Below are 244,879 nucleotides of genomic sequence, written 5' to 3' on the forward strand. Positions count from 1 at the left end.
AAACATTGGGTTTTTTTACCTATTATTATGCTGCAAAGCAGGCAATACCTTTCTGTTTATATACTTTGGAGATGAATCCCTGTGGTTTCTCTCAGTGTAACATGCTCTTTATCCCTATTTTTAATAGCTTCCCATAATCATTCCTCTGGTACATAGAAAACCTTTTGTTCCCTTTTGAAATGTGCTTATCTTTCTTTCTTAGAAAACTGTGAAACAGAAGTGATCAAGAGAGACTATTGATTCCAGAGAGAGTGATCTTGAAAGCAAAGGGGAAAACCACAAAGGGACTGGCATATTTTTGTGCTCGTTTCCATGGGCCATGGCACTCGATTGTGACGTTTATATCACGTTCCCAAATGACAGATGAAGAGAACATTGTTCTAGGAGTGCACGTAGTGCGATTCAACAGGGTGAAATTTCCTTTGATGGAATAATGTTTTAATGGGGTACATAGTGTGCTCTAACCATCAATAGAATAGGTGCTTATTGCATACCAGCATATTTACATTAAGTCAGCTTATAAAATAGATGATTGTGTTTGCTTTCTGTTTTGTGTCCTGTTGTCGAAGGAGGTGACACTGCACAACTGCCTCCTGGTAGTCAAGGACTTGGCAATAGATCTGTGGAAAATAGGGCCTCTCATTTTCCTTGCTGGTGTATAGTTGTGTCTGTAAAGTACATGATCTTTAGGCCAAAGCTGTCTTCCACAGATATAAAGCTTGGAAACACAAGAGCGTCTTTGGCGTCCTGTTATTCAAGGCCTGGGAATAAGTGTTCTACTGCAATTGGGAAGTGTGGATAAAAATAAAAGGCACTAGAATAGTCTGTGCCATTTTTTCAAATTATTTGACCTGGTTGCAGTCCATAATCTTAAGCTTTTAAATGCAGGAGAACAAAGAAATCTAAGGTAATTCTTACTCTTCTAAAACTATACAAACACCCCCAAATGCTTTTGAAATAATTGTTTTTAAAGATCCCCTGCACCGTTTCATGCGCTTTTAAGGTAGACGTTATTCTGCATGCTGTGGTGATGCTTTCTGGTGCAATCGGTAGGCAGAATGTGTCAAGTCTCGCAGTATTTCCTTGGTGAGATCTTCCATCTGCTATGGATCAAAGGTCAGCAAGTCTCTATATAGTAAATACGAAACACCTGAATTTCATAGCAAGAAGCTTCAAATTAAATTAATTTGAAGATTTCATTTAAATACATTAATGAAATAAACAAAAATGTATCTGTTCAGCGTGCCAGCACTACAGTCTAGTAAGAGTTTCTTATTGCCAAGCTTCAAAGAAAATGTCATCTCCTAGTTATTCCATCTTTTAAAAGTTAAAGTTCACACAGCTAGAATACGCAGGTCACATTTGTATTGTTGTTCTGTCACATTCATGCATTCACCAGTAATTTGACAAACGGCTTAAATTTTTTGCTCATAATCTGTTATTTCCATTGGAAGATTTAATTAAGTGCCTTATTTAGGGCACCTTTTTTAATACCATGATGTGGTGGCTTCACACTGATGTGGTGTTTTATGATGGAATATGTGCCAAATAAAATGGTTCTAATCTATCATTTAAGAGTAGGATAACTATCACAAGAAGTGAGACAAAAAATACATAAACCTCTTACATATTCTTTCATTGTCAAATCATGCTCTATTATGAAAATATAGAAAGAGAAGGAAGCACACTAGTTTGATGCAGCTTATGCACATATACACTTTTTACCTTTCTAAACATAAAAATGTCAAAAATAGAATATATCTGGTTTGCAATGTATTCTTTTTAAAGGAAAGCAGACTGTTAGTGCATGCAGCAGTATATTCTTGGGGGCTTGTTTGTGTAGACAAAGTAAGAGCATCAAAAGCCTAACTTGTCATTACAATAAAGTGAAATCTGCATCCTTTGTGGAACAGACCAGGAGCATCTGTTGGTTCTGTGCCTCCTGTTCTGAAGTCTTCATATCACTAAGCTCAGATTTGCAGTTGGAGAAACCTGGTCAAAGTACACTCCTCATTAACCAGTGCCTACTTGAGATGCTACTTTGTAGTGCACTAGTACTACCAATGAAAATTAGAGCAGACAGAAATCTTCGTGGCTTGCAGGCTGTCCCCATGATCAGCTGGAAGATGGAAAGGTGGCTGAAATGTATTTCTTGGTATGATTGAAAAAATAGCTGCAGTTTAATTGGATAGATTGTCCTAGTTTTATTAAAAACAAGACCACTTCTCTTCAAGTTTTCCCACGTTCCACTGTGAGAGGGACGTGTTCAAGGAGGGGTGGAGCTGCCTTGCTTTAAACTTTGACATACACGCAGATGTCTATTAAGTCAGTCTTACATAACGGGTTTCTGGGTGTGGGAGAATATATAGGTAAGACAGTTTTGATTCCTTGTAACACTGTGTGATATGTTTGCAAATGAATGTAACAAAACATGCATAACTGCAGGTTAGATACGTCTACAGCTAGGATGTGTCAGCCCCAGGTGTTGAATTTAATTAATATACTAGTAATTAAACAAGTTAGTATTTTTAACATATGTTATATATGTGTGTTTTACCATTTTAAAATCTTTGTCTTCTGTGTAAAAGGATCTTTTTTCCCTTCTTCTCTGTCAAAATATTGTTCTAAGAATTATATGATCCTTGACTATTCTGATCATGAGAACTTTCTTCTGCATTTTTCCTGCTTCAGAAATCAGTAACATAATATTACTGTGACAATTGTTAGACAAAGACAGCTTTCCTTTCAAAATTATGATGAGTTCTATTGTATTCATCAAGGCTTCCTTTTAGTCATTGGCCTCTAAACATCCCTTCTAACTTTTTTACTTTGGGCTCTGATGATAAGATGACATGGAAGTGAGTCAATGAATGTGAGAGATCATCGGAGTAGGTGGAGTAATATTGTATTTACTTGTATACTTCTCACTATCCGGTGAACCTTTTCATGCTTTTACTGCATAAAAAGGAAAAACCAATACAGTCAGGATCTGATTTTCAGTGTCACATCTTATTAATTTGATTTTGTGTTCTACTTTAGCTTTAAAAAGTGATTTTTTTAAAAGACAGTTTGCATTTAAACTAAAAGAATAATGTTCACATTCAGTGGCTTACTTAGAAAATACTAATGAGGTATGCACAACTGTGATTTTATATGTGCAAATTTATATGTAAAGATGAAGTTATGCCTGGTTTATCTAGAGTTCTTGAGAAGTATTTGTCTACAGGGCTTGGTTCCTTGTTAGTGGATTCAGAGACCAAAATGAGCAAGAACCATGTTTAATAATAATAGCCTTTAAAGACTTCACATTCTCACAGATATTTAGGACTTTAATTTGTCTTGAATATTTAAAACACGCATTTGATTCACATTCCTTATCAATGTTATTTACATGTCTTCCCAATGAACGCGACTAAACAGCTTCTCCTTGGTATCTCGCAGTTCAGCGTAGCTGGGGAAAGAAGATTGACTCTTCCTAAAGCCATGGTCAGCAATAATCAAAATAGAATTTAAATAATAGATTTAATCAAAATCATAGCTTGCTTTTTTTTTCAGTCTTCAGCCAATACTATCTAACAGATAATTTTGCTCCTTTTAATTTACTGCTTCTGTTTGGTATCATTAATCTTCATATTTTAAAAGTAAGGTTAGATGAACTTAACACAGGCGATATTTTTTGCAGTGACAGATACTGTTTTTCTTCCAGAATTACTTTTAGTATTTTCTTTGTACAACATAAGTTGGCACACAGATAAAGGTACCTTCTCTGAGGCCTCTAGGGTAATTTAGAACAGCCTCAGGATTACTCTAATTTTCACCTATTTTTAGCGTTCTCTTTTGCTGTCTCTGCTCCTAATAAGTAAAGGGAAAAGCTACAGTATAAGGCAAGTTTTGTGCTGCACCTGATACAGAATCATAGAATTGTCTAGGTTGGAAAATACCTTTAAGATGGAGTCTAACTGTTAATCTAACACTGCCAACTCCATCTCTAAACCATGTCCCTAAGCACCACATCTACATGTCTCTTAAATATTCCCAGGGATGGTGACTCAACCGCTTCCCTGGGCAGCCTGTTTCAATGCCTGACAACCCTTCCAAGTGAAGAAATTTTTCCTGATATCCAATCTGAACCTCCCCTGGCACAACTTGAGGCCATTTCTTTTTGCCAAATCGCTTGTTAACTTGGGAGAAGAGACCAACATCCTCCGTGCTACAATCTACTTTCAGGTAGTTGTAGGCAGCGATAAGGTCTCCTCTCAGCCCCCTTTTCTCCAGGCTAAACAGCCCCAGCTCCCTCAACCGCTTCTCCTGACTAGTGCTCCAGACCCCTCACCAGCTTCGTTGCCCTTCTTTGGCTATAGTGAGCCTGGTTTTAGCCCTTTCCCCCTTCAAATCCAGTTTAAAGCTTTCAATGAGCCCTGCTGGCTCCTTTGCAGAGATCCTTTTCTGAGACAAGTGTACCACACCTGTTGCTAACAGGCCTGAGGTTGTGTAAGCTGACCCATGATCAGAAAACCCCGAATTCTGCTGGTGACACCAGGCTTGGAGCCAGGTGTTGATCTGCTGGGTCTTCCTGTTTCTCCCCTCATGGTTCCCTGCAACCAAACGGCCAGAGAACACTGTTTGTGCACCTAATCTCTTAACCAGTTGTCCCAAGGCCCTGAAGTCTCTTTTGGTTCCCCTCATATACCTTGTTGCAACTTCATCACTGCCTACCTGCAAAATTGATAGGCTGACTTAACCTTGGCAACGCCTCCAGGCCAGGTGAGCCATCATCCTTATTGTTTGGATCTACTTACAGATTCTTCCGCCTATTATGGAAGGGCACCTGGGGCGTTGGGGTGGTCACAGAGCTGTGCCAGACAGGAATTTCTCGCCATTGTCACCTGTCCCACAAGTTGCTGTGTTCAGCAAGGGGAAAAGAGGATAGGGAATTCTCCATATTGTGTGTCCTGTCTACCTGTCAGGCGTGTCTTGAGCAAGGTAGGGTGTGACTTAGTTATACTCAGATTCTCCCTCAGTAGGAGGCACTTCCAGATGAGTTTTTTTTTTTCCCTCCAAAAAATATTTATGGGAGAGATTATTAAGAACTCCATTAATTTTCCCTTCAGCGTTCTTCTCCACCTTCACCAGGCAAGTGCTATGATTCTTGTCATACTCAAGCTATTACTTGAGTTATGAATATCCGTGGCTCTTATTGGACAAATTCAGGTCATTAGTTACCATGGTGCAGGAAGTATATTAATCAGAGGATGCTGCAGAATGTTGGTTTCTATAAAAAATAGTAGCAAAGATGCTGTATTTCTTTTCACATTAAAATAGGACTATCTTTAATTCAGGTGGCTATGTTTGTCCCCTCATACTTTATCTCTCTAATAGTTATACTGCTTTCTTTGTGTTGTTTCTTATTTGAGGTGTGTCTTTTACAAGATTACCTTTGTCAGAAAGATTTCCTCAGCGCCACTTAAAAATCTTTCCATCTTCTTCCCTGAGCTCTTATTTTTTTCCTGTATTGCAGTTAATTTCCTGTTTAATCTTATCCTGTAGTGCAATCTACATTTCATTGCTATCCATGCTGGAACCATTTTTCAAACTTGCAGATACATTCAGTGTTCTTTCTCCTTCTCAAGCAACGTGCCATATCTGACACATTCATGTTTTTCAGTTTTCATTAGTCTTTCAGTTAGTTCTTTTCCATGTAGCTCCATATATCTAGTGACAGCACGAAGCCTCCAGATATCAAGGTTTTATTCCATTTCCTCTGTCCTTCTACTTTAAAGCAAATGCATCACCAATGATAGGACAAGGGGTAATGGGTTCAAACTGGAGCACAAAAGGTTCCACTTACATTTGAGAAGAAACTTCTTCATGGTGAGGGTGGCAGAGCCTGGCCCAGGCTGCCCAGGGGGTTGTGCATCTCCTTCTCTGCAGACATTCCAACCCGCCTGGACACCTTCCTGTGTAACCTCATCTGGGTGTTCCTGCTCCATGGGGGGATTGCACTGGATGAGCTTTCCAGGGCCCTTCCAATCCCTGACATTCTGGGATTCTGTTTATCGTTGGACATTAGCTGTGATAATATACAGAATTTGTATCATTTATGTAATCAAAAGTTTTCAAGGTGAAGAGTTCACAGAAGAACATGGAGCTTGTAAAACTGGTTCTCCAGATTATTTGCAAATATACCATTTTAGTGCTCTAAATAGAATTAATTTTAGATCAGGCTCTGTTCCAGTATCTGAAGGGGAAAGCAGGAAAGAGAGGTAGAAGAGCTATATTCAAAGTGAATGGTGGGAACTTTGCCTTTGTTATGTATTAGCAATGGTTCACTGCTGACTTTTATCCCTCTTCCTAAGTTACTTTCTATATTGAACAAATACTGCTTTCTCTGATCCTGAAGATGTTTGCTTACAATTAGAAACTAACAAAAAAGAATACATACCTGTTTTTAGATCAATTCTTTCTGACTTCTTTCCATTCTTTTGATACCACTAATCTATCTAATTTTAATATATTTTTATGGAATTAAAAGTCTAGCTCAATTATCAAGTCTGAAGGGAGAAGTGTCTACTGTTGTTAACATGGATTTTAAGGCTTTGCTCAGCTTGAGAAAGCATTGTAAAGTGTTTTTTTTTTTTTCAAGTTTTTTATGTCGGATACAGTAATTTAATTCCTTTAGCAGTGGTTTCTGAGTCTGGCATAATCCAGATTACAAGGAAGCTGAGTTGAACGCAGCAGTGAAACAAACAGGTTTGTGAGACAGCTATTGATAAGTTCTGCATCCCTTCTGGTAGCTCTCTTCCTTTTCTTCCCACCTACTTTTTTAGGCTTTGCTTTGGAGCACAGTTAAACCACTGAATGTCCAGACATTGCTGAGCACTTCATATATCTTTTATCATAAAAGATATGTAACATCATGAGAAGAATTACTGTCTTACAGACAATTGCACAGGTTAGGTCAGCTCTTGGCACCACAGGCTTGGAACTGAGGACATAAAGAAACACTGGGGAGCTCTGGTTACCAAAGTAGGACAGTAGATTGTATACACAAGAGCACCACAGGCTTAGATTGCTTCTTAAAGGAAAGCGTCAGACACATGTTCCTTTTGGGTTTTGAATGGCTTGGAGAGACTTTAAAGGTGCACTGAATGAGGAGACCGCATGTGAACAGTGATTCGTGCAAAAGAGAAAGCTGAGCACAAAGGATAAAGTAGGGGGAAAGAGAAGGCAGATCAAAGCTTAACAAGTGAAGGACTAATTAATTAAAACAAACATCAGGCATGTCAACTGTTTGTAAAACTGCCAAGAAGAAAGTGGCTGTTATTGCCACAAAATGGATTCTATTATTTCAACACTTTAGTTTATATTTGGGATATTACACAGGTGCATTGTAAGTCCTGGAAATGAAGATCATTTAGTGCTGCTGACATCTGTTCGAAACCAACAATGAATCTTCCTGTGATAGAGGTGAATGCAAGAAATAGAGTGGGGACATGAGACAGGCATAAGTCATCAGGATGAGATTGCTTGCATTGATTTTTACCTACATTTTACTTGTGCTAAGGAGAAAGACTTGGAAATTTCTTCTGCATGAATGAAGATTTGATTCATGTTGAAGTCTGTAAAAAAATCCATTCATTTCCATATGACAAAAATTCAAAGAGTCTCTACCAATGTATTAGACATGAACATATCCCAATGACTATTGCCCAAAGTACTTTGATTTAGTAGATACAAGACCTCCTCCTAGAAGAAAAGATGTTATGCTGATAGTGCCTTTAGTTTTCATTACAATAATCATTAATATTCTCAAAAAACCCATTTATATTCAAATAATAGCAGTGCTTAGTATTTACACAATGCTTTTTGTATTGTTTTTAGAAGTATTAACTAATGGATATTTAAATCAGAAGCAAATGCTGTAAAGTTTCAGATACAGCTACAAGGATTCCCTTAAATTAAGAGATTCCAAAATATTAGCTGCAATATGGCAATTTTATGTCGTTGGCTGATAATCATTCAGACTGGAACCTTAGTGAGTTAATCAGATTTTTTCCCTCACTTCTGCACATTTGCTTTAATTAAATTGTCAGCTGAACTCTGTTTTATGTAATGTACAGTTTATATAAATGTATACTAAACAACAAAGCATTAAAAATCAGAGTCAGTTGAGATAGGAAATAATAAAGAGTAAATTCTGCAGTTTGCAAGCATCGATTTGTGAGAAAGCGAAGCTCTGGTTTCATTCAGGCACTTTGAGGATTTCCCTGCTTCTCCAGGTTTCGTGCTTGTAGCTTTTAAAATACACAGCAAACTGAAGGAAAACCCTCCACATGATGAATAGCATTAGATTTTTCAGACCGGCAAATTCTTCATAGCGTTTTCCCTTTCCCTGCTGGCGTTCTGCATGGTCCCAACTGGCAGAGATTCCCTTTCCACGCTGCATTGGGGCAGGACAGTCACATCAGCTCTAAACCCGAGAGAAGAACGGCTCAACAATTACACATATCACTGTATAGTTATTTCTGTAAGAAAACCCTCTGTCCCAGAAGTACTGTAAGTACTGCGGTTTGCAGGGATAGCCATGTTAAATACATAGTTTTTGTAGGACAAATGAAGAAGCAGCTGCTTCTAGCAAGGGATTGTTGTATTGGTTTTTGCCAGACTTCTGCCCTGGGACTTTTATTTCCATATATATATTTCCATATATATACATATACATTTATAAATATATCAAACATAAAATAGGTATAAATATATATGTATTTTATATACTGGTGTAAGCTAGCTCCAGAAAATACAAAATATCTATTCTTTTTTTAACTGTATTTGGAATATCGGGTTCCATCTCTAGAATTCTGAGTTCCCTATTGATGAACATAAAGTGGATCCCACGTATCACACAAGATCATATTTTTAATTAAAAGTCTACCTCATAGTGTCCCTGGGGAGGGTTTATTTGGAAATAACGGATGAACTATACACAAGTGTTTTACAAATCTTTCCATTGCATTTCTTGGCTGTCAGTTATAACAAGACATAATGGAAGAAAACCCTGAAAACTCAGTTTGGCTTAGGGAACGTCTTATTTATTCCTTTACAACACAGCCTCCAGTTGGATTGACATGCTTAATGAGTTGTAAAAACACTTTTTCCTTTGCCCACTTTCAACTCGGAGATCCAAAGACTTTCTGTTTATTTTATAACTTCCCCCTCCAAAACTGTTGTGTTAAAACCATGCAAAATAACAGTTTCATCTGGGAAGTGTTTATGCATATGTATTCTTGAAATTGCAACCAAGAAACCTGAAGGAGCAAATAAGTCTGGGTAGCAAATCATTAGTTAGTTCAACATTGAGAACCGTATCGAAGTGAACAGGTCTCATGTAATGAATTAGAAGTTCTGTTTCGTGTTCCATTGTGAACTCAATCTTCACTTGCTCATCTGGCATCCCTGAATTATTTTGTTGTTGCCCTTTCAGAAACTCTAAAGTGAGGAAATACCTCTTATAAGTTGAGACATCTCCATAAATATGGGAGAATAGTATGAAAAACTTTAGAGTTCACTAGAATATTTCAGATACAGCAAGACAACGATAAGAATCAGAACAACTTTTAGAAATTGCTTTGTTATTGCTGTGATTTTTGTCCTTAGAGAAGCAAGGTGTGCAGGTATTGGGCTCTTTCAAGCTGAGATTTTCAGAAAAATTACAGAAATTTGCTAAATTTGGATGACGACGTTAACAGTATAAGGAATTAGTGAAGATGTTCAAAATACAAGAACGGTGTATATCCAAACACCCTAAAAGGTACTGCTCTCTGGGCCCCAGCCTCTTACTCCTAAGGGTAAAGGAGCAAATGGTTGCAGCTAGCTTGGCTATGCCTTGGATGTTCCTACCACTCATAAACACACCTGCTGCTGTTATCCTACAGAAGTGTGGGGCTTTATTCTGCTTTTTGTGGCAGTGGTGTAGCATTTGAATAGCGTTTTCAGTCGTGATCACAGTGTTCAGTCAAGCTTGCGTTTGCAAGACGTCAGTACTTGCAATAACTTTTGGGTAGATTGTTCCTTGCCTTTTCTGCTGATATTTGTCAAAGTGACGCAATGGTTTCCTCCCCTGGTAGTTAGGACAACTTCCTTACAACTGGGAACAAGGTGAAAGGCTTTTGCTTCCAATCTACTCTTTCCCTGGTTCAAAACAGAACTTTCAGATGGGTGGTGTATATTCACATGTCCTGTGTTAGAATAAATATTCTGTACTGGTGATGGAGAAAGAAAACTATTACAGCATACTTTTTATCTTAAAGTTATTTTCTTGTATGAAAACAAAGCACACCCTTTTGAGTCCAACACCATGTTCGTTAGACCTGAAACAAATTTACTGATGGTAAAAGCAAGGTATATTTCAGATCGGCCCAACTAATTTACTTGTTGTTCCTTTTGTTCAGTTTTCAAAGTAAAGGGTTTACTCTACTCTGAAAATCATTGTATTTTGACAAGGTCCAAAAGTTTTCTTTAATTTTTTTCTTCAGACTGACTACAGTTTCTTCTTTTGCAACAGCTGGAAGTAATTATGTTTTATCATTTAGCTGGCTAAATGGTTATTGTTCAAGAAGTCTCTAAAGGAAGAGAAATTTTAATGGAATGAATTTAAAAAAAAAATAACAACATATGAATATATAGAGAGTTCAATTTTTTCTCAGTGTTTGGATAGTCAAGCAAGGAAATAGGAAAAAATGAGCATGTCTCATTTCCATGGTACAATGCGGTTTGTTACTCCCATTCCTTCGAGCTTTGAGAAGGCTTTTCCACGCTGTTCCTCAAAATGCAGATGTGTGCTGTATATGAGCCTACTAAGGCAACGTGTATTCCAGGGCAGATTACTGTATGGTTCAAATCCTTAATTTTGTATTGGGAACACAGGTGTTCCGCAGGAAGTCTCAAGTACCTAAGTTAGAACTCCAGTGCACTGCTCAACCAGGCCATTAGCCTACTGGAAGAGTCATCTCAATTGTTGACACGGTTAATTGTCCAAAGGTAAAATGGAGTGGGTGCTGTTATTGTACAGTGAATTTCTGCAGGGGAGTATTCTTTTTCATTAGGGAATTGCTTAAACATGTTGATTTTCCAAGGAAACAATCCTGCTTCTATTACAGTCACTGTTCAAGGATTTCACCAACTCCAGTAGAAGGCCACTATATAAAGTAACATATAAAAGCAAGTCATTTACCTTTTTTTTTCCTAATGAGATGAATCATGAGGAAAAAGCCAGGTTAATGTTCCAAGGAGCTTAATTAGAATCAGGTGAGAGTTTGAAAAGGCAGCTAAGGTGCTTTCAGGCAATGCTTATATGAAAAGCCTTAATTAAGAAGACTGATGGCCTTTTATTTAAGTCTCTTCAAGAGTATACAGAGTCCTGTTTAACTACTCCAGATCTGGCAGAAAACCACAGTTGAAATTCCAATGTGTTAGTAAATAAGCAGCATCTTTGTGGCTCCAGTGGACTGCACAGGAGCTGGCGTTCTCAATGCACCAACAGCAAAGCAGCGTCACAGACGGGTAGAGAAGAAAACACAATTAAATAGGAATTAAATAAAAAGTTTACTGATAGTTGAAGCATTCATAACATTACAAGTCTTTCGGTACAATTGCAGTGCAAACAGTGAAAAGGTAGATTACAAAAGTATTTTATAGTTATGACTGCTGTGATTTTTTTTTAATTTGCGTGCAATAGGTAATTTCACATGGAATTCATTTAGGCAGCTTAAAAATCCATGTAAGCCTTAAATTTATCACTTTAGTCAAGAGTGGTTTTGTTTCTCTTTTTCCCTCCTGTAAGAACAATAAGGTATATGAGATATTTTAGCTGCAGGGGGCATATTTGGAGAAAGTGCTTCCTGCAGAGCTCTTCTGCCTTTCTTGTAAATTAACTGCAAAAAAACCCGGTCATGTTACAGGATGACATTTAGTTTTCTAATCGGTTTAATGCCATGGTTTGCACATGATGTGTTCTGATGTGCTTTTATGTTTGTGATACTAAAAAAACCACTTTAGAGTTGCAGTAGGGATTCTTTTCACAGACAATATCGCTTGTAACAAATTGCATATTTCAGAAGAAATTTAACAAAAGACCTAATCTTTTATCATGTTCATTATTCTAAACATACAGCCCACATCCTATTGTTCTGTTTGTTGATGTAATGCATGAACACCATTTTGGACGCATGTACACACTGCATCCCTAATGATTGTATTCATGCATGTTTTAATGACTTAAAACTACAAGGAAGAGTGTTCGCATTTAAGTTGTCTCAACTAGTCACTTGAGAATTTTTGTAATCAATCATTCATAAAAAAAGCTTCATAGAAGGAAGGGAAATGGCTTATTATACTCCATCCTCTTCAATCCTTACCATTTCAGACTAGTCTTAAACCAGTTTTCTTGAAGCAGCACCAGTGGATTTCATCCAACTTTACATAACTAGTATTTCAGAACAAGTGCTAAGGATTTTTTTCCTAAAGGAAATAAATATTTTTGCTCTAAAGATTCTTATCTTCTCTTAAGATAATTTCAAAATACAAATATATGTGATGGGAAGGAGTCTGGGGTTAAGAGGTGAGAAAGAAGAACTGAAAGACTTGGAAGTATTCAAAACAAAAACCAAAGACAACTTTTTTAGAAAATGTGACCTTATCCTTTTTCCCTCCCCCCAGTTTTGGTTTTGATCTGTTTCTTTAATCACAGTCTTGGAAGTCCTCATCTGTACATCTGAAAAGCCTACTTTAAAGGGTATTGCCGTAAGAAGAAGGAAAGAAATAATCCAGCTAAACATGCAGAAGGATTCAATCTCAGCAATGTACTGAAAATTAGTTACGACACTACTGTCATCATTAAATGAATTATTCACTGAAGAGTACTCAGCCTGCTAGCTGGCAGCTCTACTTTTGTATTCCTATCCAGAACAAAGGATTTCAGATTTTGATCCCGCTTACATCAGGCACAAAATTTCCATGCACAACAAACCATCATCATTTTTATACACAAATTAATTTGCACAACATGGGCACCTAATTTCATGTTCAACATTAGGTGATGGAACGATGAAGAGCTAGAACCTAAATTCCAAGGCACGTTTGTCTACCTGAGGCTCTGTGAATTCATGTGTTCTGCAGGAGGTGGATAGATTGTGTCAAAAAGTTGCATTAAGCTACAGATGTGGATTTAATATCATGCACTGAGCAAAACAGACAGTGGAAGGTGATTCTTCCAGATCAAGATTAGTATTAATAAAACTCTTTGCCTTTCTAAGGGATTTTTTTTTCCCTTAGCTTGCAAGTGTCCATCATTTCTGAAAGGTTTTGGCATCTGGGGAAGGTGCCTAATGACTGGAAAATTGCAAACATTATGCCAGGCAAGAATGGGGACATGGGGAAATACAGGCTTGGCAGTCTCATGGAAGTCTCTGAAAATATAATCTAGAGAGGAATTGCTGGGACAGAGCAAGCCCATGGAACTGTAGAAGTAGTGCTGGCAAAGTGGGTCACCACCCACAGAGAGTGAGGAGGAGCGCCCATGGGTCAGCAGCGTTCTGCTGCAGCAGCGAAGGCTGCCCGCTTAGCAGCAAGGTCACTTCTAGAGAACTTCTAGAGACTTCTAGAGAAAAGATTATTCCCCTATATCAGTAGTTTTGGGGAACCATCTTGAATTCTGTATCTAGTTTTGGGCCTGCGTGGGTAGGAGCAGGTCCAGTGAAAGGCTAGTAAGGCATTTAGAGGGCTGAAGCATGGGATGGGTGAGGGGAAGAGGAGGGAGCTGTGGTTGTGTAGCTTAAAGAAGAGAGGCAGGGTACCTCGTTGCATTATATCACCTAAACAGATACACAGACTGCATGTTTCTTCAATGAGCATTTTTATGATGTGGAGTCGTTTGGGAGTTGTCCGTTGCATAAACACTGAAGTTTGCTCTTCTCTTTACAGTATAAGCTTAGCATCAAAACAAACAAAAACTTTAGGTTTTAAAATATTTCCCTTTAGTTTCTTAAAATATTTCATCTATTGCACATTCTTTCTGTCCCTGTCAATTGCTTTTCATGTGCTTGGAGTATTCAGCAACATAAATTTTCTGTTGTTTTTGCAGTCTACCATCTCAAGATTAAGAATAGTTTCTCCTTAATATGTAACTTCTGTAATTGTAGTTTGAGTCAGCATGGGACAATGGCCACATACCATTTTCAATTAAAACCAGTGAAGTAAATTTAGAAGCATTAAACTGCCTAAATTCTAGTTTAAGGAAGAGTTAACCCATGGGTAAGTACCTGAGGTGCTGTGACATTCAAGGACACACACTCAGGCATCACTGAGTTCTTTTCCATGGCCTCTGGCAGCCCAACCAGGCATCAAGAGCACCTTAACACTATTTAATCTAGAAGTCTTACTACATTAATTTGTCCTTTGGTATTTCAAAGAAATGCAACAAGGTGGCACTTGGAGAACACTGGTTTGGGGAAAGAAAAGGTTTTCTTTTTCATTCAGAATATTTTCTTCTGTTATGATAACACACCGGGAAAGCAAAATAGGCAATATAAATAGGTTAAACCAAATCTGAACTATGAGGGTAAAGCACCAGATGTACAGCTCTGAAGAGGAAAATGACTGAAGTACAACAGCTCCCAGTGGTGAGGACAGACCCCTTCCAGTGAGGAGAACTGCAGCATCTAGAGCCCAGACACTGAAAGCAAAAAACATGTTTAACTTAATTATTATTTATTAAGGTAATTAATTACTGGTTATGTAAGACACTGTGGATTAAAGCAAATAATATGTAAAATGGCCATTATTTTGCATATTATTTCTTTTTGTGTCATTAAAGAATTTTCCATAACTTTTCACTTCCTAAAACACCACTCGGCAAAACTGTTTCTCCTACAGTCACCCCAAATCCAGATGTATCTCAACCGGCTCTCGCCTAACTTTAAAAGCCTATTGTGTTTGTGGCTTCTTTCAAGTTTGCCGTGGCTGGGTCTTACCTTAGCGCTGCCCTTTTCGAAGGGGTTGGCCAAAGTACTGCTTGTGCCAGAGGCACAGCCTTATCTAGACTAATTTTGGAGAGCTGAAAGGTCATAGCCACAAAGAAACAGCAGGTACAATTACTGCCTCAGTAGAAGGGTGCAACAAATACATATGAATGCCCAACAGAGTTCAGTATTGTCTTTTGAAGTGGTATACATAAAGTCCTGATCTGAGGAACAGAATGGAAAGCAATAATTAGGGCCTTTAATTTATCACCGAAATGTTAAAAGAAGTCTGACAGAGTAAACATCAGTTCTGACAAAAAGAGCAGGAGTCATGTGTTTATGGCAAAGAGGAGCCTTGCGGGGAGTTATTCTTCCGCTGCTGGGCACAAGTCCCATTGACAGCTCCAGGAGATATTATTATTTCCTCACTTTGTTTCTCAGACTTGTGGGAGGAATAAACATAGATATTTTAGGTGAGTGATTCTGGTAATTAAGAGGACCTGAGCCTGCTAATAAAGCATTAGCAGAATACAATATTTTTCTTCCCAGCAATTTCATTATTTATACTCTAAGAAGAGACATAATTGGCTGTACTAATTTAATTCACATAGCTTTTCGTTTCCCTTCCTGATGTGCCATGTCACATAAGATTGTAAAAAAGTGCCCAAAGAAAATGTAATGCCAGGAGGCAGAACAAAGTATTTCTTCAAACATAAAGCTTCCAAACCTCAGAAATGAGCAAATTTATGTTAGTACCATTAATGTTTTCTCTTTCCAAAACATCATGGTCTTGAGTCCAAATGGCCTCTTCTGTTTTATCAGCAGAGAAGTTTGGGGAATATTTCAATGTAGCAGCAGCTTTTTAAATTTTGCCATTGTTTCATACCAACCCTTTTGACTGTTTTTGTCAATCAAAATTGCCCAAGTGTCAATTTTCTGATGGCTGTTCCCCGCCATACCAACGGGACGTTGCTACCTCTTCATAGAACCCTCTGAGATGTTAATTCTGCATTCTGTTGACTTGATTTATCATACTAAATGTTAAATCGGATTCCTTAATTTCTTCACACATTAAGCACAATAACATTGAAATAGTCAATATACCTGTTCCATTTTTACTTGACAAGGATTTCCTCACCTCCTTGCTCACAGGCTGCAGTTTTGCCCTGTGTCCGTGGGGTTGTTTTAATGAGTGTTGCTGGCCATCAGCACAGTTTGGTGCAGATCAGCTCAACAGGCAGTCAGTGCTCAATACAGGTCAGGGCATTGTCTGTGGAGGGCTCAGGAGGTCACTTTGCCATATCAACGCTGTTCCAGTCAAAGCCTGAATCATTACACAGTGTCTGTAAGAGACAGAACATTCCTATCAGTGCTATAAGGAACTAAACCAAAGCCCAAGCTGATTAAATTTTAAAGAGCAAACAAAAATGCTCGGAAGCACTCCATGGCAAATCCTTTTAAATAAAAAGCTAGTTTGGATTTTCTTATTGTTTTGGTTTTTTGTTTTGTTTGTTTTAATTTACTTACAAACAAAAAAGCCTTTTTATAGTGAACTGCAGAAAAATGATATATTTTTTTTTACCTTTATTTGCCTATGGCATCATAGTTGAAATGACAGAATATGTAGAATTAATTAGTTAAGGTTGATGTATCATACAATATAGAATTGATAATTGTGAGAGCAAACTGAGTACTTATAACATTTAACATATCCCGGGCACCTAATTGCAGCTACTCCTGTTCTTTTTAAAGTGATTGTGTGTTCACTATGGGGGATATGTCAGCACAACTTTATAGTTTCACTGTAGCTTTGAGACAATAACAAGTCCCAGTAGTTAAAGTAGGTAGAAGCACTTGCAGACTAGTTAAGCACAATATGCAATTATTGAACTTAATGTGACCTAAGAGAAGATACCTATTGAGACCTGCCAAAACTGCACTGTTGGACAAATGAAGATGTTGCAATTTACACATTTTGCAGACCTACGCTTTCCAAAGTCTGTCCAGAGCCTTTCCTAGGTGCAAAAGAAAAACCCAGCTACAAATCAAAGCATTTTTAAAAATTAGGTCACTAAAAATGAAATGTAAAACAGCTGGGAGATTGGTGCGTTTTCTGAACTCGGTCCCTGTAGGATGAATTAGGCTGCCAACAGTATATTTGTTAATTGCTGCTGTTGTGATCCAAATAGCTTCTCAGACGTTGACACTTATATTGAACATCTAAATTAAATTCCCTCTTGATGATGTATATGCAAAGGTATCTCAGAAGAGCTTTTTACATTACCTCATGAACATTTTCTACTCTGAAGGTCTATAGCAAGTTTTCTTCTTTTAACATTAATCTTTCTGCAGAGAAATTATTGTCTATACAGCTAGTGATAACATTTTATTAACTCACAAACTGTTTTCCAAATTCATTTCTGTCATTATTGGAATGTGATGCCAGTTTACAAAATTGTCTGTTAGTGTAGAGATAGGTCATTTTTTTATTCACTGAAAACTAGCGAGTAAAATGTTAAGATATATTTTGGATATCAATAGATTAACTTACATAATGGTTTCTGTTTCAGCTGAATGAGATAATATTTTCCTTTAATATTTAATTGTGTTAGCTATGTGAAAACTCACTAGATCTCTCTGGACATGGCTTTATAAATTACAGAAGTCTGAAGTAATGAACTACAAACACAACCTAGCAGAGGTTGCTAAGGTCACAATGCCTGTTTCTTGCCCACTGTGTTAATGGTGTGTGTTTATTACTGTGAAGATAAAGAAGAGCTAAAGAAGGTCCAAATTGAATTTGTGCCAGATAGCTAAGCTTTACAACAGGTGGAAAGCTGCATTTTGTATTCCTCATACATGGCATTTTAGCTTCACTAACGGCAGCCTAGTTCTGTGTCACTGTGCCTGGATGGAAAATGCTGGGAGTTAGTGTTATCTGCAGCTTGCAAGAACATCCTAAACTTGAGTTACAATGATATATGCCCCAATTACAAGTGAGATATGTTGGTAGTCTTTATATGAAATGTGTCTCAGTTTTGGGAACTGTCAGTCCCCAGACATCAAACATATGATGGGCACGTGGTCATGGCTCCCATTCCCCTGGCTGTGTGTTGGCTCTCGCACCAAGGCAGCACAACTCCAAGCTTCCATCCGGGATTCCTGTGTTTGCCTCAAACCACTCACCAGCATGGTTTTGTATCCAATTTTGACAAGTTTGGATTAAGGGATAGACTCAGGTTTATGCTTAAATGCAATTCTGAAATCAGTACAACCATTTGCAGTTCTACTCCCGTGTGTCAAACGTGTATCTCCAAGAAAAGAAAAACAATGTTAAGCTTGATAATACAGTTTGCAGGAGCAAAGCATTAAAAAGAGATGGGGACATATCCAGATTTTCTGTAAAAGTAACTCAGACATTAGAAATTATGAAAATACAAAATGACCCTCACTTTTTTCCCCTTAGTGAGGCAGCAGCCTCCTTTATTTCTGTTTTCTAAGAGACTGTTTTCAGATCAAAGACTTTATTATTCTACAGCATGTGGCTTGCAAACTATGTAACCGCTAGGTGTTTAAAACTTCAGATGATTATTGGAAAGGGGTGCCATTGGAGTTGATTAATTTGTGTTTGGAATCTGCAGATAAGTTGAGGTGCACATTGTGTAAATAAGATCACTATTGGTATTCAGACTGTGAGGTTCTGCTTTGGGGGAGGGAATGTTTGCTTTCTCAAACAAATTTGGCAATGTCAGTACCATATAGCATTCTATAGAAAGTCACAAGGACTGTTCAAAAAATAACAGAATCATTAACTTAAATTAGCCATTGGGGGGAAGTGTGCAGTTTCACTTCAACTTGGTAATAGCTTTATGCACAACTAGTGTTTTTGTCTTGGTGATTTCCCTCCTCTCCACCCCCCGGTTTATCAGTTCTCTTCTGCAGTTCTGCAAGGAGTGGTTCATAACAGAGGTTTTACTGCTTGGACTACTAATATTAAGGTTGTCCTCATCCTCACCCTTATTCCACACATCCCTTCTCCAGATAAACATGCACACAGACATACAGAGATGGAGTGTCAGACTTGATGTACTGACTGGCTGTGTTGTTTCTTTGCTGCTAAGATGTTGTTCTTTAAGCAGGACGTCAAAGAACTCCTGTGCTCCCCAGAACAGCCGACTGTTTGCTGGCTGTGCTCAGCAGTTTCAGTATTTATACAGCATTCTGAGGTTTTGTCCAAGAAATTTTCCCCCTAAGCTGCAATTGTGATAGGAGCTTGCTTTGCAGATTCATTCCAAAACAAACTGACCTCCCAGCTATAAGTTTAACACTTGCGTGGCACAAGACCTTCAAAAACACAAGAGCAACAAACACCCCTCTGCCCCTCAAGCAACAGTGAATAGAGACTAATATTCTCCAGTTCTTATTGGTTTGGAAACTAGAAACCGGTGTAATGTGTAGCACTACTCTTTGTGAAGAAGTGACCCATTTGGGGCAGAATGTAATTCAACCAAAGTAGGTTGTCACCAAGACATAAGGTCAGTGTCGGTGGCCGCAGAGGAGCCGGCTGCTCTGCAGGGGCGAGTGAGGCACAGGCAGGCAGGGCCAAGGCAGGCGGGGGCTGTGGTCACCACCAAGAGGCTCAATGCCAAAAAGGCCGGTGTGGCAAGGTAGCCGGGCAGTCCGGTGACAGCCAGCTCTGTCTGTCGCCATGAGGTGGCTTTGAAATCACGTCAGCAGGTCCATGCCACGGTCAGCAGCGTGTGTGGCCAAGCAGACAACTGCCCTTGTAGCCCAGACAAGGGACTGTGGCAGAAGCCTGAGATTAATTGTGGCCCCCGACCAAGACTTCTTACAGCTTTTTCTCACCTGGTTTTGCTTTTTCACAGCAGTCTGACCAAAGACGGTACAGCAGCACCGTATCAGAGCTGGCCTTGAAGAGAGGCAGCTAAAAGTCCCTTGGGAAGGAGGTATTGCATTATCTCTACACCTTATTCAGAGCCCTGATAGTAATGGCTGAGGACACTAATGAGGATTCAGTTGTACCTAATATAATATGATCAGAACATTTATGTGTAATTGACACTATTGGCTTCAGGTTTAGTCATTTTCAAGCTTTCCTATAGCACATTGTACAGCAAGAGGTAATTTTGTTTTATTATTCTTCAGAGGTAAAAAAAATAATTTCCTTCAAAGCAGTTATTTTAACTTCCAGTTTCAAATTGCTGCTTTTGGAGTAATGATTGCTCAATGACTGGAGTAATGAAGACTCAAAACTAGTGCTTATTGCTCAGTAATAAATGCAATTGGTTTTCCTAAGACTTTTGGATTGCTATGGAAAATTTTACAATGGAGTTATTACAGTGAGGTGATTTCAGATTTTTCTAGAGAAGTGAAATCTGCTGCAAATTGACTCATACCCAAGTCTGTCACCAGGAGAAAACATAAAATTCTAGTGGGCTGCTATACCTGCCAAACCGGGGGAGGTTCTTCAACAGGACTGAAGTTGAGGACATTGTGTTTGGTATCTTTTTTGCTCCTTAGCCATTCTCTCCTTTATTCCTCTTCACTTTATAGCAACATTTCTATTCCACTCAGATCAGAATAATAGAAAAATATTTAACCGCATCTTACTGGTTATGTTACTACTCTCTACTTTTACCATAGCAAGTAAATTTATTTACCGTGTAAATGTATATAAATTTGCAACTGGACATTGTCATCATGAATCAGTTGTCTCATGTGGGAACCCAGATTCCTTGTTTACTTTGATTTGTGTGTCATGATCTTGAAAATTTCCTTTCGTCTCTGATATAGTTCAATTTCTGAACCTTTACGCATTTTAGCAACACCGTTCCCTTTCTGTTCCTGCTGTAAACTGGTAGAGCCTATCTGTCAATTGGACTACATATTAACTTTAATATCTTTCCCATCCTCACTGCGTAACATCCATAGTTCTTGCTTAACTTGCTTAACTTGGAGTGATACTTAATTCTGTATCTCTTGGGCCCTGATACAACCTTTTTCATGGAATAATCCTTCTTTTTCTGCCCTTTACCTTCTCACAAGTTCACATCACCTATGAAACATGACAGGAAATTCAGTTAATTCAAAGAGACTTTCATGCTCATCCAGGAATATTGCTAGGTACACAGATTTCACAGAGCTGGCACCTTCGACCAAAAAGTCTCCAGAATTCTCTCTGTGCAAGTCCCAGTGGTATTTAGTAACAGACAGAACTTGTTCTCTTTGTTTCTCAGTATTTTGCTTTTGTAGTACACATCCTTATGTAGAAAGCTACTTCTGTACACTCCTCTGCACAACTGATACCTTGTGTGATAATTTTACATGAGGTTTCCTTTCTCTGCACTGTCCTACATGGAGCTCACCAATGCCTAAACCCAAATACATGGGTGAATCTTCAAGGTTCTTCACGTGAGCACTCACTGAAGACCTTTGATAGCAGTTCTATGTGAAAACACACGATAATATAAATTGGAGCATTTGTTCTGAAGTTTATGTTGGGAAAAAAGACTCCTATATTAGCAGTAGACAGGCCCATGTAAAAATTGTCAGCAGCAGACTCCCAGCACCACCTCAGAAGATTCACTTTACCTTCCTTCCCAAAAGGAATACGATACGGATACGATGGTTGTAATCACCCAACACATCTGTAAAACTGGAGATTACTTGGATTGGAACCCTAGTCCTTCTGTTTTTGAAGATTCATTTAAGAGAACACTGAATCAAGGTTTAAGAATGGCTTTATATGAGTAAATACTAAAAGGCAAAGTAACTACATTATCCATCAAAACTATGCTGGGAAAAGTTTTGTTGCTTTTAATTATTTTCACTGTCATTCCAAGTGCCAAATTTTCTGTGAAATTTGGAGATTACATTCTTGAGCAAACCACAGAGAACTCTAAAGTCACAAATCAAATAAGGAAAATCAATTCATTTAACTGAGGAAAATTGTATGAACAAGTAATCCTAATAGCATTTTTTTCTTGCAACCTTCCATCAACATATTGTATACTGACATAAAAATAGATTACACTATCTCTAAAATTGAAAATGGATTTGTATACATATGTTTCCCAAGACATTCTGATATTGTACAGCATTTGATCAATTCTCGCCCTCTTTCATAACCATTGATGGAACAACAAATTATTCAGAAATAACTGATCAATATTAGAACCAGTTCCTGGACTTCTGTTATTATCTATGGATATGTTACTACTTTCAAATTTGTGATTGTATTTTCTTATTTATTGTTTCAAGGCTTAGGCACATTTATATATCAAACCATCAGGAAATTATTTAAACACTTCTATTTTCTAAAACTCTACTTAACGTTGCATACATAACCTTGCCACACTGATACAGCATCCTCTCTGTTCTCATCCATTTATTCTAGACAAATCGGAGGGCAATTTGTTGACTGTGTCTTCAGCCACATACTTTAAAAAGAAAATGAAGTATTCCAAATCATCTGCTTTAGAAGATGGAAAATTATCAATTAGTCTTTCAGAAAATGACTTTTCATTTGTTGGTGTGAAGATAAGTGTTTATTTCTATTCCACGTAAGTTATCAGTATAAGGCTGGAGGGGTGAATGTGAGGGCTTTTTAAAAGCACGATACCAGTGTTAGGTTGCAGTGGAAAGGTGTGCTATGGTATTTATTTACATAGTGGTTACAGTAGTTCATCATGACACCATTTTTAAAATAGGGCAAGTGTGTTTACGGGATATAAAATCACCAGCTGTTTACTGTGAAACCTTGCAACAAGTGCATTAAACAGATTTTTGGCAATGTAAATCTACAACTGAAAATCTTTCATTATCGTGTCTATTTTTAAGTAGACTGTGGCTTAGTCTAGCACTTTCCATATTAAAGTTTTTAGAACAGGACCGTGCCATTATAGATATTAATCCATTTGTGCTCAAACTAGGATTTTCCTGAAACATAATTAATTGTTGCCACAAGAGATCTGGGAATTAATATTTTTGTAATCCACTTCCAGTTTTAGACTTAATATTTTTTGAGCTAAAACCCCCTGTATTTGATGAAAACAAGGTATAACGGCTGGAGCAGCTTAACTTTTCTGCAGCCCTGCCTTCCAAAGGCGGACTTCTGAGGTAACTATCTTTTTATTCCTGCCCCATCCCTCCTCACCCCATGATGTGACATGTCCCAAAGCTGGTACAGTTCACAGCTGTTCTAATCCTCCTAAATTAACAAATTAATGATGCTTCCCTGTCTGTGTAACACTGTGGTACTTTAATTTGCATTGGCCCATGCAAATTAGAAACAGTGGCCTGGGTTGTGCAGGTGTCAATGCATGAAACAAGAAAGTTGGAGTGTTTTTAGAAGTACTGGTTTGCATGGAGAAAACACAGCCCTGTCCACTATGTTAGAAGAAAGTTAAGGTTACAAAGACAGTCACAGAGTTCAAAAGTGCTGGAATTAAACTTACATGAAAAACTCTTTTAATGTAATTCCATTAATGAAAAGCTGAATGTTAGGGTTAAAATTTTCTCTGCTTTCAAAGCAGGAATTGTCTTACATGCAGCCTTACCAAGCTCTGTATGATTCAGCATAGACATTTGCTTCTCAAGCAGCTGGAGTAACAGTGAGGAGCCCCTGAATAGTAGTAGATTGTAATCAAATGCAGGCCAGCCACTTGGTAGTGTTGAAGTACTTCTACACAGATGGGTTTTCCAGCTATTTACTGACTGCAGAGGATTATGGTGTCCTCTGTGGTATCCGAGGTTATGAGGAGTCATAAGATGTACATGTTTAGTAGTTACAGAGCATATAAAACTTACTTCTAAATCTCAGAATCTGAAAATCTAACTTTGGAGTGAAAAATCTGCTTACCCATATAGCATGGAGAGTGTTGGTGTCTTCTCCCACACATGAAGTGATTGGACAAGAGGAAATGGCCTCAAGTTGCACCAGGGAAGGTTCAGATTGGACACGGTTTAGTGCCAGAGTCAGCTTATAGTTGGACTCAATGATCCTGAGGGTCTCTTCCAACCAAAATGATTCTGTGATTCTATCAGGTGGTAGGACCTAGACTTGAAGACTTAAGGATCAAACAAGCCCTTGTAGAAGTCAGGAAGGTACCCAAAATGTGTATTTTCCTTAATTCAGATAACTAGACATGGGATCTAAGCTTCATAGTTGGAAAATGTCAATTGTCCTATAAGTTATGTGAAGTGTCAGGAATCTCTCGATACTCAAATGTATTCTGTGCAACATTTTCAAATGCTGACTTACTATCAAGACAAATTCCTATTGTACTTTAGAGAAAAACTTTTCTGTTGGACAAGAAGCCCTTGGAGAGAGGGCAACAACTATGCTTATAACATGGAAATCTAACATGAGTTAGAGCTGGTTGGAGAACTTTGGCTGAGGGTTGTGATACACTGTATAGATACACTTGTATGTGTGACTACATGAAATACACACATAAAAAATTATAGTATTGAGTCTTTTCTTTGCAGAGAACTGCACAATTCTGGTGTATTTTTCAAATAGTTACCCTGTCCTGCATGTCCGGTTCAGTTTCTGTCTTCCTTGGCAGTACATTAAGACACTGAATTAAAATGACCTTACCTAGTAAAACACATGATGCCGCAGTGCTAGCCATTTTTCATTTCTGGCTCATTGGGTTTTGTGGATAAAATGGTAATAGGTATTTGTCTTCTGAATCCAGCTTTCCACTAAAAAGGTTCAAGCTGTCTGTTTAGCATAATCTTTATTTTGTTAATTGAAAAAAAGTAAAGTGTTCAGCTAGAAATGTTCCAGAATTACAACTTCTAGTTGAGTCTTTTCTAGTCCAAGCAGGTTTGACATCAGGTACCCAAACGTGATGTGCATTCAGTCCATGCCTGAAAGCAAATAACAGGGCAGAACCTGACAGAACAAGCAGCTTAATACTGAGATAATGTTCCAGTTTAAAGCAATATCGATGTATCGCATGGAGAGGCAGCTGAACAGGAAACAAATCTATCTAGGTTTCTGTTGTCCAGGAAAGTGTATCTCTGGAGACAGCCCAGGCCAGGCTGGACAGGGCTCTGAGCAGCCTGATCTGGGTGAAAACGTCCCTGCTCACTGCGGGGGTTGGACTGGATGAGCTTTGAAGGTCCCTTCCAACCCGAACTATTTTGTGATTGTATAAAAAATAGGCAAAAAAGAGTCATATACACTTGAGCTACTCTGAGAAAAAAAAGGAACAACAACAAAAAAATAACCAAACCTGTTTCATATATGTTGTTCTTAGGTCTCTTAAATGACAGCTGTTCTCACAACAGCCAAATAAAGTGCACATTATGTTGTCATGTCATGTGTTTTTGAAATGAATAGTAGCAATCATCTTCAAGGATGTGCTAGTATAATTATATTTCTATTTTTAATCCATTTTTAATACATGATTCAATTTACATTTGTCTTTAGATATGTAAATTTACATTCCATATACAAATATCACTAGGGCTAACTATAGTGTAGTAGGAATTGCACCGTATAAATGTTGAACGAATTATGACTCTATATAAGAGTCGAAATGTTATAGTTGAAATATTCCTTATATAATATGGAATCCAAACTAATGGAAGAAAACCTTCTGTTTTCATGAAATATCTAAAAGCTGAGAGTCTCTGAAATTCTTATGTGAAATTCTTAGAGATTCTGCATGTGCTGCGATAAGAACCCTCAGCAAAGCACAAACACATTTTTCCTGATATTCTGAAGAAGGGAGGTATTGATACAGTCTATGGAGTTTCCATGCAACTCTCAGACAAAACTGCAGTTTGGACATGAAAGCACTACTCTATAGCAAAAGCAGTTAATAATTAATACAAAATGTAATACATTTAGCAAATGTTGGCAGTGAGTTGGAATCTCAGAGTGATACACCCTTAGTTGTTTTTTCTTCAGTTGTGGACCTATTGCAGATTATTAATTTAGACCATCATTTAAACAGGTCCACTTTCTGCTATATTTGAAATTGCTCATCTCGGAGGTAAAAAAGTAACCTCAGATTTTGACAGTTTTTCATGTAGCCATTGATGATAACTATCTTGTTGCCAATTTTACCATTTAGTAGGAAAGTAATGATGAAAGCTTCTTTCAGATTTGAAAACCAATTATATTTTCCCTCATCTGTTTTTCCCCAGTTCACAAAGTAGAGGCATTCTACTCTGAGGTATTATAGAAGGTAAATTGCATATATATGTATATATATGTATATATATGTGTGCATGTATTCCAAGGTACATTACAGCTGCAGTGATGAATATTCTGGCATACAGAGACTTCATTCTTGTCCACTGTAGATTCAGGCCTTCATTAAGTAATTTACCATATAGCAAAGTCGTGTATTGTCGATGTTAACTGATCTAGGATTTTCTCGCAATATGGCACTAGAAGAAACACAATGAATTTATTTCCCTCCTTAATGCCTCTAGGAGCCATTTCAGCTTTAACCTCGTGCTCAAGATTGTCACAAATAGCTAAAAGCTCTCCCTGACAGTCTTGTCAAGATACCATTGCCATTCGACAGCCAAAGCCTTGGAGGATCAGGAGAAAGACACCCAAGAACTGTTCTTTTCCATGTGGGTCTGTCTGTCAGTGCATTTACACTGTAGTGACCAGTGAACATGGCTCAGGGTGTGCTTAGTCAGAACAATAGCTTTATCAGGTTCAGCAACAATCAAGTCTTTTAGTGAAACCTGTTCGGACCACTGACAGATGATGGTATTTTTTGTTTGTTGTTTTACAGGCCACTATCTGGGGACTTCATATTCTGTGAAATAAACAATGGTGAGGTCATGGAGAGAGACGCTGCATGCTTACCTGGTCCTTGCTGCTGGATCTCAGTGGAGGGAGATGAGGTTGGTCTTCCCTGGTATGAACAGCGTGCTCGATGGAAGAAGCTTCTGGAGTGAAGGCAGAGGAACATGAGAAGGTGAGCAGTGATGGTGGCTAAAACAACAGGAGTTTGATACAGACCCCAGGCCTCTGACACAGAAGACGACTTCTAAGAGCTGGTAAGGAAACATGGAGTTTGTTGCAATGTAGGAAGCAACCAAAATTGCTTAACTGAGCAAAGGAAAGGACCTGACGTTCAGAAGGTTAGTAGACAGAGGAAGAATTGCATAAGTCTGTTATTTTACTTTTTTATTCACTCAACTAAAGAAAAAGCTGAGAACTGAAGCACACTGAAACCATTGAAGTGTTCTGTTTCTAAATTTCTAAATTCATGGAAGAGTTGAAATTCAGGTTTTGCTTTCTTTTGCTATAGCAAAAGCTCAAAAAAGCTTTATGGTGGAAGGACACTGCTTACGATCATTAGCACTTGCATGCTGGCAATGTAGCAAATGTAATTAATTCATGGAAAAGGCATTTAGAAGTGAGAAAAGTGCTTTAAATAGACCCAGTTAGAACAGCACTGAGTATAGATTTCACAACTGTGGAAGAAGGAACTCCTTGTTTACCACTCAGCCAAAGACAGAGCTCACAGAATCCCAGAATGTCAGGGTTTGAAGGGACCTGGAAAGCTCATCCAGTGCAATCCCCCCATGGAGCAGGAACACCCAGATGAGGTTACACAGGAAGGTGTCCAGGCGGGTTGGAATGTCTGCACAGAAGGAGACTCCACAACCTCCCTGGGCAGCCTGGGCCAGGCTCTGCCACCCTCACTGAGAAGAAGTTTCTTCTGAAATTTAAGTGGAACCTCTTGTGTTCCAGTTTGAACCCATTACCCCTTGTCCTATCATTGGCTGTCACAATTTCATGATTGTTCTGTGCACTGAAATGGATTCAGAATTTCAGGTGGTTTTTTTTCTGACAAAGCTAATAGACTTACATGAGTTTTTGCAATACAGAAAATATTTTGTGACTTTGAGTTTTGCAGGCTATGCTACATCAACGCTTCCTCTAAATTCCTAGTTAATATACCCAAACTGAAATAGTTGCCAGGCTGGTGAAACAACATGTATTGGTTAAAACCTACTTAAACTCCTGCTTTGGTATTCATCTTCATATAGATTCACTCATTTAAGTTAATCTTAGACCAACATTTACAGCACATACTGTCAGTTTATTGGGTCGGAGCAGGTGACAAGGCCATCAGGAGATTGGTCCGAAAGAATTAAAATAGAAAAACAAAAGCAATAGAACTGCAAATCACAGCAAGAAAATAAAGCCATGAAACAAAGTCTTCATGCTTTGTGATAAGACAATATCATTGCAAGTATTAGAATATTAGGCAGAGGGTGGGATATAATTTGCTTAAATATTCAGGGCCTCACACACTTTGAAATGTGAATCACAATAACTGCAAATTTGTGCTTTACAGTAATTTCATGAAGAGCTGACATGGGGGTGTTCTCTAAATAGTACAGCAAAAAGGGAAGGAGCAGATGAAAAAACATAATACAGATGACTCTTTTTAGAGAGAGCAGAAAAATCACAGTAATCCATATTAGAGAGCATAATACAGATGCTACAGAGGATTGGAAAACACTGGGGAAATTTAATTCAACTAGGTTTTGCTTCAGTAGAGAAATAATGGTGATTCATTATATTAATTCCTTTGACATATTAGGAGGCTTAAGGTTTAGGAAGTGAGATTCAGTATCTAGATAGTACGGTGAGTATTGTTTGGGTAGCCTGTTCAGGTCTACCACCATGTTTACCACTGTGTTTATTGGCTGGATCCCAGAGATCACTGGGATGGTAACAGGCATTGATCAGACCTCGTATGCGGACAGTATAGTTACAGTCTTTAGGGGCTCTTAGAATACAGATAACAACAACAACAAAGTCTTTACAAAAGACGGTGAAATTACAACTTTGCATTAGAATTGCAAGTGTTATAGAGACACGTATTAAAATCATAAAGTGAAAAAGAAGCAAAGCATTTTAATTTGCCAAGCATTATTAAAAAATACTTAAAGGCAAATATGTTCATTTCATACAGATTTTAAACTGGGCAAGATTGTCAAGCAGCTTAAATTACGTGAATAGTGAGACATTTGCACTAACACTTCAGTAAACGACACTTGATTTTTTTTAATTACCTTCAGAGACTATTTTCTATTATGAGTATGAACATTTTAATTTGTACCTTTGTTAAATCAGCATATTGTCTTGATTAATTGGTTTAATTAATTAAGATTACATGATACATATTTACAGTCCACAAGCAGTGTTACAATTATAGCTATGATTACTTTTTCTCCATGTTATTTTAAAAGAGGACATAAGAGATGAGTTATTTGAAATTCTGGGATCCTTTTACCAGACTATCATGCTCAGACTCATCAAAATGTTTTCTAGCAAAGAAATGCAAAAGCATCATTTGTGATCTCTAGTTACCATTGTGATTCACATTCGAGTAACTGGCTTGTCTTGGGTAGAAGCCATTTCTTTGTTCATTAAAATTAATGATCAGAGTGGTTTATGAGAATCTGCTTTTAGTTCTGTGCCAGACAGAAGAGTTTTCCTGTCCCAGGAAGGAAAGAGGAATCTTTCCAAGATTTTTCATTGAGACTCTCTTACCTGAACTCTACTCAGATAGTTTTCCTAAATCATCAGTAGAGCTCTGTCTAACTTTGCCTGACTCGTATCAGGATTTTCTGAACTGTAGCGTTGGATGGAGCATCATAAATATTGAAGATATTATTCAGAAATGTTTAGCCATTTCCAAGTGGAATTTAACTTTAAACCAGATTTTTAACTTTCCTATTCTCATTTTGTTTGGATTCATGCTAAAAGAAAATGAAGTTAATTTGAACGTTGACCAAAGCAGGTTTTTGCTGTAACTAAAACACAGTCATGGAAAAAAATTGTTTTGAATTTGTTTTGTTTGAATATGGGGTTAAATTTCTTAAATTAATAAGTAATTTATTAAGTTGAATTCCCAAGGCAAAAGGATGCAGTGTTACTCAAGCAACTGCTCATACATCTCAATTTGAATTGTGAATTCTGAATATTTTCAGTGAAGAAATCTGAGTCTGCTGGGCTAGAAGTTATGTCTACAAAAGATAAGTCATGCAATCAACAAAATACTTCAGGAAAGGTCTCTACCTTTGCTGAATACATATTTTACATTAATATTTCATCCCAATCTGCCTGTGAGCAGCTTGAGTGGAGATGTTCCAATGAGGCTGTTAGCTTATAGGGGCTAGAAGTGGTTATTTTTGTCCAGCCAAATTTGCATATTTTGCATGGAAATCAATTTGACCCATACTTGTAGGTACCTCATATTTTGTATTATTTTCTGGTGTCTTAGTTACATGCTGAGAGAAAAGAGCAAAAGGATAGATAAACATGACAATTAAAGGAGACAAGTAAGCTATTATCCATCCTTTGACTGTTTACACCGAATAAAATAGGCATTAGTATTCCAGGCTTGTGAGTCTACCTCTTGGCTCTTAGACTTTTAAATGCAGTTGCTAATAATCTCCAAGCATTCATGCATGCTGACAGATATGCCACAACACTTTAATCAGCACCGGCTACGAGGCTAATAAAGGTTAGTAATAAAATAAAATTCTATAGTGGCTCCTGCTTTACAGGCAATATCAAGCCCTATGAACTTCTAATGCCTACTCTGTCTATTTAGATAGTCATGGCTCGAAGCTTGTATTAAAAATAGCAAGGAATGCTTATTCTGAAGTGTTTGAAAATATTGCAAATTACACTGTAGTATTGGCTTACTCCAAACTAATCTTATAGCTTACTGACCTTTGGAGAAACACTTCTCTTTCATTTGGCAGTTTCATTTCCCTTCTTTCTTTCTGTCTTATTCCCCTGTTCTTTTACCTGTAGTTCATTTAGTCGTCAGAAATTGGTGTGATGTGGCCACTGCTTTTTAACTTTGTAGCTGATAGGTTTGTTGTGTTCATGCAGAAGCAAATACCTATTTCTCATTCCATTTCCATTGCAGCTTCATTTTCATCTCAATATTGTATTCCTCAGGAGCTGCACAATACATTTCTTTTGAGGAAAGCAATGAATGTATTTACTCTTCACTTTACCTCTGTGGAAGGTACTGTGGATTTTCCTGTCCTTTATTTCCCTGTGCATTTTATAAGAAAAATAAATTCATCAGAAAGCTAAAAATAAATGCAACAATGAGTCGAGAAATAAACACGTACACATGCATTTACAATAAAGGTCTTTCATTAGTGTTATTTTAAAAAAATAGAATAGAGTACAATAGCAGTGCCAAATTAGTAATCCCAGTAGAAAGCTAAAAGATTCTCACCACAAAAGATAGAAGTGTCTTGTATTCCTTAAGATCACCAAGTTTCTATCAGGTCTAATTCTACCCTGGCAGTCAATATAATTTTACAGACTTCATAATGGAAATGAGATCTTTTTACAGTCACGAAGAAAAAAGTGAACTTGGAATAGTCTTGACAGACTGAGTGGGTTTAACTATGGAACTGCTATGTCATTTCAGACCACATAAAATAAAATACCCAGACATTGATCTGTACCATCCTGTTGCTTCATCTCAGACTCTTCACTCACGGGACCAGGGGATAGTGGATTCTTGTTTCCAGGCTCCCATCCTAACCCAGCAGTCAAAGGGCTTGCCAGACTCCCATAAAGCTGTGGCAAAAGCAGACTGGCATTGACTGTGGTTGCATTGCAGCTGTTGTCATGTAGCTAGTTCGTGAGTTTATAGATCGTCTGATTCATTCATCTGTAATGACATTTTAATTGTATTCTGAATATAACTAGTTCAAGTTGTGCCAGAGCCATAGATGGGACACAGTTTTACCCAGCGCTCCTCAAAAGGAACCTTATAATGCTGTAAGATATCATCCTGTTTTGCTGTAGGCACCTCCAGTTTCCATGGGTGAGCTCCCAATATTGTCAGAGTACTGGCTATATTGACTACCAGTGTGTTTTGGAAGGTCGTCCTTTGCCAGTAGCCTGGACTGTCCTCAGTGAAGTTTAAGGAGCAGAGGCTCACAGATGTTCTCACGTTGACATTCACACCTTGATGGGATCAACCTCCATCCTCAGTGATAACATTTAAGATGCCTAGGAAACTGAAAGCTCCTGGAGAAGAAACAGGTCTGTAGAACAATTGCCCGCACTTTCAAGTACTAAAATTTGGATAATCTAGAAATAGATGAATTGATGTTCTGTTTCTACTCATCATGTGATGATGAGGGGCCCAGAATTATCCCAGAAGCAATGAAGGACATTTCTACCTTTTCAAGACTACTTTTCAGTAGGTCTCTAGTAGGTTTCATAACACTGTAAGATGCCACTCAAACTCAGATGTAGAGAGAACTCTATAGCTGCTTGAAAGGTCAGCGAATTCCTGTCAAGTCTTCTCTTTCTGATGACATCTGTCTTCCCTTATGGTGACAGAGAAGGTGTTGCGCTGGAGGATTGCTTCATTGAAGCCTTCTTCAGACTTTTCTACCAGATGCTGAGTTTTTACCCTTGGTATTGAACCTGAAGTATTCTCAGGATGTCCCAGAGATGCTATGGGTAGTCAGAGAGGTCCAGAGCATCCTTGTACTGACCATACTGCAGGGCTGCTTGCTGGTGATACTCGTGTGTCTGCCACACTAGCAAATACCGAACCGTTCTAGAAGTATCAGCAGTAAAAGCCAAAAGACTAGGAATTAAAAAACAAACAAACAAAAAACTTATTAAAATTCTAACCCAAAATAGCAATAAGCAACACAAAACCAGACGTCCTAGTTTTATTTTTTCCCAGTTTGGGATCTATTGCTTCATATTACTGCATACAGCTTCATTTTCACTGGCTCAACCACTGTGTTCTTCTATAGGCCAGAGATAATGGATAATCACATCTAAGCAATAAATCTCAAAATTCTAAAACCAAAACAAGCCTAGCAAGCCACAAACCAAATGCTTATGGTGAAATATGTCATCAAGATCCTTTAAAGAATAAATGTGTGATCTATTCAAGGACTTTGGAGAGAAAAACTAGACCAAATTTGTTGATTACAGTATTTCTTCAGACTTTGTTCAAGTTAAGTACTAATTATCTTCCTTTCATTTAAGATTAAGGCAAAAAAAATAAATTGGATTAAATCAATTTCTGTGTGGAGGACCAGCAAAGTGGCTATTCTACTTATGTCCTATTTTCGGGGCTGAAGACGGATTTAAATGACGCCTAAGTTTTTGTGAAGGTCATTAGCAAAGGTACGAGTCTCTTCCAGCGGTATAGCACAAGAAAAAAATGGGATATTTTAATATCCATGTATTGTAAGTGTTTGAAGATGTTTCCAGAAGGACTACTTGCAGACACAAGGTTATATCCTTTTTTCCTTTCTGTTTTCAAAATGCTTGGGTTTTTTTTCTCTAATAGCTTTTACACTTTGTTCATAAAAGAAAATCACATACCGTCAGTTATCCTTACAGAGAAAGCCTTATGTTTTCTAATAATATGCCCAATTTACTGTACTATTTTTGCAATTCTGCCAGTGTTTAAGATTTCACTATTCATCACAAAGTCAAATCCAATTTTTTCCCTGCTTGGTTTCTTCACTAGTACTACAATTAGCATGTCCTTAGTCCTATTCTTCCATGCCTTCCTTTTTATCAACACCTGGCAAGCGTATAGCCTTTGTGGTACTATAGATCTGCAAACATTTACAGTGAAGTACATTAAGCATATCTAGGTGACAACTCTGGATATAGAAATAGAGTAATGCTTCTTCACTGCAGCACTTTCCTTTTGGTCTTATTTGGCTTCAATGCGGTTCTTCCTGCTGAGGAATCTGTACCACTTGTTGGCATCAGCATCTCCAACTGGAACTCCTGCTTTACCATCTGCTGGTGCAAAACCGATGTGCTGTGCCGGTACTTGGTACTCTTTGAAATGGCCTGTGAGGTTTACAGTGTAAATACAAAACTGGATGATATTAACACTATAATGCAATATTGAAAAACAAAGCTCGTATTTTTCCGTGGTTGCTTTATAAAAAGTTAACATTTTCACCATCTGGTTACCAATTATTATTTTGTATTCACGATTCAAAGGCATAATTCTCAACATCTTTAACCTTAAAATTTGGTCACAGTTAAACCACAACTGCACTTTATCTCTGAGAAGGATAATGCACTGGCTGAGATACATTTAGAACACGTCTGTATCACATCAGTACCAGAGCCCCAGTGTGAATTCAGATTTGTGATTTGCAATGAGTTGACCTGGAACTCTCTGTAATTCTTCACTATTTCCAACCAGCTATGCACACTCAGCCATGTTAATAAATTTTTTTGTGCCTTAAGTACCCTGTAGAACGGGGATTATGTGGTGTTTCTTAAATAGTCTTGTCTCTTCTCTGATTACACTTCAAGGCCTGCATTTGTTTATGGTCTCCAGGTACTACCAAAATACAACTAAACAACAATAATAAAATAGTTCCATTTCCAAGTCTGAGATATAACTTTGCAATTTGTTAGCTGGCAGGAAACTTATTTGTAGTGTATGTGTAGCAACTGTGTGGTTGCTCAGACACTTAACAATGAATCATTTGCATATTTATAAGAGCTAATATAGTTTAAAGTCATAGATGATCCTACTCATTTTCATATTATCCATCAACATCAACAAAAGTGTTAAAATCCTTGACTGTTACATTAAAAAAATCTTTAGTAAGATATTTCTTGTTTTTTCCCCCTCCGTGTTCAGTGCTTGAAAATTACTTTGACGTAACATAATGCTACATCTTTCATTATATCCATTTTCGCTTTTTCAGTTCTTTTACACCTGTTTTCAGTTTTTCTTTCCCTTTTTACTGCACAGCAGTAGCCACACATTGTCTATAGCTACATTAGCAAGTCGTGTGACGCAGCACAACCGTGTCTGTAAAGCCAAAGAGTTGGTGCTAAGAGCTTGATCCACATGATGGGAATTTCAAGCAAGCTTATTTCAGACTTGTTTTCATTTGATTCCATGGACAAAATATTCATTAGTGGTTGCATCTAATGCAGTCCCAGGTTACAACTGAAAGGAATGAAGTTTGTCCTCTCCATGGCTGCTCCCCTGGCCCCTAGTAAATGTAGGCTCCTGGGAAATGGGCTTCAAAAGTGTAGTCCTGATGAAAAATAAGAGCTAATGCAGTTGCACGCAGTGATGAATGTATGGGCTTGCACTGTCTGGTTGCTAGGCAGATTTTTAACACATTTAAGTTTAGGATTTGTATGCATTTTACTGCATAAACTTTGCATTCTAAACCTCAAAGATCTAAAGCCACTTCTCCAAACAGGTTGAAAAGCCATTGGCTTTGGAATAGTAAAAGACCACACACGCACGTTAGAAGGGAAGGAGCAGGTCCCTAGACTGTTTTTCTTTCCAGTGTTACGCTTGTTGCAGACCCTGCCACAGAGATCTCTAAAGAACTGTCTGACAAGTCCATCCGCTCATTGATCATTTCAGCCTGGCAGGGAGGGTAATCACTCACTAACAGGATGGGTTTTGTCAGGCTGGTGTTAGCAGGGCAGGGTCTTAGAGCCAGTGTATCTTACAGATAAGCTTTAAAAAGGCAGAAGTAAACACAGCAGTAATCATGTCAGGCTGTCAGATACCCAGCTCTCACACAAAACAACAAGATCCAAGATGGGCAAAGCTGAGTGACCCAAGAAACTCTTGCTGAAATTGTTGTACGTAGTCTGACAGTTACGGACAAGCCCTGCTTTAATGGAATAAAGTCACTGCAGAGGGGAGAGCAATGCGAAGAGAAAATTACCATGTGAAGAATTCATATTTGATTCTGACACTTTCTTTTTCCATGTAATTATTTACGTGGGTTTTAGAAGTGTGTTAACATTTCGTTCGGATTAAGATTAAATATAAGAGCAGAAATAAGAGTAATGCACAGAAAGATCCTGTGTAGACGATCAGTTTTAGGCAGTAACCTTAATGAAGGTTGATGTCATTTCAGTGCCCCATCTCAGATCCTCATTTTGTGTCTTAGGCAAGTCTGGCATTTTTGCTTTTTCCAAGTAATCTGTTTTATTTGTGGTATGTGCTGTCGACTAATTATTCAGGCTTATCACATGTTTAAACAGCATCTGTGGTGGAACTTCATAAAATATTTATTAATAAATGTAAAGTACCCAAGATCTAAAAATATTTTTGCATTATTTTCTTTAAAACAACAATATTTTATGCCGACCTTCATACCAAGTTTTAAGTAACTTAAGTACCTGAGTTTTTTACTCTTGCTATACAAAAATCTAGGGGTAGTAATTCTGTTGCTAGGAATCACAACAAATAGTTCAGATTTTTTCGATCTCTGCAAGATCTCATCTCACTGTGCATGCGTCCATTCCATTGTATTAGTTCTAGCTCCTTAGAGGTGTTTTATTACAGCATGGATTCAATATAAGCCTCCTGATTCTGCTGCATAATACATCCTACTTAGGTAATCTAATTGACTGCACCGTGAATGTGCCCTATTGACAGTATGTGGTCTTATATCCTTAATACTTTTGGCTGGCCACTGATACTTTCCAAAAAGTATATGCAACTCAAATATGTGTGGTTTGATCCTTTGCATCAGGAGAGGGTGCGTATGACAGTTCTCAAGCTTTTCAGTTGTTGAAGATCAGGGTCCCTTTTCTGGCAAATATTCAAATTTCCATTCAAAATGCTGATCTGCCAAACTTTGTTAGATGAGTCATCCTAATTACGCAAGTGACCGTACTGACAGTGTCACATGCTGTGCGATTTAGGAAAAGATTAAAAGATTTGGTCATACATTGGGAGAAGGTGAAAAAAATCCTGCATTTATTTGAAAATACAGGAAACACTGGAACAATAAAATGTTGTAGCTTTTGTATCTAAAGCAGACTAAGGAAATTGGTTTGTTATTCGCCATATTTCAAAGGAGTAAAATGAGTTATGGATTTCCTGTGTTAATTTTCACTTTCACTCTGGAGTGTGTATTTTGGAAACAGCTCCATCAAGTGGATGCAAAGACGGAGTTAAGTCACTTTTAGCTCCATTTTAAGAGCAAGACAAAATAAAGAGTTGTGTTTGCTTTGCTATGGGCAAAAATTTGCTTCTAGGCCAGAATGGATAACTAATATGTTTTCTGTAGAAATGCAATTAATGTGCTTGCATCTCACTCTGTTTGGATTGTACAGGTAGCTACCGTGTTCTGTGTTACATACAGATGTCTGAGCATTTACCAAGCACTGTTACATGTGTTGGGCCAGGCCAGGCCAGCAAGTTACAGATGTGCTATCAGATAAGTCACATTTAAGGGAAGTTTCAACTTGTGCAAAAGGGGATTTTGCAAGAAAAAACTCACCTTCGATCTCCTCCTTGTAATTCCAATTTTGACTAGCTACTAGTACTGATTAACCTTGTTTGGAGCTGCATGTTTCATTGAATAGTAGTTACTCCACAAGGCTGAAATGGGATGTATTCCTAGGCAAATATGTTGGGGATGAAATTTTGGGGGGCCTTTAGCAAGTGACGTGTGAGGCAAAAATATACAGATGGTCATAATCTCCTATATCCATCTGATTTATTCTTATTTAATAACAGTACATTCTGATTATAGCTTTGACTTTGCTCCGTCTTTGCTGCTGTTTTCTACCGCATATCAAAAACTTTTGTTCGTTCTAAAAAATATTAAGCAATGGTCTAAGCTGCTCATCTGCTAAAAGCTACCCATATTTATCCACCTCTCTTGTTTACTGGCATTAATAGCAATTGCATTTCACAATCTGACCTTGAAATGACAGTCTATGTGCATAAATTCTCCTTCCCTCTAACACACATACAAATACATAGTATTCATGAACACAAACATTGAGAAAAGTCTCTAATTTAGTACTGGAAAAATAAAAGTGTGAAGAAAGAGTACTTAAACATATTGGAAATGTTCATGTAAAATATTGGTTTTAATTTTAAATTTTGCAAAATAATATTTGCATCCTTTCTGGATTTTTCCTCCCTGGTAGCACAAAACATCGCAAGTGCAATGGCACAGTTAGAACAGGGCTGTTGTGTGATTGTAGTGCTGTTCCTTAACAATAATAATAAAATAAACACTAGGAATTCGCTTTTCTAATAAAAACAAATATGCAGTTGGCTCACTATAAAGAATTATTTGATGTACCTATAGGAAGTATCTAGAGACCATTTGATGTAAAACTGTTGTGCCTCCCACTTGGTAGTTAATTTTCGGATTATATTCTATGTAAAGCTCCGTGTTCAACTGAGAATGTATTTTTTGTTTCCCTCCTCTGTGAGCATGAAGAGACCTATAGCATTGCAGGTGAAGAGAGGATGCTCTGGCCATCCCACGGGCCGCTGTGGTTTTGGGGATGAGTGAATGTTGCCGAGAGACATTATTCATTAAAACACCTGGCATAGGAATCCTTCAAGATAAAAGGCACTATAGATTAACTTTTGTTAGAATTTTGTACCACATTTAAGTCTGCATTTTCTAAGGAATGTTGATAATGTTTCTCGTTATGGTAAGCACATTAGATTTTTCTAGCCTTATATTCAGGCACTGATTTAAAAGAAACATATCTTAAAGTACTTAGATCCTCTTTTACCAGCTTTCTCTAGGGAGTCATGCATTTTCCTTACCATAATGAGGGCCATAAAGAAGAAAAATGATGTGGCCTAGTATAGATAGGGAGTCACGTTACAGTAACTTTTCATCAGAACTAGAGTAGTTAGAGACTACTATATTATAGCAGAAGCAGGTAACTCTGCTACTGTTAAGAGCCAGCTGCCAACATTTCTGTTATAAACCCCATTTTTCAGGGCTTTATGACTCCTCTGGAAATTCCACTCGAGGTAAAACTTGGTTTAGAAAGACTAAGTCAGGGAGTGATCGTTTGAAAATGAAATAGAGGGGACAAATCAAAGAAACCTGAAATCCATGCATTTTCTCGTGAAGTGCTGTTTTCTGATTTTGTTTCCTTTACCTTAGTATGGTTGCTTTAGTTTTAGTATAAAGGACTTGCAGAGTTTTCAAAAACATTTCCGTGCTGATACTGGAGTGCTATATGGTTAGAAAGCAGCCTCAGCTGCAATGAGCAGCCTTACCAAGTGCTCCAAAATGGTTACAGAGACATCTAACTCTCCTGAGACAGTCTGTTATCAGAATATAAAAATAAAATGGGAAAAAGGAAAGAAAGGAAAGGAAAGGGAAAGGGAAAGGAAAGATCATACCACAAAACAGTGCAGGACCAAAACGAGATGATGGAGATGATTCCTTTGGTCTTTCTGACCCAGTTGACTTCTCCTGGCCCATCTCAGCTCCAGCCTTGCTTCTTCATGTAGAGCTCTACTACGCACTGAATTTCGGTGAGGTGTAGAGGGCACAGAGCCTTTCTAAGATGCTTGATGCATCATTGCCAAGCAGAAGAGAGATCTGTGCAGGGAATACTCATTAAATAGACCATAGAAAATAGTAATGGTAGTTCAATAGGTGTCATTTTTAACTCTGAAGAGAGGGTCTTACCCTGGCATTAGAGGGCAATGGAGGTGTTGCAACAGGACAATAACCCCTTGTAGGAACTGGAGTTTTCATTGAATTCTTCTAAGAGCCAAACCGTTAGCCTTAATGTTGTAGCCAAATTTCATGTCAAGTGATCATTAGGACTAACAGTGACTGAACAGTGCAAAAATAAAGCTGTGAGGTTTTACTGAAATTCCAAAGCGAATTTATGACCCGTTTTTATGACCTTTTTGAATAAATCTCTAGAAGCATCCTTGCTCTCGAACTTTATTAGAATGCCAGTTAAATGTCAAACTTTAATGTTTTGTAAGATTTAACTTCTATCTGCAGTGTATCTTCTGGTGTGATTTGCAGCTTTGCCAAAAAAAACCCAAAACAATTATTGCAAACCAGTGTCAAATATTATGATTGAAAATAGGTTAAATTTGCAAGTATGATTATTTCTTACTAATTATCCACCAGCTCTAGTACTTGTCTACTTATCTAGAATTTCTCTAGCATTTATTTTACATGATGTTTTCTGTCATGCAAATGGTTATGTTCCAGTCTGGAGGAGGCAGTGTGGTGGTGCTGAATGATGTTCCTCAGGTGCTCAAGGGCATTGTAACCCAATTTTACATGCTTAACTAACCATCAGTATGATTATATGAGAAGTATAGAAATAAGGAAATGTAGGAAAAAATGGCAACATATTTTATTCACATGCAAAATGAAAAGGATGGGAATGATACCTCCAAGATGTTCTGCTTTCTAGTGCTGTTGAACATTCCTGATCCTTTGCGTTTTGGATTTCTGCCTTTCAAGTATTAACACATCTTTACGACCAGCGATGTAGGGGAACGCTGGGACTATGTGCGATTTACTGACACAAGCTGCTGGTGCCTTTTCAAAATAGGCTGAAATTACTAATGGAATTTGTTGTCTGTAGTTCTGACTACTGCAAATCAGATCTTCCAGTGAAGGATGATGAATACCTGCTCCGGAGAATAGTGAGGTGTCATTTGGTGTTTTCTTTGATAATCCTCTATCTTCTTGAAACGTGATGGTGTTTCTGTAGCCTGGTGTTCCACCAATCTTTGGTGACGGCATCTTTCACCCAAGAGAGTTGATCCTGGGTCCATCCCTTTCTCTCTCTGCAAAACCCATACATACAAGATGTTTCTTTTGTGGACTGAAGTTTCTGTACCATTCCTGCAACTGAACTTGTATCTTTCCATTGTATCAGGCAGATATTTTTACTGCATTTTATATTTATTTAAATTATAGTTAAAATTAATGCAAGGTAAAAAAGAGTATGCAGCAACAAGACAAGCAATAATTTTAGTCATGTTGTTTTATGCATATTTTATACTGTTGCTTGCCACTCGTTGATTGTGCGTTGAGTCAAGAAACATCCCCATTTCACCTCCTTATTTTTTATGATTCTCTGTTCTTTCCAGGACAGTAAATGGAAATAGTTAATTGCTGAATTGCTTTGCTCTATGTTCAAATAGTTACTCACAGTATACCTGGCAGAATAAAGTATCTCATAATTTCTGCATTTTTTTACTTTATTTAATGTGTGTGCTCATTGCCGTAGAGAGACATGAAAGGGAAGAGATTTTGTTTTTCCTTCTATTTTTTACACCCATCTTGATTTTGACAGAAAAAAATCAGGGCAGATTATGCTCTCTGAGAGTTAGGGAGCTAAGGATATTTTATGATTATCAAAATCGCATTTCATTGCTTCTTTGTTGTTACGACAACACAAGATAATTGTTGCCTCATATTCAAGAGCCAGAATGCATTTCCAATCTCTTCCCTAGATTTCCGCTGTAAATGTAAAAATCTTCTTTTCCGAAACAGCCACTTAGAACTCTAGATTATTGCTGATAGTTTCCAAACTTGAAACTGCCATCAACACAGTCATTTCAGTGTCCATTTTGATAAGCATTTTGTATTGCTCAAGTTCCAAAAAATGAAACCAGCATTGTATAGGTGGAAAAAAGCTTTTGATAAAACCCTTTTCACAAAGGGAGAAATTTTTGAACACTCTTTTAATCAAATCAGAATCAACAATCATTTTGTTTCTGACTTTGTAGTTTGAGTGATATATCAAAGCATGTAAAGCAATAGTAATCTCTGACATTAATAATAATCACCTTAGGGAGGAGAATTTACATTCTTCTGGGAAATGTGTATAAACCCAAGTGGTAGAGTCTACAGAAAAGTTACCCAAACAGGTTGTTCTGGCACGTCAGATAATCTGTATGAATGAAATGCCTGCTTTCAAAGATAATTGCATCTATATAGGAAAAGATAAATAACCTTTTCTTTGATTTATAAAAGAATTATATTCCTGGTTGAGTGATACAAGCAGATTTATGTCTATGAGAATATGTTTAAATACTTAGTCTCCAATTCTAGGTTGGAATCTTTTGTTTTCATGTTAGGAGCCTGAGAAACTGCCAGAACAAAAGGATTGAAATACGTTTTATTTTCCTATTTCCGCAACTCCTGAATGTGGTAACGTTATCAGCAGAGATAATAACACCTTTAAATGACTTGGAATTTATTTGGTTCACAAAATCATGTGAGGAGATTGACAGCATCTTAAACAGCAGCAGGCAGTGAGGATGTGGCTCGAGTATTGACAGAAGTGATTTTTCAAGTAATGAAGGAGGTTGCGTGATCAGGTTTCCTGCAGCCTGCACCGCCTGCCCTGTGCACGCACTGTATGTTGTCACCCTCCCGAGCCCCACAACAGCTTCACTTTTTTTTCAGAAGCAGGATCAATAGGATTAGGGGATTTGCGCTCAAAGCTTGCCCGTGGCTTCTTGTTAAGCATGTCGTGTGCTTTATAGCTGCCTTTGACTGGTTCTTTGCACTATTCCATGATATTAGTCACCTAAATAACATTCCTACTTTCTGAATGTTTTGGTCATTTTTTTCTATTAGTCATCTAAAAAATAAGATATTTAAAAAGGAGTCAGAAGGCCGATTCTGAAATTCACATTTAGAATTTTAAATAATAGCCTGCTCCTCAGAAATTCTGAGTGCTTTTCAACTTTGTAGCAACTGGTCATGCTCACATTTTTTTCTTATTAAAAAAGCTGTTTGACTGTAGCTGTTCTGCAGAAGACCTGTTGCCTTTGTGTGTCAAACAGCACATGCAGAGAAGTCTGCACAGCCCCACAGCAGGGCAGGTAGACAGAGGACAGCTCGACTGGCTCCTTGCAGGTCAGCTCAGCCCCCACCAGAACTCACTGGGTAAGCTGGTGGTTGTGCATGTATTTTGTAACACCTGATTTGCATGAAATGGTAAAGTCTACTAGTGTGCGACAGTTTAATGGGCTTCCATTCTTATCTCTAGTCTTTATTGTCACTGGTCTGGAGGTTTGGTATAAAGTCACAACAAAAAGAAGTGATTACTGAAGAAGCTGAGGAATCAAGTCCTTCCCAGAGTACACGAAGCACATAAAATGCCAGCTTTGAATGATCACACATAACATTCCATTTCCCCAGTTCAACAGCGAGTGAAGAACCCTGCTGTTTCTCTTACCTACTTAAATCCAATTTATAACTTCTATTCTCTGTCTGCCCCTTTTTTTGTAGCTGGAGGCTGTTCAGACATACAGACAGACACTTGAGAAATGTCACTCCACATACAGGGTTTCTGTAAGAGGAGAGAGGGTCAAATAAACCTGAAGCAATACACATTGGTTCACCCCCATCCCTGTGGACAGTAAAAGAGGGGAAAGGAAAAGGAAAAAAGAAAAAGGAATGTTCTTACTTGTGTGGTATATTTTTAAAAGGTTTCCTATTGAGGAGTTTAGCATACCTGTAGCTCTGCAATTGAGTAGTTCATTAGAGAGCTAATTAGATGAAGTGCCTGATCAGTGATGGATAAAATATGTCAGAACTTCTCTGAGCACTGGTTTAAGAATAGGCTTATCCTTTTTCTAGGATGGAACAGAAATAGACTCCAAAAGAAGAAAGAGCTGTTTCTCAGGAGAATTTGGCTTAAGAAATTCAATATTAAAGAAAGTAATTTAACTCAAGTTTATTGTTTTGGAGTCAAACTAATGGACATGAATTAAGCATTGTCATACTATCCAGGGAAAGGAGAAAACACATAATTGTATGTATAAAGCACATAATTGTATAAAGGAGTCCAAGAGGACAAGGACTGCATAGGGCAGTTTTGTTGAAACTCAGTATTTGTGGATTTGAATATTTGGTACTTGAAAACAGACAGGTAATAGTGGCTGAAATTGCAATAAAAATGGACATTGGCGCTAGCTCAGTAAAAAATAAATGTACTGGAAAGAACTGGGCATGAGAAAAATCACAGTTATATATACATTCTCAGATATTTTATGAAGGACAAAAGGACATAGAAATCATTGAGAAGAGTGAGGTATCTGTCTTCTAAAGGATTAAGCTTTTTCTGATGTTCATTCTCTAGCAAACTGGAATGACTTTTGCAATGAAACTGCAAAAAATGGTCAGCTAGAGAGAGTCAGAAACATTTTTCACAGAATCACAGAATCCCAGAATGTCAGGGGTTGGAAGGGACCTGGAAAGCTCATCCAGTGCAATCCCCCCATGGAGCAGGAACACCCAGATGAGGTTACACAGGAAGGTGTCCAGGCGGGTTGGAATGTCTGCAGAGAAGGAGACTCCACAACCCCCTGGGCAGCCTGGGCCACGCTCTGCCACCCTCACTGAGAAGAAGTTTCTTCTCAAATTTAAGTGGAACCTTTTGTGTTCCAGTTTGAACCCATTACCCCTTGTCCTATCGTTGGTTGTCACCAAGAAGAGCCTGGTTCCATCCTCCTGACACCCTTTAGACATCTGTAAACATGAATGAGGTCACCCCTCAGTCTCCTCTTGTCCAGCTCCAGAGCCCCAGCTCCCTCAGCCTTTCCTCACACGGGAGATGCTCCACTCCCTTCAGCATCTTTGTTGCCCTGCGCTGGACTCTCTCCAGCAGTTCCCTGTCCTGCTGGAACTGAGGGGCCACAACTGGACACAATATTCCAGGTGTGGTCTCCCCAGGGCAGAGCAGAGGGGCAGGAGAACCTCTCTGACCTGCTGACCACCCCCTTCTAACCCACCCCAGGTACCATTGGCTTCCTGGCCACAAGGGGCCAGTGCTGGCTCATGGTCATCCATAGAATGGTTTACCAAATATTATGGTAAGAAAGCCTAAGGAGGGTTATTATTTGATTATGGATCATCGGGTTGTATTTATCACAGAGAAATCACTGCAACACATTTTTTAAATTCTTCTTTTGAGCAACATTGAGTGGGAAATCCCTAGCTGCAATTTACTGGGGCATTTAAGGAATCATTTTATATATACAGTGAAAATATTCAAAATACTAATCTATCTAAATCAATCTAAAAATACAAAAGACTAATCAGCAAGATCAGTAACTTACAAATTATGAGCAGCTCAAATAGATGCAGAACTTGATTAGATCTCAGTGACAGAGGGCAAATAGGAATGACAAGACTTTGGGAATTAGACATAGAAATGCAGGTGAACAAAAGATCAGGTTCGTAACCTGCTTTCAGATGTATTGGCTGATTTATGTTATAAATAATTTGGAAGAAGAAATGCATAGTTAGGCAAATAAATATGCTGAGGAAACAAATCCAAGGCAGGATGGTCAATACAAAGGGCAGGACGGTAACAGCAGCAATACTGGAGAAGAGGTGATGTCAGAGGCGTGCTGGTTATTCATGAATTAATGTTGAAAGATTTGATGTTTGAGTTGAAAACATTCGTGTGACAGTGCAAAAAGTAACCTAAATTCGAAAGCCTGAAAAAACTCCTTGGAAATGTAAAAAGACAAACCTTCTAGTGAATTTAATGGGCATTTTTTATTCTCTGCCATAATTGCCAATTTAGCTCATAATCAGAATACAACTTTTAGTTTTGAACTATTATATCCTTCTAAGCCTGGGAAAGGTTTGAAAGGTGTGATTTGAAACCAAGGATCCTGCATGCTTTATACGGGAAAAGCCATTATATGAGTTATGTTTGTTGCACTACAATATAAGTAACAAAACACTTTCAGAAAAGAAAAATCAATCTCAAGTGAGTATCGATTTTCCCTATTGTTAATCTTTAATTAGTTTTATTATCAACTTTTTACACAAATAAACATCATTACACTTCTGTAGGAAGTACCGTTTGGATTTAAACTACTTTTTGTAAAGATGTGTAATACTTAACATATACAAACAAACAGGCAATATCTCCCGCCATTTCATGTTATTTTGTAACTATTTTGGAGCAACAACAAATAACAGCAATTTTTCCTCACACAAAAAATCATTGCATTAATCATGGCGTAGAAATTCCTACAAGGTCTTGTGTCACCTGCGAGTACGATGGAAAGTGCAGCATGCAGCCATGAAGAAACCCATCACAGCTTTAGAAATTGCCCTTTGTTATAATTCTGACAGTTTCAAAATGTACATATATATAAGTACACGCAGATGAATTATTTCCAGAAAGAAGCATTTCTATCAAATAGTTGCAATACACCTGAGTTTCAGAGTAGCAGTAAAAGAGGAATAAATCACCACGCTAACCTTTTGCTGAGACTAATAGCAGCACTGGCATGATCCATTCAATAATGTGAGATAATTATTTTGTATTAGAGGCAGGGGATTTTCATACAAAGTAAGAATAACATTGCAGCAGAACGTATGGACTCAGAGTGTACCTATGACTAGTACAGAAGCTACAGTGTATGTAACGATTTTAAGATATTGGGGTTTTTTAAATGTCTACATAAGGAAAAGGATGCAGACACCTGCTGATAGCTTTTTGTTTTCCAGCTTCCTTCTTTCACTACAGATTTGGTAAAAAATGTAATTTTCTATTTTATCTCAAATTAGAGAAGGTGTTTTCCTGCCATTTTTCATTTCTAGCAGGATGTTACAAATACCAAATTCACAGACCTCCCCTTGTTTTGGTCTCTCAACATCTCAGCATCACTAGAGAAGATGTGGTCATGTTCATCCCTCCAGTGTGCCAAGGATTGTTTGAACTATGACTGTGAGGGTTTGCGTCCCATATCCCTCTTTATCTTATTCATACTGGTTGTGAAGATATAAATACCCAATATCCTTCTCAGGAGCACAATCAGAGGGAAGAAACCAGTCCATAATATTTATTCATTTTTAATCTGTCTATATGCACATACTCATGCACACAAACATGTTAGGAAATTAATGTGGAGTGAAAATCACAGGGTTCATGGCTTTACTGGCCCACAGACAGAAACCACATCAGACTTGAGGAGCTACGGGATTTCATTCCAGAAATATGTGTCACAACCTGCATTTTATTTTTACTTGCATGCTTTTCCCTGTTAATTGACAGTATAACACAATGTAACATCAAAGATGAAACACCAGAATGCACCTTTTGCTCTGATATCAGATACCCAGACATTTTTTTCTGATGTATAACAAATAGCAGCACAAATTTCATCTCAGAATCATACAAAATGTCTTCGGGCCTGTCCACACTTTTTTAAGCTACACTGGCTGGGGTAAAATACACAGCATGAGGAATTTTAGTTGGAAAGAGACTCCATTAATGTTTCTTACTTGTTTGAAACATACGCTGTTAGTGTATTTTTATCATAGAAAAATGTGATTTTCATAGTAATTATGACATTAAACCTTTAAAATGAATGTCCTATTTCAACTTGTATAATCGTCTAAAAGGGTGTTTTCTTTGAGTCACAGCAAAATTGAAACATTGGGTAAACAGTCTGGGATAGACTTTTATGTTCAGGCCTATTTCTTTATGTAGTTAATTTAATATTAAAACAAATGCTCTTTGGGATATGTCCACCTCAAATCCACCCACATCTCCAGCAGAAGCTCAAAACAGCAAACAAATTAGATTTGCATTTAAAAAAAAAAGATACTTTAAAAGCCCTACTGGAATCCAACACAGCTATAGAATAATTTATGGAGAAGGGAAAAGATACCATGCTCTCCAAATGCATTTGAGTAGCTAATTACTAGTTATCCATAAAATTGGAAAACACTTTTTATTTGAAATTATTTAACTTCACGAAGTTATGTATTTAAATAACATCAAAAGTAGAACTTGTCGTGTCCATTTTTTTCTTGTCAGTATTTAATATCTGAATATTTGTGTACTAATCAAAGCTACAGATAGCACTCTTCTGTGGGGAATTAGTGCAGCTTCTCCAACAGCATCAGACAGATATCTGTACCATATGTTAGACAAACAGAAAAATGCTGCTGTATTTCTATTTCTTCCCCAAGGGTAGACATTTTAAATATTTATTCTCCACCACCCACTCATTTTCTTGTGTTCACGCTAAAAACACTTCTTACTTCTTCCTACTGTGTTCAACCGATTCAGTATCAATATGCTCATACCATCAGCTCTCTAAAAACAGTACAAGATAGAATATCTATGTCTTAGTTAAGAGAATAGAAAACCTTAAGTATCCAGATATTAATATCAAACCTTAATTATTTGGAGGGAGGTGTTAGAAAAGGCACAGTTTCAATTCCACCTAAATACTCTCCCTAGAAGAAAAAAAGGATTCTGAAAGTTTTATAAATAAGAGACAGCTTTTCAAGGACATGGTGTTTTGCATAATTTCCACATAGCAATTGCCACTGCAAATACTAATTAGTCACAGTATTAGGACAGTTGCCTATTTTATTAAAGTTATGGTGATTGTGCCCATTAGCGACATACATAAGCCACAAGGCATTTGGCATATCACGTACCAGTCAGGGAAGAATATTGCACTTGTGTCTTAGTACACAGGTCATTATACATTGTGGTGGGTTGGCCTTGGCTGGCAGCAGGTGCCCACCCAGCTGCTCCTAACTCCCTTGCCTCAGCAAGACAGGAGGAAAATGGAAGACAAACAAAGCCTGCAGGTCAAGCTGAAGACACGGAGATCACTTACCTTCACAGGCAAAACAGACTAAGGGATAATTCATTGTGTTTATTACTAACTAAACTAGATGGGGATGGTGAGAAAAAGAGGCAAAACCACTTCCCCCTCTACTTTTCCCAGGTCCATTTCACTCCCAGCTTCTCAAGTCCCCACCAAGTGCCACAGGGGGAAGGGAAATAGAGGATGTGTTCACTCCGAACAGCTACTCGCGGCCACTCTGTCCTCCTCACACTTTTTCCATGCTCTAGCATGCATCCTTCTATGCACTGCAGTCCTTCCAAGACAACCCTGCTCCAGCAGGGGTGTTCAGGGACCTCAGGTCCTTCAGGAAACACCCACCTGCCCTGGCACAGGGTCCTCCATAGGCTGCAGTGTGGATATCTGCTTCAGCAAGTCTTTCCACAGGCTGCAGGGAAGCATTGCACCGTGCACTGGTGAGGCTGCACCTCGAATGATGTGTTCAGTTTTGGGCCTCTTGCTACAAGACAGACATTGAGGTGGTGGAGAGAGTTCAGAGAACAGCAACGAAGCTGGTGAGGGGTCTGGAGCACAAGTCTGAGGAGGAGCAGCTGAGGGACCTGGAGGTGTTTAGCCTGGAGAAAGAGGGGAGACCTTATGGCTGTCTACAGCTGCCTGAAAGGAGGTTGTAGCATGGAAGGTGTTGGTCTCTTCTCCCAAGTAGCAAGTGATAGGACAAGAGGAAATGGCCCCAAGTTACCCCATGGGAGGTTTAGGTTGGTTATTAAGAAAAAAAGTCTTCACAGAAAGGGTTGTGAGGCACTGGAACAGGCTGCCCAGGGAAGTGGTGGAGTCACTGTCCCTGGAGGTGTTTAAAAGGCATTTCGATGAGGTTCTTAGGGTCGTGGTTTGGTGTTAGGTTAGGTTATGGTTGGACTCAATGATCCTAAGGGTCTCTTCCAACTGAGATGATTTTGTGGCTTAATGGTGGACTTGGCAGTGTCAGATTCATGGTTGGACTCAATGATGTTAAAGGTCTTTTCCCACAAAAATGATTCTATGATAATCCTCACTAGAAAGAAATCTCTGATTCAGTGTTAGAAGCATGTCTTCCCTCACCTCAGTACTCAGGATACTCACTGCCCGGGTGCTGTTCCACCATTTCTAAAATACCTTTTCCCAGAGGCACCACTGCCTTTGCTAATTGGTTCAGCCGTGAGGGGTCCATTCTGGAACCAGCCGGAACCAGTCAGAACCAGCTGGATCCAGCTCAGGGCAGCCCTGACCTCACAGAGCCCGCTACCAAAGCCTCGCAAATCCAATGCGTATATGTATTAATTGGTTATATGTTTCAGCTGAAGCCAGACTCCCAGCTGGAGCAGATTAATGCAGCTGCACTCCCATCTCTAAAGCTGCGCTAGGAGGGGTTTGCAGACGTTTTGCTGTGTTGGTGGTGAAAACAGCAGCAGGCGGGTGGGCTTTGGTTCCAGGCTGGGCATGGGAGCACATTGGATGGCCTTGCTGCTGCCCTCGGAGCACAGGTATGTTCACAATAGTCCTCTTTGACTTTTAAACCAATTATATGCTTGAGAGTAGGATTGTGTTATTTTTCCAAAGAACATGAGCTTTCTTGAAGTATTTTTGGGAAGTGGAAGTCCTTCTGGTACACCAGCTCCAGTCCTCTGGAGCGTAGAGGTTTTGGTGGTTATAACTTGTGGAGGAAAGAGAGAAACAAATTGTTTTTCAGCCTTGTGTGATTGTGGTGATTTCAATCTGTCTTTATGCTGGTCTTTCCTCGTATCAATTTAATTAATTAGGAGAAATATGATTTGTTTTGTAAGTGGTACTTCATGATTTTATATATTCACTTATTTTAAGATTAAGAAGTGCTTAAAAGCCACATAGTATAGTGGAGTTCTATTAAATGATATTATTTTATTAATGTTTCCATACAAATGCTGATTTCTCTTTGATACCAGAAGAAAGGCTGGTAGTTGGGTTTCTGTGGTCAGCACGTTATTGTGCGGGAAGAGCCTGTTATGTGATTTCTCATCCAAGGCGTGGTGGGAACTGCCGTGGGTCTCTGTGGCTGAAGCTTGTCTGCCTTCTGGAGACTTTGTTGGTAGCTTGTTGGGACTGATATTATCTTTATTTGATTCTTTTAGTTAGGTGTTTTTAATTTTCTTTAATAACGCTGTTCTCCACAAAACATTTATCTTGCTATTTTCCCCCTCGCCTCCACCCCACTCTCGGTTATGGAATTTCTCGTTTTGTCCTTAATTGCCTCATGACATCACTGCGTTACTGTTGTGGACTTTCATATACTCCTATAGACAGCATGGCTCATAAAGCTTAATGAGAGTAAGTTCATTAAATTAATCCCAGTAATTATCAAACTTGCTGCTTACTTCTCAGTTGCTTAATTTGTGACAGTCTTGGCAATTGGCTTCCACTGGAAGCAAGACTTGTGTCCAAAAAGCTCTTAAAAGTGACAAGCAAATTAATCTTCATTAGAATTAGATTATTGAATTTAAAATCTGTTGCTGATAACTATTGACTTAGAAATGGTTTTTTACTTAGAAAAAGGAAGCAATGAGAGGAGAGTTCCTTAAAGCAGCTTTTCTTTCTCTATACTTATGACTAAAATATGCTTTGGTTACGGTGAATTTCCTTTAGTCCTGGTTCATTGGAATGCACCTTTGGGCTCTTCAGGAAGACTGTCTGGAGAAGGTATCTCAGTATTAAATAAGAATGTCAGTAAGAGTAAGATTAATCTTTCTTTAGAAAGTCACATAAAGAAGAGGTGATGGATCTGTTGCACCAGAATGCTAATCTAAATAACAGGCTGATCGACTTCTCTGGTTTTATTTTTATCCAATTGACTTCAGTGAAGTTACTTTATTTGTTTATATTTCTCTATCTGAAACTAGAGTTGAGCCTATTGAGGTTTTATTGTTCTGTTATTATTTTTGTTAAAAGGTTTTATCCCTGAGATAAACTTTATTCTTTGTTAGAATTAACTGTGTGCTGATACAGAAAAAACTTTAGAGCCTATTTTCTTCCTCTTTCTAAAATAAAAAAAAAAAAATATTGTGCTGTTTCAAGTATTGCATTTAGATTTCTGAAATGGGTAAGGTTTTGCATGGAACAACTGTTCTAAGTTTTCATAGCTTTTATTTGAAGCAGTAAAAAACAAGGTGAATGCATGTCAAGGGGCAAGTGTGCTGTGTCTGCTCCGTGCATGTCAAAAGATGCAAAACCTTCGTGCAACTATAAGCTGGATTTGGTGCTTAACTGTGGAAGCTGTAGTTCAGAAAGTTGTTTACCATTAGGATACCAATCCCATGTAAATGTCTGAGTTCAGCTTAGGGGAAAGGGGAATTCCACTAGTTTTCTGATGCTTGCTGTGTGAAGTGGCAGTCACAGGGTGGAGTTGGAGCCTTGCTTCCTTCACTGTGGGAAGGGGAACCTGGTTGCTTCTAGAGAGCAATCCGTAAGCTGAACTTCATTAGAAACCCCAGAGCTAGCTAAAGATTGGAGAAAATCTCAGCTCTGTCACTACTGAAGCCTGGATTTGACTCGTAATGAGTAGCTTCCTCCTAAAAAGTAAATCACAGAATCACAGAGTGTCAGGGATTGGAAGGGCCCTGGAAAGCTCATCCAGTGCAATCCCCCCATGGAGCAGGAGCACCCAGATGAGGTTACACAGGAAGGTGTCCAGGCGGGTTGGAATGTCTGCACAGAAGGAGACTCCACAACCCCCCTGGGCAGCCTGGGCCAGGCTCTGCCACCCTCACTGAGAAGAAGTTTCTTCTCAAATTAGGTGGAACCTCTTGTGTTCCAGTTTGAACCCATTACCCCTTGTCCTATCATTGGTTGTCACCAAGAAGAGCCTGGCTCCATCCTCCTGACACTCACCCTTTAGATATCTGTGAACATTAATGAGGTCACCCCTCAGTCTCCTCCAAGCTAAAGAGCTAAAGCTAAATGCCTGAAAAACATCTGAAAGAACTGAGCATCACCATTTTCTTTCTTAAATTACAGTGTAATGTAATGCTGTGCTCTATGTAATTGTGATGTGTATTCCTTAGGCTGCTTGCTGCTTAAACAGTGTTGTTGCTGATAAATTTTAATTCCTTACACTGAAGATATCCAAATGTCTGTTTTCTAACCTATAGACCCCATATGCAATCAGCTGGGGAGCCCTGAACAACTGTTTCTGAAAATGTGTGATTATGAGGCAATTCTAAGTTCACGGCAGAAAAGGGCAATGGGGAGTACGAGTGTGTCAGCCGGGACGGCGCTGCTGAAGGAGTTAATGATGCAGATTCATAGGATGCCCTTTCCAGGGTATAAGGCAGGATGAGCATTTGTGATAATCACATGGTACTTGATTTTTATTTTTTTTTTTACATTGTTAAATAGAATTAAGCCTAAATTCCAAAGTTCAGGTTTCCAAATGTCAGCTGGTTGACAAATAGCCTGATTTCAAAATGAAAAAAAAAAGACCAAACCCACAAAAAACAAGATTAAAAACCACAAACAAACAAAAAACAACAAACACACACACAACAACAACAAAAAAAACCCAAACACACAACTGCTTTGATTGCAGAGTAAGCAAGGGAGAAGACATTTGTCTGCTTGTAGAATAACAGAGAAGTTATGACGATATCTACTGTTGCATATGTTAACTTTTTGCATGGGTGACGGATTAACTATTTTTACTCTCCTTGTAATTATTTATACGGACATTTGTCCATGGAATAGATTCATGGTGCTTTTGGACAGGTGATCTAGGCAAAAATCTGCAGATGTGATTTTATCTGTCTGGGTTTTCGACAGCTTTATGGGTTCACAAATCAGTGATCTGCATGTGAAGGGAAATAGTGGTTTTCTTTTTTTATCCTGATTTAATTGAGCTTTCCCAGGGTGATTCTGCTAATGATGACCCAATTCAAAGTAGGATGCTGGGTTCTAAGACAGGCTGTTTTTCTGTTTAAAGACCAACAGGGGGGGAATGCCCTAAGGCAGAGAAAGACCGAAAGCATCATGTATCAGGGGAAAAAAAACAAGAGAGAGAAAATATTCTAGGAGCAAACATTGTTGCCTGAGATCACAAAAAATATATATCTATAAAGCAACAAAAAAATCTCAAACATGTAATCGAAGTGCCTCCTTTTTCTCAAAAGCCTATTGATTAAGAGGTTCCAGTGTGTGAATCCCCACAGCCTGACTTGTTTTTGCTGTCTGGAACTGTAAGAACTCAGAACATCATGAAAACTGCTGTATTATGAGATTTATGCTTCAATCTTTATTTTAGGGGTTTTGAATTCGCTAGTTGAGAAACACCATACCTTTCCAATTTCCTTGATTAGCTGCAGTTAGAAGGTTCTGAATGTGTATCTATTTGTAATCTTACATAATTGACTTAAGGCGAAATGTTTATTTTTAGGCTTTGAGTAACCGAGATCAAGATAATTCTTCCATTGTTAGCACTCACAGAATCTCAGAATGTCAGGGATTGGAAGGGCCCTGGAAAGCTCATCCAGTGCAATCCCCCCATGGAGCAGGAACACCCAGATGAGGTTACACAGGAAGGTGTCCAGGCGGGTTGGAATGTCTGCAGAGAAGGAGACTCCACAACCCCTCTGAGCAGCCTGGTCCGTTGTTCTGCACCTCTCCTGTTTCCCAAGACTTGGCAAAGATGATGGAGAGCGGTCCAGCAGTGATCTCAGCCGGCTCTCTCAGCACCCATGGGTGCATCCCATCTGGACCCATGGATGTATGGATGTCCAGATTGCCTAACTGCTCACTCATCTAGGTGCTTTCTTTCATTTAATATAATGAAGTGGTTAACAAAAACCCCGTTATATGTGAACATGTACTGCGTTTCTGATTTCCTGCTTTTAAACAAATTGAAGCAACACTGAAATTTAGACAATTTGAAATCTGTTAAAATTTTATAGTTAATATTGATCTAGGTGGTTTTGAATCTGTTCCTAGGCATGGTTTAGATATTAGGGGTGGGGAGAAGTTAGTTTTTAAAGTTTATAAGTGCTGAAGAAAGAAAGGGAATAGTAAATATAAGGATAAATGAGAAAGCAACAGTAGTGAAAGCATTTCAGAGCCAATATTAATTATTTCAGTACTAAAAATTTAATAGAAGGCCGCATAGGATTTCCAAGTAACTTTTCAGAGTGAAGTGATGTAATTTAAATTATCTGAGTCTACTTGGTATAAATTATGGCTATGTACCAAAAGCTAGATCATGTTGAAGTGATGATAGGCAATGTAGTACTTGATATTACATTTCACCAAGTAATATTATGTTTGGAGAGAAAAGGAAAGAAATAAAATAAACTATAGTATCTTTGGGAAAACTGTGAAATACCTTCCCTGAGTAGTTAAATAGTTAAAGTCCTTTTTCAAAGGATGGCCGTGGATTAAGATACAAAGTGTTGTCTGTAAATCTTGTCTTGTAATCTTGCATTAACAACCTGGATAAAAGTCAAAGGAACGAAGGAAAGTTAGCTATGCACAACAGGGTTAGAAATTAGTGCTGACAACAGTAAAGCCAGGTAAAAGTATAAACTTGAGATTTTTTTAATTAGAATGCAAGAACTAATTGGCCCATATAGAGACATATGGAATTTTGTCATGATCAATGCGCAGAAATAAAATAACTACTAAAAGAGACTAGTATTTAGAAAAGCAAAGGAATGTTGTAACTACTCTAAAAACCAAATCCTCTGGGTTTCCCTTTACCCTATTTTTGTGAATATTGTATTTTGATAGAACGGATATATTAAGAACTGATGAATAAACAATGTTAATTTTCTGTTAAATAGAAGAGTGAAATTAACATCAGCCTTTTAATTTGGATGATCAGTTAAGACTAAGTAATTAAAATCATAGTTTAAATGCATGATACTTGCTGCCAGTGTCAGATGCAAGAAAACCTTGATGTAGATTGTCGTTCAGTTCAAACTAAGCTGAACTGGTTAAATGGCAATGTGATATATACATAGAATACATCAATTCTATGCTTTGAAGCACAGAAGGCTCTGGTTCTTTTGGCTGATTATCAATTAATGATTACCTATTGACTTACAGGAACAATAAAATTATAGTAGTCTGTGCAATTCAAAATAAATTGTGTCATGTAATGCTGTGCTATGTACACTAAAGAGTTATTGTTTCTCTAGTTTTTAGCCTGCTCATTTGTTCGAATGATCTCTAATTGGTATATAACCAATTTCTCCATCTCTTGGTGCAGAAAGCAAGCGCTAACAGTAATGCTCATGATACTTGGGGATAAATGGGAAGATTAGTGTCAGCGACAGCTCCTCTCTACTCCCTGGGCAGTGCTGTAGACCCTAAATATGACAGTTCCTTTGTTCCATGTTGCAATTCTAGCAGGAGAGAGCACTCCAACTTCGCTGCATAGTTTCCATTCTTTGAAGAATGCCTGTTCTGCCCTGTTAGTGTCTGAGAGTGCATGTGATTTATGCAGCCAGCAGTTGGTTTCAGCTCCACAGAACAACTCTTTTAGAGTAAGTCAGATTATTTACGTGTTGTTGTAGTAGCATTGCTTATATCTCTGCCTGGTGACTTCTACTTCAATTTATGTCACTGCAGAAAGCACCTGGTTGTTCTTTCAGTTCCCTGACAGTTCAGGTTTTTGTTTTACACTCGGCTTGCACTGTTTTCACATTTCTGCCTTCTTGGGCTGACTGTTGCTATAAATCAATGTTTGGTCAATGTCTTCCATTCTGTCTTGAGGTTCCTCTAGATGCAAGTTGACAGTCCAAAATAGTTTCTTCGTGCTAACCAAAATGGTTACTGTTTGCATGCAGAACAAATTAACTTCTCTCTCTTCACTATGAGAAAAGAATGGATGGAGAAATTAAACCTAAAAGGCATTCATCAGATAAGCAGTACAGAAATTTCTTGCGTTCTTTACTTCAGTAGCAGCCTGTGCTGTGTAGAAACTTAAAGTTCTGGTAGTTCTCTACGGTGGAAACTGTCACCAGAACAATTCTGGCAAAAGAATGGTTGCTTTATCTAAGTTTTGTATCATAAAACAAAGCTCAGTGCAGAAGAATGGATAATATGCTGTTCACCATATCTGTTTCTTGGAGAATATCTAGATGTCCAGCTCTAATACTACATGTGAAGTTAATGACCTGGATGTAGTACAGGTTTTTAGTAAAGTGGTTTGTGGGTTACCTTTTTTCTTCTTCTTACTTGAAGGCATAAAGTTACTGGGATGTGAGTCCTACAGGCTCTTATGAAATGAATGAAACAAGCGAACAAAGTTTATGAACAAGTGGGCTAAGCATGCTTATTTACTGACAGGTAAAATAGATGCTTTCATTTGGAGTTTTCAGCTTCCTTTAGTCAGTACAACTGTACAAATTCAGCATGCTGTTTTGAAGTCTGCACAGGAAAGAGAGAGGAAGAATTCACCACAGTTTTGATAAAATCAAATTAAAAATTAATGGAACTAAAACACTGTTCTGCCTGATCCAGTAGAAGAGAAGTTTGGGAAATAAAAAAAGCATTAGTAGGTGGAGAAGCCTTTGGTGCATTATTTTATTTCATTTCAGATGTAGCTTGTCTATTTTGTGATGATTTTATCACTTGCCTCTTGAATATAGTAATTCTCAGGGGAATAATCTTACCTCCTACGCTGCTGATGCAGGAATGTGCTGTATTTGATCAACAGTAGGATACTCCAGAAAGGGCTTGGAGGAAACAGATCTTATAACAGTAGTAAATCAATACTTTCTTTTTATATTTGAGGGACGTATGTATTTGTGTTAGATAAATATAGCACTACCTAGCTTTATTGAGTTTACTTACCTGCACAACTTCCAGAGATCTTATCTTTCTTTTTATATGGGCCATTGTGAAGTCTGTTCAGAACAGAGCGCTACAATGTTAGTGTTTGTGGTTTGGTTTTTGGTTGGTTGTTGTTTTTTTCAACATTCAGTTTTGCATGGTCTGGAAAATAATCCAGAACTAATACTAAACCTTTGTTAAATTATCTAATGCAGTTGGGATTAGCAAGAAAAGTTAAATATCCCTTAAAGCAAGAATTTAGCTGTTTCAGTGGGATACCTCACAGTTGACCCTTTAAGCAAGAACAACAAAGCAGGAATGCTATGTTACTCTAATTTGCAGCATAGTAGCTCAATTAAAATGAGGAAAAAAAAAAATACAACGGTATGGAAATTAAATGGTGTGATGAACAACTGCAAATTTTATCTCCAGTTTAATGCATTTTGATAGTTACAATTTCTTGACTAAGGCTGTGTCCTTACAGCAATGTGTCAGGCAATTTACAGGAGGAGAGAGAGAGAAGGTCAAGTTCAGTACAAGTCCAAGAGTGGTCTCACATCAGTCCAATAAGTATAAATCAAGTCCTCTAGAAGTTTGGGGGCACTGAAACACATTCTAAATCTTGTGATCAAGAACACATTGGCGTGAGATATGCAACAAGGAGAAACTCTGAACCGGGAGCTGGAGGGGCAGGGATGTGGCGAGGAAGGAATGCTGAGAACACGGGTGTACAGAGCACTTCTCAGGTGCATCTGCAGGGCACCATGGGCTGCAGGGAGGAGAGGAGGCATTTTGGTCAGAGAACATGGGGGTTAAGGGTCTTTGTTTCATTCTTTGTTCCCAACACTGTCCATATTTTGACAGAACAGTCCTAGCATCCAGGAGTTTTATCTCCAGGTGTTGCTTGTGCTGTCTGGGCAACAAGACACTTTCAAAATTGAAGTAAAAAACAACCACCAGTGCCAAAACCAACATTGAGGAGAAGGGGGTTCATAACTACTTCCACTGCAAGATGGAGGTGTGTGTGTATTATGATTGCAGATCTTTCAGTTGCTTAAGTTCTGTGTTCCATTTCAGATATTAATGATCTCAATGCAAATGCTCAATATGGCACTGTGATTCCTAGGATGTAAATGCTCTAGCCTAAAGAATTGGATTTCATAAAGTACTGAGAAATTGCTCTGCATTATATTCAGAGGAGTGCTATGTAATAGAAGCAGGACTTCAGAAATCACATGCTTTCATCTCAAGATGGAGAAATGTTAGTATATGTTTATTTTCTAAAATATTTAATGTTTGGGAATTCCGTACATGCTTTTCTGGATCGTGTCATAAATATTGTCTCTAATCTGCCATAGAAATGTTGCAACCTGTACTGTAGTAAACGAATAGTATTGTCTGAATTCTGTAAGTGGATTGGATTAAAAATGGTTAGATTCTGGCTTTGTCTGAAGCTGAGCAAGCGCACGGCTTCTTATTGAGATAGCTGTCTAACTGAATAGTCCTTTTGAGATAAGGCATCAATAACTTCCTCCTAATCTTAGTTGAGCTTAATCAAACACCTCACTTATCAGACTTAGCTGCTCGCAGGTAAAAGCCTCCTTATCTTTCATTCACAGGATTTTATGGGAAGTTAGTTAACATCAAAAAGCACAGATTTTGAGCATGACAAAGTCACCTCTACTCTGCAGAATATGGGCAATCACTGTTCACATCCATGAAAGTAGTTAAATCTGAAATCTTGAGAGGTTCCAGCCACAATTGGTAAAATTTCCTTTATTAATAATGATAATGGCTGAGAATTTTGTTCTTTATAGCTTAACATCAATGTTTCTGAACAGAATAGCACCAAGTTACATGTGCGTGCCAGGTCAAATTCTTCTTGCTTAGGAAAAAAAAAAAGCCACATATAAAGGACAGCAAAAAAGACATAAATTTACATTGCTAAACTATTGTTTCATACTAATTCAATACACCAATGGGTACGCTTAAAGGCTGATGTTGCCAAGTCAATTTGTGTTTAGCAAGCCAACTGTTGATTTTGATTGTTTTAATGCATTTTATCTCTGAATTTCTACTTATTGTCAGTCTATGAAGCAGAGGAGGGCTGCCTTAGTATCTGATTCTGCTAATGTTGTTGAGAGCAGGGCCCTTTTTTTGTGAGTAATTACCCAGAGAAGATCCAGAGGAAGGATTTTGTTTGCTAAATGGTAAAGGAGATAGGAGAGGACAGATGTAATCCAGAAAGGGAATTGACTTGGCACTGATGTAAAGTAATAAGGATGATATGAAAGTCTAAGGAAGATGTTTCATTTTGAAAGATAAAAAGCATTATGAAGATTTCAAAGACCTAGAGTGCTACTGAACTGTATCTGGTGAAAGAGGAGCGTGAAATATTAAGCATTTGAAATGTTTTGTTCATATGGGAATTAATTTGAAATTGTTGTTGATTTTTATTATGCAGTTCATGTTAATGGATATTTGACTGTAAGGTTGATTATTAATGAAGGACAAATGAAATCTCTGCTTAATGTTATGCCATATTGTATCACCTTGAAACTTTAATCGTAAAAATTCAGCAGGGCTGGACTTGATCGGGATTTCAATTGGAAGCCATGAGATGTAAGAAGTGGGGCTGGTGGCTGGGCCAGGACAGTGTAATGACAATTCATGGCACCTTTCGAGAGAGACTGAGCTGCTGCAGCCTTTCATGATCTTTTAAGAAGGGGTGGGGGAAGGACAAGAGAAACCACAACTTTGGAAGGTTTAGTGACACACAAGTCAATAAAACCTGTGTAATGCTTCCTATAACTAAACAATTTCTTGCACTCTTACTGGCCTAAATATTTTTAAACTACTTTGTGAAAGTTAGGTGGTTTTGTTTCAGCCCATGACCTTCAAGTACAAATTTGCTTGAGCATTAAAGGCCCCTTTGTGAAATGTTTTGCATTTGGTACAGAAACATTCATAGGAACAAGCCAGGATTTTTTTCCTGTCACGTGGATGTTTAGAGTTAGAACTTTTTTATATTTTACTTGTTTTTTTTGTTTGTTTTGGTTTTTTTCTGATAGAAAAAATTGATTTGTTAGAGGTCTTTTAGTGAATATAAAATGTTAGCACTAGGATGGCTTTCTTCAGAACTAAAGAAGCCACCTTTATTCCCTTTCCACAATCCCAACACACAGGCCTCAGCAGCTCCTCTCGGTAACCCAGCAGTCAGTATTGCCCCTTTGCTTTCACAAGCAGTTATTTAATGCTAAATGGGACCCTGGAGACTCTAGAACGGGAGCCTGCCCATGTCTGTGACTGCAAGTGATGTAGACTGATGGCAGCAGAGCTCTAGAACAAAATAGCAGGTTTAGAGGACCTGTCATCCAACCTTATGTGCTTTTTTGTTTTTTCATTAGCTGTCATCTTGCTCCAGGGAAATAAATACATGTTTGCAGTTGGAATGCCACACTGCCACATTGTGGTTGTTTGAAAGATAGATCATAAGCAAGAAACTCATCTGTGGACCCCTAAAACAGCAGTAGCTTTGGTCTTTGCTAATCTCTTACTTATGAGACAGCTTTGCATGAAGCTGATACCTACCTATGAAGAGTATCAGCATGACTTTCTCCTCTGTTTTTCTTTCATGTTTCATTGAATCTGGGACTTATCTTTGGGACATTTTCATGTTCTTGTGAGTAACTTGTTCTGAAGTAAGCAGAGGGGAATATCATGAGAACCAACATAAATTAAGTAGTCTTCAGTTTGTTCTTGCTATATATCCAGTTGTTTTCATCATGCTCCAGATGTAACCTGTGTATTTAATATAATCTAGTATTAATTTAAAGAATTCTTAAAGTTCATGCTTCAGAAGTGCATCTGCCATTAGGGCTTCTAATGGATTCCCTTAGGAGATCCCTGTAGAGCTTTTCCTCTTCAGAAGTCCCTTTCTGATTTAATCTGTCTCTTCACCTGCACACAACCTAAGCACTAAGCTGGGGTGGAAAGACAAACCACTGTTTTAAAGCTTCATCATTATCTGTGGCCCAAGTTGGAGAGTGGTCAGCGTGTGCCCATTGCGCAGCTTGTGGGTTGGGAGGCAGGCTGGTGCTGTCCCAAGGCAGTGTCTGGTGTGGCCATCAGCTGCTCCCTGACACCGCCGTGTGCCCTGCTTGGCCCTGTTCTGCCTTGGCATGGCAGGATCAGCCATAGCCCGTCTTGCTTGACCGCAGATGTTGTTTGATTCAGGCCTGTAGTACATAGAGCTTTTTTGCCATACAAGGATGTTTTTTGGTACATGACTAGGAGGTGAGGAAGCCTGATCACATCTGATCCAAAAATAAATCAAAAAGACGAAGCTTTTGAAACGTACCCTTTAATGAGGGCACTGTAATTAGTTTACTGCCTTTTTGAATCTGGGAGCAGCTCTATTGCACGTCCTAACTGCTGATTTATCTCATCAGCAAGAAAAGTAATGCTCAAGCAATTGTCAGTCTACTTAAACTACTGTATCTCAAACTTGACTTCTTTAGCAGCAACTTGGTGGTGCGGATCATCACATTGTAACATTATTTCCATTTTACAGGGCCTAGAGATGCTAATCCCACAAATTTCAAAACTTTTGAATGCTGGCAATTTGCAGATGCCTAGAGGCATAGAGAATAAAAGAAACATAGGGTTATACGGTGGCTATAACAGAGCTGGAACAAGAATTAGGAGTATTAGAAGATATTCTTCAATGGTGTCAGGTCTCAACGTTTGGTATAGGAATTGAGGAGATCAATTTAAATGCTAAAATTAGAAATTTAAATAAGAATTGTTATTAAAAAAATAAATGAATGTTCCTTTGTGACATGGGATACTACTGGAACCTTTAGAATTGAGACATATGGCCCTAACACAGGTTAAGCTTAACCTGTGTTAGTGTAATTAAGGTTATAGAAGTCTTCTCAAGTTGTAATTACAGTTCAGGGTTCTAAACAGGGTTGTCTTTTTTCCATTCCTTGCAACCAGCAGCACATATGTGACTTGACACTTTAACTGGATGCATTGTTCACATTATATCACGTTAATAAGGTCAGTGCACCTGCGGTAGAATGAGCTTTTGCACAGCTTTTCCCCCCTCTCCTTTCCCGCATGTGTCATAAGGAAGGCTCTGCAGGTCAACATGTTGGTATCTCTGGGCTTTCTTCTGCCAGATGGCTGAGTAGCAAGTGTGAGGTCTCAATCTCCTTCCCCCTTTTTTTTTTCTTCTTCTTCCTTTGGTGTATCTTTAATTCTGAAGAGTTTGTTAAATCTGAGTGCAGCATGTATAATTTTCTCATTAAATCAATGGACAAGGTCATTATATGTTAAAAGGAGGAAATAACTAGTTCACACGTGTTATCTTCACAAAAATATGAGCTGAGCAATTCTGTACTGACCTTTCAATATCATTCAAAATTAAATTTTATATGCACTCTGCTACTGCATTCCGTTCCGATGCTGCTGTGAAGTTAGAATGCCTTTTTAGAAGAAAAATGTAAACTATTTTTTTAACTGTTCCATTGCATTTGCTTATCACTGTGTGGTTTTTTGTTTGTTTGGGTTTTCTTTTGTTCTGTTGCCTTTATTTAACTACTTAATATACATATATTTTCCCTGTATCGATCATGGGGACATCAAGTAGCTTCTAATTGCAATAAAAACTGCGTGAAATTTGCATGTACTACTGTCTCTAGAAATACAGGCCTGGATATGCTTAAGAGTAACAAGTGGAAGGATTTGCATCATTAAATGCTATAGAAGAGACATTAATATAGATTTGTAGTCATGAAATAAATTGGCCTGTCTCAGTGGCAGGAAGCAATTTCTGCAGGGTATCATTCAGAACATAAAAGAACATTGCTACAAAGGGGCTGCAAAGATGTAGAATAGCTACAGATAAGCCCCTAGAGTATACGTATTTACTAGAGGTATATTAGAGTGATTTGAGAATGTAGAAATGGAATAATAACACTCAGGGCTGCAGTGCTTGTATCTGTGAATATGCCGAACTGGGTTTTTTTGCAGTGCTTTAAATGTAGTACGTGACAAATAGAAATCTATAAGATGCTTCTTTATTAGGGTTTCACCTAAATCCTTAAGATGGAGGCATTTATCTTTGCTAGTAGCAATGCAGGAGTTACCGTATGAGTTCTGTATGAGTTACTGATTTATGAAAATGCATGGATACTATGCCAAGGAAGTCAGATACTTTGAGGAAAGCTTCGTCTTGCTCTGTTTTCAGAACCTAGCACAGCTGGATTTTAATATTTACTGTGGTCTTGGAAAACAGCAGAGCATACATCAATATTAGGGGGGTGAGGATGCTGATGACTACTACTAAAAACTTCCTGTGCCTAAAAATGAAGCATTGAGGCCAGAAACTGTGCTGAATAAGTGGGTAGCATTTTACTGAAGTCTCGGTTTTGTCTTGACTGAGACCTGATCTGATGATGATGAAATTAGAGCTGGATAAAAAGGTGTTTCATTGTAATGCAGATTGTCTTTGGAAGTTTCAGACAAAAGGTTTGCACAGGAGCAGAACAAAACTTTGCCAAGGTTGAGGACAAAACATTAAACAGTAGGAAGCCAAGGGTGCCTCTGCTGAGACGCAGGAGTGCCACATTCAGTCAAGTTCTGCTCTAGACAAGATTAATGTCCTGACCTTCCTATTTTGTTAGCCTAGGATATCTCTATGTCTTTCTGTTTTGACCAAAGACCTTTTCTAGTGTATTGCTGAAGCTGGTCTATTCTCAGCCTTTTGCCTGTTGTGCCTAAAAATAATTTAGTTGAGCTAGTCAAGAATTTGGCTGTTTCAAATATAGACAGATAGGGTGACTTGCCAAACTGGAGAGAGCACAATGGAATGGTTTCGGTTTGAAGTGGAGTTCATCCCTTTGCTTTTAAGATAAGAAATTCCTGAACTGAGAAGGCAGATAGAACTTCCACTTTAAGAAAGGACACCAGGAAAGGTCAAAACAATTTAGAAGATCTTTCTCTCTTCAAACAAGGCAAGTAGTTATGTTGTTTTAAAAAAGGAAATGAAATCTTCATTGTGGAGGACTTATTCATGTAAAACAGATTAAAATATGCATTCATAATATGTAAATATAGAGTCAATTAACATGAAGCTTTTTTACAGTATAAGTGATTGTAACCTGGCAGTGTCCTCTGGGACGACTTTGAAACTGAAATGCTTCTTCTCTATAGTCCCAGTTAACAAAAATCAATAAACAGTAAACATAGAGCCGTCTGTTGGCAAGTGAGCAATACCTGAATAGGACAGTTTAATTTTCAACAGATGAGCAGAGTTCACCACGAACAGATCAGCTCAGGAGTCCACAAAGCCCTTAATGCATTCTAGGACCAATTCCAGTAGGCAACAGAAAGAGTAAAATTCAGAGAGGATTAAAATCTGTGTGTTTGGACTGATTCCTGTCTGGTTTGCCTCTGATTTAGTCAGTTACATTCATGCGAAGTCAATATGAAGAGGGTGGAAAAACATGGGGCATTTATTTCTGCTTTCGGTTTGATCTTTTCTTTGATCCCAGAAAGATTTCGCCAAAGCAGGACAGTTTGGGTCTGTCGGGAGGCCCGTTGGCAAAGGAGGTTGTGGTGTTTCAATTTGGCAGAAGTGACATCTTACCCTGCGAGTGAATCTGCCGGGAGCCTGAGATGGGGCAGGGAGGCACGAGGCCAAATTCTTAGCATTGCCACAATTCTTCATAAAACTGATGCTATCAGGAATACTGAAGTCAAAATAAAGAGATAATGTTATTTATACATAAAATTATACAGGTTGATGTCTGACTTTCTTTCCCTTGAACAGTAATTACTCTATTTGATAACTAAATTATACTGTGTAACATAGTCATTTAAGTGGCTGTGCTTTGCTCCCATTTCTAGAATTTAGCCTTTTTCACGTCTACTTATATAAAAACATACAAAAAAAGGTATTGAACTGTTTTTACATGTCTACTTATATACAAGATTCTGTTCATAATCTCTAATTTTCATTTTGCATATGATCCTTGAAGTATTAATCACTACATTTTTAATTGCATCCATCCAAGTTGCAAATAACACGCATGTTCCTGGCGGTACAAAGGTCGGCTCAACTAAGTACAAAACTCTTTAAGTAGATTGCCGAGGGTTTTGCACATTTGCGATGTTCAGCATTTGAAAGCAGTTTCTGCTGAAAGTCTGTCTACTTAAAATTCAAGCACTCTGCAACTAAGGAACTCCAAAAAGAGGTAATGAACCATAAATTATTGCCGTTAGATATTTAATACTCAATCAGTATGTGCTCTCTCATGCATATCCCACTGGCATTGCATTTATTCTGACAGTGTGGTACTGGTTCAATTACTTTGCTCATTTACAATAAAAGATTAATGAAAAGAGGTATATTTTAGTTCACAGAGATTAATTGCATCCCTTACTTTCCCTACTCTAGAAATATTCAGCCCATAATCCTGATAGCTTTTTCGTCAACAAGTGCATGGAAAATTAATAGACTTTCTTCTGCTGGAATCCTCAGTAGGCTTGCAGATACAAACATCCAGGGAAAAGCTGACTGAAAGTTGGCTTTCTGGTGGGGAGGAATTAATTTCCCTTCTCTCCCTCGCTCTTTCTCTTTCCTTCTCTTTTTAATCCACTCTGATGCCACTTTGAATTAGCCAGAATAAAAATGCTTGTGCAGTAAGAGTTCGAAACCAGCATGCTCTTTGTTTTAGGCAGTCCAACTAATACATGTTGTGTATTTTCCCCGCCGAGGTGCAGCCAAAGGCAGCCAGTCATTGTGAGGGTCAATAGACATTTCAAGCACTTTCTAGAGTGTTAACTGCCCTATAAAATTTAACAGCCTTTATATTTGCAGGTACTTGCTAAGGTTACTAATAAAACTTATTTTTAATCTTGCTATGAACGTAGTTGATAGTTGTTTAAAATTGTAAAGGTTTTGATGTGGTTTAAGACTGAATAACCTCTTGGGTGTTTTAGTGTGGAGTTTTTACTCTGCTGTGTAGAGATGATTGGGAAAAAGACAACATAAAAAGCATTCACATGTGCCGTTGACATGTAGGGAAAAAAATGTTCTACTTAATTTTATCGGAGTGCTGTCTACATTAACAAGGAAACAAATATAAGAAAAAGGTAATAATTACAGCATCCTGACCAAACTCACCAGTGGCAATGGTTTATAAAGATACAAAGTTAAGAGGCACCCATGCAAGCTGCAGAACCTTAAGGCAGACCTTCAGCACTCCACGTTTGCAGCTGGACTTTGGCTTTGCCTCTGAAGCCATTTGTGATCTTACTGGAACACAAATACAGCAGGGCAGATTTCAAAAGGGTTTGCTTTGATTTCAGCTTAGATAAGAATCCAGAAGTTCAGAACTCAACACAAATTTCTAGACCTCTTGAGCTTACAAAACCAGAAGGGAAATCTGATTAAAATAATCTGGTTTGCAATGTTTTGGCAATTCTGGTGGTGTTTGCTACTGGAAACCATTAGTGGAAAAAAGACACAACATCTCAATATTTTGGACCTTAAACATTTGTTTCAGGCAGAAAAATAGATGTATGCTTTAGATATGTGTCTATACAGGCACTTATTTTACCTAACTTGTTTGCCTCTCCATGGTCACACTGTGAAGGCTCTTAGACTGAGCTTTGAAAATGCTTCCTGCACATCCTGCTCTAAATCTACGGTAAAATATGTAACAGCTAGCTTAAAGTCTATATCCAGCTCAAGCTCAGAATGCAGTTTTATGTATTATGATCCTTTTAAATCTGTACTATTTTCCATCTTCTTAAGGCTCATCATTAATTCAAGGTGAGTCTTGCTGAACTGGTTTATTACTGGATAGTACAATTTATGGGGTAGTTTAGACTAAAGTAAATGAAGAAGCATGACTTCAGGGAGCGGTTATTCTTCTGTGGTCATTACACAGCCAGATTTGTCTCCTGAGGGCTAAGCAAAGATGTGGATAAAATATTCAGACTTGGATTGTCACTGTCTTAATAATGAGACTTCGCAGGCCTGTTTAATCCATCTGGAGTAGGGCCTGTGCCTTTTTCTTCAAGGTTTGTCCTGCCACCATTGGCCAGTAGAAGGGATTCTGAGTTGTTAGCTTGAAAATAAGGGTGTAAATCGAATAGATATGTACAAGCTCTGAAGAACTGAGGTTAGACAATATTGCTTAACGCATCATTTTCTGATTGTACGATCCTGTTGTTCATTTTCTTCATCTTACTAGATGTAGGGGATCTTTCTAGAAATTATTTCACTGGGGAAAATAATGTTCTTTGACTGGCCTTCAGGATAAACTGGGTTTACTTTTGTGCTCACTTTATTGAGAGATACATAGTTTGCAGGCAGCTACATCCGATTTAAAAAATGGCAGCAAAACATGGCTGCATATAATTCTTTTCAAGTTAAAATTGTATTTGAAATCTGAATAATTTAGCTTATTTTACTTCTGTCTGTGCCTACTATTACTTTGAATGGTGAATGATTCTATATTTAATTTCTGATCTTTCCACTAGTGGATGTTTTCATTTAATAATACAATAATATACTTTAGAGCTGCTTGTAATTACTTGGAAGACATGACTTCTTTTTGTGTAAGCTATATGCCTATAATTAAAAGGAGATCTGGCATATATATCTCCAGTTAATAATACTCATGATGATAGAGAACTTGTGTAGATTTTAATAGGAAACAACTTTTTAATTTGCTTTTATTGAATCTTATGTATATTGATGCAAAACTATTTCCCTTCCATTACACAGTATGTCTTAAGGAGAAAATTTGATAGAGAGTTGTAAATTCTGCATAGACAACTCTGATTTGAGCACCTTTGCAGAATGCCATGTGAAGTTGTTCCCCACCATTGAATTTCTCTACGGAAACATGATGCAACATCCTAAACCAGGAGCTGTGGTTTTGCCCAAGACAAAACTTTCAGTGCTGGAGAATCACTCCTTGCTTAACCCTTGGAGGCATCAAAGCTGCACACACAACTCAAAATGTACCTTAAATCCTTTGTGTAGAGGTGGAATTGTAGATGTTTGTTCTCAGTGTTTCACTCTCCACAGCCTGAGAGATCGGCTGGTACCTTTGAGAGTAAGACCAAAGATGGGGGGTTTAAACCTCCTGTGGCAGAAAACAGACCTGAGATAAGGACCCAACTCCTGAGACCAGTGTGGCAGAGGACGCTGCAAGAAGAAAAGCAGATAATGGTAGGGGTTTGGGTTTGGTTTTTTTGAATGTCACTTCCAAACAGTTTGTCAAGAAAATAAGCGATATTTTTCTGCCTTTGAGCCTGTGGGACAGTCTGAAGAGAAAATGCTGGTGGAATTCCTTTTTCTGGGCTTTCTACAGTATTGCTGCTGATGAGATTATCATGTCAATATCGTTCGGTGATACTACGGTTCATTTGACTGTCATTGTTCTTTCTGTACTTATTTTGGAAAGTGATATGACTGCAGTGCTTACAGCACATATTAATGTTGAACGTAACTGTAACACTTGTACTTTTTGTTCTTCTGCTGGGTCTTCCTCAGTGTGATTGCCCAGTTTGTTAATAATCTACATGAATATTTGTAACTCTGTGCCTGTGTTTCATACCACAGAAGAACCTGGTGGTCTACAATTCAAAAATGCAATTGTTCTTGTCTTGCAGAGACATCTCTTAAAGTACATCAATTTAGTAACGGTTTCATATACTTGTACAAAATTCCATCTTATTGGACCCCAAATTTTGAACCAATTCATTCAGTGTGGTATTAAAAGAGGAGAGTAAAGGAAACTTGAGGGGGGAAAGGTATGGGTTTTTTACCGGGATTTGGCAGTCTTGGTTCACTTCCTCTGTACTCTCTCTGCTTTCTGTCAGAGACCACAGCTTAAATTCTGATGTTTTGTATCTCTTTGAGACTCTTCAAAAAAAAACCCAAAATCTCATGTAAAAGTATATTCTTTCTTCATCTTTAGTCCTAACTCACTCTTAGTTTAGAATTTTGGTCAAGTAATTTTCTACAACACTCATTGGATAAATCAGAGCATCTGGTACTTTAGGATTTGATTTTCTTTGTGTTGCAGTCAGGGCAAGATCAACCAAAGGAGAAAAGATGAACATTGATCTCTTTTCTTCTACTTGGCTGAATAATCTCTCCGGTGATGTTTGCTTCTAGGACTTAATTCAAAAGTTCAAGGACAGCAAAAGTCTTTCAATTTGTTTCAGAAAGCTTTGAATATGGCTTAGAGTGGATAATTACACATTTATTTTTTTGTAAATGTATATAAATATTAAAACTGGAAAATGTCAGTATAGGATCAGCTTGTTTAATTAAAAATCGACTTACACAGTTATTGATTCTTTAGCTCAGCACAAGCAAAAAGAAGGCAAAGAGCCAAATGATGATGAATCTGAGGGGGGAAAAAAACTCTAGCAGAATACTGTACATAAAGCAAGTGAAAAGCAACACGGAGTAAGAAACACGGCCTGATGTGTTGAATTCTTTTAATGATCTAGTATGCTTACTCGGATTGTACGGACTTCTTCATTTTATTGGGGTTTTTTTGGGCAGGCGGGGAAGGGAAATCATCCTGCTACTAGAAAATGTAATCAAGTATCCAATCCAATTCTGCTAGTCCTTTAAGAAAGTAAGATAAGTTATAGTCATTTTACTTTAGAACTAAACTTTATTGAAACATGGTGTTTATTTAAAACTTTATTTATTAATGCAATATTTTAAACCAGATAAACTTCACAATTACTTCTTTATACACATAAAAAAGCACAAAACCCTCAGTGAATTAGTAGTTGTATGTAAGGGGGTTTCTTATTGTATTCTCAGAACTGTTGTCCTTTAACGACGTCTTTTTGTCTCTTGAGCCAAATGCAGAAGGTAGGGAAGGAGTTGCTTGAATATATCTGCATCAAGTATATTTTGATGTTGTCATAAGTTGATAAGTATATTTCAGAGGGTAACAATATTGATGGTGACATGTGGCTCTCTTAAGTGAACACAAAGCATCAGGAGCCTTCAGACAACTATTGAGACTCTAGTGGCTCCAAGGTTTATGATTAATTTTATAAATATGTGGTATATATTTGCTAACTTTTTACAACTTTTTCTTCTTGTTATTAGAAAAGTATGGGAGAAACAAATTGAAAGAAAACACTGCACAAATACCACGTGAATAGTATTTTAACCTTCTCACATAATGTAAATCATACTAAGAAAATGCATCTGTGTTAGAGTCTTGAGTTGCTGTGGTACCATGCAGCTAGTGCAGATGTTTAGTATGCCACACATTTTCTTCAAAACTACAACAGTTGTGGTTGGGGATAAAAAGGAAAATACTGCATTAAAAATGGAAGAGGGGTGTGACTCTGATTCTGTGACTGAACCGAGAATGCCAAGTGAAAACTAGTTGTAGTCAGCTAATGCAGATCATCACTTTCATGAGCAGACTAGATTTAGAGCATGGACCTTCTACATATTTAAAGCAAAATGGGGGGAGTTTCCTTTGCTGCTCAGTCTTCATCAGAGCGATGTTTCTTTTAAATAGACATTAGGTCTTTGTACTTACTCAACTGTACAGGAGTCCCAGTTAGTCTCTCTCCCCACTTGTTGATCTTGTTTTGAGCTGTGGAAGGGAAGGCTTTAGAAGTTTGATTTCTTCCTCCAAAGGAGTTGTGCACCATACCTTGTATTCCTTGAGAAGTCTCTTACAGGGCACGAAAAGCAAATTTTCAGAAGTAAAACCTATGTTCATTTGCTTTAGGACTTTGAGGAGGAACTAACTGCCAAAGCTCCAGGAAAACGTCCCTGCTCTGAGTGACCCAGGAGGTGTAGTTCTTCTCTGCAAAAGAAAAGAAATAGTGCGGGGTGGGGGGTAAACCAAAGTCTTGACAGAGGAGAGTTGGGTCCTTGTTGTAGAATGGGTAACGTGCTGCTGACAAAAGGCATCAATAGGACGTAGCTGTCAGATTCGGACCTGGAGAGAAACAAAAACCAATTGTATGAAAGATAGTGACATTATTGACAAACTTATCAAATGTATTTTGGAATAAGACTTGGTGTGAATGTAACTGAAATGATCAGTTGGTGCATTTGTAATCCCTGAGCCTGTTGGTTTTATCCTTTTCCAAACTCTCGAGTGATTTGTGTTCTCTGAATTGTTTTTCTTTGCAATCTCTATCTCGCTATAGGGTTCTCTATTCAGAGCAGAAAATGGAGGAGTGGAAAAAGGAAACTGAAGCATTTCACAAGAAATGTGTTGCAGATAGCAATTTGGGGCACTCATTATCCCAGTGTGAGGAAAATATAGTAGAATCCTAAGAAAGCCAACACAGTACAAATGCAGTGAATATATTCAGTGATTGAATAGATAATATAATTTTTCTGTTCAGGATAATAAAGATCCTAAATAACTTTGCTGTAATTGAATGTATTAAGTAAATATTAAGTACTAATTAGTATCCTGTTATTGAAAACGCGGGAAATATTTTTATGAGATGTGTTGAGACTCATAGAAATTCTGAAGTTATTGAGTAACTGGGAATGGTAGGACTAAAAGTATGGGCAGAAGTCTCAGGAGCAAAAAGATTAAAAATGCTTGGAAGAATTTTCCATGCAAGTCTAGTTACAAATATAAAATACATACAGTGCTGAGTTGGTGGAGAGGGACAGTTTTAAGACTGAAGCGAACAAACTAGAAAGGCAATTTCAACATTGTCGGTGCTATTAACGCTGTTTTCTTGATTGCAGCAGTTTTAATGTATGCTGTTTTCTGATGGATTCCTCCTTGTCTCCGCACCAAACACTTTTTTGAAATGCAAAGACGCTCTTGTAAATGGAGTCAACAGAGCTGGTCAAAAACAGTAAAAACAGCAATTTTGTTGAACATATTCTGACTGGCTATAAAAATCAATAACACTTCAGACACTGCATTTAGATATATACTCAACTCTGTGGTATAGCTCAGCTTTTGACTCAATAGGAGGTGGTTGTGCTGCGGAGGTGCAAGCCATGCAGTAAACTCTGCTGTCTGGAAATGAACTGTATTTGTCAACAAGCTTTGACAGTCTAACCTTTGCTCTGCCCATCAGTGCAGGAACAGCAGTTTTAATTTAGAAAGGTAAAGTGATAAGTAGTGCATCAATTTATTCTTAAAACACACATTTCAAACTGCTATCCACGTTGTAGCAATTATGGGCTCATATGAAAAATGCCATTTGCCTGACCAATAGCATACACACCAGAGTGCTTTTCCTGCTGAGTTAACCGAATTAAACTTTGTCTGCTGACTCATTGTGAGTTAACAGAGCAAGTAATCAAAATATTCCTTGCTGTTACTGGAGTTCAGAAGATATCTCCCACATACAATCCACATAATTGTTCAAATGAATTGATTTTGCTAAGGGATACCTTCTTAATGAAACTATGAAGGGAGGACGCCTGGGAACTGCGCAGCATCCCCATGTCATGAGAGCCATCATAGATGTCCTTTCCAACAGATTGAGGATCACTCTGGTTTGGGCTCTTTTGTGCAATTCAGTGCGGTATATCTAGTGCAAGAGTAAAGGTGACTGTGTTAGTGAAAGGGAAGTATTGACAAAAGTAGTGTTTGTCCCAGTCTGGATAGAATCCATGTGCCGATAACAGATTCACTAGTACCAGACCAAATAGGGTACATTTGAAGTATGTGGTGCTGTGTGCTGTTACTACAGTAACAGAAAAAAATAGTTCTCACAAATAGCTTGTTCTGGTTTTGAAAGTTACATACAAAGGAAACTGTTTCTTGTATCAATGTGGAATTACAGTGGTTATTTGCAACCAGCTGTGTATCATTTGACACTTTATTCTTGTAATACCAGGCTAGCCCTCCCTGGAGAGAGGGGGGACAACTGATGTATGAGTTGGACATGGTGGAGCTTGGGTAGAGCATGTAAAATTCATGACTGGAGGAAAAGAAGTTCTTGAACTTTAGACCTTAGCAGCAGCATTTTCTTGACAGGAGATACTCAGCTCTTTGGCTTTTTTCTCCTCTCTTAACCCCAACTCAGCCTTGGCACCAAATGTCTTCTGTGCAGCTTTGGTGTCTTGGCTTCCTTTTAAATTTACCTTCTTAGCTTGGAGATGTCCAGCCAGCAAAGAAAAGTATCTTCATCTCTAGGTTTCACAGCTGCTCTACTACAGCTGTGCATGCATGTGATTACTGCCCTAAACCCTTTCTTGTCACTTATCCCGACTAATAGTACAAAAACATGGGCATTTACTGCTTCCTGAGGGTACCACCTACAAACCTAATTTCAGGTTTCTCGTGAACAATGGGCATAAAAACTGTTACTGTTCATTCAGGGATTTCACCATGGTGCTCTAAAGGCTATAGCCATGTAACTGTTTTCTTAAACTTTGTTTCTAACTGACCTATTCAAGTCTGAATGGCCTGGAGAGTATGGAATAGATACGTTAGTGACACAAACAGTAAATTGTAGAAATGCAGTCTGATGTCACATATTACTGCACTGAATAATTTAAAACTCAACAAGGTAGGCAAAAAGTGTTCTTTCTCAGCTCAATATAAAAGAGAATAGACGAGCTTCATCCTTTCTCTGTCTAGACGAAAAATGTGTTCATATAATTAGTTATGTTAACTACTTGCCAGAGTCACTTTATACAATTCGAAGACCTTGTAAACCTTTACTAAATTGAGCTATTGAAATACACTTTCAGATAAACTCCCTGTAATGGATTTGTATTTGTACTGACAATGCATTCAAGAAAAGTTATTGAGTCCTTCTGTGCCTCTTTATCCATTCATTAAAACGGTGTCCATAGAAAGTGTTTTCTAGTGCTAATACTGTAATTTTCTATATTTTTTTAATAGACTCATTAAAATGACTTTTTATATGGATGTTCGTCTTCTTGGATGACATTTTAAGAAGTCCTCAACTTAGGAACAGCAGGGAGAAAGTGCTTGTTACAGTGTAGTAGACTTGGTTCTTTTTCTTATGATAAAATGTGTTTTTAGCAAATTAGGAAAACTTGTACCAAATCCGGTGTTTCAGGATGTGAGGTGGGGTTCTGCATGTGCTACAGATGTTAGAAGCCTTGTTGCTGTACTGATGCAAAATTAAACGTCTAATTTTCATTGAGTTTGCATGCAATGATGACTTCAATGGTAATTTACTGACTTTAATTAAAATACTTTCCAGCTAATCTTTGGACATTATCCCTTTAATTATAAAAGGCGTCTGTTATTTTAATAGCCTTGGAGACTGCCTTATTTGCTTTAAAATGTAGGTGCATGTACAATTAAACTTTTGCCATGTTTCACTGTGTTCTGAGTAGGATCAGTGACCATTATGGATTACAAGGCTTACAGAGCTGTGATAATGGAGCAAATTTGAGCTGAAAACCCCTACTTCAAGGGAGTATTAAAGCTCATTAATTTCATTAGCTGAATGTATCTTTTTGAACATAATTTTAAAGAAATCTTGCAACACCATAGAAGAGTACTGTGGCACTGCAGAATGGACCAATTTGTTTAATAACTGTGACTTTATAGCAAATAAACATTTTCACATGATTAGTCTAATAGTATGCTAAAACAGGATTTTCTTTCAAAGTTAAGCATTTTCTCTTTTGCATATTTCTTAACTGCATTCAGCAGTAACACATTATATTCCACATCATTAGGAACTAGTAGAGTCTCAGAAACGCCATTGCCTGGTACAGAACAAGTGAAGCGGGCGTTATGCAGAACACGCTCAAGGCATAAGCAAAGTAAGTTGTAGTCCAGGGTGGGAGTACAAATCAATTTGATGTCTGAGGAGGCTGGAGTAGAATGCTTCCAGCTCAGCTTCTTTCCTTGCTCTTGTGACTCCTTCAAGCTTCAGCTGTTGCCTTGGCCACAGTTATGAATTGGAAAAATACAATCTTTTGAGACTGCTGCTCTGGTTGTACATCTTTCTTCTGAGGTCTTTTATTTCCTGAAGTAAGAGAAGGCTTTAAACTTTTTAGCTTTTATTTTCTTTCTCTCCAGTGTCTTGGAAATACACACAGTGTAGAGGAGAAAGGAAAGAGAAGTTGTTTCTTCTGCAGAGGGAGTTGGGGGTTGGCAGGGGCTTGAAGGTGAACAGTTGTGGGACAGAAAGCGCAGTGAAGGGGTCAGAGTAGTTTATGATCAAGGAGGGGAAGAGGGGCAGTTGAGAGCGGGATTTCAGGAGTGAAGCAGACTGGGCAAGGATGGCATTGAAGTGTCTGTACCTCAGTTCTGTGTGAGGTGGTACAAAGAAGACCCAGAGTTGTTGGACTGCTCTTCCACCTGTTTGGGTGGGCAGAGGACATGTCATTCACTCCTGTTTGGGTCAGCTTTAAGTGCCTTCTCATGGTCATTATTTTGGGAGACCTTCTAGACACCCAAACAGAAAATCATCCCTTCTTTTAATGGACCCACTTCCATACTGGTACAATGGAAATCATAGAATACCAGGTTGAAAGGGATCTCAAGGATCATCTGATCCAACCTTTCAGCAAAAGCAAGCGGTGATTTACATTTGTAAGGCTCTTGTATTCTGTTCTATGTGGTTGGCTCTGTCCTGGATACCGGAGGGACAGGTTGTGTGAAGTGCCACACATGGCACCCTCCCACCCACCCCCCTCCTCCCAAAAAGGAAAAAAGGCAAAGTGAGGCCCTTGATTAAGAAAAGTAGTGTGAAGAGACTTCAAGGTTGTCCTGAGCCCAAATATCTCTCAAACCTCCTGTGGCAACACCGTGTTGTGCGTTTCCTTTGAATTAGCTAACTGATCTGATCACTTGTTTCTTCCAAAGGTCCAGCAAGGCATCTAAAATCATTTGCACTCAGCTATTCCGAGTTGTATAAATATTTGATGACATGAAGTCCTGTGGGCACTGCAATAATTATACAAATTGTAATGCTAATCCTTGGTATCAATAATGCCTTTGGAGAAAATAGCATTATATACTTCGCTCCCAGAGAATAATAACAATATTAACGCAGCACTGACACTTGGCAGAACTGCTTCCCCAGCCTGTGTTCACTTGGCAATTGGAATTGCAAAGAAGCATAGAAAGTGCACATTTCTGGCTGGGGTTCTGCTTCCAGAGTGGCAGAAAGAATTTGGCATTTAATGATATGCAAAGTGTTGTTCCCATTTGATTGTAGTATACTATACATGCCTTGGAGCATGACTTAAAGTAATTTAACAACTGGAATAACAGGCATTTGGGAAGAAACTAATTTCATATGAAGGCAGATCACAGTCACTAGGCTTGTTCATAAAACTGTTCCCTTGTCATGCTATATGAAGTTGGATATCAAGCTAGCAAGAGGATGTGTGGGGGGCAACATCCCTCAGTTTGGACCGGATGAGATCCACTTGACAAAATAACATAATTAGTGAAATGTAAACGCTGTAGCCAACCTGCTTTACACATCCATGGCAAAGGTCGGACTCTTGCGTACTGGTTCTGCGCTGCTCCGTGGCGACCCATCGCTGCCTGCTTCCTGTTCTGTTAACTTGGGGAAGGAAATGCATCAGTTGAAAAGTGGTTTTGGTTTTGGAGTCCACTTGCTTCTCAGCTGTTTTGCTGCTAGACTTGTCAAATGGAATAATCGTCAATAACTGTTGTCTGTGTGTACTGGAAACATGGCTGCAGCTGCTGGTGTATTGAAGTAGTTCACAGTGAATCTGGAAAGACAGGAGGAAAAACAAAAGCTAGTGGCAGCTTCTCCTATCTATGTCATTCTCCTTGCCAGAGCTGGATCTGGAGAGGTAAAGGTTTACAGTTCAGCTCCCATCTCCTCTTCATCCCTGAACAGAGGATACAGGCTGGAGGACAACTGGATTTTAGAACTGTCAGATTGTTTCCTTCTCAGTCTTGCTCAAACTAATCTGACTTATTTTTATGCCAGTAAAAGAATGAGGATAAAATTGAGAAGCGGTATGGTGTGTCACAGGAGAACTCAGGGGTCACTGGGTTAAGAGTCTTTAAGCCCTGTCCTTGATGTTGTCATCAGTGCGGTTAAGGATTCTGTATTTCAGCAGTTACTGAACTAAACAAAATCTGTGCTTGGTTTTGACACTCTCGGCACTAATCGAGGCAGAACCTCAAATTTTCCTTTAGATAGTGTATGTAAATCCCAGCTCTTAATCCTTCATATTTCCCAAGGTGGTTATAAGAGTTTTGAGATTTTTGAAATATAACTCTCAGGTTGAAATTATTTTAAAAATAGAAATTATTTACACTACTTTAGCAGCTTTCATCTGAGAAATTAAAGTGCTTTACCAAGCGTAATAAAGTAAGCCACGTAACATAGTTGTGAAGTAAGGAAGGGATAGAACTAATTCCCTTCTTGCCTTGAGAACAAAATGTAGCAAAAATGGCAAAGTCAGACCCTCTGAAGAGACAGGTTTTTCCATTATGTATGTTTTCAGTTCTTTCTCTGCATTCATGTATCTCATGATGTAGCTCTAAATGGATATATAAAACACCTTTCTGTGAGATGCATATGTATCCTTACTGAATGATATGTATCCTTACTGAATGCATAGGATAACCATACAAAATAGGGTAGAAAAAATTCTGAAGAATCAATATAACCCAGCCTTCAATCAGTGGACTTTACAATTCCTTGGTATATTATATGTTTAAATATGAGCTATACAGTATAATTGTGATAGAATGACTTCTGTACATGGAGATAATTTTAGTCTTGCACAGGAGAAAGATTACCAAGTGTCAATCTAATATTCCCTTTAAACTGAATCTTAGGAAGTTACATCCCATTTCTGTGTCCTGTGTCCTGCAGTGGCTACCATTTTAACATGTCAATGCTCACTTGAGACCTGTGTATCATATTCCCTTTAGTTAAATAAAAAACAATTTAGTGTTTCAGGTGAAGTTGTAGATTAGTGTTCTATTTCTTCATGCTGGAAATTGAGTTCTGTTTTAGCTGTGGTGGCCAATAAATCTGATATTTTGGGGACTTTTTTCTACATTAGTTCTTGAAGTTCATTGTGTATCAGTAAGTGATCCTTTTCTGCATTTTGAGTGGCTAATCTCTGATCAAAGGGATATAAAAACCTAAACATCAAAGGTGCTTCTTAAGGGTTTACAAATCTCTGCTTTCTTCTGTATCACAGAATATGGGTGCTAGTTTTGAGGAATCTGCATTTTATCAGGGGGAGAGGAGGGTGAGTCTTCGGTCACTTAAATGGTATCAGATTTACTGGTAATTTTCATCTTTTTGTATTATATTAGCTTTTCTGTTTCTTCAGCAGAGCCATCTGGACAATAGACTGCAATAGGGGTGCATTGAATGTGATTATAGTAATTCAGACAAAGAAGTGTTATTTCACAAAAATTAACATTGTTAAAAATTCCAGTATGACTTTGAATTACTGAAGAAAGCAGCAGAATTGACCAGACTAAAAGCAAATCAAAGAAGTGCAGTAGAGTCATATAAACATCAGTGGCTCAGCGTTGGTCATCTCCCCTGTTACTGGCAGTAACCGAACATGTTAGTGCCCACATTTTTGTAGCAAAATGTTGCAGGATATTTCATTTTTAACCTAGTATACAGGTTTTTCAATATTCATTACTGCTCTTTTGTTCAGGAACTTCACCATTATGGGAAAAATCTGAACATTATCAAAACTGTAGGTGTGAAGGACCATGGCAACAGCGAGCGATGGCGCGTTTGTGCGTGCTGTTTGACATGTGCGGGGAAAACAGTGGGATCCTCACAGCCGATGGTGTCCTTTTAATGAAAAAGCCAAGTGTTTGTCAGGAGAAAGCAACCTGTCGAAATCTTAAGTTTAGTGGTGTGGGATATATGTGCTGTCTTATTAATAGGATGTCTAACAGATCTCAATAGTGTTTTCCATCAGCTGTGCTTTTTGAAGACGTTCAGTGAAAAATCTCTAAAATCCTGTGCTTTCTGCCAAACTTATTGTGTTATTTGCCAGTGTGCTTTGCCACAGCACTTCTACTCTGAAAGCATACATGATCAAACAATCTACCATCCATGGAACAAAAATACATATAAAACCACTGAGAAAGAATACTTATTTCACAGGCCAGCTGAGATCTCCAAGTCTGTAAGACCCTGTTCTCATCTCCCTTCCTTTTTACAAAGCTCAAGTGTGGTCTCTGGACTGGTTTGGCTTTTGTGTTCTTTTCGAACTCTGGACACAATCCAGTATGTCCTTTTTTGCTCTGCTCCTGCTACTAACTATTACTGGTCCTTTTAATGATTATTCTTATTGTCAGTCCATGAGATTTTAATTTCTTCTCCTTCCTTCTTTCCTATGAGAGATTGTTCTTTGTCTTGTGGTTATTGACATTTTATGTATTCTGAATTTGTCAATTTTTCTTCTTGGTTTCAGTCCCTCCCTTCTGCTCACTGCTCCCCTGCCAAAGAACTGTGTGACAGGTCACTTCACGTGGGCATAGGAAAGAGTGACCTTTCCTCCTGGTGGTTGGAAGTAGTTTGGTGTCTGTGTGCTCCCAGCTTGTCCATGGTGGTACATTTCTATTGCCTCCACATGCAGCAGTCAACTCTATTCAGAAGAACAATGGCTTAAACCAGAATTGTGCCAGGTCATCACTTCATGTTCATGGAAGAAGAAATAATAAAGGAGGTAGTAACAATCAATGGCTGGAAAGAGGATTTGCCGCCAAAACATACTGAGTAGGGACCTCTGACAGACTGCAATCTGCTTGTATGAAGCACTGACGAAGAGATTATTTACTGTGTTTCTGAATGAAACCATAGGCTGACCCAACTGTGCCAGGTACAGATTTTTAGGAGGTCTGTGGAGTTCACATAATTAGCCAATGTAATGGCACAAATTCTGCATGAAGTAGCTATGTGGCTATTCCTGTCCGATTGCCGTTGTCCTTCAAAGTGGTGTTAAAACCCCGATTGATCTGTATGGGAGCTCAGCTGGACTAGCTCCTAATGCTTCTGAAAGTCCTACTGATTTTCCCTACACTTTGATTTATCCAGTCTATTCTAAAGGGCAGTTTCAATCTCTAATAGACGCCATCGGTATTTTCAAATGAGTCACCTTTTAAAATGTGGAAATAACTTTGAGAATAACTCCTGGCAAAGTAAGCACTGAGTGTTGGCTTTTTGTTGTTGCTGTGCAGAAAAACAGTCTTGCTTGGGCTCGAGAAGAGATTGAAATGTGTGGTTAATAGTAAAAGCTGAAGTGGGAGTTACTTTAATAATGGGATGCCATGTGTAAGCCTATAAAATAAATAGTAATTATCACATTTCAGAAACTACTCTGTTAGAATTCATATTACTCTTGACAGCTTCATCTGTACATCAAGCCTTTTTGGATTATGCACTTGTTATTAATGAGCAAACAAATGAAACAGAAATTCCTACCCTGAAAGAAGGTGTTGATTTCAACAAAACCTAAACAAAAATAGATAAGAGATCCCGTATAGCAGACTGCAGGATTATTTCTTGCTAATGCATGTTGCTGTTACAAAACAAGATGAAAAACATAGCTATAGTTTTATTATTCATTTTTCTTCCACTTTGTGTGGTTCATGTTGAAGGAGGTGAATTGTACGTATTATGTAGCCCAGATCAGAGAACATTTATGAACAGTAGTGAATTCGGAATAAAACTCCATAGTTTTTGCAAGGAAATAGTAATTTTTCATGTTCATGACTCCTTAAGCTTTAGTATATCAGATGTGGAGGAGATGGTGAGCATTCACGGTGGTTTAATTCTTTTTCTCTCTCTGTCCCCACACATCCACCATTTAAGGAACATTCCAACAATATCTGCTCTTTGAGGAAAATTGCTTTATTTTAATGTGTGATTTAGTGTATTATTAAAATTATGGTATTTTTTCAAATACAGCAAAATAATATCCAAGAAAATCATCTACAGATATTTTCCATATGTTTTTTCTAATTTTTATTTAAATATTTCATGGGGTTGTTGTTGTTTTTCTTCAGTATTTATAATGGAATTTACATGTTCTTTGCATTCTTTAGGAAGACTGAAGGTGCGACACTCTTTCCAGCAATGTGAAACATTCTTTATCTTTGTTTAAAAGAACTCCATCAGTCCCGAACTTGGCAGAACCCACTCCAAAGCATATTTACTTTAGTAGTAATTAACTCATACTTGGTTATGAAGACAAAACTAACTTCAATAGCTATTTAAAGATAGGTTACTTCTACCCATCAGTTCTGAATTTAGTCTTCTGAGCTTTAGAGTCAGTGTTGGAGTTGTTCTATATCAAGAAAGAGGAAAATAAAGTGAAGTCAAGGGAAGGAGCAGAAAATATGTTCCTAGAATCTCATTATGCCGCCTCTTTAAAGAGTTTTAGCATTTTTTTTTCTTCTATTATGTGGGGCAATAAGTTCCTGTAATCTGAACTGGTCTGTGAAACTGAGGTGTTACGTGTAAACAGGATGTAGGGCACACTCTATATGTGTGGATTATCAGATCTGAATCACTGCATCGAGTGAGGAAATGTATTTTCAGTAAAAGTTATTTAGGTGTGCTGATTTCATTAACAGTGATGTTAATGACAAAGCTATTGATGTTAACATTAGCAGGATTACAGAAGCCTTTACAGTTTTATCTGAATTTAGCCTTGTGTTTGTAGACAAGCTCCGATGCCAAGGAAAATGGGAGATATATCTGTTCAACACAGCAAATATGGTGCTCGCTTGTAAAAAAGCACCAAACAGCAGAAGCACTACTGATCAAGCTGTTCTAACTTTGCACAACCCACTTAGCAAGACATCAGGGGCTCCTGGCTGGCAAACAGGTCTCAGCGGGCATGTCCTTGGCTCGCAGGCAGTGACAGCTTTGCAGGCTCCCGCCCTCGAGGGGACGGGATGATCTCCGCGCCCCTCAGGGTCACAACAGCTGGTACTGTGGAAGCGCAGTTTCATCCCAAAATGTATGTTTGTCCTGCTTCAGCACAAATATAAGTTAAATTAATTACAGCGACACCCTAGCAATTGCGAGGTTGGTGCTGCCTGCAACTGTGGCTGAAATGCTGTGTGTCACCTTTGAGTTGCAAGTGTGTTTGCAAGTCTCTGGCAAGGCCTGGGCTCTCTTTGGCAGCACTTGGGTAACAGCGATATTGCAAGGACTGTTTGCTAATTCCCTGCTTAGCCGCAACACAGATACTTTTTGGATAAGATAATGTTTGAGCTAAATTTCTAATGCAAACCTGGGAAGTGAGACGCATTTTATTTTATTTAAGCAGCCAAGGCGTAAGTGTCAATAGGTTGGGCTGTGGCACTGTTCAAAGTGCTGCACCCCAGCTACTTGTGGTGTGTTTGTTTTGTGGGAGGTGGTTGGTTTGTTTCTTGTTTGTTTGGGGGTTTATGTGGCGGTTTTTGTTTGTTTTGTTGCTGTGTGTGTTTGTTTTTTTGCCACGGTGCTGGCTCTCAGTCCCCAACCGGAGTGAGTGAGGTACAGTCAGATGTTGATGTGCCCAGGAACATGGCACTGCACGTTGATCATGCTGAGGAGTGAGGAGATCAGGGCCAAGCAGTGCAGATGGCACGAGGGTCTGTAAAACCCAGTTACGTATTGCTCGCGCAGTATTTAAGTAATAGGTCTCTACAGAGAAGACCCATATCTGAAATCTACAAAACACTATGCAGAAGCTTGGGAATCAATGTTCAGTTGTGCTTGGCAATTGAGTGAGCAATCGGGTAACTGGTGCCTGAGCACTAGGGCAGGCGACTTGTTTGGTGTTGCCGCTGGCCCTGCTACCAGCATGTGGTTTGCAGCTTCGTGGGTGTGTTTCACACAGTGAAGAATTTAACCTAATTGATGGTGCCTTTACAAGGCATTCTTTTTGTCATTATGGAGGTTGTCTTTGTGATGACGATGCAAAAGAAAACTGCAGTAAAGCTGGTGCAGCTTACGCACAAGGAATAAATAGGTGGATTGTTGTTGGCGTTGTTGCATTTTAGTCATGGAATAAAATCTCTGCAAATGGCTCTGCAAAAATAGCTGTGATAAATCAGTGGTGGCAGAAGACAGCACAGCACTAAACCCTAATAATTAGGAATCTCTTGGCTAGTCTACCCTATCATGCCACACAGTGAAGCCTGTGCTCTGATGCATTCTTTTTATATGTTGGCTTCTGTTTTGGCTCCAGTCTTGAGCCAACTGGATCATAAAATGGGGAAACTCTGGCATGGACAATAGCAAATGCTGCTCTAAAGGACAAGACAGGCTTACATTTGAGCTATGCAATTACAGGTAGCGTGGATACATCTGAATTGGAATGTATACACACATTTGCTATGAAAAGCAAACACACCCTGGCCCTTGCTCCAAAGTATGGATTTGTTCTAAAAGAGATCAACTGTTGACCTTAATGTACTGAATGCTCAGTGGGCTTCCCCTTCTGATAGAGAGACAGGGAAAGCCCTCACTACAGTGAGACACTTGCATTCCAAATATCTTTTCCAGTTGTTCCAAAATAAGGAAAACAACTTCCTATAGTGCTGGCATTTATTTTCAGTTAAGGCAATGACTGCTCTCTGCTTCACTGTCTCTAAAAGCAAGGCTCATCCCCTGCATGGTGGTGCTATAGTTCTGCAGTAAATGTTACCATAACTCAGAAAGACATAGGAATTAGTTTGTGTTTGGAGTAGAGGTGCTAGGTTTTGCTTTTAAAAATTAATATTCATAGATGTAACTCTTATTTACCAATATCCTGCTGTGATGAGAATAACATTAATATACTACATAGCTTCAACTAAGCTGGATTTCCATTTTGTAATTATATTTTTGCCACGTGAATTTTTCTGTCCCTCACTGAGAAAATGCTTTGTATTATACAAGGGAGTTTAAAAAGCCTTAAACTTATCTGGATTTGTGATGAATAATTTCTAGTCACTTTTTAACGTATATTAATGTTAAATCTTGTTCTTCATTTCCATAAATGACCCCCATAACATGCCAGACTTCTTCCACGTTTTAAACAGCCCCAGGTTTTGATGAACAAAATTGATAGGTATGAAATGAACAAAAGAAGGCTGGTGGCACATAATGTGAGCCTGGGTCAAAAGTTGTGAATTTGTCAGATGTTCTGCCAAAAATTGATTATTTTTAAAAAGTTTAAATGTGACTGAGATACATGCTGACCGTTAATCAAAGTCTTTAATTTATAACATTGATGCTGTTAGGCAACTGATAATAATAGGTTTTAATTTCCTACAGAATTTGGCATAAGCGTAAAATGCTTTATATAATTTAATATACAGAAAACCCCTCAAATAAGAGAATAGAATTTACATCCCTGTAAGTATAAGTTGTCTCATCTGATATAGATTGATATTATTATATAGCATTGGAATTTTCCTAGACATGTGGTATTTTGTTGAATCTTTGATGTTCATGCTTTCAAAAATGTCGATGCAATTTTATGGCCATCTTTAATAAGATACAAACTGTAGTATTTCATTTAGTTAAACATTGTCCTACAATTTTCTTCTGACTTCGTAACGCTCCTGCTCTTCACCCGGATTGCCGAGATGTCTCTGGTGGCTTGTGCATAAATCATAGACTTGGTGATCCTTTTGTCTTTGCTGGCTAGCAGTAAAACATAGAACATGTTATCAATGGGTCAGTCATTTAATGTGGATACATATTGTATAGCTTAGTGTATTACTGGCATTGTTCCTTAGGTTTTGTTTGTACTGTTTTATTTTGCAAGGGATAATTAAAACATACAAGTTGGTAAAAAACCCTCCTGAAAAAGTGGTTTTTGTACCTTCCATCGTAATCTCATCCCCCAGAAATCTGATTTCATCAGGAAAAAGCTTTCTGGCAACAGGCAGTCCTGCAAAACCACAGTGTTTTTGAGGGAACTCACTGAAGCCCAGCAAGCGTTGCATTTCCTGGCTGGGGCTGAGTCCCCTCCCCGGGCCCCTGGTGTTCTGCAGACAGCTGAGGTGCTGGGAGGTCAGGGATCACTGTTCGATTATCGTGGAGATGAAATCCCTAATGAAATCACAAAGAGACTGGCACGGGACCAATTAGTCCTGTCATAAAAAGGGACCTTCCTGTCCAAAGGAAGACATGATGTCCCCAGGGCGCATCCCCTCAGGCCCTGAGCAGCTGAATGAAACTGATATTCTCTGGGACTTAACAATTTGTTTATTTTACTTAACTACATATAGGGTTCCAGAAACAAAGAGTTGTCAAAGATTCTTTTTTTGTGTGGTTTTTTTTTAATGTTTACTGCAAAAATACTTTAAGCTTGACTCTGCCTTACCTCAAAGCAGCTTGTTCTCTCTACAGTTTTACAGAAAACTTTGTTTCCTTCCTGAGTTTTCCTTATTAAACATGCTTTTAACAATATGGAAAGTATGCAAAGGATACGTAACAAAGTGTCAATCATAATAGTTCCATGTCCTTCAATTTCTATTACTTGAGAATCTGACTGTACTCTAGCAAGTAAAACATTTTTATTAGTACTTTTTTATGGTCGGACTAATAACATATGAGGATCTGACTAACTTCATGGTGTAGAAAAGAACAGGTTATGTCTATTTCTAAGTAAAAGCTGATGTTTTGCATTTTAACAGGGAAGGAAATGAACAGTGGCAGTAAAAACACACCTGCCAGAGCGGAGCCTGGTGGCGAAAGTTACCTCTTGTTAGTGTGATGACAGTATCCAGATGTCACACAGTTAGGGGCATTTGCTAAAATATTTTTGAAGTAGGAACACCTGTGACCATCAAAAGTGATTAATATCAGATAATAAAATGCATTCCTGGTAAGTGTAATGTATAAACGTACATAGTCACTGATGGAGCAGTCAAATTCCTGAAGCTAAAATGCCTGGAATTGCAGGTTGGCTTAACCACTGGGACCTGAAGGTGCATCTTTCCTGTACAGCTGCACATTTGCTTCATGTCTGTCTGCTGGGTGCTGCTCCATTAAAAGTAAGGAAATAAAGTACACTGGACACACTGCCACGAGCTGTGCTTAAGCATAAACATTTGAAATAGTCTGTGGTCTTTGCTTTCGTCAGTTTCAGTGAATCTGAACTAGACCTTTTAGGCTTTTGAGGAGGCAGCACCTACAACATGCCCAGGTTCTTCATTCATTTGAACTCATAATATTGCCTCACCAAAACCCGAACTCATTTGTTTTGAAATAGACCATAAAAGCTTGACCATTTGTTAGCCCTTTTGGAGAGCTAACCAGTGACATTTCTAGCTTGAACGTGGCTTGTTTCCTCTGTACAGCTTCGAAGCTGCTGGCAACTCCTGTTCACAAAAGCAACAAAGAAGGTAGCAAACCTCTGTCCCCGTTGCCTTGGAGTGACAATATTGTCTTCTAAAACTGCACTGCTTTCAAACATGTATTTGTGTATTTTCAATTTCAAAAGGATATTAAGATATCCTTTGAGTATCTGTTAAATGGAGACTGATGCAATTCTGCATTGCGGGGGGGGGAAGTGTGTAAATATGATTACACTTTTAAGTTTTGAATACAATTTTGTAAGTCCTTGCTATATCACAATCCACTGTTTCTATCGGATGCATCAATAGTGACCTCTGGGGCTGCTGTTCTGCTTCTCAAGGGGATTCTCTGTCTGCTGTTCTGGCTGGACTCCAGGTTTGGATGACAGTTTCAAGGTTACAGTTTGTTTATTTTTCTTATCCAGAGGCAGGGGAGATCAATCCTAATCTATAGAGAGACTGAATCTCAAATGTCAGAGTGCCGAAGGCTTGACCCTCAGAAGCGCTGAGCACTCGGTGCTCGTAGACTACCATGTGGCATTCTGCACCTTTCAGGGTCACACTTGACATTACTATCCTCTGCTTTGCCCTGAGAACTGAATTAGTCTCCTACTTTGCTTTCATACAAGAGGATTTTCTTCCAATTTATATTGATGCCATTGAACTATGTCTTTCCAAGTAGGGCGGATAGTGGCTTTCACTAATTTCGCTTCATTCAGGTAATATTTGAGACTTACTGGTTGTTTTTCTTTTCCTTAGATTGTTTTCCACAGTTCTTTTCTGCTCTTGCAATCTCTGATTCTTTGCTCCGGACGATAGGAAACCATGTAACCTGAATGACTAGCTCAGCCATTCCCTTTTTAGGAACTAACCTTGGGTCTTGGAGAGACTTAAGCCAACACCGAATAACAGAAGGCACTACTGTATTATTGTTAACAGCAGCGAAGAGAAATGTAAAAACATTTTCAATTCTTTCTACTTCACATAAGTCTGGGAGGTGTTTTGTTGTGGTCATTTAAGTAGAGGGATCCTTCCACGTCCCCATGCTCTGTGACCTCTAGAAGTACCCAAAGGAGGCTCAGTCCTGGTGACAGCAGGGAGGTGCCAGCAGACTGCAGAGCCTTAGTGAAAACATCTAAGCACAGCACTCTTCCAGGAAGACTGAAATCCTATTTTTGGAGACAATAACATCATAACCTTTTAATTTTCCTTTCTATTTTTCTTTCCTTAGTGACAGATTGACAAGCCTGGAGAATAAAGTTGTCTGTTCCTAGAACAGGTTCCGCGGGGGCAGCAGCACTGATTGTTTCCCTGCTGGTGTTTCTCAAGTTTGACCTCAAGAGGCTGCTCCCAAGAGCTCAGCCCAACAGATCCAGGGTCCTCCTCTCCCAGGCTGCCGAGATGCCTGATGTGCAATGCTAGTGCAGAAATGGTTCTGCAGAGTAAACTGCTCTCTACCAGAAATTGCACCAGTCACTAATGGAATTGTGCTCTGATTTCAGTTCTTAATAACCACCTGATTTCTTACCCCGGTCAAATGTTTTCTTCTGTCTCCAACCTTTTGTGCTCTTAACCACTGCTCACACTTCAAACATCGTAATTAAAAATCTTGTAGTAGAACATGACTCTTCTGGACAGTTATTTTAAGTATTATTAGTGTGGTAAAAGAAATAGACAAGAAAATGTGAAATCAGTTTGCATGTTGTTTTTTATTTAGTACATGTTTACTATAGACAGCAGGTTATTATTACACAGGTTAAAATGTTGTGCAACAAGTTCATCTCCTAAGTTATTCTTTTTGCATTTGATAAATAATTCCCCTGCTTTCTGATAATGAAGATGTTAGTCATACAATTACTGGAATTGCTGCTTCTGAGCATTTATAAAAGAATTTGGGGGCCCTTCCAAGCCAGTACACAAGAGAATGTGCACAAAGAGGATGGTTCTGCTGTCCCTGCTCTTGCTGGTGTGGGTTCTCATCCACCGACTCTGAGAATGAATAGCAATAAAGAATATCCAGAAGCAAGATAGGATAATATCTAATAATTTCCTGCATGTACAAAAAAGGTTACAGTGACTTTAGATGGTATTACTATCTCAATTTTAATGATATAATACTTCATATTAGTTTAAACCCCTCAACTTCAAAATATTGCTGTGGCCTGTGCTGTCAGTCCACACAAACCTGCTAAGACAAAGCACCTTTCTAGGCTGGAAAGAGCCATCAGTCAGCAGCACACGATACACATCAAAGACATCACTGTTTCAAAGGTATCATTAATACCAATATAGAGTAGAGTGCATTGCAGCTTTTAATACCCCATCCGAAAGAAAACCACACAGTAAATCACACTTTGCCTAGTTGAAAAGGAGGAAGGGAAGCCATGCACTCAAGATTTCTCAGGGATGAGCACAATTTATATCTGGTTAGATAGTGTTACTCGAGTTGATATTTGCCTATGGATCACTCCAGTTATTCCTTTAGGAAGTAAAGCATTATACTGTCAGTCTTCAAAAATACGTATTGTTAACATTAGGTTTACTTTGCATTAAATATTTAAATTATATATGAGGCAACTCAGGGTAAGGGTGTTCAGTGAACTGTGGTGTGGAGACTAAAAGTCTGTCTGACACTTTAACAGAGCTTTGGTGAAAGCCATACAGGCTTCCAAACACATCTGGGCTTGAACTATAAAGCAAATGATAAATCCTGTCTTAGTCTCAATGACAGCAGGCACTGGCTTTTCAGAGGAGATCTTGCAATGTACTGAGTGTTCATGAATCTCTATGGCATAAGCTCATGTGCACGTTTACCCCATATATGCACATGTGTACTGGTGAGGGGACCAGCACCTGGGAGGGAAGAGCACTTGGGCCACGGTGCTGAGAATCATCAACTTACGCTGAAGTGAGAAGGAAAAGCAGAATTACCATGGGAAAGCATCTTTGCTTGGTGGTTCTAGCATTCCTGTCTCTGCTGGCAGCATCTTCACATTTTCTTTGTCAACCTAACCAATGTAGAAGGAAGATATGGCAGTGGACCCTTTTAGACTATATGTGCTACTGGATATCACTGAGATGTGCACCCCAGTGAAATTTTAGTGGTGACACAGCTGATAAGCGTTTTTCAGGGAATTTTTGACATTCACTTAATTGTGCTGCTTGATGCACATGCCTGCTGCTTTACCTTGTGTTTCAGTAGTGGTATATTTGACCCATGTTATATATTTTATTCTGTATATGTTCTACAGATTAAGCTTTTTATTTGTAAGCACAGTATCGCTTTTTGCTCTTCTGAACCTTGTCAGTTGGAAACAGATCCCTTATTTGTGGAAACTTCGAGGTAAAGTAAAACATAACAAGTGAGCTTCAACTATTGTTATTTCTGCTGCCTCTTGAGCCTTAGCTAAATGAAGTGGTAGGACAGACGCTGCTGGCAAACTTGTTTTTTTTTTCAGTAACTATTCCAAATAATGTCATACCTTATTTCCAGGAGGTTGTTTATTAGGCAGGTGCTGAACTGAAAGCTCAGTGCTTGTTTTCTTTGTAGCATTGTTTTATTTGTGCACTGAGAAAAATACTGTAGCAATGTGACTGGCAGCTATACTTAATGGAATATGTGGTTATCCCTGTTTAAGTTTTCAGCATCATGCATATTAATTAGAAGACTATCTCCAATGCGTTCTTAGCTGCCAAATAAATAAGCATTGCCTAGTTTTAGATGAGTTGTCCAATGTATAAACAAGCAAACCAGACTTAGTTCAATCTTTTTGATAACTCTCAAGAATACTCTTTCACTAAGATTTGATTCATACTATTCTTTAATATTCTGCACAGTATTTGCACTGTGTAATGGTAGCGCTGCTGCCAGCAACCCTGTGCAGCTGTCTGAAGGCAAATAACATTTCTGTAATTACAGTATGGGCGATGACGGATAGACGAGTGGGAAATGGTGAGGGATAGTTGTAAGACAATCATAGCAAGAGAACACACAGTCTACAGGAGACAAGTAAAAAGTATATTACAAAAATAAATGAGAATTTGCAGGAATTAAATCAGAAAAAGTATTACTGTGGTAAACTGACGGAATGACTTAACTGGAAAAAGCACAATAGCTAAACATATAAGGCTTTGTATTGTGTGCTTGTACATGAATTTCCACTAAAGCATCATTAAATTGTAGCTTCTGATAAATCTGAAATGCTGATGAGTTAGATTTGATTTGTTAGTGTTTGCCATTTGATTTTAATCAGTGTTTCTGCAAGTACATGTGATGCATAGTATTCCAGTGGAAAGCTGAGCCATGCAGGCTCACTGGGTCTGGGGCTTTTGTCTACAGCCCAGGCAAGAAGAGACACAAATATTACTTCAAAGTACCATAATTATAGGGAGACATTAAAAGTTTTGGAGAGGTGCTGGAGAAGTTTTGTTCTTGGTTGGACTATAACCTTGTTGTGGGTTGAACTGTTGCCTGGCATTTAGTTTGATTCAAAGGTTTTTGCTGTAACTTTTCATTGGATTTCTCTTTGTAAAATAATAGTAGAAGTCTAGAAAGTATAAGCTGATACAAATTAATCTAAGGCAAAGCATTTGTGACACTGACACAGGAGTTAGGTCATTGTACCCTCCAGCCCTTTGCAAGCAAACAGACCCTTTCTCCTGTTTGCAAGGTGCTGACTTCCCTGAAGATCTCCTGATAATTTCTTACTGTTGCTTTTACACCTGTGTTCTGTCAGCGATAGCAAGGGGAGGACTCATCAGTGCAGGGTAGAAGCTGATCTTTGAACATACTGCCCTCTATACCCTTTTTAATAGGGTTATATGTTAAATGGAATGCTAGAAACACATATGGCGACAAGCTTAATTTGTGCTAGCTTAACTTAGTTCATTAGCACTGATAGAGCCAAGTTAGTCTTGAAAAAATAAAAGGATAATAGAAGAAAAATGTGTAGTAAATACGCAGCCCCTCAGCAGCCCATCCAGGCAAGAAGTTGAGGCTTGTGGAAATACAGCTCCTTCTGACCTGGAGTTGAGGAGGTAACATGTGCTCCCTTCTCACTCTGTCTGTAATTGCATGGCTACCAAACAAAGAAGAGCTCTGCTGGGTTTTGGTTCATATCTTAAAGGCATTTTACTAAAGTAATAGATAAAAAAGAAATATGTTAAATAAAAACATTTATTAGAGAACATAATTTTAAATATTTAACGATATAATTAAGTCTTATTAATGTAATGGTCCTTATTCTTCAGCTTAAAAATTTACAAGGTTAATTTCCCTTACATGTTTATTATGCAATGTTTGCCACAATTATTCGTTATATATTCTTATAAATATTTGAATATTACAGATTTTTAATTTAAATAAAAATATGGGTTGTCTTTTACCACAGTGTTACTCCAGTGTTAAGCTGGAGTTAGGGAAATGAGCACAGTAGTGAATCAGGCCCTACTGTTCCTCCAGTTATGCCACAATTGACTTAAATGACTCAACTCACAGAGAGCGATGCCTTTTACTACTGTCTCCTTACTTCAAAGGGCTCACAAAGAAGCTGAAGAGCAACAAATAACAGAACTATTAGCCACATAATTTTCATGTTGTTTACTGTGGGGGTGACATTATTTCCAGCACGTCAGTCTCAGATACCTCTACACTAGATTTACTACAATTTATCAATAAACACCACCTACCAAAGCTCTTAAATCTGCTTTTTTTAGCTACTGAAAAAAGTACTTTAGCATTGAAGTCCTGGGGATTTAAATGATTTATATTCTCCTTCACTAGCAATATTTGTTACATATGCACTAGAAAATATTTTTTAGGGGAAATGGATGTTTTATTTTACCACAGCTTTACTTTTTTTTTTTTTTTTTTAAGATTCATCTGCCAAACGATGATGTCAGCAGTTGCTGAAGAAAGCTACTTTATGGGCAATATGTTGATTTGCCTTCTTAAATAAAGACACAGAACAGGAATCTCTAGAGCAAAGTACTTTGAAATAAGCATGGACTCCTAATCCGTCACTGTGTTCAGAATGGCGAAACAAATATGATTTGGACTAGCAGCCAAATTTTAGCTTCTGTTGCTATTAGGTTTGGCTTATGGGTATGTGAAACTGCCTTCTAGGAGTTTCTTCAGGTGGTATATACTGAAACCTGAGGCTTGTGCTACTATTCCTTTCACTTCTGTAAAGTGAACACAGCTACCTTTAGTTTATTTGCTGTCATTGTCACCTTCACATGGACTCAAGACATGCTATTTCCGCTTCAGTTAAGGAAGGCACCTTCATAAAGAGCTGATCTAAACTTAAGAGACTTCTTGCTCAGAGTAGAGGTAACAGAATGCTGTCAGTTTTTAAGTTATCTATTTTATGGCAAGGGCACATCCTTGCCACCGAATGGCTTTATTCCTTTCATTATGTTATACCAGCAGGTATTATATATTTTGCTACTGCTGCAGTAGCAGTTCACCCATATCCCTGCGTTGTAACGATGACGGTTGAGCGCAGTCTTGATAAGCTTACTCAAATCTGTTGGTAAGGAATGCAGTTTATTTTCCCCAATCACCACCAAGACCTTCTAGGCCCTACTAACATGTACATTAGTTCTGCACTTGCTCTGAAGTATGAGAGTGTCTTTTCTGGTTTTGTTCTGGAATCAATCTAGTTGTTGCATTACTGTAGTCGTGTTGCCTGGGTGCAGGGTGGCTATTAAGACAGATTAAAATAGGCCGTTAAGTGTTAGAAAACTGTGGATTGGTGTACTGTGATGATGAGCTTTCTGTTCTGTTAGCCTCATGCATGCCAAAACTGAGTTAGAAAACTGAATTCTTGATGGAATGCGTGAGGAATAGTTAAGTTACAAAAAATATCATTCAGAAAACCCAACGTGCTAAGCAGGGAAGAGTCTAAGCGAGCAACCAGGAAATAATCCAGTTGGCTTCTCTCAGCACCTCACTTAGAAACCACAACCCTACAGCCACAGCCTGAGCTCAGAGGCAGGGATGATGGCTCTTGTCAGTCATAGGCGGTGCTACTGATTTTACAACCTCTGGAGATGCAATTCTCTCACCTTGTAGCGTATGCCTAGTATTTGCAGGCATATCATCTCTTCTGGGATCCACCCATCCCTCTTGCACCAGTTTACACTTAGAAGTCCATTAAAAATCTGTTTTATTTAGAGTAGGCTCAAGCCTGCTATTGTAATGGAATTTTGTGGTAAATCCTGCTTGAAAGTGAATGCTTGGCTCTGAAGTTAAGCCACAATGAAATGAGGAATGGGAAGAGTCTTCAATGGCTCCCCCAAAATTAACTCATTTGTGCAGTGGAGAAAATCAGGTGGGTACCTCAAGTGTTAAATCTGCTTTTCAAATATAGGGGGACCCTTAGAAATACAATTAAATAAGTTAAACAGCTACTTCTTGCAGGTATATAGTGTGGTCGGCAGGGCAAGGGCAGTGATCCTTCCCCTGTGCTCTGCATTGGTGAGGCCACACCTGGAGTGTTGTGTTCAGTTCTGGGCCCCTCAGTTCAGGGAAGAGATCGAAGTGCTGGAGCGGGTCCAGAGAAGAGCAACAAGGCTGGGGAAGGGACTTGAGCACAAGCCCTATGGGGAGAGGCTGAGGGAGCTGGGCTTGTTTAGTCTGGAGAAGAGGAGGCTTAGAGCTGAGCTCAGCACTCTCTAGAACTACCTGAAGGGCAGTTCTAGCCAGGTGGGGATTGGTCTCTTCTCCCAGGCAGTCAGCAATAGGACAAGGGGCCATGGGCTTCAACTCTGCCAGGGGAAATTGAGGCTGGATATTAGAAAGCAATTCTGTGCAGAGAGAGTGGTCAGGCATTGGAATGGCTGCCCAGGGAGGTGCTGGACTCACCGTCCCCGGAGGTTTTTAAACTGAGATTGGACATGGCACTTAGTGCCATGACCTAGTCAATGGACTGGAGCTGGACCAAGGGTTGGACTTGATGATCTCTGAGGTCTTTTCCAACCCAGTCGACTCTGTGATTTACTGATGTTTTTTTCATTGTTTGTTCTTGGACCTGCACCTGGTAATTTTACCTCTTCAGGCTGTTACCTCCCCATGTCTTCTCTCTTCCCATCCTCCCTCTCTTCTGTAGTTGTTGTCGGGCGGCCATGGTCTGTCCTGCCGGTGTGAGGTTGACCAGCGGCAGGCGCCTGGCTGTGTGCGCTGCCCCGTGCAGCCGCAGCCCTGCACACAACTCCAGCGCTCACAGACGAGACACAACTTGCCAGCCAAGCCGTGTCAGGGTTTTGATCAGGCCCATCAGTGTAATGGAATAACAGATCAATCCTGCTGTTGAGGACCTATGAGAACACACAGAACTTGTTACATGCCTGCCCCAGTAATTTTTTAATTTATATCCCTGTAGGATTACTTATTTTTTTTAAACTAGTGACAAAAAGTCCTTCTCTTATGGCCTTATTCATTTGCTGATAAAGAATGGGATATATTCTATAAGAGTGCTTCCATTTTTCACAAATTAGTGTGTGTTTTTTCAGGGTATTTGTGTTTGCCTAGAAGAGCTAAAAATACCTTTCAAAACCAGGATTATCAGTGGTGTCCGACACTTTAAGAGAAATATATTTGAAAAAAGAAACAACAAAACTCTAGATGCATAGTTGGGGCGTTTGTTGTTAAATCTTGTTCTGGGGTTGTGTTTTGCTGATGAGTATGTTAATTTCCTTTTGCAGATAGAAGTGTTTTGATTTTGCTGATACTGAAAAGTGTATCCCAACAACATTTGCACAATGTCTGGAAGAATTATTGGGTTTTATTTTTAACTACTACTTCTGCGAATAAAAACTTGACAGCAAAGGGGGTGATTTGATTCGACATAGAGGAGATAATTCATTTATATCCACACAATGCAGTGAACACTGAATTTCTCTTTCCTCAGAGAAGAAAAGCAGTGTTATACACTACTTTGGGATTTAGAAGAGTGGCTGTTAGGAAAAAGGAGGAAAATAAATAAATGAACCTGCATAGTTACTGCACGCTAGAGGGCACTTGAGGTAGAGCAAAAACTATCTGCACAGCTACCGAAACAGATCCAGTCATCTCTATTCACAAGGCATATTGAAAACTAAAAGCAAAAGATTAACTTTCCAAATTGTATCCAGAGCATTAATGTACAAAAAACGGTTGATTGCCTCGCTTGATATAATTTTCTTTTGTCTTTATTTTAGTGTTCAATGTACAAAGCAAACATTTGTTTTTCTGATAGTCAACCTGACAGCAACTAATCAAAATTGCAAACAGTACCCAAGGAATAATGAAACTTGATAATGTGGTGTTATTTTTATGCATTCCATGGTATCACTGGTGCATATGGTGCACAAATTAGTAGTTGGGTTTTTTATATTTGAATTGGCCTCAGAACTAGTTATGTTTTATTTTACTAAATGGAGTAATTTCGGCATGAGAAAAGCACTTCCTAAGGGCCCAAAAGCCCCAGTGCTGCTGTTGGGTTAAACCTTTGTTTCTGTTCGACAGTCCATGGGCTGAAAGTGGAATTAGCATGGTTATAAGAATTTATCCAATCAAGGTTAAAGTAACTTAGTCAAAATCAATGCATTTATTTCTTCTCATGTATTAAGTAACAAGGGAGTGGACTCTGATTGCATGTCTGATGGGAGACCAGACTGCAAAACAAGTACTTTAAGATGATTGAGAATCATTTTTGTCACTTGTGGATGTCTCTACTTTGTAGTCTGTCTGTTCTTCTGTGGGGTTTTTGAAGCTTTCTGTTTCGGTGTTAGATATTGAATTTTAACCATTTTAGATCTCTAGAAAGACCTGGCATTCCTTTGCAAATTCCTATCGTAAGTTCTCAGCATTTCTAGCTTTCTCTCTTAAAATGAAACCATGACATTTTGTCAGTACAAAAAAACCCCAAAACAAACAAACAAACACAACAACAACAAAAAACCCACAAAAACAAACAAACAGAACCCCTACCCCAAACCATATCCCATTATCTCATGGGCCATTTGCATCATTTCACCTTTTTTAATCTTTAGTATTGGTTGTAAGCATTATCCAATGGAACTCTTTCAAATTACAGATATCTTTGGTGACTTTCCAAACACAGGGAATCATTATTTTTCATGATAACCAACTTGTGATAACTGTATAAAAGCAGGTTTTAAAGGTTGCAAGATGGTGACAAGAAGGCGAGAACTTAGCTGAGTTAAGTTCTAAAAGTAATTATGTCTCTTTACTGGCACAGTGAACTGATAAAAGCACGTATTTTATTCGGAAACATTCTGGAGTTATTTCTCCTTAGTTTATGGAAGGTGAATTCTAACTTTTCAAAGCAAGTTCAATTTAGGAACAATCCCTCACATAACTTGAGTAAAAGATACAAACTGGGTAGAGCATTTGCTGTTTTCTCAGACAATATCCAATGAATTTATTTAAAGGTTTAATAGAATAATGGTAACCGCTATTCTGTAAACTTGCTTTAGTAACTTTCAGATCAGTTAATATTTTGATATTATTAATATTACTTTGAAGCGACATGCTAGCGGTGATCCCTGTAAGCAAAAGTTGCTTGCCATCAAGTAATTTATCTTAATCAAGTAGTTCATACTGGACTCATTAACCTCAGGAGATTTAGGATCAGGCCCTATATTTTGTATTAAAAACTAAAACCAGCCGCTGATATTTTGAGGGCAATATCTCATTGCTAGGTGAGATGACGGAATGAAATGTGAGTATGAGGAATGAGCACAGTGGTTTGTTTTCCAAGCATTCTTCCTTTCTCTCTCCTCCCCGCCCCTTTCAAGTTCCTGGCTTCTGCATTGTTATTTAAATGAGATGACGCGGAACATTTCCATCAGCAGCAGCCCATCTTAGGCTCTGTTGTAATTGAGTTGCCCCTTCAGAGCTTATTTCAAGTCACTTCTATTGTATATTTTTAAGCAGTAAGGTCTAAATTCTGCCTTCAGAAAACAGTTTATTGCACTGCTTTGCAACGCTGAGGAACAAAGAATTACGTGATAATCAACTATTTTCACAAAAATATAGGAGGTTGAAAAGATGCTTGTGTTCCATTATGCCACACATTTTTAGATGATAGACAGATATTTCCTGTCCGCATATGAATGAGAAGTCACGTAAGGGTTTTAATCCTCCTTGCTCATAAAAGCAAAGTAATATGGAAGAACATCTCCAGGTTCTCTTCCAAGTAGGAGGTATTTTCCCTCCCCTTTATTGGTCAGAATCAATCAGGGAAAAAGACACACAAAAAAATCAAACCCAGCCCCTCCACCCCAAACCAGTGCATTTCGTGAAGCTTCTTTATATTTTTTTTTCCTGATAAAAAGATTTATTAAAAATGGAATTCCAGATTCATCCACGATGCATTCAGTCACATTTTGCAGATTTTTTTTCTCCACTTATTAAACTAACAATCTTGATCTCATTTCAATTGGAGTCAGAGCTGCTTTTTGCTTAAAAAAGTGAAATGACCATTTAGGAAACAGAGGAACTAGCTTTTTTTGTAATATATATTTAAGAGGAAACAATTTTAAGCCAGCACACTCATCAGTGCTATGTATGTATCATTTAATTTGGATAGGATGCAGAAAGTTGTAAGTATTTCTTTGCTATTCCAAGATTATTTTGAAGTTAAATATGAATCCATACACTTCCTGTCAAGACTTAGTCCATCATCTGAAATGTTTTCCAGCAGGGGAACCCATGGATGGCATAATCCATTTTAACAAGACACCACCCTCACCTCCAACTACTTGTAGATGAAAGAGCGTTTGCCCCAGTAATTTACAACTACAAGAAAGGTCACATAGAACAAATGTCAGAAGTCAAAGGTTGAAATCAAACTAAACGTGGAGGGTACAGCCTCAGCCATTGGCTTTCTTCCCACACACAACTGTGCTACCTGCTTAAAGCACAGACACAGTGGATCTAACCCATTCTTACAAGTGAGAATTTTTTATTTTTGTTTGCTTCCATCAGGTATTTTTACTAGAAATAAAAACAAGGTTTGCAACTTCTCTTACTAAAACCTTAAAAGAAGTTTGAAGACTGTCATTCATTACCAGGAATACAGACAGGCTAAACATCCTCATGCTTCCTTGAGACAGCATCTTTATTCTCACTGTGGTGTTCAGTTGGTGGAAGGATGAGGGAGAAAAATGCCCTTTGCCTCTGTGGAAGCCCAGGGAAGGGAAGACACATTTCTGGTGTTATCTATTGCACTGCAGAGTGTTCTGTATTTCTCTCAAGGCTCTCTGTTTGCTTCAAGTAAGTGCTGTGTGTTTTATATCCATCCTTTTTCAAGGAATCATCCCAGCTTGGGAAGTAAACACTTGGGCTGAGGGATGTAAAGAAATAGTTAGATGTTTCTTCATTACCCTTGAAAAATGTCAAATTCTGGGTACACTTTGCTACATTCTGATGAATTTGAGACTTTTCAGAATAACTTGCATTTAATGCAACCTGCTCCAAACGCAGGTTGGTCTCTCTTGTTCACTGTCTTGCATGCATGTACACTTAATATCAGCATGAAAAATTAAATTAACAATCATGAAACTAAATTATATTATCTTCTTATCATATAGTGGAATACTAGGGTCTAGTTTCCATAATCCTAGATCTTCAATACTGTCGTCTTAATTTTTGCTTAAATTTAAAAGGTTTTCAGATTGAGTGAGTTGAAGATGACCAGCTATTTAAAAATAAAGTTGAGCAATGAAATAACTTTAATACAGAATCACACAATACTGAAACAGAGCATAATACTGGCCAAGGAAAGTTGAAGAAAGAGGATGGAACTGAGTGCACTTAAGCTTCCACAATAGTTCTACTTAAGTGTTGAATCAGTCCTCCATTTTAAGAGTCCCAGTCTGTACCTGAGCGCGGCTATACCTTGTGCTCCTGGCATGATACTGACCCCTTCTCTATTGGTGAACATTTAACTTGGGGGAAAAAATACAGGTGGTGGTACCATTTAGAGCTATGATGTATGTAGTTATTAAATGGAATATTTAATCTGCTAATAGGTAATACATGCAGCATAAAAAGAGAAGTCATAAACTCAGTTGATAAGGTGGGCAAAGGGGTGGGTTTGAGGGCTTGCATAGCGCTGACCATGATATTCCCCTGCCCTCCCCAGGGACACTTCACTGCTGGACCTGTGCTGAGCCCTCGGAAGGGATGAGCGACCTTCAGCTCTTTACAGTCGAAGGCAGCTCAGGATACTCAATGCTAGAGTCCATTTGCCTCTTTCCAGCACTTCACAAGCTGGGGCTGTGCAGGGCACCAGCACTGTCAGTCACAAAGAGGATCTGGGAACTGGGTGACAGTCAATAACTTACTGCACCGCGGTTGTGCCCTTCAGTGATCTCTTGCTGTGTGGAGGTCTTGGCTCTGCTCTGCGTTCAGGCTGGTTCAGGCTCCTGTCTTATAATTTGATCGCCACCCTTGTCTTTAAAACAGTACAGGAGAAAATTTAAATACCTGCACTTCTTTGGGGTTTGTTTGGGAAAGGGTTTTTAAGGATGCCCACCCCGTCCTCGGAGCGTCCGTCACGGAGAGGGGAGAGAACAGCTGCGTGTCGCGTCTCCCGCCGGCTCCTCACCCCGCCGGGCTCCTGCCTCCTCCCGCCGCCCTCTCCGCGCCGCATCCCGCGGCCCGACCCGCGGTGTCCGCAGCGCGGCCGCTGCCCGTCTCCCGGCGGCCCCGGCCTCCCGTTCGTGGCGGGCATCGCCCCGGAGGACGGGGGCTCCTTCTCCCCCGCCGCCTCCTGCGCCCTCTGCCCTGCGGCGCTTCGCCGCCGCCTGTCCTCCCTCCCGGCGCTCCGATCACGTCCCGGCTCCGCCGCCCCGGCGGGCGCCTCCCCGGTGGCCCAGCCTCCCCCTCCCTCGGCGGGTGCCGCCTCGGCGCCCGCCCCCGCGCCCTCCCCGCCCGGCCTGAGGGAAATGCCCCGGGTCGGAGTTGGCGGTGCGGGCATCTGCCACGGCTCCTGGGGAACGAGTGGCTCCTCGGTTTGGGGAAAAGTTGTGTGCTTACCGGGTTAAAGGCGGGGTGGGGGAGTGCGAAGGAGAGGGAGGGGGAAAAACCACCACCCAAAACTGCTTACATGAATTTCCAAGCGCTAGACCTGCCTCCGAGATCAGCCCAATAAGAGCTGTCAGGGGAGGCTCCTAGCTCACTTTTCCACATCACTTCACAGTTACATTTGGCAGGCAGGCACGTTGGAGCGCTCAGACCCGGAATTAGTGGATTTATTTGGAATATCCCTGCTTTCCTGGAGACGTGCTGCTGCCCCTGGCTTGTGCAAAGGGAGAAATTAATAACTGCACTTTAGCATGCAGGCACAGAAACCGGAGAAGCTAAGTAGCCAGCATCTCCTCCAGCACCAGCAGCCTCAAAAAGCATGAAAAGAAAATCCAGAGAATCCTGCCTGTTCCCAGGGACTGGCTAATGTTTTTTACCTCACCCTTTCAATCCGTGCGTGAAGTGGCTGTCGGCAAGCGGCTTCCTCGGTCCTTGAAAGAGTGAGTATTCGTTTTATTGATATTATGTCTGTCTCGGTGGCAGAGGGCTGTCTCTCTGCAGATTTCTTTTTGACTTAGCGTCTGTGTTCTCGCAAGGTGCGCTGTGCGAGTGCCTTCCTCCTTAATAGGTACAGTATTAGGCTGGACTGTAGTGCCTCATTAAGTCAGATGTTTTTAAATTTCTCATAATGGAAATGTCATGGGATGCTAGTTAAGATTTTTTTAATTCCCTTGGGAAGAGGAGTGGTAGTGGTGTGGCTATTTCTCCTCCTTTATATATATATATTTTATATATATTTTTATTTTTTTTTTTTTGTGGGGGGTGGTATTTGTTTGGGGTGGTGATTTTGTGTTTGGGTTGGGTTTGGGGTGTTGTTTTGTTTCCCCCCCACACCCCCCTCCTTTCCCCCCCCCCACCCCTTTAAAGGATCAGGAGGACTTTGAATCACAGAAGATTGCTACCAAGGCTGGAGAACTGGTTTCTTCTCCTTGTTTTCTTATTTAATACAATAAATCTCTAGGCTGCTGAATAGATGCAGGGCTGCATTCATGCATTGAAATAGATTGCCGTTTTCGTGCTGAGAATAAAAATCACCCACCAGCCAGATATGTAAATGAGGGAGGAGGAGGCTCAAAGAACCGTGAGGGGGGGAAATCCCCCTGATTTATCACCACCTTCCTTCTCCCCAAAGCTTTGCACCCCCTAGATATATAGGAATGGTATGATAGCTTCATTCCCTACTTTTAGAGAGGAAAGCATCCCAGAAATATTGCTCTTCCTCTTAATAGCTGAGATGGGCATGAATCTTTAGCCATAACTAGCCTGGAGTCATCCCTGTCCCACAAGTTGTTTTCCTTCCCTTTTTTTGGTTGACTAAACAGATAATGCACCCAGCTGAAACTTTGGAGAGGAGGAAAAACCCCTTAGCTCCAGTCACTCATTAGTTGCATCGCTGCCAAGGCTCCCAGAGAAGAAATGCAGGAGTCTGCAACCCCTGAAGCTGGCTGTTCTGCTAAACACTTCATCTCCTCTTTGAGGAAGGCAGGGGAGTAACACATCCTTATATTCTGCTTGGCTACAATATCTCCTGGGTAGCAGCATCCCAATCGGGAGCCCCAAGCTGTCAGACAGCATCCCTGCTAGACAGTATCAGACCTGTGCACGGAGCTTGGCTGGGGAGCCTGGGAGGCACTGCAAAGCTTCAGCACAGAAAGCCTGTGGCAGTTTCTGTGTGGATATTATAGAAGAGATTAATTCAAATCCTTATTTAGACACTGCCTACCGCCATGAAGGTGACACCACTTAACACAGGCAGGAATTCCTTTGTGGTTCGTTGCTGCTCAGTCATGTCTTGAATCTGTCTCATTTCAAACAGTTTGCATTCAGTACCAGAGTAAATAGAGTGGAATCAATCCAACCTGGCACATAACGGTGTTACACAAACCTACTGGTGTTGCCAACAGGTATCAAACTCTATGTCCTCTCTTCTCCCTCCCTCCTCTTCCAGACAGGCACGAAGACTCATGCTCTGCTTGATGCAAATTATTCTGTCTTTCTTCTGAAAGCAGGAATAAATACTCCTACAAGTTTCACAAAGGCTGGTACTTCTAAACAGCCAACTTGATCGCATAGGCGGCTCACCATTTGTGTCTGCGGGCATCACAGACAGATGTTTTTTTGGGGCTGCTGATTTTAGGAGATCAAATAGCATTAACTGTTTATTGTTTCAAATCTACCATGTTAGTGCTTAATAGGAGGGAAGCTAACAGCTGCTCACTTCAGTTTCAGTTAAAGAATAGAGCTGATAACTACCGGAGCTGTAGATAAAGAATCCTCTTAACTTCACTTATCCTCATTTGGAAATTCTTCAAGAGTTTCTCTGCAATAAGGGTAAAGAGAAATATGCACTACTTCTGTATGAATGATGTTCCTCCTCTACATTTAATACCAGACTGTGATGAATAAGAAGCTTCTCAGTAAATAATACATACATTTAGAAGAATGAAAAATTAGTATATGTTTTACCTATCTTAAATAAAACGATAAAGCAGGTAGAAGTTATTATTTTGCATGCTTGTGAAATTATCAGATTTCACACACATTAAATGTCATAACATCAAAACACAATAGCTGTCTGTAGCGTCACCATCTAGCCTAATTGTATGAATGTTTGCAACAGAAAAACCCTAGGAAAGGAAGTTGTTATTATTATGTGATATTCTAATCTAAGGTTTTCATCTCCTGAGCCTTATTGTTCTACCTCACTGCATACAGAATGTGCACAGCTTTCTGCTGGCTTCTTCCTAGGCTTGCTATTTACTAACTCTCCGTTCTTTTTTTCAAACCTGCATCCTAGCTGTAAAGAACTTTGATTTCCATGTGTAGTTGTGAGCTGAGGGCCTTCATTTTCCCCAGAGATTGAAGTATTTCATGAAAGTTGGCTCTTAAGATATATAGGTGAGCAATTTGTTAACTAAGGAGGCTGCTAGCCAAGAAATTAACTTTGGACATTTTCTTCCATATTAAAATCAGAAGTATGTGCGCCTGCTTAACAAATACAGCTGGTTTTAATACATACCTCTCTATAGGACATCTACTATTTTTATGCATTTCATTAAAAAAAAAAAAAAGTTTTCATGTTTGTGAGATGAAGCAGAATCTTCCTTAGATGAGGTTGCTTGGTGCTTTTTCAATATACTGTAGTGATTCCCATCATCAGCTCCTGCTACTGAAGTCCAAAACAGGTGGAAAGGGGAAGTACTCCCATAATCAGATTTAAATTTACTATCTTTGCAATTCGTAATCTTCAGAATTTTTCCAACAATGTTACACCTTTATCAAATAAATGGATTCCTGGATACTTTAATTGTATCACCATGAACATACGCTGCATCGTCTTCTCTAGAAAAAATATGCTTGTATTCCCCTCTTCAGGATATAAGCTGTTACAAGTAAGAACACAGAGTCAGCAATGGATATGCATTTAGGTCTATTACCCCTTGGAGTATCTCCTAAATTTTCTTTCTATTTATTCTCACATAGTTGCTGGTTTCATCTTTTAAAATCTTAATTTCAGAAGACCCTGGTGCACTACAGACTTCACCTGGGACTTTTTCAGCCACTTATTGAAATTAGGGGCCTGGAACCCATCCACTCGATCCTTCTTACGTAATTTAATTTCCAAACCTTGAGAGACTTTCAAGGTGAAAAAGATACTGACCTCTAAGTTTATGAACAAGAAGGAAATGTGAACACGTACTACAAGCTCTAGGTGCTGCATATATCTAAGTGGTGATGATGCATACTCTGTAACAGAAAGCAACTGCTCATGCTAGGTAGTATAAACAGGTATTTTTATAGCATATCCAATTACCATAAGATACTCTATATCTTAGCAGTATTGTTTTTCTATTCTGTTTTCTATTTTGATATTATTAGAGCCTGACCTTTTGGATATACTATTAATAATGATGATTGTATGCTTACAGTACATGTTATAGTTGTATCATAAGTCTTTCAACTATGAGTTTAAAATAATACAAACTAAATTCTTTCAGTGGGAGGGAAACGCTAAGGCATTTTGAGCTTGGAACATTTTAAGCATCATCACTACCGTAATATCGCATCAATAGAATTAAATTAGATGATGGAAACTCAACATTTTTCTTAGTGTTGTTGCCATAGAAAAGGTGGCTCACTTCATAGCTTTCTGAACATAGCTATTTAAGCAGTAGATAGAAATAGAACAAAATAAAGTCCAAATTGAGATTTTAAATGTGTGTGTGTATATCATATTTATATACACACACATATATATGCTTCCTCCTCCCCTCCTCAGACAGACCTCTTTGTTCTGGAATCTGCTCAGCACATTTCTAATTTTGTTAACCAAGTAAATAACATCAACAGAGTGACATTTCAACTGTATTAATAATGTTTCCTGGGAACAAAATTTTAGGTACTGATGATATCTGAAGCTGAAAAGGAAAGATGATTGAGAACCAGTTCAGTTACCAAAAGATAGAGTTTAAAGCATCTGACTATAGGCAAGAGACTGATTTCAACCTGCCTTAGTTATGAGAGTAGCTTTATCCAGGAGTTGCAGCGGTAATTCTCGTGGAATTGATTTTTCCAAGGTGTTGAGCATGATGTGTCTTGTGCAAATCATTTAAATTGAGAATGATCAGCACCGTGGCTTGGATTTGCAATTAGTCATGTCAACCAGTCCTAGATCTGAATAGGTGAAACCTTCCATGAGAAGTGTCTGCCGTACCCTGCAGCACCTAAGTCATAGACGAGCTCAGAAAGGGGTTTCTCAGTGTGTCTCACTCAGGTCTTTGCAACTGGATGCGAGAGTTATGGAAGCCGTTGGTCTCGGCAGTCGTTAGTTCCCAGCTTCAACTTTCTAATTCGGTATAAGGTTGGTCGAAGCAGCTTACTCCTGGGAAGCAATGCTCAGCCTAACTGAGGAACTCAACCATTTAAATCCACTTACTTTGCAGTCACTGATAATCATATACATGTGTATATTTTATATTTTATGGGATTTTTATATATATATATATATATCTATATATACACATAAAAATCATTATATTGAAGTCCCTAAATGCTAATGCAGATGGACTGTGTGCATTCAGAGGTAATTGCAAAACTCAACTAATGAATTGCACTGAGCAACACTTCAGATGTGAACCTCTCTCATGGATTAAATGTAACAGCTATGATTGCATTCAAAGTAACAGATCAGCAGAACTTATTCCTTAATGCTGCTGAAGTTTGGATTGAGTTCTGTGTTCTAGTCTGTGGGCTTTATTTTTTCTGCATTTCCAAAAGTTAGATTACAACAAACAGATGAAAAGAAGCCACTGAAACAAACCCCTCAGCCTGGCAACTGCAAAATAAATGTGTTTCCCGTTGGAGGACCCTAACTCTTTCCAAACGAGTCATTTAAGTTGATGGTAAAACTGCCATCAAATTCAACGATGCAAAATTAAAGATCTTCACTTCTAATTTCATATGTTTCAGCAAAAAAGATTGGAGTAGATTTACTGCAGAAGTGCTGTCTGTAGTTGGAAAAGTCCAGTTATGTTCACATTTTTCCTTTTTAAAGATTTTTTTCATGTACACACACATTTATGCATATGGATGGAAAGTGTATCTATCTTTCACTAAATCATGATGAGTAGTCATAATTTTATATTCTTAGTTTAAATGGAATACACGTCAGGAAAACTTTTGAGCTTCTCCTTAATTATTATGTTTCATTTAATTATGTAGAGAATGCCTGGTATTCTTTAAAGAAAAGCATTGAAAACGAAAGGTTTGTTGTATATCAAAAAAAGACTGCAAAAGGAGCCCAGATATTTATGTCCTCCATTAATATTTAAACATTTTCCAGCAAGTACAGGATAAGCACATCCCAGCTGCTGAAACTCGCATGATAAACGATGCCCTAGGCAGAGCATGGTTAACACCTCATTCTCGGTCGCAGGCCAATCTGTTTGCCTTTTTATGAGCTCTTTCCTGTTGTGCACAACTTGCCTTTTTTCCCCTCTCTCCTTTAGAAGTGATGTAGGTCTCCAAATTATGTAATACAGCCTCATAAAAATGAGCATTGGTTTGAGAGATGAGGTTGGTATGAGCTGAAGCTATTAAATCTATATGTAATGCAGTCCTATTTTAGTCAAAGGAAAATCACTTTAATCAGTGGACTGTAGAGAATAAAAATTACTTTGGGTTTTTTTCTTATAGGATGCAAAACAATGTGGATACAACTATGTTTGTCATGTTTAAGTTTCTGGACCACCTTCTTTGTTCAAATAGATTTGGACTTCTCTCTCCAATTGAGCCTGTGTTATGGGTTCTCAGCACAGTGGTGTGAGGTGAACTGATGTTTTGACGTGCAGCAGTGGAGTATCTGACCTCTGGAAACCCAAACCCAAATCTTTCAATGCAATCAAACAAGTCATATTAACGCAATTGCGAACTGTGGGCACATCCTGCCTTTGTCCGATGTCCGTACAGCGTCTAGCACGGTTAGATTCATGACTGGAATTCCCGAGTGCCACATAATGCAAGTAATAATAAAATATAGAAAAAAATTGTTTGGAAGTGCTGACAACATAGTTGATGTTTAAGTGCATTCCGTTTCTCTAAAGCATCTAACAGTTCTGAAAGGACTGGCAGCTTTACATACAAAGTATCAGAGCCTTGGCAGCTTTCAGGTTGGTCCATGTTGATTTTACTCTTGAAAAATAACAAAAATAATCCCAATGAGAAATTTTGTTGATTCCAATAGACATGAAACGCTAAGCGTGGCATGGCAGGGCCAGGATACTCCTCTCTCTTCTCTCCTTTTTTCTTCTTTTCTTAAAGCATTTCCTGAAAGTATGTATTTGCCAAAGAGTGTAGAAAATATTTAGGTAGTCACTAACATAAAATAGACTGCATAGATAGGATAGTGTCATGTTAAGTGATCAAAGAATAACGGACAATTTGTTACAACATGCAACTTTGATTAAAGAAGATGTATTTCAATGTGATGTACATATCGCTTTCTCTTTATCCCAAAGCATTAGTCAAGTTGTGTAATGACCTACATCCTGTAACAGCCTCATCTCTACTTCAGTCATGGGTTTTCCTAGTTCAAGCAAAGGAGTGAGGAAACTAAGGAAGAAGAGTTTATCTTAGAATAGCTTTTCTAACCCTTCCTTCCCTTGGCCTCTGAAACAGAACCCTAAAACTGGAGTAACCTCCTTTTGATAATAATAATCTTGTAGATAGATTAATAAATCCCCCAATAAATATTAGACATCCAAATACTGAAGAAACTGTTGTACTTCTGTATTTCCTCGGCGCAAGTGTATGGATTCCATCAGCTTGTATGCCCAGTGCAAAGGCTGATGAACACTGTGTTTAAAACAGTCCCTTCACATTTGACACAAGCTTAATAAGTTGCTTAATAACCTAAAGAACTGTTCAGATGTCTTTAACTATGGAGAGCAGCACTGCATGACTAAGTGTAAAAAATAAGGTGACATATCTTTGCACACTGAATCACTTTGTGTGTGTGTGTGTAGGACAGAACATCTAAGACCTAAAGGAGAGAGGTAGCATCTGTTACCATTGTTGCTGAAATAAGTAGTTCTTTAGATAACTGCCTTTGATCCTCCAAGCAGCCATAAGCAAATTGCCACACATAATGTATCAAAATAAATTTGGAGAATTGATTTGCACTTGTATTGGCAGGATCCTCTCCTGCACGTCTCTGACAGCACACAGGATACTTCAAGTACATGTCGCCTTGCTGCTATGGCAGAGTTAGCATAACATTTGCCATCTCATTTTCCTTCCTTTGAAATTTCAGGTGCTTGGCCGAAGTAAAGAACGTGTGGATGATGCTTTTCTATGTTACAGTTAACTCCCGGTGACATAACAGTCCAGTAAAATCACTGTTAGAGGGTGAAATTTAGAGCAGCTACAAAGCATAGTTATGATTTGGGGCCGTGCCTGGAACATCCATGGCCCAGAACCTGGCTGCTGGCTCCCTGCTGCTCCCAGCCCCGCTGTGCTGTGCGGTACCAGTGTGTGCTGGGTATGAGCAGGGTCTCGGGAGCTCCCCTCTGGACACAGACCATTCTCAGCATGTCTCAGTGCGGCTCACACAGTGGGGGAGGTTCCCATCCCTAAAATCTGCCAGCACCAATGGATGGAGCTGCTGCAGACTGTCATGGTTGTATACTAGGAGTCCATCGAAGTTTTATTTAAGTAGTTTCACTGTTCCTAGTTGCTTGTTCTCTCCCTTTTTCCAGAAGTTATCCTCTACTCAGTTTTGTTGATTCAACTCTTAGTCTGCTCTCTAAAGCATATAGTCAAACTTCATATGCCTTTTGGCAGCACAGCTGTTTCCAAAACTTTCTGTTGTTGTCCTGTAGTTTATGGACTCCTTAGGTGTGCTGATGCACACCCAAGTGAGATCAGTTCAATGATCTGGGTTATAAACTTGAAGGAAAAGACTTCTTGAAACAAGGTTTTGTTGCAGGTCTCTCTTTTTTTTTTTTTTTTTTTTCCAAACTCCATGTTTCACTGATCTGGCTTTCAAGTAACACAACTGCAGGGCTTGTAAAATGCAGTGAAGAAAGGAGTGGGAATGGTGAAGGGTTATTGGCAACATACAGCAGGCATGTTAGGGAGGGTGCGGTGGGGGCAAGAACCTCTGAAATTCAAGTTGCTCTTGGTGGAAGAATAGCATGAGCAATGGTCTAACCCAGCTCTGTCAAAATGATTTGGTTTAAAAAACACCTTACTATTAAAAGCGTTTAAGTTAACAAGATCATTTTGACAGAACTGGGTTAGGGAGCAACTGCACATACAGTTATGCTGGCAGATAAGAGATGCAGTAAAGTCTAGCCAGGGCATGCAAGTGACACTTTGCAACGGGCACCGTAAGCATCCTCTTTGCCACTGCCATAGCAGCATGTCTGGGTACAGCCTTAGTCCCTCTTCATCCTGCAGGAAGGTGGAGAATTGCTTTATAATTTTTTCAAGGGGTATGTGTAAGCAATCTTTACACAAATGAGCAAACCACTGAAGAATAAAGGTATCTTTTTATGGTAAGAAGTACTCATTCCTTTGCAATGGAAACACGAGAATGATATCTTCTCCAAAGTTATTTAAAATGAAGTTCAGAAACAATATAAGGAGTATTTACTGGAATCAGGATCAGTATGTAACGAAGTTATGCGAGCAAGGATGACACAATTATTTGTTGGTTATGGTGTCTTGATGTTTCTACTCTGATGGACTTTGGGTTTGTTCTGCTCTAACAGCAAATTAAAATGCTCAACACAGTTCTCTTGTAAGAATTATTCCTACAAGTGTGAGACTGGAGTGCTAAGGCCTTATATTTTTATTATTGAAAACTTCAGGCTCTGTTGTGCTGCCAAGAGGATCAATGAAGGAAAGATAATCGTGCCTCCCCGGTGGGCAGGTTTTGCATCACGTTACTGCTGTTGGGACTAGGAAGCGTAAGTGGTAGCGCAGCCAATACCTGTAGTAGTAAAACTATAGCTACTGTTGGGCCAAAAAAAACCCCACCACACACCAAAAAAAAAACCCCAACAACCAGGAAGGAAAGAAATGATCAGAGACAAAACCTAAAAATAGTAATTTGAACAATAACGAGGAATTTGCTTGGGTATTAACAAAGGAAAAACTATAAGCTAGAAAGTACCTACACCTGTGTGGGAAGAATGTGAAAATGAATCCCATGCTTGCAGACCTATTGACAAGGGAAATACAATACCTGATCATGAGCTGTGGAAAACCTGTGATACTGTAAAGAGAAACTCATTGTTGCTTAATGAATGTCAGATAACGGAAGCCACAAGATGCAAATTTTTGTCAAGGACACATGACTAACCTTCTTATTTTATTCTCCTAACCTATGATAAAACCATGACACACAGCTCTGTTTTTCAGGAATGAGGATCCTTATTCCTGACTGAAATTAAATTAAATTAATTCTCTGAACAACAAAGCTCGTGCGGGTCGGATGGAATGTCGAGGCTCTGAAGGAAATGTGTGCAGGCTGGCTGCTGTCACGCCGTGCTGCTGCAGCTCTCAGGGATCACTAAATGAATGCTTCTCATCAATTATTTGAGCCTTATATTGTTACCTGGGTCTGCTTAGAGTGAATTAGTATCAAATGTGGAGATTATGTATAAAGATATTGAAAACTATTTTGTTTTCACCACTGCCTATATGTATTGTTTACTTCCTCGTGCTGTTGCAGTTTGGTATCAGTCTGCTGAAGGGGCCATTTAATGTGCAAAATAGAAAATATTCTGAAAATTCTACCTGCTTTAGGAAAGATCCCCAGCTTTTGTCTGGTATCTCTAGTGTAACTTATTGAAATAAAACAGTAATTAAGATTTTTTTTTTTTTAACCTTAGTAACAGTTTTTAATTAAGAATTAACCCTACCCTAATGAAATAGCGAGGTCGAAGGGCTGAGGTGAGGTGTTGCGTATCATTGCTATAAATGAAAAAGTAAATGCAGAATGAAATCAAGAAAAGACTTTGTTGCAATTGTTAAGACAATCCTCTGTGCCTCTTATGTGAAGAAACACTGGAGTGGCTCTAACATCTTTAAAATAAGAACATGGTGCAGATCAATGCACTAGCATTGTAATAAAGTGATCAGATAGATATTCTGTGCTTTGAAACTTAAAAATAAGTCAGTTTTTTAAAGCTTTTAATGATCTTACTTTGCTGCTTTTTCAATAAGAAGTTTATATCTTAAACTATTTTTATTAACTTTATTAATCTTTTAAACTAATCTACTTACAATGTTCACATTTTAAAGCAACAAGATGATTCTAAAATAACTGCGGTGGAATTACTTCCATCAGAGGTGGTAGCCATCATAAAGGTTTCCACCACTCAGACAAAATTAGGCCTCTCATCAGTTAGTATATCTACGATAACCATTTACTGTCATACTTGACTCTAATTTAATGCAGGCAATTAACTTACACAAGTAAGCTACACAGATTTTTAAAGGAGTTTGCAATGTATATTAAATTAATTTCTGAAGCTGGTACGTCAGTTATGTTCTGGTGTTAGGTTATAAGCTTCTCCTTCATTGTAATTGCTTTTTGTGTTGTACGTGTATAAAACTGCACTCTGTGGCCCCGAGATGTGTGAGTAGTGCTATAAGATGCATGTTCCTGTTAATAGAAAACTACCTTTCTAAAACTATATCAGCACATACAGTAAGTACAAAACAAACCACTCAGCTTTATCTGTGTGTCTATATAGGTTTAGCATGGAGAACCAAATTTATGAACACAGTCTTATGTTTTTGAAACATTAAACAGTTATCTGAATTTCTGCTACCTGTCAAAGTGTCACGTTTTATTTCATCTATTTAGCAATGTTGAAGAAATTCCTTATATTTTAAATATCACTTTGCCCTCTCAGGAATGAATAAAGAACAGAAGCTTTGCTGGATAACAGTTGTATCTATAGTTGTATATATCATACACTATACAGGCAAACAGTTTGGAAGAGCAGTGAAGTTTTTCAAATGGCCCTGGGCTGTTTCCTTTAGCAAATGTGGAAATTCAAAGCAAAAATCAAGCTTTTATCAACACCAACCAAATCTTCACGAGGGTAAAACTACAGTCTTCAAGGTCCATGTGCTTGTCCTCTTTCAGTTGTGTAGCAAAAGGTAGTTCTGGATTTGCTGGAATAATTTTGCTCCCATTTCATACTTTAGACCGTGGCGTAATATAAGAGAAAAGGGTACTGTGCCACATCATCTGCTGGTCTTCCCCAGTTGCCAGACATCTCTTTACATGTGGCTTTCTAATATTATTGTAGTAGGCTGATTCAGTAGCTATATCAGATTCTCCTATACATGTAATCCAGAGGATTATAATTTAACTACCAGGAATTTCCTGTTTTTTTGTATTAGTGAATATGAAAATTGCAGTGCTAAGTATTTAATAACACTTTCCATCAGCTCACCACCACTGTTCTGCTCCCAGGAACGCAGAAAATTAATTTCCAAATTTGATAAAGAAATTTGGGGACAGTACAATCTCTGTGCATTGCACGAAGTAAATGCCACATTTCCCTGGTAGTGCAGTGAATCCCAATCGAGAGTCTGTTTCTCAAATACATCTCAAAAGGCTCCAGCAGTCTGGGTTGAACTGTAGAGAAATGCACCCAGCTCAAGCGCTGAGCACAGATCATATTCCCCTGCAGAACACTCGTACATGCAGAAGCCTCACCACATTTTTCCTTTATGCTGCACAGTCTAACGCTTGCTGAACTTTCCTGTAAGTGCTTGAGAATCTCACGGTTTTGGCTCATTGAGCTCGTGTAGCTGTACTGGGTTATTTCATTGAATTAGATTTAATGACATGGTATGTGCGTTCCTAGTATTTCGGTGTGGTTTTGACTCTTGTTTGCCTTCAGGTATTGCTGAATAGGGAGCTACTGTGAGGATGGTCCAGTCCCAGTGAAGCTTATGCATTAGTGCTAGAGGAGAGGACCCAATTTTGACTGGAGTGAGTGAAGAGTAACAGGCAGGAGGTCTGGGGGTGGAACTGAAGAGGGATGCACTGCAGTGAACATAATGCTCACCAACGAGTCAGAGCAGCAGTCTGAAAACCAAATATCCTGTTCTTTCTTCAAACAGAAATTTTTCTGTGAGCGTCATATTGTTTTATCTCATTTATTTAATCTCTTCTAGAAGGCAGCCTGTGTAGATTAATTAGGAATTGTTTTCAAAAGGCTTCTTGAATATGAAAAGAAGTGCGTTACCTTATTATTAGGTCCTGTGAGTAAAAAGAACTCTACCAATTTGTACTGGAAGAGTAAGGAAATCAGTCATGGCTCACTTGGATTCTTTTTAAGGCTTTCTTGGGCAAATGTATAACATACTGTTCTATTGCTGGTGGCCCTCTATTTCTGGGTCAAAAATCACTTTTTGTATAAAAACTGAAAGCTCAGCCTCAGAAAAGGACTCTCAAGTTGGGTTTTGAGTTTTACAGTTATTCTATTTCTCCCGTGTTTCAGTTCTTGCCCCACTGAAGAAATGGGAAAAATCTGTCCCCTGCCAAATATGTGTACTCACAGGTTCACTTGCGGACACGTATGGGTACCATAGAGATGGACTTAACCACTTCATTGAAAAGTTTGGCTGCTTCTTTCTCTTGGTACCTTCTCCCACCAAATCTGCATTTTAACACACAGCAGAAAGCAGCAGCGGTAACCTCTGATTGATTCCCTAGACCAAAGAGGGTTTTCAGAACATGACTTGACAGACCCTCCCCATTACAGAGTTAGTGTTTGCTCCTTGTCCTTTTCCCTTTTGTGAGACTAAGAGGATGCCAAGAGGCTGAAGTCTCTCTTTCTTCCCTCACACTTCCCCAAAAAATTAATTGCAAGGCTTACTGTACTCTCTGATTTCTTTCTTTCCATCTCAGTTGGTAATGGGGCCTAAATGATGTGTCTAATCCACACAGTTACATCTGTAATGGATATTCACCTCATTCTTGATGCGTTGTCAAAGCGCTGCACTATTAGCTTACCGTTCTTCCCTGCTATTTGAGATACTGAGTTTTAATTTGATCACAGCTCTTCTTCTCTTCTAACAAGACAAGTTTCTCAGTTTCAGATTTTCGTGCAACAGATTTCACAGTTGCTTTGGCAATTACTGAAGTTTAAAAAAAATACTTTGTATATTGTTTGCTTTTAAAATAACAGCTGACTTTTACTGCTCTTACTCATGTTTTCAGAGATTTTCTTCTATGACTGTGTATGAACCTAAAAAGAATACACCAAACCAAAAACAACACTAGGAACTTATTTTAAAGGGGGGAGGAAAAAAAAGAACAGCCCAAGACACAGTGTAACCTTAAGAGTAGACATTTCTACCAATCTTGTATATAGTGGTTTCTCGTGAGATGACTTGGATATGAATCAGTCAAAGAAAACGTGTCAGGAATCTTTTTACATAACTCCAGCCTCATTAGGGGAGCTGTAATGCACCCTTCTCCCCGAGCCATGCCCATCTATCTTTGTCAGTGATCCACGGCTGCATTTCAGGTTTGTCAGTCACTGTGCCATGAGAAAGCCCTACTAGGTGAACTTGTTTGGCCATTTCAATGAATATTTACAGAGATGAAACCTGATGTGGCTTCCTAATACATGAAAGGGTGGGTGGGGAAAGAAGGCCAAGTTCTCCCAAGTGTTCATCAAGGCAAATGTCTTTGAAATAAAATCTGACTCTGTGTTTTCTCTGGAAGAGAGATGGAGACACTGAGAGTTTTGTAGTGCAGATGTGAACAAATGAGCTCGCTTCAGTTCTGGTAGTGGTTTGGTTTGGGGATCGTGGGTTTCACAGTGGACTTACCAGTGCTGTTCCTCTGCTGGGCTGTGAAGGTTTTGCGCAGCTGTGTGCAGCTGCAGCTGGATGGTTACTGAGATGAGGATGTTCTGCCGGAGCCTTGTACACTTAGGAGAAGTAACGTTTTTTTATTATTATTATTTTTTTTTGAGGAGGAGAGTAAGTCTGTATGCAAGAACATCATTTTGTTTGACTTTTATTATTTGACATGGTAAGTGTTTAGCTGAGGGAGCTGGGGCTCTTTAGCTTGGAGAAGAGGAGACTGAGGGGTGACCTCAGTAATGTTCACAGATATCTAAAGGGTGAGTGTCAGGAGGATGGAGCCAGGCTCTTCTCGGTGACAACCAATGATAGGACAAGGGGTAATGGGTTCAAACTGGAACACAAGAGGTTCCACTTAAATTTGAGAAGAAACTTCTTCTCAGTGAGGGTGGCAGAGCCTGGCCCAGGCTGCCCAGGGGGGTTGTGGAGTCTCCTTCTCTGCAGACATTCCAACCCACCTGGACACCTTCCTGTGTAACCTCAGCTGGGTGTTCCTGCTCCATGGGGGGATTGCACTGGATGAGCTTTCCAGGGCCCTTCCAATCCCTGACACTCTGTGATTCTATGATTCTGTGACTACATAAAGAGTACAGGCTAGCAAGAAGGCCAGAAGCTTCTTCAGACCCTATGACAAACTGCAAGTAAAATGTTTTTCGGAGTGTGTGTAATTGTTTACCCGAGTCTTCTCTCACTACTTCAGGAAATAAAGGAATTCAGAGTTACTTTTATTTTTCTTTAACCCATTTAATATGCACTGATATTCTACACTACAAATTTTAAACTTAATATGGCTTGTTTATGATGTAAAAGTAAATGAGATCTTTCAGAAAGCTCTCCTAAGCTCCTTAGTCACTGATTTGACTTTTTCTATTTATTTTCCCTCCCCACCAGGAATGTTTAATGACTGGAAAACTCAATGGATCACGTTTTTGTAATCCAAGCTATTTTTACATTCACTGTGCTGTAAACACATGGAGGAGCTGTAAGTAAATGTTCAGTACTGCATGATGAATTGGATTGCTACAGTCTGGAGGAAAGCAAAATAAGAATTTCATTTCTGCGGTGATTTGCGTAGCTCGTGGTACAATGCCAGAAAGACTAACGGAAATGCTTATGGATACATGGACTCCATTAATAATATTATGGATTACTGTCCTTCCTTCCATTTATATGGCTCCAATGAATCAACCTCAAGTACTACCAATTGGATCCAGTACAGGACTAAAAATGCTAACTGAAGAACAAAGAGTTTTGAACCGTTCCAAGAGAGGCTGGGTTTGGAATCAAATGTTTGTATTAGAAGAATTTTCTGGACCTGAACCAATACTAGTTGGCCGGGTAAGGCAACATTTGTTTTTCCTCTTTGAGTGTGTAAATGTATAGCGTGTGAAGGTCTTCAGTCATTTGGACTGAAGTTGCTCTGTTATTCTTATGTTTTCCTCTAATATTCATACATTTGTCCATTTTAATGTACCTCATTTTAGGGAATGTGGTTTCCTGTTTAGCTAATCTGCTGTTTACAACATAATTATACATACTCAATATGACAGAAGTACATGGGCATGTACACATCCTTCCTTTCATACTGTTAGTCTCCAATCTTCACCTCTGTCTGCTGAACATTTTCACCAAAGCAGCTTTTTGTAATATGTTCCTAGTCATTCAAAATATGCTCCGTACATTCAGAAAGGTTGTTACACCTATAGAAAATGACTTATCTCCTGCCTGATTACAAGGAAGTTATTTATAGTCTGAGAATTTTTAAAAACACAAACAAATAGAAAAGTGTGATATATACAGCAAATTATAAGGTACTACTTTATAGGGAGGTCATGATTTGCACAAATATGTAATAACATTATTGCCACAGATTTGGTAATTTACTTTCAAAGTTAGGAAGACAATGAAAGGAAAATGATCATGTTTTTCTATGTGTCCTAGCTTGCCTGTTGCCTTCAACCTTTCATTGTTGCCATGCATTAGGTTATTCTGTAGCTCGGTGAATTATCCCCAGTGAGTGAATCAGCCTTGCGGTTTCTCTGAAAAGAGATCATGGGCCATCTGCATTCATCAGGAATTGAATTATCTTCAGAATTATCCTTGGAAATAATTATCTGTTCCTAAATGCTTGTTTGACCTATAGTGAGCAGTTATAAATACCTTGATTGTTTATCACTGAAGTTCAGTTCTCTTTAAATAAGCAGGTACATTACTCAATTTCAGTAGCCGGGTAATATGACAATAAAACATCTGGAGAACAAAAATGATGGATATCAGTTAATTTCATGATTTTTTTAAATTCTCTGGCTAAATGAATAGCATATAGTATAACATAGGGACTGGCACTATTGCCATATCTATTACTGGAAAGAACACAGAACAAGTGCATTCCTAAATTCTCCCTGGTGTAGCCCCTTTCCAGTCAAAGCTTAGGGTCAGAAAATGTAATGAGCTTTATATCCAGTGACTTCTGAGTGCTGTCTTAATATACATTTATATCAGGTATTATATATCTGTTCTCATTTGATTTTCTGTGGTTAGCAATATATCTTAATTTCAGAGAGATAGCAATATATCTTAATTTCAGAGTGATAGCAATACGCTGATTTCAGATCCTAAAATATTTTATCCAACTCATTCTTTTTCAGAATATTATGGTCAAGCTTTTAAAATGGTTTTGAGTTGGTTTTGAGTAACTAGGGAGAATCTGGAGTTCGTACTTGGAAGTACTTTGATTTTCAGGATGTAGCTTTTTTTAGGTGGATATGATATCCTGAGTTGTTCAAATTATTAAGCCAACCCAATAAAAAAACATTATCCCATCTTCTGCTGGTGTTTTGAATAGCATTAGCTACTCTAAAATGGAGTGATAATCTATTTGTTGAGACTGCTGTATAATAAAAACACTGTATGATATAGATGCAAAGGAGCAAAAAGTGAAATGTGTTCCCATAGGGAGAAAACATTGGTTTATTCATGAAAATGGCTTAAAATATTCTTGTAATTCTTGTCTGTTTTTTTTCCCCCTCTCTCCAGAAAAATCATCCATACTTCCGACTTATTTTTCTTTCCTAAGGTTTACGAGTACTATGGGCACCTTCAAACTCTGCTGTAGTCAATGGAACAGAGGTGTTCCGCATCTTTCAGAGCTGCGCTTAATCCTTCCTGACTATAAAGCAGCAAATCCCTCAGTTGTAGTTCTTGGGAATCCTTCTTCCCAAAACTTGAAGGAGTACAGAACGTCACAAGCCAGATTCTCTCCTGGTCCACAAAGCTGGGCAATGGTTTGCCCTCTGTCACCCTCACTGTTTTCTTATCCATTGCAATTTAAAATACATAATATCTTCTATTAGGCCTCTCTGTTTTTCCGGGATAAATAGCTTCTAGGTGTAAAAACCTTTTTCAGAGCTTTAAGTGTAGCAATAGAACTGCATGCTCTTCAAAAGTACTTGTTTGTTGCTGTTCTGCATGCATATATACTAATAAATGCATTCCCAATATATTTGCTTTAATAAATGAAAGAATCTGGGGTGAGACTAATAGGAGGATTTAATGTGACTTCTTTCTTAAAGCATGGTGGTTTGCTTCAGTGGCTCGAGTAAAACACAGAAGAAAACGCTTTGCTTTCATTCACGAACCTTCTTTGAACAATATGCACTTATAATGTCAGTTTTCATCATTGTGTTCAGTAGGATCAAGCTCAAATTTAAAATAAACAGCTCTACTTGAGTTAACACATCTGTAAAAAAGGTATATGAATACTCATCTCTTAGGGTGCTTTCTGAATTTGAGATTTCTCTATAAAACGCTATGAACATTCTAGTTTTTCCTTTTTATCTATATTAATGCATTTATTTTGACACATGATATTGTAATAAATTCCATGTACAAATAGAAAGGTATACATGCAGTTTTGAGAAACTTAAGAAGTAACTTTGTTCATGTGACGTACTTCTTTTTCTTTTCACCCATTGACGCCGGCAAGTGCTTTATCAAGCTACGGCTCCTACTTTAGCAGAGTCCACGCACTGGATGTTGCTGTCAGCAGTTTTGTGGCCTCTCGGTGGCCGGCAACCTCATTCGAGTGTAGAGCGATGTGTCTGGTGACGCCGTGTGCTGTCCCTCTGGACTTGATTAGTTAGACAGAACTTTTACTTGATATACACGGCTGCATTTTCTCGCTCTCCCCTGCATGCGTTCACAGCACCGTGGCAGATGTGCTGGGAAAGGTGTGCTGTAGCAAATGCCATTTTTCTTTCACAGGAGACAGCCGCTGAATTCACGGTGAAAGAGATAATAGAGTTAAAAATCATTGGAAAACTGGGTTTGGGGTATATAATTGTACCTCCTGTTTTAGGTAACGTGTTACTTGTGATGTTTTAAATGGGAGAGGACCTGGTTTAAGAGTTTTTTAGGGAAAAACCTGGGATAGTTAATGTGTTAACAGAGGTTTGGAAAGAACAAAAGAGAGAAAGAAGGTGATAAAAGTTTTGGATTTGGTTGTGTTGGTTTTGGTTTGTTTTTTGGAGTGTGTGTGTTTAAATATTCTCTGGCTTAGCACTAAATGAACGAGCAACGAAGTCCAGATACAAACACTAAAGATCAGTCGGATAGGTGCTGTTTCTGTGATAACGCTCCTCTGGCAGCACTCCCAGGTTTCTCCCAAAACCTCCCTCAGACTTTTAAAAATGTACTTATTTCCAGTCCCAAAGTAATACATTGCGTATTTTACACACAGTCTCTGTGATGAGAGGTGTGTAAAATGAGCTGGGCAGGGAAGAGCGGCACGTGTGTCACCTGCGGAGCCGCGGTGTCCGGGCAGGGAAGAGCGGCACGTGTGTCACCTGCGGAGCCGCGGTGTCCGGGCAGGGAAGAGCGGCACGTGTGTCACCTGCAGAGCTGCGGTGTGCGGGCAGGGAAGGGCGGCACGTGTGTCACCTGCGGAGCTGCGGTGTGCGGGCAGGGAAGAGCGGCACATGTGTCACCTGCGGAGCTGCGGTGTGCGGGCAGGGAAGGGCAGCACGTGTGTCACCTGCAGAGCTGCGGTGTCCGGGCAGGGAAGAGCGGCACATGTGTCACCTGCAGAGCTGCGGTGTGCGGGCAGGGAAGGGCAGCACGTGTGTCACCTGCGGAGCTGCGGTGTGCGGGCAGGGAAGGGCGGCACGTGTGTCACCTGCGGAGCTGCGGTGTGTGGGCAGGGAAGGGCAGCACGTGTGTCACCTGCAGAGCTGCGGTGTCCTGGCTGTGTGGTTGGTGGAGCAGCCGTGCTGGCTCTTCAGGAGTTGCTCTGAAAAGCCTCAACAGGCGAAGAACCAGCCAGAGTGACCGAGGCTCAGAAAGAACACGGCCCGGCCAGCTCTTCAGCAGTGCAGTCTCAGGTAGACCCTTTTTATCTGTAACTGTGGAGTTTTGTGTCCTTGCTCCTGACTTACATGGTATGTGTCTTTTCACTCTTAAATGCAGAAGTTTTTGTGTATGGCTGGTAGAACGAGGAGCTAGAAAGCTTTTGCTTTTTAGAGCAACAGAGATTTTTCCCTTGATGTACGGGCTGAGGTTCAGGCCTTTAGAGGAGACATAATTTTCCTGTAGGAGGAGCAGTAGAGAGGCATCATGTTTTCACAGTTAAGTGCTTCAGGCTGCGCTACTGTAAAAACCAAACCTGGAAACGCAGAGAGCACTTATAAATAGCTTCAAGCTGTATGTTCTACATTATACATGCTTTATGCAATCTTTGATTTCATTGCCAACATACATTTTATCTCTTAACAAGGAAATGGTAAAATCTTGCTTGTTTAAAATTATAAATAGTTCTGTTGAAGTACTAGTGATACATATATGCAAAGTAAACAAGGTTTTAATTAAACAAGTTCTTTCCATATGTTTTCATTTTTATTCCTGTATTGAGCTTGTGATTGTAATGGCTGCCTGGAAATACTGTTGTACTCAAGTGATACAAACTAGAAGTATTTGTAGCTTAGGCTCTTATTACTTTGGGGATGAATTATTGTGAAATATACATGTAATATACCCCCAGCATAGGCTACATAGGGTATTACACGGTCCTACATTAATGCATTGTTAAAGTTTCCACAGTTAGAACAACAGACATCAGAACACCATATTATATAGATTCTCCTCTTTTTCTTCTAATATACGCTTGTATGTTTTGCTGTCTATGATTTAAACGCATGCCATGAAATATTCAATATTGGAAATGTTGCTAAGTCAACATTGCTTTCTGAGCCTTAGCTTTTTGTTGTTGTTTTGCAACCATAATTATACACTAATTTTCCTACTTATGTTTAATAAACTCCCAGAAGCTGAAATGTATCATTTATTTTGCTACTGTATTCTTGATGGAAAATATTAATTCCCCCAGACTTTCGTGCTTGTGAAGGAGATGACTGTATATGCTTCAGAGAATGCTCCACTTTACATGGTCTGAAGCAGCTTAGTAAGCACGAGTAGAAGTAGCTCTGAGGAAAAAATCATCTTAATTAAATTTTGCTGAAAGACAATAAATATAGTATACATTTTATAGAATCCTGATAAAAGTAGTGATTTTTAAACATATATTTAATTTGTTTCTTTTCAACTAAGTAGAAGTTCTGAGAAATTTCTTCTCAGAACATATACATTTAAACAAGGGCAGTTTGAATTAAGTGAGCCAACTGCATCTACGTTTTCTAATACAGTGTAAAAATCATTGTACTGATTTCTCTTAGAGTTAACAAATGTGCTATATCTCCAGACCCTAAGATCTTATTTCTGGAAGTATTACTAATAAGGTTGAATGCTTTCATGCTCCCTCATCTCCAGTCTGGGGCATGATATATACAAAATTCAAGTAGAGTCCCAACACTTGTATGCCAGCCAATACCACTGGACTGGTAATACATTCAGAGACCTTTCATCTGTTGAAACAATAGAGTAAAAAAGCGGCACATGCCAGTATGGGCCATTACTGTGGGAAGCCTTTAAAGGAATGCATTGTAATGTCAAGGTACTTGTGCAGGGTCAGCCTGCGGAACACCAGGCACCTTCTGAGCCATCCGGATTTTGTTCGCTGAAGTAGGAACATCTTTGTGGTTTGCATTCTAAGTTTTAGACTTCATAGACAATAAGTATAGAATAATTTCCAAAAGTTGGGTCGGGGTTTTTTTGTTGTGTTTGTTTGTTTGTGTTGGTTTTTTGTGTGTTTTTTGGTCTATTTTTCAAATTGTATCCACGGTGGACATGATTACACAGCGTGTGCTTAGGCATTTGGATCCCCTAATGCTACTTTAACATCATTCTCCTCAATTTCCTTGTCATATTTTTATAAAGCCAGAAAGATTTCTAATCTTCTGAAAAGAAAAAGTAGCTAACATAGAAAATATCTTTTGTTTGTGAAGAATTAGAAGCTCGTGTACTTTTGTTCAATATATTGATCTCAACACTTTATCTTTCTCACGATGAATTGAAATGTTTTCCAAGTCTGAATGCAAAACGCTGAAGTGACAGGATGAAAAATTAAGTAGAGCCTTGCACATGATATTGTGCAGATGCCCTATGATCGTTTACTCTTTCCAACATCCCTTTAGTAAACGGTTTTCAATTTCTACCTGTAGGGCCCACCTCTGGTGCTGTCAGGATGCTTCAGTTCCACTTGTCAATTTAACTACCAATTAGTGCCAGTTGTGATGGTGTTCTTTTGCTAAAAGTTTGTCCTTTCTGAACTTGGCAAACAAATTTCCTATAGGCCACCGAAAAGCTATCGGAGAGTAGTGACTTCCCAAAAGTGACAGAACAAATTGCCTTTCAACCAGTCAAGTGAAAGGGTGTATTTGTTGTTTTCAAGTCCTGATGGGATATTCCTCAATTTGCCAAGGATTCATGTAATGAAAACTTTAACAATAATTTTGCATTAAAATGAGAAATGGTTTGGCACTAATTCCTTTAGTGTCTGCTGCCTCTTACCTGCTGGACACCTCTGTATCTTTAGGGTATAACAAATATCCATTCACAGTAACCACAAGAAAAATTAGTTTGCATTTGAAAATGACAGGGAAGAGTTTGCATACATTTTGTTTCTTGGAAGTTCTGTTTTAAAAGAGCGGGTTTGGGGTTGTTTTTCTTCCTATTCTGATAAAGTAAAAGAACGTGTGTTATGCATCAGACCAACGACTTCACAGCTTGAGGGTCTTTATTTTTTGATGGGTTTTTTTGGACAAAGCCAGGGGCGTTGATACTGCGCAATTTAATCTGGATGTGAAGCAGTCAGCTTCGCTACAGAAATAATTTGCTGCAATAATTATTTTAGGCAGTGTCTAAAGGTAGCTATTATTTGAAAACCACGTGTGGGGTATGTGGCATTGAAGATGAATGTGGATAACTTTCCTAAAGGTATTTAAGCAAATATTTAGGTATCTGAGTAGCCTCTTGGTGATACCTGAGGAAAATACTTGTAGTGATATAGAGTAATATATAACTTTTCACTGAGGAATCTCTATTAGTGTAAAGATCCCCCTTGGATGATTTCTTTCAAAGCCCTTATTTTCCAGCAGTCATGCCAGCGGCTGAGAAAAAGTGTAGCTCTCCCTAGAGAATCTCAGTCCTATTCCTGAATTAACCACAGGAATCATTAGGGGCAACATAAGAAATCCCTTTTCTTGTCTCAGGGTCTGAGCTCGGTAGCTGTTCCGCACCAGCCCCTGGTGAATAGAAGCAAAGCAGAGGGTTTGTGTGCTAACTGGCCGTGTTGCTGTTAGATGGCCCCAAGGAGCCGGAATAACTGCAATAAGACTGACTCAGATCACTGGAGGCAAGGAGCTCAGCTCTGGGCACAACCAGCAACAGCCATTTCTTAGCGGTTCAACCCAGTTGTATGCTGGTTTAAATCCAGAAACCATACGAGCTAATTTTTTTCCCTTGCTGAGCTAACTGCTTACATATAATAGGGGGATTGTTAGCAAGTGAGAAAAGGTGAATTTCAGTGTATGCAGTGCTGGTGCTGGGCATCCAGACGTGAGGCACACAGAGGAGCTGAAACAAACCATAGTTCTTCTATCAAACTATTTTCTAAGGTCATCAACCTACAAGCATCATTAAGAGCTATGATGTTATATATCCAACATAAGAAATCATGATATTAAAGTGAATGAAAAAAAACACCCTGTATTTAAATTAATTTGGGATAATCTGTAAAATAATTGATGCAACGTGTAATTCTTTATGTTAAAGCATGGCGTAGAATACTCAGAATCTGATATTACTCAACTTAATGAAAATCTACTGTATTTTTACAGAATAAGTTTTCTAAATACAATTACTGACATACTTGCTATGCCCTTCTCTATTTTTTTAATTGCCTGTTTGCAGGAACCTGTTCTCTGATTACTGTGCAGTCTAAAGCGTTTAATGCAGACCACTGGCACACTTTGCATTCCTATTGTTGTCATACAGACAAGAAAATACAACGTCCAGAGGCAAATGTTTGTGTTTCTTCCTTCATTCTAAATCATCTGAAACAAGGCTTAATGCCAACACAATATTTCAATTTTTTTTCGGTTAATGAATGGGTCTTGATTATTTTGTTGGATAACCCAGGTACTTGTTTAGAATATTTGATTAACCCAGAGCAGGTGCTGATCTAAATATAAAAGGACTTTTTGTTTAGTTTTTATATGAATAAACAGAAGTGACTTAAATCATTTAGAGCATATACCAGGATTTTACTTGGCACAAAAGATTTACAGACCAAACTGAGATGTAATCCCTGGATACCTCTAAAGGGGCCTCAGGATGGACTTGTTTCTTGTGCAAATTATTGAAGCAAAGCACTCATGGAGGGCATTTCCATAAACTGAACTACAGCAAACAAGGAATGGTCCACCAGGTCACAGTAAATGTGAGAACTGGTGATACGGTCACTTTTATTAAGAAGCCTTAGCTATTTTTTTTTCCATTTTGTTGAGTAGGGGACAATTCCCACCTCAAATCAGTTATTGTCTAAAGAGGATAAGCAGACTGTAACTGAGGAAGAAAACATAAATGTAGAAAGGTGGCATGGGGAGATGTTATTTTCAATGTCCACAGTGATGCCTCTAGTCCACGGCAGCACCAGAGGACAAGCTTTCCCATTCTCTGGTGCTGTCTCTAGCTAAGCAGCGATGGTATCGCAGGGGGTAAAGGCGGAATATGATCAGGAAGTCTAAGAAGCCATGTGATTACTTTTCAAGTGTGGGACGTGCTGCAAGAGATGTGTCCTATGCAATTTATTAGCAACTTAAATGTGATATAATAACAAATATATGTACCCTTAAATATATATTGAATATAAGGCTTACTAACACAGTGGGAGTTACCATACCTCAAAAATAAATAGAGAAAAATCATTAGGCAGAGTTAGGTTGCTTATTCTATATAGAAGGCAACTGCACTGGTGATCCCATTAAGGAATCATTTTGTAATTGGTCTAAATTCTGTCACTTCAGAAGACCACCTGCTAGTTACTGCACATTACTGATAAGCAAAGGAATGCCAGGAATTGTGTACTGTATATGCATAAACACATATTTGAATTTCAAGGGAACTTTTTGTGAGTAATGTTTCTATCTGAATCACATGCTTTCTGAACAAATACTGTAAGAGGCAATGGGACAAAGTCTGATGGATAGTAAAGGAAGATTTTGCTCTAGTCATGCTAGAGACCCGCTCTGAGGCAATAGGTTCCCTGCAGTGCTTTGAATGTTATGAAATGTTTCATACTTGCAAAGTAAAAAAAACCCAGTACTATGACTGAGTCAGTATTTATTCCAACTAATATCTGTATAGAATCAGGAATACATTTTTAAATTCTGTAAATTGCAGAAAGGCTAGAGAACATAAGAGGTACTTTCCCCGCTCGAAAACGTGCGAATGTGGCACTGTTCTGCCTTAAAGTGCAGTTTCCAAGCATAGTTTCTTTGCAGGAGGAAAGCTCTGGTGTCACCTGAGGAAGGCAGATTGTCAGCCTGGAAGAACACAAGTCCTGACTCACCCGCCAGTGCACTTGGTGTTTAGCTCTGAGTCTCTGCAGCCCCGGCGGGTCACAGCTGCTGGAGGACACAGCACTGACCTCAGGAGGCTCTTTTCTTGGCGACCTTCCTGCTGTAATAAACACGACACAGTCATCAAGTGCTCATGTGTTTCATTGTACCCACGAGACACTATCAAAAGCAATCTCTCAGGATGGCTTGTTTGAAAATTTTCAGGGAAACCAATAATCCAGTAATAGTTAATCCTTAATTTATTATTTTCTCAGCCACTTGATTTATAAAGCACTTGTCTTTATTACGTCCTGTGATACGTTCTGTTACCGAGCCTGCATTTCTGCTTTGTGAAGCTGCATGCTTTGCAGTAGCGCTTTTAGTTAATAAAGATAATGTTGAGGGGTCCAGCCTTCCAGATACTTGGAATTGCTTCAGATTCAATAGGTCAAATTCATTCCAAATTTGGTATTGAGTCTGTCTTAATGTACCTAAGGTAAATCCTTACGTACAGTTTATGCAGTGTCTGGTGGAGGCAGGAATGTGAAGGGAAAAGCAACGACTACCCCGAGATGAACACTGGTGTGCGTGCTGTGTGTATGCACAGGCTGTTGTGTGCATCTAAGAGAACGCTAAAAGATTCCTGTTAAGAGGAGTGAACCACACTGATTGGTAGGGCAAGTGTTTCATTAGTGAAGCTGTTACCCTTTCTGCAATTAAGCACAGGAGCGTGAGAACCCCACAGGACTCGCACAGCTTCCTCTCTGTGTAGATTGACTCTCATAATGTTTGTGACCATTGTCGTGCTTTTAGAAATACTGGTAACCTTATCTGCAGTGGCTGTGACTTCACACTTGATGCAGCAGCGTTGTGAGCCAAAATTTCTCTTAAATGCGGCAAAGGTACTTTTGCATGGTGCGCCAAGTTCTGTTTTGCAGCAGGAAAAGAGCTGCAGCTACTTAAAATCCGTTTCATATCATCTTTTCTATTGATCACACCTCTATTGAAATACTGCACGTGGAAGCTCAAATATTCTTGGCTAGAGCTTCTCAGAAATAATTGAGTCGTCATTTGTTTCATTGGAGAATCAAAAAGTCATAGTGACACATAATTTAGTTTCTAAAAGTCATAATCTTGTCTCATTCTGTGCCTTCCCAACCCAATGTTAGTCTGAACTCTTTCAGAAGTGTGGCTCGCTCCTTAGGAATATGTGACATTAAATAATTTTATAGATTAAACATCATATGTATTTCAAAATCTGTATTATTTTCAATTAACTTTTAATATGAAAAACTTCTTATTGAGCCTTTCTTGAGAGGCATAAAGCATTTTGGGTCTTAAAAGCTGATATGGTTTCATTTATAGGAATTAATCATGGGCCATGTAAGTAGGAAAGGTATTCTTGTATATAATGTATCACAGCCACACTGTGGAAGGGTTTGTCCTTGGTACTGTTCTGGCCTTTTATTACAAAGAGCAGGAAGAACAGTCAATAACCACTTATTAATGTTTTTCTCTCTCCTTTATTGTAGCTTTAGGTACATCAGGCTCTCAGTAATTATCTCATTCATAATCCTCTATCACAAGTAATATTTTCTGCATCTTGTGAAGCATAATTGGAAAATATTTTCTTTGGATGTACACTATTTCTATTCCCTCTTTAATATAACTTTACCCAAGAGTATCTTGCCTAGGAAAAATGAGCAAGCGTAATTTTATACAGGTAATCAAATATCTCAAATGTTGGCACATTTTCCTTTATCTCCATGGGACCGAACGCTAACCTTCAAACAGACCTGGGCATTCAAAGAGAGAGTTTCAGCACACACTTAGAACTCAAATAAGCTTGTAGAAGGCAACTCGAACAGAAGTGCTATTTTGAGTTATTAGTACTGCATTTCTACTACAGGGTATTCCATTTGATGAATACAGAACTGCAGGAGAATATGTATATTAGTCTAAGTGTGTGTATATGTGTCTTGGTGTGTGTGTATATATATAGATATATCTAGCATATTACTTAACCACTTTCTTCTGGCAGGACTTTACTGCCTTTCTATAATAATTCTAGTTTTTTCCCACTGAAGACTCAAACCCACATCTTGATATAGGTTTTAGCTTATGAGGTTGAGCAAAATTAAAGGGGAGTGGGGGGGGGCAGGGAATGAAAAGAAATCAGCATGTCTTTAGAATCATCTTGGTTGCAATACACTGTCGAACAGTTAATTTATTCCAAACCTTCTGACATAAATCGTGCTGAAGTGAGAGACAACAAAAGCCATACAGAACTGCAGATCCAAAGCCAAGGACAGGTTTCAAGAGCAGACACGTTTAAGGCTACTGTGTGGTAGGCCTACAATGAAACATTTCAGTCTCTATTTTTGTTGTGGAATTGAACATTCTTATTTCTATTTTCACTCATTTTGGCATCGAGGGCTCTCGTGAATACAGAACGCGTAGAAAGATGATACTGAGAGATGATGTGACTCTCCAGCTGTAACCAATTTACCAGGATTGTGAGAGTGTATAACCCAGCAAGGTACCCGTCATTTTCACAACACTTATTTGAGAGGAGATGCTAGATCTCTTAGTGAAGACATTCTTTTTCCTGTTCTAGTTTAAAAGTTAGGCTTGATCTTATTTGTGTATTTAAATGCAATGGTAGGCTTATGTTGGTAATTGAGAATTTTGTGGTGTGAATATGCTTATTCTCCAAGATCAAATTTTGGATTATTATTAAATTTCATTTTCAGGTGGTGAGATTATTCCATGGTTATCAAATGTAAAGCCTGGTAATTGATGTCTGGATTTGGGTTTCTATGTCTTTGTGTCAAGATTTTTCTATTTTGCATTACCATGAAAATATCCACCGAGTTATTCCAATTATAACACTTGAGTTCTGGGATAATTTGCTTAGTGAGTTGTTTGTTAAGCCTTCAATAACAAAGTTATGTTTTGTTAGCCTGAGTTAAAACAGCGATGGAGGGTGAGGTAGCTTGGCCAATGGTTTTGATAATCTCTTGAGTTTATTTACTGGTAGAACAAACTCAGACCACATCGCTCTGCTTGCAATTTCAGCCAAGGCAGAAAGGACCCCTGACGCAGGTCAGTGTGGATCCATCCCTGCGCTGGGCTCATAGCTCAGGCCAGTATTCCTCTTCCAGAAGGGAGAGGGTCTTCATTCAAAGGGTCCCAATAGTTTGAAATGGGTCTGTTCTTAAAATTCTTCCCATTGCACAAAAAATTAAATATCAACGAGCAAAATAATAAGGATAAAGAGAAATGGTATAACCTAGGGGAATGGAAATAAGAGGGGTGAAAGCTGCTGTTCAGAGTTCTGGTCTTGGGGGAGAGGGTTTTCCAATACCTGCCTAATTACATGAGTAAAATGTGGGATGAGGGAATTGTCAGCACGCTTCCCATGTTCTCTGGCAGTCGGCTGCGTGACTGTAAATGAGGCATTCTGTGAGAGGGTGTGTCTATTTTTACAGGCGAGTGACGTGGAAGGCTGAAATAGATGCAAACTGACGGCTGTCGGCTTTTGCGCAAACCTGGAAAAAGGCATTTAGTTGTTTCAGGGCTGGAGAGAGAGTTTAGTTACAGTTGCCTAGAGCTGCTGGTGGATTTCTAAGTCTCTGTGAATCTCAGAAGCCGTCTGCTAAGGGCCATATTAATGCTAGATAGTGGACCTGAGAGTTGCTTAGGAAATAAAATGTTGTAATCCTCTGCTGACACTACTTCTTTGTAGGTGAGATGACCTCGAACATTCCTTACTTTTCTCTCAATGCTGTTTGAACTATACTTCAGCCTGTTTTGTATATAGCTGCTTTTAATATTATTCAGTGTTTCAGTTGCTCCTACATGCACTTCAAGCACGTTTGTAAATCAGGCCCTGTAGGTAAAGGAATGCTTATTTATACATTTGGTCAAGTCTTGGGGCTGGGTAATGTATTCAGTTTTAAAAACAAAGCTGAACAATAATGGAAAGCCAGCCCTGCAGTGCAGACACCGCGAAGGCCCCAGCAGCGAAGTCAGAGGTGCTGTGCTCATTCCATGTGGCAGGACATGTGCCGTGCCATCCTTCTGAAGAGCCGCTCCATGAACTCATGCAAGCATATGGTATTATTTGCTGATATAGAAATGCTACTGTACATCCTTTCCAGTTGTATATTGCTTTGCTCCTACTGAAATGAATTTCTACACACTTCAATATATTTGACATTTTTATTGTGTTTGGATCTTTTGTCCTGTAAAAGTGGCCTTTGCACATTTTATTCATTATTCATGGGGTCGTCTTCAAAAGGTTCAAGAACTTAGTGGCAGTACTTCTACTGCAAGAACGTGCAACCTTTTTTCCTCATACTTATTTTTCGCCCTCTCTATGCTCCTTGATGTTGATAAGCTTGAGAGATGTACAAAAATAAATCCTTTCCTGTTTACTTTTGGTTAAAATATAGCAATATAGCATATCTGTGCTGACCCCATGGTCAGTATTATTTTAATTAGGACCAACTAGGGAGTGTGAAGAAAAGTTTGTGGGAACAGCAAAAATGAAGATTTCAAAGGAATTCATTTTTATTTTTACTGAAAAATATTTCCACGACATCTTTGAGCTATTCATTGTTATTTAAAACATGAGTCAACCTCACAAATTTGAGATTTCTACTGTTGCAAATAGGAATTCCTGAAAACTAATTTCTTTCTAAAGAGAATAATGTTTGAGATGAGTCATTATTTATTTTGCTTGAAAAGGTCCATTGTTCTTATGCTCTTTGAGTTCAGTGAAGCGTTTGCATTACAACACACCTTTCATGACTTAGTACTTTTACACAGCCATGCTGGTCTGTAGTGGGGAACTTGCTCTTCTCTCTTTCTCTTAATCTTAATTCATTACATTGAGCTCATGCGGCATAAAAATGTGATGCACTTCACTGAAAAACTGTGACTATATACTCAGAAATACACAGTTGTATGTACCCTGAGATGAGAGAGTCACTTTTAGTATCTATATTGGCTTTTCAAGTAGCAATAAAGGAAACTCTGTAATAATAACGGAACACTTGTGACTGACAAACACCCTCCTGCAGTTCAGAACTGGAATATGAATGGACACCATGGGAAGCTGGCCCATTTCTGATGAAAACAGTTCTTAACAGCAGGAATTTATGAATCTACTCAGTGCAAATGAGATTTTATTATGCTGAGAGTCTAAAAATGATGCTTCATTTATTAAATTAATACAAAAATTGTATTCAGATACTGCTGGAGAGTCTTCTAAGACCTTCGTGAATGTCAGAGCTGAGGCTGAAACCGTTGACTCTGGTTATGGGAGGTAACAGTGAAAACAAGACAAGCTGCCAAAACCTTCTCATTCTTTGCTTGATTGAAATTAATGTGTGTTTGGAACAGCACCTGTCACTGTTTCCCAATCTGTGTACTAGAGAAAATGATACTTGCCCGTTTTTAAAATGCTGGGGTTGTTTAATTAAAGCTTTTGGTAATTATTTTGCCCTAAAAAAAACCCTTTTGCCCTTTTATCCTCCATGACATGGGTCCGCTACATCTAATTGCTGCAAGATTAGAAACAAGGGCATCTACTGTAGTAGAATCTGAAGTAACGTCAAATTTACACTGATACAGTAGAAATCAGAACACAAATTCAGGCAAATTTGATACCTAGTCACACATAACTCTAAGGCTTAGTGCCAGATTTTTATATCTGATCTGCCAGCTGTACTGTGCACTGCCCAGCTCGTTCAAACCATATGCCTTGGACAAACAATCAGCAAAGTGTGGTAAAAGCTCTGGAAAGTACCATATTAGCTGTAAGTCAACCAGCTGCATGCACTGCCCTATTCATTTGGATAAAACCTTGCCCCTTCAAAACTGATTTTTTTTTTGACTTCTTTGTTCGCAAAATATGGCTTAAATATAACCTGTGCATCCACAGTTGGGTTTATAGCAACAATTTCATACAAGCTGCAAAATATTATTGAAATTCTGGTTAGGCTTTAAAAGTTACCCTAGAGACAGGGAGTTGATTACAAGCTTTTCTGTAGCTCCAAAGGAAACATTCATGGAGCACCTAAAGCCTTTGTAGTTCGCCCTTCTTGAAAGAGTCTTGGTTTAGAGTAGGTTGTTCATTCTTGTGCCACAACCAAAATGAAAGCTGTATGCAGTTTTTCCTCTTTTGCTTGAATTTGGCTGCTGTTCACCCTGGTCGAGTCACTATCCTATGGCTATTTGCAAGAGCAAGTCAGGAATTCACGGGCAATAATATACACATATAACAGTTTACATGTTTGACCTCTGGCTTTTCTGGCTTTGTCTCTACACTTCTATATTAAAATGGATTCTCTGATATTTACATTTATGTAGCTACCGATCATTATTACCTGCGTATTAAAATAAAGAGTAAATATGAAACTAAGGAGACAGCATTGCCATTATGTCTGGTAGAAAAATCTTACATTCTCAGCTATGATCATATTTCAGAATCCAGAGTAGTAGTATTTTTAGATTTGAGTTGTAAGGTTTAAAAAGAAAGAACAATTCATATTAATAAAAATTTTAGCAGTATCTCTGAGCTAGATTGAAATATTTTGCTCCAAGCAGTCTTAGCTAAATAAAAATGGGTAGCAAGTAAATTGTGAATGAAACATTTTCTTTGCTTCTTCTTACCTACAGAGTTTTCTGCTTTCATCCTCTCAAATATATTATCAGGAGAAACCATTGTTGCAACTGATAAGCCAGAACAGCAGAGCAGCCTACTGGGGTTGGTTGCCTGTTCTTCATAGCGTTTACAGTTAGCTCAAATTGAGGCATAATTAGGCAAATAAATTTGAGGTACTTTCTATCAGTTAAACAAATACTCTGCACTGTTACTAATATAATTCTGCAAGGTTAGAAAAAAAACTTTCTGTATAGGGGTAGGAGAAAACCTGACAGACTTATTGTCTTATTTATCTGTAAACTGGTGCAAGTTCTTGCAGCGAATATGAAGAAATTAGCAGAGCACTGTTCCACTCAGCAGTTCGTAGAGCATATGAAACGCATGTAACGTACCCTGGTTTATCCTTTGTTGCTCTTCATCTTATTATATCACAGACCTGTAATGACTTAATAATAAATATGTTGCTTTCCAGTTTCCTTCTGCCTTCTATTCTGGGTCATTGCAGACAGAATGTATCTTGAATTAGTGCAAGATATCTCACTGTTATACATAGCTAAAAAGGGCTAAAGTTCCTTCTCATTGATGCAGGAGTAGCTGCTGTCCTGCAAGTTCTGGTCCCCAGCACTAACGAAGTCAAACGTAGTTTAGACAACGGGGTAGAAGTGGCTGGAAGTCAGAAGTCGTTTTGCCAGGTGTTGACTGTGGCTCTGATGTTCTTTAGGACTTTTAGGTCTGCAGAGACATAATAACTGATATAAATGTGTGTTTATAAAGTTCACTTCAAAGCTGGGGATGGGCTCCCTGCAGAAGTATTCCTCCAGTGTTAAACTGATACTGCTCTGGAGGAGAGCCAACAGGCTCTTAACTTGCTTTTAAAAACTGAAGCCGGCAAGCTTTTCACAGAATACATCTGTATTTCTAATTTGCACCTTGAAGGATGAAATCGACTGGCGAGTTGGTGAGAATGAATAAATTGATTCACAGTGGGCTGACAACTCCCCGTGTCTCACTTTCTCTGAAACATCTGTGGGTGATGCCACCACAAAATTTGACTGCTGGCGTGCAAGCTGCTCTGCTAGCAATACAGGAGGAAAAACCTGCTACTTGGAAATATGCAACTCAATTGTGGTACTGTTTTCCAGATTGCTTTGTATAAGTTTGAATGGATGGGAAGGGAACAGAGCAGAGGAAGACCTGTTTGTTCAAGAAATGTCATCTCTGCTCTGCTGACTCTCATAGGTGTGCAAGTGGAATAATGCAGTAGAAAATCAAGCCCAGAATAGAAAGTAATAATCTATTAAGAAAATATTTTTCTTTTTAAAAAGCAATTTTCTTGTATTTTTTTTTTTACAACTTTAGAGAGAAAAATAATGAAGATGACTAAGTTTCAACAAATGTTACAGAATGAAATTTCTAGCAGCCAAATCATTACGTGCATTCATTTGTAAATATCAGTGATGGAGATTACAAGTTATATAGATCACAATTCTTCCCGTCATGAGGAGCAGTAATTTATTATTTGAGTAACCACACAGCACAGCACGGAATTTAGATTCCCCAAGAAAAGATTTGCAATGTTTATGAATGTATCATTATGAGGTTATAAACCCAGAAGTCATCAATTTCTACAGTCCCATGCACATACCCCGAATGCAGCTGTTGTGTAAAGCACACAGGTATACCTGCCCTGGCAATCAGATGCTTTTGCACATCTTATAAAGATTTTTTTTCTAATTTGTTTCTATTATAGACGAAGTATACTCCCCTTCATGCCACTTTAGTCTATGCTGAAGGGTCAGAATGTGCTCAGAAAGCATCCTTATGTGGAGCACACTTAATATGTAGAACTGTACGATTTGGCTCGCTTTCATCCCGAGAACAGTCCAATTTCATGCAGAGACAAAATGAGACAAGAGACTCAGATGTCCTGGCAGTCTACACTTGGTGCTGAAGAATGAATTAATTAAATACAGGAAATTTTTAGCCACTATCTTTTTACAAAGGAAAACATAAAATTATGTAATTATACAATATTGGTATTTAAATTTATTCAGCTCTTGTAGAATCTGTCTGTGGCTTTTTTTTTTTTTCTTTTCTTTCCCCCAAACAGCCATTATTGTAGCTTTATTATAAGGAACAATTTGCTGTATCACAGCTGGTCATCAGTGAGGCATTGTAGACTTAATTCCATAGATGGCCTTCAGCAAGGCATTGGCTGATTCACTCTTAGCTGGGCAGTGCCAGCACACAGACTTGCTTACTGAAACAAGGGGAAGAGTTTTATGTGTATTTGGGTGTGAGTACACGCTGTAAGTTTATTTGTGGAGGCGAAGGGGAAGGGCTATTAACCACAAACTCTAGAGCTTCTGATTTTATAATTAGAAATCAATTGGGCAAAGCTTAGTTTTGCATATGTGACTTCTTCCCATAACTGCATCCCAGAATGGTTTTCTGCTGAAATGATTTGCTTAACAATTTTACATTAACAGCTAATCTATTCGCAAAATCAGTTTAAAACACTAAATTGCCTGTGGTGGCCACATAGAAAAAAGTATAATCAACATGGAATTACCTGAGTGTTTGGGGGTTTTTGGTTTTTAATTTCCGTGCTCTTCTCATTGTTTGTTTGTTGGAATTAAAAGCTGTTACAAAAGTTGTTAGCGCTGCAGCGTGGCACCGACTTTGATAAGGGCACGGCAGGGCCAGTTACATCTGGAGTTCCTGTTGTTCATTTGTGAGCACAAGGAGGGGAAAATGCAGCTGGACGATGTTGTGCTGGCCAGATTGCTAAAGTGGGTTTACTCAGCTGGTTTGGACACCATGGGCGAGTATGGTGGTGTGGATTCATTTCTGCGCTGATTGCTTGGTATTTGGGAATCCTCAGGTGGCACAGGTGCAGCATTTCCTACTCCACTTATTTTCTGGTGTTGTGTGCAGAAAGTTTTTTAGTTCTCTAAAAAGAAGGTATCTGACCAGTGGTTTTAATTCTAAATTGGTGGGGGAACAGGACCCAACAGTCTGGTTTGTTGTTGTTTATTTGTTTGTGGGGCTTTGTTTGTGTTTGTTTTCCCTGGAAAGTAAAGTGTGGTTTGCACCTGTCCACACTCGTCTGTCACCTGAGTTCCTGCTATAGGGAGGACTGAATGGAGGATAGTTCTACTGTCACTCTTTTTCCTCTATGTACGGTGCAAGTCAGCCAAACTTGTCAATGGTAGCCAACTGCACATGTAACAAAAAGGTGCTCTAACAAAAATATGATGCTCTTCTGTTTCATCTAAACTCCATTGGGGATGGAAAGCTCTCTCCATGCTAAAGGGGAAACCTCCAATGAATAACTCAATTAAATTTTTTTGAGATTTTCAGTTCACAAAAATGAATTTATTGCAGTGGTAACAATTTATATTCTGGGGGAGCAGGAGCCAAGAAGTAACTTTTTTTTTGGTCTGAGATCTCATTATCTGTGCAAACTTACTATTTACTACCCCACAGTAATGCTGGTTTAAAACGTGCAAGAATATGAGAGATTCGTGGTGCGATAGGGCTGGTCTGAATTGGATCTAAGTAACTGCAGATGCAGCTGGTTTCGTCTTTATCAGCTTATCTCAGCTTCTGCACTTAAAGGCTTCTGTCAGTTCAAAGCACAGACACTGCTTGGTTGAACGGAGCTAAACTATGGTTGCGTTTCTTAGCCTTTTGAAAATAATGCTAACTTAATTCAAACTGAGGCACTACAGAACTTGAGGGAGTTTAACTATGCATCAAGTAAAAATTCCTTTCTATTTTTATAATACATGCAGACACCAAAAAAGTGAAGCGTATCAAAGCTCTTGAAGTTTAATTTTAGTTTTCTCAAAAATGTTTTTGCTTTCCATGTGAACAAATACAATTTGGATTCTTCCCCCGCTTCCTTGCTTAAAATAAAGAAATCACTAAAATATAAATCAAAATTTAGTATCAAATAAAACTTTGTCAATACAGCCATTTAGGGAGATTCTTAGAATGCTGGAGTAATTATAACATTGGATTTCTGTTCAGTGTAGAGATGGGAAAAAAATTGCTACTACGTGGCATAATGAGATATCTAAGTACACTTTCTGCATTTGGAATGATGGGAGAGCCTACTAATGCAGCAGAGATAAAAACAGGTTCATTTTTTTGCCCTGGGTTTTTGCCATGCTTTAAGCCAGCGGGCAGCTGAGCACCACGCAGACACTCACCTTCTCCCTGCCTTGGTGAGATGGGGAGAGAATCACAAGAGCAAAAGTGAGAAAACCCATGGGTTGAGATAAAGACAGTTCCATAGGGAAAGCAAAAGCTGCGCTCACCAGCAAAGCCGAACTAGGGATTCATTCAGCACTTCCCATGGGCAGGCGGGTGCTCAGCCATCTCCAGGACAGCTGGATTGCATCACACGCAATGGTTACTTGGGAAGACAAGGGTCATCACTCTGAACATCCCCCATTTGCTCTTCTTCCCCCAGCTTTACAGGCTGAGCATGACATGGTACAGTGTGGAGCATCCCTTTGGTCAGCTGGGGTCAGCTGTGGCTCATCACAGCTTCTTCTGCCCTCCCCACCCTTTCCTGGCAGGCCAGTAGAACCAAAAAGCCCTTGACTGCTTAACAACATTCAAAACATCAGTGTGTTACCAACATCGTTCTCATACTACATCTAAAACACAGCACTATAGCAGCTACTAGGAAGAAAATCAACTCTACCCCAGCCAAAACCAAGACATTTTTGTTTTGGTTTTATCTCCATTTTTAGCAGTTTGAACTTCACCTGGACATTGCGACACATTCAGAGGACAGTTGGTATCCTTTCTTTTGGTTGCACTTTTTGAAAGGGCAAAAATTTGATTCATACCACAAATATGTTTTTTTCAGGAAAAAAACCTCAAGAAATAGGACTGAAGATTTCAAAAATACAGAGCAAACTCAGCCTAATCCATTTGCTAGTAGAATATATTCAAAGCAGTAACACAAAGGGCTGTGCACAGGAATGACTGGATTTGCACATCTGTACTTGTATTCCACAATCCTTTGGCCCAGTTAGGATCTGTGAAAGATAAGCAGGAAGAAGTTATTAGGAAGAGACTGTTGAAGAACTAAGATGGTATCAGGTTGAATAATGTCTCTTCCTTTGCCCAAACTCAGTCCATCAGCTTTCAAGCATTGACCTTTCACCATAGGTTAAGTTTATCAGGCTCCTATTGATATTTGCTGTTTATGAAAACTTGACGTTCCTCGTAACGATACCCTATATAAGATGACAGTATGCTTTGAAAATATCATTTTCTAGTCCCTGGAAAAATGGAGCTGTTGGATCGCTGGTAGTATTTGTGGATTCAGGGTGGGCAGATGAGAGCAGAGGAGGCTGAGTCCAGGGGGCTGCCCGTGGCGCCCTGTGGGTCAGTGGGACGGCACCAGCAGCGACCCTGTCTAAGGGATCGTTCACCTCAAATGGCCTCTGTCATATTTTCCTTTGGTGCAGATGGTTTGCACATCCTAGTCAGCAGAGCACTCCACAGAAATGTTACATGAGTATTAGAGCAGCGGGATATTCCCTTATGCACAGTACCCCAAATAGCATCAAGAAAAAGCACACTAGGAAATAGAGAGGGGGGGGAAAAAAGCAAAAATTGTGAGATTGGTTTGGTGGAACATCTGAGGCTTTGACACTGGGGTATGACCCTGTCTCTGAATACTGCCAGTTGTGCTTGGTGGCAGGAGGGGACCCTTCCCATCCTTTTCAGAGGCAGATGTCTGCGGTGCCTTGTGCCCCATGTTCTTTTGGATCATGACAACATGTGGATGCGATTAATAGAGATTGTTTGCTAGGGGAAACTATTGTCTTCACAGGTTAGATTGCTTTGTGTTGATTGTGGATCTCTGAGTTATGGGAAGGGAAATCTGTCTCTGGGAAAGAGAGGAAAATGATTTAGGAGACCACAGTATGTGGATGTTTATCATCCCATCATATAGTTCAGGGACTTTCATTACAAACTACAGAAAAAAATGTAAATCATTTAAAGGTCTTTCTAAATCTTACCCAAGTTAAGAATTGCCCTCAGGAAGTGCTACAAACATGGATTTTACTCCAGTCCTGTCCTGCTGTGATTGTGCGGGCAGGTGCCAAGTCATAGATGTGATGTCCTTTGTCACAGAAGCACAATACTCACATTTTGTTCATGAAGATATACTAGTCAGAGATCTCTTGATCTGTGTTAACTCTAGAGCACAATCTAAAATCTTCATTTAGAGATATTAATATGTACTAGATGAATGATTACAGTGCTCACTTAGCTTCTGTTAATTTGAAGTCTTTAAAGCGTTCAATAACATGAGTGTTTGCTGTCCACCCGAGTGGAATGACAATTCTTGTTTATAACATTATAAAGTTAGAAAGTCCAATAATTGTCTCTAGCAGGCTCATTTGCATTATTTCTTCATAGCAATTACATGAACAATAGGGATTCTATACCTAAGAGCAAAATATATGCTGATCTGTATATTCTGAAATATAATCACAGCAGATATGTTTTAATTATGTTTGCGATGCTGCAGAAGGAAAGGCATGGCAGAAAGCTGTTCTAATAGCTACAGAATGAGTCAGAGAATGAAAACACTAAAACATTAAAACAAAGCTGATTCTAATAAGGAAAATAATTAAATTATGATAAACAAAGGGAATGAAATTGCTTTATTTTTGTAGGAAGTAAAGGTTTAATTGGAGGATTTGTGTAGGCAGCAGAAATGGTATTTTGCTTTTAGAGCAAATAAAAATTTAATTCTGCTGGAACTCAAGAGCTGCTTCTGAGATGAGAAACAGATTTTCATTTCATGTGCAGTTTTGAGAAGTTGGGAAGAAAAGGTATTTCTGTGTCACTCTGAATACAGATTTTTCAACTATCAAAAAATGTTTCAGGCTAGGCATAGTATGTCTATTATGTGAAAGAAAAAACCCTAACATGATGACAAATAAAACTAATTTAAAAGGAAACATTTTGGTTAACTTTTTAATGTGTTCAAGATGTAAATACTTTAAAAGAAATAATTTAATGCATACAGAGGCATAAGAAGCTTTTGAATGTAAAATAGCATTGAAGCACTCTGGGCAGGAAATGTTCAGGAAAAAATACTCCATTGCTTTTTTCCCCAAATATGTATTTGTTTCCTAAATCAACGTTTCAGTAATACGCAGGTGAATGGTTGAAGTGAGTGTCACCGAACCATTATTCTTGTCCAAAAAAAAGACAGGTGAAAAAATGCAGGCAGCTCTAAGGGTTAGGCTGGTGTTTGGGCTGGGGTTTCATGGGGCTCTCCACAGCTGCTCTGTTTGTGCTGAATATGGGGGCTCTGTTACTGCAGCTCTGCTTCCCCTTCAGGTGAATGGGAAGAGTAATTGGGTTTTGCTTTGCAGTGGTGTGGTGATGCTCATCCAGTTACTGTGGTGATAAATTCAGATTGTGGAGTAATGTGGAGAGCAACAAGACTGGTGAGGGGACTTGAACACAAGCCCTATGGGGAGAGGCTGAGGGAGCTGGGCTTGTTTAGTCTGGAGAAGAGGAGGCTTAGAGCTGAGCTCAGCACTCTCTAGAACTACCTGAAGGGCAGTTGTAGCCAGGTGGGGATTGGTCTCTTCTCCCAGGCATCAGCAATAGGACAAGGGGCCATGGGCTTCAACTCTGCCAGGGGAAATTTAGGCTGGAGATTAGAAAGCAATTCTGTGCAGAGAGAGTGGTCAGGCATTGGAATGGCTGCCCAGGGAGGTGCTGGACTCACCGGCCCTGGAGGTTTTTAAACTGAGATTGGACATGGCACTTAGTGCCATGATCTAGTCAATGGACTGGAGTTGGACCAAGGGTTGGACTGGATGATCTCTGAGGTCTTTTCCAACCCAGTTGATTCTGTGATTCCGTGTAATGTACATAATGTCCATGTATTAATATTTAGATGCTGAATAACTTTAACTTGATTGCAGGAAGACAAATGAAAGGTTATTTCTGGTTTGTGTGAATCTCCGAGTGAATCGCTGGTATTCAGGCTGTGTGGTCCCTGTCAGCATAGCACCTGGGGCTGAACAACATGGCTGGTTGGATGACGACTCTTTGCTTGGGCTGTCAATACACAGCGCCACTTCTAGAAGAGAATCAGGCCAGAAGAAAGCTTTAGCCACAGGGAGGGAGGAGAAATGAGCTTGGCAGTAAGATTCCAGGGAGAATAAATAAGATTTGGGAGCATTCTTAGCAAAGAAATACACTCACTATTGTACATAATGAAATCCAAATCAGGTGTTACTTCTCAGGGAGGAGGGGGGAAAAAATACATTGAAAAATCCCAACAAAACAAACAACCAAAAACCTCAGAGGCTTTCTCTTGATCTCATATTCTGTATCCGTTCATTAGCTATCATCTGCAGTCAAAGAAGGTATTGAAATCTGTTATGTTTGCAAACAACTTGTGGCCTGCCTTTCAGGAATGCAATTCCCTGTATTCTTGTTTTCAATTAGCTGCTATTCTGATTTTTTTTCTCATGCAGATTTCTTGGAAGAGTTGCTTCCCATCAAGCAGCTCCCCCATCGCTTTGGTGGTGAGGGACTGGTTCTCCACATGGGCTTAAAAATCCAGTTACTGTCAAATCTCTTGCAAACAAGAGCAGGAAAAAGCAAAAGCATATATCAAATGTAAAACTCTCTAGGTAACCCTTAAAGTGAATATTATCACAAACATACGCAGGTTGGTGGGGGCTTTTTCCTCTTTTTTAAGGTATCTGTAAGGCTATGGTTTGTCTTTTATAACAAACAAAACCCCCAACCATCTAAAGTAGCATCTGGAAGTTAAATATTCTCAGCTTCATTTTCTGTGGCAAGATTTAAATTGCCTAACATTCCTGTAACTTTTTCCTGTGTGTTTTTTCAGAGCCATATGCTTGGTGTTTGATTCCTTTTGGTTCTTCCTGCTTTCCTATTTGTTTACTCTGGATATTTATTTTTCTTGATTGTTTTCATGCTCCAAAGTGGCTGATGTTTGATTTCCCCCCACTACCTCCATCCCTTTGGAACTATATTTCAGCAGATAGAAGAAAGCTGAAATATGAGCATTTTTTTTCCTTATGACAATGTAACCTACTTTAAATGGAGGGGGTTTTTACAGTCTTTTCACATTTTCTCTATTATCCATCACCTAATCTGTATAACCTCACTCCCTTTTATTGGTAGAGGACAGATGCCAGAGTTTTAACTATTTAACTCCAATATTGAAGTTCTTCTTTAAGGAATAAAGAGTAGGGATATTGTATATAACTTCACTACTATCTTCCATTCTGTGTTACAAATATACATTTTGTTCAAGTCTAGAGAATATGTGGAATCGATGTAGTATTCATCTAAACTGTTAGAACTGGACTGAGTAGAGACTGACCTTGCTGGCAAATGTCATACCAAGGTTTAAAATTGCAAGGTAACTGCAAGAAATCCATGGTGTTCCCAGATCAAGAAGTGGAACTGAATCTTTAAATGGAGATTTCTAGCAATTCCTATGCATACTGCAGTCTCCTTGAATGTGACTCATGTGTAAGGGACTGCTCGTGACCTACTCAGAGCAATTTACAAACATCATAATTTCTCAGTCTTTCTGAATTCTTTCAAAGAATTGGAACTGTTTGTTAAACCTGCACATTGATAAAACACGAAACAAAAGCACAATATGTAGCTTGCTCAGGGACTCTGCTTTTCATGCAAATTCCTCTCCTATTATAGGAAATTTAGGTGGTGCAGTCCCGCAAAATAACTGTGTTTTCTTTGGCGAGTTGGAATTGCTTGGGTTTTGTGCTGGGTATATACAGGTTAATTATCTTTTCTTGAAAGAAGTGCCTGAGCCTGTTGTACCGCTGTGTTGTACTTTCTCATAGCACATATGGGAAGGAGACTGGAGAGCTCATGGGGTCTCCCTCTTTGGCCACTTTGCCAGCGTTGATGCTGTATGATCAGAGGCAGTTATGCACCAGACTGGAGAAAATTGTTACTCCAAGCATTCTTGTCCTATTGGTGCAGCTGGCACAGCTGAGATAGGGAGCTACAGTCCAGCTGATAGATTCAAACTCACAAACAAATTGTGGTCAGTATTGATCTATTTAATGTGGCTTTGAATTTTCAATATGGGTGGGGGGAAAAAAGAGTTTGGCTTAATCATGCTATGGTTTTGATTTTGACCGGCCACCATCCTTCTTTGTGTCAAAAAAGAGTTAACGTTTGATAAACCAAGATACATTTGTTACCTGTATCAGTTTTTGTGTCGGAATATCCACAGCAGAGCTGAGCAACGGTGCTTTTATACTGCTAATATTCTGTTGAAGAACATCATCCAGCAGGTTATCTTTTCAGTTAACTTTGCCATCAGTGTCCATTTACATACCCAGTGATCCCATCTCCATAGGCAAACAAAATATTCCATCTCCTGTCTCCTGAGTAAATGTGAAAAGGCAGCTTTACTGACTTGATAAATAATCTCAAATATTTTACTTCAGGGTCTTGCTATTTTCAACACTTTATCTCATAGTCACATAATTATTAATCTCATTATTTATCTAGTTTGTACAAGTCAGTTACATCTGATCTTTTAGTTATCAGAAAACTACAAAAAATGTGTAGGTTAGTGGTAAATTCTGAATTTATTTGGACTTTAAATTTTGGGGTCATTGTATGAATTTAATAACCTGGTGTCGGTTGTGATTTTCTTTTTCTTTTTGGGGGATTGTCTTTGGTTCTGTATCTTTCTTTATAAATCTCTATATATTTCAAGTAAAGAGTTTTGTCCAGTGTCCCTTAAATTTTGAGACAGAGACTCCTACTGAGTTCCTGTTTCTCAGATCAGATCCTAAAACCATTCACAAAAATAAAAGTCAATTTTTTCCATTATTTCAAACCATACTGAATCAGTATGAGAGAATCATAGAAATTAGCCATTGGCTTAAAAACTCATTTCTAAGATTACGTATTCTGGGTTCATTCTTCATTGTCTCTTGTTCAGAAAAAGGGAAGGGTGAAAAAAACCCCATATTTGATATTTCCTCATAAGCAGAGGACAGTTAATTAAGGTCAGCAAAGGCTCCAGCACACAGTATAACAGACCCTTGGTGTCAACAAGGACTGCGATGTGTTATTGTAATACAAGTAATTAATAATCGTTATTTATAGATGACTACTGACTCTGCAGTTGTCAGCTGACCAGCTGTCATTTGGCTGTTAGTAGATTTATTTCAGATATATAGCAGGAATGTACTTAAGATATTTGGATTTTGACATTCTTGTATATAAGATATCATTTGGATAATTTTAAAACTTCAGTTCTCAATATTGTATCTCTCATATTTAAAAAAATAAATTCTTATTTACTTTTTGTTGTTGTTGTTCTTTTTTATTATGATTTTATTTTTCCTGAGCCCTTCCAATAGACACCTGAACTCATTTTATTAGAGAAGCTTCAGCAGAGTCCTTGGAGCAATTCAAAGGTCTCCCTTATACAGCTCTTTACCTCCTTTGCTGTTCCTGTCACAGCCATTACATTTTCTAGTTGGCAACGTAGTAATCAGTTCTTTGAAGGAGGGAGAATACACATATCATTTGAAAAGAGGTCCTGAGAAATCATGCTTATGTTTCTTTGCCTCTTAACTTCAGTCACCTGTGTACTGTGCATCTTCTCTGCTACTCAGAACCCCAAAAGATATGAATGCAGGATGGCCGGTCACCCATCCTTTCTAGGAAGAATGTGTCGTTAGAGGAATGCGCAGAACAGCTGAATGGGGAAAGGCACCACAAGGGGTTTTGGCTGGCCTGTGACAAGAGCACTACCAAGCTTGTGTGGGTAGAGAAAACTGACAGTGATTCAATCACCATTAAACTAGTCCAGATGTCTCCTGCAGCCTCCCACAGTTGTCTTCACCATGAGCTCAGATGATCTGGATAAAGGTCTAGACTAAATCATTGCTAAGTCTGGCTGGTTTGAGATTGACATATGTTACACACTTGCAGCTTTTGTGATACTGATTTGTATGGAATTTGTCTGTATTCACACTGAGTCACAGTTTCTTTTTTGATGGAACATTGACCCCAAATTTCGGATGTTTTGAATGACAGGTAGGTCAGGTTTTTACAGCCAATGACATAAATACTCCAAACAGTGCCCACGCTTACAGTCATAGAACTGCTATTTCCCCCCCTTGGAAACAGGTCGGGTTATCTGATGTGCCAAAAAAAAAAGTGATAATTGTCACGGAGACTTTAATCTCCATATGTACCGAGAAGGGGACTGCAGGACTCAACGCAAGTTGCTAGAGAATCAGAGAAACACATTACTAAATACCAAATAGTGCCAGAGTGGGCACAGTTCTTTATTTCTACGTATTTAATATTGTCTGAGTGTCATGGTTTGTGTTCTCTGTCTGTTTTTCCAGAAAAGCACTAACAAAGGCAGAAGCTCTGAGCTATCGCTAGTGGTGTAAAAAACAGTTCAAATTTAGTGGTATTGCAAATTGATCACATTATGAGAGACACAACCTTTGCAAGTCAGTTTGTAAGGAATTCACAGGAGCGCATGACTTAATGGAAATGCATGGGGAATTACATTAGGAAGCTTTGAAAACCACACAAGTGATGTGGCAAATAATTCCTTGTGAAGCTGCACGGAATTGTAATAACTAGTTTCAACCAGATGCTTCTGAATTACTTACAATTCTGCATGAGTTATCCCTAATAAACATCTAACGGCAGGAAAATAGGGAAAATAATTCAAATTATCCTCATGTTAGATCTGTTTATTCTGATGTATGACTCTGATATTACTATGTAACTGCAAACACTGTAACGCTGGAGAACTAATGATTTGTTTGACATCATGTAAGGAATTTGCTTTGTAGCATTTCCCAGCTATGTTTATTTTCACATTCCGAGTAACTTGAAGAATATTTGTACTAAGAAGAAATTATACTGTAGCCATCTGCACAGTTCACAGGTCAGTGTAAGTACACTAGAATAAGATATATTACCACATGTAAGCAGGTAGTTTATAAGATAATCAATATGTAAGTACTCAGTTCCCTTTATTTCCCTCCGTTACCTTCCCAACAGTGTTCAGTTTTGGCTCGGATCTGGCTGCATAGCTGATGTTCATATTTCCGCACTGGAGATGTGTTTGACAGCCAATTGCTAGAAAAGAGCTTCCTATTTGCACTGCCAGCTTTCCACATGATGTGGTTTGAGACGGTGCTTACTTATGTTACTTATGTTCAGACACTGATGTACACTAAGCAATCATCTGAAGTTTGAAAAATCACCTTCAAAAAAAAGGCATTTGAATGCTTTCAGGTTTGTTTTATTAAAAATTATTAAATAAAAGAAGGCATTAAATAACTGAATGCATTCTGCATGGATTTGAAATTCTTTTATTAAGAAGGAAGACAAGTTAAATATCACTGAGATCCTCCTAGTCCTTGTGAGCAAAGCATGTTCAGAAGCCAGGGTGGTGAAAGCAGCTGAAAGCACAGCCTTGAAAGACTAGAAAATCATGAAAACTTAAATATGCTTAACTAAATAGAAATATTCTGTTACCTTTGACCACACTGACCTATTGTACTTTTTTCTGACCTAGGATATAGCATGTCTGGTTTGACAGATTTTGTAGGCAGCCTTCAAATTACCGCTCTGGGTATGTAGTGATTAACGTTTTTATTCCTCTTCTGCAATGCGAAGAGTATGCATTACAAGATATTGCTCTGACATTCACTTGAGAAAATCATTTGAAAAAACACAAAGAGGTCTTGACGCTCAAGTGCAATGTACTCTGTGCCTGAGAATGAAACCTAGCACATTATAATAAGCTTTTAAAGAGGAGAGAGAAAAATACATCTCAAACAGCATAGAATAAAAGCTCAGAACACTGTGACTAAGATGATGATGATGATGATTAAAGGAGCAAAAGAGAAGGATTTGATATATAGGAATTGCCGGTCTTCTGGCTAGCACATCGAATGGGGCATTCCCATGGCTTAGGGTTTTTTACAGCCTTTACCGTCTTTTGTCTGCAGTGAGGAAGGAGCGGCAAGAGGGCTCTGCTGGCAGCAGCAGTGACAGCCAACGGGAAGAGTCGTCTGAAGTTGTGTTCGGAGATTTCACAGTTTTATAGGTAGTAGAAACTACAGCACGGTTTGTGTCCAAGACTGACGAGATGGAGGAGGGAGTACATGGCTTTACTGCTATTTCAGTGAGTCGGGAAAAGAGTGACAAGTGCAGGAGATACTGTTAATTATAATGCCTGAAGCACTGGAATTGTTAATGTAAGTGCTTGACCCCAAACAGTAGGAGATGACAGACAGATACTTTTTTTCCCCATAAAGACACAGAAGAGGGAATATGTTTTACAGGACTAAAACTGCGTGTGATTTTTGAGGCTCTCTATACCCAGCTTTCAGATCTCCTGTGGTGAACCGCAGTACACTATAGATGAAATAATAGAGAAGTAAATGAGATGGGAAAGGATTCCTCTTTGGCAATACGACACAATTTCATTGCACGTTTCCAAGTATCAGAAACAGTTGGGTTAAAAAAGTTAAGACCTTTATACAGGAGTGGTGTCTGCTGGAACACAAGAAAGGAACGGCAGTCTGGGTTCAGAAATAGTTACGTGAACTCCAAACTAGGCAGAAAGCCAACTACAAAAAGGTGCCAGCCACCCGAGGCCGCTTGCCACAGGACACTTGGGCGTTAAAGAGCTGCAGAGAGCAGTGACTACAGGCGGCAGTCCAAGCTGTGGTGGGACACAGGTCATATGTGGTGGTGGCATTCTCAGGACAGAAGGGAAGACAGATGGTATTCCCAAATGGGAAGGGCCAAGGCCAGAACTAGGAAAACAGAAAGCTTTAGCTGTTGTCTGGCTTAACATAAGGATTCAGAAGAAGCAAGGTATGTAAGAAATATATACAGAAAAATCAACCTGAGACCATGCTTTGGAATGAAGAGAGCAAAGAGTAGAATAAAATGACCTTGTGTTCGTTGCCATCACAGCCACTGAAGATGAGCATGTGATTGTGGGTTTGGGGAGGATTTTCCTCTGGGTGCACGGGTTCCTCCATCTTAGGGAGTTCCCTTGGCAGGGGGAACAATTTATTTGAAACAGCACTCGCAGTGCATAAAAATTCTGGTTACAAAATAATAATACTGTGTTTAACTGGAGATAAATGTGTAGAGCTGCTTGGGAATGGCTTGGACAGACCTATGGTCTGGATGGTTTTTCTTAATATGGATCTTTATGAGATCAAATGTGGGGTTATCTCTTCCTCTGTTCCGCCCATCTGTAAAAACAAGTATAGCTATCTTTTTTCCCCCAAGACATTGAGATAAAATAGATATTAAAAATCATTAATTCAGCTTGGTGAGGACAGGGGTACATGACATATACAGAAAGGACCAATGTCCTTCTAACCAGGAAGGATTTAGATCAAGATTCAGTCACATTCCTGAGCTCTTTTCCTGCATCAGTTGGTCATAATCAGTGAATTAGAACAAACAGATTGTTAGATCCCAATCTTGTCTCCAGTTTTTAAACAACAGTTCACTCTGGTGTATTATAAGATGATACCAAAAGGTAAGCAATAAAAAGCAGTTTGTGCACAGTTGCAGTATGAATATAAACAGAGGCAAAATTAGCAAATCAAATAGAATAAAAAAGCAGTAGCAAAGAATAAACAGAAACATAAAAGAAGCCATCTGGAATCAAAGATACTCAGATGACATGCTAGGAAACTGAGGCAGACAAAAGCAGAGATTACACTCTTAAATGGAAGTGTTAGGGATATTATTGCTTTAATTCTCTTTGAATATGGTTATGAAACTGCAGGTGAGAAGTGTGAGCAGTAATGTCTTTTGACAGTTACTCCAGAGGCTTCAAGTTACATGATTCTCATATCTTAAATGAAACCTTTGTCATCCACATACTTGCCTGTTTCCTTTCAGAAAGTGTTCCAAGGATTGACGTTATCAGGTACATCAAGTGTTTGCCCCTATTTGTCATTACCCTGAATAATAACGGCAGGTACTTGGTTTTCCTCTTCCCCACTGTGCAGCTTCTAGTTCCCGTTATTAAAGATGGGATCAGCCTGTCCATGGAGAAAATGAAATTACATTCACTTTATTAATTCTGCGTTGCATGCAAATGAATTGAATCTTTGCATAATAGTTTAATTATTGACTGCTTTTAAATGTGTTATCAATAAACACACTTGTCCATTTTATGTCAGAGCACACCAACAATATACACAAAAATATTCTGTAACACCTAATGACGTTCGTATTTTTAGAAAAAAAAACCCTGGAAAGTTACATACAGAAGGAAACACCTGGTGAGTAAGGTGCATTACAATTTTTCAAAACATTTATATAGATATATATACATATACGTAAATATATATGTAAAAATGACTGTAAAGGTCACTAAAATTGTTTCATACTTTGACAGAATGAGCTGGAGCTTCTTAGGACCCAGCAGTTTTGGAAAAGAGTCATAAAAGCTGAACGTTGTGTCTCTAAGTTCATTAAATGAGGTCGGCCCCATAAATGAGGAGTTTTCTCGCAAGGCATAGGTGAAAAAATAGAACCACCTAAAGCAGTAGCACAGTGTTGGTATGTTGTGTGTTCATCTGTGTAATGTTGGGTGAAAATCTGATGCACTAGTTAGTCCCTTAAAAAAGGTTCTAGAGTTCAGAAGGACAAGAATGATGCAGAATTTAAAATGAAGATTTAAGATCAGATTATGCCTCTTCCCTTGAAACAAGTAAGGGATAATTCCCTTGTAATTACACAAAGATGAATTAATTACTTTCTAACAAACTCAAATAAAAACTTGACTACATAATGCCTTCTTCTCTTTTCTTAATTAAAAATGTCCAGCAGCATCTTCATAGTATGTAGATTTTCCCCCTCTTGTGAATTATTGATATATTTGTGCTTTTTTGCTAATATGAGGAAGTCAGGGTTACAACCCTTCCCTTTTAGGCACCTCATTACGAGCCTGTCTGTATCAAGTTGTGCATCACCAGCACACCTGGAGAGGGCTCGAAGTGCCCGATCTTCCTGCAAAGGCCACTCAGCAGCTTTCTGCTCATTCTGGGCACGGACCGGACCCACGTGCTCTGAGTACTTTCCTGACGGCGAACACATGGCTGGAACATGAAGTGCCTTGTGCTGAGCAAGCTGTTGCTGTGACTCCCAGGTAGCTGCCTGAGAGCAGGTGAGACAGTTCCCATCTGCATAAGAGACTCATCTCTCCGGCTGCTCAGAATTACAAAAGAACTTCAAAAACCTATCTTGGAGCTTCTGCAGCCTTCGTCCATACATTAACAAGTGGCAAACTGGAGAATCTTTGAGCATTTTCAAATATCCGTGTGGGATATATAGTTTATCCAGCCAGTGCTGCCTTAGAAATTCAGATGGTAGTTTTTGGCTTCATGCTCTGTGTAGTTGGGTGAACTGAGATGTTCCCAAATGCTTCGTTGAGTCGTGTGTGTCCAGATGTCATGATATGACATCACTGTAATTCAGCTAGGAATATTCTGCTAAAACCTTCATATGCAATTTTAAGAACATATAGATTTTATTCAGGGATCAAACAGATGCTTCAAGTGTAAACAATCTGTTTAAAACACAAACAGATTCTGGATTGATCTTGACAAGCTCTGGGACCCTGCAAGTAATTTTTTTTTTTATATTGCTGACACCTAGATTGAATATAATCGTGCTCATAAGGAAAATAATCTTTAAGACAAAGTTGTATTAACATGTCTTGCTGAGCAGACAAAACTGCAGTACCGACCAACAGGACACTGCTGTTAACTTACATTAATGTAGCGTAAATTATGCTGATTGTCATCAAGTAAAAGCTGATGGCAACTACAGCAAGAAAAGCAGAATGAGGTTTTGGCAAAGGCCTCAGCTGTCACTGGCAGTCTGTGTGTGTTCTCGTGGGTCGGGTAGGAAGACTGAACCGGATTGGGTCATTCATATCCACAGACAGTTAAAGTGCTTTTAAATAGTTGTTAAAATGATGGTGTCATAATAACCAGTATGGTAATAATGTATTGTCCAGCAAAACACAGAGGATGAAGTTACACCTCTTGTATTCTGTGAGAGTTCTGCTATTATTGCAGAGCAGAGAATACACTGGTGGCCCAGGTCTTTGTATGTCTAATAAACCAGATCAACTGAAAAATCAGCCCTGACTGCTATTGACTGCTGTGCTCATTGCAACAATTCGAGATTCCTTTTTGTAAAGTGTTGTTAACGAGTTTTCTAATCTCTTATTCCTGAACAGCTATTTTGCAGATATAACTGTATGTGACCAATTACCTACTGAAAATCCTGCAGAGCTTACTCCTGGTATGACATAAAAATCCAGTTGTGGCTTGGTTGGAGCCAGTGTTACAAAGCTTTTTTCCACACTTATTTTAATATTCTAATACAGGTTCTTATATCAAATGATAATGCTGTCCAGCCCTAGCAACCACTGCTATCCATTGAAGAGTAAAATGCATAACCAGCAACATTTTCTGTTTAACTGTCTGCGCAAAAATAAGCAGAGAAACAGGACCGGTGGGAGTTGTCGCAAGTCGTTGTAACTGACCTGAGCAGGCTGCATGGATTTCCTTCAGACTGCCTTTTGGAGGGCAGAGATAAATGACAATAAATGCAAGTTACATTTTTAACGATGTGTTATTCACTTCTTGTTCTTTATATTAAGTGTGTTAGGTTCAATGGTAAATAGAATGTAAAGCACTATTACAGTATAGTTAAGTTATTACCCTGTATTTTTGAATGTGTTGACACTAATACATATGGTCCACCGATTGGGGTGCTTGCCCTCGCAAATGAAAAATTAGTGGAGATAATATGACATTTAGCACTTGGCTCTGAGCCTACCAAAGAATCAATGAAGCCCTTTGTCTCCAGTGTTCTTCGGTTCCGGCTTTTAATTATAAAAACAAAACACAACTTATTTTTTCCCATTCTGTTTGAGATTCTTACAGTTCTGTCTTGGTTTTTGAAAAGCCGAGTACAAGCTAAATATTTTTTCTCATGGGGCATTAAGGAGAATGGGAAAATTAACAAAGCTTTGTCTCAGGGGAAATATTAATACTTCTAGAATAGAGATCTTGGAGCCTTTAAGTTCTGCTGACAGCTGAGTTTTGATACAGTTATACATTTCTGATTGCTGTCCATTACAACATTTACATAGATGCCAGTGTTCAGATATTTTCAGTCATCTGAAAATAATAACTAAAAATAAAAAAATTGATTAAAATATATATTATTGTTAATCCTTCATTCACCCTTGCATCTACTAGGTTAGGACATTTTGTGCTTGTTCACTTTGGCTGATAATAACTACCAAGACATTTACATTTTAGAACAGGGGTTTAAAATATATATAACAGCTACCTTTTAAATAGGAAGTCTAATTATGCCTATGATTACATTCACTTTTGATTAATATGCATACAAATCCCTACTCCACTTGTGTATTCAGGCTGAGATATAGATCACTGGTGCTAAGATTAAAATACAAAAGAATATCTCGACAAAATGTATGGTTCAACCAATGTAAAAAAATAGCTGGGTGTAATTTTTGTCTCTTAAATGCCTTTTTTTTTTTTCCTTTTAGTTACACACAGACCTGGATCCTGGCAGCAGCAAAATCAAGTATATTCTGTCAGGAGATGGAGCTGGAACAATCTTTGTGATCAATGACAAGACTGGAGACATTCATGCAATGAAAAGGCTTGACCGCGAGGAAAAAGCTGAATACACTCTAACAGCTCAGGCAGTGGACAGGGACACTAACAAACCTCTGGAGCCTCCTTCAGAATTCATTATTAAAGTTCAAGACATCAATGACAATGCCCCAGAGTTCGTCGATGGTCCGTATCACGCCACGGTTCCCGAAATGTCTGTTGTAGGTATGTATGTCTAAACATTGATGAACTTTGATTACTCACAGTTTAAAATGTGCCAGTATGCTATTGAGTTGTTGATGAATAATAAGATATTTGTTATGTTGTTAGCATTAATTTGCATATTTTCAAATCTCTTCCTGGCCAAAGCTTTCATCTGCAGCACAATAAACAGCAAAGTCCCTTAGTAGTAAGAAAATTACTAACAGATGCATTGATGTCTTTCTTTGCCCAACAACACTTTAATGGGCTAAATTTATATTCCCCTTATGACGCTGTATTCAGAGTACTGCTGTTGAGAAGGATTTATCAAGATGCGTTTCAATGTGACACTCCTATTGATATTTTGTTGATGATTAATTATCTGTTTCTGTATTTTCATACACAGATGTAGCACTTGCAGTATGTTGATACATACTTATTTGTTCTCCTCTAAGTGCAACTTTAATCAGCCAAAAACATTGAAATGAAAGATCCTGTGTCTAGGAATTGATGGTTAGACTCTAGAGTGGACTTAACCAATTAGCCATAGGATTTGCACAGAAGATGGAAAGGGAAAGCAGAACAAGCTGTGGAAGAAGATGGTAAAAAGGGAAATTAATTGTGTGAAAGGGGCGAAAAAGAAAGGAGTAGGAAATAATCTTCTTAATACTTTTTACTCATATATATTCATTTTGTCGGATTAGTGTGAATCTATTTCCTCATGGATTAATATATTAGATTTTTCTTCATAGTTTGTCCCTTGTTCTGTATTTGCGAATGTATAAGCATGTGCATATTTATTTACTCAGGTCCCCAGTTCCTCCTGATAGGTACCTATCCAGTGCAGGTATCTTTGCTGTCAGGAAGGCAAAAGGGAAGTAAACCCATCCAACCGAAAGAGTCAATTTCAGGGTAATATAAGAATTCTGTATAAGCAAAGACATCAAATCTGGCTATGAAATGCAGAGTAAATTCTAATGTTTTCTGGTATTAGGTTGAGGATAATGGGCTCTCAGCAATTTGTCTACATCTGTCAAAGCAAGATAATTGAAGGAGTGCCAAGGTACTTTGTAAAACAGAGCAGCACCCTATCAAGAAGTTTCAAACCCACCATTCTGTCTTATCTATTTCAAAAGAGGAGGAATGTGAGGAGCCAGAACCGTCCTTTCTCTCACGTTCAGTACAATGAGGTGTACCAGGTTGTTTTCAGATATAAACATGGTGCTGACTAGATGGTGATAGCCGAGGCTCCATTCTTTTATCAACGCTTTCCAACAGATTTTCATATCCCAGTTGCATTGAATTGCTTTAGCCGAAACTGATCTGTGAAGTTTCAAGCCTGCACATCAATTCTTTTACTGAAGCAGAGGTTTCATTTGTTAAGTTACTTTTAATTATACAGCAGCGCAAATGTAATATGGACCTGCTTTCGGAAGATATTTTGCCAAGCTCTAGGCAAGAAAATGGCTTAATTAAATAATATAATTATTTTTTTTTCAAAAAAAGGAAGAAACAAGGAGGAGGGAGTAGGAGAATAAGGAAGGGAAATTGAAGGCAGTTAATGCTTATATGGATGGGAATTGTTTGGTATTTTAGAAAAAAAAACAAACAAGAAAACATATATACAGACAAGGAAATAAGGTTTCTGATCATAAAGGCTACTATCAAAATAATTTATATCTGTGCATATGGGCAATATTTATAATCCTTAGTAAAGACACGGCCCCTATCCAAGGAGTATTCACTGTAAAGAAGATGAGGGGGGGGAACAAAAACAAACAAAAACCAACTACCACCAAAAACACACAAAAGAACCCCAAAAACTTGAACACAAAACCAGTCAGAAGATCAGATGAATAAAAATCCAGTGAGTTGGTTAATATGAAGCTTAAAAGATGGGAAAAAGTACCGTAAGAGCAAGAGAGTAAAAGGTAAAACATGAAAAGAGAGGGAGAGTGAACCAACTGAGAAAAGTGTCAGGGTGAAAGGGGAGGGAAGAATGTAAAGGGAGGACATAAGGGGTGGATTAACAGATAAAACTTTATCGGGGAGAACTCTATAGTAGCAAATTGTGGAAGAAATGACCAATGTCTGGATGCAGATGTCAGTTTAGGGAGCTGTGAAAGGGTCTGGCTGTTGGAGGATATTATTCCACCTGTTTTACCCAGCACAGTGTGGGAAAGAGGAACAGTTTGCACTGATCTGCGTCCAAAATCATGTACTTCCACATGCTTATGTGTTCTTAGGCTGCATGGAAGAGTTTGGTCCAAAATGAGTTTATTCTAGCAACACAAATATAAGTAGAGATTTGTCATAGATTATCTCCAAGGTCTACCATTTATTACCTTTATTACTGAAACTATGCAAGTTTGGTACATTCATCCTTTATGATCCCTGAACCTTGCGTGTTTATGTGACATTGCTAGGAGTGAATGTTTTCAAGCTCTTTCTCTAAAGAAGCACAAACATACAGTCCTGCTCTTTTGTTGAAAAACAAAATCTAATTCTCAGCTGCCACTTCAAGACTCAGAGTATATTCGCCATTACATTACATGACAATGACTGTAAAATCCATGCAGCATATGCAGTGAAATCTGCGTCTTAATGTCTGATGGAACCCCATTTCAAGGCTGGAAAGCTGAAGATCAGAATGTTACCCTTTCACTAGTGTTGCTGTTACTATTTCCTTCTGCCTTTCTCTTCTAACCCACAGGCAGCAACATCAAGACCTGTAGTAAATGATGATCTTGATTTTAACTTCAAGTTTTGTTAGTCCTCTTAAAATTACTTCAGCTCCTCTCTAATGTTTATAAGAAAACTCTGTCTCCTTTCAGAGTTCAAGGAAATTTTTTTAAAATGTTTTTTCCCCACACTAAGCGTATTTCGCTTCCATTATCCACTTACTTAATTCCCCGTAAAGAGATCTCCACCCACGGCTAATTTCAGCCTTGACATTTCTATAACACAGTCATTACTAGGCCATGTTCTTACTCAGGATAAAACAAAGTTCTACTAAAGCTCTTCTTTCCTCAAAATGCTTATAGCGATTCTGACTGTTCTGAAACAGAAGAGGAACTCATATGCTATATATAGTACTTATGTAATGAGGTTGCAGTACGAGGCATTTTATTTTTGGACCTCTGTGGAAAGCAATGCATAAAATACAGATGGATGCTTTAACCTTTCATTATTCTGCAACGTAATGTTGAGGTGCTAACACAATGCAGTTTTTCTAATAGCTGTATTAGATACTGGTCTCATATTCCTTCTTAGAAGAGATGTATGTCAGTGGTATTTTTGCCCATCTAGAACGTGAATGATGCAGTACGGAGATGTGAAAATTGCAGTGTATGTGCAAACTTTCCATATGTCACATGTATGAATGTGTACGTATGCCAATAGATGAGATTATGACATGGACATGGCCACAATGTAGCGTGTTTGATTTTTGTTATATATCAGAGATATCTGGAAAACCCTGCTTCTCTACTAAAACAAAAGGAAAGGACTTGCATGGCTTTCCTCCCACTGCTCGGTGCAAAGACAATGAGTATAGGCTGTGTTAGCTCTGGTAGGAATGATGCTCACTTCTCAGCTGTCTTCCAGAACACACACCCACACACGTAGCGAGTGCTGTGTAGCGTCACCGTGTTCAGACTTATTTTGAAATCATTTATTTCTCTCTTTGAGGAAAGAGAGACGCACATTCCAGAAAAAAAGTTTTGAGAACTAAACTGAATTTTTCCTTATTTCATCCTTGTGTTCTTTTGTTTTTCATTTTTAAACATATTTCCTATATAATCTACCATAGTAAGCCCAGTTCCCGAACTCCAAAATGATGAATTTGCCTGCAAAAGCTAGTAGTGTATATGGAGAATGTGCTCTTTGATGACACTGAGTGCTTTAATATTTTAATCTTGATACTAATATTTTTAAGAAATTAAAGGTCAAAAAGTGCAATCTGTGGAATCACTTCATTGTAGCAGTTATGGCATTTCACAAATAGGAAGTCATTTAATTTGTTGTTAATCTTGTTTAATCACTTTTAGATGTAAAGGGACACACTGGGAATGAAACCCAGCTAAAACCTTTTAAAAAGAGATTCAACTAAGCTTCTATGAGGAAGAACCCCATGACTATTTTTTCTCTCCATTTGCCTATAAGCTCTATATATATACCTGCAATGAGGATAGCACAGTATGGAAATGAATGAGCAATCTTAGAAGATCTGCAAGGGTAATTAGAACTTGTCCTGTAGCTTATGGAAGAAAAGCAAAACAAAACAACAACAATAAAGCACCACCAAAAAAAACCACCTCCCCAATCCCCAGGATGTTTCTCTGTCGCCTTTTCAGCTCTGCAGAGGTTCATAAATTCCCTGAAAGCAGGGGTGATAATGGGAGCAAAAGGGGATATTGTCTCCCAACAGTAAAGTTTCAGAATCCTTATTTTCAGGAGAGAACTGGGGAATGAAATATCTTGATTTCATTCTTAGTGAAGCCAAGAGTGTTTAGACAGCTGGTGTCATGTTGAAAGACAGGAGATGACAGAAGGAGAGTGACAAATGTGTTGATGAAATAAAAAGGACACAGATGGAAAAAGAACAAAAGCCACGAGGGAAGAGAATTCTCTCATAGTTTACCTGAATTAAGGTAAACAGGCAAACTTTAATAATCTGCGAATATTAAGAATTTCCCTGAGAGTCATAAAAACTCCCATCTTAAAATACATACAGTGGAATTTGGTCTGTCATTGCTCTAGAAATGCTTTTTCCTTTAACAATTGAAAAATATTAACAATGTGAAAAAGCTTAGAATAATATTTCTGTCCTTAAATTCTTCCATGAAAACTGTTTACTGGGGGGAAAATGGTCTTTATTGGAAAGGATTTAGGCTTTCAGTTGAGTCAAAATATCAATTTTCCATTTTGGCACAAGCACATGTACTTAGCGATGTTTTCATTTGGATCAAAGTTTGCCCTTGATTACACCACCGTAAACAAGAAATCATTCCTTTTTGTTTCTTTTAAAGCAGAGTAGAGTCATTTAGTATAGCCACGTATAGGAAAAGCGGTATAGTACACGGTGGAGCTTTTCTTTCCAGCTCTCCCAAAGACAGTCATTCCCTTCCAGTTACAAACTGTTTGCAAAAGGACAAATCTGATTAATACAAAATCAACACGCAATGTCTGATATGAATAGTGATGAAATAACTTAATAAATTAGAAAGTTGTGATGAAAACCTGACTTGAAATGTTATCAAGATCAACCATACCGACTTACTGATTTTTTTCCCATGTATTCATTGATTTTAAGGCACTGAGCATGACTGTTAAATCAATGATAGTTTGTCACAAAATTGTAGAGTAAAAGGACTATATTACTGGGGTCAACTACAAATTAGCCCAAAGGGTAAATGCAAAGGGAGTGCAAAAGCCAGGGAAAAAACCAGCAGATGTTGTAAAATATGGCAAGAATGTAAGAGCTGTTAGAAAATGTATATCTTCGTGTTGTCTTGTTCCTCTACTTGTTCATTTTGTGCATAATCAATTGCACTAGCTGTGGAACCAAAGAGTGTTTTACGTGAGAGATTTATTTAGTGAGCGTGCATGTGTTTAAAATAGTGTGTACATTCTGTGTGACTGAGACACAGTTCCAAAAGCAAAGTCATAAGCAACTTTAAGTAATTGGTTAAGACATATTCAACAGCAAGATAGTCTTCTCCTTAATTTGACTTGTTATTGAACCTTGTCAAAACATATTTTTGAGTATGTGCTATTATTTTTGTACTTTCCGTTTGTTATGAGTTCTGATTGAAAATGTCATTATCTTTTTTTGTTGTTCTTTAATGACCATTATGAGCTCCAGGACTGTGGACAAAGTTGTGATATTGCTCTTTAGGGATTTATAGTCTGACCCTTTAGTTGCACTGACCTAAATTGTCCTGAGTGTACTAAGCTATAATAGTTCACTGACTTCATACAAAATCACTGAAATCAGAGGGATGGCTCAAAATACTTCATACCAATGGCAGGAAGTACTTAAATGTTCAGGTTCTGAAGTCATTGATTCTTAGGAATGACCCCTGAATTACCTGTGCAACCTATGGAGCTATTAATGTGTAGTGATTTCTTAGGAAAACCAAAAACACCCTGCCTTTTTTCTTCTTCATTAGCTAGCGGTAATTTGTCACAAATATTCCACCTTTGGCACACGTGAGTTCATTCCCTTTGCACAAAGGAATGTTGTGCAAATGACACATAGTGAAGATAAACTCCTCAGGATTAAAGCCTTTTGGATCAGAATTGAAGTCATAGTTCCATATGGAATTACATATAGAGCAACAGATCTTCATATGATGCTAGTTTCACAGGATGAGGATGGACAGACAGACATAGCTGTATGTCGATCATATAAGGGCAGAGCACAGAAAATGTTGGCAGTTTTAGGTGGGTGCTGCTTTACTCCTATGTAATCTACAAGAACCTGCCCTACTGTCATTTTTCGAGATGATTCTTGTCTCAGTCACAAACATGTTGTTCTTTTTGCAGATATTCTGCTTCTGAAATCATTTGTTGTTGCATTCATTTGTACATATCAAACATATCATATTTCTGTTCTGTGGCTACATGAAAATAAGTCTTTGACTCAGGTTTCTGATAGATTCGGTTACAAGTTTAAATCTGCTCCTAGCAAGGATTTTTAACAATTTCCCCAAATTTAAAATGTTGGAGAAAAAGAGGTTTAAAACAGTGGTAGGGGTTGTTTTTTTGTTGGGTATAAAAGCAGGGCATTTTCTTTTTCCAAACAGCTATGCTAGTGACGTGAGCCCCTGTGCTGGCCAGTGGATGGTGCCCAAGTGGAAAAGAGACCTGAGGGGAGATGGCCCAGTGCAGATTCCTGCCAGACGGAGGCTCCGTGAAGTGCCACCAAATTAGGCTGGAACATATTCTCTTTGTACAATTGTGGGAAATGTAGAGAAGTTCTAGTCATAGGTAGAAAGTTCTAGGTTTGAAAATAGATTAGTGTGGTAATATTTTCACAGCAGCTTCTATTGGTATAACTTACATCACTCTGCTACCACAAAAGATTTAGCTTGAGAACACTGGGGACCAGTGCTCCTCAAACTGTTAAGTCAGATGGCCTGTGTTAGACGTCTCTTTGATGGACGCATTTGACATTTGGGAAATGAGATTCAGATCCAATTCAGAATCCATTTTTTTTCCCTGGCATTGGTCATTCCTCGCCCTGCCCTGAATTGGTACCTCTCTCTTTGTTTAGTTGCTGAATCCGCAGCACTTAATGTTTCTTCATGAATACAGATAAGCGATTGCCTGTGGAGCTGATGTCAATACGGCTTTCTCATGAATCAGCCGGCAGAGCACTGCTGGGCAGCCGATTCAACTGTGCCCTTTCCCTGGGGCCCAAATGGGCTCTGCTGCCATATGTTGGCTCCGCGGTGGCCTGAGGGAGCAATATTTCAGAGTCTGCTTTTGCAACCTGGATTACAGTTGCTGGCTTTATAGGCTTCACTCTACCAAACAAAGCAAGCAAAACATCAAAGCTGCAAGATTATAGCAGCCATTTTCTGTTTTCACAACAGAAAGTTGTAAATGAAAGAATTTCTGCAGTAAACAGCCAGGCCTACTTTATTTATATTTTTATACAATACACCTGAGCATAACCTGAAATTTCCAACAAAATCAACAAGCCTTATGGTACTTTTTTTTCCCCTGTTTTAAAATATAGTGTACAGTGATCATCCAATTTTACTATCTTTGCCTGGGGACCTCACAGAATGATGGAATAGTCAATTGATTAGACATAAGCAGCCTTTCAAAAAGTCCTGAACAAAAGAATAGCTATTTCCCATACCTCTCACAAATATCAATTAATATTCTATAGTGAGGGTAGGATCTAAAGGGAAAATTAGAAAATAACATGAAAACATAATTCTTTAAGCCAAACATAAGATACATTTTACCCTTCTACCAGTGCCTGTGATGCTACAGACTCTATTCTAATCCTAACAAACAGCCACCCGGGAGGATTTAGAAAGGAATACCTGCAGGCTCTCTAATGGCACCATCTTATAAGTTGTAGCAAGAAAGAACTGCCAACCTTAAAACTGAAAAGGCAGTGTCCTTTCTTATTAGATTCACACAAGCTAAATCCAAGCAGTAGGTAACATGTGCAAGGGTAATTGCCAAAGAGTTATCTGTATCACTAGATCTGAACCTATATTTTTGTTTCCGAAAGATCGTGTTAAAAAGGCAGCATCAGAGTTTTAAAACAATTAGTTTAAGCAGAAAAATGCAATTCATTAGATTTCACGGCTGTGCTTCCTACAGTCCTCATTTTACAGTGGTAAAATGCTGAAGGCTGCCAGCTCGCTCCATTGTCTGTGGGCTGAACAGAAGGCATTTTTCTCGTATGCATAGCAAGCACCTTTCATACTGCTGCAGTTACGCATTTGCATACAATGTATTTTTCCTATTTCCTTCACATGATAAAAAGTCCTTAAAATGACATATGAGCAATCTAAGAACATTGTTGGGTTACATGTGGTAGGATATTCAGTTGTGCAGAGATTTTTGACTCATACGGCATGATATTAACATTTTTAAGATTTCATTAACTTTCCAAACTATCTACTCTAAAAATTGCATTAAGAAATATGTAACACTTGGAAGAAACAACTTAGATTTTTCTTCTGCTTGTGGAGCTAATCCTGACTTAGTCTACCAGAAGTCTTTTGTAGGTCCCCTTTAGGTACTGGAAGGCTGCTACAAGGTCTCCTTGGAGCCTTCTCTTCTCCAGGCTGAACAAGCCCAGCTCTCTCAGCCTGTCTTCACAGCCCTCTGATCATCTTCATGGCCTCCTCTGGACTCACTCCAAAGGTCCATGTCCTTCTTATGCTGGGGGTCCCTGAGCTGGATGCAGCACTGCAGGTGGGGTCTCACAAGACCAGAGTAGAGCGTGAGAACCGCCTCCCTTGACCTGCTGACCACGCTGCTTTTGATGCAGCCCGGGATACAATTGGCTTTCTGGGTTGCAGGGGCACAGTGCCAGCTCATTTTTCTGTGCGTTTCAGTGAAATTACATAGCACTACTTATACAAAGCACACATAGGTGTTTGTGTATACATATGGGAAATAATGTAAATGAAGACAGAAGTCTTGCAAGATTTGTACTTGTCCTATATTTTGGCGTGTCAGCTGGTGTGGTTGAAGTTCCTGGAAGTTAGTGTTATAGACTGGTATGGTTCATTTTGAGTACATACACATAAGAGAATAGTCATATGACTTAAATTTAGACATTCATATTAGCTGGTTAATTTAATTTGGATTCCTATCTTGTCAACCGAGAAAGAAGGATCCCATGAGAGGATGATTCTGTCTTCCTCCCTTAGAGCAGAAAGCTCGTTCAACTAGGCACCTAATTTAGCCAGTTGAGCCTAAAACCAAGTTGTATAAATAACCCTCTTTTCCTTCTTCCTTAACTTAATCATCATAAACAAGACCATGACAGCATCACAGTATTTCACTACTTAGAGTCAAATAAATTACAGCTGGGAAAGACAAATTACCCTATTAGTTAATCTTCCTGTCTTTCTAGGGTTTTCCCTTAGAATACATTATCTGGTATCCTGTGAACTCTTCAGTGAGAAGGATTCTGTTATTTCCCTTGGGGAGCTATTCCTCCTTGTACAATATCTCGTTGTAAGGAAGCTTTTATTGTTGTTTTTCTCTTTGCAGAAGGTTAAGTGAAGTCTTGTATCTATGTATTTCTATGATTCTCATCACCCACACATCAGTATTACATCTGTAAAGTACATGAATTTTCTTTCTCATTTCTTCCTCTAGGAGCAGCTGTATACAGGTTTCTGCTATAGCTATAGGTGAACACATTCTGGCCTTCCTGCCTCTCTAGCATGTCAAGCATATGTCAAGCCCATTTTTCCTTTAGTGGACCATTCTTGCCTGTATCTCTACTTCTTACCACTGCTTAGGATGTCATCTTCTATTTGCATTAACTTTTTGTCACTGAAAGAAGGGGCCCACCGGACACTTAAAAAGCAAACACTCCTCTATTTTTCACGTGCTTTCCTTTAAGTGTGGGAAGATCTCCTGAAAAACCCACACAAGACCTCTGTCATCTCGTCTCCAAGCAGTACTTAAAACTCTTCCGTGCTGCCTGCGTGCCATAGCACCGAGGGCTTGTTGTGCGGAGCCGGCGGCAGGCAGGTGAGGGAGCAGCTCCGCTGTGTGCTGCCACCGCTGCCCAGGGCGATCGCATCCTCTTCTCATCCCCTTGGCTCTCCTCTGGTGTCCCTCTGCATTCGTCTTTCCTGCTACTTGGCTCTTGGAGTCTTTGAGGAGAGGAATTTCTTGCATTGTGAGACCTGAGCCACGTATTGGGATTTCTGAGCTTTGGCAATAGAATAACTACTACTACTACTAAAAATACATTCAAGCTCTGATGTAGAAGGCAGGAGAGAAGTAACGTATGATCTGCAAAAGAACCCTAAAACACTCATACAACAGACCCACATGTATATGAGTGTATATACGCACGTACATCAAGCTATGCAATTAAAAATACCCATGATAATATTTTATTAATATTTTGCATATGTTAAGAAGTCCTAAAGTGCATTGCACAGATTTCTGTTCCATATATGTTTTCTTTATCTGGCTAGTGACATCTCTGATTCTTAGATTTGGTGTTTAGAACTGGTCTCATATAGAAGAGTGTAGGATGATAAGGCTTAAAACTGTGGTTTTGTATTTAAAAAAATCAGCAACAATGAAAAACAAGAGGAAGTTTCTTCAGCTTTGAGGCAGTAATAATTTACATGTCAAGAAGTTATACGGGTTTTTATGAGATTATTGTGGTTTTATTCAATAAAAGTAGTTACCATGACAACAACTGTCATGCTACCTGTGAGATTACAGCAAAGAAGGACAGAGAAGAAAAGGCTTCATTTTGGAAAGAATGCTTATCTGACCTGCTGAATACAAACAATACTTTGCTCTGACCACTGCTGACTGCATGGCTACTATCAGCCAAACTCAAAATCTAGCTAGAGATTTGGAAGTACAGTGATCCTCTTCGAAAAACAACACAGTTGGTAAATAACAGTAGGTCTTTTTCATGCAAATATACTCTTAGTGTCCTGTCAGATTGGAAATGAGATCTTCTGAATGAAATGGAGATTCCAGCCTGTCAGGATTTGGGAAGAGTAGGAGAGAAAGGATGAAGGAGACCAAAAAGAACATCAGAAAAGAGAAGAAACACCAAACCAAACAAGTCCCTGGGAAGATGAGAAAACACGGTCCCACTAGGTTGCATTATGGTCACATTTTTTATTTCTAGCAGCCATTACAATCTTTCAACAAAATGGTTTCTTCATTGCATATGTATTAATGTAAATTTCTGGTGCCGTCTGTGCGTTACCTCCTCTAGAACATACAAGTTTGATTTGTATGGTTTTCAGCGCGCACATTTCACTGCCACACCAGAAAATTTGCTTTCCTACTCCCTATGGCAGCATATGCATTTTTCTTTCTGACTAATGCGCAGAATCTGTACCCTGACTTGCACATAAAAACACAACCAAAACAACAGAAGAGAACTAGCTGAGCACACACATCTTATTTTTATGATGGCATTTAATCTTAGTTTGCCAGTAAATACAGGCTTCCTTACCTAGCCATATAAAACCACTTTTATTGTTAATTGCATCTCTGATTGCCGGCCTGTTGCAAAGAGAAACTATGAAACTTGACACTAACAGAGTAAAACAATCGGCAATGGTTAATGGCCAAATCACATTAGGAGCGTTCATTAACTAAAATCTGTTGAATCTCTTTGCAGTCCATATTTAATACAGGGTCATTAGTATTACAAAAGTGTTCCTCGGAAAAAAAAAATGCAGTAAGTTTTTTAATCGAACATCTTAAAATTTGCCTCATCTATTGGAAAAACGGTTTTGTTCCACATAAGGCAATATTAGGTACATAAAGAAAAAAAGAAACAGTGATTATCTTGTTGGGCCAGATTATAGAGAACTGCTATATTATTGTAATTAGGACGACAGTGACTTGGACTATAATAGGTGACTTTCCTGTAAAAATGGCACTATTTCAAATTTTTAACCTCTAGCTAAATGAGTCTGTTTTAGCACTGACGAAGAAACAAACACAAGCCAAATATAGTCAAAATTAAACACAACAGGAACTGTAGCTGTTTATTTACTAGGTAGATCCCAGAATGTTGTTTTTCAAAGAGCATTTACCTAAGAAATGCTCTTCCCTGAATTCTTACTGCTTTTTCAATACAAAAATTTTATCTTCAAAACTTTAAGCATATTATGCATGTAAAAATATTTATGTATGTGTAGTTTATAACTGCAGTGTCTGTAGTGGAGTAAAACCCTACTTAAATATTGATAATCCAAAGCTCTGGACCAAAGCACGGGGAGCTGTGCTGTGTCCAGGAGGTTGCCCGAATAAGAGCCGTGGTGGCTGCGAGTTCCTTTTTTCTGCATTCGTTTCCACGCTCGGGAATCTCTCGGTTCCCCGAGTCTTCTGTTGGTGCTTAGTTGGAAAGGGCTCTGTCGCTTGTGGGGCTGGGATAGTTGCTGCTCCTTGTGGGCCCTCGGCATCCGGCAGTGGAACCAGAGCAGCACTGGTGCAGCAACATCCTCTGCAGCTGCAGAGGGGACAGTTTGCTCCTTTATAAACTCCTTATTGCCAGTGTGAGCAAATCACTGCAGCGTGTTTCACACCTGCAGAAGATTCAGTTCATAAGACAAAAAAACTCAAATTAAAGGTGCTAAGTATGTAAAAGCTTAACTAATTTCAATAGTGAAAGTAATTTCTTTAATTTCTGTTTCATGATTGCTTACATCTTTCATAAACAATTTTCATCAATAAGATGTTGGAAGCAAATTACTGAATTTGAGAGACCTTCTCAGAACTGTGTGTGATGGTTGGAAATGAAGAGCTGAGACTGGCAGTGTAAGAAATTGATTATGGGAGTGGAAGAGTATTTTATTTTTCCATTCATTTCATTAGTTTTATTAGGTGAGATTATAGTTGCACTTAGTTGACCTGTAAGGGAAAGAAAGGTATGCCTTTTTCCCTCTTCTTATATGAACAGTGAATGGGAATAATGACTATTACATATGTGTTTTTAATATATGTATAAATTTAAAATAAACTTAGGGCCTCAATAACTGATTACATTATTTTATATAACATGAAAAAATCTTGAGAGCTGAGCATCAGGATGGGAAGCAATGTTAGACACTGCCTATTGTATTAAGGCGTATTCAACTTCAATGTCTAATGAACACTTGTGATAAAGGATGCATTTATCAAAGAATCAGCACATGCATTTAAGTTGAAATATTGAAATAAATATCTATAAAACTCTGGGAATTCTCAAGTGAAATAAGAATAGATGTTATATATCAAATCTTTCTAAACAAGCAGTGTAATTATTTCTGAAGTCCTTTGAATAGAGAGCCAGCTAGGCAAATCAAACACAGTCTCAAAGAAGTCAACAGTTTCCTTTCTTTATTTTCCTTTGTGTATAAAGTATATAATGAAAACAAAACGGAACAGCCTAGATAAAATACTCTTACAAAAATGCTCACTGTTCTGATGAGCCTTGTCTGATTCCAGCCCTGTTGCATAGTATGATGTTCTGCACAAGCCTCTTTTGTCTTCCAAGGTTAAAACCAGAAGTTTTATAGTAGTAGCCATTTCCACAGAAACTGGGTACATCACCCGCAATGTCAGGTTGGATCCAGCTGAAGAAAGCGCTGATGTCTACACTCGTATTTGGTACCACACTTGAGAGAGCAGTTGTGACCCGCAGGGAGTGTCTGCTGGGCTGGTGGGGCTGGAGCTGCAGTTCAGAGGGGGAGGTACAGCTCAGCAAAGGACAACACAACAGAGAACTCAGAACTGGTGTATGAGTTATAGAAGGTGAGACAACAAAACTTAAATGTGTGAGACCATTCTAATAACTACGTCTTTTCATGCTTTGTAACTACTGTGGACAAGCCACAAAGAGTCCTTCAGTTCCTCTGTTCCTGCAGCATCCAAACTCAGACTTTCTTTGTGCTTCCTTCTTATAGTTCCCTATTTAATTTATGTTCTGTAGCCTATGCCATGACCTTGAGTGTGCCTCTTGGTTGCTGCCTGTTACTGGTTTTATTCTCCTGTATGTGAAGAAGGTCATCCAGGATATCATCTATAGGCTGAGGCTGCTGTACTTGCTACAAGGCTGGGGACCACATTTGTGTCATCTTATCCCCTTTATCATTTTTGCTTAAAGCTACCAGGACACTGTCTGTTAGTCTGATTATATAGCAAAATTTATAATTGCTCAGACAACAAATTTCTGATGTTAATTCCTTAGAAACCAACCATCAAGTTGAGGATAAAGTCTATTTCTTGTGCCCAGTGGCAGGCCAAAGTTTTATTGTATTAAAGGTTAGGTATAAGATCACCTTTCAACATCGAAAACAGTTAAGTTTTGAAACTTTTACAGTTTACGTGGTTTTGAAGAACAAGTTTGGCAAGCATCTGTCAAAGATAGATGCAACATAATATTCGTCAGGATTGCATCCCTTTTCCCCGTGGTGCACACAGCTGCAGGCCATATGCATTCTTCTGACCCTGCTGAGCAGCAGGAGAGGTGCTGGTGGGGCACTTCCCTGCCAAATGGGGCCATGGTAGAGCTTGCACAACACCCAGGTGAGCCTTCCCTTCGTTGATATTCTCTCCTGTAAGAATGGATAAATTTACAAGCCGCAGGCTTTTTTTCCTCCAGCGAGATCTATTTCTGCAACACGTATTTCTGTCCCTGGGAATTATCCATTTATTCCCATTCAGCAAACCCTCCTCAACTTGAGGCACTGCAGAACTTGCCCTCCCTGAGCAAGGTGTCATTCATCCCTCCAGACACTCCCAAATCCTGCCAGCCCCATCTCTTGCTCTGATGTTCAAAGTGGCCAAGTGGGAAAGCCTGAAATGGAAGCTATTGGGTAACATGCAAAATATCTCTAAATACGTAAATATTCCTCTACATGGTTTCCATATACTGTAACACACAAGTGCCTAAAGCCATGACACTAATGTGCCATACAGAGAAAGAAGAGAGCGCAATGAAAAGACATGCCAAAGGGATCTTCTCCTGCCTTGTTTACCATTCCTGTCCCCAGGTGGTGTGTGATTTGGATTCAGCAGCACATAAAGTACAAGAGGAAAGAGGAGTCTGATTTTATTGGCATATCCAGAACTGAGGGTGTTTTGGTTGGTGCTATAATTCTTTTCCTTTTTGAACATAAGAAACATAATTCAGGCCTTAGCCTCTCTCCTACTCTTACTGTCTCACCCTCTGTAGATATTGTCTTCATTGTTAGCCTAATTAATGTCATCATTATATTTTTAAATCATTATAAAAAGTCTTTTCAGCAATCTTAATGTAACCTACTGAATTTCATTTGATTTCTCTTTTTACAGAAGTCGGAAGTACTATGTTGGCTAAGAAATGAAAAGGGCAATTTCCTTAATTTTTTCTTCTATTTTTTTTGCACAGAGTATGGAATGTATAACTCTTGCTGGACAATGGCCCTCCCAGTGGCAGAGACTCATTTCAGAGACAATACATGTTGTCCTGCCTCTGTCACTGTGGCCACATCAAACCATTGGTATGGCTATAAGCCAAGAGAAGAAAAAAGAACCCTTTTTATTACTGCTTTTCTATGCAGTCATTGTAACTTGGCAAGGTTCTTTCAAATGTGATTTTGCAAATCTTAAATGCAACATATTATATTGTATTATTAACCTTGTATTCCATATCCCTTTGATATGATTCCTTTGCAAATGTTTGAAGTCTACATAGATCTATCAGGTAGCTTTAAATGCATTCTACAAAGGATCCTTAAATAATATAGCTACTGAAAAGGTTTTTCCTTTGCCCAGAAATTCAGTCTGCTGGCATTAGCATTTTGAAGGAAAACGTTTTGTGTTCCACAAGTAACGTTTTGAGTTGCTACTGATGTTTTTTCTTCTTTTTATTATCATACACCTCACAAATTTCTTTAGAGTTTCAAGGAAGCTAATATTTGTTTCAAATTATTTTTGAACAACTTATGCCAATTCCTAGTAAGAATGTAAACGTTAATTGTATATATTACTTTTATTTAGGTACCTTTGTTACTAAAGTCACAGCTACAGACGCCGATGATCCGGTTTATGGAAACAGTGCCAAGCTGGTTTACAGCATTCTGGAAGGACAGCCCTACTTCTCTATTGAGCCACATACAGGTGAGTGACGGGACATGGATCCCTCGGTTATATTTACACAGGTGACCATGCCTCTTACGTACTTCGTATAGCATACTTAAACATGGAGCGTAAACAGCCGTCTCTCAGCATTACCAAGTTGTAACACATGTCCCACTTCTAGTCCATCAGAGTTTGATCATGTGAAAAGACAGAGAAAAATCCCTATTACTGATAATGTGAGTAAGGTGATGCTAATATTGTAGAAGTTACTGAAGCAAAACCAAAGGCAGTGGAAGTGCTGTGTGACTTATAATTAGGGACTGAAAGACTTGGCCTGAAGAATTTAATGAGCATAATGTAATTTTCAATATGAGTATTTCCAGTTAAAGTACAGTTCAGTTTGGGAATTTTAGCGAATATATTGTGCAAATATATTTTTGTAGCGAATATATTTTTGTAGCGAATATATTTTTCTTGATTGGATGGATTGGGGAACAGAAAGAACATGATACTGAGTGTTGGTGTGAAGTTGTATTAACATGCATTTAGGATTATTTTATTTCTCTGTGCTTTGGAAGTCTTGAGAGTAATCTGAAAGTATCAATAAATTAATTCCCTCTTGTTTCCTGTATATACATCATACTTAAAGCAAATTCATTTAGTTATGTCTTGAAGTGTTTTTTTTAAGTGATTTGATATTATTTCTTATATTCTTTCAGCTGTTACTTGAAATTATTTTTAATCACTGTGAGTCAAGCGGTTGTGATCTCCTGAGGAGAAGTAGAAGTCATTTTAAAACATACAAAAAGCCACGTGGGTTTATATGACCATAAAAGTGTAAAGCAGGATGAAAAATCCTTGTCCTCATGCAGATTAAATTAAAATTATGAAATAAATGCTGGGAGAAATTATTAAAGGATGGTTTTGGTAGCTCGAGTGTGCTAAGTTTTCTCACCAACGTTGAAGAGAGTATTCTTAGACTCTTTGAAGTCTGGAAGTTCTTTAAGTCTCTCAGGTGAGACTGCATGCAAAATATTATTTCCCTCTCCTAGAAATGTCCTAATTTGCAGGGGCTTTAGTCAAATAGAGTAGGCGAATAAATACTCATAATTGAATGGAGTGATCCATTAATGTATTTTCTTCTGGTTGAAGGACAGCTATACTAATTGCAAAAACAATCTCTGGAATGTGATTCAGTATTTTATTGCATGTAAAGGAGAGTTTTACAAAGAATAACTCCACACAATGGAAAACTAGTAGCTTGTTTGAAAAACAAGGCTATCGAGGGAGTGTTATTAGTGAAGCCCCTTATTCATGCTGGGTGATTTGTTACAAGCCATGTGGAAATATAATTCTGAACAGACCCCAACCATATATGGTTTAGTTTCCTTAATACTATAAATTATTGCATGCAGTAATGACTTCAGTTAGCTGTGTTAATTAGAAGGGGCTTACCTGTTGGCTCTTGCTCAGTTTCTACTAGACATAGTTAGTGCTTTTGCAGGGGAACACATCGGCTTTCACAGAGGAGCTGAGAGGTGTATTCTCCACCCACACAGAGGATTTTTCCCTTCCTTCACAAATAATAGCCTCAGAGAAAATACTGCAAATACCAAAAATTGGTTAATTTTACTCAGATTTATTATTTTATTGCATTAAAACCTTATGCTTCTTCCATTGAAGTAACTATTAATCACCCTGGAAAGTGATTTCCATTATTACAAAAGCTGGAGAAAACTCCAAAGCTTTTTGGTGAACCTGAAAATTATTATTTTTCTCCTGTTTCACTAGCATTAAATCCCCCCTCCTACCTTTGTTTCCAGTTATAAACACCGCTTTGAGTAGCAGTTCAGTTACCATGAAAATGGCGTGTAGTTTCTAAAGGGAATTTAATCATACAGAATTTAACTGCGGCTTTTCCACAGTCCCTGAGTAGGTGTCTTCATCTTACGGAGCTGCTTCTCAATGAATAACTGGTTTCAGATTTCTCACTTTTCTAGATCTATAGAGGACAACAATTCCATTCTTCTCTAAACCATAACAACTGAATGAGTTCATGTAGAGTGTTCCTCTGTTTGTTATCTCTGTGTCTCTTAATCTGTAGTGTAACTACCATGCTACTCTGAGAGTCACCCATCAAGGAGTCTGTGAAATCTGGAGAGTATGCAGTTGTTTCTGTGATATTAGATGGACCTGTCCATTGCCTGTGATGATTTAAAACTTGCGGAATTTGTTAGTGTGTCCAAGATGTGTCGTCATTCCCATGGAGAAATCTTAGCCACACAGTCAAATGGTGTAAACCCCTCCAGCATGCCTTTGTTTAGAATATGTAAACAGTAAATATACATGAAAGTCTGGTCATTGAACAAACCAGATGTAGGTGGTCATGTAGAAATTGCCACCATATGTTATACAGTGTGAAAACCAGTGCTCTAAAACCCAGCAGCTTTACAGTTACGGTTCTTCTGAAGAGAAGTGTTGATTTCAGAAAACATAAGGAACTATGAAGCAGATTTTCTTGGTAATATCAGGATTTATTACATACCAGAGAGAGCTTTATGGGTTGTTACATGCAGTCTCAAAGTGCCCAAAGTATTATGGCAAGACGGCTACAATTTTGCAGTACCTTGTGACACTGTATTTCACCGTTTAGAGACAGTGGTGCACAAAACATACGCACTGGTTTAGCAGCTGTATAAGTTGGACAGTAGCTCCGTTATCATGGTCAGATAGAGCAGAAGGTGCATTTTAGCAGAAAGATGTCCAAAGCAAGTAGAAAGTATGTAGCTATTTATAATTATATTTATCTAACCTTAGCAATGTGAAGCATCACAACTGATATTTGCTTCATTTTAGTAACTAGGCCAGGAAAACAAATCATCTTCCACGTTTGTGTGTAATACTCAGGAACCTCAGTGAAAGTTTTTGTGGGAGAAGATGCTTGGATGCTATTGTGACAGTGTACAAATTACACCAGAATAGCCAGCTATAGTCATGTCTTATCAAAAACAAATCAAACCCGAAGGTGATCCTCTAAGTGTGGTAGATTTTAGGGTTTTAGGGTTTGTGGTTTGTTTGTTGGGGGGCGGGGAGGAGTGGGAGAGGGGCTGGTGATTTGTAGCTATATTTTCTCTGTGGTCAGATTTCATTAGTGCCCCTGCTAAGCTCAAAGCATTTCCAACTCGTTTGAAATAGAATTGTGTCTGAACACAGATATTGTGTCTGGAATTGTGTCTTTCCCAAAATGGAATCACAGAAAGGGACTGTGTTGAAGTGATCCACTTCAGAATGTAAATACTTTCAGTCATTCAAGGGGGTGTATAAAATGTTACCAAGAAAATAGCCACTTAGAGCTGATCTGCTTACTATTTTTCTATCTGACTGGCCTTTTGTTAGCTTTGTTTATTAGAAATTAAGGCTAGATTTAGATCTGTGGAGCAGACATGGATAGGCTGTAGTGCCTCTAATTTTTTCATTTCCTGGCTCAGACTACAGATTGTGGGACCTTGCTGCTTTGTTTTAGTGGGATGCTGAGAGACGACCATCAGGAACGATCCCAATAATGTCTCACAATTCTTCTCCCTTCTTGTAGCATTCTGAACAAAAAGAGGGAGCAGAGGTGTTCATGCCTCGGGCAGAAAGGGTTGCAGCACCTCAGGGGAAACCTGAAGAAAGCACTTGCTTACTCTTCTGCTTTTTTGTTCCTACTAACTTGACATAAACTAGGTGTAGTCCTTATTTGAATCACACTCTGACAGTACTCTCAACCTTCTTGCTGAAACAATTCTATAATGCTGGGTGCACAGAAATAAGTACTGGTAAGTGACCCATAAAACAATAATTTTCCATTACCTTAGATGAAAAATGCATATGCTTCTGCAGTTCTAGTTTGCGAATTCTTCTGTATGAGTTATAGACACATGAAAGAAGGTAATTCAGAAGTTATTTTTCATTCAGTGCTCTGAATATGGCTTAGGGTAAATGCTTTTTTGATGGCTCGTTCTGAATATTTTTCATTTTTCATAGGTGAATTTTAATATGACCACTGGTTTATTGGATAGAGAATAAACATAAATAATACATTACAAAGATACAGATTCAGGTTTTCTATGAGAGGCTAAACCTACAATGTCATGAGATCAGATTAGTAATGAAACTCATGCTAGACTAAAGTATATTCCATAAATCGCTATCATTACATCTGACTAACTGATGTCAGGTTTCCTGACTAATGTGTATTCTTTATAAAGGTATACAGGCTGTATGTATTCTCTCATAATCCAAATAATGACAGTCAAAATGCTGGGGAAGAGCGTTTCTTAAGGCTGTTAAAAGTAGCTAAAATATACTTCTCACCTTTAAGCTTTTTCAAGGATATTAAATCATGACTGTCAGCTTTAAATAAGATTATCATAATGGAACATAATATGAAATGACACTGTGTTCTACAATATGGGGATGGCAGAAAAAATACATTTCCAGCTGTGTCTGACTTATTTACATTTCACTTGAACTTAAATAATGTCATTCCTACACATATCTGAAATACAGGCAAATTACACCAAACACTCTACTGCACCCTACTTTTTTATGGTCATTTCTTACAAAGCCAAAGCTCAATTTAGTAAAACTGAGATGAACAGAAGATTCAGGAGACCTAGAAAAGTAAAGACTTTCCTAAGGGGGAGAAGGGGCGTGGATCAGAGAGTGAAGAATAGATATTGTTTCTATACCTAGCTTTAACTTCCAGGTGAAAGTACAGATGCTTCAAGTTGTGCCAGGAGAGGTTTAGATTGGATGTCAGGAAACGTTTCTTCCCAGAGATGGTTGTCAGGCACTGGAACAGGCTGCTCAGGGAAGTGCTTGAGTCACCATCCCTGCAGGTGTTTAAAAGATGTGTGTAGATGTGGTATTTGGGTCCATGGTTTAGAGGTGGACTTGGCCATGTGATGTTAACTGTTGGACTCAATCATCTTAATGGTCTTTTCCAACCAAAACAATTCTATGATTATGTGATTCTATGCTTTATTCAACAGAACTTTCAATGATTGAGCATATAGCCCTCTCTGGACCACAGTGTTGAACCTGTGACAGCCTGCGGTTCTGAAAACAGACCATAAATGAGTAGGTCTTGGAGGAATGAAACCAGCATTCAGCAGAAGTCAGCTCTGAATCTTCTATTTTAATTTGCAGTCTTCATTTCTCTTCCTCCACCTAGACCTTGAAATACAATCCAGCAGAATTAAACAAGTAAGGTAGTGACTGGATAAATGACAGCAGCTTTTGAGTTACAGGTATTTTGGTGATGTTACAGGCTATTTCTTCCATCTGGTTGTTAATGTCCAGTTTATTAGTAATGGTGCCTATCAGTGATAGCACAAGCTGCCCTCAGAATATTTCCTGTACTACCGATGAGACCCGTCATCATAAAAACGACTACTGAAATACAGAAGAAAGTTCAAAGCAGGGTAGGTAAGGTGAGAAGAATATTACTTACAATGAAAGACTGATGGAACTTAATTTGTATAAACTGGATAAGAAGTGATTAAAAGAGGATATGAAATCACTGCACAAATATTTGAAAGGTGTTAATAAAAGAGAGGCACAGGGACTATTTCTGTAATTACTCATGATAAAATGACAAGGTAGCATTTTTAAACTAGAGAGAGACGGAGAAACAGTTTTGATACAGGAAGTAATCTGCAACTGTAAGGGGAAAGTAATGAGCTGCTAGGAACAGAACTAACTCATGTTCAACAGAGCCTTTCTAAATAGTTCAGTTTTTAAATAGTTTAGATTTAAACCCTCAAGGGATTAGTGTAGAGAAAGAACTTGTTCGACATTAGTCGGAGCCTGGATTGAACTGCTGCTTTCTAGCTCATTTTATTAACTAGTGCGGCTGTGATATCTTTGCCAATTAGTACAGATTTATTGAAAGTTAACTAATCTTTTCACTGCAACAATTTGAAGAGGCCTGAGCTGGGCTGGGTTGATGTTGTTCTGAGCTGGGCTGGGTTGATGTTGTTCTGAGCTGGGCTGGGTTGATGTTGTTCTGAGCTGGGCTGGCTCCACGTTGTTCTGAGCTGGGCTGGCTCCACGTTGTTCTGAGCTGGGCTGGCTCCACGTTGTTCTGAGCTGGGCTGGGCCCATGTTGTTCTGAGCTGGGCTGGCTCCATGTTGTTCTGAGCTGGGCTGGCTCCATGTTGTTCTGAGCTGGGCTGGCTCCATGTTGTTCTGAGCTGGGCTGGCTCCATGTTGTTCTGAGCTGGGCTGGGCCCATGTTGTTCTGAGCTGGGCTGGCTCCATGTTGTTCTGAGCTGGGCTGGCTCCATGTTGTTCTGAGCGGGGTGCAGAGCTCCTTTCCCAGCGGAGGAGGCGGGTGTGCGCGCAGCCTCCAGCAGGCAGGGCCCCCAGCCTGGGTTGCTGGACTTCATACGTGGTCTCTTCTGTTCCAGCACCTTCAGCTCTGTCTTGCCAGCGTTTGATGCACTTAGGCACAGTGCTGGGAATAAAGTATATTTTCCAACTACTATAAGCCTTTTCTTGTCATTGTGTACTAAGTATGCTGTGCAGCCTTAGGAGTTGCGTTAAGGTGTTTGTACAGAGATTCTTTGGTAATTCTGAGAGTTGTCTTGGTGACAGCCCATTAGAAGAGAGAGTTGTACTGACAAACCGCTAGTGCAGCAGACCTGAGGGTCAGTCCTGCAGTTCTTGCTTTGTACTTAGAGGTATAAAGTGCAACTATTATGAATAAGGTATGTAGGATTGGGTCCTTTGGTAGCAGCAAGATCTGTCTTTTCTGATTAATAAAGGAAATATACAATCACTGCAGAGATGTTTGAAAACAGTTGTGATGGTCTGTAGTTGGTTAAGATGAGTGGCTTAAGATCAAGACAGATAGGCTTTTGAAAAAAAAGTGCTTTCTGCTTCTAGAGTTTAATAGTAGCAACAAAAAAGCTGATACCACACATATTTATTGCATTTCAGAACAATATCTCTATCACTTTAGAAAGCTAGCGAAATAGTTAGGACTTAACCATTTTCCTCATGCTGAGCAGGAATAGAGGACCTACATATCTAAATAATATTGTGCTTCAAGTGACTGAATTAGACAGAGGAATTTGAACTACACAGCTAGAGTTGGAAAGCGGCTGAAAAAGAATCCAAGGCTGCTTTCTGTAAAGTGTCTAGTATAATTATAGGTATTAGAGGATCATTACAAATGAAATCTTAAGGAAGCAAGGTCATAAATGCAGTGCAGATGTTTATTTACTACATTCATTCTCAGTTGGTGTGAGGGTGATGCTTTCGTTATGCCAGTGAAACTCTGTCCCAGGGAAAAGGTAATGGCTAGTAAATGGAGATGGCAGCCTATTACCCATACTGGGAAACTCAGACCAAGCTCATCTGAATTATAAAGGCAGTATCATAATAGGTGTTATCCAGTCATATCCTATATGATATTCTTCAAGCAGAATACATATAGTGAAAGGTAGGTAGTGTTAATTTACACCTTATGGCAAACTTGCAAGGTCTGCTTCAGGATGAAAGCAAGATCACAAAACACAAAAAATGAAGTCATATGGGCTGAAAAAGAAAATACAATAGATTGTGGGTCACACAAGAAACAAGAGAATTAATAATGGTATTTTCAACCTTCATCTTGCAGTTTAACAGAAAGGCAAGCAGTGCCACCTTCCCCAAACATGCTAATACGATATGTACACTGTTAGCTTCTCTCCTAAAATTACAAATACAACACAGAATCAATCCACATAAAATGGTATGATATAGTATTCAATTCCTCGCCTAGTGATAATTTTTACTGTGGCTAATGTATTCAATTTGAACTATATCTACATCCGAATGTAGTTCAGACAACTCTTGTAATTGATAATTTTTCTAGAAATTTAGCCAACTTTGCTGGAGACTGCAGGTACTTTTCTTGTCTAGCTATAATAAAACTAAGTCATTAGAAATAAGAAATGAGAATATTTGATTATAATTTTTATTGAAAATACTATTTTTATGAAGAGTAAAATGAATTTAAAACAGTGGATTGGTATGGCTATATCACATCATAAACGTACTAGAATTTTTTTAATCTTCAAGAAAGTTCGTTGTGATCTATTCATTTTCTAGGCAATATGGTACAGGTTTTCCACAGATCTTCAAGTGAACCTTTTGATGGACTGCTAAAATATCACCGCAGTCAGTGCGCTTCATGGGAATACAAAGCAAGCATCTCCCAGCTCTCTGAAGAAATGACTAGGCTGATTTTGCAGGAGTTTGGGTCCTAAGTGATGGTTATATTTAATAAGACTCTCCACCAAGGTTTTAACATGGAAAGAAGATCAAAGCAATTACTTAGCTCTTCCAAAATGAAGAAGGGAGAGTTCCAAAGTCTGCAAGTTGCAATAGCAGGAAGTCTTCATCAAAACGTATGAGATGAATGAGATGCTTAAGAAAGGCTTTTCAGGGCCAGGTTCCAATTTTGCATAGTGCTTGCTTGGTTTTGTTCCATGTTCTCAATTATTATTATGTGTAGTTTTATAGCATTAACATAAAGAGATCCTTAAAAATATAGAGAGGAAAGTGAAAAGTGAATAGCAGATCCTTATTTCTATTGTTCCTTTTGCTACTTTTCTTCATCAGCTCTGGGCTCTGACACATCGCTTCTTTTCCCCTGATCTTTTTCAGTGTGAGACAGTATATATTCTTCCAAATAGGTTTTCGAAAGTAGTCCACAGGGGTGCATTTTACCCGATTCAAGTTGTGAGGCAGATTGTGCAAATTGCTCAGTGTGTGTGTTTAGGACCACTGTAAAAGTAAATCCCGTTCTGCAGCTGTTTTATTTGCTATTGAGCAGTGTGACACCAATAGCTGTTTAGGAAAAGCAACTCAGCCAAGGGAAAAAAAAAAGGTACTTCCAATATTGAAAGTGTTTTCATTGTTTGAATAAACAGATTACTTCTTGATTTCTTCACCTTCCAACCGGCTTCCTGATGTTTCCAGCTCTAGTCAGAGGATCCATAGCCGAATTATGATGCATCTGTTCAGTGGCTGCACCACAAGTCCATCCAATGTTTTCAGAGGACAAAGATTTGTAAAGTATTTTAGAGTCCATAGAGATAAAGCCTTATCTTAGACAATAGGGAAAGAAGGAACCTCCAGTGAGAATGCAGTGAGTGCCCTTGCCCCCCAATGGGTCAGGTTTATCCCCTCTCAACAGATGTTTGTCTGATAGGTTCTTAACATCTTTCAGTGATGGAAATACTACAAGTTTTGCAGGCAGCCTTCTGTCTGTACTTATCTTCTCTTTTAGAAAGTGTTACCCTAATGTTTAACTGAAGCCTCTCTTGCTGCAATTAAAACCCATTTTGTGGTTTATATATTAGGCCCGTAATTTCTTCTCTTACCTCCAGCAGAATAGGAGAGTAGCTCCCAGTAGTTTTTACATGTTTGGCTGTAAAGTCTTTCCTTGTTCTTCCCTAACTCTAGGAACCGTTTTTGTTCCAAACTGGACACATCATTCCAGCTGCACCATGCAGGTCTGAGTGACATCGAAGGGTTATTCCCCAGTTCTTCCATATACCATAACCAGCTAATATACCAGGAAATGTTTGAGCACTTTGATCAGCAAAATGCTGTTGACTCATATTCAGCTCAGTTTGACTCCACATTCTTTTCTGTCTTGTGAGTCATCTGCTCTATTGTAATTGTGAAGTTAATTGTTTTACCCACACAAAATACTTTTTACTTGCCAAATTGAGTTGCACCCTGCTGGTTTAGACTATCCAATTCGTCAAAATTGTTTTGACCTCTAATCCTGTTCTTCCAGTACTTGCAATGGCTCCCAACTTTGTGTGAACTTGATAAGTTCTTCCTGTCTTCAATCATTCGGGAAATATGGAATGATGCTAGAACAGAACAAACCCTATGAACCACTTCATCCATCTCTGCACTGTGACAGTAAGCCATTGATAACTGTTCTGGATGCAATCTTCCAACAGATGTCTCCCTGCCTTACATTAGTTTGTGGTAATTCCCAGCCCTCGCTTTTAAACTCCACTCCTCTTTGGCACATATCATGTTCATCCATCACAGCATGCTGAAAGTGATTATGTCTTTATTTGTGATTTGTTTCTGGGTTGAATTGAAGTAGAGCAGGTTGAATGCTCAATGAGTTAATGCTCTGTGTGCTGTATGTGTATTGGTATTTGCTAAGCCTGAAAATAGAGAGTTTCAGGACTTCCTGTCAGTCTGGTCTGAGAACTGTGAATAAAGCAAGAGAACAAATAAACATCCTTGAAATTCTCTATGCAGAACTCTCTTTGTCTTTATCGCATTACTGAATTCAAACAGTCAACTTTTTGACTTTTTATTGTATTTGAAATTGAAACTTGACTGACTCTCAGCTTCTGGCAAATGGTTAATGGTCTGAAGCAGGAGATAGAAATATGTGTAAACTATGGAAATAACAGGTTGTGTTAGTAACTTGATACAGAAAAAAAACCCAATTTTTATATCTTACAAGTCAGAAACCATAACTCTGGTTTAGGCTCTCTTTAAGGTATTTAATCTTCTTGATATCTTTCAAACCATGGACAAGGGCTAGACTTCCATACATTAAGAGACAAAATACATGTCTAGGAAAAATCATCACTTTATTGAAATAATGAACTTGTCTCAGAGGAAACTGCAGAATACAAAATGTGGCATTTTATACAAGTCATCTGTAGGCTAGATTTAATGATGTGCATTAGATTTTGGGTTTTTTTTTGTTGTTTTTTTCAAAAAAAAAGGGAAACTGTCTAAAAATAATAGTGGAGAAGAAATTGTAGTAGGCTTAATACAAAGGCATTGAAATAAGGTTTCACTGAACCTTGGATTAGCTCTATTAGTGAAAAAAATCAATATGGAACAAATTCTGATACCTTTAGGTTTGCATTAGCATCCTTTGAATGAATCATCTCATTTTTCACAATAGAATTATTTGCTGAACGCATCGTTCTTATTGCTAAATAGTAAACCAATCAGTCCAAACCAGTCACAACTGCCAAGTGCTTTTAGAAACAAATACAGTTTACTCTCCTTACGCAGGCTGCTATCGAGGAAACGGCCCTACTCTTTTACAGAGTGCATTTTGCACCTATCATATCTGATAAATGGGTTTTACTGTTCCCTGGTTTTCATTCAAAAAAATTAACAGAAGCATATTCTTCCAGGTTTTGCAGAATAAGTTATGTCACCTCCTGTAGATTGTATGGAATAGTTAAATTACATGAATGGTGTACTTCAAGACCACTTCATTGGTTTTACAAGCACTGGATTACAGTGCATTTGTCAGGGTCCTGAACACAGCCTGCTGCCCGCAGTTGTGTTGCTGATGTTCAGAGGCGTCGTTCACAGTCTCGTATTTTCTGGGTTCTGAGCCAGACTCAGCCCCTCCAGCTGGGTTTCCTGGCCTGGCCTCAGACCTGCCCTGTTGCTGTGGCCTCGCTGGGTGACCATCAGGCTGTGGCTCAGCCCGGCCACTGTCTCTGGATGCCAGGAGGACCCTGACTTGCTATCCTGCAGTCCTGGCTCCTGCCTGCCTTGTTCCCAGCCTTGCCCCCAGCTCACCCTCAGCTGCGCTGCAGTTGGCCGTGCTGCTCCGAACCCCCCTTACCCCTGGTGGAATGAAAAATCACTGATTACATACCGAGGTCCTTGGGAACAGGAGATTACTCAGGCTTGGCACTTACAGACATAATATAGAGGTTTCATTTTCATCCAGAATTATATTATAAAATATGTAAGACAACAACCCAAAATAGTTTATGGAAATCATTACAGAAGTGTAGGTTACCAGACTGCTATTATGTTATCTTTGGTGATTTATGCAGCAAGCATATTTGCTTTATTCCACATGCCTATACTCCCTTGCTCTTAGCTTGGTCTTGTACTCGGCCAAGAAAGGAAAGTCTGATCAGTTTCTGAGTATTACAATATTAAAGATAAGTAGATTCTAGAATTTATTAAAATGCATCTCTATTAATGATAAAGACCAGGAACATTTCTTTATTCACCATAAATAGATAATGTTGGCATTTCAGCCAGAATGTCATTTCTAAGAACCTTGTTCAATAGAAACTATCCCATGTGAAAGAAAAAGAGCTGCTTGAAGTCTCCACAGCTATGCTAGGTCCCAATAGAGAAATCAAAACTAGCAATTTGCAATAAGTATTGATTGATAACTAAAACCTCCTGACAATACTTAACAAAGAACAAGTAAAAAAAATACAGAATGAAAGCTAATGAAAGGTATGATCAGACCCAGTAACAGGTATATATGAGCCACGGTGTTTTTATATACTGCAGATCATCTTACTTCTCTGTCTTTAAAATTTGTAATGAAATAGGTGATAGCAGCTTACTTGTCCAACAAGTGGCTTTCCTGGAGTAGGGACAATGGAGTGATTTTGGGAATTTGCAGTACCAGTGACCATGCTGAAAGACCAGAAGACATTCTGGCATTGCACAGTGGAACTTTAGGCATTTGATTTAAGACTTAAAGGAACAGCTGTACCCCACCTTATATACAAGAGCAGATTAAATAATGGGTTTTGCTTTCAATATTTGACAGTGTTTACACACGAAGTTTACTGTGTGGTTGTCTTCTGTTTGTGAATTCTCTGAGGAAACGCTGGATTTCTGTGGGATGTAGGACAGAAACCAAAAGTTTATCAGGAAGAAACTGTAAAAAATAATATGGTTCACAGGTATTATTAATTCTTGGGTTTTGGGCCACAATTTCTTTACACTTTTAATTAAATGAAGGTAGGTGACCTCTAATATACTTTTTTAAAAAATCTCAAGTTCTTCTTTATCTTTGGCACTCACAGGCAACTTAACTGGACCTTTAACAGTTCAGTTTTTATACCAATATCTACACATATCCATAAAAATAGCTGCAAAACTGAATTTGTGTTTGTACCTGACTTTTTCCCCTCTCTGTTATTGTAGCTATAATTAAAACAGCTCTTCCCAACATGGACAGAGAAGCCAAAGAAGAATATTTCGTGGTCATCCAAGCAAAGGACATGGGAGGACATATGGGTGGACTCTCTGGAACTACAACAGTGACAATTACACTCACCGATGTTAATGACAATCCTCCGAAGTTTGCACAGAGTGAGTGACGTTATGTATATGTGTTCTCCTATATAAGAAAGTAATATAGTGTGGGGTTTTTTTGTTTGTTTGGTTGTTTTTTTATAATCAAGTTCTTTTTTTATCATAATATTGCCTGGGTTTGTAGTGCAATTTAAACATTTTTAGGCACTACTAGGAAAAGATTAATAGTTCTCTGCCTGATTAAGAGCTTAGGAAAGAGGGAACCGTGTCCACAACAGTGTACACAGCTCTGTCTCCTTGTTACCCCTCTTACATCCACAGAAAAGGGCTCGGGAGGTTTCTTTTCATATATTCACTTGCTTTGAGTGCAGTTTAGTTTAGTTGCTCTAGATGTGCTTCTGTCTCATGCAGACACCACCAGTAAAAGACATATATAACTGATAAAAGAAATAAAGGTTTGACTAATTAGGTAATAGTGAAGAAAACAAAGAAAATAAGTCTGAGTCTAAATAATTGCTGATCTTTAAATCAAAATCTATATTTGCTACTGTGGTTCCAATGGATATCTTGCTGGGCTAGGTTAAAATGATTTGGCATCCTGCTGAGATCCTCTACAAGCTTTGTAGTCTATTTCAAAGATGAAGACAAACAGAAAAAAAGAAGAGAGAAGAGCATAATGACTGGATCAATTTTATTTGGAACAGGTACAATGTAATGCACTGCTCGAATCCTACCTTTTCATCCAGCTCCTTCTGAAAAACTGAAGTTGTGTGGTATTAAAAGTCTGGGGAAGGTTCAGATCTAGACTTTACATCATTTTTATTCTATTAGAAACATGTTTTTCTAATAAGGTACCTATGTACCCAATGTAAAATTAATTCTTTTCCAAATATGTATGACCTGAAGTCCACTTCTGCCCTATTCTGAAGACACAAAGAGTGAAATGGGTTTGTCCTAGTACTCAGCATGTGATCAATAGACTCCTATAATGTAGAAAATGCACATAGACATAGAGAGCAAGCGGTATAAAATCAAAAAGCAAAGATAATAGCTTGTTTGCAAAATATATATTTTATTACTTCATCCTAGTGGCTTTTAACAGATAAGCACTCCGTGCACAATAAAAGGTTTTCTGTCATTATAAAATAAGAAATGCATTGATTTTTACATCGCATCACATTGCATTTCTTGCACTCGTATAGTAGTGGTTTCCAACATGTGATGAAAATTTCTTTAATAATGTAAACATCTATAGATGAGACTTCTGGCTGAACTGTATCACCAGAACGCAGAGGGACATTTCCTTTATACCTGTAATGTCATGTAGCACTAACTCTGTGACTACAGACCTACCTTTGCCAGCTTACCTGGCTTTTACATTTGTATCAGCACTTTCTGTCTCAAAATGCCTTTGCCTGCCAGTGTGAAAAAAGCTGATCAGAAAATCAGAAGCACCACAACTGGTAGTAATTGGTGCATTTGCTGGAGGTCTCAGCAGGAGGCGCAGCGTGAATGGCTGCGGAGATGACGCTGTCCTTGCCCTGTGCCGCTCCTGGCGCCTGGCACACGGTGACGCGCTGCGGGGCAGCACCAGGAACACTGCATCACACATCCCTGAAACAGCCTTTCTATGTGGGAAACGGAGATGAGTTTTCCTTCAACAAAGAGCGAATTGCAGCCAGTGCGTTCCAGTGCGGAATTCAAGAGACTGTCTATGAATAGCCCCCGTTATAACATTGACCATTATGCAACTTCATTATAAAAAACCTGCATGCACTATAACTTTGTATTCTGTATCTATTACGTTTAATGACGATGAGCAATAGCAAATATTGTCACTGGATGCTATTGCAAATTCTGCCTTTTAAAACTTCATAGCACGCTGCCTAGCGTTACAGGTTAGTCGTGGCTCTGGCCTTATACAAGAGCTGATAGAGTCTTTAACGTTTTCTTACACCATTGAAGCACAATTCATGTCTGGCTGGAAAGGAAAATAAGAAAGGATCAAACTTATAATAGAGCCTAATCAGAATGAAATAGAAAATCCTAAGATGTAATACATGCTGCTTTCACAATAAATTGTAATGAACTCAGAAAGCAGTGTGTTTTATCGGTTTATTGTTTCCAGGCAGGACAGAAATGTATATTTATGGTTTGATTTGGAAGAGTGTGAGCCTCCTGGGTTTTAGAAATGAAAAAGATGAACTTTCACTACTTTTATGATCTCTTTGAAATAATTTTAGAGGCATTTTATAAGTCACAGAAGCTTTTAACCTGGCAGTTTACCATAGGATTGCACTGAGAAGAACCGTGCGCTGCTGGGAAAGCCGACGGTCTCCAAAGATGCAGAGTGTGGATTTTTGGTCAGCTCTGCCCTGTCACGTCTTGACAGGACAATTCATAATTCTCGAGAGCAATTTGTGTGAAAGAGTCAGCTGCATCATAATAATTATTCTTTTACAATATTGTGTAAACTATCTTAATAAATCTGAGAGAAAAATGCCAACTTAAAAATGCAATCAACTGTGTCTGGAGACTCAAACCACCAAGTGTGGACAGCAGTATGAATTATGAACACATAACTCAGTCTCCCGAGGCACTTGATTGCTTTGGCTGCTCATTGTTTGGGAGCCATTCTGAATATTCTCGAGGAATCTTGATGACCTCCAAATTAACTCTAATCATTTAGCCTAAAAGCATGAAGAACTTTGGGAGAGACTATATGTATAGCTAATATATTTGTGAATTCCTAACAGTCTCCTTCCTACTTTCAACTGTTGCTACTGCAATTAGCCTGCAAGTAAAGCAATAACTCCACAACATTTTGGTTTTAGAAAAGTACTATCTGAACTTTAATGATCTCATCTGCTAACCTTGGATTCCTTTTTGACGATTTGGATTATGAAGTAGCGCTGCAGTTGTTTAGATCATGTATTAACCATAGCCCTGAGAAGGAAAAATTACCGAAAGGTAAAAAACCAGTAATTCCATCAAGAATTTTTGATGTAAAGGATGCATGTGTCTTCTGATTTTTTCAGCGAATCGTTAAGAACAGGGAGATATAATAATAAGATGGTTATTTTGATTTTACTTTTAATATTGCTTACATAAAAAAAAAAGTTGCAAGATCTAAATAGACTTTTGCCACTTGGGTCAGAAGCGCTGACAATTTGAATAGCACTTTCTAGTGGATTTTAGTCTAACCCTACAAGGAAACAGTAAATACACTAATGACCACTATGAAAAGTTATTGTTCCCTTTAAAACATCAATTTTGGGAGGTTCCTTGAATGTTTCTTAATTTACTTCTTAACACAAAAAGGAGATGGAGGTGGCTAAAAAAATACAAACAAATCAACTTAAAAGTGTCAACGTAGTAAAGATCTGAACTTGTGTAAGGTATCTTTTATCTAGTTTTATCTAGTTTTCTACAGAGTAAAAGTCAAAGTTTCATAGTAGAATTCTATACAAAATATAACTACATTTCTGTAAATAAAATGGTAAGTTGAAAGGCGCCTGCAATAGAGAACATTGCATACTTTCAATGTTTAAAGTAACTTAATACTTGTTTGCCAACACCAAGCATCCCTGCAAGGAAGAAATAGGAAACTACTATAACAAACAGAACATTCACATACAGTAAACTGAATATTCCTATATAAGGAATATGTTGTGCTGCTTTCAGTAAATAAATAACTTGTGTAAATGTAGTTTGTGTCAGTTGTACATCTCAAGAGTTTGCATTGGGGCAGTATAAACAAATGAAGAGCACACGATATACTGGAATCAGGTGTAATGTGTAGTCTTTTCCTTTTATTTGTAAGGTCTGTATCACTTCTCAGTAATGGAAGATGTTGCTCTTGGTGAACCAATAGGAAGGGTGAAAGCAAATGACCTGGATATTGGAGAAAATGCTAAATCATCCTATGATATTATTGAAGGAGATGGAATGGATATATTTGAAATTACTACAGATGCCCAAACTCAGGACGGCATTATTAGAGTGAGAAAGGTAAATGATATCTCTGTTAAACAAAAGAATAAAATGTGTATTGTACATACAACTACCCAGCCAGACTGTGCTCTGTGAGAGGATGCTGGATTTCCAAGCATTCTTTATGTATGCCGTGTCAAGCCAGTGAAGCGATAAAAAAGAGATGTATTAGCCATGTCCCCCAAAATTGCCATTTAGGTGACAACTGGGGAGGCATCCATAGAACTATTTTCTGTGCTGGGCATGTGTTATTCATATCTGGGCTTCCATGTGGTCAAATTGCTCATTGCAGGGGGGTTGGACCAGACGACCCTTGAAGGTCCCTTCCAACCTGAACTATTCTGTGATTCTGAATCATACAAGTTTTGCTTCCTTGGTTCCAAAGGAGAGTAATAGATTAGAATTTGCTTTGTTGGTGGTAGAAACTTCCATAAAATCTTGGCTGAGTATTCATCAAATACCTTTTCTCCATTATTTGATTTGCTATAAAGTTGGTCAAATACTGTTCAGAGTAAAAAAAAAAATGATATTATTTAAATTATATAATGTAAGAGAGGCTTGATCTTCTACCTTTCCTCATGTTTAACTCTCCTTGCTTAATGAATAGTGATTTCAGTGAACCTTAGCAAGGAGATCTGTCCTGTTTCACATGAGAAATGCCAAATTGTGGGCCCTAAAGAAGGTACAACTCTGTCACCTTTTCTGGGCTTTTACAGCCTTGTTGTATGCAGGATGAGGTATTTGTATGTACACAACAGAAAGACCACCTAATTATATACAGAAATATGGGGAGAAACAGCATGTCTAGAACAAAACTTGGCTAGTAAAGTCAATGAAATATTAATTGCGGATTTATTTTTCATTATTTTCTGGGGAAGGAGAGGAGAGCTGATTCTCATGCTGTGTTCTGAAAAGGGATATGAATATAAGTTATGAAACTGGCATAGAGGGCTTTAAATATGTAGCACAGAGCATCTTGGGTTTAAAAAAAAAAAAAAAAAAAGAAATAGAAAAAAACCCACACCAAAATCACACAGCTATGATATTGTGGAAAATAACCCAATGAGTACAGGTAATTAATATTCAACTTGTACCTGTAATTAAAGAGGTCAGGCAGAGGACCTGTTGAAAGTTCGTATTTCCTGTTTCTCAGTGAGCAGGTCAGCACTGCAGACGTATAACCAAACGATGTATATTTATCTAAATTTAGAACTGTTTTCCTAAAGAGAAAATTATGATATACATCCCCGATCTTCCTTACTGTTATTTATTGTATGCCGTGGCCTCTTTTGTAAACTAAGGCAATTAGCCTTTTGCCCCAGTTCCCTTGGCGTTATTTCATAACTGAGTCTTTAACATAATGTAGTTTCATATATTCATTTTGACAGCAATAATCATTTTCGTTCTGCTACACTAGATGATGTATGGAGGGTACTGTTTGCCAATAGATTTTCTCCAATGTGAGTTCATGGGTTTTAGACAATGCAGAGTAAATTTTCAATATGATATTCTGATTAAGCATGACTAAATGTATTGGGGTGTAAAGCACATGAACAGCAATTGAAAAAAATTATACAGGAGCTATGATTGGCAAATTGTGAATATGCTGATTTATAAACCACCATTCATAATTACAAAAGCTTACTAATTTAAGAGCTGTTAAAGAAGTAAGGTTTTCTCATGTTTACTAGAATTGGTGAGAAAGAGCAAATCCCACTAGAGCTTGATTCACACCTGAAAAAAACTGAACCAAATTTGCAAGTATCCGTATTGAAGGCTTTGACAGGCTTCTTGAAGGCTCCTATTTGTGCTCTTGCTTTTATTTGCATTGCAGATTCAGAGTTTCTATGTCCTTTTCTTTTTATCCCTGGGACATTGTAATGCAAATCTTAATATCTTTCCAATGCTTTGCAATTTGCATCTTTGAAATTTGAATCATTGTGAGACACAAGAGAATTATATAGTGAATATACTGATGTGCTTCAAGACACAAACTCGAATCTCCTATAATGAAAAATTCTAATATTCAAAAGTGTCACAGATTTGGGTTTTATTTGTTATTTCATTCCTTTAAATCCACTGTGTTTTCATCCTTTACGTTTTAATATGGAACTCTAAAATAGTAGAAACAATGGTAGCATGGCAAGGATATTGAGAGAATAAAGTAATCGGGTTTGTCTTTCTCTCTCTGCAAAAAAATATAAGATACAGAAAGAGGAATTGCTACAGTTTTCAGAAATTCCTGAGAGACGTCTACCGCATTTACCCCTGTAAAGAGAAACACAGAGTGATCTGAAGTGCAATCATATTGAAATACTTTCTTATATGATTAGCTCTATGTTTTTCCACATAATGCCTCTCATGTCCGGCAAATCATATTTGCTAGTTCTTTGCACTTCTCACATTGTTCTGGAAGTAATAAAACGGTTATTCTTTGTGGAACTAGTATAATTTTTTCTTATCTGCAACCAACAAACCACTGATTAAATGTGGGATTAGAATGCAAATCATGCCAGCACCAACAAATTTGTAGTGTTTATCTGATATGTAATTGTAATGGTATAATACATGAGCAAGAATATTTTCATAAATTTCTTGTGAAAAGCAAGAGAACAAAAGTGTCGGGGTTTTTTCTGAGGCTGGTTAATAAACAGATATCAACATATGGCCAGAAAAGTTTCAGGTTGGATTTCTGGGAGGGGTAAGAGATTTCATTAAAAGTCACCGAATGTGCTTAAATGCACATAAATTTCTTCCATCAGGATTATAGTCACTTGTTCTTTCTCTGCGGCCATTAGTAAAACACACTTATCTTTGTCATTCTTACAGCCACTGGACTTTGAGACCAAAAAATCCTATACTCTGAAGGTAGAAGCAGCCAATGTCCATATTGATCCTCGCTTCCTCAGTGGAGGACCATTCAAGGATACAGCAACAGTAAAAATTGTAGTAGAGGATGCTGATGAGCCACCGGTCTTTTCATCACCTACTTACCTACTGGAAGTGCATGAAAATGCTGCTATTAACTCCGTGATCGGCCAGGTGACTGCCCACGACCCCGACGTGTCTTCCAGCCCTATCAGGTAGTGCTGCTGGCAGAAGACTATTTTCCCATACATTGTATGACACTGTTCTGCCGCCGCTTTATTTCTATGGAAATACTTCTATAGGATCTGTTTAATGATATTAATCACTTTGGATCATTTTCAAAACCATAAAAATGCTCCTTGCTACATGAGTAGTCTTACGAAGCAGTAAGAATGCAACAAAAATAAGAAATGGGATGTATGAGATCAGATGGAGTTGAATCATCCCTGTGTATCTCTGCAGTATTTTAAAATCATCCATTAGCGTCTTCACTAACAATACTGGGCTTGTTCCATGTAGTTGTAAGGTAGTAAAAAATATTTCCTATACCTTTGGTTAAACCTATTTCTGGTTTAAAGACAGAAAGTCAGAGATTATTATGCCCATATGACTTTTGCATCTTCAATTTATGATATTTTCTGGTTTTGATTTTCGCTTTTTTGGTTGGTTTTTCTTTGGTTCTGTTTGGGGTTTTTTGGTTGTTGGGGGGTTTTGGTTCTTTTTTTGTGGTGTGTGAGGTTGGTTGGTTGGTTGGTTTGTTTATTTGTTTCCTCACCTGATTAATTTAACTGTATTTTGGAGAGCTCTGGAAAGTCCAAATTCCTTTGTTTGTGTGTGTGTTTTGCTTTTGGTTTGGGGTTTTTTTGTGAAAAAATATTTTAAGGCAGAAGAAAAAGAGGTTTCAAGTTAGCAGTTCTCTTATTGGAGCAAAAATATTCATCAGAGAAAAGCAGGGAGCAGATAACTGTAGTAGATAACAGTAGATAACTGTAGATAACTCTTCTACCAATATTTTGGTTAGACAGAGTTTTTTGTGTACATTTGTTATAGAAACCCTAGCAACACGAATAGAAATATGAATCACCTTCTGTCCTAGCATTATCACATCTGCTGCATACTTAGAGTATTGCATAACATATGGATATCTCTGAACATGGAAATAGACTGATAATCGAGTCATGAGACAAAACATTAAAGAATTTAGAAAAATTATTATAGAAAACAGCCTGGAAAGAAGCTTCTCCCATGGTATTTTGTTTGTGTTTATCCTCATTTCTACTAATACAAGAGAACTTTGTTTTTATGCTTGCTTAGAAGAGATGAAATATATTCTCTGAGCTTTCCATCACTTGATCTAAAAGGCATGAAGCCTATCACAGATTTACAACCAGGTGTATAGATGGGTTGTCAGTCTGGTTCTGAATGATGTGCGCACCTTATGGAAACACCTGAGGAGGGTTATTTAGCAATGGCTTGTGTCAAATGCAGGGTTTTGGCAGTGGTTATTAGTCTGACATCTCTTCACCAGCCAAGGAAATTCAGACACCCTTAGATAGATGGGACTAAAGGATGAATATGTTGTATGGGCCTTTTCACATTGTTGACGTTGAGCCCTAATTGTGGATCGGCAAATGCATCTTTGAATGTCTAAGTGATGATGTGATATTCAGCTGAATTATGCTTTCATTATCCATTTCACCAATGAATATGAACTCTCTCTTCATACCAGTTGTTAGGTTAGTCTGACTACAGTGTATCTTTCATAACCAAATATTGTTAAAATAAACAGCACCATTTCTCTTGTATTTGCTATTCCGCTGCGCGTGTTGTGAAGTGCTTGGCTCACTTCTAAGCCTGGTGGAGAAAAGGGTCTACAAATCTGGTTTATAATTGCAAGCAGAGTCCCAGGTTGGCCTGACTGTAGCCTCATCATTTGAGAAGCGCGAATCAGGAGTTCGCGTCTCGGCACGCGCAGACCGTGAGCATCTCTCTTGCCAAAGGGGCCCAGTGACTTCAGCTGAGCTACTTGTAAAGCTTTACTGCAGTTTCTTTCGTAAGGGTGCTACGTTCTGTCTTACAGTATAATTAGGCCTGAAAGTTCATTATCTATTAGTATACAGATCTATTGATTCCAGTAGTACTTATTTCATGTTTCTGTTGTTATTTTATAACCATGGTCTGTTTATCTGCAGTAAATTATCTTGCATAAAACACGATCCAAGTGCACAGAAAATAGCACGAGTAACAATCTTTCTTCCTATACTGCCCTCCTGTAAATCAGTGTCCTTCAGCGTCTTTCTCTGTGGGGAGATAAGCTTCACTATGCCAGGTTTTCCCTGTTCATATCAACAGAGATTTCATCTTTGGTAGCACTGGATCATGTTTCTTAATTCACAGCAGGCCTTAAAAACCTAGGTACAATATTTTCTGCCTCCCTAATGGTACAGCTGTTTATCTGTCCCTAAGTAGCATGTCCAATCTGCCTGCCATTAATAACCAATGGTGATTTACCGCTGATGAGGTATCAGTACTATGATTCAAATCTCAGCAGGTGCAGCCAAAAAAGATTTCTGCTCTTGTTTACATTGGTGCAAATAAAGAACAGATCAAATTAAGTCATAACAGCAATATCAACAGTGCAGGAGCAGGACTGCGAATCATTTCAAGTCTTCTCTTAAACCACTATGGGGTTGTTCTTATAATTGCCATAGCAGACCCATAAACTAACCAAAACTTCCCAATAACCTAGGCTGGGTTTATGGCAATTTTAAAAGGTATTTTTTCCCAAGATATTAATTTCTCATTTTTAGAGAAAAGTGTGTTTTATGTATAGCTTATGGATCTGACAATGCATTCCCATTAAAAAGAGCTACAATATCATTATCATGAAAAGGAAACTGCAAATGTACTATTAGTTTTCTCAGGTTTATGGCACTGCAGATTTTATTTTTTGTTTTGTACCAAATATTTATCGAATTAAAATCAGGAGAGGGTTTCACTTCTTTGTAGTGTGGCAAAGACATGTAACTCATGTTAAAAATGTTTCACTGTGAGTGGTGGGTTTGTATCGTGAATAAATACCATTGGGACGAGATGAAATGCAATATAGTAAACTCACAGATGTTATGCTCCCAGTTTTATACCTTCATAAAGTGTTTTGCAGGAAGACTGTCAATGGAAGTTCAGAAAAGGATGGATCCTTAGAGAAAAAACGTGTCTCATCTCCATGGAATTAATGTCAAGTCCAGGTCAACTAAACATATAAACATTTCATATTTTATTTCATTTGTGGTCTGTAAAAACTTCGTAGATGTTTGCTATCAGAAGAGTTCTTTCTGCATCATTACGTGAACATCAAGAATTGAAAGACAGTTTTAAGCGATGACATCTTTAAAAAGTTATCCTTGTGGCTGTCCTTAGATTTTCTTGAGTGAAATCTTGAACCTGCAAAAGTCTGTAAAGCAGTTTTTACTGCCTTCACTAGTGCTAGAATTTGACTTCTAATACTTTAATTGGAGCTAGGGAGGCATCAAAATAAGGTTAAGATACATTTCAAAAATGATTGCTTGAAGTTAGGCACCTACAGCTTTATTCTTCCACACAAGTGACCTGATTTGCAGAAATGCTGAGGATAGTATTCTCCAATTACCATTAAACCATTGAGAACTGAGTATGTGGAGCTCACTAGAAAATCAGTTTACTTAAATATGCAAATATAGATGCATGTGCTTTTTACTTTGTATTTTTTATGGTACTCTTCTTAGCCAAACTACTGGTTTATAAGTAGGAAAACTATTTCTTCTTAGTGTTTAAGAACAGAAAACTGTCTAAAAAATGCCATTTCCCAGTTAAACAGTGGTTTTCACTCTTAGGTCCATTAGTTGTTAAGTACCTTATTGGTCTGGTCATGCTAGGCTTGATCTTTAGTAATACAGTCTTTAAAATCTAAACTTCCAGATTTTTATGCATTTTCATAATTTAGAACTAATTTTTTGAAAGGGAATTCACAGAATCCCAGAATGTCAGGGGTTGGCAGGGCCCTGGAAAGCTCATCCAGTGCAATCCCCCCATGGAGCAGGAACACCCAGATGAGGTTACACAGGAAGGTGTCCAGGCGGGTTGGAATGTCTGCAGAGAAGGAGACTCCACAACCCCCTGGGCAGCCTGTGGCCAGCCCCTCCTTCCATGATTTATGAACTCTCCTCTTCCACTTGTGCACACCCAGCAGTTCCCTGTTTAACCAGCAGGTCTCCTGGCTCCCTTCCCTGACTTCCCATGTGTCGGGATGCTCTGATCTTGTGCCTGGTAGAAACAGTCCCTGAACACTGACCAACTATCTTGGGCCCCTTTACCTTCAAGCTTCTTACCTTTACCTTCTATCTTACTGAACGCATTGCACAGACAATCTAATTGCAATGTTTCTTTCATTCTAAATATGAAAATATCTGACGCTGATATTGAAAAAGATGGTTGCATTAATCTTAAGCTCTGAAATCAGATCCTAATGCTATGTCCATCAATATCAATGGTGTTACATTGGAATGAGTTTAAGCTCAGCTAAATATGTTTATTGTTGCATATGAAGGAACTTCTGAATCAGAATGTTTTTTGAAATTGGTTATGATAAAGCATAAAACAGAATGGAATAACTGATTTTCAGATAACTGTGCCATTGTCACTGTAGCAAAATATGCTCTTGTTCTTTTATCAGTGAATTTAACAGGATATTGGCAAAAAGTAGAAATGTGATGAGCAACTAACGGTCAGAGTACCTTTTCTGACCACTATATAATGTAATCCAGTCTGATACTGTATCCTAACTCACCCTATTATGCCTAGATATAATGCAGAACAGATGTAAAAATTGTCAGTGCATGCTGTTAGGTTCTGTGATACAAAGGCTTAAAAGGCTTTTATACAAATCCACAATTAGGATTCAGTAAAACCCCTTGAAGACAATTTTTGTTGAACTATATCAGTAGTTTATCACTCAACTCTCTCATTTCATACCTTTCCTGTCAAAAAATAGGAAGGCTTAATTTTGTGATTTAGTTTCGTTTTGCGAATAATGCATTAATAAAATAACTCTGTGAAAATGTACAAACAGAAAAGCTTTCCTGAGATCTGGTTCTGAGCTTTAGAACATCATCCTGCTTAACGCCCCGTTGGAGTGATGTGCTGCAGCTCTCTCCGTTGTTGGGCTGGGTCTAGTTAGGCTGCATCATTTACCTGGACATTCACAGCTGCAAACTCTGTGTTAAAATCAGTGATGTCAGTCCATCAACCAATCGGTCCTTCAGTGTTCGAAAGGTTTTATAGGAAAACGGTGTTTCACTAACTGCATTCTGCCCATGGAGCTGCTTGAACCACAACTGAATAATATGCTCGGTGAAAAGTTCATGCTTCATTAAGCTGAAATGTATTGGTAAAATAATGTTATTCAACCCTTTTTAAAATAACCATGAAGCCCGCCATTTTTGTGCGCTTAATACATTCCTGTTGAAATTATCATCGGTTACTGTGAAATACCATAGAAACTGTCTAATAAATGTGATGAATTGTGTAATTAACTCTTGATCAGCATCGTTTCTCAAAGATGTTACCCAGTGAACCTGAGGGCATTTTATAACCTTCACACTGGGTATACAGCTAATTACTCCTTGGGCAATAATTATTAAGGTTTTTTTAGTCTCAGATTGTCATTTTGTCTGATAAATTATTATGCTATTGAGCTTCTCAATCCATTTGGCTATAAAACTGCAGCTCTCAGAGGGCTCCCTAAATTGTCTTGTGATTGTATGGATTACACCAACTTCATTAAGTAGATTACAGGGATGTCTGTTTTGTAGGTTTTCCATTGATCGGCACACTGACCTTGAGAGACAGTTCAACATTAACGCAGAAGATGGGAAAATAACTTTGGCAACACCACTGGACAGAGAAACAAATATGTGGCACAACATAACTATTGTAGCTACTGAAACCAGTAAGTATTTGTATATAACAACTTTTAGTTCTGTTGGTTTCGTAATTAATTTTAACAGTGTGTACAGTAGAAACTATATAATTAAGTAAAAAGCACATTGAATTTTTAAATTACAGAATTTTTGAAAGAAAACTTAATTTCTGCTGAAGTTCCATTTATTTTAGTTATATTAAGACACAAAAAATAAAGTTTTGCTATTGTAGAAGTCAATTGCAAACTCAACACAGAAGTCCTTAATGCTGAATGATGTTTCAGTACCATAAATGATTAAGCACACAGATAATGTTGGTGAAAGTAGTCCTATTTGATCCATATGAATAAATTTGTCATATACAGCTATAGACAAGAACATGGATTGTTCAGATCCACAAAACTATTGTGACTGATCTGTGCACTTAAGTCAGTGGGTGCTAGGAGTACCTGGGAATGTGGGTCCTAGATTTTAATAATGAAGAATTCCTGATTAATTTGGAATTGTAAGCGCTGCTGACAGGACCATGCATGGAATATAATTTATTATTCATAGTAGCCCTGTATTTGACACTACATATTTGAAATAAACATACTGCAGCAAAAGAACAGATTCAGAACATAGGTTTGTCATCCCATGTCACCTTAGCTGAAACACAAACTATGAAAATGTTCCTGCTGACGCATCTATTCTGCAATGTATATGCATAATTCCCATATGTGCGGACACACTTGACACCTTGTAAGAATGTTTGTCTTCAGAGCCCGATGATCAGTGCTGCTAATTCTTGCCTGTAGAAAACAGGGTGATGTTAGTGCTCGCTTTTCTCCCCAGTGTGTCTTTTTTAAAGAGTATAATATTATGACATAGAACTTTTAATGCTAATAATACTGTAGCTATGACCATAATGAATGGGAGGATCAAATTTACTTATTTGGCCCATTTTTGTTGCCCAATATTTTTCTGTGGCACTTGGTTTCAAAACCAAGCATGTTGGTGCTATGTGACAGGTGGCTGAAATGCACACGGAAACCAGAGACAGGTCTGAGTACAAACGGAGCTCTCAACTTACAACCCCTGTAAACTGTATTCCTGTGACCTGCCATAATAATTTGTGTATTTCATAGCCAGTAGTTCCAATGGTGTCCTGTTAATTACTGTTAAATCTTGCAGGCACACACTAGTTTGATAAACTATTATAGCAAGAATGCTTTCTGCTTGCAAGAAAGCCGAGCCAACACAGGGAATCAGACTGCATAATGAACACAAGCAAGCTGTGGTTTCATAGGACATATTTTGCCCATGTTAATATCAAGCCCGTTAATAATTATCATGCTTTTAAAGGAGAAAGATATAACATTTCCATACCAATTTTCTCAAGACATGAGCAATATCAGATCCTGAGATTTACCAAAGGCATGGAAAGCTGAATTATTAGTTTGTGATGCAAAGTTTTCAGACATTGGAATACTAAGATGTTATCTAGCTTTACCTTTTATTTCCTCCAAAAAGTCAAAAAAGAACAAAATAAACCAAAAAAATCAACAAATTCCTCCAATTGATTTTTTGATGTCACTTGTCCGTGTGTGTCAGAGCACAGTGAACAGAGTGTACCTGAGTAAGCCACACCAGAATCAAGCATCCCTGTGGCATCTTCAGATTCTTAAAACGTAATTATATTCAAGAATTTTGTAAGAAATGGGGTTTGTCATTAGACTTCCTGGGAGCCTCAGCATCCACCACTGCTGTAAAACGGCCTGTTAGCAGACTGGCTATGAAAATAATAATGCCAATCTCATTCTAAGCATCTGTGTTCCTGCTGATGGCTTATTTTCGCATTTCCAATATAATTATTTGACATTCACGTAAAACAAGAGCTTAATTTCATAGACTACTATCTTTGCTTATTTAAGAGAAATTATTTTTAAACTCATGCAGAAAATGAGATTGTTCATAGACCTGTCAAGCTGGGTAAAGTGGGCATTTTTAGATTTGTTTTTTCCCAACGCAATAATGAGCAAAATCTCTGTTATAAAATAACAGAAACCTGTTGGAGGCACACAGAAGCACCAAATGGAAATACAACGTGTGTCACTCTGAGGCTTCACTGACAGTAATATTAATGGACCACTGATCTTTCCCATAAAAATAAATATGTCAGCATCATTTGTACAGGAGGATTTTCGCTTTCCAGGTTCAGTTCAGGGCTCACCGCTCTCCCTGTGGTGCGATCAGCAGGCTGTTTCATTGCCATTACACTTGCTTGCTAATCATAAGCCACGATGTTGTTTTCTCTTCTTGATTCTTAGCATGGTATACCCTGATCTATCAACGCTTTCATAGCTAAACAGCAAGTTTTGCCCAACCATAAATCACTATTTCAGAACTCCATGGTGTTAAGTTACCTGCAGCTGAATTGGTGCTTTAAGCACAGGTCAATGTTGGCAGTTTTCTGTGTCACCGTGGCAAAGTCACTCTGTTACTTGTTGGTATCATCTCTTAGGCAGGAACCTTCCAAGACAAGGCTGATCTGGCTGAACTGACTCTGTGTTTTCACCTGGCTTGAGGATGAAGATGTTTAGATTAAGGATGGCTGATCTCTTTGAAAGCAATCAGGTTTAGAACGTGTCCGATTTGGAATGTGTGTGAACAATTTTAAGCATGCTACTTCTTTTTAATCCGAGTGCCCCAAAATGTGAACTTTCATGTGTAGCAGAACTAGGAGTAGAAACACAAAAGCATGAGCCAGTGGGGACTGTGACTCTTGTCTCTAAGTACTTAACAGGCAAAATACCAGTTTGGTTTTGTTTAGGAGAACATTCTATGTTCCCATTCATAGGCAAGTACCTGGCTAGTTCTAATTCAGAACAAATCAATCCTATTGGTGACAAACAGTATTACCATCATATTCGGAGACCTGTGCAAAGGGAGACATTTTGGAGGGTGCTATTTTGCTCCTTTCGCTTGCCCATTGCTAGCAGACACCTTCCAGCCTCGGTGAGTTCCTAGTTGTCTGCAGCCTTTCTTTTTGGGTGGTTAAATGAGCCAGACAGACTAAGGAGCAGTGGCCTTGAGTGGCTCTCCCTCAGCCAACTTTTGTATTGCCTTTATGTTCTGGTTCTCAAAACATGGAGACAAATTGCATATAGTTTTATATCTCCTGTTTAAACCACTGTAACTACGTTGCATACCAGTTGCATGGCTCCTAGAGATAATTCTTCAAATATTTCATCCTATTGAATCATTTTTTGGTTACTAAAGATGAAACAAGGCAGAGAGTGATCAGTGAAAAAGAGCGGTCTGAAAGTGATTTCATGGTACGGGTGATATTTAGGTGACAGTTTCAGGATTTCAGATTTAGTTATACATTTTCTATTAATTTAGTGAAAAACTGGTAGATAAATTCCTTCTGCAACTTTGAACCTCTCACCTACTACGCTCAAATCTATCTGCTCTTGTGAGTTCCATTCCTATCGCACATTTGTTTCTATTGTATGATTTCTTACACTTCTTTCTTGTATCGTCAAATTAATTTTTGCTTCTTTGTTGTTCAACTTTTCCTCTCTGGTCATGTGGTGGCTCCTCTGTGGTGGTGATTTGTGTCACATGGAGTTTTAAGAGAAGATAATATTGCAAAGAACTTTGACCTCTTTCCAAGATCATTCTGCAATACAGGCTTGGGATTCACAGAGGAAATATATGTATTAACACTCATGGCGAAGAGATACTGAAAGTTATTGTGTCTGTGAATTGATTCTCACATTTTCTTTCTACATTGCCATACATTGCCAAGTTTACTCTGCTGAATGAGTCAGGAGCAGGTGATGACAAACTAGAGCACTCAGGCTCACTGGCAAAATGACCTTTCCCTGGTGCGTGGATATAAAAGGTGAACTTTGTTTTCTGTCACTGACTCTGGACTCAAATAGTGGACTAAGGAGATTTCCCACTGTTTTGTTGTGCAGTTGAGAGTTATGTGAGCTTCAAGTTGCATGCTGAGGTTGGGAGGTTTAGTTTAGCTAGATGCTTGGGAGAACAGGGATGGGTATAGCCTTTCTTGGGAAGTCGAGGCTGATTGTGCTGCTGGTATGTTTGGGCTCTCTGGAGCTGTGCCCTGGGTGGGAAAGGAATCTGAGTGTGTATGCACATGTTTTCTGAGAGCCTGAATTGCAGTGCAGTAAGAACAAATTATTAAGATTTCTTTTGCTGTATCTTTTTTGTATGTACAAAAGCTCATCACATCTTGGGTTCTTTGGTACTTCCTTGAAATGGAATTTTATGTCACTCAGTAAAATCTACTAAAGTCAGGATCCTCATAGTCATACGTGGTGCCACTCATTGAAACACAGAAATACATTTTTTAGTTTGTATAAGTTGCAATTATAGCTGTAACTACTGTTCACATTGCAATGCTTGGGTTGCCTGCATTAACGGGTTAGTAATTTAGCTGGGCAGTGAAGCAGAGCAGAGTTCAGGCTGGCCTAACCTCCTCAGTATTCGCTCTGTTTCCTGAACAGGTTTTGCAGTGCTTACTGAGTTCTGCCTTCTCCATGCTACTGAAAGAAAATCAAATAGCCGTGATTTATTTATTAGTACATTTTTGCTACCTTTTTTCACAGATTCTGAATGGAGTTCAGAATCACTGGTCATTCAAGCTATCAGATTATCCTACATGTATAAGGCATAGAATAACTAAACTCTGTTTTCTTTCTGCCTCCAACTCCATGGATTTCAATTTCCATCTTCTAATGGCTGGAACAGCCACATTGCAGATATTTCCCTGGCATCCTCACTGTGTGTCCCGCATACGCTAAGGAAATGCCATGTACTTCAGTCATTGCTGGTTAATTGATATAACAAAAGCAGTGATAAATGGAGAACGAAGGCAGTTTGAAACCAAAGCAAAGACTTATCTCAGAGAAGCTGCTCTAACTTAGGGAAGAAAGAAGTGCATTAGTAACATAATTTAACTGTACAATATCTCTCCAATTTAAATATGAGTATCCTGATATTTGCATACTCATCCTTCCTAAACTGTATCTCAGATCTGCTTGAGATACAGGATTCTATTGAATTCTTTGAAAACAAAAAGAATGCAATAATGCATTCACTATTAGCAATGCTTATCTGGAATTATCTTATTTTAAAAAGTGAGGTAATCCTTTTCTCAAGAACATGTATTATGTAGCAGAAATTCATTGAATGATACCATAGATTTCAACAAGAAAAAACTTCTGAACATCTTCCAGTTGGCAGCCTCCAAGATTTGTGAAAAACACACCAACAAGTCACAGAAACCATGGCTCATAAACTTTCAACTAAATTATGATCTCTTAAAACTCCCCAAGCTTTCTTGCATCTGATGTAACACTGAGTGGCTACTCAATGTTTATGTTTTCTTCCTACCCTTCTCATGACCACGTGCAGCACCGGGTTCCTCCAGCTGTGTTCAGGTCAAATCTGAGTTACCATTGTGAGGTACTGCCTGAGCATATTCAAACACAGACAGGTTCTTTTATAAGGGACTTGAACAGAAGCCCTATGGGGAGAGGCTGAGGGAGCTGGGCTTGTTTAGTCTGGAGAAGAGGAGGCTTAGAGCTGAGCTCAGCACTCTCTAGAACTACCTGAAGGGCAGTTCTAGCCAGGTGGGGATTGGTCTCTTCTCCCAGGCAGTCAGCAATAGGACAAGGGGACATGGGCTTCAACTCTGCCAGGGGAAATTGAGGCTGGAGATTAGAAAGAAATTCTTTACAGAGAGAGTGGTCAGGCATTGGAATGGCTGCCCAGGGAGGTGCTGGACTCACCGGCCCTGGAGGTTTTTAAACTGAGATTGGACACGGCACTTAGTGCCATGATCTAGTCAATGGACTGGAGTTGGACCAAGGGTTGGACTTGTTGATCTCTGAGGTCTTTTCCAGCCCAGTTGTTTCTGTGATTCTGTGATAATTACCATAGACACAAGCGTTTTCAGATGTACCGGGAACACCGCGATGACGTGCGCATCCATTTGCTCTGTTGCGTTAGGTTACAAAAAGGCTCCTCTACAACCTCTCCCTCTTCCCACACTCTGTGCAGCATCCCATGCACAGACATGCAGGAACCCGCTCCGCTGGGGAACTCCAATGCCGGTGCAGAACTGCCTGGGAGAGATTTCTTTTAGCCTACAGTAGTGTTCTTAGCCAAGGTATAAATCTCCGAATGAAGGGTTTTAATGGAATTTCTGTTTTCCTTATTCTCCAGGCACTGCAGTCACGGAGCTATTATTTTGATTTTGATTGACTGCTTTATCAAATGAGTCTTGGCTATTCAGCTTCACTTGCCAAACCAAAAGCAGACCGGTGGTTAGCTGAGCCCCCTGCCCAAGTACTTGGCAAAGCTCCAGAACTGCCACAACCAGTAGAAATTCTCGTGCATTATTAGGCAAAGCAATAGATGAAAATACAGACAAGAACTTGAAATGGAAATGGTGATTTGACCACAAGATATATTTTCCAGGCATAGAGCACAGAAATCTCAAGGACAAAGCTGTGGGCTCTATCTGACAAAGGTAATTACCCATACCAACTGCGTTCTTTGGAAATGAAGAAGTATGAGGCAATTTTATCACCTAATGGGAAAGGGCATAAAGCCAGAAAGACTCTTTGTGGTTTACCAAGAACATAAATACAATAATTGAATCATCACCTGGCACATGCTCTGCTAAAGTTATCTATATTGTATATTCCCTTAAAAAATACAAGGACACTAATTAAAAAGGAAGAGAGACATAATTAGTCCTCAGAATAAGCCTTCAGCTACAATGTGCTTTTTAATGCCATGAATACCTTTCCTCATGCTTTCATTTATTTAATTTTATTTAGCCTTTTATTGTAAAAATGACTATAAGCATTATTAGCAATAATTCTAACATTTTAGGAAGTTACTTTGGTGCATCATATAATTACCTCTAATTTAGGGCTGGGTAAATTTCAGTACATTTCAGAAAGAGAAGGAAATAAGGCTTTATGGAGGTTTAAACACGAGAAGCTAAGGAATATTAACCTTTTTCGCTTGACCCTTTTTTCTCTGGTTTAGTGGAACTCAAACTAGATAATCCATCATTTTTGCACAGAAAGACAGAATTTAGTAAGGTAGTTTTTATTCATTTGCACACAAATACAGGGTTACACAGAACTGCATAGATCCTAATGGGTCGTGGAGCATTTGCCATTGGTCAGTGGAGGGCTGGTGCATCACCCAAAGCTGGTTTGCAGTTCTCAGCTATGAAAGTGTGTTGAACTGGAATTCAGGTATGGGATGCTCAATAGAAGTTAGCAACCTTTGATTTTGGGGAAAGCATGTAAGGCAACTGTGAAGCGAGCGTCTGAGTAATTCAGTGCAAAAAAAATAAAGAGGTAATAAACATAGTTAAGGCAAGAAAAAGGAGAGAGAGTCGCATCAACAGTCTTAATGGTTTTTCTTTTACTTTCAGGTTTCAGGGCATTATAAAGCCAGGCTAGACATCTTAGACCTAGATTTGCAAATGCTGATTTCCAGAAACGTACTGGAATTGAGAACACTCTTCAAAGCTTAAAACACAAAAGGTTGGGATAGCAGGTGGTGTTTGAGAAGGCAAGAGGGCTTTCTGGGGCACAAAACAGATAAGGATTCAAGTAAGGAATACAGGAGTTGTTAGTGAAAATGTACTTGACTAATTCACGTGAAGTGTATTTATTAATTACTTAGAGAAAACTGGAGGCGTGGTTAAACTGACCATATACGTATTAGCAAAATCAGTAAACTGTTAAACTGAACAACTAACAATTGCCCATCTGCACTTTGAATGTTTGAATTAGAATTTCTGAAGAAATTATGATTAATCTTAAGAATAATGTGTAGCATTCATCTAGCTTGATCAGCTGAATTCATCTACTTCTAAGCAGCATGCGACTGTCGAAAATCTGCACTGTTTTTTCTCTAAGGTTGAAGCAGGTAGGTCAGGCTCTGCAGTTTTATAGCTGAATATCATCTCCTTCATACACATTTCATTCTAGAATAAAGACTCACTCAGAGCAGCGTGCTTTCAGCTGCTGCTAAAGTTGCTGCATAGCAAAGAATGACAGTGTTTTCTGGCTGAGAATCAGAGACGATTTTTTGAAGGTACATGCCGATACGCTTGGTTATTGCTGAAGGTTTGCAAGTAAGAATGGTTTCTGCTGAACTCCTAGCACCTGAGCCAAATCCAGCATTTCTAGCAATATTGTATCAGTGAAGGAAACACAAGAGTAATTAAAATGCACTGTTAAAAAAAAATCAGTCCCAGAAAGGACCACGAGCTCTAAAAAGAATGACTTTAAATATTTCTGTAATAAATTCTTATTTAATATTTTTTATTACAGTATTTTGATATTTTGTCTGTCAGTAAGGGAGGGATTTGATTTGAGGTATTGTTTTGCTTCAACCATGATACCATTTAAAATAGTCAAAATATTCCAGACAACTTGTCCTCAATCAGTCTGCTTATTGTTATTATTATTGTTGCTAGTCATTATAAAATTTCATAGCTAACTATAATTGACAATAAGACCTTTAATAGCTAAGTCAATATTTTATGACATTTTAATATGCATGATGTATTAGCATATTAATAATATAATTGCTGTAAAGTGTGGGCCAGATTCCTGCCTGTTTCACGTTAGTGCGGCTCCCTTGATTAAGCTGAGACTGAGCAACACAGCAGCAAGTCACCCCCTGGTCCATTTGTTGTGTCTTAACACTTTTCCTCAATCAGTTTTCTTCCTGCCTGTTCACTGATTTATTTCTTTAAGGCAAATCCTTTTATGTCACTTAATGGCACCATATTATTTTCTGGAAATGTCGTGTAATTGTTATACGTAGAAATTAAGACCTGTTAGTTCCTCACAACAATTAAGGGACTGCACTGCCTCAGAAAATCTAGAATCGTAATTAGGTTTGTGGTGAAGAGGTAAAGGTCCAGTGGCATTTCATCACACTGTTATCATTGCTTTTCTGTGGTTCCCTGTTTCTCGATACTTTTTTTCCTTCTTATTGGTAGTTGCCACAAGGAGATGGAAAAAACTCTTTTCAAAAGCATTTAGTAGACTCAAACTTTTGCTGAAGTGATGCAGCTGTAGAATAATGCTTCACAGTTGCAGGTGCTTCCAGAGATGGGGAATGCTGGTTTACTATTGCTGCTTCTTGTAGCTAGCTATCATCTTTTTTTTATTTTATTTAGCATTGACTTTTGAGCAAAAAAAAAAAGTGACTGTATAACTTCCAACATTTCTAACTTGCCTTTATAGTTTCTAAGTCCACTGCTAATAGTTGCTAAAACATAAACCATATTTTTCGTTTTTGAACCAATAACAATTCACTGCAATACATAGCACGGTTCGTTTACTCAAAGTGGCACAACTGCAAACTACACCCTGACTTGGGGCCTTGTTGGAGACCAGTAAGACTCAATAAGACAGTTGTGTATCAAAATGCAGGTTGTTTTCTGGCAGCGTTTGTTGCAGGCTGGTCTCCGGATGGACGTGGGCGTGGGAGGATGTTGGCAGTGTACATTCTTTAAAAAGTATTTTTATCATTTTTTGCCTTAAGGATTTACTGAGGATCTGTGAATAAAACACAATTGTTTTCGTTGTCATAAACCTGACATGACTATAGCAGGTTCCAATACAAGTCACTTAAGCGGCTACGGTAATAGTTTATTCTGAGTTATGCGTTTGTTTACTCATATTGATGTGTCACATGTATCTTGATTATGTGTCACTATGAATACAAAGCTCATTGTGGTCAAAATTAGATATGCAGAACAGTGTCTAAGGACACGCTCTTTGCATCCAGAGCTTCTGACAAGAGACAAGTGCCCATAATTGCCACTCGAATATTGAAAAGGTGCTACAGTTTCTGCCTAGGATGCCCCTTCTAACTCTTTTCAAGTCTCATCCCGTCCCTTCGTTCCCCCTAGTTTAACATCCTCCTTTGTCTCTCCTAGCACACATCCCATGCTGTCTTACCACCCTTAGGTGACATGTAATTGCATGTAATGAACCCTCATGTGTGACCTACTGCATGTAGTATCTTCTGCATCTTTTAGGGTTTCCTTTTTGGCGTCCATGAGAATGAATAGGAAGTGGTGAAACTAAGGTGGATTTTCCAAAACACAAACATCATGATTAAAGGGAGAACGACACCCAGAATGATTTATACTAACCAGAAACCCTTGTGTTTCTGGGTTGCTGGGTTTTGGGAGGGTGGCATGAGGAGCGGAGGCTGCCTGTGCCGCTCCCCGTTCCCCTCCAGCTCTAACATGAATATGAATTAGTTTCAACATCCTCAGCTTCCTCAAGGACAAAATTACAGCTTGCTTACTGTGGCCCTTGGTTTTCTTTCGCATTGCAGCCACAGATGCTTTTCCTCTCTTATTGTGCATCGCTAAACTTAAACAGAACAGTGTATTTTGATTTTCCCTTATAACCGAGGGTTATGGTAGAAGAGACCCTCTTCACAGCTTTAACTACATTTGAGGGGATGTTTTGCTTTTCTAGTCTAGTTTTGCCTTTCCAGGTCCTTTTGATCTCTCTGTGCATTCAGACAAAATGATATCATGCTCATACACCAAACAAAATGTGATCGTTCTGAAAAAAATACAAACATTTCCCAGTTTTGCAAATGGATCTTTCAACTCACGGCGGATCAGAGGTAATTACAGAGGAACTGTTTGTTAGGCTGCTGAATAACTGTGCAGCTGACTGGTATGAAAAATAACAGAGAGGTTGCATTTGAATGTCAAATTATAGCCTGCCCTCAGATAAGCAACATGGGAATTGATCCCATCGAAATGTGTTGTATCTGTAGGAAAAGAATACACTAGCTTTTAAAAAATACAGTTTGATTATCAAGTTTTATAAAAGAATATTGATACTTTGAAGTTAACAAAATACCCAGTCTAAGTCCCTGTTTTAATTTAAATTAGATTTACATTTAAAATCTTGAATTATTTTAAATAGAGGAAACAGGTAATGTAATATTTAAGGACAAGGAGTCGATTAAACTTCTGGAATAGAAGAAATGTGACTAACTTCAGCACGAGCTGAATGAAGCCTTGAAGCGAAGGGGTGAACTCCATACCAAGGCAGGCTGTTCACCTGGCTGTGCTGCTACAGTGCTAAGCAAAGAACTCGCTGCAGGCTTAGGTGCAATGTCACCGATTCAGTTGGACTCAATGATCCGAGGGGTCTTTTCCAACCTAAATGATTCTCTGATTAAGGAAAAAGTGATCCATTTGGTCTTTTTGCAGGCATGCTTCATTCTTCTACAAATTTGTAGGTGATAGATTAAAAACTCATGTCAGTTCTGGGCTATATAAAACAATTTCTATTTTTTGCATGCACTAATGCAGAGTAAAAAATGAACCAAACCAAAAACAGAAGATGAAAGTGAGTGAAAACTTTGTGTGAACAGGGCCTGAAGAATATGGCTTTATTTAATTAACGTTTTCTGGCATGGCTTGTGCATCTGTCACAGAAATTTTGCTCCTTTTTTCTTTTGCTATTATCAGCAACCTGAAAGTATAGTCTGCCCTTATCTATTGATTTAAGGTAGGTGTGTGGCCTATCTTAGTCACTGATTTACAGACGGAGTTGGTGAACTTTGGAAACCTCAACTACAAACTCAGCTTTGAAGTGAAGGGCTAGAAAATGTAGCTGTCCTCAGGCTCCCCTTCTTGTCCTTTCCAGGCTACGCAGTTGAAATAGAGTCCTCACGCTCCAGCTGGTCAGCAGGTACGTATGGTTCTTCTGCCTTTGTCCATGCCCGTGGAAACGTGTTGTGCAAGACCCTGACACTTCTTTCATGGCAATGAGATGTAGAAAAATGGACAAAAATTAAGGAGGTGGAAGATATTGAGCAAGTCCTTGGTTAAATGTGTGACACTCTATCAGTGAGGAAGTAAAAATAGAATGTAACATAGTTTTGTTCTTGACTTGTTCACCTTTCTTCTGGAGACCATAATAAAATAAACTGAGTGTTCTACTGAAAGGCGACAAAACTTTTCAACTCCATTATTATTTTTCTCCCAAAGAATGACTTAAGGAACAAACGCGAGAAATATGTTTCACATCTTTTTCTTTCTGCCTCCCTCCCACACACATGCACACGCAGAGGCTCCCACAATCTGTACTCCTCTAATATGTTCCAGTGTGCTGAAGTAAATATAAATGGAACATTAATTTTGAAGCAGTGTTTGTTTCTTGTCTTAGCAACTCGTACAGAAGCGTTTCTGCTGTGCACTGATACCTTTCTATCATATCCCACAACTCTTAGTATTTTCTCATCCTTTACAAATCCAAGGGGTTCAGGGAGGATCTAAACCTTCAGGATGACCATTCCTAGTTGGTTGTTTGGTTTTGGTTTTGTTTTTTTTCTAATTTGGTTGCTTGAATTTTGTCTTAATTCAGAAATAGCATATGTTCTGTTATTTTTAACAGAAATATTGCCAATTACTGATGACTTTTCTCGACAAATTCCAAGTGAGTTTCAGGTGCTCAGTCTGCCTTGAATCAGATCATTACATAACAGACAACTGAACACAGTATTTGCGAGCTAAACTTCAGTATAAATCAAATTCCAGTTTCACAATAGCATCTCTTTTTCTCAGGATTCTTGGTGTTAGGTTTGTCAGTTTTACACGTAGTAACCTAAAAGGTTTTAAATACAAGGGATGTAAAGCAAGTGCTTTTGATTTTATTAGGTCGGCGATTCAGTTTTTACTTTCATTTCCTTGTTAGAACTAAGATTTCCTCTACTTCTGATTTAAAATATTATTATAGTACAAATGTCACTGAATGAGAGAAGCATGAAATAGCCATTTCCAAGCCATGTGGTGATGGCAACAATAATAAAAATTGTGTTATTTTCTAGGAATCTATTTTAAATTCAGGTTAATTAATTTTAGTTAAAATGCAAGACAGCTTATGACTTTTTAAAGAGAACCTTGAAGTGATTTTTGGATGATTTAGTTAAATAAAGGAAAACTGGATTAAACTGTACTTCTTTGGGTTAAACAAATGAACAACTTCATTCTGTGCAACCCGTAATTCTCTCCCTCAAAGACATCTGCTCTTTGAGACCACTTGTACGTTTATCTATCAAGGAAAGACAGTGGAGAAGTGTTTCAAGCATGTTTATGAAGTGTTTAAGTGTTTTTGGGAGTTGAATGGCTGCATTATGTTCTGTTAGTTATGGCACAAGACCAAAAATGCCATTGATAAGCTCAAGTTACCGCTAGTATGACTTGCTGCACGCATTAACAATGTTAACAATGTGGAATGCTTCACATTACAAACTTCCAGTGATACACACACCTCTCGGATGTGAAGGGTTTTTCCAGGAAAGAAGAAATGTGTTGATCACAATAAGAAACACTGTCTGTAGCCCCTGAAAGTTCAGCTTTGGAGACACTAATTGGCTTGATAATGGGATGATGATGATGATGATGATGATGATGATTATTATTATTATTATTATTATTATTATTATTATTATTTCTTCTGCCTCTTCATTTTTGTATCAAACTCCGCAGCCTTCTCTTTTAATCCTGAATTAGTTTAAATGGATATGTTAATCATAGATGGGTAACAGCAAGGTGTGTATTTCACGCATTTGATGTTCCAATAGAATCTTGAGAACTGAGGACAAAACATCAGAGCTGCCTACGTGCTTCTCATTTCTGTAAACCTTTCCATAGCTATTTCTAAACTCAGCTGGACTTTCTATTATTTTGGAAAATTTATTTATTACCACTAGTAAATTGCACTACTTTGAGTCATCCTTTCCTTATATCTGTCTAGATGTTCCTTTCTTTGTGTGTGTTGTGCTCATCTGCTGCAGGTTACCGGATCTTAGACCTGTGGGCAGTAATTGAGATTGCAGCAGAGACATTAAAGTGCTGCACTTCTAGGAAATGCTGTACACAATTTGCATAGGAGTTTCGTACAGTTACATGCTGTGCTGCAGCAGTGGTGTCTGCAGATGGCCAAGTGGATGGAGTTGAAATCAAACACTAAGTCCTGTGCAGATTACTGCGCAAAGAGTTCTGGTAAACTAGACTAAATTGTCTCTTTTTTTTTTTTTAATCTTGCCCCTCAATGTGCTGGGTTTTCACACCAAGCCTTTGCTTCTAAAGTGACAGTCCTAAACCGTGCATCACAATAATTATAGGTAATGAAGCTTCTACAAATTCGGTTAGTTCCTCAGAGAGAGTGTCTCTAACTTTACACTCTTTCACAGAATCACAGAATGCTGGCTCATGAGCATCCTGCTGTCCCCAGGACCCCCAGGTCCCTTTCCCCTACGCTGCTCTCTAATAGGTCGTTCCCCAACTTATACTGGAACCTGGGGTTGTTCCTACCCAAGATACAAGACTCTACACTTGCCCTTACTATATTTCATTCAATTTTTCCCCACCCAGCTCTCCAGCCTGTCCAGGTCTCTGATGGCAGCACAGCCTCTGGCGTGTCAGCCACTCCTCCCAGCTTGGTGTCATCAGCAAACTTGCTGACAGTCACTCTATTCCCTCGTCCAAATCGTTGATGAATATATTGAATAATACCGGCCCCAGCACTGCCCCCTGAGGCACTGCACTGGGTACAGGCCTCAACTGGACTCTGCCCATTGACCACGACTCTCTGGCTTCTTCCCTTCAGCCAGTTCACAGTCACCTCACTGCCCGCTCATCCAGACCGCACTCCCTCAGTTCAGCTGTGAGGATGCTGTGGGAGACTGTGTCAAATGCCTGACTCAAATCAAGATAGCTCACGTCTACCTCTCTGCCATGTGTTTGCATAAAATAACGGTTGGAACTTAATCAGTTTTACTGTATCTACCTGCTACATGCAGGAAGACTCAGTCTCCCTTAGTTCTGTTTGACTGGGTGGTTCATTCTGGGGGGGAGGGAGGAGGAGAGATGTGAAATCTAGTAATTAAACCCCAGTTTTCTCAGTAGTTTAGAGCAAACTGACTGACCGTTCATACAACTGCAGGAAAGTTCTAAGCAATGACTACTGATCGGGATGAAGGCCAATTGTATGAAGGAGAGTCACCCACGCAAACGTACCGGTTTGTGCACTGGGGATCAGAGTGGATCCACTGCAGTCATCTTCTGCTTTTTGTTGAAGGACGCTGGGCGTTGCTGACAGCCCTGGGTTTGAGAGGGGCGTCCTCCGCGCATGTCTTACCCCTGGAGTCTGCAGACATCAGAAGTATGAAAACGGGCAGATGAAATTATTTCCTCTGGACGGTGTTTCCATCCATGAGTGAAATCTCACTTTGCTTAGGAAGAACTCATTAAGTAGTTTGAATAGGTCTGCTTAGGGTGATTCTTCTTTACAGGGAAAACACTGAGCATAAAGTGGAACCTCATTGAAAGTTTTGCAATGACAAAATAATGCGGTGTATTCGGTGGTAGATAAAATTCCCTCTCCAGCTCTCCTCTCCCTTTCTCAACAATAAATTTCATCATGGTCACAAGAACCCTAACAGGAGGTGGATATCCCCTTCTTCGGAGGTTTCAAGCCAGTTGAGTCTCAAATGTGTTTAGTAAATTAATTTTTTAAAATTAATTCTCATCAAGTTTCTAATTATAATATCTTTAAATTTAATGTTTGTATTGCTGATGAAAGACAAACATTTGGGGGGCAGTCACAAGGGACATGAATAATTTCCTTAGAAGCTTATCTAATTAATTACATTTCTGTGTAATGTCTTTAAAATTTGAACTGCCACCATTTCATTAATTTAGATAAAAGTAAATCTTTAGTGTTTAAATATGACACTAGTGCTGAGAATTCTGATAAGCTGAAGATTCATTGTCTATATTCTTATCAAGTTAAGGTAAAATAATGTGTTTAAAATGTTGGGGATTCATTACTTGCATATTAAATTTTATTTGATTTCAAATACATTATTGTTTCATGGCATAAGTGTTCACCTCATTCTGATAGTAAATAAGATCATAGGATGCAAAGTGGACATAAATATTACTCTTACAATAATTCGGTGGGGATTTCTTTTTCTTCTGTAACATGTTTCTTTCTGAACTAAAACTTCTGACTCCTTCAAATGGGAAACATTTAAATCTGATGTCTTGTAAGTTCTCACAACAACTGTAGGTTGGTACCCTGGTTTATGGCAGCAGCTTCATGCCTGCAGTAATAATGTAGGCAAAGCCATGTCATTCAACACAAGTCAGGCCCGTGCGCAGTTTTTCAAATTGTTGATGATATAAACAAGCTAAAATACTGTGGTTGTAAAATAATACTAAGAGAGAGAGATTGAAACTAGTACTGAGTTACTTGTTGGGTGTAAACAGTGTTTTAAAAATCTTCAGATTAGCTGCTCTCGTCAGTTTAAAGTGAACTCGTGTTTTTGCTCTTTGGGGAAAAACAATCTAGAATATACATAAATAGTCTATTAAAATAAATTAGCTATACTGAGTTGAAGGAAAGACACTAGAAGCTGACAGTGAAATCTCTTCGAAGTACAATGTGAACTGTTGATTTAGCTTTTCTTTCCTTACAGCTTAACGAGGTTATCCTACTTCTTATAGTGATGAACACTTTTATGCAAAATAGATCTATATTATAAATAATGAGGTGAAGAAAGAAGTGAACAGGTCATATTTCTGGTCAGTGGTAGATGAATCAAAGTGCTTTAATAGTCCTAAGTACTATCTAGTTTTGCCTGTGTAAATCTACCATCTATCTTGTGGGTCCCACATTAATTGTATTTGTAATGAAGAAATAATAGATGTGCAGTCAGAACAACTAATAGAGTAAAATGCTCTTTGCTCTGTGAAAGATAAACAAAGAAATAAATCTATGTTGTTTACAGCCTTCCCTTTTCCATGTGTAATGGACTTTATCAATAAAACAATACAAACTTCATCAAAGAAAAATCTTACCAATTTAGTCCAAGAAAGGTCTTCATTGAGCTAATCTCCAACAAATGCTGTTTGCAGTGGGGATCTGTTTGTTCTTTTCAACCATAAAATACTGACCATCCTTCTTTATCTCATGCTCCAACTCCCATGATCCATTACAGATAAGACAATGCAATTAGGCAAGAACAGAAGACAGGAAGATTATGGTTACTAAGTAAGCATTTATATTTCAGTCCCAAATTAAATATGTTGACCTTTTATGCTTTGATTTCTTTTCTTAGGGAACCACAGTCAAGTGTCCCGGGTGCCTGTTGCTATCAAAGTTCTTGATGTAAACGACAATGCTCCCGAGTTTGCATCAGAGCACGAAGCCTTTTTATGTGAGAATGGGAAGCCTGGACAAGTAAGTACCTCCGTGTTTTCACGTTGTGTGCTGCGATGGGTGACAAGGGGGTGCAGTTTCTTCCTGTGACCTCATCTTTGTTCCCAAAGTCTGTGCCTGTGCGTTCATTGTAACAACTCTTAACATACATTTAAGATAAACCTATAATTGTATTCCACGGTACATCCCTATATATGGACGTACATGTTTTTTTAAAGTATAGGTTTTAAATTAAAGGTAGGTATCTTTGCACAGTATTCAGACAAAATGCTGAATGTCTCTATGTTCCCACTGTTTCCACTCTGGTGGAGCTCATCACTTCCCAGGTTCATGTTCGTTAACAGCATAAAGTATAATCCAACCTGAATTCCAGTTCAGTTATTGGAATATTGCAACTGGTCCAGGTCACTTTTCTATGACAATTGGGGAAAAAACAAGAAAGCAAATTAGAACTTGTTGGAAAGTCAAGAAAGCTGTAACTGTGTTTAAAGTATCTAAAGAGGGATGTGGTGTTGAGGGAGTGGGGATATTTCCTTCTTGATTTAATGAAATAAAAGGGTTGGCAATTTACACAACACAAGATGAAGTAAACACAGCAAGATATCAGAAGCAAGATTTAACCTGTATAGCCCTTTCCAAAGAAAAGGCATCTAGTTTGAAAGACAAATGTACAGAAATAGGGAAAAAAAAACCCTAAAATACCACAAATGAGAAGGTGAGGATTCAAGAAAATGTACAGACTTTTAGAAAGTAGTGCAGTGTGAATGAGATTTCTCATTTGTCCAGCTTTAGAAACACTGTGTGTTACAACAATTCACTGTTTTTAAACTAATTTATTTCTAGATTGTGACATTTTGTTTAAATAAACAGCAGCTGATAGCATGACACTAGTCTTGTTAATCCAACTATTCCTGTGTCTCATGTGGGTGTTAGGCATTAAATTCACTGTTCTCCAAAGAAGGTTACCTGACAAGAGAGCTAGAAATTATTTTCTTTTAGTAGTGTTAAATGACAACCTCTGTAGTAGTAGATGACAACCTACCTTTGCCAAGCCTGGATTGTTACAGAGGATGATTTGACTTCTAGCACCTCTTTTTGTTTATTAAAAAGGTGTCAAAATGTGTCATTTAAGAAATGAGAAATCTCTTTAACCACTGAAAAACAGTTTATTGAAATGTACCCTTATGGGCAGACAGTTATGTTACTGTTGGTATTTAAGTTGTTCTAGCTCAGAGTGGATTTCTGTTTAGCTCACACACAGAATCATCCATCCGTCTTGTTATGTCCTCATAAAAGTCAATGAGGTTGGTCAAGCACGACTTCCCCTTGGTGAAGCATGGTGACTGCCCCTAATGACCCTCTTATCCCTGATACGCCTTGAGACGGCACCAAGGAGAAGTCGTTCCATCAGTTTCCCAGGATGGAGGTGAGGCTGACCAGTCTGTAGTTACCCTGGTGCTCCTTCCTGCCCTTTTTGAAGACTGGAGTGACATTTGCTTTCCTCCAGTCCTCCGGCACCTCTCCCGTTTCCCAAGACTTGGCAAAGATGATGGAGAGTGGTCCAGCAGTGACCTCAGCCAGTTCCCTCAGCACCCGTGAGTGCATCCCATCCGGCCCCATGGATTTGTGGGTGTCCAGATTGCCTAACTGCTCCCTAACCCCGTCCTCATCAACCCACGCATCTCCTCCATTGTCCTGCCTTCCTCTGGGGCCTCAGCGGTGCGGGATCCTCAGGACAGACTCCAGCAGAGCGGACAGAGGCAAAGGCGGCGTTCAGTAACTCTGCCTTCTCTGGATCTTCTGTCCCCAGCGCACCCACCTCGTTCATCAGTGGGTCTCCATTGCCTCTGCTGTTAGTTTGATCTGCCACGTGTTGGAAAAAGCTCTTCCTGCTGTCCTTGACCCCTCTCGCCAGGTTGAATTCTAAGGAGGCCTCAGCTTTCCTAGTTGCCTCCTGCACCCTCTGACAACAGCCTGATATTCTCCCCAAGTGGCCAGCCCCTCCTTCCTTCATCTAGAAACTCTCCTCTTCCACTCACGGTGGATTTCAGATTCTGAGTAGTTATGTTTTCTGAGATGTATTAAATTCTAATGAGCATACGTTGATCCAGGGCTCAGTAAGCTTCCCTGACATCAGAAGGATGTGTTGCACAGTGTTTTCTGAATATATTTAGGTATTCCTATCAAATATCAGGTGGTTTAAGAGATGGTGAAAAATGTTCGCATTTCATTTTGGAATAAAACAATAATTGAGATGATTAAGAGTCAGCTGGTAAAAGAGGCTTTTGTTGAAGCACTTAGAGAAAACTTCCATTAAACCATGATGTTTTTCAACTTGCCATCTACACTCTTGATCTGATGGCAGATGTCACTCTTGAGCATGAATCCTTTTGTGAACTTTACAGATGGTTATTAAATATTTGGCTGCCAGCATGGATGAGGTGGCACTGATCCTGCAATTTATTCTGTGTTTTAAACAAATAACATTATGGGAACAGTAACCAATCCTAAATAATCACCAAGGTTAGGTTCTAAATTTAAGTCTTCATTCAAAAATTATCAGCTCCTGTACAGATTTTAGTATCTACAGCACCTCTTTGTTTTCCCTTATGCTGGTTATTCTACATTCACATTTTGAAAGAAATCACATTCATCAGTTAAGATGCAGAATTCAAAATATTAAACATCTGAGCTATGAAATAGCTAATACGAGAAAGACACTACTCTCTTACATAGCAGCAAAAGCCTAATTGGGATAGTTCTCCAAAGTTTAAACTGGAATGTTACATGTGCAGGAAAGGCACAATCGTGTTAAGGTATTCTAATCTATTTACAGTTGCAGCTCAACTTAAATCTAAGTTTAAATCAAATTTGAATTACCATAAGGGAGATTACATTTGAACCTTTTATAAAAGCTTATTTGCAGCCCCTAAATATATTGAACCATCTATGCCAGTTCAGTTTCTAAGTGTTCTATTTTGGGTTCTGATATAATTGCAAGTGGCAAGTGCAGCTGCTGGTGATGTGACAGGGTGTATTAAAAACTGTTGATGTATAACATTGCCAGATGCATTTTCTTTGCTTTAACCTACCTCTAGCAATAGAGGTACTACAGCTACTAGGAGAGGAAAGAGAGGAGGAAGAAGTGTATTTTTCTCTGCACATATTTACGTGCTCCTTCCACATTTTTACACGCAACAGAAAGTGACCAGAAACATTTTTTTTCATCACTTTGTTGGGTTTTTTGTGTATTTTTTTGTTGTTTGTTTGGGGTTTTTTTGGGGGGGAGCAGGAAGATTTGAATGTACTGTTACAGTAGCAGCAGGAAAAACAAAAAACATCTCATGCCTTTTGCTATTATTCCCTTTTTGTGTAATTCCACTTACTAAAGCCAGAACATTGATGGTTTTGCTGGCTCTGGCCATACAGCTGATTCTTCTGCAGCCCCACTATTAGACATTACTGTCCTATACTACCAGACCAGAACAGCTGTGTCGTTGAGTAAGAAAGCGCCTCGCTCACTGTTCCCAGTCCACACGCAGACTGGGTGACTTCAGTGAAGTGCTGTTTGCTCCAAACAAAGCTACCAAATTTCCAACACTTAAGTAGTGCAGGTGGTGATAAATCAGTGCTCAAGCCAGTGTTTAAACTAGAGCAATATAAAACCGAGTACAATGTTTCATCAGTCTCTTGCAATTTGACTCTATTTTATTCAGTTGTCTTAATAAAATTGGCTTTTTCTAATGGGAGGAATCTTCAGATGGATCTTGATCTCTCTGAAGAGTCAAAGCTCCTTCATATGGCAAAATGCAGTTGTAGCAGTAAAGGTCTGGCTCCAGCTGAAAAGGCAAAGTTAGAATTGTGCTGTGCTGGGTCTCCGGCTGATGGTATCGTGAGTCTACAAGGCAGTTCAGAAATAACCATCAACACCAATGTAACCACACAAATTTTATCAGAGTTGGAAGAAGAACAATTTTAATAAAAGTAGGGAACAGTTTACTAATGACAAGGAGTCATTCTGAGTCAGGTTCAGTCGGATTGCAGGTAAAGACTTTCAAACAGTATCATACGTTAAACTCGTACAGATAGATATAATACATTGATAAGAACTTTGGTTTTCCATTGATCCTTCTCCATCATTCATTATGATTATATTGGTAATATTTTATAAATACTATTTCAGACATATGTGGTTTTGTAGGAAAGCAATACAAACCTGCAGACTATAATACCAACCTGTCCTAGGGGTTCATTTAACTACTTATTTCAAACCAGAGCTGCCTGTTAAGCAAAATATGCTGACTTGATGTGTTTCTACTACATGTATGCATAGAATCAAATACAAGCATGAATTTTTAATACAATATCAAAGTTGAAATTTTAGATGGCAGAATTTCAGAATTTTCAAGATTGAACAGCCAAAGGCTTATTAACTTTCACCATAGTGCTGATAGTGAAACACATCAGTTTTTGATTTCTTTATTATTAGTATTGACCAAGTTTGTTATATGCAACACCTTTGTTACGCATGTTATTACTGGGAAAGAAGAACCATCTGTAGCGATGGGTGAGGCAGCTCAGCCCTGGAAGATTCTCTACCATGTTATGAACCACAAATTAAGAGTTGGAGAATTACCTGAGTAGTGTTCCGTTACATGATCACACAACACCGAGCAATAGAGTACACCTATCAGCTCACTAATAAACATGTGGTAATGAGAATTACTGGATGTTTTTCACCCCTATGGAGTAAACGATACAGCAGCTTTGTGTCACTGTATATATGTTGGGGTTTTTTTAAGAGCTTATTTTAATGCAAACGCACAAAGAAATAAGGTTGCTATGGGAACACTAACTCTTAATTCCTTGATGTGTGCATGTAACACAACAAATGTAGTATTCCACTAACCCTCTCTTTTGCATATAATTTTTGCTGCATTTTCAGAGAAAGAATTATTTGGTAAACAGTGAAGGGAATGGATGGAAAGAACTGAAATATAAGAGAGGATTCTATAAGATATAAAGAGGTATCTATACTTCCTGGAAAGAAAAAAAACACAGCAACCATGAACATGCCTAGATTTTTCTTTAATTTTTCCAATCTAGATGATACTCTAAGCTTATTTCATAAAATTTCCGTGAGCTGAAAACCCATATCAGGAGTGCTCTTGGCTGCCGGCTTTCAGGTGTATTAATTGAAACACTGGAGACAATGAAGTGATTTTTTACAGTCTGGTTCTTACATAATGCTGCAAAGAATTAATAGTTATGTAGCCAGTAGAGATAAAATTGCATAACCATCTGATAAACGGTACCTCCTATGTGCATTGGACCTTCTAGACTTTGCTGTACCATTATCCTTTTTCCCGTTGCTTTTCCATTCTAGCAGTGTTTGGAAAATGGGACAATCATAAAATATATCTGTCTAAAGATTGTTTGGGATTCCATTCTGAATTACACTTACCTGTGACGCAGAATGAGTGGTGCCTGGTCCATCCCCGCACCTGACGTGTGTGGATAGTTTAGTGCCTTAGAGCTCTGCAAAGAGAAAGCTTAGACATTTTTCAGGTGATGATATATTTCACGCTGTTTAACTCGCTGGGATCCATTATGCCGCTGTTAAATTGGAGATGTACTTCTTTAAACTAAAGCTATGTTAGGCCTTTTTTCGGCCATCTCTTCTAATACATGTGTTTGAAAACATACCAAAGTTTCCACCTTGGCAGCTGCGATTATTAAAAACAAATCGATTTATACAGTTTTTAAACAATTTAAACTTTCTCCAGTAGATATTTTATTTTTTTTTAACCAAATCTGATTCTTTTAAAATAATATTTTCTCCTTTTATATTCCTCTGCAACTTTGTATGATTTGAAGGTGATCAACTGCAGTATCTGAGTAAGGCTGGAGGTAAAAGAGGTAAATGGAGGTAAATATGCTGCAGATACTGTAGCTGGTCATAGAAATCATATGAGGTGCTTCATACAAAGTTATTTTATTATTCACATTTATTCTGGCTATCCAAACACTTTCTCCTCTTCTAACCTTACTGTTCATGAGAACATGTCTGATAGAATGGAATGGTATTTTCAATACTGTATGTTTATCAGGAGTGTGAATACGTAATGAGAGTGTTTTCTCTTGTAGGTAATTCAGATTGTCAGTGCCATTGACAAAGACGATCCTAAAAATGGCCATTATTTCCTGTACAGTCTTCTTCCTGAAATGGTCAACAATCCAAATTTCACCATCAAGAAAAATGAAGGTAAATATAAAATATATGTAATGTGTATCTGAACAAGTTTGTTTTGAATTGCTTTGTTGACTTCTGGTTACTTTACCAGTTTGTCTCTTGGGCAATTACAATGTAGGTCATCTGTTTAACTATACCTTTATTATATCTCTTAAGCTATTTCCAATGTCTTTATAGTAGATAAGAAAGCAAAATGAATACTAAATTTAGATCCACTGGCCTAAATAAAATTAAATATTTACTGGTTGGGGTTTTTTTTGTTTGTTGGGGGGAGGGTTAATTAATTTGGCATATCCAGAGAGATGCTGTAAGAAGAAAATCTGAAACTATGTTGGTAAATAAATGTTGATCCTACGTCAACTGGATGGAGATGGGAGCATAAAATCTAGTATCTACTAAATCCCCCAAAGGAAACACCTTTTAAGTTTGTTTGTTGTGCGTATGGATGTTCCAGAGTATTTCAGTTGGGCACTTTTACTAGAAAGATAAATCCTCTAGGTCAGCAAAACCCAGAAGGGCACTTTGCATGGCTGTGCTTTCGAGCCCTTCTGGAAGGGCACAGTGTCATTTCGTAGTAGTAGAGAAGTGGAATTTCATGCATGATAGAAAAAAAGACCCATTTAATATTGCTGAGTAATAAATTTACACTGATCCTTTTCTTTGGCAAAGAGGTATATTTGAAGGTCATTGTGAGAAAGAGCTGGGAATGATCACAAGAATGCTATAAATAGTGCTTTATGTATTTGTACTTACTTGAATATTCAGGAAAGTTTTTCCATTTTGGCTTTTATTTTTAATAAAACACTACCTTGTCAGGAACTTTAGTCAAATTCAGTCTCTTCTTTCACTTATTTGAAATAATGATGAGGGAAATCCCTATTTAGTCCTCTACTAATAGGCAGATGTATGTGTGAAGTGTAAGTACATGAGTGTAAAATACATGACATTTCAAATAAAGATAAAATGGCGTTTTCATTTTTTATTCTACCTGCTCCAACTAAGAAGAATGATGCCTCCCTTTTGTTAAATTATACTAGAAACACCTGAATTCTTAAATCTGCTTAAATACATCCTGAATTTTAATTTTCATTAGATAAGGTTTTTTTCATATAGTATTCACGAAGTGCCTCTCTACTTATATTTGTACTTTCATCTAGGAAATAAGTCTCTGTATGTTGTCTGCACTTACAGGAGAAGATAAAACAAACATCTTCAAAATGCATTTCATAATCATCAGTAGTGTAAAACAAATTGAATTAAGCATCCTAAATGTGAGGTGGTTTGCTTTGCACAGCATGACAAAGTAAAAAAGGTCTTAGTGTTTCGCATTTCGCTTTGTGTTTAAATACTTAGCTCGCATCACTAATTACCCATGTCCTTCCAGTCTGTTACCCATTTAAGACCCACTTTTACTCCTAGTGACAGCCAATGGCAAAATGACTCCTGATCTGAGTGGGAGTAGGAACCTTTCAGTTTAACATGGTTCAGAAAAATTAACTTTGTTACAACATTGCCACTCAGTCTTACACAGTGTTTTAATGCATTTGAATCAGTTAAATGTGTAAATCCTCTTAAAACAGTGAATTGAAATATTTTGAAATTGAAGATCCACTGGAGGAGGCTTTTCTGATTTAATCTTTTAGCATCCAAGAATAAAATTGCAGCGGTGCATGCCAACCTTCTCTATCAAATTGCTCAGCCAGGGATGCAGTTGATGCTAGAACATGATCTCCCATAGGAAGCAAGTATTCCTGTAAAAGTAAAGTCAGGGTATAATTTAGTTGAGGTGAGACTTCATGTCATTTATACATCATAAATCTTTAAGTCTTTATGTAGCTATGCCACTTAAACAATGAACTTGGCCATGACTTGGTCTTGCATAGATCTAGGTAAGCACGAGTGATTATTCTTGTTCAAAAAACTCCAGTATTCCTAAAAAACCTGAACTCTCAAGTCAATTTCTCCATAGTGTTTGGGCTGTCCAAAAGCCTGCTTGGTATCATTTGTTAGAAGTAGTGTAAGAAAATGCCTATAGTAGAGCCGACTCTGATTTCTGGAGAATTGTGTTTCTGAGGCTCAGATCAGTGCTCGACCTACTGAGGCCTGGCACAGAAAAATGTTTCCTCACACTGGTGTGCAAAGGCCGTGACATCTTCTGCCCATGACCTCGGCCTCAACTTCCTCCCGTGTTCTTGGCCCTGCCAAACTCTTCAAGGCAGCAGAGACTGACTTGATGGCTACTGAAGAAATGCTGTCCTCTTACACATATTATAAATGGATTTCCTTTTCTCAGGAAACCCGATATAAGAGCCCACTCTTTTATTTACTAGAACTATTTTTTTTTCTTTCTTTAAATTATTTTTCACATCTTGCCTTTCTCCAAAGTTCTCTCAAGTGCAGAGATAAACAGAAGTGCTCCTCCTCCAGAGCAATGTGAAATGATATTACTTTTGGATTGTGTTTTCTTTACATAACGTTGCGGCATTTGGCAATGGCTGCTCTGCTTCACGCAGTAATGTCGTTCTCTGATCAGGTGGCACAAGTATGCAAACAACACAGTTTGGCATTTGCCATGGGAAGAAAGCTGTGATGTTCTGTTTCTGTCCCTCATACTAACAAATACATAAGATGCATGTATTTTGGAATTTTCTCTTGCTATATGGAACATAAGCATAACCATTAATTAATGTAGTTTGTTGCCTACAAGCTGATTCTATTGTTTGAACTTTCCAGATTGCCCTAAGGCAAGTTCACATGATACTTCTGTAATTAACTGTGCTGCCCAAATATGCTACAAATATTATGATTGGCTATGTGTTATTGCCAAATATGTTTAACTGAGTGACACGACACTGTATCTTCATCAGAATTCACAAAAAACCCACTTCTCCTAAGATTATATTATGCTTTATAGAAATTATCCTGTGATCATAGCAGAATCTGTTCCTTGAAATGATATACTGGTATCCTTTCTTTGTTTTGTCTGTTAAATTTGCATCTTTACAATCCCTTCTGTAGACACGATGCCCAAAACTGTATGGGCCGTAGTGCCTTTCTGATGTTAAGTGGAGTAAAAATGTAAATTTAGAACGTCATCATACATTTCACTGAATGGCTGTAGATCATCTCTTAGCAATCTTTATTTTCCATATCTCCTTACCTGTTCTTTCTGTTCTTTTCTGAGCTCAAATGTTGGTTACCAAGCTAAACTGAGGGAGTGCGGTCTGGATGAGCGGGTAGTGAGGTGACTGTGAACTGGCTGAGGGGAAGAAGCCAGAGAGTCGTGGTCAATGGGCAGAGTCCAGTTGAGGCCTGTATCTAGTGCAGTGCCTCAGGGATCGGTGCTGGGGCCGGTATTATTCAATATATTCATCAATGATTTGGACGAGGGAATAGAGTGACTGTCAGCAAGTTTGCTGGTGACACCAAGCTGGGAGGAGTGGCTGACATGCCAGAGGCTGTGCTGCCATCAGAGACCTGGACAGGCTGGAGAGCTGGGCAGGGAAAAATGTAATGAAATATATTTGATGTTAACGCAGGTGTTGAAACACTAGCAATGTGTCGTAGATTCCTTAGCTAAATGGAATTAACTCTTCCAAAAAAAGCCGTAGGATCACAATAGATGACAAAAACTGTAAGGGGCTTAGACAACTGATAAGGATTTTGTACTGTCATGGCATCAGTAAATTGAAATGAGACCTCTGGAACTGGAATTAGCATTTGTTGACAGTCTTTTTTCAGGTGAGTGGTCTTCACAACGCATCGCCTAAAATCTAATGGCAGTACATGGATTGTCTCCTGCATCCCAAACAATGCACTCACAGCAATACCTGTTTTCAGCACTGAATTCCTAATGTTCTTACGGTTTCTTTAGGTTGTTCAAGTGAGAACAGAATTTTGTGATAAAAGCGTTTTCACAGATGTAAACATTTTTCTATGCTGCCACTGCAATTTTTACTTTCAAAAACTAGCAAATACATCTCTGCCATAAAGTAAAGAGACTTAGCTTTTTTCCCAAAAGATGTTTCCATTGCTATTCTATTTTTTTTGTGCCAAATTCTGTTTCCTAATGGAATAAACCCCAAATCAAATGTTCTATGGTGCCTTTGGATGCAGTTAGCTCTTCTTACAGAAGAAATGTTGCATCTCTATTGCATACATGTGATATTACATACCTTATCTAGGGCTGATGCAGTAGAAACTATCATGGGGTTGCTTGGAACATGGGCAGGCCTTCTCTTTGGCCAAAGAGAACCATCTTCATTGCATGCGTTCATATTCCTGCAGAAGTCAAACAGATTTATAAGTCATCAGCCTCCCTTCTCCCCAAAATATGCAATGTCCATCTGGTGAGTTTGAGCTCTGAATTTGAGCCAAACTGATTTTAGTGAGTGCATAGTGAAGAAGGGTTTTTTTCATTTTAAATGCATTATATATCCTTCCGTAATGAACTGTTCTGTTGGTTCTCTATAACAAACTTAAAATTTATTCTCAGCCATGCTTAGTCTATTATACCTAGGATACCTAAATGGCTCCAAGAATGTTCACGTTTAAATGTCCATTTCTATTGTTCTTTCAATCTAGCGAGTTTAATCTGTCAGTTCTGTCCTCATTGTGCTGTCTTGAAAATATAAGCAATGTGTCATGTATTTAAAAGGAAACAGCCTGGTATAATCACTTCAATTACTAACTGACTTGCATGCCTTTGTATACTATTGCACATCTTATTTTAAAATACTTGCTATTTCTTATCACCTCTTTATCATTAGGAAAAATGATTTCTAAACTATTTAGAAATAGCTAGAGAAGACAATTACAGGCATTTAGATATCCCAAATAATAAAAACAAATGATCAGCGGTACTTCATTTTTGAAAGTACTTCTGTGTCGCTGTGTTTTTAATGTAATAAAACCCAGATTTCTTCCACATCTTTTTTCCTGAAAATATTTTTAGCAACATCTGTCAAATGCATACCTGGAGGGTGAGGCTTTTGTTCCCACAAGAGTGACTCTCATGTGTTAAGATGAGTTTCTTTCCATGAATCAGTTTCCTTTTGCATTCCGCACTAAGTGTCTCTGCCATTGTCTCAGCTGCCAGCTAAAGCTCCTCCTGTGTTTTTGATTGACTTTCCTTTCCATATATATACCTCAGAGACCGAAGAGGTGGCACTGCTATTTCATTGCCCTCCTTCCACTTTGCCCGACTTAAAAGTTAACCCATTGACCTCAGATACAAATAGCCTTAGGAAGGACATCATTAAACCCATCATTTCTTGATGGATGTACAATGAACATCTAGAATAACAGCACCCGTATGGTCTCTTGGATATGAGCAGTAAAACCTCATATATTTTTGCAGTTTCAATGCAATTTTTCAAGAGCCTTGGGAAACATGCCCCAGCTGCCATCTATGCCAGAGGGTGTCTCACAATGGCAATTCTCAAGGGAAAGCACATGCTTATATACTTCTAATGTGCTTAATTAACATCTTCATTTCTTTTATATGTCAATAATTGACTTTCAAAGTACAATTCTAAAACGTACCAAATCACATCCTTGTTAGTGATTTTCTTGAAAAGTAAAACAGAGGTGTGTCTTGCATCTGATTTCTATTGTGTCGGTCAATATTAGTGGTATGCAATAACATCTAGAAGACTGCTCGAAAGTTGTATAAGGATATGCTGTATAATCTAAGAAACAGCTCAGTGTCTCTCTTAACAGGCATAGTTTTGTCACCAGAAATCACACGGAAATCTTGCATAGCAAGGTGCGTTCAGTGTGAAAGTACTGGAGTTAAAAATACATGATTCCAATGTATTAAAACCAACCCAAACTAAGCTATCAGCTGGCACTCCTGTGCCAGGATCTGCCAGCCACAGCCACACGTCGTGTTTCCCAAGAAGTGTTCACAGTCTGAAAAAATATATTATAAATATCATACTATCAATCTTTTCCCAGCATGGCATTAAAACTGGAGCTGTTTAAATAGCAAAGTTCAACATTTTTATAAACTGAGGATTCTAGAACAACCTCAGATTATTGATTTTTCTAGGAATGATGTAGTTAATAATGAAATTGTTAATATAAAGTTATTGAAATATTTCCTTTTACTGTGGTTGAAAGATTTTCTTCAATAAGTTATTTTTTTGCTTATGTTATAAACTGTAAGTTATGGACGTTAAAACAGGAAAGTATGAAGGTGTTGGTATTTTGCTGAATAAAAGGGCTACATTTTATCAAAACAAATCATGTGACAGTTAAGGGAGCTAAGATCCATGAAACATTTTAGTTCTGTGGATTTAGACTATTCTGACGTGAAATCATATTTTAGAAAGCTCTTAATTATATTTGCATACTTACCTTTCTCAGTTAAAAACAAAATGCAGTTACTCGTTTATCGTAGTCAGGTTCCGTCATCCTTAGTCCTTAGACAACTGACCTGATTGAAACTGCTTTGGATCAGAAACTACGTTAGATCGTTCTTTGTAGGAATAGTAATCGATTTTCATATTTACATATCTGACAGAATTCTAAGATGTAATGGTATCCTATGAAGTAACAGACTGTGTCTAAAGACTCAAAAAGATGAGCCCTTTTTGCTAGTGATAAAGTGATAAGCAACGCGAGGTGGAAATAGGCACTCCAGATCTTTAGAGTACTCCCAAATTCTGGAAGACTGGTAGAATTTCACGTTAATGTTACTATTACTGAGGGACCCCAATACATTCCAGTAATACTCAAAAATTCTGCTTGCCAGGCACTAGAATGCATTTCCATGTCCATCGTATGATTTCACGTAGTAGTTGAATAAATTCAACTCCTTTTACTACACCATTTTGTGTTTCTAGCAAGGTTATACTTTTCCATGGTAAAGTAGTGTTAGTCCCATCTAGTCTGCGAATGTTGGTGAAAATCTTCTCAGTATGTATCTTTCATACCTGATAGCTTTCTGCTTCCTTTCCCCCTTCTTTCTTTATTATCATCACTATTGACTACGTTCTGTTATTCCCTGATGTTCTGTTTTTCCTTGATGTTTAATATCAATTGAATGTGATTTGAAACATCTTCCCTGGCATAGAAGATTGTGATATTATTTTTGGAAGTGAAGATTACATTAATGTAGATGGGAAACCAGCATTTTTCCACTCCAATCCTTTCTGTGCCACTTCCTTCACTGACACCTGCTTCTGCTGTCTTTCCATCTTTCTTCTTGCATGCAGATCACTGCTCTTTCTGGATTTCTTTCTAATTAGAACCACCGAACAAGTGAAGACTAAGTGCAGTTTCTCTGCAAACATACTTTTTAGCCCTATCTGGGTGATTTACATCTTCTTACAATGGTTATATGCGTTTCACCACTTCAGTAGGCTAAAGAGATTAATTCTTCTTGGTGCACGTAGCTGCTCTAGCTGAAACTGAATGGCAGAAAAATAGAATCAACTCTTCAAAAGCTAACTCGGCTGCTAAGCTCCTCCACACATTGACGACTGTCTGTTCTGTCCGTCTGAAACCTTATTCACTCCTCTCCTGTATTCAGGATGCAGGGCTCCAGACAGATTCCCTCTCTCCTCCGCCCTAAGCCAGATGTGATCCATCAAGTCTTCATTCAACTGGACAGGCCAACCTGATGAATGCACCAGCAAGGAGGGGGCCATCTGGTAAGCCGATTGTCCTCTTTTAGGCATCTTTAGGCTCTTCGTCAGCTCTGCTGTGTCACACAGCACGTCTGTACTTTTTATAGTTTTGTAGCTGGCAAAGTGTTTCTCTGGGAGCACTTCTGTTCCAAATGCTGTTTAACTTTTCAATCCTGTTTCAGTTGAGCTCTGTGATGACAATGTCTTTCGAAGCCTCACTTATACAAACTCTCAGACAACTACAGAAGAGTTGCACACTGGAAAATAAGACTAATTTCCACTGCATCGCATCCTTGCAGAAAGGACCTTTTTTATCATATGAATCAATCACAATTCCATAGCTATTTCAGGACGGTTATGTAAACATGACCCAGCCCAAAACAGTATAAAACATGAGTGCTGAAATACAGGCTAATGCTGTAGAAATGCAGCATGACATTATGCATACATGACTAAAGAGACTTTTATTTCACTTGTTCTTGATTTATTATTTGTGCTGCTAGCAACATAATGTTGCCAAGGCATCAATTATGTTTCATTTTATAAATCAGACTAATTAAGAACCAGATGCAATCTGAGTGAAAAAGATCTGAGGTCAGTGTTGTGCACCATATGTACGACCGTGCTTACTCATGATGAGGAGATGCATTGGACAGCTGTGAATTTTTTTCCTGCAGGACTTTCATCATGCTCAGATAGTGTAACATACTGAACTTTTTCCAGTTTATTTCTTTAATTTTATAATAAAACTCAAGGAAAGTGAGCAACATTGCCATGACTTTAAAAGACTAAGCAAGGGATAAAGCGTCATGAAAACAAATCAGAAGAAAAAAAGAACTTGGTCAGCAAATTAGCATGAAAATAAATCTATTTTAGTAACAATATGGAACAAGGATGAAAGAAACAACAAAGATAAGAACAAATAGCATCTTCAGTGTGACTTAATTTCAGACACATAATGGGAAAAATAAACATTAAATCAGGGTCTCAAAGCTGAACTGCTTAGCAGACAGAAAGGCGTTGTTCTTAATGACTCCACTAAGTGCTCTCAGGACAACAGTAGAATCCACAGGACCAAACCTCTGGAATTTGTTTTCCAACGAAACATTGCTCCAATAGCCCTTTAATTTTCAAAGGTTCCCTAAGTATTTTAAAAACATGAACTCCATGAAAGCTAACAGCATTCTAAGACTTCAAATGTATTCCATAGTTGTATTTATAACTGAATATAGATTGTTAATCAGCTATCTTCTGAAAATATGTTGTGAGATTTCTGCCAAATTACCACTTCTGGTTTCATGGGTGGATCTAATTCCTCCAGGTCTTCTGAAAGAAACAGTTCCTGTAGTGGAAGTGTTCATGGACAATACACCGACTATGGTTAATTTCTCCTAAATGGGTTTAATTTACGGAGTAGAATGAATGATGTCCTAGAGCTGAAGGTTCTGGTTAGGCCTCTACCCCTTCACCACCTCGGTATATTGGCTGACAGACACCTAGGGCATCTTCAGAAACCCCGCTTTGTTTTCACCTCATTGAGAGGTTTCATTTTGAATACCTGCATTTTCATTCTAAGTACCTAATTGGTAATTACGGCACAAGACCGTTTTTCTTCCTTCTTTTGCACCTTGTGAATGTGTTGGTTGCTCTCATTATGGAATGTTTCTTTGTTTTATCATGTTCTAAATACAGCCAGTTGAGGAGGAATAACAATTAATTTAGTAGTTGCTCTAATTGTACTTTTGTCAATTAATCATAAAGTAGACAGGAGTCCCATTTTAAAGTTTCAGTTGTACTAATGATTAGAAGAACCCCAATACTGTTGTACTAGAGGAAGAATCTAAACCGGCTAAAAATGAAAACAGTAGGCAGGAATCATCACTGTGTAGCTGTTGAATTTTCCTTTGATTAGTAAAAATCTTCTTGTGTCATTACAACAGATACATACGGGCTATTTGCACATGGATCCTCCATTAAAATAGAAGGTATTAATTTTTCACATTTAGCCTCAAGGCTTGTCTGAAAAACTATTGGGCAACTAACATTATAATGTGAATTAAAAAGACAAAAGCCATGTTTCAATTCGCGTCTTGTTTTGAACCCATTACACAAGTGGTGTGCAGGAAGGAAGTCGTTATTATTGGAATCACAGTCATTCTTCCCATTAAATGACCATTACATTGATTATTATGTGAACTCTATATCTATACATTGTCTTGAACCTTCCTGGTGTGGTCACATTTATTCCATGCCCTTTAATTTCCTTCTTACTCCTCTTAAGGAGTAAGAATGGGCTGTATTTCTCTGGCAAAAGCAAATACAGCAGTGACAAAATGCAGGAAATCTGATTTTTTTTTAATCATTGTGACCAGAACTTCTCATATCAAGCTTTAAAGAGAGAAAATGTTTTATTCTGTTGCTTGGGGGTTTTTTGTACCACTTACGATATTTTCCCATCAACTTCTAATTTTGTAATTTGTATGGGTGGCCTTGCTGTAAAATGAGTCACTTTGTTGGTCTTCATTTAATTCTGTCTAATTAGGATGTATTCTGTTTGGCAAGCATCCAGTAATTAGTGATATATTTATGTAATTATTAGCATTTAATATTTATATAATAAATATGCCTAGAAGGCAACCCATTCAGAGGCCAGAAAAGAGGTAGAGTATGTGATTTTACTGAATGCAAAGATCTTCCATACTGAGACAAATGCAGAAAGTAAATGTAACGCATAAGTTGACCCATCTAGTCTGGCGAGAGAGTTTGCGTATCCTAAAATGATAGGATGTGCATACTTGGTAATCAGTGCTGATTATAGAGGGAGTGAAGATGGGCCCCTGTGTGAAGTGAGATAATAAGGCAGCTTGTTAGGGAGAGATGAATAAAAGAACTTGAAGAAAAGGAGCAGATGTCTGCTTGATGGCGTTGAAGAGGGAGAGCTAGTGGGGCCCGTCCACGGTGACACCGGTGGATGCACAGTCAGGTCACACTTTGTCAGCCAGGCAGTGGCCGCTCTCTGCCCATATTAAGATAGCAAAGGCAGATCATCTGAGTTTGGTCTAAACTAACTGTGCGTTCAAGTTAAGTAAACCTCACTTTTGCTATAGGCTAAGGGCTGTGTACATTCTGGAGCAGTAACTGTAACACTATAGTAACATTTTTTCCATACATCTGATTCTATAATGAGAGATAAGTCAGGAATAAAGTCTTACCTATGGAGTTTTGACTGGACTTAGCTATTGTAGTCATAAAACTTAAAAGGAGCATCAATAATAATCACTGAATTTTGATGCAAGTACTCCGCTGTATTCTGTACAATGTTGGACTGTCCCGAATGTGAACACTGACTTATTTTCTTCTCTTTAATGTTTAAAATGTAATAAATGACTTAACAGTTTCACATTAATATAAACATATAGAACTCTTTGGTTTTGCTTTGTTTTGGTGGGAAACTTTCATTCAGTTTAACCTAAAATTAAAGCTAAAATCTAAGTTATGGGAAGTAATAAGGAATAAGATAAAAAATATCTCATGTAGCCTTTTTGAACTTGTCACTCCCTAACCTTGCTTAAATGTGTCATGTCACTTTCTATAACATTGTCATCCATTATGTATGACCCTTCTGTAAATTATATAATGCTCATCCCAATAAAGATTAGACCATTGTGATCTAAGAGCACTCTATAGGAGTGATGGTTTTTTGGTTAAGGAACTGTTCTGGAGGTCAGAATTGTTTTCTATAGCTTGGTTACAGGTTTCCTGTATAATTTTGGACAAGTCACTTAATCACTGTGCCTGTCGTTGTGCCATGCACGCACTGCAGACATTCTAAACCATTCATCTGATACTCATATATGACATTAATGACAGCTATTAGCAGCTGCCTATGGATTGGTAAAGACTGAGGTTTTCAAGAGTGCACCATGGTGTCTCTTTGGTTCTTCTGAAACTCCCAGTCAGAAAACAAGTACAAGTTATTGTGAAGATGAGGGAAGGAAATGGTGGAGCCCAGTCTAACGACAGCTGCAGCGAAAGCTTAACTGCTTAACTGCAATACTGCAGAGAAAGGTAGTTTAGACTCAGTTCTACACCATATGTCTCCTCCTGTAACATCTTAATCTATGCCACAACATTACAACTTCTGTCTTTGTACTACTATTTTCTATTTGTAAATGAGACAAATATTTTTTGTAACAAATCAACTTTCTCTGATTTTATGTTTTTCTTCTGCTAACATGCAAGACCAAAAGATGTATTTGCTAAAAACTTTAGAGTTCTAGTGCAATCTGTCTAGCCGGACCACTTGCTTCAAAGCTTTTTATCAAGAACTTAGCTTTTTCTAGATTAAAATTGTCTTTAAGCTTTCATTCATGATCATGGAGGGGTTTTTTGCATATTAAGATCTCCTTTGCCAGGATAATTGGCCTAGTCTCTTGTAACACTTATACTTGATCCTGCTTCATATTTTTATTGCAGCTTCTGCCTATATGCTTCATTTGTACTTTGCAGACTCTTCATCATTAATTAGAAGACAATAGGGAATAATTTAACTGTGATATGCAAGCTGTTCTCTTGCCATAGAGACGTACCTTATAGCTTCTCAGCTTGATATGAAGAGAATGAATGAACAACACATCTTCTGTTTTGTTGCACACGTATTGTAATTGTGACTAAAAATGTTTCACTATATACGGAATGTCCATCCTTGAAGATGTTCAAAGCTGCCTCGACATGGTCCATGGCTGTAGGTAGCTGTGCTTGAGCAGGAGGGTAGACCAGGCGACTTCCAAAGGGCCCTTCCAACCTCAACAATTCTGTGAAAACTCTAGAACACCTTATGCTATAGGACACCTGCTCTAGAACATCTAATGTTATAGTTTGGAGATATTTTCCAATTTGAGCAATGAATTTGTCATATCTCTACAGTGGTGAGGCAGAATTCAAATGCTGACATCTTTCCCTGGCTCCTCCTTTTTTCCAAGTTCCGTGTTGTGTCACACAACATACACAGCAAAGTTGGGTCTTGCAGTAGTCTCGGCATTTAAATGCATATGCACGTGTTCTTGGTGACCTGCTTTGATTCTCAACAATCTGTGTATGCCAGTTTGGAACTTCTGGTATAAATTACTGCCATTAGTGGCCTCATGATAAGAAATCCTTATTGTTATATGTAATCTGCATATGAGAATATCTTCAAAAAGTCATTATCGTGCTGCCTGTGTGCCCAGGGGCAATCTTATACCGTAGCATTTCAGTTTTTCAAATTGCAAAAAGCTAATACAACTCTTGATGACATTTACAAAAACGTACAATGGCACTCCTTTCATTTCTCTCACAGAAATTATTCTCAGTGAAGTTAAAGAGAGTTCTGTGTATATAAGAACTGCAGGATCTGCCACTTCTTCAAATCAAAGCCACCTTTTTTTTAAGTGGCACCAGCTCAAGAAAATGTTAAGTCAAAAAATGTTTTTAAATTTATTTTCTGACTTAAAATGCCTCAGCCAATGTAAGTTGTATTTAACTTTCAAAGCTTTTTGGCAGAGAATACACATTCTAAATTTCTTCTCATAGTAAGTTGTTATGTCAGAGTTATAAAACCCTGAAAACTGGCATTTTGTAATGGAAGTGCTGACAAGACCTTTATTACACCAGTACAAATAGGCAGCAATTCAATAAATGCTGGTTGTTCTCTTTATAGTCTGGTAGTTGCTTTCTGCCACTGTATTTCAAAGTAAACATTATAAAAAAAGTAATAGCATAATAGAAATACACTGGTATGGCTTGAATTTGGCTCTCTAACTGTTGTAACAAAACTGCAATGTGGTTAATATGTCCGATTCCAGATTCAGTTTTAAAGGACTGTTTTACAGTCTACTGGTAATCTTTTAAAAATTCTTACTGTGTGTGCGTCTATGCTTCGTACGGTATTGGAACAGCAAAGACAATCACCATGGCATGGAGAGGTGGATGTTCAGTTCCTTTGTGTAAAACTCACATAAATGCCAAGAACACGTTTAAAAAGTAAAATTTTCCGGCTTATGTTTTATTTTTCTCACTACAGTATTCATAGTTTATGTTCTAGAAAGAAAGGTTCACTTCTGACACCTGGGATTGTCTTCATAGCTGAGACTCTGAACTTTTCCAGAGCCTAGAAATAAGTCACTGAAGTACGAATTGAAGGATGTGTGTCAAGTGAGAAAGGTGAAGAACATAGGATAGCGTGCTTGGAGTTCTTCCATCACCTACCAAAAGTACTATAAATTTTGTTGAATCTGCTTGAGATTCAGCTTTACATATAAGAGAACCCCAAATCAACAGAACATGTGAAACTGTAAATCTCACAGTGACCTACGGGGCTCAGATACCTGTCTGACATCGGTTTCAGCTCCTAGACTGCACTTGTAAGTGCACATTCGTAAAAAGAATCCATTATCCCCAAAGAGAAATATCCAAATATCCGTTATCCCCAAATATCCGTTATCCCCAAAGAGAAATACAGATGGCAAAGCCTTGGGATGTTTTGGCTTTTTCATTTATCTTTGCAGCATTTTGTTGCAATTTGATAATACAGTAATGGAAATTCTTGCTTCAAATGCAAAATATAGCCATTATTGTATCAAAGCATTATAAAACACAGTGTTACTTTCTGAAACTTTTTGGTTAAAATAACAAGATAATAGAATTAACTAGAATATGTAGATTTAAAAAATGATCCATCAGTCTATGCAAATTGCTGTGTTAATAATGTATTTTTAATGCTAAGCACATTTGACAGCCATTTCATCTCTCTGTCTAAACTAGAGCTTGGCAACCTGCATTAATTCTTACACTTTACAGATGTAACATTCAATGCACATGCCATGTAGTGATGTGATCCGAATAAAGTAAAGCATGTCAAAGCAATGTGGTTATTAGTAAACAAGTTTGTGGCTGGCTTGTTGAGCACAGAAAAAAATGAGAGGCAAAAGCTGGTGCTGTTTTAGCATATCTTACATCTTCACTGGCCTGAATTTGCTTCAGATAATGGGAGTGTCAATCATAACTTGCACCAGGGGATTCAGAAGAGATAAATGGGCATAACATCAGCGTGGGGGGGACTGAAATCAGGTGTGTTGGATACGGTTCAGGCAGCTGTGGTAGCTGCGCGGCTTAAACAGACCCAGAGCACAGAGTTCCCTGGTTTGACTTGCCTTAAGTATCTGTAAACTGAAAAGAGATGTACTATGTCCTAATTATTTCTCTACGCCATTAACAATAAAACTTGTAGTGCTTCAGACTCAAGACATGCTTCTGCATCATTATTTCAGCAGCAGGGGTTTTCTCTCCTTCCTGCAATGGGTTAAAAACCCAAGGCACAAAATATAAGAGTTGCTGCTAAATTGCAAGTGACCATATAGATATGTTTGATTATAGCTCTGCTGGACTAAAGGTCAAAGGAAAGTTTTAGAATACTTAAGAGACAATTATCTAAAGTTCAGACTTTTCCAAAGGAATGGCACTAGAAATTATACAGACTATTATCTAAAGTTCACATTTTTCAAAGGAAAAAGGTAGGAGGAAATGCTTATTCCATCACTTTACTGTTAATTTGTCTGGGTTTTTTTATTATTGTTCTGTCAAGAATTTATTTCCTACAAGTTGTGCATCACAGTAGTATTAACATGATTATTCCCATTTCCAAGCAATTTTACCATATGAGAGTGATGTATTCTTATAGATGAGGAAATATTACTTTGCTCATGATTCAAAATGCCTAACAGCACTTTTTATTTCTGCAAAGGAAGACATGACCTGGAAATGTGTTTGGGTTTTTTATTCATTGTTTGATTCAGCAGTTCGATTCTGGCATAAGCTGCTGTTATTTAGGCCAATTGGTAAAGAATAAAAATAATCAAAGATACAAAAAAGTGACATTTTCCAATTCTCTTCCTCATCAGTATATATTACCCCATGAAATATTTTTTTCCCTGTGTTCTTATTGCTGTTTTATGGGATTCCAGAAAGTCCAGGTCTCTAGAAAAACAAATTCATTCAGCTGTTTGCCAATGTGTCGTAGGCATGTTTTGTAAATTGCCATTATATGTGTCACTATGGCCTGTGAGTTACTATGGTGCAGGGGACACTGTTTGATCCGTCAGCTGAATTTTGATAGCACAAAATCTTTTTTCTTTTGAAGCTGATGTCTGCTATCAAGTTTGATAGCAGTCATCAATCTGCTTTTTTGAAGACATCACAAAATTTTGACATTCATGAAAAACAAGTCAGTTTGAAATACCTGTGAATGCTTCAGTGCCCATATGGTTTGGCTATCATAAATCAGACAAAATGTACTATAAAAATGGCATCTTTTTATTTGCAGATTATTTTATAAGGCTTCTGCTTGAATAGATCATTTATGCCTTTACCATACAGATTAGGCAAAGGGTCATCTTCCTTGTTAACTGCTGTTCAACCGCATTTTGTTAGAGACAATCATCAAGGGAGATCTTCTAGTACATACGTAAAATATTACACAACACAGTCATGTATATATATTAAGATATATACATGTGAGTTCTTAAATAATGTGTTTAGTGTGTATAAATACATCCATGATAAATACTAAGATTAATCGTGAAACAAAATTATTGTACTAATCAACAACAACAGGTTCCAGTATAAGTTGGGGAATCACCTATTAGAGAGCAGCATAGGGGAAAGGGACCTGGGGAAATAAATGCACTATCCTTGTCTTTTCATTATCAAGAAAAGCAGGAGTATCACAGTAAGGTTATTCTTGCTACTCTTCTACTTATGTCAAAGGACTCTGTATTACAGAGAGTCTGTTTTAGACTAAAATAAATGTACACAAAAAGATAGCTCTAATAAACACAAAGAAACCTATTTCTGTTGTTGTAGTGTTTCCAGCTGCAATATCTCCAATTTAGTCTTTCTTCACGTAAGTAACATATCCAGTACAGACAGCAATTTCTACCATGAAGTCCTTAATACCATTAATGATTTGATCTTTCTGAGAACATAATAAAAGGGATAGAAGAAGATGGAAACAGAGCTATGTAGGTGTAAGGTTACACAGCAGGGAAGTCCACTGATCTCAAAATATTACAGAGACTATGAGGGAATTAAAGAAGTGCAATAATGTGTGCAGAGAAAATGACACTTGGATGCAAACTGACCAACTGCTTCTGGTTTTTACTTTGGTTGTGTCATTGTATTGTCTGACTTAAAATTGCAACATGCACCCTTGTACAAAGTGGAAGATGAAGAAGTTGACTCCTGCCTGCTAATTTCACGTCCAGGTTGCTGTCAATGCCATAAAGTCACTCATGACCAGAAAACGCAAAAGTAGTTTTGTATTAAAATTATTACAGATGCTTTTTCTCAGAATCTTTCATGCAAGAACCTCAAAAGAGATCAGGGCTCCTTGAGAACAGTTGGGAATCTGCTGCAGGCACTTGGCCCAGTTGTAGGCAAGTCCTCGGTTGTGGTTATTCAAACTACTTCTGTCTAGAAATCACACTGGACATCTTGTAAAGACCTTCTGCATCATCATTCCTTGTTCAGCTGTGAGGGAGATACTGCAACACCAGTCTATTTCATGGTTGTTTTGCAAATCTGCTTGTAAACTCCAGAAACTGAGAGTCATCTGGTGATCTAAATGACTGATTTGGTTTTGTTTAAAAAAATCATAAAAATGAGCTCCAGATCTAAATTGTAGTTATATATTCCTGGAGCTGTGTTGCTCTGACCTCACAGTGATGCAAAAAACTTTAATGGGCTAAGAAAATTATGGACATGACTTATCTCACAGCATTCCTCAGAATGTAGCTCCTAGTCCATCCCGTGTAGTTGGTACGTCCTCAGTGAAATGGCATTTAATAGGACTCTGGCATTTCAATGAACTTCTTCAATCCCTTCCCCGTATAGATGGGTACAGAATTCAGGGGGGCTCATTTGGACTGAGAATGTCAAAGGAGCTCCTGAAGGTCCCTCACTGACTGGAGGTACAGACTTAGTGTCTCTCTTTGCCTGGGGCAGGTTCCCTCAGAGCTTTATAAACAGAGAGGCTGTTTTTTTTTTTTTTTTTTCTCCTGCATGTCATTTTCCTTGTTTTGCTAAAAGTAACATGAATAAATAAATAGCCTAAGCAGCGCTATAATGAAGGATCAGTGGGTTAATTGGAAAGATGAGTGGAAAGTGATTGTCCCCTCTCCTGCTGAGCACCTGCTGCCAAGTTAATTCATGCAGCCGCGCTGGAGGTTGTTCCTGGAGGAGATTCCCGCTGGTTTGTCAGCTACGGGTAAGGGGAATGTCCACAGAGAGGAGAAAGCAAATCAGATAAATTGAGTTTATTGCTAATCAGCTGCTAGGAATTATTTTCAAGTTCTAGGAACCAACGAAAATGTCAGTTAGAGTCACTGTTCTTTACTCAAGAGTCACATCTCCAGCAACACCAAGGTATACGTATTTCAGGACACAGCAAAGAAGGGGAAGGAATTTGTTGTTAAACAAAATTCCCAAGGAGAAATTGAATACTTGCCGTCCATTGGCAAAACATTTCAGTCATTCCCTTTTGCTTTTCCTGTTGACTACTTCTGTTTGCCAGTTTCTTTCTGGGCACCATAAATTCAACTTCAGTCTAACACAGCAGTTTTTACCAAAAAAAAAACAAACCCGTATCTCTGTAAAATAAGTAAGGTTATTGTATCCTCTCCTTGCCTTGCACCTCTTCTTACCTACTGCCAACTATTCAGCCATTACAACTTCTTTTACACTTAAATAGTTCAGCTAAATGTCCTAAATAACTTGTGTATGTTTCACTTTATCTGATCTCTCTTTCGACTATAATTGATAATCATTACTGGTATTACGTAGTTTCTTATACTCAGCATAGCTTCACAGAATGCAGAAATGGACACTCTATTTTCTCCACCTCTCCTCCTTCCTCTCATTTTTCCTGCCCTTTTCAGTTTGTCTCTTAATAATATTCTTCCTTTATTACTTTGTTTTAATCTCTGATTCTGCCTTATGAGAATGTTCTGAAGCAGGCAGTGTAGCAGGGTGTCAGAAAGATGGAAGGGATCTGAAGCTGCCACCAACAAAAGCAGTTTCTTTCTTCCATTTCTTCCCCAAGCAGGTGCCTCACTTCTTCTGCACATCTGTGAAGGGCAGGGCAGCGAGGGCTCAGCATCCCAGTCCTTTCCTCCAGCCTCCACAGAGGAGGCCTGGCCCAGGCTTAGAGGAAGGAACAGGCTGTATCAGTACAGATTTCTACAGCACAAGAAATCAATGTGTAATGTAACTGTAAAAGTCTCCGGAGTTCTGAATACATGACTGCAGATGTGACACTTCTGAGTGGGATTTGTCTTAAAGACAGAAAGAGCTGGAAATTGGGCCCCACATAGTCTTTCTCCTTTGAAAGGTTAAAACAAAAGGATTAGGGATGCAACTTATGCTGAGATATTTTTAATTTTGCAAGAGAAAGTCAAATGGGCAGATAAATTTATTTTTCAGTATTTGAAAGGATTGGGGGGAGGAAAAGAATGCTGTCCAATATGTACTTGAACGTATTAAAATAGGTGTGGTAGTCATTCCTACTTTGGTAAAGCTATACATACTAATATTCAGGAAAACTTATCTACAGTATTATTTTACTGCCATACCATTTCCCTTTGTTCCTTGCAGTTCAGCTAGAGAGCAAATATGACACTGGAAGTGGTGTGACTTGCACACATGTGCTGACACATTCAGCCAAGGAGGAGGAGTCCAGTTTTTCACTTAATTCTAAATGGGTGCTAATTGTTGACTTAAAACATACTTAACTTTTCCACTGCATCATAGTGGCATATATAACACTGCGTATCATCGAGGAGTTTGGTCCCGTTTGAGTTGTCACAATTCTTAAGAGCTTATTTCTGAAATTTATCTTCAGTGAGCACATATGCTTCCTTTAATTTTAAAAAGGGCACAAGGAAAGACTAGACTATTTATCTAGCTCCAGGGTGCCATCAGTTTTGATGTGACTGTTTCCAACTTGAATAGATAAAACCTCAGGATTCCTGGAAAGAAAATCATTAGGAACCCTTTTTGTTCTGCAAAGGTATTATAAAGTGACCATACTTACACTGCTTTATAAAGCAGTTGATTTTGGGTTGATCTTCGTGTGTTATGTACTCTAAATGCTGTGACAAATGCTGAAATGATTATATAACCTGCAACATAAATTACAGTAAGAACATCTCTAGGCTTCAATAGTGTGATGGGGAGGTGGTTCCAGCGTGGAAGGGATACAGTAAGACTGCAGAATCAAAGAGCCTGAACTGCAGGAGGGGCCTGCTTGAACTGCAGCTTCTTAGTCACTGAAAGGGAAAACAAGCCTGCTTTCTTCTCCTGTATGAGACAATTACACTATGTACTATCTTTCTTCATCTTTTGTTTTATGGCCCTAATGAATTAAATATAAACGTTATCTGCTGATTGATATCTTGATATAGTTTCAGGACATGATAAAGTTTAGTAATATCTCATTCTGTAATCATTATGTTCTGTAACTACCTTTATGCCATATTAATATGCCTCCTTGCTAAGAAGGATTTCAAGAATACTGCCTTTTGAATTTATTTTTTTGGATGTGAAAAATGTCTTTACAGTATTTGCTTTGTGAATGTTTTCCCCTTCTTCCCTCTCTGGCTTTTGTACTTCATGGACTGCCAGCGGTTTCAGGCATACACGTGTGGTTTATGTTTGGGCAGTGATACCTGCTGCCCAAATACCACGGGCTATCAGAACCGTTCCTGGTGATCACAGTTAGTACAAATTAAACATTTCTAAACTACTTCATGTTTTCAAGTGAGTACCTGACCAGTGCCAAGATCAAAGTAGATCCACAGCTTCCTTACAGTCTTTACATGTATATCCATACACATTTGGTAATGCTCTTCAGGTACCTTTTTGGTCGAAACTCAAGAATCAGGTCTTTATTTGTCATATGAACATGGCCTGTCTTCCAAGTCTTTGCTTACTTATGCCTGTCACATAGCTGTCAGTGATTGCTTTCCTTCCATTAAATGGCATTTAGTGATTATATGTGCCCATTGTATAGCATGAAGTATCAGGGGGTTTACTTTTGCTCATGATACTTCAGGAAAATTAACTTGGGTAGCACAGGGGAAGAGAGGTTAATGAAAAGAGCAACAAGCTCCTTCTCCCAAATATTATGTGCTGCTTTGTTTTTAAATTGTCATTGGATTCCTCAGTAACACAAACGTGTGCTCATATTCTGCGTGCGTCGGAATCTTTTTATTAATTTGTGGTGTTATTTTTGATGAAAGAACACACAAAACAAACTAGTCCGAGTCAACGTGTACTCTCTTAGTACATAACTCATAATGATGAATTAATTTTTTTAATTCCACAGAATAACGCAGTTAAAAGCTACACTGAATATCTAAGTATGTAAATAAATCAAAGTGTTTTGCCTATTTGACATGCTCACTAATCATGGTTTATGCCTGAGCATTCTGGCACATACAAGGTAATTGATATTTGATATTAGTATGTTGTTAAATGGCTAGAATCTATAATTCTAGCAACTGTACAGAATAGAATCTATAGGATTACTGTAAGTAAAATCAACTTGCAATTGTTTTGATGGTGAACTGAGAACAGAGTGACTACGAGGGATTTAACTGTGTAACTTTGTGTCTGATTAGGATGCTATGTAGACAGACAGCTCTGTGTTTCTAAAATGAGGTATCTGCATATGTGTGCAGAGGTAGGAATGTCCCAGCCTCATTTCCTCTGACCGCCTTCATAGAAGATGCATTCTGGTTTGGTTTGTTCTGTTTTCATCGTTCAGGCCAAATCAATGTTTAGACTGCCTAAAATTAGGCCTGAAACTTTTAATACATTTACCTTTCCCTTTGTTTGTCTTTATATTGCTCATTAATTAAAAAAAAAAAAGAGAGAGAGAAGAATTTTATGGCAGGGCTAAATATTGTGCAATATGTGCTAAAATGCACAGAACATTAATTTTAGTTGATGAATGTGCATTATTAAGTCTGACTTTAACATTTCATTTCTCTCTTTGTTGTACCGGTTGAATTTTCATGACTGTGTGACTTGAAAAATAGCGATGTCATGATGTGAGGATATCTATAGGGATGTATGCAGAGAAGAAATTGATTATACCGTATGACACAAGAAAATGCATATATTGCACTCATTCGTTTGGGGCATGAACAGCCAGACAGAAAGGGGAAGGATTTCTGTGTCACATGCTGCTGGTATAATGAGAATAATAAAATGCATATGTGTTTGTGTGGAGGTTTTCTGAATGCATTAAGAAAAAGCTGTGGTTTTAGCAGTTACTCTAAGTGGTGAAACAATGCAAATTTTCCCTTTTTCAGATAATACTCTCAGCATATTGGCAAAGCATAGTGGATTCAGCCGGCAGAAGCAAGAGGTATATCTACTGCCAATCATAATAAGCGATAGTGGGAATCCTCCCATGAGCAGCACTAGCACGCTCACCATCCGGGTCTGTGGTTGCAGCAGTGACGGTATCGTCCAGTCTTGTAACGCCGAAGCATACGTCCTGCCCATAGGACTCAGCATGGGAGCCCTAATTGCCATATTGGCATGCATCATTCTGCTGCTAGGTACGTATTCAATTCACAGCCTGGTGTTCCAAACTGTTCTGATTCCTGGGTGGCTGTAAGTAAGCACAGAAGTCACAGAGAAGGACACACAATCTAAGACAATGTAATGTGTGGCAGAACTGAGAAACCTGGCAGGACTGGAGCCCTACTGTACTAAGAACTGAACGGAAGCATACAGAGCAAAGTCCCAATCTGAAAGAGTCTTACACACAAGTTACATAATGAAAAGGTAGGTAATAAGAAACCAAAAATCAAATCGGGTACGTTAAGTAGCAAGGTGAACACAGTATATGCTGCACATGAGGGAAAATGGATTTGTTGTATCTTCTAAGACTTGTATGAGTTTACTCCAGATTGTAATGACATCAGAGACAAGAGGCAATGGCATCAGTTCTACAAGATAAGCAGCACTGTGTATTTTAATAAAACATACAAAATTTGTATATGACATCAAGCAAGCAAGGGAGAGAACAGTGAAGGAAGAGACCTATTTCTGCTGTTTGCGGCTTCGTTTTGTAACTGAGATTTACATCAGTAACTGAGATTTCAGCATTAAGGTGCAAAAACAAGTGTGGCCAATTTAGAGCCTTAAATGCATCTCTCCGTGATTCTCAAACTGATGTATCTGAGCTGCTTCTTTCTCCCTCACTGTCTCGTTCTCTTTTCAGTTATATAGTGTGAGTCTGTTGCAACACATAAAAAGAACACACTGATTCTCTTCTATCATCAGGGCTATGTTTTCAAAAAAACATCCTCTAATTATGGAAAACTCCATCCATGATGTAGATCATTACAGACTGTGTTCAGTGAATAGTGATGGCGTGACTTTACCGAAGTGTGTGACTTTACCTAAGTGTGTAACTTTTCCAAGGGGAAAAGTTGTTGTCTAAATTCAAGCATGCAAAATCTTATTCCTTACATAAAATTTAGGTTAAGATCTAAGTATGAGCTGATAATAGAAAACTAAGGGACTAACCAGAGCTTCTGATCGAATTTTCATTACTTGAATTAAGTTGAAGTTATAGGCCTTCCAGTTTTTCACCACCTTCATTATTCTATTTTCACAAAAAGCAACCTATCACCTTTCACAGCTGTGCATAATATGTAGTGCTTTGATTGGAAATCTTTAAACTTATCAGCCTGTGATGCTTTCTTTGCAGTCATTGTGGTGCTGTTTGTAACACTAAGAAGACACAAGAATGAGCCTCTAATCATCAAAGATGATGAAGATGTGAGGGAAAATATTATTCGCTATGATGATGAAGGAGGTGGAGAAGAAGATACAGAAGCTTTTGACATTGCAACTTTGCAAAATCCAGATGGAATTAATGGATTTTTGCCTCGTAAGGATATTAAGCCTGATCTTCAGTTTATGCCCAGGCAGGGTCTTGCACCTGTTCCTAATGGTGTTGATGTTGACGAATTTATTAATGTAAGGCTTCATGAAGCCGATAATGATCCCACAGCTCCACCATATGACTCTATCCAGATTTATGGCTATGAAGGAAGAGGGTCAGCGGCTGGTTCCCTGAGCTCATTGGAGTCCTCTCAATCAGACTCAGATCAGAATTTTGACTACCTCAGTGAATGGGGTCCCCGCTTTAAAAGACTTGGAGAACTTTATTCCGTTGGAGAAAGTGACAAAGAAACTTGACAGTGGATTACAAACTTTTCATTGTTGACTTAATGATCATGTAATATTCTAGGGCCACTGCTGTTAGTTAAAACTAATGTGGCTTTTTGTTTTAGAGGCAAGTTTAGCGCCAGTCATCTATAAAATCAACTACATTGTAATGTTGAACCAAAAAAAAAAAAGTATATGTTAGGAGGTTAAGTCTTGTGGAGTGTGAAGTAAAGTATGTGGAGTGTCTAGAAGTCTTTGGATATTTGATATTCACTTGGCCACTCTGAAGATGGAGATTTGGATCTTTGATTATCTTCAGCGAATTAAAAGAAATTGGTGCTTTCTTAGAAAATGGACTTGCAGGGACTTTGCTGTTGAACAGTAGCTCCTGCCAGTATGCGTAAAGCTCATGGTTTGTTTCTGCATTGCCAACAAAGATCCTGGCACAGAAATGTTAAAAGCAATATCTTGGTCTTCTTAGCAATGCTGAATAGAAATAGCATTGTAAATTCCTACTGGCTTCTACTGTGCAGTGACCATACATTGTACATACAGTAATTGTTGGCCACGTAACCACAGACTGAATTTCATCTTTAAATATTGTGTCAAGCCTTAAAATATTCACATGTTCTTAATCCATTCCAGTGATGGGTAATAAATCCTACTAATGTGCAGAGATTCAGAGGCAGGGCTACAAAACCTTGCTTTACAAAAGGATCTTTTTTATAGAAGAAGGATCAATCCTGTGCTTCGTCTTTTGAAACGGAAGAAAAAACTGTGAAAAGGGATGGACTTAACATATATTAAAGAATTGCTGATTTTATTGGTGAAGATCGAATTTATTTGTTTAATCTTTAAAATAAATATTTTATTGATGTCCATTACTGATTTTATTTATTAAGACTGATAATCCATAGGGTAAGATTATGAAGAAAATGAAATTATTTCAGTTAGATTTTTTTTTCTATATATAATGAATGTTTAATACATGTACATTTTAAAAAAGAAGAAGAATGACGTATCGTTGCAGGTTAAAGGAGTAACCTAATCCATCTGCAGCTGAATTTTAAGAGAATGCTGTCAGGAATAAAACTTTCCCAGAGAAAATTTTTGACAGTTTTATATCTTCATAAATCTAGTACGTGGTGTTTTTAATACAAGCACAAACAGCTGGAAGTAAACTGGTTCATGTGAATATTTAAACTCTAGACTTTTAGAAATCCACACATAACACAGTACAGTATAAAACATGCTTATAGTTCTCCACTGTATTAGAGCAGGAACCAGTGTGTACATAATTTTACTGCTTCTGTTATTAGCATTTCTTTTCTATAATATTCATAGTGATGCACCAGGGCTCTTGCACACAGAGAAAGAACAACACTAGAAGCTGCAAGCATACTCAATTTGTAATGCAAACTTGCCATTTAGAAGTAGCAATTGTATAATAAAACTACGTATTACATGCAAATCATTTTAATTTTCTACTTTGTTTTGAAGCTATATTATTGTTGATTTACTCCATGTATTGTATTCAGAGAAACTCCTGTATTGTTTCCTACTTTGTGAAATATATTTTTATAAATACTTTTCTCGTTATTGCTTTTCTTTCAGTTTGACCTGTACACTGCAGAAAGGAATCTGCCTGACTGACTTCATAGTTCGCTGAGGAATGTCGCTCCTTCAGAATCATTTGGTAGTTGAATACAGTCAAAACACAAAAGGATAATATTTGAAGCAATTTTTGACAGCGTTTGCTGAATTAGATATGCAGCAGCCTGTGACCATGGGAGTTATGTGTGTCTAATTCACTGCACCATGCTGAAAAATAACCTCATACTTTTTCTAAGTATTGCTAGTAAAAACAATCCCTTCTCTTTAAGCTCGTCATTAATGTATGTTACACAAACAAAAATGTCTTAGTGCATAACCCCCCCCATTTTGCCTGTGTTTCAAAATGGAAACATTTACTTTGCTTTAGCTGCGGTGTAGCTGGTTTTAATGACTGTAGTTTGTAGACAGCTAATATACCACATATATATGTATTATAAAGATTTTATTGAAAATAGTATCCATTTAAGTTACACTATATTAAAAAAAAAGCACCTCTGAACAACTTTATCTAGCCATTTTAGTAATACTATAAACTAAACAGTGAAGTCATCTAAAGATGGAAAAGAAGCAGTCATGAGGATTGCAATGAAATCAAACATATTTATGTAACAGACTGGAATAACAGCCAAACATTCTTACTAATCACTTGCACCAAGTGCCAGGATGTTCTGAATTGCCAGGCCAAATCTAATAGTAGTGTAAATGCTAAAGTCTGATTCAAAAGTTAGGCTGAGCCAATTTCTCGTCTACGTC

The 244,879-nt window shown here is 38.4% G+C and overlaps 1 protein-coding gene and 1 long non-coding RNA gene across 2 annotated transcripts; one reads left to right on the forward strand and one right to left on the reverse strand.

Annotated features, from left to right (window-relative positions):
• Window positions 1-97,834: 97,834 nt before the first annotated feature.
• LOC309444739 lies at window positions 97,835-100,420 on the reverse strand. The gene is made up of 3 exons (XR_014185147.1): window positions 100,155-100,420; window positions 99,964-100,073; window positions 97,835-98,960 (listed from the first exon to the last, which is right to left on the reverse strand). It is a non-coding gene; the product is annotated as an uncharacterized lncRNA (long non-coding RNA).
• Window positions 100,421-116,186: 15,766 nt separating this feature from the next.
• On the forward strand, window positions 116,187-242,712 carry CDH8 (cadherin 8). The gene is made up of 11 exons (XM_082062834.1): window positions 116,187-116,449; window positions 152,499-152,793; window positions 168,997-169,116; window positions 182,086-182,253; window positions 186,020-186,207; window positions 189,019-189,272; window positions 194,907-195,043; window positions 212,241-212,362; window positions 218,489-218,606; window positions 240,637-240,888; window positions 242,049-242,712. The coding sequence occupies exons 1-11, from the start codon at window positions 116,198-116,200 to the stop codon at window positions 242,540-242,542; spliced, it is 2,400 nt and encodes a 799-aa protein (XP_081918960.1). The 5' UTR covers window positions 116,187-116,197; the 3' UTR covers window positions 242,543-242,712.
• Window positions 242,713-244,879: the final 2,167 nt, after the last annotated feature.

Source organism: Streptopelia decaocto (genome assembly GCF_964273445.1).
Source record: "Streptopelia decaocto genome assembly, chromosome: 11".
In the NCBI taxonomy this organism is placed as follows: domain Eukaryota; kingdom Metazoa; phylum Chordata; class Aves; order Columbiformes; family Columbidae; genus Streptopelia; species Streptopelia decaocto.

Bases quoted from the DNA above. Each gene is read 5' to 3' on its own strand.
- CDH8 (XM_082062834.1), top strand. From the start codon at position 116,198: ATGCCAGAAAGACTAACGGAAATGCTTATGGATACATGGACTCCATTA. The intron at 152,794-168,996 runs GTATGTATGTCT...ACTTTTATTTAG, and splicing joins TCCCGAAATGTCTGTTGTAG to GTACCTTTGTTACTAAAGTC. The intron at 240,889-242,048 runs GTACGTATTCAA...CTTTCTTTGCAG, and splicing joins ATGCATCATTCTGCTGCTAG to TCATTGTGGTGCTGTTTGTA.